We start from the raw sequence: 288,358 nt of genomic DNA, 5'->3' as shown, positions 1-288,358 counted from the left end.
GAGACAAGAGACATTTAAATACTATGCTGCACATTTATCGGGGCTGCATTTGTGGTAAGAAATTAAACAATTCTTATTATTTTAAAATTTAGTTATTTTACATTGTAAAGATTGGCAAGCCATTGTAGTATGAACATTATAGAGATCTGACTTATAATGAAAGTAGTTAACAGTTGTTTGAATATTCTACTGTATGTGAAATAGGAATTAAACAGATTAAGGAAAATCCTTCAATTGGTTCTCAAGTTCATTCCAGGAGACGCCAACTCATTGCTGCTTTTAATTATATTCATAAGTTGATTAAGAGAACTGCTTGCTCCCAGTTTCCAACTTTGCATTAATTAGGAATTACCGGTTGTGCTAAATTTGAACTGAGTGAAGGAGGAGTGCATGTATGTTAAATGGAAAAGAATGCATTCTTTTTGCTAATAAACCAGTTATTTTTTACTGTTATAGTTATTTAAACCACTTATTATTAATAAGCATACGAGTGGTCAATACTGAAATGTCTGCCCTTTAGCATTCAGTGTTACTTGTGAATGAAGTAAGGAAGCTTGAGAGAAAAGAAAGTGAATTTATAGAGAAATAGCAAATGCACATTTAAAGATTTGTTAAAATTGAAAATAAAATCTGCACTTTTATGAATTCTAAATAATAAAGGACAGTTATAGGCTAATTAAAAAAATAATGTTAAAAAGGATTAGGTGAATGTGAAACCAGTTAAAAGAAAGATGTTTAGCCACAATGGACCCCCAGTACTCAACCTGAGGACCACTGCTGCTGCATATTCAGTAAAATTTGAAGTACACTGTTTATAAAGTCTAAAGCATGCTGTAGTATAAAATGAAGTGTTTTATATATCATCTATAATCTATAATATATAATAATACATACTGTCAGTGGTGGCACAAAAGGAGTGTGGTGGGTGCGGACCACACCGGTGACACCATGAGACTATCAGAAGGGGTGATACCAAAATTAGATTAGATTAGATAATATTTATTAATCACAAAGGGAAATTTAGAAACATACAGCAGCAGAGACATAAAAAGTGGAATACAGGACAAATAAAAGTGCTAATCAATCAATCAATCAATCAATAAAGGTCTATTGCTCAGATAAGTCAAAATGAATTTAACGAGTACTTCGGGTGGACGCATTGAATTGCCTGATAGGATTGGGCAGAAAAGACCCCCAGAGGTGCTTCTTAGCACACCATGGTGGAGTGAGCCTGTGGCTAAAAGAACTCCAAGACAGTACCTCCTGGAGGAGATGGAAGGGACTTCTTCTGATGGCACCCAATTTTGCCACCATCCCCTTTTCAACATAGGCTTCCGGTGTGTCCAGGATTTTCCCGGTGACAGAGCGGGTTTTCCTAATAAATTTGTTCAGCCATTGTGCTTCTATTGAGCTCAAGCTGCTTCCCCATGAGACCGCGACGTAGAACACCACACTGGCTACTATGGACTGGTAGAGCATTTTTAGCAACTTGCTGCACACATCAAAAGTCCTGCATCTCCTTAGTAAGTCTGGTCTGCTCCGAACCTTCTTATACAGAGCCACTCTGTTGTCAGTCCAGTCCAGTTTGTTGTTAATATGGACCTCCAGGTACTTCTATGTACCACTTCCACACCCCCCCTGGTCTCTGAGGCTCCTTGGCACACCTGAAGTCCACCACCAGCTCTTTTGTCTTGCTGATGTTGAGTTGTTGTCCCTGCACTACAAGACAAAGTCTTTCACATTTTGTGCAATTTTTTGGGCTGGAATCACCAAAGGGGACAACAACTCTGAAGCTCGCTAAAATTATCTAATGTCAGTCAGTCAGTCATTTTCCAACCTACTATATCCTAACACAGGGTCACAGGGGTCTGCTGGAGCCAATCCCGGCCAGCATAGGGTGCAGGACACCACAGGAAACACACACACAAACACACCAAGCATACACTAGGGACAATTTAGGATCGCCAATGCACCTAACCTGCATGTCTTTGGACTGTGGGAGGAAACCTATGCAGACATGGGGAGAACATGCAAACTCCACGCAGGGAGGAACTGGGAAACGAACCCCAGGTCTCCTTACTGCGAGGCAGCAGCGCTACCACTGCACCACCGTGCCGCCTGATCTAATGTCACGGGCTGAAAATCACCACCACGGGGTAACTCGGTGACTCCACTTACTCGATGAAATGGTTGAATGCCTGCACAGCCTTAATCGTGGAAATTACCAAATTGTGTTGGGGGTCCACGTGCTACATTGTTTATCATGTCACACGATTGGGGGTCTTAATCAGGCCTCGGTTATCACATTGGGTGACATCAACCCTAGTAACGTCACTGTGTACTGTAATTTAATGTAGGGGGATAGCAGTGTATGTAGGTGTGTAAAATAAGCAAATACTTACTGTGTAGTACTTGTAATTCCAGTGCCTTCCGTAATGATCGAAACGTATGGAAATCCCTTTAAACGAAACTCTGCCATGTACACTATAATTACAAATCTGAATTGTTTGATTTGTAATTTCAATCTGTGGAGCAGAGGGGGATATCAAGGAAAAATATGTCTTTGTCCCAAACATTATGGAGGGCACTGTACATAGGACAAAACACAACTGCTTCTTGATAAAGAGATAACGTAAGCAATACGATTTAAGAAAAAGTAACCTTTATTTATAGAAGAGCTTCAACATGAACTCATGTACTTGAAATAAAAAGATGTACATTTCATATTTTTGACATGACATTTTCACATTTTTGCCAGCTTTCCGTTCTTTAATCTGTTACCATTTTTGCTTCTTTCTCCCCAGAAACCACAAGATCATGTCGTCTTCAGCTCCATCCAATTTCACTCCCTTGGCTTTTGGCAATTCATCGTGCGACGCAGAGAACGAGGACCCAAAGCTCCTCTGCTGGGTTAGCATACTGTGGTGCATATTTGCGTGTTTAACGTCGGTGATCGGCACGCCAGCGAATTCCATGGTGCTATTTGTGTTGATGAAAACCCAACAGAGCAGCTCCCCTTCAGACCTCTTCATTATGAACTTAGCTGTTATGGATGGCACCTTTTGCTTTTTTGTACCTGTAAATTTGTTAAGTTATTTTATTTTCCGCAGTGGGTCAGCTGTTACGTTTATTGAATTGTTGTACTTTCTTAACATTCTAGGAGTGCCGCTGTTGTATGCCGCTCTCTGTGGTGAACGCTACTTGGCTGTGGTGTGGGCAACGAGATACGCGCGCTTCAGGAACATCAAGTATCGGGCAGCGTGCTGCGCCGTTGTGTGGGCCATCACGCTGACCATGTCGTGCATCCATATTTCAAGCAGAGCTAACAGCATAAAACATCTGAATTCATGTATGATTTTACTGTACCCCATCTGCGCCTTTATCATTTTTTGCAACTTTTCGGTTTTGAGATCTTTGAGGAATACTCCTCCGGGGTTGGATAAGATTCACCCGGCAAGGCAGCAGGCCTTTAGGATGGTTTTGGTCATTTCTGCTTTAGTAATAGCAATTTACTCTCCAGTCTTAATTATGTTTCCATTTCAAAATTATTTCCCTAGTAAAATGTACGGAAGTATAATACAGCCTATCTGCTTTTGCTTTTTCACAACCAGCTCTTGTATTCATCCTTTGGTTTACTTGTACGTTGTGGGCAAACAATCGTACATAAAAGAACTTCTGAAAATGAAAAATGAGAGAGAGCGTTCTTAGCAAGAATTACTATACATTAGCGTAAAAATCACAGCAGGTCACGTCCGTGGCGGAAATTCTCGGATGATTCTGCACTTATGGAGGGTATTGATAAAGGGGAATGAGACAGAAGTGGGGAGTCAGGTGGAGGACTTTGAGAACTGTTGGCATCTTAACATCAGCAAATCTAAGGAGCTGATTATTGACTGTTGCCACACCAAACAGCCTCTAAGTCTGGTCACTCTCAGTATTTGGGGGTCCTAATTAATGACAGGATAGACTGGTCTCGGAACTCAGAGAAGGTATATAAGAAAGGGCAGAGCAGGCTCTCCTTCCTTAGGAGATTCCATTCCTTCACGTCTTCTCTAACTCTGTGATGACCGTTGCTGGTACAGTAACATCAATTCAAGAGATTCCCACCAAATTAAAAGGGCAGGCTCATTAATGGGACACATTTTGGACCCCGTTGGAGGTAGCAAAGAGAATTAAATTAATGAACACTGCTGCACTTCCCATCTCAGACACACTAACACTGAGGACTTTCAGCAAACAGATCATTCAGCAAAAGTGTGTCAAGTACACCAAAAGCCCTGCACCTGCAGAATGCCTAATTGGGACAGTGTGACTGCCAAGCCAGAAGTTTTCTTTTCTTTCTTTTTAAATTCCTTTTTAGTCATTTTAGTGTGTGTTCAGACCATATTGTCTGTGTATATATTTTTATTTATTTATGCATTTATTTATTAACTGAACGAGCTTTTGTAAAAAAAAAAATCCAAATTGCCCCCTGGGGATAAGTAAAGTTCTGCCTGTCTGTAAAGTTCTGTCTGTATTTGCTGGGTACTAAAGTCTGTTAAATGGATTTGGGATTTTTATCTGGAAATACTTTTTTATTCAGAGTCTAATTATGTTTTGCTAAAATAAAGCAGGAACAGAAATGGAAGTGAGAGTTTATGTCTTCAGTAGTCAGTAACTGGAGTTCTTCTTCTCCGCTGGACTTATCTTCTGTTGGATGGGTATGCTCTATAACTTTCTTTCAAATTTCCTCTTTATGGATATCCCCATTATGGTTCACTTATAGAGACTCTGCAACTGTTAATCTAAAAAGAAATGTCTGCCTGTAAATATTTGTCATGAATTTTTGTATTGGTGCATGTAAATTTAGGCAAATGTATTTTCAGCAAAGAGCACACTTTCCTATGTTTAAAATTATGTCTTCGCTAAGCTTGACAATACAAAGGTATATTCATATTGTGGCCTGTAGGGAGGCACCAAATCCCAGACACAACCAGTCCGGAAATAGTTCCGGGTTCAAATCACCTACTGCTCTCATTTCATCTCCTTTTGTTCTCCACTTTTCCTGGTGAGGCCAAGCAGGTCAACCCAGACTTCTCTGACCCCAGATATAGATTCCCACTCTGCAGGCCAGTGTTATATGCTTGTACTGTTTGACGTTACCGCAGCTTTTGATACGGTGGACCATCGTATCTTAATTAATAGATCAGTGCTGTTAGGCGTCTCTGGCTCTGCTTTGGACAGGTTCTCCTCTTATTTATCAAATAGGATTTTTTTCAGTCGGTGTGTTGGGCTATTCATCCGACTCTGCTCCTTTGACATGTGGAGTGCCACAAGGCTCGGTTTTTGGACCTGGACTTTTTTATTATATATTCTTCCCTCATCACAGATTCTCAATTATTTTACGGATATCTCGTATCCTCTCTATGCAGCTTTGTTTCTCTTTTAAACCCAATCAAATTAATATTTTGATTGTGTGTCTCAGGTTAACGACTGGCTCAGTAGTTAATTACCAGCAGTTGAAGACTGAGGTATTAATTGTTGCTCCTCCTGATTTCCATTCTGAGATTATCATTGGTCTCTCCTGCTATTAAGTTGAGTCTACGTAACCTTGGAGTTATCTTTGACCAGTCCCTGACACTTGATTCATAGGTAAGATCAGTCAGCCATTCATGTTTCTTTCATTTAAGAAATCTTTCTAAACTAAGAACTGCTGTTTCAAAGTCAGAATTGGGGATGCTTGTTCATTCTTTTGTTTCCTCATGACTTGACTACTGTAATGCTCTTAATACGGATCTGAGCAAGTCCTCTCTCTCACGTCTTCAGTTAGTCCAAAATGCACCCGATAGGCTTTTAACTCGCACCATATCACTCCCATTCTGTACACACTGCACTTGCTCCCAGTGTTTTATAGAAGTCATTTTAAAATTTTGGTACTTACTTATAGAGCCTTGCATGGACGAGCTCCTGAGTACCTTACTTGCTTGCTCCAGCTTGTCGGACTCTATCCTGACCTTTTAGTTGTCTCACACACTCGGCTAAAAGCCCATGGGGATTGTGCTTTTCAGTCTGTGGCACCGAGACTATGGGATAGCCGCCCTTGTGGTCTGCGCACAGCTGAGTCTGTTGATTCTTTTAAAAAACAACTGAAAACATTTATTTTTAAACAAGCTTTTAATCAGTGCTGAGTAGTTCCTCTTTGTTCGTTATCTTATTTCCAGGTGGTCCCAAGCCACCCAAAAGATATTTTCTCCCCAGCATGTCCTGGGGCTGCTGCAGGGTCTCCACTAGGTGGGGTATGTCCTGAGCATTTCCAGGGGGAGCTGCCTGAGGGGCATCCTTATGACATGCCCGCACCCCCTCAAATGGCTCTTCTCGATCCATTTTTTTATTCACCTGTTTGCCTGTAGAATTACGTGCAAGTTAAACATTTCAATGTACTCTGCACATGTGACAATAATGACTGACAAACTATTCGTTTCAGAATTCACCTGGAATCGAGAGCTAAAACAAATAAATAAACACCCTGGTATACACACTGTGGCCTAAAGAGGGTGCTCAACAGTCACTTGACTGTTTTACCAGAACAGTGTTTTTGATTATTAAATTATTTTTTTAGAAAATGCAGTGTTAGAAACTAAAATCAATAAACTGCAGAAAAAGGAGACATGGAAAAATATTATAGGTCTGCTTAAGAATTCCTTCTGCAATGTATATATATATATATATATACAGTGGGGCAAAAATGTATTTAGTCAGCCACCAATTGTGCAAGTTCTCCCACTTAAAAAGATGCGAGAGGCCTGTAATTTTCATCATAGTTATATACCTCAACTATGAGAGACAAAATGAGAAAAAAAAAATCCAGAAAATCCCATTGTCTGATTTTTGAAGAATTTATTTGCAAAATATGGTGGAAAAAAAGTATTTGGTCAATAACAAAAGTTCATCTCAATACTTTGTTATATACCCTTTGTTGGCAATGACAGAGGTCAAACGTTTTCTGTGAGTCTTCACAAGGTTTTCACACACTGTTGCTGGTATTTTGGCCCATTCCTCCATGCAGATCTCCTCTAGAGCAGTGATGTTTTGGGGCTGTCGCTGGGCAACACGGACTTTCAACTCCCTCCAAAGATTTTCTATGGGGTTGAGATCTGGAGACTGGCTAGGCCACTCCAGGACCTTGAAATGCTTCTTACGAAGCCACTCCTTCGTTACCCGGGCGGTGTGTTTGGGATCATTGTCATGCTGAAAGACCCAGCCATGTTTCATCTTCAATGCCCTTGCTGATGGAAGGAGGTTTTCACTCAAAATCTGACAATACATGGCCCCATTCATTCTTTCCTTTACACGGATCAGTCATCCTGGTCCCTTTTTCAGAAAAACAGCCCCAAAGCATGATGTTTCCAAACCCATGCTTTACAGTAGGTATGGTGTTCTTTGGATGCAACTCAGCATTCTTTCTCCTCCAAACACAATGAGTAGAGTTTTTACCAAAAAGTTCTATTTTGGTTTCAATCCTCTTCTGGATCATCCAAATGCTCTCTAGCAAACTTCAGACGGGCCTGCACATGTACTGGCTTAAGCAGGGGGACACGTCTGGCACTGCAGGATTTGAGTCCCTGGCGGCGTAGTGTGTTACTGATGGTAGCCTTTGTTACTTTGGTCCCAGCTCTCTGCAGGTCATTCACTAGGTCCCCCCGTGTGGTTCTGGGATTTTTGCTCATCGTTCTTGTGATCATTTTGAACCCACGGGGTGAGATCTTGCGTGGAGCCCCAGATCGAGCGAGATTATCAGTGGTCTTGTATGTCTTACATTTTCTAATAATTGCTCCCACAGTTGATTTCTTCACACCAAGCTGCTTACCTATTGCAGATTCAGTCTTCCCAGCCTGGTGCAGGTCTACAGTTTTGTTTCTGGTGTCCTTTGACAGCTCTTTGGTCTTGGCCATAGTGGAGTTTGGAGTGTGACTGTTTGAGGTTGTGGACAGGTGTCTTTTATATTGATAATGAGTTCAAACAGGTGCCATTAATACAGGTGACGAGTGGAGGACAGAGGAGCCTCTTACAGAAGACGTTACAGGTCTGTGAGAGCCAGAAATCCTGCTTGTTTGTAGGTGACCAAATACTTTTTTTCCACCATAATTTGCAAATAAATTCTTTAAAAATCAGACAATGTGATTTTCTGGATTTTTTTTCTCATTTTGTTTCTCATAGTTGAGGTATACCTATGATGAAAATTACAGGCCTCTCTCATCTTTTTAAGTGGGAGAACATGCACAATTGGTGGCTGACTAAATACTTTTTTGCCCCACTGTATGTATATATATATATATATATATATATATATATATATATATATATATATATATATATATATATATATATAGTGATAGATGGCCAGGAACCCTGCCCTGCTGGGACGCCTAGAGGAAGGAGGAACCGGGAGAGTGGCACTTCTTTTCCCTGGGCACCCAGATGGTCCTTGATCCCTGGGGGACAGCACTTACGGGACATCAGGAAGTGCTGACAGAACAGGGTTGGTTTATACCCAGAGTGCTTCCGGGTGCAAGGGCAGCACTCCCCAGTGTGGCGGAAGTTTATTGTCAGGCACCTGGAACACATCCGGGACAAGATAAAAGGGGCCGCCTCACTCCATTTGGGGAGCCCAGGTGGAAGAAGGACGGAAGGACGGAGCTTGCGAGACAGGAGTGGAGGTGGCCGAAGGAACCAAGGACTGGACATTGTAAATAATTTAGTAAATAGGTGTGTAAATAAACGTGTGTGTTGTGGATACTGGCGTTGTCGTGTCTGTCTGTGGCCAGACTACCTCTTACAATATATATATACTGTATATATATATATATGTATGTTGCATAGTTTACTGTCAAATAATGCAAAGAGTACGCAACAAATGTTTCGCCCTTATTTGAACTCATCAGGCGTGCACACTCTACTGCTTCCCTTGCGAGGATCAAACCTCGGACGTCAGCGTCAGAGACAAAGTCCCTTTACGCTGCACCACGGCATGTAGTTCGTTTATTTGACAGCCTGTAGATCGGAGTAATTACATTCATTGCATTCGTAGTCTGAGTCCCGACCTGATTGTATGGGTGGTTACCTACCAGTTAACGCTTGTGGTTGGTCAGCACGTCGGCTAACATCCGCCACAGTGCCCTCTTTCAGTTGCGAGAAGCAGATCATAGAATGTTGCATAGTTTACTGTCAAATAATGCAAAGAGTACGTGATACATATTTCGCCCTTCATCAGGCATACACACTCTACTGCTCCCCTTGTGGGGATAGATCCTCGGACGTCAGCGTCAGAGACGAAGTCCCTTTATGCTGCGCCACGGCGTGTAGTTCGTTTATTTGACAGCCTGTATTGCATGGTGCTTTTCCGTTAAGATCATAATGCTATGCATTGTGTTGATGCTCCACGTTTTTAAACCATAACATATTGTAACACACTGGCCTGTCAAAGAGATCTGTGCTTGTTGAGAGTAAACTCCATTGACTTAAAATGAAACATTACATCTCTCAATCCTTTATTAAATCAGCTTCCTACAACTCAGTGACTTCTGTGCTCTCCATATTTTTCAAAATGTTGTTATTTTACAGAAAGGACCACCTTGCATATTGACATTGCATTTCACTCTAGTGTTTAATTGTGTTTAAGTGCTGAACGTAATTTAGTGAATTACGATTTTATTAGCACCTCCACCTTATCTGAACAATTTAAATCACAAGTTCAGCTGCAAATGCATGCAGATCTCCATGGCTTCTGCATTTTCAGATTCCTTCCCCTTTGTCCCATAGAAAACTCATGAGCCAAAAAGTAGTCATATTTCCAGTCAACCTGAGCAGGACCATGAAAATAAAGACTAAAGGCCGACTTATTTTGCATTTTATAGGGTCATTATTATCACACGTACAGAGTGCAGTGAAATTCTTACTTGCATTTTCTTATTAATATGCAACACATTGCCATTCTGAAGTCATAATAAGAGAGTGGGACCACCTTATTTTGAAATTTCTGACTTCACAAAATGAAGAGGCCAGAAAAAAAAGAGAGTACAACAGATGACAAACAGAAAGACTACAGTCAATAAACATTTTAGAAAATAAGTGTTTTGTCTTGGTAGAGTAATATATATTGCTGTACTTTCCCCTATTGTATTATTAATATGTAACCTTTGTCAGAATGCCTAATCTCACAGACTTACCACTGTTTATAAGGTATTATTATAGTATATAACTTATCCCCACCTTCCCTTCTATATCTATAGGCAGTTAGGTGTAGTAAAAAGACAAACAGGAATTAAGTTACACATAAAACAATGTATTATTGGTAATATTCATAAATAATAACAATATGCAAAGTACATTTGAATATTGGCAACCAAACAAACTTATTAAATGGTGATGTGCAGTTTCAGGAGGCATACAGACTTGTAGTTACTTAAAATGTCTCTAGTTAAGGCATCATTGGTGCTCAGCTTTCTTCAGAACAGGCCGTATGCCTGTTCCAAAATGGCTACCGAGCTGTGGTCTACATTGTGTTGTCCTTTCAGTTCATGGTGTGATGGTCTTCATCAGATGTTAGTAAGAGAGCTACTTCTTCATCATATATTGGTTAGTAAGAGAGAGAGAATGTGGTTGAACAAGCAGATTTATAGATTCTCTGTTCAACCCCTACAGCCAATAGGACGTCATGGTACTTAAAAGCTTCTGATGCAAGCCAATTCCAAACTGCCATACTTCAGACCAATGGGGGAATACAACATCTTAAAACCTGCCACCCCCAAGACCATATGTCTTTATGGCTTTCTTACGGGGGTTGAAAGACTTTAGCAGAGAAACACTCGGCAAACTGGTTTAAGGCACACCCACCCTCTCCGAACTCTGTCGTAAAATTCAGAGAGACCCATTCCTAAAGGGGGGGGGGGGGGGGTACACACTCACTAATGTAACACTAAATCACATTGCTTTGCCTAAATTACAAATAAAGACATACAAAATATTTATCAAGTTATATGCAAAATCTTACATCACAACAATAAGGATACTTTTTATTTTGAAAAACATGTTGACTCTTTACCAGAACACGAACGAGATTGTTAAGTTTTCAAGAATGCCCAAAATGTATTTTTCTGCCGTTACTGTTAACATCACCAACAGGCAGTGCGGCCTAAAATGGACTGCGTGAACATGAACAGCCTTGACACACAAAGAAAAATTTGGGGCAGCCACCCGTATACTTAATTCTTTGCTGCAAAAAGCAAATATAAAGCACAGTTGTGCACAGAATTGAGTCCAAGACAGAACTGATTAACAGAGGGGAGATGGCGGGTTTTTAAGGTCGGTCAGGGGAAGTGATGTCATCGGAACCGGAACCAGAAGTGACGTCATCGGGACCCGAAACTGGATGTGACGCCCTCTGGCCAGAACCGCAAATGACGGTGATGGAATCAGGCAGAATTTCCCATGTCTGCTCTGCAGAGATAAGAGAGGAAGGTTTAGTGAATCCTGCCACCCCCTGGCCTGGCATGGAGTTACCTTCTTTTGGTCCTTCTAGCTGCCTCCCATGTGCACTTTGTGTGACAACTGAAAACCACAAGGTAATTGTAATCAATAAAACATGAAGTTGTGTCTTGGGAGAGAATTAATTGAAATACCATAACATAGATTAAAGTTTGTTACATTATCTTTTGCATTTTGTCTTATCATAGGCTAGCTCAAGTGAATGTAATCACATCATACATACAGTAGATGTAACAATATCATAAAAAAAAAGGAGATATACTGAAAAATTAAGTTCAGAAACATCCATCCATTTTCCAACCCGCTGAATCCAAACACAGGGTCACGGGGGTCTGCTGGAGCCAATCCCAGCCAACACAGGGCACAAGGCAGGAACCAATCCCAGGCAGGGTGCCAACCCACCGCAGGACACACACAAACACACCCACACACCAAGCACACACTAGGGCCAATTTAGAATCGCCAATCCACCTAACCTGCATGTCTTTGGACTGTGGGAGGAAACCGGAGCGCCCGGAGGAAACCCACGCAGACACGGGGAGAACATGCAAACTCCACACAGGGAGGACCCGGGAAGCGAACAGTTCAGAAACATATTATTTTATATTGTTAAAAAGAGTTTTGCATACTTTAAAATCTGGCCCTTTTACACAACTTTGTTTATTTTTCACTTTAAATTGACTAATGAACCAATGCAAAATTCATTTCACTTCCTTGTGGCTGTTGGCTGGGCTGGCATCTGCTAAAATGTAAGCAAATCAGTCTGGAATTCTGTTCATTGCAGTGGCAATTAAGAACGTGGGCAACAATTTCATTTGAGAACTGGCCAGTGCACATTTGGTAAGAAATTCTGATCATTTATATATTTTTTTTTTTTTTTTTTAATTCAATATGATTTTTAAGCAGAGATTGCTGGAGGAAAGAAAGCAAACGAGAAAGACACTTTTGGGCAGCTAAATATTAATTCAGATTAATTTACATAGCATAGTTCACAGCAAGTGTTCTTATCACATAAACGACAATTCAAACTCAGATAGATAGATAGATAGATAGATAGATAGATAGATAGATAGATAGATAGATAGATAGATAGATAGATAGATAGTGTAAATGTCACATGGGTTGGACCGACCAGAAAAAGGAATGGTTCCTTACCCGAACAGGAGAACCGCAGTCCCTTCTCTAGGTAGTCGGACCTGGGCGGATGTCAAGCAACACTCAACAGTGCAGAGGTGAAAGGAATTGTAGAGAGAGATTATTTGTACTTGTGTTTGTGTTACTTTTGAGGAATTGTGTGGAATAAACATACCATTCTTTGAACCTGGGACTCTTTGAATGTTCATGTTTGGGGTTAGGGGCTTGCTGACAGCCCTGTTCCATTACAATAGATAGATAGATAGATAGATAGATAGATAGATAGATAGATAGATAGATAGATAGATAGATAGATAGATAGATAGATAGATAGATAGATAGATTGCATTAGTTGTCTTCCTACAGCTATAAACAAAATACAGGTAGCTTACAAAGGAATTGTATGCAAGTGAGAGGTAAATTGGAAATGAAATAGTGATTATCAAGAAAAGATCTGCCCTAAAAACTGATTACTGATCTTCTTCTGTCTATACAGGTCTCCCAGTGGTTTGAGCCAGTGTGAAATCATCATTTCTAATAATGGAGTCGGTTTCTCTTAGCTCAGTTTTAATTCTGTCACCCCTAAACATTTCAAAAATAGCCTGTGAAATCTTTTATGTGGAGCTGCTGTATAAGTGCTGGCCCAATGCACTGTGGTCCGTTTTGAGTCTTTCCTGTTGTGTGGTAGGACTGCCGTCAAACATCATGGTTCTTTGGGTGCTAATGAAAACGAAAGAGACGGGCTCTCCATCTGATATTTTCATCATGAACCTGGCAGTTATGGATTTTTTTTTCTGTTTATTTATGCCACTGGATAATCTAAACTTTTTCTATTTGAAAAGCTACCTTTTTAATTCAGCCTCGAGATTTTTCCTTCTATTCAATCTGCTGGGTGCACCGCTTTTCTATTGTGCCCTCTGTGTCGAGCGATATTTGGCTGTGGTGTGGGCCACAAAATATACCCACTTCAGAAACCCCCAGTATAGAGTTGGGTGCTGCGTGGCCTTGTGGGTCACCACTTTGTCTCTTTCAGTTTCCAATGCTCTAAGTCAAACAGACTATATTTGTTATTTCAATGTTGCCATTGCCTTTCTCTACCCTACCTTTGCTATTATAGTTTTCTGCAATCTCTCGATTTTAAAAGTGCTCCGCATGTCATCTCCAGGGTCTGACAAAGTTCACCCAATAAAGAAGCAAGCCCACAGGACAGTGTCCATCATTTTGTACTTCATGATTATCGTCTTTTGCCCAATTTTACTTCTCTATCCATTTCACCCATTTTATACTCAGGAGATATATATAAATTTTGTGTTACCACTGGCTTTCTGCCTTTTCTCCACAAGCACTTGTATTCATTCATTAATCTACCTGTATATTGTGGGCAAGTTATCATTTATAAGAGATATTCTGAATATAAAATGTACAAAAGAACATCCAAATGGGAAAAATGCAGAGTTTGCTTGATTTACAGTATATATCATAATAATTTATTTGTGTAAAAGAATGTAATAAATAGGAATTTGATAACTAAATCTTAAAGTGATTATAACTTACCTACTGTCAATGTCATCATATGAATAAGTAAAAGAAAAGTAAAGTTAAAACGGCGTCAGTTTAAAAAGAAAACTACAAGCAGCTTCAAACTGTCCTATGCAGTCTCAGAAAATGTAATGATTTATTTTAGGGCAACAATACTAACAGGCAGTATACACAGTAAACATATAAATACATTATTATGAAGTCCAATATTACAGCCAATTTTCCACAGATGGCAGGTACAGTAAATATATAAATACAGAATATAATTAAAAGTGTAACCTGCTTTGTAAATTAAGCTTTGTGGTTTCTGCCTGATGGAATTTTGTTTCTTAGCAAACTAACATTCCCACTGATTTTGCTTGTACATCATCTAGAAGTTTTATGTGCACATTTGAAAATGAAAATGTTGGAATAACATGTTTATAATTCTGCATGCAGTGAATTCAAGTGATGTTTAGGAGTTACTATATTAGCATTCTCAAACCCTGTCAATTAAGTTTAGGATTGTGGGAATGGTGGGGGATAACCCTGAAGTACTGAATACAAGATAGGAATCTCCTCCAGTTCATCCTGCGGACCAATCACACACATAACTGGGGACAATTTGGAATCACCAAACAACTGGACCTGCATGGCGTTGAGGAAGTGAGAGGACGATGGCAGCACCCAGACACAAGTCCTTATGGGTGAACACCGGGGACAGTATTCAGACCAAAGACAGTAGGGCTATGTCGGTGCCACTCTGTTATTACAGTGTGTAAAACAAATTAATAATTTATAATGTTTTTTTCATTTAAATACTTAATAAACTTCAAATTGTTTCAATGTTTCTTTAATAATCATTTGTTACTTGTTAATAATCACTGGTGAATAACATCTTAGCTGAAATAAATAACATTCACCCTGTTTCTAAGCTGTCCCCAGTAATGGATACACCGTTCTGTACCAAAATCCTCCTGTGCAAAGAAATCCGCGTATCGATTTAGGTGTGCTGAATCTACTGTATTTTTTTTTTATTATTATAAAATAAGTTACATTTGTTTTATAGTACAAGTGTCTTTCATGCTTAGAATATTATGTGATTCGTATTTTGAGCTGGAAAGATGGCAGTCTTCCTTGTTTCTTAATTTTAGTCAAGATGGAAACAACCCCAAACTGCTACTCAGTTTTCCTCTCAATCTGTATTTTTTTTTCTCTATTCCTATTCTTTCAAAATAGCCAGGAAGTTATTTTTACAAGTTTAGGAAAAACATTAGAACATCAGAACAATCTGGATGAGAACAGGCCATTCATCCCAACAAAGCTTGTCAGTCCTATTCTTCCAAAATAACATCAGATTGAGTTTTGAAAGTCCCGAAAGTCCTGCTGTCCACCACACTATGTGGTCACTTATTCCCAGGTGGAGTCTAACCAGTGCATCATGAAGATTGAGCAGAACCTCCTCCAGTTCTGATAGGGTGCCTCACATCATCACCCTCTGTTTCCTGTGTCTGAGCCAGTTCTGCACCTATCTATACACCACACCCTGATCTCCCACTTCTTTTAGTTTGACGCCCAACCTCTCATGTGGCACCTTATCAAATTCTTTCTGAAAGTCAAGATAAATAACTTCATATGCACCACTTTGATCGTATCCTTTTGTGGCTTCCTCACAGAAATCCAGCATGTTGGTAAAACACGACCTCCCTCGTCTGAACCCGCACTGACTGTTCAGTAAAACACCTGTTCTTACCATGTATTGCTCAGTCTTGGATTAACTGAGTTTGACAGTGTTGTATTTTGATTATTTTGTTTTACAGTGTGATTGGTCCATCACTCTTTTTGTTTTTGTGTTAAATATGATTTGACTTGTTGTATTGCAGCTAGGGTTCCTCCCCGGGCTGGGGTTCAAATTCTTGTCTTGTGTTCTTTTTGTCCATTTTTGAGTTATTTATCTGTATTAATGTTATTTTCGTTAATTATTTCCTTTTTGTGGGTGGTTACCCAAGAGGCGGAATCAAATGTCCGTCACGGCAAGGGACAGCCCTCAGCCCAGTAAAAGTGGAGGCAACACTCAGTTCCATGCAATTCATTCAAATGTGTGGGGACGTTGGTGAGTGATTACTGTGATTTTTTTGTGCTTTGTGATTTTCTGCATATTTTGAACCTATGCTCCATTTTTTACTTTCTCGTATACAAAGTTTGGGGAGAGTATTGTAATCATCCAAAGATTCGATGTCAAGATTTTGATGAAACTCCAGTGGTGATAAAATGTCAGCCAAATAATGCAATTATAACATCATGCAAGTTGAAGATCTATCAACATAATATTTTGTCATACAATGTAATTACTAAAAGACAGAATTGAAAGAGATCTCAGATAGCAACATCCAACAATCAACACTAAAATAAGAAATGGCTGATATCTTAGGGTTTATAGGGGGCTGCAAGATTTGGATGGAAGTTGGTCATTATACAGTATTTTGAATATTGTTTTCTGTATATTGATTTGCTCCTTATTTTTACTTTCTAATATGCGAAGTACAGAGAAAGTATTGTAATCATCCAAAAATTAGATGTCGAGATTTTGATGAATCTCGATGTTTTAGACCTCCCTGACTTTCTTTTATACAAAGTATCAGGAAATTATTGGAATCTTCTAAAAATTCAATTTCGAGATGTTGATGAATCTCGATGTTTTAGACCTCCCCAAGTCTGAAAATACCATTTTTGGAATTATGTCTGTATGTGTGTGTGTGTGTGTGTATGTAAACACAATAACCTGAGTACGCTCTCACTTAGGTCAACCAAATTTTGCATGCAAGTATTAGGTACAAAACGTAGATTTCTATTAACTTCTGGGCTATTTCCGCTAACTGAAAGTGGTACTTTACCTTTTATCCATGCAGCTGCAGAGTTCGATTTATTCAACTTTACTTTTATAATAAGTGTTCAATATATTTTTAATTTGATTTGATTTGTTGTTGATGGTTCTTTAATGTACATAATATAAGAAATATAATCATTGTCTTGTGGTTTTTTCCTCAAGTATCCTTCCACATCTCTGAGTATACGAGAAAGTCTGTGGAGATCACTCATGGTTTTTTAATTAACCTTGGATTTTGTTTTGGGATTTGTTTCACTTTTGAGGAAGAAAAATCATTATTAACTGTAATGATTATAAGTATTTAACTCACAAATACCAAGGACTGTATTTTGTATTAATCATGCTGCAGAGAGCTATATGATTAATTATTTCTATATGATTTGTTTTTCATATATATGTAGAAAAAGAATTAAGCTTGTGCACAGTTTAAGGGACTAATTTGCATTCTTTTATGAGAAAATGCTGACCTCTTGATACTAACAGAACACCCTGTGATATTATAAATCAACTAGTCATTAAGCCTGTTACAATAATGGGCGCTAGAACAGTAGTGCATAAATAAACATTAGTAGGAACAGTCTATATTAAATGGCAAGGGACCTTGACCTCGTTCTTTTTGTTGGTCGTATTTTCCTTTGTCTTTCACCCTTTCTTTTGTTGATGTTTACTTGCTGAGCTGACCATTCTTCGTGTTCTGCCGCCGTGTATTGTGTGTCTTTAATTTTCTGTGACAGTAATACCGTCTTGTACGTCTGCTGGCTTGTACGTCCGTAATATACCTTTAGTTTTCTCTGGCGGTAATACAGGCGTGCGCGTCGGTAATATGCCTTTAATCTCCTCTGACAGTAATACTGGCTTGTATGTGGCTGTAATATGCGTCACTGTATTGTGTACCTTTAATTTCCTCTCGCAGTAATAGTGGTTTGTATTTCCATAAAACGCCTATAACTTTCTCTAACAGTAATATCGCGCATCTCACCGTGCCCCGTGCATGCGCACTTCACCAGAAGACACACACACACGGACACCTGGACGCACACAGGGATTTTATTAAAGAGGATGTGATAGTTTCTAAATTCTTGCTTAAAACTATAAGAAACATGTCCCTTATGGATTAATAAATAAGGATTTACTAATCTAACCAGACAAAATCTAATGAAGATATTAAAGCTATAAGAATGTAATTTCTTTATAACTAATGTACTGAACTATAAGAAACTGCTTTAAGCTGGTCTTGTATGTGTGAGCTGATAAGGGCATATCTTTAGGAATGCGAGTGCCCTGATAACTCTTTATTTTGGTAAGAAACTGTGCACTCCTGCATGTAATAAATGAGGATGTAATCGTAACTTACAGCAATCTATGTACAGTATGACCTCAAAATGAATGAATAAGGTAGGTAATATAAAAGAGGATTTCTTTTCTTTTAGAGAAATTGTCTGTTCTGACCAGTCAGTGGCACTGAGCTGGGTGGGGGGGCTCCAGTCTCTTCGCAGGAGGGGGTTTGGGGTCAGTCTCTCAGTCTCTTTAATTCACCAAGAAAAAAGAATAAAGAAATTGCCTTTTATTTTAAATTGGTTTTAGTCTCCCGTTGTTTTTTCCGACTTCAGCGTTCACACTTTGGTTTGCCTTTATCGTGTCCGGCAACACCTTTTACATTTTTATACTCCATGGAACTTACTATTTCTTACAAATCAAATTCTGAAGAAAAAAACCCAAAAACAAACAAAAAACCTTTGTATTGTATAAAGATCCTGTGTTTGTCCTTATTACTAGCCAGGATGTGATGGTAAAATTTCACCCTAGGGGACAACTTTTTGGATGTTTTTGGGACTTTGTGCTTTAGTAACTCTTGAACATTAGAACAGCACTGTTAGGCAGTCCTAGTGCTGCGTTTTTAACTAAGAGGTTCTGTTGTCATTATTTGTTTTAAAAAGTAAAACTTAGTGAGATCAGAGTAAGAAAAGGTTCACAAGAAAGATGAGAATAACATTTTAAAAATGCATTATGTGTGTTGAATTTACCAAAAATGATTGTGAGTATGTGGCTGAATCATTGCTGGAATATACTTAATTTTATTAGAAAATAATGGATGATATTTGTTTGAATAACAAATTGTAATTTGCATTGCAGAGTTTAGACAAAACCATTGGAATGAATATATTTTAATAATGCTTGTTTACATTCACATCTAACTAATCATTAATTTTCTTTTTTTTCCCTACATAAATCATGTTGCAATGTCTAATCAAAAATACAATCAATACAATATTTATAAGGAGAAAGATTTTAATGTATTAATTCATCATGATCTACACTTTAACCCCCCCACCCCACACACACACACACACAAAAGCCCACTATAACATGGTAACTACTGTTCTGAACCGGGTTTTACTAATTTTAGATAACAGAGCTGTCAGAGGCTTTACGCTGGCAGCATTACGTACAGAGCAGAAGCAAACCACCAGTGAGCACATGGCCACCATTATACGTACAAGGACGATGTAGTGTCATCAATCAAATTAATAAACATGTTTTTGGGGATGTAGCAGGCAAATTGAAATACCTGGAAATAACCAGAAAAAAACTCAACTGAGTGAAAAGATACTGGGAATTGAACTTTGACTAACAAAAATAGAAATGTCCACTCTTGACCATTCCTCTGTAGTGGTGGTGGTCATGTCCACCTTAAGATGCTCAGAGCTGGGTCATCTGGAGCTTTGTGCTCCTAGTAGGGTCACCACCTGGAGTGGCTCTGGGCATGTCACACTGGGGGAACACCCCTCAGCAAACCCAGGACTCACTGCAAGGATTAGGAACGCCTGGGGATTGCTAAAGAAGAGATGGGATTCTGTAGCTGGGAATAGAGATGTCTGGGCTGTAACCACAATCCTCACCGGAAAAAGCAGTCTGAGTAGATGATGATAAAGTGATGAAGATGAAAATGTAAATGAATTTACTTGAAATAGCTTGATAGAGCAAAATGTTAATTTATAATCCAGAGATGACACTATTTTTGCATCTTCACTACTTGGTAAGGCAAATAATATTTAAAACGATACATGCCTACCTCAAAATGAAACGTGAAGACAGGTTCAGAATATCTCATTGAATGTGATCCTTACCCCTACCACCAGTGTGATGGAGCATCAAGACTCAGTCTTCATTTGCTGTATTATTTCATGCTCATTTATTACAGCATATTTAATTATAGAGGCCATAAAACTGTAGTTATAAACTCATAATCTCATAAAACTCAAATCTGTATTTAAAATGCAAAATGTTAAAGTCAGACAAAAGAATTGTGAAACTTGTCTTTTTATTTTACAGATTGAAACTGCAGTATTTTGTTTCTTGATGGCAGATTAAAACGATTAATCATAACTTTAGTGCACTGCCTTTGGTTGTTGCAAAGAAATGTCAGCACTCCACTGTAATGAGGTTTGTTTGGGATTATTTAAATGATCTCGTCCTGTCACACTTTTTAATGGATGTTCAAAGACTGTGGACAAGACACTGCAGCATGAGCGCCCACATTCTGGTTATCGTTTTCTTTTCTTGGTAAGAAAGTTTATGTTTTGTTGATTAACTGCAAATAGATCTATCTATCTATCTATCTATCTATCTATCTATCTATCTATCTATCTATCTATCTATCTATCTATCTATCTATCTATCTATCTATAAGTGCATTTTTCAATTATCTATATATAGAGGGTATATATACTTTAAATCAATATCATTTTGTATGTTTATGTATCTAGTAACATTTTTAATCTATCTAAATGTAACTGAATTGACAGGATCCCTGTATATTTCCTGCTGTGCATCCAGTGGCTCAAAACCAGCAACTCCATATTGAATTTGATGGGACTGGGAATGATGATGTTGATGATGATGATAAATGTCCCTTTCGTGATCAAACAGTGTGCAGTGTTTGAAATATTGTATAAGTTTCAGTTAATCCTAAACTATGGTAAAATCAAGTTTTGTTCAAAGTCTTATATGAAGAAACTGTTCTTGGCACAGTTTTTTGCACATTTAGTGTACATTGCTAAAATAGGTAAATATGCAAATAAGGAATTGTCATTTTCTTTTCTTTAATGTAGTACCATAGGAGGTTTTAATTATTATTATTATTATTATTTATTTTATAAGATATAAAATGGATACATAAAATTTTCAGACCCCTTCACTTTTGCACGCTTTTTATTGTGTTGCATGTTTAATTTAAAATGGATAAATTTTACATTCAATAGCTCACCAAGACAAAGTGAAAACATATGTGCAGAAATTTTGCAAAATTTATTAAAACTCAAAAACTGAAATCTCTCATTGATAAAAGTATTCTGTGTTTTTAAAAAAGAATTGATTGGACATCATTTAGAAGCTCAAGAAAAAAAATATTATTTATTTATTTATGTATTTATGTATTTATATATATATATATATATATATATATATATATATACTGTATATATATACAAATATATATATATATATACACAAACACATTATATATCCAGTCCCCGAATAAAGTTCTCTTTGTCCAGTACTCAACTGCCTGTCTTTCGTACAACTCAGAAACCCAAGCATGACATTATATAAAACAATATATATATATGTATATATATATATATATATATATATATATATATATATGTATATATATATATATATATATATATATATATATATGGCATTCGTAGTCTGAATCACAATCTGATTGTATGGGTGGTTACCTACCAGGTAACGCTTGTGGTTGGTCAACAAGTTGGCTAACATCCGCCACGGTGCCCTCTTTCAGTTGCGAGAAGCAGATCATAGAATGGTTGAAAATAGTTTGACAGTAAAACTATTTCAACCATATATACATATATATATATATATATAAAAACATACGTAAAATAAAAGATATATCTGTATAGGCAGTGGAGTGGTGGTTCTCAGCCTAAGAATCTGCGCTGACATCTAGAAGGTTCCCAGATCAAATTCCCATTACAGCTAGAAGGGGATCCTATTCTATTGGGCCTTGAGCCCTGAAAATTGCACTGGGGGTTCTGTACAATGGCTGACACTGCGCTCTGACCTCCAAAGGTTATCTGAAAAGACAACGTTCCCTCTGGGATTAATACAGTAATACCAAATACTAAAATAGAGTGCTCTTTCGGCTGCAATGCTAGATGGGTCACAGAATTAATCAGAACAGATTGTGACAAACTACTCCTTGACAAGTGAAACTGGATCCTAGGAAACAGAACATTACATTTACTGATTGGGACAGATTCATTGGTTATATGCAAAGTCCAAAAATATTTAAACTCACCCCTACATACGGCGGGGGGTATAAGTTTGTGGTTTTGCGGTTTTTCACCTCTTTTCTGTCAGGAACACATTAATCATTTTTTAATAAAGTTTGTTTACTCTTTGCAGTTACATTTCCAAGTATTTTTGTTCTTGTTATTTTGGTGATGTAATTTCTTTGCCCTTTTATTTTATCAATGCTGTCCTTTTTAATAACAAACAAATTTGTTATCTTGGCTCTTGCTTATTTGAATTCTTATTTAATTTTTGTGTTTTTTAAATGTTTCTTGGCATTTGTTCCCTTTTTTAAAAAAGCGTTCAAAAAGTTTCCACACTTTTATATTTTTGCTGGAAACGGTGAAGGCAGGAGGAGTAGTAGAAAAATGATTCCATCCTGCCTGAAGAAGGGGCCTGAGTTGCCTCGAAAGCTTACATATTGTAATCTTTTTAGTTATCCAATAAAAGGTGTCATTTTGCTTGTCTTCTCACTACATTCATAATGGCTAACTCAGTACAACACCCTAGTACTATAGAAAATTTAGGTCATTTTTGAAATTCTTAATAAATAAAGTTAAAAAAACAGTACAGAAACTTTTTAAACGTCCCTCGTAGTTATTACCTTTTTTTTTGTTTTGTTTTTTTTTTTTGAATTTTTCTTTTCTCTAATTTTGTTTTGGGTATTTTCGTTTCACTTATTAAATTCATCTATCTGTTTGTTTTTCTATTTGTGTTTTCTTCAACTTTTGTGTGCCTTTTACTTGTCCGGTGAAGAACTGCCTAATTTATTTTTGAGTTCTTTCTCCACAGGTACAGTCCAGTATCATAAAATGGAGATCCCGTTTCCTAATTCAAGTTTTGGTTTGATTGACTTCAGCTATTATTCCAATGTAACATGTTATAAGCTGAACCCCAAAATTCTGCACCTGTGCTGGATGAACGTCATGTGGACTGCAGTCGAGTTCCTAACTTTTGTTGTGGGTCTGCCAGCACACGCCAAGGTTTTCTGGGTGCTTAAGCAAGCCAAGGAGAGAGACCCCACTTCTAGTTTCTTCATTTTTAACATGACTGTTATAGATTTGCTTGCTATTGTCTCTTTTCCAATTGATTTGATTAATTTATACTATTGGCAAAATGTAACTGTTAATGCATATTTTAAGTTTATCATTATGTTTAACATTGTGGGATCGCCTTTATTCCTTTGTGTCCTCTGTGTGGAGCGTTACGTGGCAGTCGTGTGGGCGATCAGGTATGCGCATTTCAGAAGCCTCAAATGCAGAGTGGGCTGCTGTGTAGTCATCTGGCTGATTGTTATGGCTTGTGCAGTTGAACATTTGACAAGCAAGGCCATATTTCTGAATGAAGATAACATTTATGTGTATTTCCTTATCCCAGCATTTGCTATCATGCTCTTTTGTAGCTTCTCCATTTTAAAGATTCTGGGGAAATCTGTTGCAGGAGTTGATAAAATCCATCCAATAAAAGTCAAAGCCTCCAGGACTGTTTTCATGATTTTAATCTTTACATTAGTCGTATATGGCCCACCTACATTTGTTCTTCTCTTTCAGCATTATTACCCTCATAACATATTTCATCGATATTTAATGCCATTGTGCTTGTTTTTTCTCACCACAAGTAGTTGCATACACTCTGTGCTTTACTTGTACATTTTGGGTAAGTTACCACTTGGATGTAACCTCTGCAAAAATAAGACCGATACTTTGATGGATACCTTAGAATCATAGAGGCCTCCTAGAGCTAAATCTGATAATGTGATCTGGTTGACTGTCAGCGAATTTTAGTTATCAATAATTATACAGGTAAATCATTTATCACATAACTGACTTGAAAGTCTTTTAAAGTTGCTCTGTGACCCTTCCCAAAGATGTGGTCATTGACGATTTTTCTTGTAAGTACTCTTACCACAAAGACAAACCTATATAGATAGATAAATAGATAGATAGATAGATAGATAGATAGATAGATAGATAGATAGATAGATAGATAGATAGATAGATAGATAGGATGAGTTTTCTCTATTTATTGGCCATTCCATCTTCCCTCTAGTAATGTGATAATCCATAAAACACTGATGAGACACATAAGTGTAGGAGGAAATAAAGCCAGAGATTTGCTTAATTTTCAATTAAGCAGGGAGCACATATTAGTGTCCTAGTTAACATCCCAGAGAGCTTCTTCCTTCTGCTTCATTTGAGGGATGTAGTGCATGTGGTTTTAAAGGACGTTTGATCCTTTTCCTGTTTGGATTAAAGTGCACTCCCAGTTACAAAATCTGTGTCTTCTAATAGGCGAGTTCTTCTGTCCATCTTAGTTACCAAACTGCAGTAGACACAGGTAATTCTTCCATTTAAATGTGCTCATTGTCTTCTTAAAATCCTAATAGGATTATGTTACATGTTATTACAATCAAGATCACCTTTAAATTGTATTAAATGCAAACTTTAGGTTCATAAGAATGATAAGAGTAAAAGTGAAAATATGTTGTATGTGGGCTGAGTTAACCAAAAATGACTGTCAAAGTGTGGCTGAATCGTTGCTGGAACATAACATGCTGTTTGATTTATTAAAAAGATTAGTGATCTTCTTTGAATTTTAAATTGTAATTTGCGTTGTAGATTTTAAACAAAACTATTGGAATAAATACATTTTCAAAAAGACTTTTTGTCTAGTTGGTCATTTTCTTTTTTTTTTCTCTACAAAAATCACAGAACTGTGTATCACAAGTGCAAGCAATACAATGTTTGTAAAGAGAGAGGGCTAACCTACATTTATTCATAATCTACACTTAAAAACTCCAGTCTTACTCAAAGGCCCAGTATAAAATGGTAATTAATGTTCTGAATCTGCATTTACATTTATTTGTTTGGCAGACACTTTTATCCATAGCAGCTTGCACAAGAGGTAAACATAATCGAGTAACATGAGGCTTGGGCCTTTTTGTTTAGCAAGTATAATTGGACAGGTGACAATAGTTGAATGCCACAAGTGAAGAGATGTAATAACTAATAATTTACAATCATAAACTACAATCAATATCTGCAATTAAACTTAAAAAACAAATAAACCAACAATATAAAATATCACAGAGCAATCAATTAGACAGATATTCACACAACAGGTGGGTCTTCTGTTGCTTCTTAATTATATTGAAGGAATCAGCAGTTTGGATGGAGGTGGGCATCCTGTTGCACCAACTAGTAACTACACAATAAAATAGTCTGGTTTAAAACTTGATACCAAGCAGAGGTGGCATCGTTAGATGCGGTTCCTTGGCAGATCTGAGTGGGTGAACAGGCGTATAGCACTTCACCAGTGTCTCTATATACTCAGGTGCTGACCCATTGACTGCTCTGTAGGCCGGCATCCGGGATTGGAACTCAATGGGTGCTGCTGCAGGGAGCCATTGCAATGACCTGAAGAAAGAAGTGACATACGCCCATCTTGGCTGTTTAAATACAAGACGGGCCACTGCATTCTGGATCGGCAGCGGCTTGATAGTACATGCGGGTATTCCTGCCAGAAATGATTTTCGGTAACCTAGACAAAACAAGAGCAAAGCCTGGACTGCATACTTTCATTTTTTTTATATAATTTTTTAATTTGAGTGGCCAGAGACTTTGCTGGCTGCATTGGGTCCAAATTAGAACCAACCCACCAGTGGACACTCACCCATCACATAAGGGAAATTTAAAGTCACCAATCAGATTAACCTATACAGGTTTTTTGCTTTGAACCCTCCCTCACCATAACCTATCGCCTACGAGTTAGGAGCAAAAGCTTTAGATTCATCAAAAAGTTTAATCTCTGGTTTTTGACAAATTTCAGTATTTTAGGGTTCAATGATATCAAAAACATCGATATTTCGAAGATGGGTGTGTGTCTGTGTGCCACAGTTTCTTGAGGACAGTCTAGAGTGAAAATATCTGGATGGAAACATACCAAACGTAAGCCTGTTATGAAATGACGATATACTGATTAGTTTTTGAGCCAAATCATGCAAGAGAAAGAGGCCCTCTAGAGGAACCCTCAAAAACCGTAATTCTGCAATTAATTATAAATTCTTCTCGTTAATTGCTATCATCCATCCATTATCCAACCCGCTATATCCTAACTACAGTGTCAGGGGTGTTCTGGAGCCAATTAATTGCTATCATAATGACCTATTTTGTGAATAGAAAGATCAGCATCAGAGTGATAAATAATTACTGAAATGTTATAGAATAGTTTGAGTAACTTGGTTCCAGGGCACAAAACCTACTGACGCTCACGACCAAATTTATTTTTTTTGGGATGTGGCAGGGAAACTAGAATACCTGGAAAATAAATCAACAGACTCAGATTATATTGGGAATTGAACTTTGACTAAAATAAATGTAAAATGAGTTACTTAAAATTGATTGATAGACCAAAACATGTGTTCTCATACAAAATTTACTCTCCACACCTTAGTAAGAAAAGTAGGTGCATATTTTAAAATGATAAAGGACATAGAGATGAATGGTTGCGGTCCATAGTGACTTAATGGAAATTACTACAGTAGTTAAATCCATTTAAGCAAGGACCATCACGATCAGGCCTTTGACCTCTTCAATCTCTGTAAGTTGCTAGGGATAGGTTGTTGGACACCAAGGCTTCGAAGCTTGTATCGGTGTCAAAACAGTTGTCACGCACGTGTGCATGGGAGGCAGCTAAAAGGACCAAAAGAAGGTAATTCCACCCCAAGTCAGGGGGTGGCAGGCTGCAGTAAACCTCTCTCTTTTATTCCAAACACGGGAAATTCTTCCTGGACCCGATGACGTTCCGGGTTACGGCCCTGATGACATCACTTCCTGTTCCGGCCCATCCGACATCACTTTCGCCAACCTTTCTTAAATTCCAATCAACTTTCACTTGTCAACTCAGTTCTGTTTTGGACTCAACCTGTGCACAACTCTACTACCAATTTTCATTTCTTTGCAGCCATATTTGGCTGCCCCAAAACTTTTTTCCTGTGTCAAGGCGTTTCCTTTCACACAGTCTATCAAAGCTTCATTACCACATGAGTGAAGACGTGCAAAACTTCGAACATCACTGAAGTGACCAGGAACAGAATGACTGCTCTGAAGCTTTGCACTGTCCCTCATGCTATGGAAGGGGATGTGAAAATGCCACTTGTATTTCACATAGAAAAGATACTGAAGTAGTGGACTTGTTATCTGACAATAAAGTTGTGAGAGAAGTCCATGGTGCTCTTCCTGGAGCAGTCTGAGAGAAGGTGAAGGGGAAAAAGGACTGGAAATTTGAATGTGCTTTTGTTTTGGATTCTGAAAGTCTTGGTGGTCCCTTAAAGATAAGATGTTGCAGATGTTCTGTCAGACAGTTGTGGCGAGCGCCCTCTTCTACGCAGTGATGTGCTGGGGAGGCAGCATAAACAAGAGGGACGCCTCACGTCTAGACAAACTGGTGAGGAAGGCAGGCTCTATTGTAGGCATGGAGCTGGACAGTTTGACATCCGTGGCAGAGCAACGGGCGCTGAGCAGACTCCTGTCAATCATGGAGAATCCGCTGCATCCACTGAACAGGATCATCTCCAGACAGAGGAGCAGCTTCAGCGACAGACTGCTGTCACCATCCTGCTCCACTGACAGACTGAGGAGATCGTTCCTCTCCCACATTATGCGACTCTTCAATTCCACCCGGGGGAGGGGGGGTAAACGTTAACATTATACAAAGTTATTGTCTGTCTGTATACCTGCATTGTTATCATTCTTTAATTTAATATTGTTCTTTATCAGTATGCTGTTGCTGGAGTATGTGAATTTCTCCTTGGGATTAATAAAGTATCTATCTATCTGTCTATCTATTGAATCCTGCCTACTACACTAAAATTCATATCTATCTATCTATCTATCTATCTATCTATCTATCTATCTATCTATCTATCTATCTATCTATCTATCTATCTATCGAATCCTGCCTACTACACTAAAATTCATATCTATCTATCTATCTATCTATCTATCTATCTATCTATCTATCTATCTATCTATCTATCTATCTATCTATCTATCTATCTATCTATCTATCTATCTGTCTATCTATTGAATCCTGCCTACTACACTAAAATTCATATCTATCTATCTATCTATCTATCTATCTATCTATCTATCTATCTATCTATCTATCTATCTATCTATCTATCTATCTATCTATCTATCTATCTATCTATCTAAAGCAACCTGGACAAGGGAGAAGTGAATGTTCTAGAGTTGCCGAGTTGTTGTCTGTTTTTTGAGTGTTTTCCTTTTTATTTTATTTATTCATACACATGAACTAAGGTTTTGGATAGACTTGCTAGAGTGATTCTCACATAACTCACTTTATTTCAGCTTTTAAAATTTGAATATTTCTAACACGTGTTTTTAATAAAGAACTGTATGTTTTTTATACTATATTGTCTGAGTCCCCCTCACTCCTCTTTAGTTATAATCCGTATGACTACTGTATTGTTGCAAGGCATGTGGTGGGTCCCACATGCTTTTTTAATTCTGTCGATTTAATTACAGATGCCTTAAAACTGCAGTTCTGAACTAAGTATGAAAAGTAAAAACGGATAATGGAAGTGGGAAGCTTGAGTTTTTATTCTGAAGACTGAAACTATATTGTTTTATTTTCTTTGTGAGAGCTTAAAATGATTAGTCTGACATTTTATATGCTGACTTTGTTTGTGTCCAAAAATATGCGTAGTTCCACTGTCAATGAGGTTTGCATATGAATATTTAAATCAGCCACTCCTTCCCTACAAACTGAACTTCACAGTTCTTAATGGACATTCAGAGGCTGCGGAGACAAGATACTGCAGGACGAGCTCCCACATTCTGTAAAAGTTTTCGTTTCTTGGTAAGAAACTTTGTTAATTCAATGTTAGAAGGTTTAGCATTTAACAAACCTAATTTGTGTACAGATCAAGTGACCATAATGTAATATAATTCTCAGTGTTGTGGTAAAGCACAGATGTATAAACTCAGACTGTTAAGTTTAACTTTGGTTGGGCAAATTTGGACCAGATGTGGCAAAGTCTAAGAGGCATAAACTGGGATGAGCTTTTAAGTGTGGAGAGAGTCGGGGAGCAGTGGAACAAGTTTTAAATTGTTTGTCATAGAATGCAAGACAGGTACATGGCAAAATTTGGAATTAATAGGAAATTTACAAAAATAAAAAAAACTCAGAAGTTGGAAGGAATTGACATGCGATAAAACATATATATATAAAGTGTATAAGACTAATAACTGCAAAGCTAATCGTACTGTATATGAGAGTGTGTGGTTGACCATTAAGAAGGATATCAGGGAAGGTAAATGGCAGTTTGAGAGGAATATAGTAGAAAAGATGACTCAAAGAGATTATTTTAGTATTTTAGTAGAAAACAACAGTCAAGGAGGCGGTGAAGTGTATCAGGAATAGTAAAGGGGACTTAAAATACACAGTAAAATGCCAAATGCTTTAAACTTACACTTTTCTGAAGTGTTCACATGTGAGGAAGTGGATAACCTCCCAGCGCGTAGTATTCTTTATTCGCTCTGGAAGCTTCCGTGAATGATTCAGTGCAAGGCAGATGGTTAACTCAGAAAGGTGTTTAATTTATTAGAGCACACCAAACAGAACTCTACAAAAGACACCCGTCTCCATTACTATCCGTTACTAACCAATCCCCCTTAATTATTCATTGGTTATCTGGGTTATATCAACTTTATTTAAAACCTTAATTCACAATATACCACACAGCGGTAACAGGGGCTACTAAGGTGGTGCAGAGAGGTTTGGAAATTGTAGAGAGAGAAGTGCTGCTCAGATTAAATAAGGTGCCACATGAGAGGTTGGGCATTAAGCTAAAAGAAGTGGGAGTTCAGGGTGATGTTTTTAGATGGGTGCAGAATTGGCTCAGACACAGGAAGCAGAGGGTGGTGGTGTGAGGAACCTCATCAGAACTGGCCGATGTTAAGAGTGGTGTCCACAGGGCTCAGTGCCACATGAGAGGATGGTAATCATGCCAAAAGAAGTGGGAGTTCAGATAAGTGCAGAATTGTCTAAAAACACATGAAGCATAGGGGTATGGTTTGAGAAACCCAATTGGAATTGGGTGATGTCAAGAGTGGTGTTCCGCAGAGGTCAGTGCTGGGGCCGCTGCTATTTTTAATATATGTAGATGACTTAGATAGGAATATAAGTAACAAGCTGGTTAAGTTTGCAGATGATAACAAGATAGGTGGATTAATATTTTGGAATTCATTACAGAAAGGACTTGGATAGCACACAGGCTTGGGCAGATTTGTGGCAGATGAAATTTAATGTCAGTAAATGTAAAGTATTACACATAGGAATTAAAAATGTTAGGTTTGAATACACAATGGGCGGTCGGAAAATCGAGAGTACACCTTATGAGAAGTATTTAGGAGTCATAGTGGAGTCTAAGCTATCGACTTCCCAACAGTGTTCAGAAGCCATTAAGAAGGCAAACAGAATGTTAGGTTATATAACACGATGTGTGGAGTACAAATCCCAAGAAGTTCTGCTCAACCTTTATAACACACCAGTGAGGCCTCATCTTGAGTACTGTGTGCAGTTTTGGTCTCCAGGCTACCAAAAGGACATAGCAGCACAAGAAAAGGTCCAGAGAAGAGCGACGAGGCTGATTCCAGGGCTACAGGGGTTGAATTATCAGGAAAGATTAAAAGAGCTGCGCCTTTACAGGAGATGAAGAGGAGACCTGATTGAAGTGTTTAAAACTATGAAGGTAATTAGTCCAGTGGATCAAGAGTGTTATTTTAAAATGAGTTCATCAAGAACAAGGGGACACAGTTGGAAACTTGTTAAGGGTAAATTTCACACAAACATTAGGATGTTTTTCTTTACACAAAGAACAATAGACACTTGGAATAAGCTACCAAGCAGTGTGATAGACAGTAAGAGTTTACGGACTTTCAAAACTCGACTTGATGTTTTTTTGGAAGAAATAAGTGGATAGGACTGGTGAGTTTTGTTGGACTGAATGGCCTGTTCTCGTCTAGAGTGTTCTAAATAGGCTGCAACCAAACAAATCACTTGGACCAGATACCATTTATCATTGAGTGCTGAAGGAAGCAAGTGAGTACATATATAAACCCTTGACGCATATTTTTAGGAAGTCACTGAACACTCGGGAAATTTCTAAGGAGTGGAAAATGTCAAATATCCTCTTACATAAAAAGGGTGACCAGGCAGATCCAAGCAGCTATAGGCCAGTAAGTTTAAAGTGCATCACAGGTAAATTAATGGAACGAAAAGATTGACCAGCACATGATGGGAGCAGAAGTTTTACTGAAGAGTCAATATGGGTTTAGAAGAGGGAGGTCGTGTTTTACTAACATGCTAGAAGTCTATGATGAAGCAAGTAAAGGATACGATCAAAGCGGAGCACATGGTATTATTATTCTCGACTTTCAGAAAGTATTTGTTAAGGTGCCACATGAGAGGCTCAGCTTCAAAGTAAAAGAAATGGGAGTTCAGGGTCTAGTGTGGTTGGGTGCAAATGTGGCTAAAACACAGAAAGGAGAGGATTATGCTGCGAGGAACTTTATTAAAATTGGGTAATGATAAAAATGGTGTCCTCCACGTGTCAGAGCTGGACTCACTGCTATTTTTAATTTATAGAAATGCTTTGGAAATCCTCACTTTTTCTCAGTCAGTTTTTGAGTTCTGATTTGTTAAGTCTGATTTGACTGTATAGAATTTTGTCTTATTCAAATAAAATCAATAAAATAAAAAAAAGAAATGATCTGGATAGGAACACAAAAATCAAGCTGATGAAGCTTGTAAATGATACCAAGTTAAGTGATTGGAATTCTATGGCTGGACTAAAAAAATTTGATCAGTCATAATTACCATGACATATGACCCAGTCTGAGCAGTTTAAAAAGAAGAATTGGGAAAATGGCAGGATTGAGATGTGTAAAGCTTATAGAGAGAGAGAGAGAAAGAGATCTGTGTACACGGACACAAGGCTGTCGTGGCTGCCAAATAATAAATACTAACTAGAAGGGGGTCAATACTTATGCAATCAGTTTAATTTGTGCTTTAAATATGCAATTACTTTAGAAAGATCTGTTTTCACTTTGATATGAAAGTGTCTATTTCTGTTGATTAATGTAAAAAAACTCTAAATTAATTCAATTGTGATTCAATATTATCTACTCTCTCTATATAAAATCCTAAGCCTAAAAGTGCAATGATTTTATGTGACTTTTTTGTCACACTTTAAATCAGACTTATTTTAAAACCTAAATATTTATGTTTGTATCATTCTTTTCAAAATTTATTGAACTATAATATGATGTTGTTAGATTTTCAGATTCTTATTCTGTATTTATAAACTAAAAAATATCAAGAACTCAAGTCCCACGAGACGAGACTTTGTGCCAAGAGATTTAACCACACCCAGGGCCGGAAACAAAAGATGAAGAGTAGATGACAAAGACAGCTGCTGTACAGGCTTTTAAATGTTCGAAGTGCCACGCGAGATGCAGATCACACAGCACAGCAGAAGCAGCAGCAGCTGAATGAGCAAAGAGGAGGTAAAAAAAACTGTATTTGTTTCCCATTGTATCACCGTTAAGTGGGGGTTTCAGAGGAGCGACTGCGTCTCCTTGGGGTGCGTTCAGCCCCCCTCTTCACAACACGAGCGGCAGAGATGCAAAATGGCTGGCACATAGCACAGGCAAGGATGCATGGCGAGCAAAGCAAGCAGGGTGTAAGCCCCCTAGTGTAACAATAAAATGTGAAAATTTTTGCGGGATTAATTATTTTTATAGGCACTGCATGAAAAACTCTGACAAACTGCTCCTTGACAAGTGAAACTGGGCCTTGAAGTGGAGAACATTACATTTTTCATTGGTACGAATCCATGGCTTATACAGAAAATATTTAGACTCACCCCTAGACACAGCCATGTGTGCAGCTTCTTAGCAAAATTGGTTTTCACATTTTTTTCTGTCAGAAACACATTAATAATTTTCTATTGGAACGTGTTAAAATTTTGATTAATGCTTGCAAATATTTTGATCTTTATATCTGTGATGTAATCTCTTTATTATTTTGAAATGTTTGGTTTTTTCAAGGGTGTTACTCATGATAACAAACACATCTGTTCCCTTCGCTCTCACTCATTTTGGTATTATGGTTTCATTTTTAGTTATTTTTGAATTTAGGTTTCTTTTGTATTTTTTCCATATTTCTTGAAATTTGCTCCTTTTTGATTTTTTTTTTCTTTTTGAAAGAATAGAATTTTTCTTTGGGATATTTTTGAAAAGTATTTAATCAGTCTATTTGAATTCTCTGAGTTCGCAGATTTTTTTCTGTTTGAGTTTAGATAGATTGACTTTAATTTTAGTATAGTTGGCTGGATAGATAGATAGATAGATAGATATTAATTTTAGTGTAGTAGGCAGGATACCATAGATAGATAGATAGATAGATAAATAGATATTCACTTTAGTATAGATAGATAGATATTAATTTTAGTGTAGTAGGCAGTATACCATAGATAGATAGATAGATAGATATTCACTTTAGTATAGATAGATAGATAGATAGATAGATAGATAGATAGATAGATATTAATTTTAGTGTAGTAGGCAGGATACCATAGATAGATAGATAGATAGATAGATAGATATTAATTTTAGTGTAGTAGGCAGGATACCATAGATAGATAGATAGATATTAATTTTAGTGTAGTAGGCAGTATACGATAGATAGATAGATAGATAGATAGATAGATAGATAGATAGATAGATAGATAGATAGATAGATAGATAGATAGATAGATAGATATTAATTTTAGTGTAGTAGGCAGGATACCATAGATAGATAGATAGATAGATAGATAGATAGATAGATAGATAGATAGATAGATATTCACTTTAGTATAGATAGATAGATATTAATTTTAGTGTAGTAGGCAGTATACCATAGATAGATAGATAGATAGATATTCACTTTAGTATAGATAGATAGATAGATAGATAGATATTAATTTTAGTGTAGTAGGCAGGATACCATAGATAGATAGATAGATAGATAGATAGATAGATAGATAGATAGATAGATAGATATTAATTTTAGTGTAGTAGGCAGGATACCATAGATAGATAGATAGATATTAATTTTAGTGTAGTAGGCAGTATACAATAGATAGATAGATAGATAGATAGATAGATAGATAGATAGATAGATAGATAGATAGATAGATAGATAGATAGATAGAACTGTATTTGTCCCCAAATGAAATTTTACTTTTTACAGAAGCTCAATAAATACATAAACAATGCTATTATGTTATAATAAACTACAAACCCCTTCCAAATATCCACCAGAATGACTAAGAAGAACGAAAACGTGTGAGTTGGCACTTATAGTCGCAGTGAGGCCTTATGCAGACATACTGCCGTTGGTATAAAGGTGCCCGAGTAACATTTCTTAACACACTTCTGGTGAAAACTTTGTTGGCTGAAAGTCCTTAACTGCTAGTGTGTTCAAAACTGGAGGTGCAGCATTTTTCATAATGGCACTCGGTTTTGTTTTCATTCTCTCCTCCACTCTTGCCTCCAGCAGATCCAGAGAGCACCCCATAGCTGAGCTTCCCTTTTCAATGAGCTTGTTAATTATTTTGGGCCTTTCTTGAAGTGATGTTACCTGCCCAGCACAGTAGAGTGTAGAAAATCGCAGTGGTCATCACAAAGTTTTACAAGATATGAAGGATCGCACTACCCACATTAAAGGGATGATATCTCTTATGAAGAAAAAGGCTACTCTGTCTTTACTTCTGTAGTTCCTTTGTGTTATGAGACAGGTCCAGTCTGTCATTGATGTAGACCTCAAATTACTTGTAGAAATGGACCACCTCCACATCCACTTCCTGAATAGTCATCAGACACAGAGGTTCTTTGGTGCGGCTAAAATCAGTACTCAGATCCTTGGTTTTGCTGATGTTAGAATGCAGGCAGTTCTATTTGCACCAAGAAGCTAAGTTCTTCACCTGACTCCTCTACTGTGTCTCATCCACCTTAAGTGCAGAATCAACAGAGAACCTTTGCAAGTGACATGACCTGGTGTTATACTTAGAGTTGGAGGTTTGCAGAGTGAAGAGAAAAGGAGACAGGACTGCTTCCATCACCTTTTGTGTTTTGTCTCCAATCTATTTGTTAAGTGAAGTACTGCATTATTTATGTTTCGGGTTCTTTTTCCACAGGTGCAGTCCAGTGGAGCTGCAGGACCAGAAAATGGAGATCACCCTTTCTAATTCAAGTTTTGGTCTGATTGACTATTATTCCAATGCAACCTGTTATACGTTGAATTCAAGAAATGTCAAAATATGCTGGATGAGTGTCATTTGGAATGTAGTTGAGTTTCTAACTTTTGTCGTGGGTGTGCCAGCACATGCCATGGTTTTCTGGGTGCTTAAGCAAGCCAAGGAGAGAGACCCCTCTTCCAGTTTCTTCATTGTTAATATGACTGTTATAGATTTGCTTGCTATTGTCTCTTTTCCAATTGATTTGGTTAATTTTTACTTTTGGCAAAATAAAACTCTTAATCAATATTTTAAGTTTATCATTATGTTTAACATTGTGGGATCCCCTTTGTTCCTTTGTGTCCTCTGTGTGGAGCGTTACGTGGCAGTCGTGTGGGCGACCAGGTATGTGCTTTTCAGAAGCCTCAAATGCAGAGTGGGCTGCTGTGTAGTCATCTGGCTGATTGTTATGGCTTGTTCAATTGAACATTTGACAAACAAGGTCGTGTTTCTGGAAGATGACATTTTTTATTTATATTTCCTTATCCCAGCATTTGCCGTCATGCTGTTGTGCAGTCTCTCCATTTTAAAAGTTCTGAGAACATCTGTTCCAGGAGTGGATAAAATGCACCCAATAAAAGTCAAAGCAGCCAGGACTGTTTGCATGATTTTAATCTTTACGTTAGTCATATATGTCCCACCTATAGTTTTTCTTCCCTTTCAGCATTATTACCCTCATTATATATTTCATCTGTATTTATTGCCAATGAGCTTGTTATTTCTCACAACAAGCAGTTGCATACACTCTGTTCTTTACTTGTACATTTTGGGTAAGTTACCACTTGGATGTAACCTCTGCAAAAATAAGACCGATGCTTTGGCGATACCTTAGGATCATAGAGGCCTCCTAGAACTAAATCTGATAATGTGATCTGGTCGACTGTCAGCGATGTTTAGTTATCTCTATTTGTACAGGTAGATCACATAACTGACTTGAAATTCCTTTAACATCGCTTTGTGACCCTTTCCAAAGACGACTGATGATTTTTCATCTAAGTGCTGTTCATCCTGTTACAACAAAGAGAAATCTGGATGAGTTTTCTCTATTTATTGGCCATTCCATCTAACCTCTAATAAAATGATAATCCATAAAACGCTGATGAGACGCATCAGTGAAGGAGGAAATAAAGCCAAAGATTTGCTTAATTTTTCATTGAGTTTTCCAGCGAATATCCCAGAGAGGTTCTTCCTCTGCTTCATTTGAGAGATGAGGTGCATGTGGTTTTAAAGGAAGGTTTGAACCTTTTCCTGATTGGATTAAAGTCACTTCCGGTTACAAACTCTGTGTCTTCTAATAGGCGAGTTCTTTTGTCTGTCTAAGTTACCAAAGGGCAGTACACACAGGCAGTTCTTCCATTTAAATATGCACATTGTCTTCTTAAAATCCTAACAGGAATATGTTAAATGTTATTACAATCAAGATCAGATTCTAAGTTCTAATAAAAAGCAAAAGTTAGGTTTATAAGAATGATGATTGTACAAATGAAAATATTGAATTTGTGGGCTGAGTTAACCATAAATGATTGTCAAAGTGTGGCTGAATTATTGCTGGAACATAACATGGTTTTTGATTTGTTAAAAAAGATAAATGACCTTTGTTTGAATAGCAAATTGTAATTTGCATTGCAGAATTTTAAACAAAACTATTGGAATAAATATATTTTCATAAAGACTGTTTATATGTTCATTTATTTGGTCTTTTTTTTTCCACTACAAAATTCACAGAATTGCATATTAAAAATACAAGCAATACAACATTTGTACAGAGAGAGAGCTAAGATACATCAATTCATAATCTACACTTAAAAACTCCACTCTTACTGAAAGACCCACTACAAAAAGAACAAAAAGTTTTCTGAAATTATTTGTGTTTATTGCTTTTTAGATTAATTAGGATTCAGAGGCTTTGCTGGCAGCATTGGGTGCAAGGCAGAACCAACATACCAGTGGACACTCGTCCACACTCACACATTCAAGGGAAATTTAGAGACACCAATCAAATTTACTTATCTGTTCTTATTTTTTGTTAATAATTCATACACATGAACTGAGGTTTTGGAAAGACTTACTAGAATGATTCTCACGGAACTCACTTTATTTCAGCTTTGATATTTGAATATACTAGGAGGCTTTGCCCCCTGCTCACTTCACTCGCCAACCCCCTGGCCTGCTCTACACACTAGCCTCTGAGGTTCTGCTGCTCCAGTATGGGGATGCGGGTCTACAACTTAAACAGATTTTTTATTTTCATAGGAATTGTTACATACTGTATGCATCAACGCAACGTATGGATGCCCGTGATTGAATTTCGTTTCTTTCCCTCTATTAAATAAAATGACTTTTTTGAATGTTTGGATAGTAGATTTGTTAATGTTCTTTGCAAAAGCTAATGAAACTGTTAATGTTTTAATACAAATGGCATATCAAGATCTTCTTTGTTATCTGATGTTATCTGCAGAAGATGTACTACATCACCTGTTTTGGATACATCCTTCTTTCTATAGTAATTTGTGCGTTGTGAAACTGGAAATTATTAACGGTTCTGGATATCCTTCGGGATATTGTAAGTTGATGTTAGATAGATAGATAGATAGATAGATAGATAGATAGATAGATAGATAGATAGATAGATAGATAGATACTTTATTAATCCCAATGGGAAATTCATATTCTTCAGCAGCAGCATACTGATACAATAAATAATATTAAATTAAAGAATGATAATAATACAGGTGAAAAACAGACAATAACTATGTATAATGTTAAATGTTAACGTTTACTCCCCCCCACCCCAGGTGGAATTAAAGAGTTGCATAGTTTGGGGGATGAACGATCTCCTCAATCTGTCAGTGGAGCAGGACAGTGACAGCAGTCTGTCGCTGAAGCTGATCTTCTGTCTGGAGATGATCCTGTTCAGTGGATGCAGTGGATTCTCCATAATTGATAGGAGCCTGCTGAGCGCCCTTCGCTCTGCCACAGATGTTAAACTGTCCAGCTCCATGCCAACAATAGAGCTTGCCTTCCTCACCAGTTTGTCCAGGCGTGAGGCGTCTTTCCTCTTAATGCTGCCTCCCCAGCACACCACTGCGTAGAAGAGGGCGCTCGCCACAACTGTCTGATAGAACATCTGCAGCATCTTATTGCAGATTTTGAAGGACGCTAGCCTTCTAAGGAAGTATAACCGGCTTTGTCCTCTCTTGCACAGCGCATCAGTATTGGCAGTCCAGTCTAATTTATCATCCAGCTGCACTCCCAGATATTTATAGGTCTGCACCATCTGCACACAGTCACCTTTGATGATCACTGGGTCTATGAGGGGTCTGGGCCTCCTAAAATCCACCACCAGCCTTGGTTTTGCTGGTGTTCAGGTGTAAGTGGTTTGAGTCGCACCATTTAACAAAGTCATTGATTAGGTCCCTATACACCTCCTCCAGCCCATTCCTGATGCAGCCCACGATAGCAGTGTCATTTCAAGTTTTCATCTTCCGCACGATCACCACCAACTGTTTCAGCAGAGTCTATTGATACGCAATTAACCAATTTGCCGTGTAACCGATCGACATTTTTGGCGTTAATTTATTTGACTTCCTCATTTCTCGGTGCTAGGATTGCGCGTGTACTCATTTTTTATGTTGATAACCCTTCGTGATGAAATTCTTCAATAAGATTTGGAATAATACGTCTTCTTTAATTGGCAACTTAAAGTGAGGAAAAAGTTAAAATGTATAAGAGCCGAGAGTGCAGGAAGTGTGTCTGACAAAAGCATTGACGTGAATGAGAGTTGTGTGGACCGTGGTCTTGTTTGAAAATGTTTGAGAGGAGGGCGTGACTTGAAAAAATCTCAAGGTGAAAGTCTTGTCTTATGGGACTTGAAAAAAATCTCTCTTCCAAAAAGTCTCGTCGCATCAAAGTATTGTTTTATATAATACAGAAATATAACATCTTGCTTTTAATAAAGAACTGTCAATTTTTTGTACTGTCTTGTCTGTGTCTCTCACGCTCACCACAGTTTATTTTCCACAACTAGTTGCTGCCCCTTAGTTGAACCCTTAAAAAGTATGTGGTGGGTATTAAAGAACTGTAAGTTTTTTATACTATACTGTCTGTGTCCCTCTCACTTCCATTTATTTATCCTCAGTTTGACTACTTGCTGCCCCCTGGTCGAATTGTTGCAAGGTATGTGGTGGGTCCCGAATACTTGCTTAATGTTGCCTGTTTAATTACAGAGGCCTTAAAACTGTAGTTCTGAACTAAGTGTAAACAATAAAATCAGACAAAGGAACTGGGAAACTGAAGCCAGAAATCTCTTTTTTACGCAAAGAGTTGTGGGACTCTGGAACAAATTAATGAGATATGAAGTCGAAGCAGAAATCTTGACAACTTTTAAGAAGAATCTGGATGAGATATTTGGACAGCTTAGCTATTAGCTAAACAAATGGCGTCGACGGACTGAATGGTCTGCTCTCGTTTGTCAGATTTCTTATGTTCTTATATTCTTATGAAGCTTGATGTTTTACTCTGAAGACTGAAACTATTTTTTTTATTTTCTTTTTTGAGAGCTTAAAATGATTAGTTGTATTCTGCCATTGCTTGATTCCAAAAAAAATGCATAGTTCCACTGTTAATGAGGTTTGCACCTGAATATTTAAATCAGCCATTCCTGCTGTATAAACTGAATTCACAGTTCTTAATGGACATGCAGAGGCTGCAAGGACAAGACACTGCAGGACGAGCTCCCACATTCTGTAATAATTTTCATTTCTTGGTAAGAAACTTTATGCTTTGTTAATTTAATTTTATTATGTTTAGCCCTTAACATAAATAAACTGCCTACGGGTCAAGTGACCACACTGTAATATAATTCTCAGTGTTTTGGTAGAGCACAGATGCATAAATTCAGTCTGTAAAGCTTAACTTTGGTAGGACAAATTTGGAGCAGATGTGGCAAAGTCTAAAAGGCACAAACTGGGCTAAGCTTTTAAGTGTGGAGACAGTCGAGGAACTGTGAAACAAGTTTTAAAAGATTTTGCATACTGTATAATGCAGGACAGGCATTTCCCAAAATGCGGCATTAGTAGAAGTAGAAGTGGGAAGGAATCAACATGCGACAAAACAGTTGTATATGGTGTATAAGACTAATAACTGCAATGTTAATCGTAATGCATATGAGAATATGTTGGCAACCAGTAAGAAGGATATTATGGAAGCTGAAAGGCAGTTAAAGAGGAAAATAGCTGTTAAGACAAATGACAACTCAAAGAAATTCTTTCAATATTTTAGCAGTTAAAGAAAAGTCAAGGATGAGACAAAGTGCATCAGGAATAGTAATGGGGAGTTAAAATACCCAGTAAAATGGCAAATGGTTCTAACCTTTCATATATGAGGAGACAGGCAACCTCTCAGTAGTAACAGGGGCTACTAAGGAGGTACAGAGGGGTTTGAAAATTGTAGAGAGAGAAGTGCTGCTTAGATTAAATAGTCTGAAACCAAACAAATCACCAAGGGCCTCATGCATAATGCTGTGCATAGAATTCACACTAAAACATGATGTACAGACAAAAGTGGAAATGTGGGTACACAGAAAAAAATCTAGATGCATAAATCTGTGCGTAGGCCAAATTCCACGTTCTTCTGCTGCGCCTATCACCCCTCTCAGACTCCTCCCAGAATTATGCCTTTTTGAATATGCAAATCAATATAAATAGCCTGTTATGTTTTGCGTTTTGTGAAAAGACAATGGCAAAAGCACGGGGAAAAGAAGAATTTCAGTGAATACCAAGTGGAGGCAAGGAAAACATACCATTTGTTGGTTTAAGCAGTGATATAAACAACAAAAGGAAGTTGATCGAGTAACAGAGTGGCGGAGAGACTTGAAAGTTCAAGTTCAGAAAATCGCAAAGTGCCTGAAATAAATAAGAATTGGTCAGATATCAAAGTCGCCTTGAAAAGACGAGTCGTAGCCCCTCGTTTGAGTGTCCTATGGAAGCGTATTAGGGTACAGAGAAAATAAAAAAAATAGGGACACAGTGGGAAAATAGCTCGAAATGTCAACTTTAATCTTGAAATTTACACTTCAATCACGTAGTTTATTTTGTCATTAAAGTAAAACGTCATAAACATTATCTTAAAATCATTTAATTTACTAGTTTCTCAGATCCAATCGTAACTAAAGTAACAAATTAAATCTTTCTTTCTATGTGTTCTTTTATGTGCTCTATGTGTGTGAATCACTATGTGCTTCTTAAATGGGCTTTCTCTTCTTCCAAAAGGACACAGAATCCATTACATTCATGATATTGCAGCTCCCTGAACAATTTAAATATTAAGATGTATACTTGATATCATTTTCATTATGACAGGAATTAAAGCATGTATTAAACATGGGAACACAGTGGCGCAGTATTAGCAATTAGCTGGTGCACCGTCCAGAGATTGTTCCTGCCTCCCACAAGAAGCTTGCTGCGCCGTGTGCGACCTTCGATTAAATAATTTATTGCAACAGTACTGTTCTGCCTCCAACGTACTAACCCCCAATTTCTGTCCTTCCTTTTCTTTCTCCAAGTAACCAATCACCACACAATCAGCTCTGTAATAGATGCCAAGCCATCTGTAAGTTTAGAATGCCAGTTCTTCAAAACTTTTAAGGAATATTGAAATATCCTCATAGTACATGTTTAATTATTCCATCCATCTATCCATCCAGGGTCGCGGCAATCCCAGCAAGCATACAGGCAGGAAAAATCCTACAATACAATAATTTACATTATTTTAATGAAGTTTAAAACTTATCTGTATAATGTAATAAACATGCTTTACTGCATTTCATCTTAAAAATTATATCAAGAGCTCCAAGAAGATAGTGCTTGGAAATCTAAATCGACTTAGAAGCAAGTCGTCTTCCTATGTAAATATATGCTTTATAAAGTGATCTCAGATTGTGTAATATTATAACTGTAATGCAAGTTTACAGTGAGGTGATTGTACTTATAAATACAAACAGTTCTACCAGGAACAATTGATGGACTGATTGTGTGCGTTTAGAGCACTTGGGAGGAAACTGTTTCTGAACTGCGAGGTCCCTAGTGGAAATGCTCTGAAACATTTGCCATAGTGTATGGAGGAAGTTCAAAAAGACTGTGTGCATGGGTGAGACAACATGTGCTTGATGCTGTATGCCGATAATCCGATCAGCTGCTGGACCTGCTATACCACGGGAACACCTGTGACATTGCCTTCACATTGTTTTCCTTTTATTTTTGATCCTGTCGAGCAGATCAGGCACCCAGGCAAACAACACTGAATAATCAATGGCTGCAACTACTTTGCCCGCCCCAACTCCTCACCTGAGTCAGTTTCATCTCTGTTCAGCAGTGTTTCCCAAACTCGTTCCTGGTGAACCCCTGTGGCTGCAGGGTTTTGTTCCAACCAGATTCCTAATCATTGACAACACCTGATAGCACTGATCTCATTTAATTAGCTGTTTTTTTGTTTTCTTTTATTCAACATTCAGAAAAGTACAGCAGCATGATTTTTACATTTATAAGACATTTAGAAATATTTCTGCTTTTGCTATAGATTTAAATGCTTAACTCTCTTTTGTTGGTTTCATTATACTTTGCCCTTTCTCTGTGCAGTTTTTCCCTCTTCATTGTATCTTAATAATGGCAGCGTATGCTACGCCACGGGTTGGCTAGTAAAGTAATATTGCCGCTGGTATAAAGGTGCCCAAGTAACATTTCTTGACACAGTTCTGTTGGCTGAAAGTCCTGAATGTTAGTGTGTTATAAACAGGAAGTGCAGCGTTATTCATAATGGCCCTCGGCTTTGTTTTCATTGTCTCCTCCGCTAATACCTCCAGCAGATCCAGAGAGCCTTTTATAACTGAGCCTACCCTTTCAATTATCTTGTTAATTCGTTGGGCCTCTCTTGAGGTGATATTACATGCCCAGCACACTAGAGTGTAGAAAATTGCACTGGTTATCACACAGTCGTAGAAGTTATGAAGGACGGCCCTATCCACATTAGATGAATGCATTCTCCTATGAAAAAAGAGCCTGCTCTACCCTTTCTCATTTAGTTCCTTTGCGTTATGAGACCAGTCCAGTCTGTCATTGATGTGGACCACCAATTAATTGTAGTAATGGACCACCTCCACATCAGATCCCTAAATAGTGATCAGACATGGAGGCTCTTTGGTGCGGTGAAAGTCAATAACCAATACATTAGTTTTGCTGATGTTAAATTGCAGACAGTTCCCTTTGTTCCTAGAAACAAAGTTCTCCACCTGATTCCATTCCTCTGTCTCAGCCACCTTATAAATACATCTCATAAGTGCAGAATCATCAGAGAATTTCTGCAAGTGACATGACAAGGTGTTATACTTACAGTTGAAGGTGTACAGAATAAAGAGAATGGATACAGGACTGTTTCCATCACCTTTTGTGTTTTGTCTGCTCTCTATTTGTGTACTGTATGAAGTACTGTATCATTGATGTTTCGGGTTCTTTTTCCACAGGTGCAATCCATTGAAGCTGCAGTACCAGAATATGGAGATCACCCTTCCTAATTCAAGTGTTGGTTTGATTGCCAATTATTCCAATGTATCCTGCTTTATGTTGTACTCAAAAACTTTGAACATGTGCTGGATGTATGTCGTTTGGAGCGCAGTCGAACTTCTTACTTTTGTTGTGGGGGTCCCAGCACACACAATGGTTTTCTGGGTGCTTAAGCAAGCCATGAAGAAAGACCCCACTTCAGTTTTCTTTATTTTTAACATGACTATTATAGATTTGGTTGCTATTGCTGGTTTTCCAGTTGATTTGATTAATTACTTCTTTTGGCACAGTGATACTGTTGATTCATATTTTAACTTTATGATTATGTTTAACATGGTGGGATCGCCTTTGTTCCTTTGTATCCTCTGTGTGGAGCGTTATCTGGCGGTAGTGTGGGCCACCAGCTATGCGCACTTCAAAACCCTCAAATACAAAGTGGGCTGCTGTGTAGTCACCTGGATGATTATTATAGCTTGTTCAATTGAACATATGACATACAAGGCTGGTCTTCTGGATGATGATAATATTTACTTGTATTTCCTTATCCCAGCATTTGCTATCATGCTGTACTGCAGTCTCTCCATTTTAAAAGTTCTGAGAAAATCTGTTGCAGGTGTGGATAAAATTCACCCAGTAAAAGTCAAAGCTTCCAGGACCGTTTTAATGATTTTAATCTTTACAATATTCACATATGGTCCAACTGTAGTTGTTCTTCCATTTCGGCTTTATTTCCCCAGTAACGCATATCTTCTTTATATATATCCAGGGTGCTCTTTATTTCTCATAGCAAGTAGTTGCATGCACTCTTTGCTTTATTTATATATTTTGGGTAAGATACCATAAGGATGTAACCTCTGCAAAATAAGACCAGCACTTTGATGGGTTCTTCAGATCCATAAAGGCCTCCTAGAACTAAATTTGGAATTGAGATCTGGTCGACTGCCAGGGATGTTCAGTTATGTCCGTTTGTATAGATAGATCCTTCATCACATCACTGACTTGAAATTCCTGCAAAATTGCTTTGTGATCCTTCCCAAATAATGATGACTCAAGTAACAATACAAAAGTCTGTTGCCGGAATATGAAAAATAATTTTTACAATGTTAAATCAACATTATCTGAAAAAATGAAGAGTCAAAATGCATTCTGCAACCCAAAAAAATGTACAAACAGTATAATATACAGAAAACAAAATAGTTCTCAAGGTGCAAACAACACAAACTATGAAATTGTGTTCCCTGAAACAAACAATGACTTTCCTTAAAGAAAGACTTACTCTACATCACAGTATTGCTTGTTTACACAGATGAACGAAATATTAAAATTAACATTTATGAAAAGTTAAGAAAATCCCTGGCTTTATTGTCCCCTATGATGATAAGGCTTTTCATCAGGCACACATTGTTTATGTTGATCACATTTTAGATAGTAGATCAGAGGACCAATAAGTAGGAAGGCCTCATTCTGGACAGTCTTAACTGATAAACGTTTGTGGTAAATAGAATTAACAGAGCCGACAAAAGTCTTTTTCCACTCAGTAATCCAATAATTTTGTCAGCTCTGTTAATTCTATTTACCACAAACATTTATCGGTTAAAACTGTCCCGAATGAGGCCTTCCTACTTATTTGTCGTCCGATCTACCGTCTAAAATGTGATCATCGTAAACAACGTGTGCCTGATGAAAAGCCTTATCAGCATAGGAGACAATAAAGCCAGTGATTTTCTTAATTTTGCATACTGTAAATGTTGATTTTAACATTTCATTCATCTGTATAAACAAGCATTACTGTGATGTATAGTAAGGCTTTCTTTTACGAAAGTCATTGTTTCTTTCAGGAGCATAATTTCATTGTTGCCGTTGTTTGCACCTTGAGAACTACTTTTATTTTCTGTACGTTATACTTTTTATACATTTTTTCTGGGTTTCAGAATGCATTTTGACTCTTCATTTTTTCAGATAATGTTGGTTTAACATTGTAAAAATCATTTTTCAAATTCCTGCAACGCACTTTTGTATTGTTGTATTGTGTCATCATTATTTTCAAAGTTGGCATGGCAGTTGCAAAGTGTACATCTTGAGTCATAGGGCATAAGGGTATAGGCCCCTAGTATCTCCGGATTATCTGAGTTTTCAAATAAAACGAAAAATTCTAAACTCCTTTTCAAAGATAGTTCACCTTAGATTAAAAATAAGTTTCTACTTATCGACTTCAAGTTTAGGTTAGGTTTTGGCTTTGACGCTTGGTCTTTCCGGTAACAACCCTTTGCTTTGTCTCGATTCCCGTCAATCTCCCAGCACTAATTTTAAAGTAAAAATTGTAGTTTGAGTTATTGAAACCATACACCCCATTGCTATAGTGTTTGTGTTGTTTTTATTTTAGAAGTTAGGAGCACATGCTGATATAGTGCATTGACGCACCCACCACATGACAAACCAACTCAGGATCCCAGATTAGGACCCGAGTTCATCCATACAACGGGTGACACCTCAGCACCACACTGCTTCAGATGGAATGGAACAAGTGTGAGGATTTTTTATGGTGGCTGGAGTGCCACCAACCTCCAAGTTTTTCCTTGCAGGTTAGAGGGCCTACATGCAGAGTAACATCATACCCAGGACAGAGCCATTATAGGTTAAGGGAGTTGCTCAAGCGCCTAACAAAGTAGAGCCTCTTTTGGTGTTTACAGGAATCGAACCGGCAACCTTTCAATTGCCAGTGCAAATCCCTAGCCTCAGAGCCACCACTCTGCCCATTTATTTTAGATGTATGAAAATATTTTCCCATTATCTCAGTGACATCATCACAGATCCATAGTTTTGTCTGTCCTTCTGTACAGGTGTGGCCATATTATTTTTCGCTGTCTCCATTGTCATGCAAGTAACTGTCATTTCCATGATGCATGACATTAGCACCCATTTACTTTCTAAAGATGGTGGCAGGCATTCATGGGCACTCATCTGTCTGATACAAAAATGAAAACCTGTAATCTATACTGTTTTGTCTTTACTTTCCCCTATTGTATTATTAATATGTAACCTTAGAATGCCTAATCTCCCAGACTTACCACTGTTTAAAAGGTATTATACTATATAACTTCTCCCCACCTTCCCTCCTACATCTATAACCTTAGGCAATTAGGTGTAGTAAAAAGACAAACAGAAGTTAAGTTACACATAAAATAATGTATTACTGATAATATCCATAAATAATAACAAAATGCAAAGTACATTTGAATATTGGCAACCATACAACCTGATTAAATGGGCATATGTAGTTCAGGCGGCACACAGACTTGTAGTTACTTAAATGGCTTTAGTTAAGGCATCATTGGTGCTCAGCTTTCAGCCGCATGTCTGTTCAAAATGGCTGCTAAACTGTCTTCATCATCACAGGTTAGCAAGAGATGCTTCTTTCAGATGTTGGTTATTAAGAGAGAGATTGTGAGGTTAAGCACGTACATTTATAGATGTTCTGTCCAACCCCTAGAGCCAATAGGACATCATGGTACTTAAAAGCTTCTGATCCAAGCCAATTCTAAACAGCCATACCTCAGACCAATGGGGGAAATAGAACATCTTAACACCTGCTCCCAAACCATATGTTAACGTAACCTGGGTTTCTTGCGGGGGTTGAAAGACTTTAGCAAAGAAACACTCGCCAAACTGGTTTAAGGTACATCCTCTCCCAACTCTGTCATAAAATACAAAGAGACTCAGTCGTAAAGGGGGGGGGTAAACACTAAATTACATTGCTTTGCCTAAATTACAAATAAAAGTTATATGTAAAATCTCACATCACAACATATACTTACATAAGGGACAGTAGATTTGAGTTAGGACCAGGACGTTTTTTTCTCGTTTTTCTCCAATTTAGACTTTTGCCCCTTGTCTCTTGCTTTGCTCACTCAGCATCTCCCATTCTTTCTGGTCTTTTATTGATGCCTTTGCCCTGTACTAATATTTAGCTCACCTCTTTTGGTTTGTTTTTCATCTCCCTCCTGATCCCATCAACGTCACAAGAGTAACATTTAAACAATGTTAGTGGTTACTCACAGATTATTCAAGTAGCACTGTAAGTTGTGTATTTCACTGGTCTGCTTTTCAAATCTTAAGTCTTGCATTGGCGTTTAGACTCGAGTTGCCCTACGCCCCGACTCTTGAGAAGATGGATATAGGGACAGATTTATTTTATTTAAAAAATGCTAATTAATTCTTGCATATATGCATTGCTCATGGGTGACACTTTAGATTTCACAAAGTTTATCTTTTTTGCGAGAATAAAAGTTCCTGAAAACCAGTTCTAAATAAAGAGAGACCTTTTATCAAAATATTGTGTAGTATATTGTGTAGGAAGTATTTTCTTCTTAAATACGTTATTTAACCGAATAAGGAGTTCTATAAACACATACATATATACACAACAAGAATCTAAACATTTAAGTTACAAGTGTGCATAGAAACCATACAAGTTATTTATCCATTTTTTACTTTCTCGTATTTGAAGTATAGGGAAAGTATTGTAATCGTCCAATGATTTGATGTCAAGATTTTCATTAATCTCCACATTTTAGACCTCCCTGACTTTCTCATATACGCGGTACAGGGAAAATACTAGAATCGTCCAAAAATTCCATTTCGAGATTTTGATGAATTTCGATGTTTTAGACCTCCCTGACTTTCTCATATACAAAGTATAGGGAAAGTATTGTAATCGTTCAAAGTTTCAATGTCGAGATTTTGATTAATCTCGACATTTTACACCTCCCTAACTTTCTCGTATATGTGGTATAGGGAATGTACTGGAATCATCCAAAAATTTCATTTCAAGATTTTGATGAATCTCGACGTTTTAGACTTCCCTGACTTTCTCATATATGAAGTATAGGGAAAGTACTTGTATCCTCCAAAAATTCAATGTTGAGATTTTGATGAATCCCAACATTTTAGACCTCCCTGAGTCAGATAATACATATTTTGGAATTATGTCTGTGTGTGTATATGTAATCACGATAACCTAAGTACACTGTCACTTAGGCCAACCAAATTTTGCAGACAAGTATTAAGTACAAAAATGTAGATTTCTATCAACTTTTGGTGTATTTCCGCCAACCAGAAGTGGTACTTTACCTTTTATTCCTGCAGCTGCAGAGTCGGATTTTTTTCAACTTTACTTTTATAATAATTGTTCAATATATTATTAATTTGATTTGATTTGTTTTTGTTGGTTCTTTAATGTACATAATGTAAAAATATAATCACTGTCTTTCGGTTTACTCCTCAAATATCTATCCTTACATCTAAGTATATGAGAAAGTCTATGGTGGACCACTCCCGATTTTTCAATTCTTTTCATGTGCTTAGATCAATAAGTACTGTGCACATGTCCAATAATATGGATAGCAGGATGGGCTGTTATGGCTCATATGGTAAATATATAAATACGCAATGTAATTGTTAAGTGTAACCTGCTTTCTGACATTGTAAATTAAGCTTTGTAATTTCTGCCTGATAAAGGGTTCTGTTTCTTACCAACCTAAAATTTCCATTGATTTTGTTAACATATCTTTCAAAATTTGTATGTACATATGAAAAATTATATTTGAAAATGTACATTTTTTAAATGTAGAAAATGTCTGTCTATATTCTGTATGCAATAAAGACATTAACAATCTCAAGCCCACTGAATCCACTTCAGGAGCATGGGTGTTAGGGGGTATTGGGGGTCACCCTGAAACACTGAATGTAATGGAGGAATCACTTCTAGACACTGTGCCAGTCTATCTCAAGGTCTACTCACCCACAACTGCATACACACACACACATAGACACTATCACACCATCATTAGTCAACCTAACCTGCATGTCTTTGAGGACGTGGGAGGACAATCAAGTCCATATGGATGAAGACCAGGTACAAGATTCAAACCCAGAACACTGGATCTGCCAGGTAGCAGAGCTACCATTGTGTAACTGTGCCAATCTGTTATTATACTATTAATAATGTGTAGACATTCTGTAGCAATATAATCAAAAATACTTAATAAATTACCATTTTTCTTACTATTTGTTAAATAATCATTTGTTATTTTTTTTTTGCTTGTTTGTTTGTTTTCTGGGAAAAGGGAGTTCTTTATTATTTTGGTTTAGTCACAGTGTATGACAAACAGACATGGCCAAATCTCACTAAGTTGACAAGTTGCTACTGGGGAACTATGAAACAATGGGTCTTAGAAACATTTATGTAATATAATGAACAATATTAATATAATTATATAATGAAACACTACTGTCAGTGTGTGTTTGTGTGAGTGTCTGGTTCCTCTGTGCAATCCGATTGGTCAGTTTGGCTTTGGTGGACAAGGGGTAAGGATGATGACACAATACTTTAGGGGATCGATTCCTGAATGTAATTTTTTTCGTTTCTGTTTTTCAGAAAAGAGTTAAAATGGAGCATTTCAATGACGACAAAGCAAACAATGTACCGAGAGAGGGATTTAAGCTCAAAATTAGAATATTTCACTGGAAGTATTGCCTATATCTATTTCATAGACAAAACATAATGTTTATAGACCAATAATCCTGTATGTATGTATTTTAGTGTAATAGGCAGGATACGATAGATAGATAGATAGATAGATAGATAGATAGATAGATAGATAGATAGATAGATAGATAGATAGATAGATAGATAGATAGATAGATAGATAGATAGATAGATAGATAGATAGATTTTTATTTGTCCCCAGCAGGAAACTTGGGTTTTAACCGAAGCCCAATAAATAATTAATGTTATTATATTATGACAAATAACAAACTCCCCATCAGATATATGCTAGAATAAATAAAACAACACTTAAAACAAAGAAGACTTCTGCCTCGACAGTCCCAGTCACAGTGAAGCATTATACAGGTATAATGTTGTTGGTATAAAGGAGCTCCAATTCGGTTATTTGATACACGTCTCCTGAATTATTAGTTGGCTGAAAGTCCTTAAGTTTTGTGTGCCAGAGAGAGGATGTGCAGAATTGTTCATAATGGCACTCAGTTTTGCTTTAATTCTCTCCTCTTCTTCTGCCTCTTGGAGTTATGAGTGCACCCCATAACTCTGCCTGCCCTTTTAATGAGCTTGTTGATTCAGTGGGCCTCTCTTGAAGTGATTCTATCAGCCCAGTACACCACACTGTAGAAGATCGCACTGGCCATCACAGAGCCGTAGAACATATGAAGGATGTCACCATCCAGATTGAAGGAATGCAGTATCCTAACAAAAACAAGTCTGCTCTGCCCTTTAACCCATAACTCTTCAGTGTTGCAATACCAAGGGCTTTATTTCTAAAACTTTGCAGGGCTCTGAGCATGAAAATATGTGCACGCCACAAAAACAGGAAAATGCATATGTCAAAAATAATCTAATTTATAAAACCAGGCATGTGGAGATTTTTAGGCAATTTACCATTTATACATCACAACCACCTTGTAACTATGCGTATGTGAAGGTGCCTTGAACGCTGCCCTGAAATATACATATGTGGAGAATGCTAATCAAAGTCATACATATACAGACTTGATGCTGCAGAATGTCTTTGGCTGGTAGAGCGGCTTCCTTCAGACACATTGAGACCCCACCGTCTGCATTCAAGATTATGCACAGCATTACAGAACCTCTTTTTTGCTCTCTGGGGGTCAAGGAAAGGTCTAAAGTGCCAGTGTCAGAGCAGATTACCACTATCACCTGGCACATGTAATGAGGTGTTTCTTATTACAATGAAGAGTATAAGCCATGTGAAACACTAAGAGTTCAGCCATTTACCTTACCAACAAGCCCGCCACCATGTACAGCACTATTACATATGCCTAAGCTACTTTACCTCAAATTACTGAATCACGGGTTAACTCACACCAGTGAGACACAAAGTTTGCCAGTCAAATCTCAGATGGCTTCTGCCTTAATGGAATGTCACTGCTTATGCTTTATTCTCACTAGCCCACTAGTACAGTATGTGGAATAAGTTAACTAAAAATGTATGTGAATGTGTGGCTGAATCATTACTGGAATTAAATATGCTGTTGTGTTTGTTTAAAAAGGCTGATGATCTTTGTCTGGATAAAAAAAATATAATTTCTAATTTCTGTTCTTATCTTCAAAACATCCCCTTTTTACACATGCCTGATAAAAACACCCATCAAAATGAAAAATGAAAGCAGGCATTTCTTATTGAATGAGGTCTGCACCCCAAACACAAGAGTTCAAATGAATTTCAAAACTAAATCTTAGATTATTAATCTTAGGGCATTTCATTCTCTTTTAGTACTGCCTATTAAATTAAAACTAATGAGCATTTAAAATACAGAGTATTAACAATAAAAACTGACAAGGAACTTGACATTTCATTTCGTACACTGAACCTACTGTATTTTCTTTTCTTTTTGGGAGCTAAAATGATCATTCTGAAATGTTGTAAAGAAGAAGAAGAAGAATTCTGAAATGTTGTACACTACCTTTGCTTGTTTCCAAAACAAAATCATAGTTCCACTGTTAATGAGGTTTGTATAAGAATATTTAAATGACTCAGCCCTGCCGTTTAAACTGAATTCACACTTCAGAGGCTGCAGAGACAAGACACTGCAGGACGAGCTCACACGTTCTGTAACCACTTTCTGGGTAAGACATTTTATGTGTTGTTAATTCACACTTAACAGGTTTAGCATTTAACAATCATTATCTATCTATCTATCTATCTATCTATCTATCTATCTATCTATCTATCTATCTATCTATCTATCTATCTATCTATCTATCTAGCTAGCTAGCTAGCTAGCTATCTATCTATGGTATCCTGCTTATTACACTAAAATTCCTATCTATCTATCTATCTATCTATCTATCTATCTATCTATCTATCTATCTATCTATCTATCTATCTATCTATCTATCTATCTATCTATCTATGGTATCCTGCTTATTACACTAAAATTCCTATCTATCTATCTATCTATCTTCCTATCTATCTATCTATCTATCTATCTATCTATCTATCTATCTATCTATCTATCTATCTATCTATCTATCTATCTATCTATGGTATCCTGCTTATTACACTAAAATTCCTATCTATCTATCTATCTATCTATCTATCTATCTATCTATCTATCTATCTATCTATCTATCTATCTATCTATCTATCTATCTATCTATCTATGGTATCCTGCTTATTACACTAAAATTCCTATCTATCTATCTATCTATCTATCTATCTATCTATCTATCTATCTATCTATCTATCTATCTATCTATCTATCTATCTATCTATCTATCTATCTATCTATCTATCTATCTATCTATCTATCTATCTGCGTTTACATATACGTGTATTTGCTTAGCAGAGGCATTTATGCAATGCAGCTTACAAAAGAGTAACATCATATCTAAGATATGGAGAAAATCATGTTTTGTTTCATGTGCCTCATGTTCAGAAAGTGTTCTTTGTAAAGTTCCTTTGCATTTCTATACACTGCTGAATCATTGATGTGTTATTAAAATAAAAAAATTGGAAATTGGAAAAGTGTTTTGTCATGATGTGGTCCAAGGGTGATCCTATTTTCCCTTTCGGTATTACGTAGACCGCCAGTGAAATGAGTCTATTTGTGTAATCTCAGTTCCCAGGGTTGTTACCACAGGAGTTCTCTCTCACCCTTTGTGTTTTGTCTGCCATCTATTTGCCAGGTGAAGAACTGCGTTATTTATTTTACGGATCTTTTTTTTTTTTCCACAGGTTCAATCCACTGAGATGGAGAACCCCCTTACTAATTCAAGTTTTGCTTTGATTGCCTTCACTTCTCATGCCAACACATCCTGTTTTCTGTGGAAGTCAAAATCTTTGAACATGTGCTGGACGTATGTTTTGTGGAGTGTAGTCGAGTTTCTAACTTTTGTCGTGGGACTGCCAGCACATGTCATGGTTTTCTGGGTGCTTAAACAAGCAAAGGAGAGAGACCCTGCTTCTAGTTTCTTAATTTTTAACATGACTGTTATAGATTTGGTTGCTATTGTCTCTTTTCCAGTTGATTTGATTAATTATTACTTTTGGCAAAATCTAACTGTTTATTCATATTTTAAGTTTATGATTATGTTTAACATTGTGGGATCGCCTTTGTTCCTTTGTGTCCTCTGTGTGGAGCGTTATGTGGCAGTCGTGTGGGCGACCAGGTATGTGCTTTTCAGAAGCCTCAAGTGCAGAGTGGGCTGCTGTGTAGTCATCTGGCTGATTGTTACGGCTTGTGGAGTTGAATCTTTGACCAGCAAAGCCACAACTTTGGATGAAGACAACGTTTACTGGTATTTCATTACCCCAGCATTTGCTATCATGCTGTTCTGCAGCCTCTCCATTTTAAAGGTTCTGAGAAAGTCTGTTGCAGGAGTGGATAAAATCCACCCAATAAAAGTCAAAGCCTACAGGACTGTTTCCATGATTTTGATCTTTACAATAGTCACATATGGTCCAACTGTAGTTGTTCTTCCATTTCATCTTTATTTTCCCAATGACACATATGATTTGTATGTATATCCATTGTGCTCTTTATTTCTCACAGCAAGCAGTTGCATGCACTCTGTGCTTTACTTGTACATTTTGGGTAAGTTACCACCTGGATGTAACCTCTGCAAAATTAAACTAATACTTTGATCGGACCTTTTGGTTCTTAGAAGCTTCGTAGAGCTAAATTTGTTAATGTGATGTAGTCGACTGTCAGCGTTATTCGTTTGTCTGTATTTATCGATCATGACTTACGCAGTGAAATAAGTGCATTGAGTTTCCGTTAACATTTCTCTGTGACTCTTCCCAAAGATGCGGTCATTTATGGTTTTTCTTCTAAAGATCTTTTTTCATCCCTTTGGACGCTGTTACCACACACTTTTATGGCTTAGACATACCAGGATCAGGCCTTTCGATTTCTTGGCTCTTTAATCTACCGTCTAATAATGTGATAATCATGATGAAAAGCATTATCAGTAAAGCCAGAGATTTGCTTAATTTTGCATAAACATTGATTTATATTTAAAATTTTATTCTTCATTACAAACACAAATTACTTTGATGCATAGTAACTATTTTAGGAAAGTTAAGATTACTTTCAGAAGCATAATTTTACAGGTGGCTTTTTTTGTACCTTGAGATCCGTTTTTTTCTTTATGTTTAACGTCTCATAATATTTTATCTACAGGTTGCAGAAATCTTTCCTTAAATTAGTTTTTTGAATGCCATTGATTTAGTGTAGTAAAAATTATTTTGCGCTTTCCCACAATGCCATTGTGTGCTTTTGCGGTAGTCATCGTTATTTAGAAAGTTAGCTGAGTGGTGGCCTGGGGACGACATTCGCTGTATAAGACATGGGTCATACAGAATTAAGGTTGGCCCCTGCTACTTCTGGATTTCCAGAGTTTGTGGATAAATTGAAGAATTCGAATCTCCTGTTCAAAGAGGTAAAAAAAACTATTTGTGTCTATTTATCGACTTTGGTTTTGGTTAAGTTTTCGTTTTGTCTCTTGATTTAATAGTCTTCCGGTAAGAACCATTTGCTCTTTCTCGATTCCCGTTTGTCTCTGATTTTTAAGTCAAAATTCTAAAAATCATAACTTGAGTTACTAAGACTCTAAACCCCAGTGCTATACCTTTTATGTTGTTTTTAGATCTTTAAAAATATGTTTAACTTATCATGATCACATCCTCATAGTTCCGTGTTTCTGGCTTCCTTCTGCGCATTTGTGTCCATATTATTTTTCGCCATATCATCACCATCTCCATGAGGCATGACATCAGCACATATTTACTACCAGTAATGGTGCACTGCACGATAACGTGTAGTGAATACACTTGACTTTCTTTCTCTGTACGTTTACCATTCGTTTGCTCAGAGGTTGATGCACGTGCTGTTTCCTGAGAAGCTCTTCTTATCTCCACCCTAGCAGCCCGCGTCTTCTCTTCTTCCGTCTGCATCTTTTCGCATTAAAACTGATTAAGTTTGTGTTACTTAGTACGTTTTCTTTAATTTTTTACTTAAGCTGACACTTCAATATTCAATCTGCCTCAAGAATGATTTAAGATATGAAGAAGTAGGGGAAATGACGGCGAAGGTGGTAGGGATGAGAACGGCACCCGTAACCATGTGCCGCATGGTCGTCCTGCTTTCACGCTGCCAAGAGTTGATTCCACAATAAAATAAAATAAAAAAGAGTAATAAAAATCATCACCCCAAAAGCGGATAGTAGGCGTCATGTAGTATGTTTGTACCAAATTTCAGGTCAATAAGTCAAACGGTTTGCGAGCTACAGGTGATTTAAAATCCTGAACAGACAAACGGATAGCCACGGTAGCGGATTACAAATAAGGATTTAAAGATGGTGGCATGCATTCATGGACACTCTCTTATTGGATTCACAAAAGTAAAAACCTGCAATTTAGAATTTCATAGGAGACTGTAGGTCTGAGTTCGTACTTGGATGCTATTTCCTCTTTTTTCTCCGTCTTTCTGTCTCTCGTCTCTGGCTTTGCTCACTTCTGTTTCTATGACGGATGCCTGTGCCACTAGCTAATATTTAGCTCAGCCCTCTGCTTCGTTTTTCAGCTCCTTCCAAATCCCGTCGATTTCGTAAGAGTAATATTTAAACATTTTCAGTAGTGATTCACAGATTTTGCACGTTGCACTGTAACTTTCCAAATCATATTTCCTGCATTTTTGGAGGCTGGAACACACAAATAATTTTTTGACTTAATCATTTGTCATCTGCTCCACTATTTTTTATGTGCCCCCCATTTTACAGATTTATGTGTTTGGTTACTGCCACACTACATTTCTGGATTTTATCTGCTCTGCCATTTTGTGCACCTTGTTCTTTTTGATGGTTGGTGATTGATGGACATTTCGTATAAGGTGGTGTGATGGAATACAAGGATGGCCTGGCATCCTGACTGCGATGGATAAGTTACCTGATTGGGAGGCCCTCATAATGGATGGATATACCAGTTATTTATTTATTCATTTACTTATTTATAGCTTGATTGATTGATGGATTGGCTGTATTATTTGTCCTGTGAGTCTGTATCCTTGTTTGTTATGTTTCTACAGCTGTACACAAATGAATTTCCCCATGGGATTAATAAAATGTATCTAATCTAAAAGACTGATGATCTTTGTTTGAATAACAAATTACAGTTTAAATTGCTGTGTTTGAACAGGTCTTTTTTGAATGAGTAGATTTGAATAAGGGGTATTTTGGTATCCATGCATCCATCAAGTTTTGTTAAACTTTTTCCATTTCCGGTTTTTCAATGGCAGATTCAACGCACAAAACTGAAACCAGTCCTTGATGTCACTCCATTGTATATCATAAACCGGGTCATTCATATGTTGATATACAGTATAAGGTCATCCCACACTCGTGAAACTGTAACCAATAAAGTAAATGAAATCACAAGAAGGGAACAACACAACCTTCACATTAAACTGTTGTAAGAGGTGATCAGACATTCAGACAATTTGGAGAAGCCAAGAAAGTTTGGGGTACCACCCTAGTTGTCCTGTTTAATAACAAACTGAAAAGACAGCAGAAACTGGCTCAAACAAAGAAAATCACAAATCGTCAAAGTATCAGGCACTGGTAAGCAGTATGAGCTCCATCCTCTATCCTGGAATAGTCAGTTTGGCACCTGACGCCACCTGGTAGGAACGAGCTGGCTTTGTACTCTGGCAACCAGAAGGGGAGGGGTTTCTCAAGTGGGGGAGGAGTTTCTCAAGCTGTGGGCGGGTTTCACTCATCCCTCTTGGGTGCTTTTCCTTGGCTGTGGAGGAGGAAGGAGAAGGTACGTTTAGCAGCAGTGCCCCCTCTCTTTCTGGGGTGGTATTGCTCACCTCGTCCGTGCCAGGGAGGTGGTCCCTAGACATGCATGAGTGACATTGTAGATTCATAGAAAAAAAACTTTCAAATAATTGTGCCAATCAGTCCTGTAGTATTTTACAAATTAACAACTTGATAAAGAATGATAGACGTACCTCTAAAGAGCACAACAAAATGAAACATGTTCAAAGTTGCAAAAGTAACACAGAATAAAATGCAAATAAGCAGATGAAAAATAAATCTTTAAATTCTTTTGGAATTCAGCTTTTGCATTGATAGTTATTATCTGAAGGCAGTCAGCTTTATGTACAGTAATTTTTCTGATTGTTACATTTTAAACAATTAAATCTTTTCTGCTTGGATCAAGCACATTGAACAACATCATTTGTATGAAAACGTGCTATATAAATAACTGTTTTTGTTGTCGTTGACTTGTACAGAAGTTATTATGCCTGCATTTTTTAACAGCTGTGAAGACTATGTACATTACTTGGTATGATTTTAAACAGCAGAAGAAATCAGCTGGTATGGCCAAGATTTGCAAACCACTGCTGTACAGACATCCTCAGGCACAAGTCAAGACAAGGCATTTTACTGCTTTGCTATCAGGAGCAGCTCTCAGATGTGTAAAAGAAGATGTGGGAGGTGGCCCAGACACAGACAGGTGGACACTGAAGGTTCAGTCACCAACACACGTTTATTATACTGTACATTTGTCGCTATTTACAGTGCACACAACCCAGTACTCCCGTACCAATCACCCACAGTCCAGGCTCTTCACAATGTCTCTCTTCATGACCGCCTCCACTCCTCTCCTCCGAGCTCTGTCCTCTTCCACCCGACTCCAGCCATCGAATGGACGGAGGCGGCCCCTTTTATATTCACCCGGACGTGCTGCAGGTGCCTCCCAATAAACTTCTGCCGGCACTCCCTGGTGTGGCAGAAGTGCCGGCTGTGCACCCAGAAGCACTCCGGGTGTCCCTGGTCTTCATCCCTCCAGCACTTCTGGGTGTGGCAGAAGTGCTGACGACCAGGGCTTTCCAGGCATTCGGACGCCCCCTGGCTGTGACCACGGGCCCCTATAGGGTTGAGCTTCCATGTTCCTTTCCTGTGGTCACAATAGCCACCAGGGTGGTCGCCCCCTCGTGGTCCGGAGGAGGCATAATCCCTCCTTCGGTCCTTCTGGGCGTCCCACAAAGACAATACAAAAAATAAACATGCTGAAGTAAATGTGATGTAAATTTGAAAGGGTAAACTAATCTGTGGGTAAAATAGCACAGAATATTTCAGTGGTTTAAGGTCGGCGAATCTGAAAATTTGGCAATGCTTTTCAGTGGGAGTTTTCTGAAATTACAATGTTCGAAATAGCTAAAAGAAAGTTGAACTTTCAGATTTCCTTGAAAAACAAGTGTTCCAAATTTCAAAAACTTGATCCATTGGGAGCCAAGTTGTTTCATAAAAACAGACAGATATGACATCCACAGTAGGCGCTTTCCGCATTATACAGTGGCGTTCAAAAGTATTCATTCTCCTTGAAAGTCATCAAAATGTTCTGCATGAGAAGAGATTTCTACATATATTTATCCATTCAGTATTTTCAATGTGAACTCTTGTGCTCTAACAATACATTTGAAAAGTCCCAAAACACCTTTTTCTGTAGATATCTCTCTATTATAAAAAAAATCATGCAACGAGACGTGACCTTTTGAAGAGACGTTGTGGAAGGAAGTCCCGCGAGACAGAGACTTTTACTATGAGATTCTTTCAAGTCACGCCCTACTTACAACTATTTTCAAACAAAACCAGAGTCAACAGGTGTATTCCGGAACTTAACCAAAGGTCTTACTTATGAACACACACACACTTATGAAAATCCAGTTTATTATCACCCATTCATCTGAATATGGCAGCGAGAAACTTTGAAATCAAACGAATTAACGCGAAAATTGTCGATCGGTTACACGGCAAATTGATTAAATGCGTATCAATAGACTATGCTGAAGCAGTTGTTGGTGATTGTGCAAAAGATAAAAACATCAACTTACAATATCCCGTAGAATATCTACAACTGTTAACACTGTCCGGTCTTCCACCGGATGATGGTTGAAAGAAGGATGCATTGTAATGTTATTGCGTAATTTATGTATGAGTGATGGGCTATGCAATATGACAAGATTAGCTGTATTAAAAATGGGTCGAACAATTCTAACATGTAAAATTTTAACAGGCAACAAGAAAGGTAATGTAGTACATATTCCGCGAATAACATTAGACACAAAAGGAGATCTTGATATGCCATTCGTGTTAAAACGTTTACAGTTTCCCATTAGAATAGCTTTTACTATGACAATTAACAAATCGCAGGGACAAACATTCGAAAAAGTTGGTTTATTTATTAGAGAGAAAGAAATGATATTCACTCACAGGCGGTTATACGTTGCATTGTCACAATGTAACTCCAAACACAGAATCAAAATTTAATGCGATCTTGAAGAAAAGTTAATGCCAAATATTGTTTTAACTGAAGTTTTAAAGTAAAAGTGAAAATAATGCATATGTAACAATTCCCATGAAAATAACAATCTCTTTAGACCGGGGGGTGGGTGAGCGAAGCGAGCAGAGGGTGGAGCCCCCCTAGTTTAACTGAAGAAGAAAAGCTCAAATGTTAGTGTCTATATAAGTATTTAAACCTCTGTGCTTTGCAAGCTCCAGACTTACACAAATGACAAATTAATCACAAATGACACAAAGGTGACAGTCATTTGACTATAATTGTTCATAATTAGGTAGTACTTGCAAGTTCTTTATATCCCTCTCTGGATATCAAAAGCACATTTTATGGCCCACATAAATGCATGTATGCCATTGACTACAAAGCAGGAGAAAGACCCAGCTAAGATGTGGGAAAGGGTTTTATGATCAGATAAGACCAAAATGTAACTTTCTGGCCTCACTTCAAAGAGGTACCTGTGACGTAAAACTAACACGGGCGATGCCTCAAGAAACTCCATACATACAGTGAAATATAGTGATGGCAGCATCATGCTATGGGGATGTGCTAGAACTGGAAATCTTGTCAAAGTTGAAAGTGACGATGGATGGATACAAATACTGCATACTATTGCAGGAGGACTTGGTCCAGTCTGCTATAAACCTACAGCTCAGGAAAAGATTAATCTTAATCTTTTAACTTGACAATGACGTTAAGCAGAAGGCCAAAGTGACACTGCGATGGCACAAAAACAGAAAGGTGAATGCTTTGGAATGGCGAAGTCAACGCATTATTGAGAATCTGTGGCACTATTTGAAAACAGCTGTCCCACCAGCCTGGACGATCTCTATCCATTCTGCCAAGAAGAATGGGGAAGAATTCCTGCTGAACAATGTGCAAAACTGGGACATACTTACAGGGCCATCTTAACGCATGGGCACACTGGAGTTTTTCTTCTTCAGTTAAATATCTACAGAAAATGGTTTGTTTTGACTTTGGAAGTGTATTGTTATAACATAGGAGTTCACACTAAAAATATTGAATTGATAAATACAGTGGGTGGCACAGTGGCACAGTGGTAGCGCTGCTGCCTCGCAGTAAGGAGACCTGCATGTTCTCCCCGTGTCTGCGTGGGTTTCTGCCCACAGTCCAAAGGTGCATTGGCGATTCTAAATTGCCCCTAGTGTGTGCTTGGTGTGTGTGTGTGTGGGGGTGTGTGTGTATTGGCGCCCTGCCCAGGGATTTGTTCCTGCCTTGTGCCTTGTGTTGGCTGGGAATGGCTCCAGCAGACCCCCATGACCCTGTGTTAGGATATAACGGGTTGGACGATGACTGACTGACTGACTAAATACAGTATGTGTAGAAATCTGCTCTCATTCAAAAAATTATGATGACTTTTAAGGGGACTGAATACTTTTGTACGCCACTGTACATGAAAGCACCTAAAAAATACATAAGACACATGACGCTACTGATCTGTGCCATTTGTGCCATTCTGCATCCAAGACTGTCCATTCTTGACTATCAAATGGTTTTCAGAACCAGATACTGATCCATTAAAATTGTCCAGAATTTCTTGTAAGTTAGTAATATAATCAGGGATATGAAGTTTTTTTAAATAGAAATATATGTATTGTGGTGTGAAAAAACTCAATATTAAAAGTTTTATCTTTTTTTTTTTAATATTTAGAGAAATGGATATCTTGAACTAGGAAAAGAAAATCTGAGCACATCACCCCTGCTTTGATGTCACTACATTGGCTACCCGTGCCATTTAGAAATGACTTTAAAATACTGCTTATCTATATATATAAAATCCCTATGTGCGTCCAGGTGTCCATGTGTGGGTGTCTTCTGGTGAAGTGCGCATGCGCAGGGCACGGTGCGATGCGCGATATTACTGTCAGAGAAAGTTAGAGGCGTTTTACGGAAATACAAACCAGTATTACTGCGAGAGGAAATTAAAGGTACACAATACAGTGACGCATATTACAGCCACATACAAGCCAGTATTACTGTCAGAGGAGATTAAAGGCATATTACCGACGCGCACGCCTGTATTACCGCCAGAGAAAATTAAAGGTATATTACGGACGTACAAGCCAGCGGACGTACAAGACGGTATCCTTCAATAAGGGCGCGCACAAAAAGGCGAGCCTCAACAGGGCGACCTCAATTGGGCGCCGCGAAAAAAGGCGCACGTAAATAAAGATCTGCACCTTTGTTGCTCTTCACATATTCCAGAGCCATTTGAACTAAATTATCTACGAACGCTTTATTCGCCGCGCTCAATTGAGGTCGCCCTTTTGAAGCTCGCCTTTTTGTGCGCGCCCTAATTGAATAGAGCTGTACAAGACAGTATTACTGTCACAGAAAATTAAAGACACACAATACACGGCGGCAGCCCACGAAGAACGGTCAGCTCAGCAAGTAAACATCAACAAAAGAAAGGCTGAAAGAAAGAAAAATACGACCAACAAAAAGAATGAGGTCAAAGTCCCTTGCCATTTAATATAGACTGTTCCTACTAATGTTTATGCACTACTGTTCTAGCGCCCGTTATTGAAACGGGCTAAATGACTAGTGGTTTATAAAGCCTTAAATAATCGGCTCCATCCCATATCTCTTAATGTCTTTCACCATACACTCCAAATCATAACCTTAGATCTTCAAATGAGTGTCTGTTTATAATTCCAAGAGCTAAGCTTAAAAGAGGTAGTGAGGCAGCATTTTGCTGTTATGCATCTAAAATCTGGAATAGCTGACCGATAGAAATTCACCAGGCTAATATGGCGGAGCATTTTAAAAAACTGCTAAAAACCCCATTATTGTAACATGGCTTTCTCGTAGCTTCATTTTAGTGTAAGCTGATATTCTGTATATGCATTTAATTATCCTTTTTTTCATGGCTCAGTAGTACTAGGGTGGTGTACCGTGTTAGCCATTACGAATGTAGTGGGAAGTCAAGCAAAATGACCCCTTTTATTGGCTAACTAAAAAGATTACAATATGCCAGCTTTTGAGTCACCTCAGGGCCCTTTCGTCAGGCAGAATGGAATGTAATCCTGCCTGAAGAAGAGGCCTGAATTGCCTCGAAAGCTGGCATATTGTAATCTTTCATGGTTCAGAAATCCGTACTAACTCCTACTTTCTCTGCTGTTCTTTTTCTAGTTTTCTGTGGTGACAATCTGTGCCATCACCAGCTGATCAGGGCACCATGCAGTCCTTACATTGATGGATTGAAGGCCAGAGTCCACATGACCATCATCACCATCTAATTCTGTGGTTCTCAAACTGTGGGGTAACAAAAGTAACAAACAGGGGGGGCGCGAAGATGTGAAAAAAAGAAAACAAGAATCAAAAATATGAAAAATACATCTACAACAACATTTATTTCTATAGCACATTTTCATACAAAAAGTAGCTCAAAGTGCTTTACATAATGAAGAGAAGAAAAATAAAAGACAAAATAAGAAATTAAAATAAGACAACATTAGTTAACATAGAAAGGAGTAAGGTCCAATGGCCAGGGTGGACAGAAAAAACAAAAAAAAACTCCAGAAGGCTGGAGAAAAAAATAAAATCTGTAGGGGTTCCAGGCCACGAGACCACCCAGTCCCCTTTGGGCATTCTACCTAACATAAATGAAATAGTCCTCTTGGTAGTTAGGGTTTTTCACGGAGTCACTTGATGCCGATGGTCATACAGACTTCTGGCTTTTAATCCATCCATCACTGTTGGAACATCATGGTGCTTTGGGTAGATGGTGGTGGCGCATGCCACCACCAACAGGACACCGGAAAAGGAAACAGAAGAGAGAGTAGGGGTTAGTACAGATTTTGAATGAATAGTTATTATAATGAATTGGATATACAGAGTATCAGGATTAAATTACAGTGAAGTTATGAGAAGGCCATGTTAAAGTAATGTGTTTTCAGCAGTTTTTTAAAGTGCTCCACTGTATTAGCCTGGCGAATTCCTACTGGCAGGCTATTCCAGATTTTAGGTGCATAACAGCAGAAGGCCGCCTCACCACTTCTTTTAAGTTTTGCTCTTGGAATTCTAAGGAGACACTCAGTTGAGGATCTGAGGTTACGATTTGGAATACAGTAATCCCTCCTCCATCGCGGGGGTTGCGTTCCAGAGCCACCCGCGAAATAGGAAAATCCGCGAAGTAGAAACCATATGTTTATATGGTTATTTTTAGAATGTCATGCTTGGGTCACAGATTTGCGCAGAAACACAGGAGGTTGTAGAGAGACAGGAACGTTATTCAAACACTGCAAACAAACATTTGTCTCTTTTTCAAAAGTTTAAACTGTGCTCCATGACAAGACAGAGATGACAGTTCTGTCTCACAATTAAAAGAATGCAAACATATCTTCCTTTTCAAAGGAGTGCAAAGCAAGCAGTCAAAAAAAAAATCAATACGGCTTTTTGGCTTTTAAGTATGCGAAGCACCGCCGGTACAAAGCTGTTGAAGGCGGCAGCTCACACCCCCTCTGTCAGGAGCAGGAAGACAGAGAGAGAGAGATAGAGAGAGATAGCGAGAGACAGATAAAAAAAATCAATACGTGCCCTTTGAGCTTTTAAGTATGCGAAGCTCCGTGCAGCATGTCCTTCAGGAAGCAGCTGCACACAGCCCCCCTGCTCACACCCCCCTACGTCAGCGCAAGAGAGAGAGAGAGAGAGAGAGAGAGAGAGTAAGCTGGATAGCTTCTCAGCCATCTGCCAATAGCGTCACTTGTATGAAATCAACTGGGCAAACCAACTGAGGAAGCATGTACCAGAAATTAAAAGACCTATTGTCCGCAGAAACCCGCGAAGCAGCGAAAAATCCGCGATATATATTTAAATATGCTTACATATAAAATCCGCGATGGAGTGAAGCCGCGAAAGGCGAAGCGCGATATAGCGAGGGATCACTGTATAAGGTGTCAGACATTCCGATATATAAGCCGGGGCGAGATTATTTAAAGCTTTATAAATCATAAGCAGAATTTTAAAGTCAATTCTGAATGACACAGGTAACCAGTGTAGTGACATCAAAACTGGAGAAATGTGTTCGGATTTTCTTTTCCTGGTAAGGATTCTAGCAGCTGCATTCTGCACTAGTTGCAAACGATTGATGTCTTTTTTGGGTAGTCCTGAGAGGAGTGCGTTACAGTAATCTAGCCGTCTGAAAACAAACGCATGAACTAATTTCTCTGCATCTTTCGATGATATAAGAGGTCTAACTTTCGCTATATTTCTTAGGTGAAAAAATGCTGTCCTAGTGATCTGATTAATATGCGATTTAAAATTCAGATTACAATCAACGGTTACCCCTAAGCTTTTTACCTCCGATTTGACTTTTAATCCTAATGCATCCAGTTTATTTCTAATAGCCTCATTGTATCCATTATTGCCAATCACTAAGATTTCGTTTTTTTCTTTATTTAATTTGAGAAAGTTACTATTCATCCATTCTGAGATACAAGTTAGACATTGTGTTAGCGAATCAAGAGATTTGGGGTCATCAGGTGCTATTGATAAATACAGCTGTGTGTCATCAGCATAGCTGTGGTAGCTCACGTTGTGCCCTGAGATAATCTGACCTAATGGAAGCATGTAGATTGAGAAGAGCAGTGGACCCAGGATAGAGCCTTGTGGAACACCATATAGAATATCATGTGTCTTTGAGTTGTAATTACTACAACTAACAAAGAATTTTCTCCCTGCCAGGTAGGATTCAAACCAATTTAAGACACTGCCAGAGAGGCCCACCCATTGACTAAGGCGATTCTTAAGAATATTATGATCAATGGTGTCAAATGCAGCACTCAGATCTAAGAGGATGAGAACAGATCAAATGGCCTCTGTCTGCATTTACCCGCAAGTCATTAACTACTTTAACGAGTGCAGTTTCTGTGCTGTGATTTGTTCTAAAACCTGACTGAAATTTATCAATTTATTTATTGAAACCAAAACAAATTAACTTAAAATACATTCTGATACTAGAAAAATAAATATAGAGTTGGATAAATGTCGATAAAAGTTAAGTAGGTATAATAAAATATGCATCTATGATATGTCATTAATTAAAAAAGAACAAATTGATATTAGTGGGCTCCTTTCAAAAAACGGTAGGGGGGCACGATTAAAACTTATGAAAACTCGGGTCGCAAATACTTAAAGGTTGAGAAACGCTTATCTAATTATTCCACGTGAAGCCTGAAAACCATGAGGACTGATTGAGATCATTGATGTTAGGTAGAATGCCTAGTGCCTTGGAACCCCTGCAGATTTTGTTTTTATTTATTTTATTTTTTTTTCCGTCCTCCCTGGCCATTGGACCTTACTTTATTCTTTGTTAACTAGTATTGCCTAATTTTATTTTTATATTTTTTCTTTTTTCTTTCCTCATCTTGTAAAGATACATCATTTGTATGAAAACGTTCTATATAAATAAATGTTGTTGTTGAATCCAACAAAAAATAACATTAAACCAAACCCATCTGACACTCATTTGTATTATGTAAATGTAGTAAACACCTACCTTTGTCATTGCGTTAGATGCTCAAACTAGAATGAGGTGCTCAAACACAGGTGCAGTTCTGTAGTCTGAGATTGATGGATTACGGACATGTGGACTAATGAGCTTTGACTGCTTTCCAGTAGCATTTTTATCCCAAAGGACGACACTGACTAGAACAGGATGAGATAGGAAACGAAGAACAGGAGGCATGTGCCAACATGGTGGAAAAATCTCAGCAAGGAGCGGGGATAAATTGGAAACATTTTAAAGACAAATGAATATCGTCTGATCAGAGTGTTAACGGGCTGAGTCACCTCAAACTGGCATATTTTTGCATGCTTCTTTAAGTCTTTTTTTTATTTATGGTTTCTTTCCATTCTTGTTTTATTTTTTGAGGCCTTGGTGCAGATTTTTGCTTTTATCACAGAATTAGAAATTATTTTTTGCTCCATTTTCATTGCCATTTTGTGTCACCATCATCATGAGGTGATGGCAGTTGTTATGGTATACCTTCCTGGATGTTACATGGTCAACATCATCAATGTAACGATACAAGAACTGGCACCTTGGATACACCACTATTCAAGTTTGCGGATATCAATGATAAACCTATCTTCACGCATTTCTCAATTGTGTTATGAATACTTCCTGATTCCTGACTTTTGCTTTGATTTCTTTTACTGTGATTTTTTGGCTTTAGATTTGGACGTTGATATTCTACAGGACTTAACTTTGATTTTTGACTTTCTACTCTTTTATGTTTCTAAATCATCCCTTTAAATGAGGTACCATTCCTGCTTAAAGCTAACACCATCAAGTTCCTGACTCATTCAGTCGATGTTGACTTCTATTGTTCATCAAAGCTGTACCACGAAGAGGATCACTTATACACATCCTAAGCCGGTACTCCAAAGCCTTGTAAGAAGGTCACTATCATAGGATCCATACCTCAGAGCTGTATCAGTTATTATGCACCAAAAGGATCACATATAATAAGCATTTAGCAAAGGCTAATACTTTCATCAGAGGACCATGAAGGAAGCATGGACATCCACTGACAAAACTGAAGGAAAACAGTGAGACTGGCATGTTAGGGTCGACTTCAGGCGGCAACTCAAGTTCCCAGATAATATTGTGGTGACAACACTTAGACCAAACATAGTACCACAGTCATAAACACCTCAGCAGGTAGTTGTGGTGAAACCAACTGTCCCTCAGGAAGAGGAATTGAAGCAGAGCCAGATATGAGGACCTCATTTGTCCGCTCTGCAGGCATCTGTGACTAAAATAATAATCAAATTAAATTAAATTAACTATCATAGGATTAAGTCTGTTCTTGATTGATGTAAATCTCTTTCTGCATTATCTCACTGAAGATAATAGAGCATTGGAAGTACTTTTAACACTCTATCGACTCAGCAATACCATCAATTTAAGCAAACTCATGGCCAAAGATCTGAGACCAGCCATCAAGTTGACTTGTGTGAAAAGTGCTGGCACTCAAGATGTTGTGATTACTTTCCAGTTTTCATCTTAGTTGTCCAGATTTATATTTTTCATGGAAAGTTATTCATTCTAAAGACTGGGCAACATTTATCATTCCATTGTTCTTCTTCCAAAGGTGCTGTCCATCAATGATATGTTATTAGAAAATGGAGATCACCTCGCCCAACTCAAGTTTTGCTTTGCTGCATAAAAACGATTATAACGACACATCCTGTGACATTTTCGACTTGAAAACGGTCGACCAATGTTGGATGTTCATCGTTTGGGTTGCATTAGAATTGTTTGGGATCGCTGTGGGCTTTCCAACACATACCAAGGTTTTACGTGTCCTTAAGCAAATCAATGAGAGAGACTCTTCTAGTTTCTATATTTTTAATATGACTGTTATGGATTTACTGTATTGTTTCAGTATGTTTGTTGATGTGACAAATTATTACTTTTTACGCAATGACATTATTAGTAGATCTTTTAGGTTTACTTCTATGTTTAACATTGTGGGCTCGCCTTTGTTTCTTTGTGCACTGTGCGTGGAGCGTTATTTGGCAGTCGTGTGGGCATTCAGCTACGCACGTTTCAGAAGGCTCAGATACAAAGTGGGCACTTGTGCTGTCATCTGGCTCATTGTTACAATTTGTGGAGCTACAAATGTGATAAATAATGGCTTATTTGTATATGAGGACATTATTTATATCTATTTTCTTATTGGAGCCTTTACTGTCATGATCTTTTGCAGCCTCTCCATCTTAAAGGTTCTGAGGAAATCTGTTCACGGTAGGAACAAAATTCACCCAATAAAAGAAAAAGCCTCCAGGACGGTGTTCATCATTTTAATCTTTACGATAGTCATATACTTTCCATCGGTAGCTATTCTCCCATTTCAGCATTATTACCCCAGCTATTTATACGAATACTACTTAAGGCCAGGATGCATCTCAGTTTTAACAGCAAGTAACAGCATCCATGCTTTGCTTTACTTGTATATTTTGGACAAATTTCCACTGGGGGGCAAACTCTGGAAAACTCTGGAAAATGTGGTGCTGCTGGGGGGAAACATGATCTGCACAAAGAAGAGATAAATGAGCGGTAATTGGAAACCTCACTCCAGGGTCATTGGAGTCGAACCAAAGCAGGAAAACAGCAAAACTACAGACAGAACTGGAACATTTACGGATACCTGTTAACACTTGGTAAAAGAAATTCTCATAGAAAATATGTTTCCTAATTTACTTCTTATCGTAATATGTCTTTTATCTTTTATAATGAAAACATTTGCTTATTTTGAGTGAGCTGCTTACAAATCTATACTGTAAATAAGAGAAACTGTCTGTGATGATGATCGGCTTCTAAAGATGACAATTTTAAATTTTGTGACTCCTTTTAGAGAAAAGCCAAGCAAAATGACACCTTTTATTGGCTAACTAAAAAGATTACAATTCGAGGCAACTCAGGCCCCTTCTTCAGGCAAGATGTAATGTAACAAAGTTCTCCACCTGACTCCTTCCCCTGTCTTATCCCCCTTATCGACATACCCCCATAAGTGCAGAATCATTACATCAACATTACATCTTGCCTGAAGAAGGGGCCTGAGTTCCCTCGAAAGCCTGCATATTGTAATCTTTTTAGTTAGCCAATAAAAGGTGTCATTTTGCTTGGCTTTTCTCTACATTTATAATGGGTAACACGGTACAACACCCTAGTACTAGTGACTCCTTTTAAAAAAGTCTCTGAGTAGTTGACTGCAAGGTCTGAGTCAGCCTTAAGCTTCTTAAAATTATGCACACAATGCCAACGGTCCCTGTGACCCTGTAGTTGGGATATAGCGGGTTGGATAATGGATGTTTGGATGGATGCCAACGGTGAAACGTTTCCAGAGCTGTTTGTTTGGACCAGATGAATTCATATGGGATGCACAGTAAGCATTTGAATGTGTCTGCTTTAACACTTTAATATATGTATGTTGTATAACACTAGGTCTTGTTACTTGCAGAAATTCTTAGACGATTCTGCACTTATGGGGGTATGTCGAAAAGGGGGATAAGACAGGAGAAGGAGTCAGGTGGAGAACTTTGTTACTTGGTGCAGATAGAATTGTCTAGAACTAAACTGGCTCTTGACTTTCACTGCACTGAAGAGTTTTTATGTCCGGTCACAATTCCTACAAGTACTTGGGGGTCCATATCAATGATAGGTTGTACTGGTCTCGCAAAACTGAGGAGTTATAAGGAAGCACAGAGCAGGCTCTTTTTTCTTAGGAAGACTGTGTTCCTTTAAGGTCGGTAGTGACTTTCTTTACATCTTCTACAACTCTGTGATGCCCACTGTGGTGTGCTGGGCTGGTAACATCACTTCAAGAGAAGCCCTTAAAGGGCAAGCCGAGGTATGGAGCACAATCTAAACCCCCTGAAGGTCATAGTGAAGAAGAGAATTAAAACAAAAATGAGTGCCATTATGAACAATGCTGCACATCCACTCTGTGACACACTAACACCAAGGACTTTCATCCAACACAAGTGTGTTATGAAACGTTACTGGGGCTCCCTTTATACTTAAAAGCAATACACCTACGTAATGCAGTCTTTCTTTTTAGTTGTCTTCCTTTATAGACATTCTCACATGTGTTCATATAATGTAGTGTGTGTGCAAATCTATTTATCTATTCATTTATGTATTACTTATTTAAAGAGCTTCTGTAAAAAGCCAAATTTCTCCTTGGAGACAAATAAGGTTCTATCTCTCCAACATTGTGTGCTCTAAAATAATTAATAAAATAATGAAGACAAAAAAACATTGTTTCGTGTTTTTCTTATTAAAATTTGTATTTACATGTGAGTTTGTCTGTGAGTAATGAGGTATCCTAATAATGGCACAGGTATTGCTACAGTGCCAATAATTCTGCACACTTCTACCGTCCCGATTGCTAAATCGGGCTGTGCATTGATGAGCATTTCAAAAACGTAACACATGGAGGATGTGTACTAAATCTGCATCAGTACAACAGTGGACGCTGCAAGTGCCTTCCCTGCTGTATTCATGCTGACATTTTAGTATTTTTGTGTTTCTGTTACACATAGTGCAGTGGTAGTACTGCTGCCTCACAGTATCCGGGGTTTGCATCCCAGGTCCTCCCTAGTTGGAGTTTCCATGTTCCCCCTGCGTCTGTGTGGGTTTCTTCCGGGTGTTCTGGTTCCTCACACGTAGGTTAGGTGAACTGGTGAGGCTAAATTGGCTCTAGTGTTTGTGGTTGACGTGGGCAGTTGTGCGTGTGTTTGCCCTGCGATGGACTGGCAGCCAGTTCAGGGTTTGTTCCATGCCTTGTGCTCTATGCTAGCTGAGAAAGGCTCCAATATCGTCACCCTGGTTTGAGGTAAGCGGGTTAAAAAATAACATTCGGTTAGGGTTAGGTTAGGAGCGTGCTCTAATACAGCTCGTTGCTGCACCCACCACATGACAAACCACGTCAAGATCCCAGATTAGGACCTGAGTGCAACCATACAACAAATGACATAACATGAAAGAATTATGCTGCCATTTAGTGGATGAAATAATATCACACTGCAGGGTCCCACTCCCCTCATGACCGTGTTCAGGACTAAGCGGTTTAAAAAATGACTGTTATATGTAACAACTATTTTTTTATTGTTGAATAGAATTCAGCATTTTTTGACTTATTTTGTAAGGGTAAACATAAGTCTAAGGAAGTTAAGTGGATTAAGTGGGTTCTTATTTTAATTCTTGTTTTGTAAAAACCTTAATGAGAGCTCAGAATTTGGTTAACATGTTCTGATAAAAATGGCTCCTCGTACCGGCTGCTGTGGATTTTAAACTCATCTTCTAAATCTGTGGGAGTCTGCAGTTAAAGTCTTTATGTCAACATAAATAGCCCTTTTGATTTGGCAATGCTATTTCAGTTATTTGCATCTGCTGAAGTAAACTTCCATACTTTGATGGATTTAATAATAAAAAATGGATGATCTTTTTTTGAATAACAAATTATCATTTAAATTGCTGTGTCTGAACAGGTCTTTTTGAATGAGTATATTTGCATAATTGGTGTTATTTGGTCTATCCATCCTTCGAATTTTGCTACAGGATTTTAATGACAGCTTAGGACAAAGATGGAACCAGTTCTTGACGAGACTTCAGTGTATATCACCAAATGGGGACATTCATATGTGAATGCACTAGATAATTTTGTCAGTCACCCAGAATTCTGTATCTTTGGAATATTTGAAACACTAAAAAAATAATTGAGCTGCAACCCAATCAACCTGAACTCAGCTTGAACTTGAGGGCTAACAACACACAGAGGAAGCAGAGCCAGTGAAAAGAAGAGGGCCAGACGTGAGGACCTCATTTGACAGGTACTTATGTTTATAATATTAATGAACATGAATGAACTGCTTTAGTTTAAGTTTACTCTTGACTAATGTGGATCCCTTTTGAGATTGTTCCACTAAAGACCCCAAGAACATTAAATAAATACTTTTCCACTCTCTGTAATCAGCAAACTCCTGGATGAACTCTAAGAGTAGCCATCTAGTTGACTTGTGTGGAATATGCTGGCAGTGAGAATTTTAAGTGCTGTGATTACATTCCCAATTTTATATTAATTTTACAGTGTAATCGAATGATGTGTGCTCTATTTATCATGTGAAGTAATTAGTTCTAACAGTTAACTCAGTTCATGAGCAAATCACTGCCGATATTGTCCCACCAAAGACACTGAGAGCATTAAAAGTTCTTCTGCACTCTACCGACTCAGCAATACTATCGATATACTCAAACTCAGAGGTGATTGTCAGAGAGTCTGAGACAGAAACACACTGGTATGTTAGGGTTGACCTCAAGAGGCAACTCAAATATTGTGGTGACAACGCTTAGACCAAACATAGTAGTACAGTCATAAATACCTTCGAAAGGTATTTGTGGTTAAACTAACTTTCCTGCATAAAGAGGAATTGAAGCAGAGCCAGATATGAGGACCTCACTTTCCAGCTCTGCAGGTACTTTGGATTAAAATAGTTATTACATTAAATTAGCTATCAGAGGATTAAGTCTACCCTTGACTAATGTAAATCCCCTTTTACATGATCCCACCGAAGACACAGAGAGCATTAAAAGTACTTCTGCACTCGACCGACTCAGTAATACTATCGATATACTCAAACTCATAGGCGATGGCCAGAGACTCTGAGAAAGTAAGACTGGTATGATAGGAATGACCTTGGGAGGCAACTCAAATTCCCAGTTAACACTGTGATGACAACGCTGACCAAACGTAGGAGTGCAGTCATAAATACCTTGAAAGGTAGTGTTAGTAAAACTAACCGTCCTACAGGAAGAGGAATTACATCAGAGCCAGATATGAGGACCTCATTCATCAGCTCTGCAGGTACTTTGGATTAAAATAGTAATTGCATTAAATTAGCTATCAGAGGATTAAGTCTACCCTTGATTAATGTAAATCCCCTTTTACATTATCCCACTGAGGACACAGAGAGCATTAAAAGTACTTCTGCACTCTACCGACTCAGCAATACTATCAATATACTCAATCTCAGAGAAGATGGTCAGTGAGTCTGAGACAGAAACACACTGGCATGTTAGGGTTGACCTCGAGAGGGAACTCAAATTCCCAGTTAATATTGTGGTGTCAAAGCTTAGACCAAACATTGTAGTGCAGTCATAAATACCTTCAAAGGTAGTTGTGGTTAAACTAACTGTCCTACATGAAGAGGAATTGAAGCAGAGCCAGATATGAGAACCTCACTTGCCAGCTCTGCAGGTACTTCAGGTTAAAAGAGTAATTACATTAAATTAGCTATCATAGGATTAAGTCTACCCTTGCCTAATTTAAATCCATTTTTATGTTATCCCACTGAAGACTCAGAGACAATTAAAAGTACTTCTGCACTCTACCAACTCAAGAATACCATCAAGTTAAGTAAACTCATGGTTGATGGTCTTTTCCCTGGTCATCCCTTTAAACTTGGTACCCTTTCTGGCCCAAGGCTAACAACACCCAGTTCCTGACCCATTCAGGCAATTACGTCTTCTACAGTCCATCAAAGCTATTCCACTTCCTTGTGTCCCATAAGAGGATCACTTATACACATCCTAGGCTGGTACCCCAAAGTCTTGTTAGAAAGTCACTATCTCAGGTGACATAACTGGGAGCTGTTGATCTTGTCCACTGAAAAGGATCACATATAATAAGTATTTAGTAAAAGCTAATATTTGATCATGAGGAAAACCTGAACATCCACTGACAGAGCTGAAGGAAACAATAAGACTGGCACGTTAGGGTTGCTTTCAGTAGGAAACTCAAATTCCCAGTTAATGTTGTGGTGACAACACTTAGACCAAACATAGTACCACTGTGGTACTATGCAGGTGGTTGTGGTGAAACGAACCGTTCCTCAGGAAGAGGAATTGAAGCAGATCCAGATATGAGGACCTTGTTTATCAGCTCTGCAGGTAGATTAAAGCAGTAATTACATTAAATTAAGTATCATAGGATTACGTCTGCTCTTGACTAATGTAAGTCCCTTTCTACATTATCCCACTGAGAGCAATGAAAGTACTTCTGCACTCCACAGACTCAGCAATACCATCAATTTAAGTAAACTTGTGGGAGATGGTCTGAGAGTAACCTTCAAGTTGACTCATTTGGAAGTTGTCCGACACTCAGAATGTTGTGATTTCTTTCCAAATTAAATTTTAATCCTACAGATGTATAATTTTTATGCAAAGTAATTCATTGTTAAACACCTGGCAACATTTATCATCCCTTTGTTCTTCTTCCAAAGGTTCTGTCCATCAATAGTACATTATTATAAAATGCGGATCACCTCGCCAAACTCAAGGTTTGCTTTGTTGCCTATAAACTATTATAACAACACATCCTGTGAGGTGTTTTAATTGAAAACCGTAGACCAATTTTAGTTGTACATTATTTGGGGTAGCTGCAGCACACACCCTGGTTTTATGTATCCTTAACCAAATCAATGAGAGAGACTTCAATGAGTTTCTATATTTTACTTTCTATACTTTTAAATTTTAAATTAAAATAAAAAAATAAATTAATGTAGTTTCGATATATCTAGTTTGACTGTTAGGGATTTACTGTATTGTTTCAGCATATCCAGGAAGCTGCAGTTAAATCAACTCTCCCTCAGGAAGAGGAATTGAAGCTGAGCCAGATATGAAGACCTCGTTTGTCATCTCTGATTAAAGGCACGAAATGTACTATAATAGAATTAAGTGTGTTCTTGACTATTATACATCCCTTTCTATATCATCCCACTGAAGACACTAAGAGCATTAAAAGTACTTTTGAACTCCACCAACTCAGCAGACTCATGGGTGATGGTCTGAGAATAACCATCGAGTTAACTCTTGTGGAAAGTACTGGCACTCTAGATGTTGTGATTACCTCTCGATTTTCATCTTAATTGTAAAGATTTATTTTTATCATGTGTAGTAATTCATTCTAATGACCTGGCACCATTTATTAGTCCATTCTTCTTCTTCCACAGGTGCTGTCCATTGGTGGTACGTTATTCTAAAATGGAGATCACCTCACCTAACTCAAGTCTTGCCTTGAAGCCTACAGACTATGACAACGGCACCTCCTGTGACATGTTCCACTTGAAGAGTGTGGACGGTTGTTGGCTGTACGTCATTTGGAGTGTGATAACGATTTCTGAGGTAGTTGTGAGTTTGCCAGCTAATGGCATGATTTTCTGGGTCCTTAAACAAACTAAAGACAGAGACCCTTCTAGTTTCTACATCTTTAACATGGCTATTATGGATTTCCTTTTTTGTTTAGGTTCATTCACTTCCATGACAAATTATTTCATTTTGAGCAGTAATGCTGCTAGGTGGGTTATAAGGTTTATTGCTATGCTTAACTTGGTGGGCTCGCCCTTGTTCCTTTGTGCGCTCTGTGTGGAGCGTTATTTGGCTGTGGTGTGGGCGACCAGCTACGTACGCTTCAGGGGACTCAAATACAAAATGGGTTGCTGTGCTGTCATTTGGCTCATCGTTATGACTGGTGGAATTGAACATATGATACAAGACGACGCATTTTTCAGCAAATATAATGTATATGCATATTTTCTTGTTTTACTCTTTGCTGTCATGATTTTCTGCAGCCTCTCCATCTTAAAGGTTTTAAAAAAATCAGTTCCAGGTGTGGACAAGATTAACCCACTAAAAGAAAAAGCCTCCAGGACCGTATCCATCATTTTAATTTTTACGATAGTCATGTACTTTCCATCTGTAGTTGTTCTCCCATTTAGGTATTATTACCCTAACCATTTATATGACTACTATTTAATGCCAGTATGCCTCTCAATTTCCACAGCAAGTAGCAGCATCCACTCTTTGCTGTACTTGTACATTTTGGACAAGTTGCCACTCAGAGGCAAACTCTGGAAAACGAGATGCTGCTGTGCGAAATATTAATCTGCGTCGTAATTCCAAACCTCACTCCTGGATCACTGGAGTTAAACCTGGCAGGAGCAGGAAAATGGCAGGGATAGAGACTTAACTGGAAAATGTATGAAAGCCTGTCAACACTTGAGAAAATATATGCTCATGAAAAGTATTCTTCATCCTGATTGCTGGTTGTAAAGGGGCAACCATTAACAGTTCAAGATTTAAGGCCCCCAAAATGTAGGTCTGCCACTGCTCACGTTTCCTTCCCACATCCTCAAAGACATGCATGTTAGGGTTAGTTGGCAATTTCAAATTGGCGTCTAGTCAATGCATGAGTGGGCCCTATGGTGGATTGGCACTTCATGAGCACACTACGGTTGACATAGGCTTTGGACCTCAAGATCCTCAACCTCCTTGGCATTAACCCAGGCTGTGGCTGGGGCTCAGAATTCTATGTCATTATTCTTAACCATGACTTAGACTCGGGGTGACATTTAATGATCCACTTTACATTTTTAAGCCTGAATAGTGCCTGGGACAGTAACCTGTGGGTGGCATGGTGGCACAGTAGTAGTAAGGAGACCTCAATGTGCATCCCAGGTCTTCCCTTTTGTTGAGATTAAAAGTTCTGTCACTGTCCAAAGACATACGTTTTAAGTGAACTGGCGATGCTAAATTGACCCTAGTGTGTGTTTGTTGTGTGGATGTGGAGACAATAAAGACAACTTTACAACAAACAGAAACTGAACCCAATGATTGTGATGAAAATGTGACATTCATTTCTTAACATAATGTGACAAATAGTCTTGCACTGTAAACTAGCCATGGTAAAATCGGTTAAAATGTAAATAATCAAAGTATGCCTCAGCATTAATGTTTGCAGTGCACTATCTATTGCAGCGTTTCTCAACCTTTAAGTATTTGCGACCTGAGTTTTCATAACAGTTTTAATCGCGCCCCCCTAACGTTTTGTTTGAAAGGAGCCCACTAATGCCAATTTGTTCTTTTTTAATTAATGATACTGTATATCATAGATGCATTTTTTAGTATACCTACTTAACTTTTATCAACATTTATCTAACTCTATATTTATTTTTCTATTATCAGAATGTAGTTTAAGTTAATTTGTTTTGGTTTCAATAGATGTATTTTTCATATTTTCGATTCTTGTTTCCTTTTTACTTCGCGCCCCCCCTTTTTGTTACTTCGCACTCCCCTGGGGGGCCTGCCCCACAGTTTGAGAACCACTGATCTATTGGAATGTATTTTGTAATGCATATAGCAATAAAATGCATTGCATTTGTTATTTTAACAGATGGCGCACCACAAATGTGTAGTAATAAAATGTATCGTGATGCATCATTTGTTAAAACGACACATGCAATGCATATGACTCCATTATATACCATTTGGTATGGGATTTGTAAAAGTGGTGTATGCGATGCTCCATCTGTTGAAATGACAAATGTAATGCATTTTATTACTGCAAATGTTTGTGATGCACCATTTGTTGGAATGACAGAGACATAGTAACAGGGTGGACCCACAGATACACAGACACCTGTCCTTTAAGTGAGGTGGATAACAAAGTCTGTTATTGTTATATCTATGGCAATGATCAGTTGAAAGCTACTAAAGATGGCAATTTTTTATTTTGTGACTTTTTTAAAAAGTCTCTGTGTGTAGTGGACTACAAAGTCTGACCAAACTGGGTCTACCCAAAGCTACCAAAAGTTATCCATGCACTGCCAAAGATGAAACGTTTCCAAAGGTGATTGTTAGGATCCTGATAAGTTCAAATCTGAACATACACATCTGTTTGACTAACACAAGCAGTAAGCAGTTACAGTAAGTTTATGTGGGATTGTAATTTTTCAAGAAGTAATAAAAATAATGAACACAAAACCTTTTTGTTTCACCCTGTTTATTTATTCAACATTTTAAGTAGAATTTGTCATAATTCGGTGTGTTTAAAATGTTTTAAGTGGTTGCCTTTAGCTTTCTTCATAATTTTGAAGTCTTATTACGTTTTTTTGTGTGCATACACTGGTATTTATTTGTAATCTGGACTTTGTGTTCAGTTATTAAATATGACTTTTTATCACTACTCCTGGGGTGCCAACATTTTCTGCCCCTGCCGTCATGATGGTTCCTATGGGGTGTTGTCCCGGAAATTATGCAATTAACGTTACTGGAGTCCCAATATAGCAATCAGTGCATTAGCTGGATCAACATCAAAACCCCTTTGTCCATGTGTGCAGTAGATATGCCAGTTCCTGACTTTGGACTTTCTTACTTTGATTTTTAATTAGCTGAAAGATATGTTTGTGTTATAAACTAAAGTGTTCCCAAGCACACAGTGTCAGAACAATTCTCAACATGCCCTCTAGAAGGTGGGAAACCTACCATTAAACCCTGGTTAGTTGGGAATTTGCAATTTACTAGCTTTTTAAATAAAAAGATTTATTAATTGAAAAAGTTGTCAGACAAACAGTAAAGCTCCAAGGGGCTCAAAATGCACAGTAGGCCTTGTCTACAAAACACAAAAACAATCCCAGGCAAACATCCCACTTGCAAATCCAGAATAGATAGTTAAAAACAGAGCATTTGGTCAAAAAATCCAGAAAATATTACAAAGCAAAGAATAATTATGAAAGACACTCACCATCTACACACAATTCAACACACAATACCCCATAATGACAACATGAAAAAAGTTTACTTGAGATTTTTGCTAATTTATTACAAATAAAAAAATTGAGAAAGCACATGTACATAAGTATTCACAGCCTTTGCCATGAAGCTCAAAATTGAGCTCAGGTGCATCCCGTTTCCCCTGATCATCCTTGAGATGTTTCTGCAGCTTAATTGGAGTCCACCTGTGGTAAATTCAGTTGACTGGACATGATTTGGAAAGGCACACACCTGTCTATATAAGGTCCCACAGTTGACAGTTCATGTCAGAGCACAAACCAAGCATGAAGTCAAAGAAATTGTCTGTAGACCTCTGAGACAGGATTGTCTCGAGGTACAAATCAGGGGAAGGTTACAGAAAAATTTCTGCTGCTTTGAAGGTCCCAATGAGCACAGTGGCCTCCATCTTCCGTAAGTGGAAGAAGTTTGAAATCACCTGGCGCCTCATGTATAAACGGTGCGTATGAATGTTTCCGCGCTCAAATCGCGATTTATAAAACCTAAACTTGCCGTAAAGCCACGCACATTTCCACGGTACCTCATACCTTGGCGTACGCAATTTCTCCGCTCGGTTTTGCAGACTGGTGGCACCCAGCATCAAAGCAGTGCTACTGTTCCTGTGTGATCACCCTTTCTTTCTTAGACCCACATCCCTGACGTGGCTTTATAAATACACTGAAACTAACTACATATTGTTTATTAGTGTAATGCATCTGATTGTAATAAACCTGCTGCAATATAATGGTCCAGAGAATAGCCATAGTATTCCAAATAACATAACTGCTTTAGCTCTCACTGCATCTTCTTCTTTCAGCTGCTCCCGTTAAGGGTTGCCACAGCAGATCATCTTTTTCCACATTACTCTCACTGCACCACTCGGAGTATTTATATCACTGTATCTGAGTGGGGAATCACAGCAGCAACTGATCGAAAAGAGAATTATCGGTACACAGCATGAAGCAGACGCTGCCTCAGCCACGGCAAAACGCTTTAGAGACTTCCCTGTACGGACTTCGCAGTTTAGAAAAAGTTTCATCCCAAGAACTCTAAACGCACTCAATCAGTCCATCAAGTGCTCCTTGTAGAACTGTTTGTACTTATAAGTACGATTACCCCACTGTAAACTTGCACTACAGTTATAATATTGCACAACCTGTGCCACTTTATAAAGAACGTATTTACATATGATGACGATATAATTTTTAAGATGAAATGCAGCAAAATATGTTGTATTATATTATACAGATAAAACTTTAACTTTATTTAAATAATCCAAATTTTTAATAATTAAACATGTGAGGACACGGTGCCGCAGCGCTAGCTAGTTCAGGGATTGTTCCTGCCTTGCGCTGTATTCTTGCTGGTGCTGATGCGACACTGGAAAGATAGATGGATAGAATAATTAAACATGTACTATGAAGATATTTCAATGTTCCTTAAAAGTTTTGAAGAATCGGCGTTCTAAGCTTACAAATGACTTCATGTCTATTTCAGAGCTTATTGTGTGGCGACTGGGTATTTGGAGAAAGAAAAGTAAGGACAGGAATTGGAGGTTAGTACGTTTGAAAGAGACAGTACTGCTGTGATAAATTATTTCATCGGAGGTCGCGCATGGCGCAGCAAGCCTCTTGCGTGAGATATGAACAATCACTGCGCCACCATGTTCCCATGTTTAATAACATGCTTTCATTCCTATCATCATGAAAAAGATATCACGTATACATCTCAGTATTTTAATTATTCAGAGAGCTGTAATATTCACAAATGTAATGGATTCTGTGTCCTGTCAGAGAAAGAGAAAGCCCGTTTAAGAAGCAGGTAGTGATTCACACACAGAGCACAAAGAAGATCAAATACAGAACAAAGCATTTAATGTGCTACTTTAGCTACAATGGGATTTGAGAAACTAGTAAATTAAACGATTTTAAGATGAAGTTTATGATGTTCTACTTTAATGGCAAAATAAACTACGTGATTAAAGTGGAAATTTCGAGATTAAAGTTGACATTTCGTGCTTTTTTCCCACTGTGTGCCTGTTTTTTTGTCTGTACCCTAATAAGCTTTCATATGACACTCAGACGGTGGGCTATGACTCGCCTTTTCACGGCGACTTTGATATGTGATTTTTTTTTTATTTCGGGCACTGTGCGACTTTGTGAACTTGAGCTTTCGAGTTTCTCTGACACAATGTCACTCGATCAACTTTGCGAAATGGCCGGCCAAAGTAGCATATACACTGGTCATTTCTAGTAATTCGGATTTTGGCCCCACCTCGTGGCCAAAATGAGAAATGGCCGGCCAATTCGGGAACTGGCAGAACTTCTGGTTTTAGTCTATAACATATCTATTTTCTTATTGGAACCCTTAGTGTCGCAATCTGTTGCAGCCTCTCCATCCTACAGGTTCTGAGAAAATCCATACCAGGAGTCAACAAAATTCACCCAATTAAAGACAAAGCCTTCAGGACTGTTTTCACCATTTTAATCTTTATGATAGTCATGTACTTTCCATCTATAGTTGTTCTTCCGTTTAAGCATTATTACCCCAAACATTAATATTTATGGCATTTATAATGCCAGTGTGTCTTGCAGTTTTCATAGCGAGTAACAACATCCACTCTTTACTTTATTTGCACATTTTAGAAAAATTACCACTTGGAGGCAAACTCATGAAAATGAGATGCTACTGTGGGAAATAAAATCTGCACATGGAAAAGAGACGAATGCGCAGTAATTCCAACCTCATTCCTGTATCGTTTAAGGTGAAGAGATGTGACATAATGTTGGACGTTCAAACTATTTCTTTGATTTGATTTCATACTTTACCTGCCATTCTAAAGATGTACAGTATCTTTGTCATGATAAAGCATGAATTTAGGAAAACGTTCGATAGTCAGAAGGCAAATATTTCTTGTTATTCTCTTTCTATGTAGAGAATAGATAAAATTTATGTCTGTTCTCTTAGTGAACACAAGATCAGAACCAGTATAAATTATGCAGCAGCGGCCTCTACTTCCATTTTAATCACAGGCTGTGAGTCTACAAGGACAACAGGTTTGTCGTAACCCAGTTCTACGCATAAGAAACCATAAGTCGTGCCTGGCCAGGACAGGTCAAAGGATGTGAGACCTCAACATTAGAAGGAAGTTGGCATCTACATTATACAACACATCGGTCCAAGGGATGCACTAGGGAAGCAGAAGCCAGCATAAATTCAAAGTTATAGAGAGGCTCAGTGTCTCTCACTCCATCAATTCCATCCAGAGACCATGCTATGTTATGCTCAACACCATTTTGTGAGAAATCTTGAATGGATTTTTTGAATCTGTACCTCAATTTTGAAGGGTTGGGACCAGAGCCTGACTGAGAAGCATATTCAGGCCAGGAATCCCAAGTCTAACCCCAGCCACACAATATCCATCAGTTTTCTTGTACAGGCACATACTTAAAAACCCAACAAACATCATTTTGTCTTGGAATTTTTTATGAATGAGGAGACAGTAGATTCAGCTTTTACACACACATCTTAAATATTAGCCTCAAGACAACTTCTGATAAAGTATTGGACACTTCATAATTGTAAACACCATGTAGTTCTGTAATATTTATATCAAAAGAAATATGCAAAAAGCACTGAACCACAGAAATTAGTTGTCAGTGGAGTTCACAGTGCAGAGATTATGTTTGCAGTTTCAACAGGGAGTCTGGAATCTCCACAGCTGAGCCGCTGTCCGTGTCTGGATGGTGACGCTGAAGACTCTTCCACAAAGTTTGAAGTGCTGGTCAAAAACAACCACTTTGAATTTCTTCAATAGACAAAAGACTCAAAAAATATCTCAGGGCCACAGAAGTCTGTCAAGCATTTTTTAAAGAATGTACTTAGTAAACAAAAAATTATGAGTTGTTTTCTGTGGTGGCGACCTGCGCCACCACCACCTGATCAAAGCACCGTGATGTCCCTACATTGATGGATTAAAGGCCAGAAAGTTCACATGACCGTCATCATCAAGTTCTTCCATGAGAACCCTGAATACAATGAGGACTGATTGAGGTCATTTATGTTAGGTAAAACGCCTGGAGGGGGCTGGGTGGTCTCGTGGCCTCGGAACCCCTGCAGATTTTGTTTTATTTTGTTTTTTCTGTCCTCCCTGGCTATCAGACCTTACTTTTATTCCATGTTAATTAGTGTTTCCTAATTTTAATTCTTATTTATTTTGTCTTTTTTCTCTTTCTTCATCATTGAGCGACATCATTTATATGAAAATGTGTTCTAGAAATAAATGTTGTTGTTATTGTTGTTGAGTTGTCCCTTAGGTAGGTCAGCTGGCGACGCAACAATTCACTGCTCTCTGCTATTTTATTTAAACCTTCCTCTGCCCTGAATTGTGAACCATTCTCTTCCTCTAAAATCTCTAATACATTTCCTTTTGCTGCAAGAGAACAAAATTATAAATAACAAGGGGGCTCTGCCCCCTGCTCGCTTCGCTCGCCTACCCCCGGCGTTTTGAACCCATGCCCGCTGGGCAGCCACGTGTGAGGATGACGCACGTTTAATACGGAGCGTTCGCCCGTGTCACTCTGGGGCCCCTCACTGTTAATACGGAGCTCCTTCCGTACCATTATGCGGTGCATTGTAGACTACTGCGGACCCCGTAGTGTTTCCCATTTCAGTTTGTATCTCGGTCAGTCGAGCTTTTGTTTTTGAAGCTTTTGAATTCCGGTCTTCATTATCTGTAACCTGCTGTCCATGTGTTTGGCCCCCTCGTTTAACCTGTTTATGACGTTTTACTTTGCTTTCTACTCTGTCTTTCATTTGTGATCTCGCTTTATTCTGCTTTTGTTTCAATGACACCTGGTGCGTGGTGAATATATTTTCCCTTTTTCGAGTAATAATTTTCATTTGTTTGAGATACTGTGATGTTTATCGTACTCTTAATAATGCATCACTGTAATGTGATTCACCTATGCTGTATATTTTGGACGTGTGAGGATGACGTATGTTTAATACGGAGCGTTCGCCCGTGTCACTCTGGGTCTCCCCACTGTTACTACGAAGCTCTTTCCGAACTATCATGTGGTGCATTGTGGAGCACTGCGGACTCTGTAGTGTTTCCCGTTTCACTTTGTATCTCATTTAGTCGAGCTCTTTCTTTTTGGAGCAGTGCCTGCCTGGTCTGCGGCATTTCAGACGCACGTTGTAGGTGCCTGCGTTCATTAATTATATCCAGGCAGGCGCGTGTTTGTATCTCGGTCACTCGAGCTGTGTCGTGTTGAATCCGTGCCTGCTTTGCCTACGCAGTTTGAGACGCGCGTTGTAGGCGTCCACGTTTATTAGATCTGTCCACGCGTTTAACTGTCGTTGTTTCTGCCTTTATATTCTGTATCTCAGTGTGCATGTGTTTCGTGCCTAGGTTTTTTTGAAGTTGTTGCATTCCAGTTTTCATCATCTGTAACCCGCTCTCCATGTGTTCGTCCCCGTTCTTTAATCCCTTTATAAAGTTTTACTTTGTTTCCTACTCTGTGTTTTATTTCTGACCTCGCTTTATCCTGCTTGCGGCATGTCAGACGGTTCGTAATCTCTCTCGTTTTAGTCTGGGGAGGGGGGCTTTGTTCTGTAACCTGCTCTCCATGTGTTTGTCCCTGTTCTTTAACCTCTTTATGACGTTTTACTTTGTTTCCAACTCTGACGGTTCGTAGTCTCTCCCGTTTTGCTCTGTTCCTTGGGGGGGGGGCTTTGTGTGGCGCCTGCGCACGTGCGTAGTCTCTCCCGTTTCACTCTGGGGGTCTTTGTGTGGCACTTGCGCACTATGTCTTTTGCGTCCACGGGCAGGTCCCTGCGTCCATATCCGGTTTACCATTCTCGTTTAGTAATATGGATACCTAATTTCACTGACTATCTGTCACTTTTTTTTATATTTTTCATGGTCTATAATGACAATAAGTACAGGCTTCCAGCAGACCCCTGTGACCCTGTGTTAGGATATAGTGGGTTGGAAAATGACTGACTGACTGACAATAATTTATAATAACAACAAAAAAAATATCAATTTCCTATCCCCACTTACAACTACCTGCAGTTCTACATGCTGTACTGTCAATCCTTATACCTGTTGCCTGCCTAGAATAATTGCCTCCTTGCAATGTCATTCAAAATTAGGATAAAGTAGACTATGAAAATAATAAATGAAGTAATGCATTTTATTGTCACTCTTTGTAACCTAGAGGCCTAGATTAATTTGATATGTAAAATACTTTTCTATTAACAATGCACAACATTTGTATGTACTGTACTCTGTTAAATGTACTGTAATAAAAATAAGATACTGAACCAATGCTGAAAAGAAAGGGGCACCAATAGTTATATTTATCCATTAGTTTATATTTTATGAATAATGCATTATCAAAAACATGTTTTACTTCATTCATTCTCTAAACATTAACATTATCTCCATATATCTTCTCACGCACGTGTGCATAGGGAGCCGTGTAAAGACCCGACGAGCAACGTAAGATATCGTGCCAGGGAACAAAGGCGGTGTTCTAACCTTTCTTTCTTTTATTTTCACAGAAAGACAGAAACAACGGCACCATAACTTTGCCCGGATTCCCTAAACCACGCGCTACCACTTCCGCATTCCATCCCTTCCTCTGGTCCCCTCCTGATGACGTCATGGCTCCCATACAGCACCTCGGTTCCTTCCCAGCATTCCATTCACCAGTTTCCGGTCCCACTCCATAAATGGTCCCTGCAATATATGCTCTCTGTCTGTTGTAATGGTGACAAGTCATATCACTGACCGCTTTGTTTGTTTTTTGAATACTGTACAGTATATGGGGCCGGAAACCCCAAACCTTTATGCGACTTTGTGTCCTTATTATTACAATCTATAAAATCCAATGTCTGTTTGTCTGTATGTCTGTCCACTTTTCACGAGAGAACTACTTAACAGATTTTTTCTACAATTTGCTTGAACATTACGGTTGATTTTGTGACTTCTCTCATCGTGCTAAGTATCATAGATCTCTTCTGGTATCGATTTATTTGCACAAATTTTATGAGAGACACAGCAGGCCGAGGTGGCCTCCTCACTCACACACCAGTAAGGACGTACCTTACCTCCGCTCAGCTAGCAAACGAGAGAACTACTTAACGGATTTAGATTGGGTTTTTTTTCTATAATTTCCTGGAACATTCTGCTTGATTTTGCAACTTCTCTCATTGAGCTAGCAATCATAGTTGCGCTAAACCAAGGCAGAGGCTGCAGGCCGAGGGGAGGGGAAGCGTGATGTCAGGAGTGGGGAGCGAGGCAGTCATCTAAGTCATCCATCCAGCCATTATCTAACCCGCTATATCCTAACTACAGGGTCACAGGGGTCTTCTGGAGCCAATCCCAGCCAACACAGGGTGCAAGGCAGGAAACAAACCCCGGGCAGGGCACCAGCCCACCACACTCTCTAAGTCATTTTCATTTAAATTTACTGTTGCTTGATAAGTCAGTATATCCCGTTCAGGAAATTGATCAGCTTACTATGAAGAGCCACTTGGCCATCTAGGTACATTAAGTGCCTAGACATCTAACAAAAAGAGTTGCTCTCCTTCCAGGTTGGGTTGGTATGATTTGTTTCTATTTTAGGCACATTAGGAGCCTTAACTTTGAGAATGTTAATCTATAATGCATAAATAAAACCTCTCCTGTTTATTTTAGTGCTCAATCTTGTCATCTGGTATCACATAATGTTTATAAGAAAAGTGGGGAAATATTTAGCTGTAGTAGCAGTGAACCCTGACGGTTACCAAAAGTGGAACTGGTCTACATAATAAAGAGTCTGGAAGTGTGACTAGGGTCACCTTAGGACTCCTTCATGATAAAACCCTAACTAAAAACATGTATGGATCCTGCATCCATGTCTACAAATAACATCCCTGTACAACAAAATGTCAAGTTACAACCGATACTAAGCATCTTTAATCTGGAGATCCATTTGCCAGTGCTTCCTTGCAGTGGCATTAGCCTTGTGTGTTCCTGTTTTCTAGCAGTCTTCTGACCATTTCATTTTCTGGTTTTAGAATTTTTGATTTTGCAGTGGTATATTAGGTTCTTGGTGTTTGCCTTTATGATGATAATAATGATGCACTTACATTTTTGTACTCCTTGTATTTCCTTGTTCTGTGTCTTATTTTTACTTTTTTTTTTAAATGTGTTACTGATATTTAATTGTAATCTCCAGAAACTGCATGCATGTCATAATAGCAAGGTCGAATTCCATGACTGTGACACACCATGGATAAAAGTTCATCTTCTCATTAATACTGTATATAATAAAAGAAAAAAGAAAAAGAAAATACAACACTTGTTTTTGGACTGAAATTTCAAACTACATTGTCGAAATCACCATGAACAAATGAGAATTATGGGAAACAAAAACTGTATGACACAGCTTTGGTGTTGGTTGGAAGAAAACTTTATTTTCATTTCAGCCTGATCACAAAACTCAGTTCCAGTAACGTTTAACAAACTTCAGGCCCCTCTGGTTGTGGTGTGAGGTCAGCCAATGCATTCCTTTGATAAAGTTGATTGATGCTGGTGTGTAATTGTAGTTTTGGAGACTTTTTTCAACCATTACAATTTCTCAAATGTGACTCCTTGGTGAAAGGTTTGGTTCGTGGACTGTGCATTGACGCAACGCAGGCTTGCATCCCCTTCCAGGAAGGTTCATCACAGTTCTATGTGTTTAAAATGTTTGAGACATTGCTGTAATCGTGGAAATGGAGATTATCTGGCCTGAAGCTTTTTGTCATAGCCTTTGTCTGATTTATAAAGATCGTCCATCATTTGTACCATTCAATTTGTGGATTCTATGGTTTGACGCTTGCTGATGGATGACTAAAGGGGTTTGGCTTGTGGGTTAATGTGTATTTATACCCGAGTGAAACAGAAAATCACAAATTACCACTTAAGAGTTCCTGAGGGTTGAATACGAATCAAAATGTATCTTGTTTTAAATTTCCTGAGGTATCAATAAAAGTGATATGTGCATGTTTGTTATGAATTTTTAAGTAGTTATACCTCAGTGAAAGTTTAGATTTTTTTAATAATTGGAGTATAAGAACAGGCTAATGAACAATGAAGGCATTTTATTCATAGAATTTTAGCTTATCTTTACCAGAGGTACCAATTGTTCTTCAGGGCATTCTTATTTGCACCTCTGGCCCCAGACCTGCTCTTTTTTTAATCAAAAAGTGTGTATTCATACTGTTCTAACAAAGGAATAAAGCACCCAAGCACACTCTAAATCAACCGACACCGAAACTGACCTCCTCAAATTGCAAATGCTACCATCAAAATGTAAGTGATATAAAAAACGGAATTTGATCCCTGCAGTAGAATTTCTCATTCATCAAGATCCCAAATCATCTTCAAAGGTACTCCCTTCATTTTTGCTTGGAATACTTCATCAAAGTATTCGTTTTGTGCCACAGTCAGGGTATTTTTCCAGTCTCCAACTGTGCCTAAAGAAAGAAAGAAAGAAAGAAAGAAAGAAAGAAAGAAAGAAAGAAAGAAAGAAAGAAAGAAAGAAAGAAAGAAAGAAAGAAAGAAGTGAATGTTATTCAAAATCTATTTTTGTGACAATACTTTCATCAGATATTAAACAGTGAAGTATCATCTAACAGTGATGGGCCATACAATTCTCAATTTTCAAAAAGTAAAATAAAAAAAATTAACAGATAGTGTTTTTTGTTTAGAGCACGGGTGTCGAACTCCGGTCCTGGAGGGCTACAGTGGCTGCAGGTTTTCATTCTAACCATCTTCTTAATTAGTGACCAGATTTTGCTGCTAATTAACTTCTTTTGCTTTAGTTTTAATTAACTTGACTTGGACCTCCTAGTTGTTTCTTTTCCCTTAATTAGCAGCCTAATGATAATGAGACGCAAAACAAGATACAGTGTGACCAGCTAACCACAGTATCTGAAAATAAAGAAAGGTGAAGGTCTCAGTAAGGTTAATCTGCTCAGGTCACCAAAACATTTTGACTGTGTTCTTAGAATAAATAACAGTTTGGGAAATGTCTGTGGCAAACTGAGAGCAGCAACAAACTATGGAATTAAATAACGGGTTTAATTAACAACAAGAATTGGCTCCTCATTAAGGAACTGGTTGGAGTGAAATTGATTGGAGTTTGATGTTCAAGTTCATCTGGTCATCTGTTGTCTCATTTCACGTCTCATTTCTGTTTGGCTGCCATCCATCCATCCATCCTCTTCCGCTTATCTGAGATCGGGTCGCGGGGCAGCAGCTTGAGCAGAGATGCCCAGACTTCCCTCTCCCCGGCCACTTCTTCTAGCTCTTCCGGGAGAATCCCAAGGCGTTCCCAGGCCAGCCAGGAGACATAGTCCCTCCAGCGTGTCCTGGGTCTTCCTCCCTGTTAGATGTGTCCAGAACACCTCACCAGGGAGGCGTCCAGGAGGCATCCTGATCAGATGCCCGAACCACCTCATCTGACTCCTCTCGATGCGGAGGAGCAGAGGCTCTACTCAGAGCGCCTCCTGGATGACTGAGCTTCTCACCCTATGTTTAAGGGAGAGCCCAGAAACCCTGCGGAGGAAACTCATTTCAGCCGCTTGTATTTGCGATCTCGTTCTTTCGGTCACTACCCATAGCTCATGACCATAGGTGAGGGTAGGAACATAGATCGACTGGTAAATTGAGAGCTTTGCTTTGTGGCTTGGCTCATTTTTCACCACGACAGACTGATGCAGAGCCCGCATCACTGTGGACGCCGCACTGATCCGCCTGTCGATCTCACGCTCCATTCTTCCCTCACTCGTGAACAAGACCCCGAGATACTTGAACTCCTCCACTTGGGGCAGGATCTCGCTCCCAACCCTGAGAGGGCACTCCACCCTTTTCCGGCTGAGGACCATGGTCTTGGACTTGGAGGTGCTGATTCCCATCTCAGCCGCTTCACACTCAGCTGTGAACTGATCCGTTTGGTTGCCATTTAATGAATTAAATAATCAATTCAGAGGGCAATTCCTTAAAAACAGGGCTATTAAAATGGGGAAGGGAAATTAAATTAATTGGCAGTAAAAACTGGTCACTGATTAGGAAAAGGGTTAGAATGAGAAGCTGCAGCCACTGCGGCCCTCCAGGCCTGGAATTCAACACCCCAGCTTGGAGCAAGAAGGAAAGCATATGGTTCCTCTCTGGAAGCATTTTTAGGCATTAATTATGAATGTGCCTGTCAGTAATTTAGTATTTAAATAAAGATCGCTTCACTCTAGTCGAAAAAACATTCCACAGAAGTGTACGTTTAACTCAACTTGGACAAACGTCGCTAGGTAACAGAATGGGTGGGGGTCTCTCGTGGCGACTTGTGGTGTAGTTTGTTTTCTATCAGAGAAGCCCCTGTGTGGTACATGATAGTGATGTGAATGAATTGCATAAATAGATGTGATTTCATTGCTGTGCTATGATTTAAAGCTTTACATGGCTGCAGGAAGGATGTAAGCATGGAAGAGTGAATGAGGCTTTAGGGAGAAGTACTTCTTATTATGCATCAAAAAACTATTAAAACCTCCAAATAAACTCTAGTGGATATTGTTAATTTGTAATTTGCATTTAACTTGATAAATATTTAGTATGTCTTTATTTGTAATTTAGGCAAAGCAATGTAATTTAGTGTTACATTAGTGAGTGTTTCTCTGCTAAAGTCTTTCAACCCCCACAAGAAAGCCTTAAAGACATATGGTCTTGGGGATGGCAGGTTTTAAGATGTTGTATTCCCCCATTGGTCTGAAGTATGGCTGTTTGGAATTGGCTTGGATCAGAAGCTTTTAAGTACCATGATGTCCTATTGGCTCTAGGGGTTGGACAGAGAATCTATAAAGCTGCTGGCTCAACCACATTCTCTCTCTCTTACTAACCAACATATGATGAAGAAATATCTCTCTTACTAAACTGATGAAGACCATCACACCATGAACTGAAGAAGACAACACAATGGAGAGCACAACTCGGCAACCATATTGAGAACAGGCAATGCAGCCTGTTCTGAAGAAAGCTGAATGATGCTTTAACTAGAGACATTTTTAAGTAACTAAGAAGTCTGTGTGCCGCCTGAATTACATATCACCATTTAATCAGGTTGTATGGTTGCCAATATTCAAATGTACTTTGCATATTATTATTTATGATTATTATCAATAATACATTATTTTATGTGTAACTTAAATCCTGCTTGTCTTTTTACTACACCTAATTGCCTGAGGTTATAGATATAGAAGGGAAAGTGGGGATAAGTTATATACTATAATAACTTATAAACAGTGGTAAGTCTGTGGGATTTCTGACAGAGGCTGCATCTTAATAATACAATAGGGGAAAGTAGAGCAATATATTACTCTACCAAGATAAAACAGTCATGCATGCACATCTGAGGGTCACCTTCTGCACTACCACTCCAGGACACAAGGGGGTGCTGTCACTGACAAATTAATCTCCTTTTTCTCCCACAGCCCTGAGAAATCGCCCACAGAAAGAAACTGACTCCACTCCTTCCATTCCCTCCACTATAAATCTGAGATGCTCCCTGCATGACACATCTCATTTTGGAGAGAGCCGACTGATGAACAAAGCTCCCGTCCAGATTATGACCGCTCGACAGAGCATTAAACCACCCTGAGTTTGTTTTGCTTTGCTGCTCTTTACTTTCTTGAACCTTCTTGTACCATCGAGTGCCTATTTATTTTGAGAACACTGTATATATTAAAAGGGTAGAACCAGTTGGTGCCCTTGTGGACTGTGATTTTCCTCAGTCGATGACAATATATATATATATATATATATATATATATATATATATATATATATATATATATATATATATATATCTATATATATATATATATATATATATATATATATATATATATATATATATATATATACATACATACATGGGATGTTCAAAAATTTTCCACACTTTTATATATTCGTTGGAAACGGTGAAGGCATAAATATATTTTGCTGATGGCATTAAAAAGTTGGTTCCATGCTGGGAAAATTGCATAGCAAAAAAAGGTGACTATGTTTGAAATTCTTAATAAATGGAGTTAAAAAGAAGTGCAGAAACTTTTTGAGCGTTCCTGGTAGAAAAAAAAAAAGAGTGCTAGAGAGAAGTATAAATCAGAACGATAATATATTAAATTAATACACTTTAAGAGAACTTTAAACCACATTAAAATTCAGTGAAGCTGAGCATCAGTTACCTTTCCGCAGAAAACGTCCTTTTTTCTTGTCAGCAACATGATCAGGCATGAACTCATAATTTGCTTTTGGATCATTCCTCATGTTTTTAAAAGTGGACCTTTCTACAATTTTGTCAATGGTGGCGTCATCCAGCTGCTTGCCAACGAATTTACTTATTTTTAGAACTGCACTGCGAAGATCCTAAAGGTGGGAAGGCATGACAAAAAACAAAAAGTTATCAGGCTGTAAAGTGTTAGAGCCAATCTGTAATTTTAATGCATGAAACACAGTTTAAAATGACCAAACAAACACACCTGCCCATGCCACGTATGCATTTCCTATATAAGAAATAATCCCTTTTTTTTCACTTTTATTATCAGTGCATGCAGAAAGCCAGTAGATATTGAACAGAGATCTCTGGGTTATTTTCAAACTTTTGGCCATTTGAATATTTTCTGTTTCTTTCTTTTTTGCTACTTGTTTTGAAATTCTGAAACAGAGCATCTAAGGCCACAGTCCCAGAGTCGTCTTTTCACTGTGACACTGGAATCTGGCCACAATAGACGGAGATGTTTCTTGAGAGAATTGTTTCGCTTTAGCAGTTTTTGAACAGAGAATTAAATTTTAGGAATATTAGCACCTTACAACCCAAGGAACAATCGTCTTTTCGCTTTATTGAACAAAATAACATACATTAAATGTGCTAATGCAGTTGGGTTCTCTAATAACCAAATAGCATTTAAATGTGACTAATTTAGGAGAAGCTAAGGGAGTTTACCATTAGGGCACTGCAGGAATTGCTGATGAAAATGAGGCTTTGATGAGATGTGTTACTAATAAAAGAGAAATTAATCATTTACAGCAGTACAGTAATACCCTTTTGCAACATTATGACTGTCTTGACTACATATTCATATCAATTGTATGGTACCTCAATATAAAAGAAACCAATCGACAAAACCAACACAAAGTTACGGTTCCAAAGTGAAGTGAAAAGTCCTGAGTGTAGCTGAAGTAATTTCACAAGGAAATAGAATATGAATTACTGCTAATCCAAATTACAAAGACTATCTTAAGTATACTTTCTGTCATGACATCATACACAACACCTGCAAATCACCTGCTAGGTGATAGTGTTACGTATTGGCTCTAAGTTATGTGAATGTTATGCTTTACTGTTGTTTTTGCTAACTTTCAGGTACAGTAGACCCCTGCAAAGTCGCGGTTCAGGGTTCGCGGACTTAGTCATTCGCGGATTTTTCCTTAGAAACTAACTATTAATTGTTAGCGGAAAGCGCAAATATCCTCCACAAATTGTTAAGGCTTTTTTCGTGGCAGTACTGTGCTGTAGAGAGAACAGGAAGCAACCACTGAGGGAAACGCGGGTTGGGATGGTGAAAGTAGCCAATCCGAGAGCGTTATTCATTTCTCTTTGCTGCTGATTGATTGCTGCCCTGTGACACGACTCCAGCTGTGTGTCCTCGTGTTTTCCATTTTGTTATTGTATTCATTTTGTTATTCTTAAACGCACACGATGTCGTTGAATCTTCCTGCACCTTCTAAGGCTTCTGGCACTGAGCCTAAGCGCCAGAAGAAGTTTAAAACACTCCAGAAGAAGGTTGAACTACTGAATTTGCTCCGGGAACTAAAAAGTTATGCTCCACTATGGCATTAATGAAAGCACCGCACGCGACATAAAGAAGAACGAAGCAGCGATCAGGAGTACCGTATCTGTAAGTTTCTGTGATAGCGCCAAAAAGTTAACGACTGTAAGGAATAAAAATATCGTCAGGATGGAATCTGCCTTGGCATTGTGGATCACCGACTGCTGGAAGAAGAACATCCCCTTGGATGGTAACATCATCTGTGAGAAAGCATGGAAACTGTACCAGCAGTTCGCTATGGGAGACAATGTAGCAACTTCCCATCACAATGCTCCTGAAACCTATAAAGAAAAGCCAGCATGAAACCCCACCAGAAGAAGACCCGTCCAAAGATACGACTCCTGAAGAAGAGGCGCCACCCGAGGAGTTTTAAATCCTCTGCATCGTACTGCACAGCTACTTCATCATCATCATCAATATCATTCATCATTGGTGAGTACCCATACATTTTACTGTATTTTAATTAAATGAAATTATTATGTATTTACTCTACTTATATCAAAGAAAACGACAGCGCATACCAAAGAAAACGCGCTTGCATGAATTACAGTATGTATAGCGGTAACATCGGTATTTTACATTCTAGCACCGCGCGAAGACATAACAGTACAGTACTGTACAGTAGACGGGTTTACCTTTACATTCTGATTTTAGGTAATGTGTTAATGTATTAAGCTGAGTTTACAACGAAATTAAAGTGCATTTGGGGCATACTGTATTTACGGTTTAAACTATAAAAATAAGCATTTAAATGGCATTTTATAACCACATCCAAAAGTCGCGGTTTTTCACAATTTGCGGGTGCTCTAGGAACATAACCCCCGCAAATTTTGGGGGATGTACTGTATTATTTTTGATGTCTTGGGGCATTTTGTTCAAGTCTACGCAATAAGGGGTATAAAGAAGAGAACAGGTAATCTCACCCCTACCACTACAAAACAGAAGGTTGACATGTTCCGATCCTTTCTTTTTAACCTTCCCTTGTGTAATTAGTTTTGGGCAATAAATTACTCTTCTGAACCTTTTACAGGACTGTACTGACACACTGGGTATGAGGTCTGCGCCATAACACCCCACTTTGTCACAAGTTTTAATGGAGAATAGAGTGATTGACTGTCACGATGTAAACCAGGGCAGACATGAAACATACCGTTAAGCTTTCCTTTAAATGTACTTTTCCAGTATCCTGACAGGAACTTCATCATAGCAAACATTTCTTCTTCCTATCAAACAACAAATTATGAGATTTCCTTCTCCTCACATCAGCAATTAGCGAGTACCCAAGTGAGATGATTGATTTACATAGATTGTTCCCTTTCCATCAAAGCATTCGTTATTTTTAAAATAATGAACATCAGATGAATTACCTTGCTCATTTCTTCATATGATAACAAGAGGGCATTCACTTGGTCCTTGTGATCATACCAGCCTTTGACATGATCAAACCAGGAGCCTCCAAAAACTAATAGAGCAAGAAACAGAGGAACAAAGTTATTTATTATTTTCAATTTATTTGACTCTCTACAGTAAGATTCCTTTACATCACAATTTCTTTTATTGTTCTTATCTAATGATGAACAAGCCTTAGATGTCCAAACATAATCTTGTCAAGTCAGTTCAGAAATCTTACTGTTGTGTCAACCAAAATTGAGCTTCAGAAAGCAGTCAATCAAAAACACATGAAGTAAGACCTGGGGGTAACTTTAATCATTGGCTGCCCAGTGACATAGTGGGATTCCATTAAACACCTTCATCCATCTCTGCAGCATCCTCTGCCCTCACACACATCACCTTCAATTTCTTTGCCACCAAGTAAGCTTCTTCTTTCCACCAGTTTTTCTTACTTCTACCAACAGCTACCATACTTTTCCAAACAGGCCGTCCTCCTTTATGCATATGATACGACTAAACACCATCTCATCCTCCTACTGTGATTTTCTCCAAAATAAACCTGACTGATTTTAAGTTTCTGGACTTTCTCACTTGTTTTTCTTTCTCCTTACACCCAAAACTTTAGCACTGAGACAAGTTCACCACCATGTTTTATACTGGCAGCGTTGCCAGATGCCACGTTGATGTGAATATCATGATTGGCAACAATGCATAGCAACTGTAAAAAATCTGGAATCTTCCACAAGAAAAAAACAACACAAAATGGTGGAAATATTGTATTTTGAAATAAATAATTAATAGAAATAAACACAATGTTGGCACATTCCAAACATAATAAACAGTCTATAGTTATCCCAGCTAATCATGCCAGAAAATTATATACAATAATTGAAGCAACTATGCCAAGCCGAATTAACATTTAGAGGCATCTCAGAATTAATTTCTGATATCTTAAAATGCAGCCTACCTTTTGCGATATCTGAATCTTGTTTCTAGATTTCTCAAAATATGTTTGCTTATATTTTAAGATATCTGTAATACATTTTGAGATATTTTCCATGCATATCAAGATATCCCTAATACACTTTCAGATTTCTCATCATTTCAAAATATTTCAAATATATTTTGAAATATCTCAATTGGACTCTTCATGCATTTTAAGATACCAGAAACTGAGAGATCTTGAAATCACTTCCTGCAGAATTTCCTATTCTTTCAATGGGAGTTCCTGTCTATTTTGAGATATCTTGAAATGCATGTGAGATATCGCAAAATGAGTAGGAAGTTATTTTGAGATACGTTGAAATGAATTTCCGTTATCAGACAATGGATAGCAAGCTATTTTGAGATATGGGGAAATTTATTTGAGATATCTTGAATTGTATTGTGTGCGGTGGGCTGGCGCCCTGCCCGGGGTTTGTTTCCTGCCTTGCGCCCTGTATTGGATGGGATTGGCTCCAGCAGATCTCCGTGACCCTGTGTTAGGATATATAGCGGGTTGGATAATGACTGACTGACTGACTGAATTGTATTGTAGATAACTGAAAATAATGTATTAATAACTTTTGTGGTTCTGAAGAAATGATGTGAAAGTCAAAAAACGTGAATATTAATACATTGAACCTATGGGAAATAGGGGGTTAGGTTCCAAAAACTGCAATCTTTTGCTAGAAATAGTTCAAAATGCACTTTTCTGAATACAATTCTTTTAAACATAACATTATTTTTGATAATATGCACCTCTCATAACACAGATACCATGGAATAAAATGCAGCACACAAAATTCAATCGGTAACATGCAAAAAACCTTCTCTCCCAATAGTGAGCTTTTATGCTAGCATTTAAAAAATAAAAAAAAAAGTTGTTTCTGTTGGAAGAGACCAAGACTGGCGAGGTGTCCACATCATCTCCAATACTCTCTTCCTTCATGACTATCGTTGGAGATCATGAAGGATGCACCTGCTTTGCAAAATCCATCAGCGACGTCTGCTTCACGCGCCAATTGAGATCATTAATGATCTTGCCGTATGTGAGCATAGCTGAGGTGAGTTAATGTTTAACCCTGAGGCTGCAATCGATAATGGAGCTGGCAGCCCCAAAGTCTCTAGCCGGCTAGTCGATTCATTAATGTCAAACTCGCAGCCAACATTCTGGCTCGAAGTTTATCTAACACCTTTGTTTTCTCACTCTCACTTGCACTGTGATTTGGGTGTATAATTGCAATACAAAGTTGAAATTTTAAGAAAATCAATGAAAATATGCAACAAATGCATGGGAGAGATCTTTACTGTTATAGGGTGAACAAGACCAGTGAAACATCAAGTGGGCTGCTAGCTGCTCCTCAAACTTAGCGCATTGCGGCTCTCATTTTTTTCTTAGTTTACATAGACCTGATCCCCATGAACATGAGAAATATGCAAAAAGGGGTTTCAAACCAAGTTGCGAAAGTTAAATGCACGATATATATTATATGTCTAACTCTACAAGACTAACAGAACTCTACATTTTAAAAGCTGACGTGATGTCCTTCATGCTCCTCAAACCCAGGAAACAAGAAGCAAAAAAAACAAACATCAGCAGCACACAACAGCCCAAGTACTTCCTTTTAGGAACATGAGAGTAATGGCCATTGTACTTGATCCCACTATATTATTATTATGTTTCACACACTATTTATTAATCTGCGTTATTTGTTCCATGCATGTCAAAACCAATAAACAAGAAAGAAAAGCAAACAAAAGCCTTCCATCACTCACCCTTTCCATTCAAGTATCTCTCAATTAGCTCAGTAATCGATGGCAGTGTTTCCAGGTCATTGATCATCTTGGAAAAGTGGAAATAGGATACCATGGTATCTTTAGGATTTCGGAACATATAAATTACCTGCAAATAAATACAGGGTTACTTATCGGTACATCTGCTCTTTAATATGCTGACGAGACTAGAAAATTAAAGAGAAATATGTCCAAAAAAAATTCTGCCTAATGGACCGGGGACCCAATAAGAATCTTTCCCAATTTTAATTTCAGCAGAAAACAAATTATTTACATGGCTAGCGTATCGTAATGGAATCCATCCAAAAATGTTGTGCTGCTTTCTCTCTTTCCACTGCAGACTGATTACAGGAAATTTCACCTGGTTCTGAGGATGTCACTTCTGTTTCCAATCCTGATGACGTCACATCCGTTTTTGGGCCTGATGACGTCACTTCTGAGTCAGGGCATGATGATGTCACTTCCGGTTATGGCCCTGATGACATCGCATCTGTTTTTTGGGCCTGATGACGTCACTTCTGGCTTAGGTCATGATAATATAGCTTCCAGTTCTTGCCCTGATGATGTCACTTCCTGTCCTGTCCTCAACCGCCATTGTTGCCTCATCAAGATAGTTCTGTTCTGGACTCAAATCTGTACTCAATTGTACACAACACTTAACATTTTTGCAGCCAGGAAGCAATATACGGGTGGCTGCTCCAACTTGTTTTGTGGTTCACTTGTCTCTTAGTTGACAACACGAAATAATCACTAAATCTTGTGTTGAAGGACACCAGTTAAAATTAATGGGAAGTGCCTTTAAGACAGAAACAAATAAACATTTATTCATGAAAAGGATCATGAGAATCTGGAACAGGCTACCGAGTCATGTACTCGATGCAGAAACACTGAGAGCTTTAAAAATGTGGATGTGATATTGGGAGAAGTGAGTGATTACCTTGATGAATAAACTTCATGGACTGAGTTGTCTAAATCCCGTGTCAGACTCCTTGCATTATGTCCTTATAGAACCGTAACTAACATCTGGTGAGGCGGCCTTCTGCTGTTATGCACCTAAAATCTGGAATAGCCTGCCAGTAGGAATTCGCCAGGGTAATACAGTGGAGCACTTTAAAAAACTGCTGAAAACACATTTATTTTAACATGGCCTTCTCATAACTTCACTGTAATTTAATCCTGATACTCTGTATATCTAATTCATTATAATAACTATTCATTCAAAATCTGTACTAACCCCTACTCTCTCTTCTGTTTCCTTTTCCGGTGTCCTGTTGGTGGTGGCGTGCGCCACCACCATCTACCCAAAGCACCATGATGTTCCAACAATGATGGATGGATTAAAAGCCAGAAGTCTGTATGACCATCAGCATCAAGTGACTCCGTGAAAAACCCGAACTACAAAGAGGACTATTTCATTTATGTTAGGTAGAATGCCCAAAGGGGACTGGGTGGTCTCGTGGCCTGGAACCCCTACAGATTTTATTTTTTTCTCCAGCCTTCTGGAGTTTTTTTTTGTTTTTTCTGTCCACCCTGGCCATCGGACCTTACTCCTTTCTATGTTAATTAATGTTGTCTTATTTTAATTTCTTATTTTGTCTTTTATTTTTCTTCTCTTCATTATGTAAAGCACTTTGAGCTACTTTTTGTATGAAAATGTGCTATATAAATAAATGTTGTTGTTGTTGTTGTATTAGGTTGTTCACTTTTGACAATCAGTGACCTGTAAACAGTCCTCAAGACTGACATTTACTCAATTGTGTTGAATTGTACTGGAAGTCTCTAAGGATAAAAGTTCCTCCTAATTAAATAAATATAAAATGTAGATGAACTATCATTCAGACTACAGCTTTGGTGGTGGAACAGCTGATGAAAATGTGAGGGATGACTGAAAAGTAATGAGAGTGTCCCGATTTCTCTTTCAGGGAGGCAGACGTGGGAATCCTGCGCAGGTGTTTGTGAACGGCATCCATCAATGTGTGTGAACCTGCAGCTGGACCGTCATATTATTCAGCATTCTGTCACAGCGAGTGGAAGCACCTCATACGTGTAGTCATTCTGGATGAAGAAGACATTCTTATAAGATTACGGAAGAGGTGTGTGATTGAATTTTGCAGTAAGCTTGGGAAGAGTGGTAATGAAACTCTCAGTCCTCGTATGTCAAGTAAAAAAGTAACAATTCAGTGTAAGCTAAATTAAACTCACTAGAGTGTTTAACTATTGGTGGGTCGTGGGCTGCTGCTGTTGGGTCGGGAGTTACTGTTGTATTTAACAGTGATGGGCCGTGGAGGGTTTGTTAAGTGGGTTGAGGTGGGTCACCGAGGGTGGATCAGGCAATCGAATTTGCTCCAAATGTTGTCTTTGATAGCCCCACCCTAACAATTATCTATTTTTCTCCAAGGGGGACCAAACCCCCCATGGTCTGATGATCAAGCTAATAATTGCACAAGGAATGAGTCTCAACAACACTAAAAAGGGCAAGATTGGGTCACAACAAAAAAACGTTTTAAGAAACCCTGCACTAGACTAATAAAGTTTAATTTATATTGGCTACAAACTATAATTACATTCCAAAAAAACATGATTCATTAATCAACATAATGTTTAATTAAGTAGTATTTTATGAGAGTACAGTGCCCATCAAAAGTATCCACCTCTTGGAAGTTTTCTCACTTTATCGTTATACAACATTACAATGGATTTAATTAGGCATTTTGTTTTACATTAATCAACAGAAAAAGACTCTTTATTGTCAAAATGATAACAGATTTCTACAATAAATTACTAGGGGGCTCTGCCCCCTGTTCGCTTCACTCGCCCACCCCTGGGTTTGGTAAACCGGATATACAATTTGAAGAGATTGTTATTGTGATGGGAATTTTTAAATATGCATTATTTTCACTTGTACTTTAAAATTTTAGTAAAAACAATATTTGGAATTAACTTTTCTTCAAGATCACATTGAAATTTGATTCTGTGTTTGGACTTACATCGTGACAACACAACGTATAACTGCCTGTGAGTGAATATCGTTTCGTTTAGTCGTTGACGTGTCATCTAGAACACATAAAATTATTGTCCTGTTAAATTTTATAAGAGCTGAGAGCGCAGGAAGTGTCTGACAAAAGCATTCACTCGACTGATGTTAGATAATCGTGGTCTTGTTTGAAAATAGTTGTAAGTAGGGCGTGAATTGAAAGAATCTCACGTTAAAAGTCTCCGTCTCACAGGACTTCATACCACAGCAACGTTTTTGGAATCTTTTAATTCTCGCTGGCAACACGAATTAGACGATCTATAAGTCTCCGACTTAAAGTTTAAATCAGAACAATATATTCGATCTCTTTTTGCTGTACCATTATTTCACGGAGTAATAATTTCCATTTGTTTGTGCTAATGCGATCTTTCCTATCCTTTTTTTTAAGACTTTCGAATTTTCGTACTTCCATTATCTCTAACCTGCTCTGCATGTGTACCGCGCCAACATTTTTTAATTCTTTACGACGTTCTACTTTATCATGTACTCTTTATCCTTTATTTCCAGTCCAGTGCAGTGGTCTATTTTCATTTTGACTGTCAATCAGAGTCAGAAAACTCAAATTAACATAATATCTATATAATAAAAGCCCAGGGCGGTGTCCGTGTCCGTGTCCGAGTCCGGGTCCGGGTTCCTTTTGGCTGTATAGCCGCCCCCGTAGAAAAGCCCCAGTCCTTCCCCTCTCAGAATTCCTGCTTACCCCCCTCCATTCTTTCCCCTTTGTGCACCTGAGTATTTCGAGCCCCGCGTCTGAGTCGGATGGTTCCCCTGGTCACCAATTCATGTGTTTCAAGCCGTGATTTTCTATTTTCTCCCTTCCGGCCCACTATGCCTTTCCGTCTTCAGATACCCATGTGCACTTGTACGGCGGAGACCTTACGGAACAATGCCGAAACGAAAGGCAATTCAACCTGCTGCTGCGAGAGAGGACACATTACAGCGTGATCACGAAGCAAAGAGGCAAAGGCGTGCCAGTCGCTCGCAAGAAACGGACACTCAGCATTCACACAGATTAGCTCAACGACGCATCTCTGCCGCATAACGAAAGGCAACTGAAACCCCTACAGAGAGAGAAGACAGATTACACCGTGATCGCGAAAGAAAGAGGCAAAAGCATGCCAATGACACACCCGACGACAGGTCCTTACGATTGCAGAACAACCATAATAGACAAACCCCTACAGAGAGACAGGACACATTACGCCGTGATCGTGAAAGAAAGAGACTTTGCTCTTCAGAATGAAGTACCACTACATGCCCCCTCGACAAGCACAGGACGTCCTCAACGGTATGATCCTCCTCTTCCTTACAACCATTTACACAACGTATACGATTCTGATTAGTCTGCGTCCCACACTTCGTGAATCATGGGTTTTATTTTGAAATTTTGTTTCCCATGCAAAAATCAAATGCGGTGCGATGAAGGACCCAGTTCACGACTGCCAGGCGCGTTTAAACAGGGAGTCCTTCAACTGTGGTCATCCAACGCGCAGCGTAGCGCGCGCCAGGTCACTAGTTTTATAATAAAATGTGAAAACGTCCAAGGAGGGGAATACTTCTTACAGGTGTTATACATTCAAAGGAAAGAAATGCCTGATATAAATATAAGAAATCTGACAAACATATATCAAAAATATGTTGATTGATTGACTTTTTTTGTTTTGTTTTGTTTTTGAGTCACAGATTTGGACTGGGGTCAAGAAAACTTGAGTTGTTACAGAACATCACTTTGCTCTTTTTTATGATGATCCCTTTTGTGAAGAGCCAATTATAGTCCATATTAGGAAACATTTTTGTCAAAAACAAAACAAACAATAAAAGGCATCTATAATAAGAAAACATTTGCTTCCAGGGGCCAAATGAGGAAGAGTGGGTGGGGATGACCTCTGGCCTACTTCAGACTTAAAATAGAAATAAACGCTTGTAATAAATAACGAGTAGGTAGGATGAGGCTTAGCATTTGTTAAATCATGTAGCACTCTTGTAGCAAGCTGCCCAGCTGGCATAGTTTTGACCAGGGTGGGACAAACATGAAGGGGGTACGTGACTGGACAAGGAGCAGAGCAGTGCAGGGATACAGTCCTGTTCTTACAACCAACGCTGGCTTTCAGGCTATTAACAACAAGTATGCCTAAGTTATTGATATGCAACAGACTAAAGCAAACAGAACTTCATCCTACACAATCGCAGGTTCACACTGTCGCTCAAAGAACCCAAAGCAACAACAAGGGTTGCATCCATCATAAACTCCTAACATGGCATCCTTAAGGAATCAGAAAACCCAACACACAGCAGTGAATGTAAAACAAGAAATCATAAATGAGAACAACATTAAAAAGAAACTCGAGAACGGCTCTTTTGTAGCCATGTCTACCACTGCATGCAACTAACATGGCTACAAGAATAAAGCCATCAATGCGCTGTCAGCTGAATATTTGTCTACCAAAACACTTCATCGCAGATAAAGAGAAAATGCAGTAAGGCTAGTGTGTGATATTGCTTGGGTAAAACACACACTCGCTAACAATTTATTCTTAATGAACGGCTTTTTTCAATTGGTCACAGAAATTTATTTGCGAGTACGAGAGAAAAGATTCAGTGATGTAGCGCACGTGTGATGTCAGCAGTGTCTTCTGTTACACATGTAGATGTTCAAAGAGCATGTGCAAGCGCCACCCATCTGATTCATGATTCCTGTTCATTTCTCTTGTGATTCCTCTGAATTACAACTTTGAATTAAGTAACGTGTAATAAATCTTATTTAAGTCAAATTATTTACAAGGTGTCATCCAACTTGTCTTCCTGGAAATGACACTCATAATTTACTAAATCTAATGACCTTCTTCTCCGTCAGTGTGATCAAACATTTGCTTTTGTTTCTGTGACTCACTTTGGCTTTCTTTTCCTTCAAAGCTTTGGGCGCCAGATGGTACGGCAGGTGAGTGGCATAGAGGCGAGGCGATGGACGATTTACAAAATCGTAGCCATCCATTGGGTACTCAATCCAAGGCATTCGCTCGATGTTCTTCTGGTAGACTTCAGTGCAGTCATCCTCAAAGATCAGGGTCACGATTTGCTGGGTCCACACTGTACCTGGAGAATTGAAGAAATGCATGAAATTATACTACAGAGTGAGACATTTTAAAGCTGTTGGTGAGGTGATGTTATATTTCAGAATATTGACAGTTTGTATATCTAAAGTGGGGCGGCACGGTGGCGCAGTGGATAGTGCTCATGCCTCGCAGTTGGGAGACCTGGGGACCTGGGTTCGCTTCCCGGGTCCTCCCTGCGTGGAGTTTGCATGTTCTCTCCGTGTCTGCATGGGTTTCCTCTGGGTGCTCTGGTTTCCTAAATTGGTTTCTAAATTGGCCCTGGTGTGTGGGTGTGTTTGTGTGTGTCCTGCGGTGGGTTGGCACCCTGCTCGGGATTGGTTCCTGCCCTGTGTTGGCTGGGATTGGCTCCAGCAGACCCTGTGTTCGGATTCAACGGTTTGGAAAATGGATGGTATATCTAAAGTACTTATGTCCATCCATCCATCCATCCATTTTCCAACCCGCTGAATCCGAACACAGGGTCACGGGGGTCTGCTGGAGCCAATCCCAGCCAACACAGGGCACAAGGCAGGGAACCAATCCCGGGCAGGGTGCCAACCCACCGCAGGACACACACAAACACACCCACACACCAAGCACACACTAGGGCCAATTTAGAATCGCCAATCCACCTAACCTGCATGTCTTTGGACTGTGGGAGGAAACCGGAGTGCCCGGAGGAAACCCACGCAGACACGGGGAGAAAATGCAAACTCCACGCAGGGAGGACCCAGGTCCCCAGATCTCCCAACTGCGAGGCAGCAGCGCTACCCACTGCGCCACCGTGCCGCCCTAAAGTACTTATGTGTTTATGATAATTTAATGAATCCTGTTGATATCAGGGGCTTTGTCATGGACCCTACCTCAGTTTTAAATTCAAGGCCATCACCAGAATTCCTTTTGGACAAAGAACTCTCAAGCAATCTTGAAAGTGAATCTTGATCTGTACTTAGAAGGTCAGCCTTACCTGCCCAAGTATCGAATTATCATTCCTGTTTCTTTTAAGAGACAACGTGACTTTGACAGCTTCTGAGTCACCAGGCAGCAGAATTACACTTGTGCCAGAGTCTGTATATGAGCCACCATTGTATATGTGTCTGTCTCCGCTAGGGGGAGATAACTAGTCCGCTGTCATGTACTCTGATGTCCTCAAAGTAAACACTTTTATAGCAACATTTACTGTACATCAAAGAGCTTACTGCCCTCTTGTGGCTTATATGTGTCTACACATGAAGTCAGAAGAACTTTCCTATCTGCAAGTACCTGGCAATCTACTGTTAACTCTGCAGCCTGATAGATAAATGGTAACTTTAGTATAATTTGCAGGATAGATAGATAGATAGATAGATAGATAGATAGATAGATAGATAGATAGATAGATAGATAGATAGATAGATAGATAATAATAATAATAATAACAATAATAATAATAATACATTTTATTTATATAGCACCTTTCCCATGCTCAAGGCACTTACAGAATATAAGAAGAACGGCAGGGTATACAGTATATAGCATTGTACAAACCAGATACATAAATAAAGAAGATTATGACAATGAATTCAGAGAAAAAAAAAAGCCTAACAGACAACATAATTGATGGTCTAGCACACACACATATAGGTTACATGAGCATATTGACAGAGAAGTAAACTGAGAGAAGGGTGATAATGTCAAGTAGAGCTAAAAGCCTTCCTGAACAGATGAGTTTTGAGTTGTTTTTTTAAAAGAATTCATGGAGTCAGCTGACCTGATTAATTTCGGTACGTCATTCCAGAGTCTGGGCGTTATGCAGCTGAAGGCCCTGCTGTCGCCCATAGATAGATAGATAGATAGATAGATAGATAGATAGATAGATAGATAGATAGATAGATAGATAGATAGATAGAAGGCACTCCATAGATAGCTAGATAGATAGATAGATAGATAGATAGATAGATAGATAGATAGATAGATAGATAGATAGATAGATAGATAGATAGATAGATAGATAGATAGATAGATAGATAGAAGGCACTCCATAGATAGCTAGATAGATAGATAGATAGATAGATAGATAGATAGATAGATAGATAGATAGATAGATAGATAGATAGATAGATAGATAGATAGATAGATAGAAGGTACTCCATAAATGATAGATAGATAGATAGATAGATAGATAGATAGATAGATAGATAGATAGATAGATAGATAGATAGAAGGTACTCCATAAATGATAGATAGATAGATAGATAGATAGATAGATAGATAGATAGATAGATAGATAGATAGATAGATAGATAGATAGATAGATAGATAGATAGAAGGCACTCCATAAATGATAGATAGATAGATAGATAGATAGATAGATAGATAGATAGATAGATAGATAGATAGATAGATAGATAGAAGGTACTCCATAAATGATAGATAGATAGATAGATAGATAGATAGATAGATAGATAGATAGATAGATAGATAGATAGATAGATAGATAGATAGAAGGTACTCCATAAATGATAGATAGATAGATAGATAGATAGATAGATAGATAGATAGATAGATAGATAGATAGATAGATAGATAGATAGATAGAAGGCACTCCATAAATGATAGATAGATAGATAGATAGATAGATAGATAGATAGATAGATAGATAGATAGATAGATAGATAGATAGATAGATAGATAGAAGGCACTGCATAAATGATAGATAGATAGATAGATAGATAGATAGATAGATAGATAGATAGATAGATAGAAGGCACTGCATAAATGATAGATAGATAGATAGATAGATAGATAGATAGATAGATAGATAGATAGATAGATAGATAGATAGATAGATAGATAGAAGGCACTCCATAAATGATAGATAGATAGATAGATAGATAGATAGATAGATAGATAGATAGATAGATAGATAGAAGGCACTCCATAAATGATAGATAGATAGATAGATAGATAGATAGATAGATAGATAGATAGATAGATAGATAGATAGATAGATAGATAGATAGATAGATAGATAGATAGAAGGCACTGCATAAATGATAGATAGATAGATAGATAGATAGATAGATAGATAGATAGATAGATAGATAGATAGATAGATAGATAGATAGATAGATAGATAGATAGATAGATAGATAGATAGATAGATAAGAGACGCACTGTATAACATGCAGATAGCTAGGAAGGACACTAAATAACAGATAGATAGGAGTGCTTACAAAAAGTATTCAGTCCTATTCTGTATTAACACTGGTCGACAAAGAAGTGCACATTACCTATATAGTGCCTTTTCTATTTATTCATATGTTATATAGTGCCTTCTTTGAAAATTCATGAACGAATCTCTGGGGCAGCACGATCGCGCAGTGGTAGTGCTGTCGCCTCGCGGTAAAGACACCCAGGTTCATGTTCAGGGGTTGTCGTCCCAGTCCTGCCTGCATGTAGTTTGCATGTTTTCCTCCGGGTGCTCCAGTTTCAAAAGCGTCGCCCCTAAAAAAATGCGCCCGTGCCGGACCGTCTCCTTCATCGTCAACCCCTGCTAGCAACGACCCCCTAACCGAAAAGGCCCAGCTACGCAGGACGTTTTTTTTTTGGAAAACGAGTACCTGGACGGACGGATCGTGCAAACCCTTAGCAGACAGCATTAGAACTGGGGATTCAGCCGCCACAGGCTGGACCTGCGACGCGGCAGCGTTAACCACCAGAGCTGCAATCGCTTTTTTAAGTTTAATTTTTCGACACTTTGAAGAGGTTTAAAAAGTGCATTTGCTTTTGTCTTGCTCGTCCAAGTTTATATCGATCTGAAACTGCGTCAATTTCAGTCGCAACAATTAAACCTGGCAGCATACCGCCAAATCCAAATAAATATTAATTAAAGAATAATGAAAAATAACTTCCAAATTTTAAATGCTATCATAAAAGCCTCGTTTTAAAATAAGCTAAACTCGTATGAAAAAATCCACCCTTGCATTCTTTTGTAAAACATTCAGTACATAGCGGGGTGCCTTGTGAGCATGCGCTTTATTGCAGTGTCCCGTTTCAGGACGTGGTCACACGTATCAGCATTAAGACCACTCCGTGGTTTGCCTCATATGTCACTTCTCGCTAGCTTCTCATCACTTATTTCTTTTAAGCACACCGGCCTTACCTGATTTTGGAAACGTCACGAGAAACACATCGCTGTCCCGAATTTCAAAGTCTTCCAATGACTGGATGTGATCCGAAGACATTTTCTCCTTCGGGAAATGAAAGCCTTTATATTCCTTCAGGTAAGCATCTCCGGAGTCTGACTGATCGTCGGACATTTCTTCACTGATCGTTACAGGGGTAAACTAAACGGCTGCTGTTCTGTTCGAGTTTTTTTGTGTGCCTTATTTAACCATTCAGCCACTCCCTAACCTGGCAGCAGTGACAAGATGTCACGCTCACGCACACACCTTCAGCCAAATTAGTTTCATCAGCCTGACGAATTTATTTTTGGCATGATACTTGAATATCTGCAGCAAACCCAGAAAGGGGCAACCGCAAGCCTGGGATTTAAGCCCAGGACCCTGACAACTGAGGCGAGGGCCGTTCTTAGGCATTGGCGAGCAGGGCAGTCGCCCAGGGTCCCGAGACAAAAGGGGCCCCATCATTCGAGGGTTGTTTTTTTTTTTTTAAAGATCGACGCAAGCTATGTATCTGTACTACGAAGTTTAATGCTAAGCTTACTGCCCTTTCCCGGGGCAGGGACACTGCAACAGGGAACTGGGGCTTGGGGCATTCGCTATGGCCAGGGCCCTGTTACGACATGCCCCCACAAAAGTCAATAAATAGTGTGCTATCGTCGGAGGAGACCATTCCGTTCCAGACCACGGTTGCATCGTGAGAGTAGGCACAGACTTCTTCACCGTGTTTTTCTGTCGCGTATAACGCTTTCTTTCCTTTTTCACCTTGGCATTGGCCTTATTGTACTCCGCTCGTAACTGCGTCTTATTCACGTTAGCAGTTTCGCACGTACCATATTAATATGAAACGCAGTTATCCATCCGGTGCTGCTAAATGAAAGAAAAAGGCAGATACACTTTGGGGCTTACTCACTAAATACACTTTGGGGCTGTCACAAAAAGTAACTTTGTTGTGTTACACAATGACAATAAAGTGCTTGAACTTGAACTAGGTCTGCTTCTAGCGTTGCCAGGGGTGTGGCCTCTGAGGTCATGACCCCTGTATAATCGACGCAATGCAATCAAAGGATGGCAATAAGTGCAAATCCTTATCCTATATGCAGATACCAAATCTCTGTTGTGCTCTTCTCTTAACTTTTGGTTTTGTCGCTTGCAGAGTCCCCAGGCTGAAGATGACAGAGCAGCAGTTACTGAGGCGCATGCGTCGCAGCTGCAGCCACGTTCGTAAGTCGTAGGTTGGATGTCTGTAACCTGGGGACTACCTGTATACACTGGTCATTTCTAGTAATTCAGACTTTGGCCACAACTCTTGGTCAAAATGCAAAATGGCCGGCCAATTCGGGAACTGGCAGAACTTCGGGTTTTGGCCGTAACATATCTATTTTCTTATTGGAGCCCTTACTGTCGTGATCTTTTGCAGCCTCTCAATCCTACAGGTTCTGAGAAAATCCATACCAGGAGTCAACAAAATTCACCCAAACAAAGAAAATAACTCCAGGACTGTTTTCACCACTTCATGTACTTTCCATCTGTAGTCATTCTTCCGATTAAGCATTATTACCCCAAACTTTTATTTGAGCAGTACATGACTGTATATGTATGTGTACTTTTCTACTTTTATTTTTCTATTTTTATTTATTGATCACTCCAATATGAATTTCCCATTGGGATTAATAAAGTATCTATCTATCTATCTATCTATCTATCTATCTATCTATCTATCTATCTATCTATCTATCTATCTATCTATCTATCTATCTATCTATCTATCTATCTATCTATCTATCTATCTATCTATCTATCTATCTATCTAATGCCAGCATGTCTTACAGTTTTCATAATGAGTAACAGCATCCACACTTTACTTTATTTGTACATTTTATACAAATTACCACTTGGGTGCAAAGTCAGGAAAATGAGATGCTATTGTGGGAAATAAAATCTGCACATGGAAGAGAGACAAATGCGCAGTAATTCCAACCTCATTCCTGTATCGTTTAAGGTGAAGAGATATGACGTAATGTTGGACGTTCAAACTATTTCTTTGATTTGATTTCATACTTTACCTGACATTCTAAAGACGTACAGTATCTTTGTCGTGATAAAGCATGAATTTGGGAAAACGTTCGATAGTCAGAAGACTATACGTTTCTTGTTATTCTCTTACTATGTAGAGAATAGATAAAATCTATGTCTGTTCTCTTAGAGAACACAAGATCAGAACCAGTATAAATTATGCAGTAGTGGCCTCTACTTCCATTTCAATCACAGGCCATGAATCTACAAGGACAACAGGTTTGTCGTAACCCAGTTCTACGCATGAGAAACCATAAGTCGTTTCTGGCCAGGACAGGTCAAAGGATGTGAAACCTAAACATTAGAAGGAAGTCGGCATCTACATTATACAACACATTGGTCCAAGGGATGCACTAGGGAAGCACAAGCCAGCATAAATTCAAAGTTATAGAGAGGCTCAGTGTCTCTCACTCCATCAATTCCATCCAGAGACCATGCTATGTTATGCTCAACACCATTTTGTGAGAAATCCTGAATGGATTTTTTGAATCTGTACCTCAATTTTGAAGGGTTGGAACCAGAGCCTGACTGGGAAGCATATTCAGGCCGTGAATCACAAGTCTAACCCCGGCCACACAATATCCATCAGTTTTCAATGTCTCTCACTCCATCAGTTTGTAGCGGGGCTACATAGTTAGTGTTGTCAAATGTCAGTACTGAGTGCGTCTCGTTTCCATTGTACTGTTTGCTGTTTATGTGTGTGTATCAGTAAATGCCGTCCCCGTAAAGGGGGACAGATGATGGAAGAAGACCACAGCCTCAAACCTGGAAAACACCTGTTCACTATTAATCAATTATAGCCGTCACAGGACCATTTAAGCCATCAGGAAGGGAATAGCCGAGAGAAGAGACAGAGAAGAGGACGAGAAGGAGACTTTTTCATTTTCATGACCACAAGCCATCTTTACCTGCAGTATTTCCACATCACACATTTCATCCAGTTTGTTTTTCAATCCGCCGGATTTATTTCAATACCCTCATCACGAGAGACCCCGGGGTCGGAATTCATCATCCACCACGCACCGAGGATTCACGGTGAGGCTGTTCCATTTTGTTCCGGGAAAATCAAACGACTCATTTATCATTAGTTCAGTCAACCGTATTCAGGACAGATTTTATAACCGGACTCAAGTTCACGATCATTTCCGTATCTCATTCATTTTTTGTTATTCATGTTGTTTGTTATATGTTACAGGGGCAAGGGAGGGTTTTGTTGTATTTATATATGGTGGTGTCTCGTTGTTGATGTGGTGGAGGGATATTTATATTTATATATGTTTCTTTCTGTTTTTGCATTTGTCTTGTTGTTTCATTTAATACATTTAATCAGTATAATTTTACATATCTGCTTTTGTGAGTTTATATTTACACCGTCGATTGTGGGGAAAAGTGTACTTTGTTAGAGGTACGGCTTGATAGTTAGATTCATTCTCAGTAAATAATCCAGGCCACAGGTCTTGGAGGTGTAGCTGCCGGCTGGGTAAGGGGTCGGCCGTTACAAGTTCCATCCAGAGACCATGCTATGTTATGATCAACACCATTTTGTGAGAGATCCTGAATGGATTTTTTGAATCTGTACCTCAATTTTGAAGGGTTGGGACCTGAGCCGGACTGGGAAGCTTATTTAGGCCAGGAATCCCAAGTCTAACCCCGGCCACACAATATCCATCAGTTTTTTTGTACAGGCACATACTTAAAAACCCAACAAACATGATTTTGTCTTGGAATTATTTATGAATGAGGAGACAGTAGATTCAGCTTTTACACATACATCTTAAATATTAGCCTCAGGACAACTTCTGATAAAGTGTGAGACACTTCATAATTATAAACACCATGTAATTCTGTAATATTTATATCAAAACAAATGTGCGAAAAGCACTGAACCACAAAAAGTAGTTGTCAGTGGAGTCCACAGTGCAGAGATTAGATATGTAGTTTCAACGGGGAGTCTGGAATCTCCACAGCCGAGCCGCTCTCAGTAATGCCGAAGACTCTTCCACAAAGTTTGAAGTGCTGGTCAAAAAAGAGCACTTTGAATTTCTTCAATAGACAAAAGATTCAAAAAATGTCTCAGTGTCACAGAAGTCTGTCCAGCATTTTTTAAAGAATGCACTTAGTAAACAAAAAACTACGAGTTGTCCCTTAGTTAGGTCAGCTGGCGATGCAACAATTCACTGCTCTCTGCTATTTTATTTAAACCTTCCTCTGCCCTGAATTGTGAACCATTCTCTTCCTCTAAAATCTCTAACACATTCCCTTGTGCTGCAAGAGAACAAAATGATAAATAATACCTAAATTCACTAACTATCTGTCACTTTTTCTTATATTTGTCATGGTCTATAATAACAATAACTGCAATAATTTATAATAACAACACAAAAAGTATCAATTTCCTATCCCCACTTACAACTACCTACAGTTCTACATGCTGTGCTGTCAATCCTTATACCTGATGCCTGCCTAGAATAATTGACTCCTTGCAATGTCTGCACTCCTGCAGCCTTTTAATATTAGAATAAAGTAGGCTATGAAAATAATAAATGAAGTAATGCATTTCATTGTCACTCTGTGTAACCTAGACGCCTAGAAAAATTTGATATGTAAAATACTTTTCTATTAACAATGCACAACATTTGTATGTACTGTACTCTGTTAAATGTATTAAAAATAAGATGCTGAACCAATGCTGAAAAGCCAGAGGCACCAATAGCTATATTTTTTCATTAGTTCATATTTTATGAAAAATGCATTATCAAAAACATGTTTTACTTCGTTCATTCTTTAAACATTAACACTATCTCCATATATCTGTAAAATCCAATGTCTGTCTGTCTGTCTGTATGTCTGTCCACTTTTCAAGAGAGAATTACTTAACAGATTGATATTGGGTTTTTTTCTACAATTTGCTTGAACATTCCGGTTGATTTTGTGATTTCTCTCATTGCACTAAGTATCATAGTTCCCTTCCGGTACTGATTTATTTGCACAAATTTTATGAGAGGCCCTGAACTGTAAATACGGACACTGTAAATAAACGTGTGTGGGGTGATTTAAACGTTTCTGTCTGTCTGTGTCCGGGTCATCTTCCACAATACCATTGAAATGAAAACAATTGACAACAGAGATAATTGATGTTAACGAATTCGATTGTTGCACACACCACTCACTACCAAAATTGGTAAAGATGACTTTACAATTCAGTATTAGAGGTGGAAAGAAAATGATAGGTTTCCAGTTCATTGACTTCATTTTGAATGTCCGGTCATCCAAACTAGCAACACTCATATTTTGCAATCCTCACCAGGCCGAGGTGGCCTCCTTACTCACGCACCAGCCTCGGGACATACCTCCGCTCAGCTAGCAAACGAGAGAACTACTTAACGGATTTAGATCGGGTTCTTTTCTATAATTTGCTTGAACATTCTGGTTGATTTTGTGACTTCTCTCATCACGCCAACAATTATAGTCGCGCTAATCCAAGAAAGAGGCTTCGGGCCGAGGGGAGGGGAAGCGTGATGTCAGGTGTGGGGAGCGAGACAGGGCCCTCCTCACTGTCCTGTTTCACTACTACACAGTCGGAGCCACGGGGGACGGCTACTATATAATAAAGACAGTTTCAGTCTAAACCAATAATTATTACGTTTTATGCAGGTATGCATTTTGTGAAAATTTGACTCTGTTTCTGGCCAGTTTGCATTCTTCACACAGCATCGTTGCTACTGTTGAAGACAATTTTAAAGGCCACATCCAAAATTAATTTAGCATAATGCCTGCATTCATTCATTATTGAACAAAAACAGATATACATTACATGAAAACTTTAGCAGACTCTGCTTTTATCCAGTTTGCATTCTCCACGCAGCATCAGTGCTGAGTTTAACTTTATTAACATGCATACTGTCGCAGGTGGCTGGGGGGGCAACCTGGCCGGGACGCCCCGGAGGACCAGAGGAGGGCTTATGTCTCCCTCAGACCATGTGGGGGTGACCACCCTGGTTGCTATGGGGACCACGGGTACAGAGCTCTGAAGCTCAACCCTGTATGGGCCCGTGGTCACCGCCAGGGGGCACCCCAATGCCTTTGGAGCCCTGGACCTCAGCACTTCTGCCACACCCGGAAGTGTTGGAGGGAAGAGGATTGGGGAAGATTGCTGGAAGACACCTGGAGTACATCCTGGTGCATATAAAAGGGGCCGCCTCCCTTCATTCAGGGGCTTGAGTCGGGAGTGGAGAAGGACGGAGCTCAGGAGGAGAGGCAAGGAGGCGACCTGAAGAAGGAAGGCATTGTGTTGTGGCCAGGACTTTGGGGGACTTTAGGGGTTTGTGTGGCACTGAACTGTAAATATGGACACTGTAAATAAACGTGTGTGGGGTGATTTAAACGTGTCTGCCTGTCGGTGTCCGGGTCATCTTCCACAATACCATTAAAATGAAAACAATTGACAACAGAGATAATTGATGTTAACGAAATCGATTGTTGCACACACCACTCACTACCAAAATTGGTAAAGATGACTTTACAATTCAGTATTAGAAGTGGAAAGAAAATGATAGGTTTCCAGTTCATTGATTTCATTTCCAAACTAGTAACGCTCATATTTTGCAATCCTCACCAGCATGAATGCTTCTTACCTGACACCTTGCTGAACAAATCTGTTATTTTTGTGCATCTTTTTCAAGATTGTTTTTTCTTTCTTTCTTTCCCATTTCCTCTCCACTCTAACCTTTTTCTTCTTTGACTCCATGTCAAATTCTTTCTAAATAACGGTAGCGTCACTACTACATGAACACCGCACTATTCTTCTAAGTTGTGTATGAACACAGTTGAAACAGTGATCATTTTATTATGTTTCATGAATAAAAAAAAAATAAAATAAAACATTTTGTGTAGCCTATTCAGTCCCTCTCTCATCATAACTCTAAGGTTTAACTGACAGAGCGCGACAGATGCACTTTAAAAATATTAAAATAAAGTAAAAACAAGACACGTTCATTAACAAACTTATCATGAAATAATGAACAACAGTTACATTTAAAAACACAAATCATTCCACTCGCATACGTATTTCATTAATAAAAAAATAAAGTAAAACATTTTGTGTAGTGTATTCAGTCACTCTGAGGGAAAAAGGAAAAAAACACCTTTAAAAATGTGACCATACGTTACACTTCATTAAAATCTGAAGCAAAAATAAAACAAAATAAATACACAGTGACAAATACCAAAACCCGTACAACATCTAAATATAATTCAAAGTGTATTACAAACTTTTAAACAATCTTCATATACAACTTTGATCACAAAAGCACCAGGCGTACGCACTTCTCATCATTGCGCTCCTGTTTAACTGTCAGAGTGAGAGACGCACGCGAAGTCAAAACTTGAACAAAAATCAGAAACCAGAAAAGAAACCCTCCAACGTTAAAATGAAAGGATTTGTGCCCACTACAGAGAAATAACACCAGCTCGTTTTCCAGTATAATAACATTATATATTTTCACCATTAGTTTATTTCATTGGTTGCTCTGAATGCAGGCTAGGCCAGGCAGCAGGCCACCGGGAAAACTTCCGCTGATTGTTAACGTCAGTCCGGCTCTGGTTGGGACTCAAGTATTATGAATTTGAGGTGAGCTTTGGATTTCAGAGCTACTTGAGAAAGTTACATATTTTTAACACCATCTGTGTTTTTCTATGGGTGCTGCCATTTCTTGCTCTTCTTTCTGATTTTTAATTTAATTTCTAATTTTGTGTTGAATGAGCGGTTGCTCACAGAGTCCTAAATGAGGCACATTACCTGCATTGTGAGAGAGCATCAGTTACGGCATTACAGCCATGTGGTGCGATTCCCAAATGGTGATCCGGCCTGCAGGATCCTCATTATTGAGGGCCCGAGTGGCTGGACAAGGCCAAGGGGACACCCATGTAACACCTGGCTGTGGCAGATGGAGGGTCATTTCCAAAGGGTGGGACTGGACTGCGCGTCTGCCTGGGTTTTGCCAACCAGGATCCCGAGCTGTTTCGTTGTGTAGCGGGTGCGGCAAAGCACTGTACCAGTGCATGCTCCACAACGTGACCTGACCTGACCAAACTTTGATGAAAGATGAGCATTACGTTTGGTTCAGACTTTAGCTTGTACTATCTTCCAGTCATGTTGGTTAAAATTTACTGTCTCTTCCTTAGTTGTGGTAGCCTTTTCAGGAGACTGGGCAGCGTACTATGAAGAGCCACTTGGCTTTGTATGTTTTTCAAAAATATTAGTTCTTTAGTGGCACTTTACTGGCTTTTGTGGTTCCTCTTAGACCCATTTCACTCTGTGTAGGGTTCTTTGTATATGAAATTGGTTCTTTGGGTTTTGAAAAGGCTCCTAATCTTTAATTATAGTAAGCCACCTAACAAGATACTAAGATCAAGACCACCTGAACTAAACCTGTGTTATTGTATGCAGTAAGTGCCCTTTCAAAATTAGCACTCCATTGGTATTTCACAAATCTGTTATGAGCTACGGGTATTTGTGGTACCTGTTTTGGATCTAAAATGACAAAGGGTCTTTCTTGAACTCTCATGTGGAGTGGTTCTTTTCAAAACAAAAATGGTTCTCCTATGGCATTATTCTGAAGAACCTCTTTGGCACCGTAATTTTAAAGACCATAGGTACATGGATTGCCCAGGCACTTAGCAAGAAGAGCTGCTGTCCATTCGGTTTGTATTGGAATGATTTGCAGCACTCTTCTTGCTTTTATTCTGTTTTAGGCACATTAGGACTCTCATTTCTGACTTTTGATTTCTGGTTCACGTTCTAACTTTAATGGAAAGATCGGCGTGACTTTAGGCACAGAGTTTGGCTTGTATTACAGTAATCCGTCCTCCATCGCGGGGGTTGCGTTCCAGAGCCACCCGCGAAATAAGAAAATCCGCGAAGTAGAAACCATATGTTTATATGGTTATTTTTATATTGTCATGCTTGGGTCACAGATTTGCGCAGAAACACAGGAGGTTGTAGAGAGACAGGAACGTTATTCAAACACTGCAAACAAACATTTGTCTCTTTTTCAAAAGTTTAAATTGTGCTCCATGACAAGACAGAGATGACAGTTCCGTCTCACAATTAAAAGAATGCAAACATATCTTCCTCTTCAAAGGAGTGCGTGTCAGGAGCAGAGACTGTCAGAAAGAGAGAGGAAAGCAAACAAATCAATAGGGCTGTTTGGCTTTTAAGTATGCGAAGCACCGCGGCACAAAGCTGTTGAAGGTGGCAACTCACACCCCCTCTGTCAGGAGCAGACAAAGAAAGAGAGAGAGAGACAGAGAAAAATAAACAAGCAAAAATCAATACGTGCCCTTCGAGCTTTTAAGTATGCGAAGCACCGTGCAGCATGTCGCTTGACGAAGCAGCTGCACAGAAGGTAGCAACGTGAAGATAATCTTTCAGCATTTTTAGACCAGCGTCTGTATCGTCTAGGTGTGCGAACAGCCCCCCTGCTCAATCCCCCTACGTCAGGATCACAGAAAGTCAGCGCAAGAGAGAGAGAGAAAAGTAAGTTGGGTAGCTTCTCAGCCATCTGCCAATAGTGTCCCTTGTATGAAATCAACTGGGCAAACCAACTGAGGAAGCATGTACCAGAAATTAAAAGACCCATTGTCCGCAGAAATCCGAGAACCAGCAAAAAATCCGCAATATATATTTAAATATGCTTACATATAAAATCCGCGATAGAGTGAAGCCGCAAAAGGAGAAGCGCGATATAGCGAGGGATTACTGTATCTCTAAGTCATCCATCCATCCATCCATTATTTAACCCCTGTGGCAGGCGACCGGGTCCCCTTCTACTTATGTTCTGGGGGAGCAGCCATGGGCTCCTCAGTACCTCCCCAGGACACTTGGTGGCAGCCTCCCTGGCTGACGATGGTGCCTCAGTTTCCCGCAGGGTTCCATGGGAGATGGAGTTCTCCACAGCCCTGTGGGGATCTGGGGTGGCCACCAGGGGTGCTGAATGGATCCCGGAACCAGCCTGGACAACTCTACAGCCCACCCAGGAAGTGCAATAAGGAACAGGTGATCAAGCACCTGGAGCACTTCAGGGTGGGCTATAAAAAAGTCCAGCGACCACTACTCAGCGGCCAGAGTCGGGTGGAAGAAGGACAAAGCTGCGGAAGAGTGGTGGTGAAAGAGAGAAGGGTTGTGTTACTGTGCTTGGGACTGTGTTGTGGCTGGAGGGTTCATGGGGAAGATGTGCCCTCCAGCTGAAGAAAGAAATAAAAGTCTCTTTGTTGATTTTTACATGTGCCTCAGTGTCAAGTCTGTGTCAGGTCGGGCACTACATAGCGTCCATCTCACACCCGCTATATCCTAACTACAGGGTCACCGGGGTCTGCTGGAGTCAATCCCAGCCAACACAGGGCACAAGGCAGGAAAACAACCCCGGGCAGGGTGCCAGCCCACCGCACTCTCTAAGTCATTTTCATTTAAATTTACTGTTGCTTGATAAGTCAGTATATCCCGTTCAGGAAATTGATGAGCTTACTATGAAGAGCCACTTGGCCATCTAGGTACATTAAGTGCCTAGACATCAAACAAAAAGAGTGGCTCTCCTTCCAGGTTGGGTTGGTATGATTTGTTTCATTCATCTTACTTTGTTTCTACTTTAGGCACATTAGGAGCCTTAACTTTGAGAATGTTAATCTATAATGCATAAATAAAACCTCTCCTGTTTATTTTAGTGCTCAATCTTGTCATCTGGTATCACATAATGTTTATAAGAAAAGTGGGGAAATATTTAGCTGCAGTAGCAGTGAACCCTGACGGTGGCCAAAAGTGGAACTGGTCTACATAATAAAGAGCCTGAAAGTGTGACTAGGGTCACCCTAGGACTCCTTCATGATAAAACCCTAACTAAAAACATGTATGGATCCTGCATCCATGTCTACAAATAACATCCCTGTACAACAAAATGTCAGGTTAAAACCGATACTAAGTACAGCAGCATCTTTAATCCGGAGATCCATTTGCCAGTGCTTCCTTGCAGTGACATTAGCCTTGTGTGTTCTTGTTTTGTATCAGTCTTCTGACCATTTCATTTTCTGGCTTTTTAATTTTTCACTTTGCAGTGGTATATTAGGTTCTCGGTGTTTTATGATGATAATAATGATGTATTTACATTTTTGTACTCCTTGTATTTCCTTATTCTGTGTCTTACTTTTACTTTTTTTTAAATGTGTTACTCATATTTAATTGTAATCTCCAGAAACTGCACGCATGTCATAATAGCAAGGTCGAATTCCATTACTGCGACACACCATGGATAAAAGTTAATCTTCTCATTAATATTTAATAAAAAAAAAGAAAACACAACACTTGTTTTTGGACTGAAATTTCAAACTACATTGTCGAAATCACCATGAACAAATGAGAATTATGGGAAACAAAAACTGTATGACACAGCTTTGGTGTTGGTTGGAAGAAAACTTTATTTTTGTTTCAGCCTGATCACAGAACTCGGTCCCAGTAACGTTTAACAAACTTCAAGCTTCTCTGGCTGTGGTGTGAGGTCAGTCAAGGCATTCCTGTGACAAGCCCTGATAAAGTTGATTGATGCTGGTGTGTAATTGTAGATTTGGAGACTTCTTTCAACCATTACAATTTCTCAAATGTGACTCCTTGGTGAAAGGTTTGGTTCTTGGACTGTGCATTGAGGCAACGCAGGCTTGCATCCCCTTCCAGGAAGGTTCATCACAGTTCTATGTGTTTAAAATGTCTGAGACATTGAAGTAATCGTGGAAATGGAGATTATGTGGCCTGAAGCTTTTTGTCATAGCCTTTGTCTGATTTATAAAGATTGTCCATCATTTGTACCATTCAATTTGTGGATTCTATGGTTTGACGCTTGCTGATGGATGACTAAAGGGGTTTGGCTTGTGGGTTAATGTGTATTTATATCCAAGTGAAACAGAAAATCATGACTCACCACTTAAGAGTTCCTAAGGGTTGAATACGAATCAAAATATATCTTATTTAAAATTTCCTGGGGTATCAATAAAAGTGATATGTGCGTGTTTGTTATGAATTTTTTAAGTAGTTATACCCCAGTGAAAGTTTAGATTTCTTTAATAATTGGAGTATAAGAACAGGCTAATGAATAATGAAGGCATTTTGTAATAGAATTTTAGCTTATCTTTACCAGAGGTACCATCAGTTCTTCAGGGCATTCTTATTTGTACCTCTGGCCCCAGACCTGCTCTTTTTTTAATCAAAAAGTGTGTATTCATACTGTACTAACAAAGGAATAAAGCACCCAAGTACACTCTAAATCAACCGACACCGAAACTGACCTCCTCAAATTGCAAGTGCTACCATCAAAATGTAAGTGCTATAAAAAACGGAATTTGATCCTGCAGTAGAATTTCTCATTCATCGAGATCCCAAATCATCTTCAAAGGTACTCCCTTCATCTTTGCTTGGAATACTTCATCAAAGTATTCATTTTGTGCCACGGTCAGGGTATGTTTCCAGTCTCCAACTGTGCCTAAAGAAAGAAAGAAAGAAAGAAAGAAAGAAAGAAAGAAAGAAAGAAAGAAAGAAAGAAAGAAAGAAAGAAAGAAAGAAAGAAAGAAAGAAAGTGAATGTTATTCAAAATCTATTTTTGTGACAATACTTTCATCAGATATTAAACAGTGAAGTATCATGTAACAGTGACAGGCCGTACAATTCTCAATTTTCAAAAAATAAAATAAAAAAAATGAGCAGATAATGTTTTTACTTAGAGCAAGAAGGAAAGCATATGGTTCCTCTCTGGAAGCGTTTTTAGGCATTAATTATGAATGTGTCTGTCAGTAATTTAGTAATTAAATAAAGATCGCTTCACTCGAGTGGAAAAAACATTCAACAGAAGTGTACGTTTTCCTCAACTTGGACAAACGTTGCTAGGTAACAGAACGGGTGGGGGTCTCTCGTGGCGACTCGTCGTGTAGTTTGTTTTATAGCAGAGAAGCCCCTATAATGTACATGATAGTAATGTGAAAGAAATGCATAAATAGATGTGATTTTATTGCTGTGTTATGATTTAAAGCTTTACACGGCTGCAGGACGGATGTAAACATAGTAGAGTGAATGAGGCTTTAGGGAGAAGTAGTTCTTATTACACATCAAAAAACTTTGAAAACCTCCAAACAAACTATAGTGGATTTTGTTCATTTGTCATCTCCATAACAGATTTAGTGGCAGTTTTGAGAAACTGCATGCGAATTGAAACTTGCCTGTTTCGATCATCACTAGTAATGGAAAGGCAGACCCCACCTTGTATATGGACAAGAACAGAAGGACACTTGGGTTTATTGCTATCTCATTCTTTATAATTTTAATGTAATGCCTCCATAAGTCAGCTTTTCGTTTTTTTGTACTTTGGCCTTCTTGGGCCTTATTTAGGTTTGTAAATGGCTCACAAGTGCCCTATTATGGTCCGCAATGAATATATCTATATACAGTATGTCTTTGTGTATGTTTTTTATATTGTCATGCATGCACATCTGAGGGTCACCTTCTGCACTACCACTCCAGGACACAAGGGGGTGCTGTCACTGACAAATTCATCTCCTTTTTCTCCCACAGCCCTTGAGAAATCGCCCACAGAGAGAAACTGACTCCATCCCTTCCATTCCCTCCGCTATAAATCTGAGATGCTCCTTGCATGACGCATCTCATTTTGGAGAGAGCCTACTGATGAACGAAGCTCCCATCCAGATTCTGACCGCTCGACAGAACGTTAAACCACCCTGAGTTTGTTTTGTTTTGCTGCTCTTTACTTTCTTGAACCTTCTTGTACCATCGAGTGCCTACACTGTATATATAACACTGTATATATTAAAAGGGTAGAACCAGTTGGTGCCCTAACATTTAGTTTTGTGGACTGTGATTTTCCTCAGTCGACGACAATATATACATATATTTACATACAGTTAGGTCCATAAATATTTGGACAGAGACAACTTTTTTCTAATTTTGGTTCTGTACATTACCACAATGAATTTTAAATGAAACAACTCAGATGCAGTTGAAGTGCAGACTTTCAGCTTTAATTCATTGGGGTGAACAAACGATTGCATAAAAATGTAAGGCAACTAAAGCATTTTTTGAACACAATCCCTTCATTTCAGGGGCTCAAAAGTAATTGGACAAATTAAATAACTGGAAATATTAGAAATGAACGTTTTATTTGGTTGAAAACCCTTTGCTGGCAATGACAGCCTGAAGTCTTGAACTCCTGGACATCACCAGATGCTGGGTTTCCTCCTTTTTAATGCTCTGTCAGGCCTTTACTGCAGCGGCTTTCAGTTGCTGTTTGTTTGTGGGCCTTTCTGTCTGAAGTTTAGTCTTCAACAAGTGAAATGCCTGCTCAATTGGGTTAAGATCAGGTGACTGACTTGGCCATTCAAGAATTTTCCACTTCTTTTCTTTAATAAACTCCTGGGTTGCTTTGGCTGTATGTTTTGGGTCATTGTCCATCTGTATCATGAAATGCCACCCAATCAATTTGACTGCATTTAGCTGGATTTGAGCAGACAGTATATCTCTGAACACCTCAGAATTCATTCGGCTGCTTCTGTCCTGTGTCACATCATCAATAAACACTAGTGTCCCAGTGCCACTGGCAGCCATGCACGCCCAAGCCATCACACTGCCTCCACCGTGTTTTACAGATGATGTGGTATGCTTTGGATAATGAGCTGTTCCACGCCTTCTCCATACTTTTTTCTTGCCATCATTCTGGTAGAGGTTGATCTTGGTTTCATCTGTCCAAAGAATGTTTTTCCAGAACTGTGATGTTCTTTAGCAAAGTCCAATCTCGCCTTTCTTTCTATTCTTGAGGCTTATGAGTGGCTTGCACCTTTGCAGTGCACCCTCTGTATTTACTTTCATGCAGTCTTCTCTTTATGGTAGACTTGGATATCGATACGCTGACCCCCTGGAGAGTGTTGTTCACTTGGTTGGCTGTTGTGAAGGGGTTTCTCTTCACCATGGAAATGATTCTGCGATCATCCATCACTGTTGTCTTCCGTGGACGTCCAGGTCTTTTTGCTTTGCTGAGTTCACCAGTGCTTGCTTTCTTTCTCAGGATGTACCAAACTGTAGATTTTGCCACTCGTAATATTGTAGCAATTTCTCGGATGGGTTTTTTCTGTTTTCGCAGCTTAAGGATGGCTTCTTTCACCTGCATGGAGAGCTCCTTTGACCGCATGTTGTCTGTTCACAACAAAATCTTCCACATGCAAGTACCACACCTCAAATCAACTCCAGGCCTTTTATCTGCTTAATTGATAATGACATAATGACGGACTTGCCGACACCTGCCCATGAAATAGCCTTTGAGTCAATTGTCCAATTACATTTGAGCCCCTGAAATGAAGGGATTGTGTTCAAAAAATGCTTTAGTTGCCTCACATTTTTATGCAATCGTTTTGTTCACCCCACTGAATTAAAGCTGAAAGTCTGCACTTCAACTGCATCTGAGTTGTTTCATTTAAAATTCATTGTGGTAATGTACAGAACCAAAATTAGAAAAAAGTTGTCTCTGTCCAAATATTTATGGACCTAACTGTACGTGGGACATTCAAAAAGTTTCCACACTTTTATATATTCCTTGTAAACGGTGAAGGCAAAAATATATTTTGCTGATGGCATTAAAAAGTTGGTTCCACACTGGGAAAATTGCATCACAAATGAAGGTGACTATGTTTGAAATTCTTAATAAATAGAGTTAAAAAAGTAGTGCGGAAACTTTTTGAGCGTTCCTGGCAGGAAAGAAAATGAGTGATAGAGAGAAGTATAAATCAGAACTATAATATATTAAATTAATACACTTTAAGAGAACTTTAAACCACATTAAAATTCAGTGAAGCTGAACATCAGTTACCTTTCCGCATAAAACGTCCTTTTTTCTTGTCGGCAACATGATCAGGCATGAACTCATAATTTGCTTTTGGATCATTCCTCATGTTTTTAAAAGTGGACTTTTCTACAATTTTGTCAATGGTGGCGTCATCCAGCTGCTTGCCAACGAATTTACTTATTTTTAGAACTGCACTGCGGAGATCCTAAAGGTGGGAAGGCATGACAAAAAACATAATGTTATCAGGCTGTAAAGTGTTAGAGTCAATCTGTGATTTTAATGCATGAAACACAGTTTAAAATTACCAAACAAACACACCCATGCCACACATGCATTTCCTATATAAGAAATAATCTCTGTTTTTCACATTTATTATCTGTGCATGCAGACAGCCAGTAGATATTGAACAGAGATCTCTGGGTGATTCCAAACTTTTGGCCATTTGAATCTTTTCTTTTTCGCTACTTGTTTTGAAATTCTGAAACAGAGCATCTAAGGCCACAGTCCCAGAGTCGTCTGTCACTGTAACACTGGAATCTGGCCACAATAGACGGAGATGTTTCTTGAGAGAGTTGTTTCGCTTTAGCAGTTTTAACTTTAGGAATGTTAGCACCTTGCAACCCAAGGAACAATCGTCTTTTGGCTTTATTGAACAAAATAACATACATTAACTGTGCTAATGCAATTAGTTTCTATAATAACCAAATATATATGCCAAAGATATAAAAGAAACCAATCGACAAAACCAACACAAAGTTATGGTTCCAAAGAGAAGTGAAAAGTCCTGAGTGTAGCTGAAGTAATTTCACAAGGAAATAGAATATGAATTACTGCTAATCCAAATTACAAGAATTTATTAAATATACTTTCTGCCTTCAAATCACCTGCTTGGTGATAGTGTTACGTATTGGCTCTAAGTTATGTGAACGTTATGCTTTATTGTTGTTTTTACTAACTTTCAGGTATTATTTTTGATGTCTTGGGGTATAAAAAAGAGAAAAGGTAATCTCACCCCTACCACTACAAAACTGAAGGTTGACATGCTCCAATCCTTTCTTTTTAATCCTCCCTTGTGTAATTAGTTTTGGGCAATAAATTACTCTTCTGAACCTTTTACAGGACTGTACTGATGCACTGGGTATGAGGTCTGCGCCATAACACCCCACTTTGTCACAAGTTTTAATGGAGAATAGATTGATTGACTGTCACGATGTAAACCAGGGCAGACATGAAACATACCGTTAAGCTTTCTTTTAAATGTACTTTTCCAGTATCCTGACAGGAACTTCATCATAGCAAACATTTCTTTTTCCCATCAAACAACAAATTCTGAGATTTCCTTCCCCTCACATTGGCAATTAGCGGGTACCCAAGTGAGATGATTGATTTACATAGATTGTTCCCTTTCAATCAAAGCATTCGTTATTTTTAAGAAATGAACATCAGATGAATTACCTTGCTGATTTCTTCATATGATAAAAAGAGGGCATTCACTTGGTCCTTGTGATCATACCAGCCTTTGACATGATCAAACCAGGAGCCTCCAAGAACTAACAGAGCAAGAAACAAAGGATTAGTAATATTACAGTGAAGAGGGGCAATAATTTGGTGTAGAGGGTAGGACAGCCAGTCTTATTGCCTTTTGAAATGCCTTCAGTTCTTTCACTTTTTCATTGTTTGACATTTACATAAAAGTGACATTAATAAAATAAATCCATTCATGTTTTTAAAAAGTTAATTTTTGATTAGCTTAATAACTTAACTATTCAAATTTTTAGATATTAAAAAAACAACATATAAAAGTGTTTCTACCCCGCTTAGTGAAAAGTGAACATTTCAACCATCCATTAGCCAACCATAATATATCCTAACTACAGGGTCATGGGGGTCTGCTGGAGCCAATCCCAGCCAGCACATGGTGCAAGGCAGGAAATGAAGACCCCAAGCACGGCTCCAGCCCACCACAGTGCGCACAAACCAAGCATAATTTAGGATCGCCAATCCACCTAACGTGCATGTCTTTGGACTGTGGGAAGAAACCGGAGCAAAACATGCAAACTCCATGCAGGGAGGACCCGGGAAGCAAACCCAGGTCTCCTATCTGCGAGGCATCTGCACTACCACTGCGCCACATGAACATTTCACGTTTAAGATATTTGAGATCTTTTTCTAGGTATTAGGAAACAATAAGTTACTTTGTTCAGTCATTTTCTATAAATTGATCTGATCCCTTCAAATCGTTTTTTCTTCATTTACAAGGGACGTTCAAAAAGTTTCCGCATTTTTTTTAACTCTGTTTATTAAGAATTTCAAAAACAAATCACATCAGTTTTCTATAAAGTTATCTTCATTTGCGCTGCAATTTTCCCAGCATCGTACCAACTTTTTAATGCTCAATTACTACTCCTTCTGCCATCACTGTTTCCAATGAAAATATAAAAGTGCAGAAACTTTTTGAATGTCCCTTGTAGTTTCCATATTCTAGTAATTTTTCCAATAAATTAATTTATGTGTCTTTTTTGTATAAAAACGATCTTGAACATACACCTCCAAAGGTTTTCCCTCTTACTCTCACTTTGGTTCCTAACATATTAAAGCAAAAATCATTTCTTCTCTGACTCCTAGTGTATAAATATTCAAAGCAGTATGCACATCATCACGTATCATGTTATTTATTATTGTCAATTTATTTGACTCTCTACCGTAAGATTCCTTTACATCACAATTTCTTTTATTGTTCTTATCTTAATGATGAACAAGCCTTAGATGTCCAAACATAATTTTGTCAAGTCAGTTCATAAATCTTACTGTTGTGTCAACCAAAATTGAGCTTCAGAAAGCAGTCAATTAAAAACACATGAAATAAGACCTGGGGGTAACTTTAATCACTGGCTGCCCAGTGACATAGTGGGATTCCATTAAACACCTTCATCCATCTCTGCAGCATCCTCTGCCCTCACACACATCACCTTCAATTTCTTTGCCACCAAGTAAACTTCTTCTTTCCGCCAGTTTTTCTTTCTACCAACAGCTACCATACTTTTCCAAACGGGCCGTCCTCCTTTATGCATATGATACGACTAAACATCATCTCATCCTCCTACCGTGATTTTCTCCAAAGTAAACCTGACTGATTTTAAGTTTCTGGACTTTCTCACTTGTTTTTCTTTCTCCTTACACCCAAAACCTGAGCACTGAGACAAGTTCACCACCATGTTTTATGCTGGCAGTGTTGCCAGATGCCACGTTGATGTGAATCTCATGGTTGGCAACAATGAATAGCAACTGTAAAAAATCTGGAATGTTCCATTAAAAAAAACCAACACAAAATGTTGTATTTTGAAAAGAATAATTAATAGAAATAAACACAATGTTGGCCCATTCCAAACATAATAAACAGTCTATAGTTATGCCAGCTAATCATGCCAGAAAATTATATATAATAATTAACATTTAGAGGCATCTCAGAATAAATTTCTGATATCTTAAATGGAGCCTACCTTTTGCGATATCTGAGTATTGTTTCCAGATTTCTCAAAAAATGTTTGCTTATATTTTAAGATATCTGTAATACATTATGAGATATTATCCATGCATATCAAGATATCCCAAATACACTTTCAGATTTCTCATCATTTCAAAATATTTCAAATATATTTTGAAATATCTCAATTGGACTTTGCATGCATTTTAATATACCAGAAACTGAGAGATCTTCAAATCACTTCCTGCAGAATTTCCTATTCTTTCAATGGGAGTTCCTGTCTATTTTGAGATATCTTGAAATGCATGTGAGATATCGCAAAATGAGCAGGAAGTTATTTTGAGATACGTTGAAATGAATTTCCGTTATCAGAAAATGGATAGCAAGTTATTTTGAGATATAGGGAAATTTATTTGAGATATCTTAAATTGTCCAGCCCGGGTTTGTTCTTGCCTTCCGCCCTGTGTTGGCTGGGATTAGCTCCAGCAGACCCCCCGTGACCCTGTGTTAGGATATATAGCAGGTTGGATAATGACTGACTGAATTGTATTGTAGATAACTGAAAATAATGAACATTTACAGTCAGTCCTCCACTTTAGTGGTTCTGAAGAAATGATGTGAAAGTCGAAAACGTGAATGTTAATACATTGAACCTATGGGAAATAGGGGGTTAGGTTCCAAAAACCAAAAACTGCAATCTTTTGCTAGAAATAGTTCAAAATGCACTTTTCTGAATACAATTCTTTATAACATAACATTATTTTTGATAATATGCACCTCTCATAACACAGATACCATGGAATAAAATACAGTACACAAAATTCAGTCGGTAACATGCAAAAAACCTTCTCTCTCAATAGTGAGCTTTTATGCTAGCATTTAAAAATTAAAAAAAAAAAGTTGTTTCTGTTGGAAAAGACCAAGACTGGCGAGGTGTCCACATCATCTCCAATACTCTTTCCTTCATGACTATCGTTGGAGATCATAAAGGACACACCTGCTTTGCATAATATTCCATACTCAGTTTGACATCTGTGGCGGAGCGACGGGCGCTGAGCAGACTCCTGTCAATCATGGAGAATCCACTGCATCCACTGAACAGGATCATCTCCAGACAGAAGAGCAGCTTCAGCGACAGACTGCTGTCACTGTCCTGCTCCACTGACGGACTGAGGAGATCTTTCCTCCCCCAAACTATGCGACTCTTCAGTTCCACCCTTTAAACGTTAACATTATACAAAGTTATTTTCTGTTATACCTGCATTGTTATCACTCTTTAATTTAATATTTTCTTTATCAGCATGCTGCTACTGGAGTATGTGAATTTCCCCTTGGGATTAATAAAGTATCTATCTCTCTAATTTAATCTAATCTAATCTAATCTAATCTAATCTAATCTAATCCATCAGCGATGTCTGCTTCATGCGCCAATTGAGATCCTTAAAGATCTTGCTGTATGTGAGCATAGCTGAGGTGAGTTCATGTTTAACCGTGAGGCTGCGATCGATAATGGAGCTGGCAGCCCCAAAGTCTCTGGCCTGCTAGTCGATTCATTAACATCAAACTTGCAGCCGACATTCTGGCTTGAAGTTTATCTAACGCCTTTGTTTTCTCACTAAGGTGCCTCACTGACGGCTTAATGCCCAATGGACTTGCACCATGCTTTGGATGTATAATTGCAATACAAACTTGAAATTTTAAGAAAATCAATGAAAATATGCAACAAATACATGGGGGAGATCTTTACTGTCTGAGTAGGGTGAACAAGACCAGTGAAACATCAAGTGGGCTGCTAGCTGCCTCCTCAAACTTAGCGTATTGCGGCTCTCTTTTTTTTTTTTAGTGTATATAGATGTGAACCCCATGAACATGCAAAATATGCAAAAGAAAAAAGGGGTTACAAACCAAATTGCGAAAGTTAAACGGACGAACATTGATGATTTACTGTATATGTTTAACAGGAGACAATTTATTTATCACTAGCTGTGCAACCCACCTGAGATGGGTTGAAATCTATGTAATCAATGTAGTCATCAGTGCTAATATTTGCAGTGCACCATGTAATGCATAAGTCTCTGTTATAGGTCCTTTGGAATGGAAATCGTAAAAGCAGAGTTAATGTTTGTGATGTGCCATCTTTTGGAAAAACAGAGACAAAGCAACTGGATGGACACAGCGACAGACACACAGTCACTTATCCTTTGAGTAAGGTGGTTAACTACGGGTTTGCTGTCCGTTGGACCAGGTTATCCACAGTACCACTGGGCTTTGCTATTTAATTCACCACTCTATTCTGAGCTCCACCTGATACTTTGGACACCTCATGAACCATCTAATTGTTCTCTCACATTTTTAAGCCATGTTCAGTCATAGTTGTCTCCAGACTTATGTATTATATGTCTAACTCTACAAGACTAGCAGAACCCTGCATTATAAAAGCTGACTTGATGTCCTTCATGCTCCTCAAACCCAGAAAACAAGCAAGCAAAAAAAACCAAACATCAGCAGTACACAACAGCCCAAGTACTTCCTTTTAGGAACATGAGAGTCATGGCCACTGTACTTGATCCCACTATATTATTATCATGTTTCACACACTATTTATTAATCTGCGTTATTTGGTCCATGCATGTCAAAACCAATAAAAAAGAAAGAAAAGCAAACAAAGCCTTCCATCACTCACCCTTTCCATTTAAGTATCTCTCAATTAGCTCAGTAATCGATGGCATTGTTTCCAGGTCATTCATCATCTTGGAAAAGTGGAAATAGGATACCATGGTATCTTTAGGATTTCGGAACACATAAATTACCTGCAAATAAATACAGGGTTACTTATCGGTACATCTGCTCTTTAATATCTTGACAAGACTAGAAAATTAAAGGAAAATATGTCCAAAAAAATTCTGCTTATGGGACCGGGGACCCAATAAGAATCTTTCCCAATTTTAATTTCAGCAGAAAACAAATTATTTACATGGCTAACCTATCGTAATGGAATCCACCCAAAAATGTTGTGGACACTGTCACATATATTCACATGGGAGGAAGTTAAAGGGCCTGAATGAGGGTAATCCCATGCCAGACCAGAGGGTGGGAGAGTGTATCGACCCTTTCTCTGCAGACCGATTATGGGAAATTCCACCTGATTCTGAGGACGTCACTTCCGAGTCAGGGCATGATGATGTCACTTCCGGTTGTAGCCCCGATGACGTGACATCCATTTTTGTGCCTGATGATGTCACTTCCGGTTCAGTGCATGATGATATCACTTCCAGTTCTGGCCCTGATGACATCACTTCCTGTCCTCTCCTTTGAAACCGCCATCTTTGCCTCATCAAGATAGTTCTGTTCTGGACACAAATCTGTACTCAATTGTACACAACACTTAACTTTTTTGCAGCCAGGAAGCAATATACGGGTGGCTGCTCCAACTCTTTTAGTGGCTCACTTGTCTCTTCTTTGACAACACGAAATAATCACTAAATCTCGTGTTGAAGGACACCAGTTAAAATTAACGGGAAGTGCCTTTAAGACAGAAACCAATAAACATTTCTTCACAAAAAGAGTCATGTGAATCGGGAACAGGCTACCGAGTCATGTACTCGATGCAGAAACACTGAGAGCTTTAAAAATGTGGATGTGATATTGGGACAAGTGAGTGATTACCTTGACGAATAAACTTCATGGACTGAGTTGTCTAAATCCTGTGTCCGACTCCTTGCATTATGTCCTTATAGAACAATAACTAACATTTATTAATGATGTATTATTGATGTATTAACATCTATTAATTGATGAACCAGAAGAAAAGGGTTTTTAAAGGTGGTGATCAGCACGTGCAGAAGGAACTCCGAGTCCAGCTCAGGGCAGTGAAGGAGCAGTACAGGAGCAAGCTGGAGCAGAAGGTGCAGAATAACAGCATAAAGAAAGTGTGGGATGGGATGAAAATTATCACTGGCTGCAGCTCGAAGCGGGGTGCCACCATCGAGAGAGACACGGAGACAGCAAACCAGATGAACAACTTCTTTAACAGGTTTGACCACCCTAACCCACTCTCACCTCGGAGTACTGCACCCTCCACCCATCCTTCTACTGTTCTACAATTACAGCAGCCCAGGTAAGCAGAGAGCTGAGGAGACTTCGTGCCAGCAAAGCAGTGGGTCCAGATGGAGTATCGCCATGACTGCTGAAGGCCTGTGCGCTGGAGCTGGGGAGTCCTCTACAGCGCATCTTCAACCTGAGCCTGGAACAGGGGAAAGTCCCCAGGCTTTGGAAAACATCTTGCATCACCCCAGTTTCAAAGGTATATCGTCCTAGTGAGCTGAATGACTTCTGGCCTGTCGCTCTGATGTCACATGTGATGAAGACCATGGAGCAGCTGCTGCTTCACCACCTGAGGCTGCAGGTCCGTCACGCCCTCAACCCTTTGCTCTTTCTTCTTCGCTTAGTCTTTGATGTGTCATCTAGAACGTATATTCTCCTGTTAAAATTTATAAGAGCAGAGAGCGCAGGGAGTGTGTCTGACAAAATCATTCACACAACTGAGGTTAGATGATCGTGGTCTTGTTTGAAAATAGCTGTAAGTAGGGCGTGAATTGAAAGAATCTCATATTAAAAGTCTCTGTCTCACGGGACTTCATAGCACCAGCGTTTTTGGAATCTTTTAATTCTCACTGGCAATATGAATTAGACAATCTACAAGTCTCCGACTTAAAGTTTAAATCTACAAGTCTCCGACTTAAAGTTTAAATCCAAACAATATATTCAATCTCTTTTCGCTGTTCCGTTATTTCACCAAGTAATAATTTCCATTTGTTTGCGCTAATGCGATCTTTCCTATCCTTTTTTTGAGACTTTCAAATTTTCGTACTTCCATTATCTCTAACCTGCTCTGCATGTGTACCGCGCCAACATTTTTAAATTCTTTATGACGTTATACTTTGTCATCTACTCTTTGTCCTTTATTTCTAGTCCCAGGTGTGGACTCGTCTCGCGGGACATATAAGTGTCACTCCAAGAAAATCATGTCTCATCTCCTTCCAAGATTTTTTTTTTAGAATAGAGAGACAATATAAAACACAAAATAGCTAATCACATAATCCCTTTAATATAATACCCCTAAATCATCCCTGGTGCAATCGATTGGTTTTAGAAGTCCAAGAATTAGTTCAATAGAGATCACCTGTCTTGAGGTTTCAGTTGATGTTAATGCACCTGAATGTGGAAGGTCCAGGTAATGGACAGTCAGTATGGTGGGCTAACTTACACAATGAAGACAGAAAGAACACTCGGAGCAACTCTGTGAAAAGGACATAGAATGGAGACAAGAACGTATCCAAGTCACTGAATATCCAGCTAAATTAATCATGAAGGGATGGAACGAGTATGGCAGTGTTGTAAATCTCCTAGAGTAGGCCATTTGCAAAAAAACTAAACAAGATGAGTGTGTGAGGCCATCAAGAGACTTATGGAAACTCTGAAGGAGTTACATGCTACAGTGAGCGACTGTGCAGAAACACAACCATGCCAAGAGTTTCACCCGATTCAGCTTTATGTGAGAGTGACAAAGAGAAGGCCACAATTAACAATAAATAAAACCGCTAGACTTTACCAGAAGGCACATTGGAGACTCTGAAGTCAGCTGGAAGAAGGTTCTGTGGTCTGGTAAGACCAAAACTGAGCTTTTGCAATCAGACTGTGTTTCAACACTGCAAACAAAACACACCATCCTCACTGAGAAACATCACTGCGTAGGATGCTTCTCTGCATCAGGCCCTTGTTAGGGTTGTGAGGGGAAATGAATGCAGCAAAATACAGGTAACGTCTTGAAGGAAAACTGGATGCGGTCTGCAAGAAACCCTTTCGAGGAGGGGTGTCAAACTCCAGGCCTGGAGGGCCGCAGTGGCTACAGGTTTTCATTCTTAATATCTTCTTAATTAGTGACCAGTTTTTGCTTTAGTTTTAATTCACTTGACTCAGGCCCCTTCGTTGTTTCTTTATCCTTAATGACCAGCCAAACAATAATGAGACACAAAACGAGCCGCCACACGAGCAGCTCACCTGTGCCCATTACATAATATCTGAAAATGAAGAAAGGCGAAGATCTCAGTAAATTAGATCTCTCAGGTCACCAAAACATTTTGACGGTGTTCTTAGAAAAAACAGAAAATCAACAGTTTTGAAAATGTCTGCTGTGACAGAATGAGAGCAGCAACAGGCCATGGAATTAAATAACGGGTTTAATTAACAGCAAGAATCGGCTTCTCATTAAGAAACTGGTTGGAGTGAAATTAGTTGGAAAATTAGTTAGTTTGAAGCCCCAATATAGCTGGTCATCTGTTGGCTCGTTTCATGTCTTTTTTCTGTTTGGCTGTCATTTAATGAAGGAAAGAATTAGTTCAGAGGACTGACTCCTTAAAAACAGGGAAGGGTAAAGGAGTTAACTAGCAGTGAAAACTGGTCACTGATTAGGAAAAGGGTCAGAATGAAAACCTGCAGCCACTGCGGCCCACCAGGCCAGGAGTTGCACACCTCTGCTTTAGAAAATTTGTTTTCCAGTAAGGCAATGACCGTAAGAGTAGGGCCGAGGCTACATAAGAATGGCTTAAAAACAGCAATGTTAATGTCCAGGAGTGGTCGAGTCAGAGTTCAGATCTCAACCCCATTGAGAATTTGTGGCTGAACTTGATAATTTGGCACTCCACACATGGTTTCTCTAACACCTCGAGCAGTTTTACAAAGAAGAATGGGGACAAATGGCAGTGTGGAGCTGACAGAGCAAAAGACAGACCTGAGCACACAACGCTGTCATGGCTGCCATAGGAACATCTACTAAATACGGACTTGATGGAAGACAATACTTATGAGATCAATTATTTTGTAAGGTTTATATTTGTAAAGAATTCAGGGCAGTTTTCTGACATCTGTTTTCTACACCCAGCTACCGTTATACTACAATCAGTGGAAACCCCAGATAGGTGGTCTCCATTGAGCTAATTCTGTGACTTCTAAGACCAATTGGCTGCATTAATGATAGTTTAGGTGGGTCATATTTAAAGGTGGTGAATACTTAAGTGATCAGTTATTTAGTGTTTTTATATTTGTAATTCATTAAGACCTCTGTGCAGAGGTCTATTTTCACTTTGACTGCTGAACAGAGTCAGAAAACTCAAATTAATATAATATTGTATAATAATGAAATGTGAAAACGTCCAAGGAGGGGAATACTCCTTACAGATGTCATACATGCAAAGGAAAGAAATGCCTCAGATATATATATATATATATATATATATATATAAGGAATCTGACAAACATACATCAAAAATATGTTGATTGATTGACTTTTTTTGGTTTGTTTTGTTTTTGAGTCACAAATTTGGACTGGGGTCAAGGAAACTTCAATTGTTACAGGGCATCACTTTGCTCTTTTTTATGATGATCCCTTTTGTGATGAGCCAATTACAGTCCATATTAGGAAACATTTTTGTCAAAAACAAAACAAACAATAAAAGGCATCTATAATAAGAAAAAAATTGCTTCCAGGGGCCAAATGAGGAAGAGTGGGTGGGGATGACTTCAGGCCTACTTCAGACTTAAAATAGAAATAAACACTTTTAATAACGAGTAGGTAGGATGAGGCCTAGCATTTGTTAAATCATATGACACACTTGTAACAAGCTGCCCAGCTGGCATAGTTTTGACCAGGGTGGGACAAACATGAAGGGGGTACATGACTGGACAAGGAGCAGAGCAGTGCAGGGATACAGTCCTGTTCTTACAACCAACGCTGGCTTTCAGGTTGGGTGGCAGATTACTTTTAGTTTGTGTTTTTATGAAGAAGGCCAGGCAGCCCAAAACAGTTTTGGGAAAACAGATTAAGAGGGGATGTGTTGCCCTGTGCAATGGCACTGTTGCACAGTTTCAGACTCCAGGCACCTGCAGCCATAACTGAACAATCTGGGGAAGGGAGAATTGGAACACAGACAAAGATGACTGTTCCCAAAACAGAATTCTGATTTATTTCAAATGGGCCAATAACTATTGTTTTGTCTTGTTAGAGTAATATATTGCTCTACTTTCCCCTATTGTATTATTTAATAAGTAGCCTTTGTCAGAATGCCTAATTCCACAGACTTACCACTGTTTATAAGGTATTATAGTATGTAACTTATCCCCACCTTCTCTTCTATATCTATAACCTCAGGCAATTAGATGTAGTAAAAAGACAATCAGGACTTAAGTTACACTTTAAATAATATATTATTGAAAATATTCATAAATAATAACAATATGCAAAGTACATTTGAATATTGGCAACCATACAACCTGATTAAATGGTGATGTGTAGTTTCAGGCGGCACACAGACTTGTAGTCATTTAAAATCTCTAGTTAAGGCATCATTGGTGCTCAGCTTTCTTCAGAACAGGCCGTAGGCCAGTTCCAAAATGGCTACTAAGCTGTGGTCTTCATTGTGTTGTCCTTTCAGTTCATGGTGTGATGGTCTTCATCAGATGTTAGTAAGAGAGATACTTCTTCATCATTTGTTGGTTAGTAAGAGAGAGAGAATGTGGTTGAACAAGCAGATTTATAGATTCTCTGTCCAACCCCTACAACCAATAGGACGTTATGGTACTTAATAGCTTCTGATCCAAGCCAATTCCAAACTGCCATACTATGTATGTGTACTTTTCTACTTTTATTTTTCTATTTTTATCATTCTTTAATTTAATATTATTTATTGTATCAGTATGCTGCTGCTGAAGAATGTGAATTTCCCATCGGGATTAATAAAGTATCTATCTATCTATCTATCTATCTATCTATCTATCTATCTATCTATCTATCTATCTATCTATCTATCTATCTATCTATCTATCTATCTATCTATCTATCTATCTATCTATCTATCTATCTATCTATCTATCTATCTATCTATCTATCTATCTATCTATCTATAGACCAATGGGGGAATACAACATCTTAAAACCTGCCACCCCCAAGACCATATGTCTTTATGGCTTTCTTGCAGGGATTGAAAGACTTTAGCAGAGAAACACTCAAACTGGTATAAGGCACACCCACCCTCCCCCAACTCTGTCATAAAATTCAGAGAGACCCATTCCTAAAGGGGGGGGGGGGGGGGTAAACACTCACTAATGTAACACTAAATTACATTGCTTTGCCTAAATTACAAATAAAGACATATAAAATATTTATCAAGTTATATGCAAAATCTTACATCACAACAACTATATCATTTACGACATGCAAATATATAGAGTTCAATGCAAGAACATTAACAAAAACAAGAAAAATAAGTGCAGCTGCTATTTATAACAATTCCAGAGAAAAAAGTAATGAATACAAATCCAGCAAAAATAAACTAAAAGCCTTTTTTTCCTCTTTCTTCTTCTTCCACAGACAGTTCACAAAGGACAAACAGAAAACAATAAGTGAAAAAAATAATGCAGAATGACAATAATGAAAAAGCACCCACACACACAGATTATGTCCACCCAATCATATATACAAGATGGCAGTAAACTGCCCTCACTAACATACAAACTTAAACATGCTTCTCTCTGCTCCACTAACCCAGCAGTAAAGACGTTCTGTTCAGCCTGAAGACCGGTCAAAAGAAGACCCCAGGTGGTCTGGACTTTGGTTTTATACGGCTAGCCCTTTTGATCCCAGCCAATCACATCTTTTGGAGTCCCCCAGCAGAAAGTGACATCGAGTCATGTACCCTCCGTCCCCCTCTGTGACGCTATATCAGACGTTCACCATGAGTGTGCATGTTTGCAATCACGTGTTGCCAGCTGCTTGTTCATCTCCTCAGGTAAGTTACTCAGTGATCAGTCACCTACTTTCACTCTGTCTTTTTATACGCCCCAGCAACCTCTTTAACTCGGTGATCTGCTCTACCTTATCCAGCAGAACTGGCTGCTCCAATTCAAAAGCACACCTGGAGATAATAAAATGGTGTTGGACAACTTCATGTCAGTGGGCGACTCACAAGGGGACAGCAAACGTCATTGCGGCACCATATTCTCCCTTGCTGGATCACTAAAATAACAAATGCAGTCAATTTTATCTCTATAACTATGTATTTATTTGGGATATTGTACTAATCACCACTTCTAAATTGTTTGAGGACTTGGTTTATCACTGGAGAACTTGGAACAACTTCTGTTCTCTTCTCCTGCAAGCCTCAGTGCATCTTTCTCTTTCACCCACCAAGACACCACCAGACATGATCATCCTTTAAAATCCAGCCACCTCAGTCCATCACCCCCCTGGGATCCCCAAATCCAGCCTCCATCATCTCACCAACATCCCTAAGTGTCCATTGCCAATCAACTGTTCTTAATTCCCTGAACTCTCAGTCCCTGGAACACCATTTTCTTCAATCTCTGCAGGGTCACCTCCTGATCACCTTGCCTCCTGTCCACCACACATGCTTACACTCCCAATTCTCGTCTTTGCTCATACAGACTCTTTCCTGATTTTTCTACCATAGCTTCTCTCATTCTTTCTTTCTTCCCGAATCTCTCACACCAGTGATCGTACCCCTGTTCTCTATCTCTTAATCTGATCATCTTCTTCTCAGCCCTACTCAGGTTCGCTTTATACGCTTTGCTTTGCCCAACAAACAGTGGAGAAAACCAGATGAACTGACTGTGTTTGCACGTGAATACGCAATCTGCCAATTTCCCCATTAAACGCTCCACAGGGCATTGCAGCGACGCGCACCCACACACACCAAATGTGAGGGCTCTGTTTTTATGCTAAAATTCTGCACTGCCACAGACCCCTAACTCGCTTCACCACAGCCTAACAGAGACAAGTTCAGTTTTCTTTATTTTTGTATTTCCTTTTTGTTCTTCTTGTACTCCATTTTCTAGAATTAAGGGTGTACTCACACTGACAATTCATTCCATGCCCAAGCAGGTTCGTCCACATGTAACCCCCTCAAAGTCCAGTTCATTTGACTAGTGTGATCGCTCTGTGCTGGGCTAACTGTACAATGCCCTGGCCCACTTGGAAGAGTTAGACCCAAGCACGGTTCGGTAGCATTCAGGAACAGTGTGATCGCTAAACGTGCCCGAACACGGAAAACAGACACGACTTCAATGATGCGACAAGTCAGATCGTACAATTCTCATTTCATTCAATATCTTTTGAGTCAGAAACAGGTTTTTGTTCTCACATTACATATGAACGTGAATTGTAGTTGGCAAGAATAGCTGCAAATTCCTCCCTTAACATCATTCATCACGTTCTCGGACGTGCAGCACGATTAACAGCAAAATGCTGCCCTGCACACTCATTAAATCTGTAAGAGAGTAGAATATTATCCTGTCCTCCATGTCTCCAAAACAACCACAAAATAAGTCAAATCATTTTGAGATGCATGCTGTCACACCGTGTTTGGACCTTGTTTTGGCTTTACAAGAAGTCGCACGGTCATGATGAAAGCGGGCCCGGGCCCAGAATGTTACGTGCGGTGTGAGTGCAGGCTGGCGGGATGAGTAGGGAAGGGGGATAATCACGCTTGGGCACGATACGAAACAAACCGGCCTAGTGTGGGTACACCCTAAAATTCTACATTTGGGGCTCAGATGCAATTCTATTCTAGGTAAAGCTGGATAACTGAGTTGCCCCATTATGATATTTATATTGGACATCACAACCATAAGACAATAAACTCAAATCCTTGTATTCTTCGAGGACATTGCGGTACAAATAATACTCACTGATTTCACTATTAACAATAAGTATGCCTAAGTTATTGATATGCAACAGACTAAAGCAAACAGAACTTCATCCTACACAATAGCAGGTTCACACTGTCGCTCAAAGAACCCAAAGCAACAACAAGGGTTGCATCCATCGTAAACACCTAACATGGCATCCTTAAGGGATCAGAAAACCCAACACACAGCAGTGAACGTAAAACGAGAGATCATAAATGAGAACAACATTAAAAAGAAACTTGAGAACGGCTCTTTTGTAGCCAAGTTTACCACTGCATGCAACTAACATGGCTACAAGAATAAAACCGTCAATGCGCTGTTAACTGAATATTTGTCTACCAAAATACTTCATCGCAGATAAAGAGAAAATGCAGTAAGGCTAGTGTGTGATATTGCTTGGGTAAAACACACACTCGCTAACAATTTATTCTTAATGAATGGCTCTTTTCAATAAGTCACACAAATTTATTTGCGAGTACGAGAGAAAAGATTCAGTGATGTAGCGCACGTGTGATGTCAGCAGTGTCTTCTGTTACGCATGCAGATGTTCAAAGAGCATGTGCAAGCACCACCCATCTGATTCATGATTCTTGTTCACTTCTCTTCCGATTCCTTTGAATTACAACTTTGAATTAAGTAACGTGTAATAAATCTTATTTAAGTCAAATTATTTACAAGGTGTCATCCGACTTGACTTCATGGAAATGACACTCATAATTGACTAAATCTAACGACCTTCCTCTCTATCAGTGTGATCAAACAATTGCTTTTGTTTCTGTGACTCACTTTGGCTTTCTTTTCCTTCAAAGCTTTGGGCACCAGATGGTACGGCAGGTGACTGGCATAGAGGCGAGGTGATGGACGATTCACAAAGTCATAGCCATCCATTGGGAACTCAATCCAAGGCATTCGCTCGATGTTCTTCTGGTAGTCCTCAGTGCAGTCATCCTCAAAGATCAGGGTCACGATTTGCTGGGTCCACACTGTACCTGGAGAATTGAAGAAGTGCATGAAATTATACTACAGAGTGAGACATTTTAAAGCTGTTGGTGAGGTGAAGTTATATTTCAGAATATAAACAGTTTGTATATCTAAAGTACTTATGTGTTTATGATAATTTAATGAATCCTGTTGATATCAGGGGCTTTGTCATGGACCCTACCTCAGTTTTAAATTCAAGGCCATCACCAAAATTACTTTTGGACAAAGGACTATCTAGCAGTCTTGAAAGTGGATCTTGATCTGTACTTAGAAGGTCAGTCTTACCTGCCCAAGTATCCCATTACCCTTCCTGTTTCTTTTAAGAGACAACGTGACTTTAACAGCTTCTGAGTCACCAGGCAGCAGAACTACATTTGTCTGCCCAGGATTGTTTCCTGCCTTGTGCCCTGTGTTGGCTGGGATTGGCTCCAGCAGACCCCCGTGACCCTGTGTTCGGATTCAGCGGGTTGGAAAATGGATGGATGGATGTTTCCCTCACTCTTTGTCTGTCTGTCTCCGCTAGGGGGAGATAACTAGTCCGCTGTCATGTACTCTGATGTCCTCAAAGTAAATACTTTTATAGCACCATATACTGAACATCAAAGAGCTTACTGCCCTCTTGTGGCTTATATGTGTCTACACAGGCAATCAGAAGAACTTTCCTATCTGCAAGTACCTGGCAATCTACTGTTAACTCTGCAGCCCGATAGATAAATGGTAACTTTAGTATAGATAGATAGATAGATAGATAGATAGATAGATAGATAGATAGATAGATAGATAGATAGATAGATAGATAGATAGATAGATAGATAGATAAGAGACGCACTGTATAACATGCAGATAGCTAGGAAGGACACTATATAACAGATAGATAGGAGTGCTTACAAAAAGCATTCAGTCCTATTCTGTATTAACACTAATCGACAAAAAAGTGCACATTACCGACCTATATAGTGCCTTTTCTATTTATTCATATGTTATATAGTGCCTTCTTTGAAAATTCATGAACGAATCTCTGGGGCAGCACGATGGCAGTGCTATCGCCTCGTGGTAAGGAGACCGGGGTTCATGTCCAGGGGTTCTCGTCCCAGTCCTCCCTGTATGGAGTTTACATGTTTTTCCTGTGTCTGTGTGGTTTTCCTCCGGGTGCTCCACTTTCAAAAGCGCCTCCCCTAAAAAAAATTGGTCCCGTGCCGGACCGTCTCCTTCATCGTCAACCCCCTTCACCACCGACCCCCTAACCGAAAAGGCCCAGCTATGCAGGACGTTTTTTTCGGAAAACGAGTACCTGAACGGAAGGATCGTGCAAACCCTGAGCAGACAGCATTAGAACCGGGGATTCAGCCGCTACTGACTGGACCTGCGACGCGGCAGCGTTAACCACCGCCATGAGCTGCAACCGCTTTTTTAAGTTTAATTTTTCGACACTTTGAAGAGGTTTAAAAAGTGCATTTGCTTTTGTCTTGCTCGTCCAGGTTTATATCGATCTGAAACTGTGTCAATTTCAGTCGCAACAATTAAACCTGGCAGCATACCGCCAAATCCAAATAAATATTAATTAAAGAATAATGAAAAATAACTTCCAATTTTAAATGCTATAATAAAAGCCTCGTTTTAAAATAAGCTAAACTCGTATGAAATAATCCACCCCTGCATTCTTTTGTAAAACGTTCAGTACATAGCCTTGTGAGCATGCGCTTTATTGCAGTGTCCCGTTTCAGGACGTGGTCACACGTATCAGCATTAAGACCACTCCATATTTTGCCTCATGTGTCACTCCTCGCCGGCTTCTCATCAGTTCTTATTTCTTTTAAACACCCCGGCCTTACCTGATTTTGGATACGTCACGAGAAACACATCGCTGTCCCGAATTTCAAAGTCTTCCAATGACTGGATGTACTCCGAAGAAGTTTTCTCCTTAAGGAAATGATAGCCTTTATATTCCTTCAGGTAAGTATCCCCGGATGCTGACTGATCGTCGGACATTTCTTCACTGATCACAGGCTTCTTCTCCCTGAGGGGTTTGGACGATAATAAGCAGAACCGACTTTGGCAGCCCGCCGTTATGTCAAAAAGTGCAGCCGGTGGGTGGGGTGTGACTGTAAGAGAGCTGGCAGGGCTTTGTTGTTCAGATTAACTACGAGAGCAAAGTTCAAGAAACACAAGAAAACTTTTCACGAGGTGCTTATTGTTACAGAGGTAAACTAATCGGCTGCTGTTCTGTGCGAGTTTTTTTTTTGTGTGTGTGCCTTATTTTAACCATTCAGTTTTTTTCGAGAAGCCACTCCTTAATCTGGCAGCAGTGACAAGATGTCCTGCTCACGCACACACCTTCAGCCAGATTAGTTTCATCAGCCTGACGAATTTATTTTTGGCATAATACTTGAATATCTGCAGCAAACCCAGAAAGGGGGAGTCGCAAGGCTGGGATTTAAGTCCAGGACCCTGACAAGTGAGGCTGCGATAACTACTGCACTGCACTGCCCCCTAATATGGGGAAGCGGAGGGGACCCTGGGTTTGAAGCATTGGTTCGACCCTACCTGGCTGTTCTTAAACAACCATTGAATAAGAAATATATAATATGAAAGCTTTAGAGTAACAAAACCCGAATAGACAAAATACAGGAAAGCAAGTAATGTGAGAGTATGTGAGAATATGTGTTAGGTTTATAGACGGCAGCAAAATCCACAGAAACAGCATCTGAGATTGTGAATTATATTTGTAGTGATGATGGACAGAGTGTGCAATGGTAAAGCATAAAATTATACTTGATAGCCTCCAGAGTAAACCGAGTTTAAGGTTAAAACAAAAAGAGTCTACAAGGATAGGAGAGTGGGGAAGGAAAAATATTAAAATCATATACTCTGGCATACACTATTTCAACAATATCAGGTATGTTCAGGTGTTACAAAAATAATACACCCAAACATGATATACTTTTAAAAAATATTATTTCCCCATGTACATTGTGGTGGTGGCCTAAAAAAATTTCTAACCTACATGCCTTCTTGAAATCTAAACCTGTCTTCTTTTCTATAAATTTCCTAGGAGACCCATTTTTATGGGGCGTCTGTTGATCCTCCAAAAATAATTCTTCCAGCATTAATGATTTTGATCCCCCTGTGCGGCGATTAACAGGCTTACTGTTATAAGTTCCCATTATGTCCCCTTGCTCTTCCCGGGTCCTGTATTTAATTTTGCAACTATATACTGATTCGTCTAATCCCTTGTACGTATGAATCAGCGAGGTATTAAGTGTGCCACTCACTATTCCCTTACTGTTCCCTTCTTTAGTCCCAAGGGGAGACACCCAACTATCGGTCCTGTCCCAGTTCCCAGGAGAACACGGTATTCCTATTAGTATGTAGATTTATTTATTCCGTCCAAACAGCAAACCTGCAATCTGTGCTCTTTTTCTGTTTATGTTTCCATATATATATATACCACCCCGTTACTCGTCCCGTTAGCCTGTCCGCTCACATCCCCGGATTCCAGCTCAGGTGACTTCGTGTCCGATTCGGTTCAGCAGAATACTACATCAATACGTCCAGCCGAGTCTAGGATATGGGTGAGGCCAGTATCCTTTTGTCAGACCTTTCGTATGCGTCAAACTGCTTGGGTCAAGTCTCCATCACCTTAAGCAACCCGTTGAGATATGAATATGACTAGACGGTCAACAGGAAACTCGCCCTCCCGTAATTTAGAAAATAAAAAAATGTTCGGAAATTCCCCGGTGCTTACCCCAGCCTGGAAGTGTGCAAGCTCTGTCTGGAAATCCGTTCAGTCACCGTGGATGTAGCAAAGAGGAGACCAGGGGCTCCTCACGCAAGAACTCTTTCAGGACAGGGCAGTCCTAACTTTTGCCGGAGCTGCATGCTCTGCTGCCGGAGCTCAAGTTGACGGCAGTCCGCTGGTAAGACGGATCACTGAAATGGTCTCGCTGGAGGAGTCAACCGGCCGTCTCTTGCCCCATGTCCGGGCGCCAAAAAAACTGTGGACACTTTTTTTGTGACTGAAGACAGAGAAGAAATTAAAATTAGTAAAAACCTTTTATTGATACATACCAGACAAGGGTAAAATGACAGAGAAATACAGTCCTAGGACACCGCACTTCATCTGCCTCGAGCGCAGATATCCTTGCTCTTTTATACCTTTCTAGTCTCCTGATCGTTGACCACGTAAGCAATAAAAATAGCGTCCTGACTCATTTTGTATTATTCCAATTGGTAAAGTCTTTACCCTAAAGGTATATTTTCTTGTCACACACATCATTGAAAGAAAACTTCCAGAAAGTATATATGCTTTTTGTCACGTACGCAAAACACAAACAAGTTTGATCATTCTGTCCTATTTTCTGTACTTACACACATACATTTTGTTCAATTACATCATTTTATGTTTTTACACTCCCCCCTTTTTGAACAAAATGATGTGGGCAGTAGAATTAAATTGAAATGGTTGATGAAGGGGGAGGGGGGGAAGGGGATGGGGAGGAGAAAATGGAAGAAGCTATACGAGACATGTGCTCCTCATGTAGCATATATGCCCTTTCCATAGAGGCGGTAAAGTACTTAGATAGAGATCACCACCCATCCTTGGGTAGCCTGAGAGGGTGCGGGTAACAGTCAACAGAAAAAGTATTTTTAAGATAGCCATTTCTTGCAATGCGATGCGTGGATCCAGGCAGGCAGTCCTTCAACTTTCACGGCATGTGGTGTGGATAGAAGAATTTGGAATGGTCCTCTCCACCTAGGCTGATGCCAGTGTTTCCTCCGAGTATCTCGAACCAAGATCCAGGTGCCCAAGGGAATTGGTAAATCCTTAGAAGGTGGGCTGGTCCTCCAGGCTCGATTAACCTGCTGGTGGACTTCCTTCAACGAGGTTCGGAGACCTGCAAGACTAGAGAGAAGATCATTGTCGACAGTATGCAAATTCACATTTCCTACAACCATGCCAATGGGCATGGGACGTCCGGTCAGAATCTCAAACGGCGATAGTCCCAGTTGTCGGTGTGTCCGTCCCCTTAGTCCCATTAAAGTTAAGGGTAGTGCATCCGGCCATGATAAATTAGTTTGTTCACAAATTTTTGCGAGTTTAGCTTTTAAAGTGCCATTGCATCGTTCTACGATGCCTCCGCTTTGGGGATGGTATTTACAATAATGGTGCACATTAATTTGTAGCCAGGTGGTTAATTCATTTATAACGGAGTTCACAAAATGAGTGCCATTATCTGTTTGTAACTTTTGAGGGATACCCCATCTTGGAATAATCTCTTTAATTAGTGCTTTAGCTACTGTTTTGGCATCGTTGTGTTTTGAAGGGAAAGCCTCTACCCATCGGGAGAACACATCGACAATCACAAGACAATATCGGTACCCTTTAGACGGGGTTAGTTCAATGAAATCCATTTGGAGGTGTTCAAACGGACCCATTGGATTAGGGGTAACGGCGGGACTTACCTGGGTACCTTTTCCCACATTAAACTTTTGACATATTGCACAGCGTCTGCAAAATTGCTCTGCATATGTAGAGAAACCTACAGCTTCCCAATGTTTTTCAACATCTCGAACCATGGCATTTACAACATTTACAGCACTGATTTGGGACTCTCTGACCATAAAGCAGTATTTTTCACTGTCTCATTACCTCTCCCACCTCTTACCTGTAAACGACAAATTTCTTACAGAAACCTTAAAAATATCTGTCCCTCTATCCTTTCTGGATCCATTTCTGATCTTTTACTGTCTGCACCTACTGTATTCCACCAACACTAGATAGTTTTGTTGACCACTATAACACAGCCCTTCACTCAGCATTAGATAAAACAGCTCCTTTAAAACATAAGGAGGTTTCCTTTAAGCGCTCAGCTCCTTGGTATAACTCAGAATTGCGATCTATGAAAGCAGCTGGCCGACGCCTTGAGAGAATGTCACGTAAGACTGGCCTCACCGTGCACATCCAGGCTTTCTCTGACCACCAAAGAGCTTACAGAGAAGCACTAACTTCTGCCAAGAACATCCATTATGGCAGAATAATAGAAAGTGGCCATGATAACCCAAGGGTTTTGTTCTCTGTAGTTAATAAACTACTCGAACCCGCATCTGGTCCAGCTACCTCTTCTACTGAAGTCTGTGAGGAATTCCTCCACTTTTTCCGTAACAAAATTAAAGATCTAAATAATTCAACTAACATAAATATATCATCTGTTTATATCTCTCCCTGTTCTCCCACTCCATCCAGCTCCTTCTCTAAGTTCTCACCAGTCACTTCTGCGTTTGTTAATAACCTGCTTTGTAAGATGAGGCCGACTACTTGTGTACTGGACCCCATCCCCACCACACTACTTAAATCCTGCCTTCATGCCATAATCCCGACTGTTACAACAATAATAAACTCATCCCTTGACACTGGCTCCGTGCCGCTCACTTTTAAAATTGCTTCTGTAACCCCAATGTTAAAAAAGTCTGGCCTTGATGCTGACAATCTTAACAATTTCCGGCCTATTTCCCACTTACCTTTCCTGTCAAAAGTTCTTGAGCGTGTTGTAGCTTCCCAACTCACCAATTACCTAACCTCTAATAATTTGATGGAACCCTTTCAGTCTGGATTCAGGGCACGGCACAGCTGTGAAACTGCTCTGCTACGGGTAACCAATGATTTGCTTATGGCAGCAGACTCTGGACAAACTAGCATATTAATTCTGTTAGACCTCAGTGCAGCATTTGACACTGTTAGACATGACATCCTACTGTCCAGAATGGAGAACATGCTGGGTATCTCTGGCACTGCCCTCCAGTGGTTCAAGTCCTATCTGACTGATAGGCAAGAGTTTGTTAGTCTTGGCAACAGCAGATCCAACTCCGTGCCAGTCACACAAGGAGTCCCTCAGGGCTCTGTCCTTGGTCCTCTGCTTTTCTGTATTTATATGCTTCCCCTTGGCCATATTATCCATAGTTATGGATTGGGTTATCATTTTTATGCAGATGATACCCAGCTCTACTTCAATGTTAAAAGTGGAACTTCATCAGAGCTTTCTCAGCTCACAACCTGCCTTAGTGAAATTAAAACCTGGATGGAGCAGAACTCTTTAAAATTAAATTGCAATAAAACTGAACTCCTGAAAATTGGGACTAAAATGCAACTTAATAAAATGAGCTCCTTCCCAGTCCATCTTGGCAGTGATCTCATCAGACCTGCCTCTACTGTAAAAAATCTTGGTGTCATTTTTGATTCCTCCCTCACTTATTCCACCCACATAAATCACATTAAGAAACTTTCTTACTTTCACCTCCGTAACATATCCCGTGTTCGCTCCTTCCTCTCCTTCTCTAATGCTGAGAAACTTGTCCATGCTTTTATCACATCCCGCATCGATTATTGTAATTCCCTACTGGCAGGTGCCCCTTCTAATCTTATATCACAGCTCCAGCTTATTCAAAACTCAGCTGCAAGAGTCCTTACTCGAACCAGCAGCAGCGAGCACATCACACCCATCCTGCTCCATCTTCACTGGCTCCCTGTGTCCTACAGAATCGAATATAAAATCCTACTAATAACCTACAAAGCTTTAAATAACCTCACACCAAACTACATCAGTGACCTCCTCCATCACTATGTGCCTGCCCGCCCACTAAGGTCCTCTGATTCTGGTAATCTTGTTGTGCCCCTCACTAATCTACACTCTATGGGTGACAGGGCCTTCAGCTGTATAGTGCCCAGACTCTGGAATGACCTACCAAAATTAATCAGGTCAGCTGACTCCATGAATTCTTTTAAAAAACAACTCAAAACTCATCTGTTCAGGAAGGCTTTTAGCTGTACTTGACTTTATTACCTTTCTCTCAGTTTACGTCTCTGTCAAGATGCCAATGTAACCTGTATGTGTGTGCTACACCATCAATTATGTTGTCTGTTTTTTTTTTCAGAATTTACTGTCTTAATCTTCTTTATTTATTTATCTGGTTTGTTCAATGCTATATACTGTATATTCTGCTGTTCTTTATTATATTCTGTAAGTGCCTTGAGCATGGGAAAGGCGCTATATAAATAAAATGTATTATTATGGCATCTCTACCTGCGTGATCGAGGCCATGGGCGATTTTTGCCATTCCTGGGAAAGAGGCTTTTGGGAGAAAAGGTTTGTTAGTGTGTTTATGAGTCCAGACTCCATCAGAGAGGCACCCTTCTTTGGGCCATTTTCTCCTTTCGATATCCGTGGCTGCACTCTGTAAAGAAATAATTCGATTATCAGGGTCCTGGTCATTTCTCTGTTGGAATAAAGAAATTGGTGTGTTATTATATGCAGCCTCTTTAGCAAAGTGGTCAGCTAATTCATTTCCTTTGCTAACAGGATCCTGTTTTCCTGTGTGAGCTTGACATTTAACAATCGCTAGCTTCGATGGTTTGGTTATAGCTTCTAAAAGGGATTCGATCAATTTCTGATGTTGGATGGGTTTGCCAGTACTGGTCTTAAATCCCCTTAGTTTCCATAGTGCTCCATGATCATGGCAGACTCCAAAAGCATATCTGGAATCCGTATAAATTGTTACGATCTTCCCTTCAGACAGCTGACATGCTCGAGTGAGTGCTACGAGTTCAGCTGCTTGTGCACTCAAGCTTGATGAAATTCGATTTGCTTCCAGCAGGCGGTCCCCTTGGACCACTGCGTAACTGGTTGAGGGTGCTCCATTTTTCAATCGCAAGGAACATCCATCCACAAAAATCATTTCTCCAGTTTCTAAAGGTGTTTCCTGTAGATCTACTCTAGGTTTTACAACCTTTGCTATTTCATCATGGCAATTATGTGGTTCTCCTTCATTGTTAATTGGGAGAAGAGTGGCTGGATTTAAAGTGGAGCATCTTTCAATTGTAACATTTGACAAAGTACAGAGTACATTCTGATAGTGTATTGCCCTAGCAGTAGTGAGATGTGAAGTTTTGGCTTGTACTAGGATAGAATGTACAGCGTGAGGCACTTTAACTGTTAGGGGGCTCATGAGAACTACATCCGTGCTTGCTAATACAGCTTCTGTTGTTGCAGCCACAGCACGAAGACACGGAGGAAGTGCTGCGGCCACTGGATCCAGTTTTTTAGAAAAATAAGCCACCGGTCTTTGTTTATCTCCATGTTGTTGCGTCAGTACTGCATTCATAAATCCCTGCTTTTCGTCCACGAACAAAGTGAATGGACGAGAACGATCAGGCAAACCAAGCGCGGGCGCAGATAGAAGAGCAGTTTTTAGGTCACAGAGAGCCTTCTCAGCCTGTTCATTCCATTGGACCTGGCCAGAAAGGGGGATGCCAGGAGTATTAGCCAATTGTTGCAACGGCTGTGCTCTTTCAGTAAAATTTAGAACCCACTGTCTGCAGTAGCCCAGAATACCTAAAACAGACATAACCTGTTGTTTTGTGACCGGTCTAGGAAGATTTTGGATGGCTGTAATGCGATCGCTAGAGAGAGCTCTTGTTCCATACATAATGTCATGACCTAGATATTTTACAGTTGTTTTGATTAGCTGCAGCTTAACTTTAGAAACTTTATGGCCATTGTCCCCCAAAAACAGCAACAATTTCTGGGTATCTTTTGTACAATCTTCTTCCGTAGCGCTACATATCATTATGTCATCTACATACTGTATCAATGTACTACCTCTGTCCGGCCAAAAGCCTTCTAAATTTTGGGCAAGAGCTTGTCCATATACACAAGGGGCTTCAGTGTATCCCTGAGGCATGACGGTCCATGTCCAACGGCGGTTTTGGAAAGTAAAAGCAAACCAAAATTGAGAATCAGGGTGTACAGGGATAGAAAAGAAAGCATTAGCTAGGTCAATAACGGAGAAGTACCGAGCGGAAGGAGGGATAGTAGAGAGGATAGTGGAAGGATTAGGGACGATAGGGGCCCTAGGGAAGATGGCAGAATTTACTTGTCGCAAGTCAAGTACGAAACGCCATGAACCGTCAGCCTTTTTTACAGGTAGAATGGGGGAATTGACTGGAGAGTATTCAATTGGAATAATGGCACTGCGTTTGACGAGATCGGAATGTACGGCGGAGATGCCAGCCTCTGCTTCGGGAGACAGAGGATATTGGGCACAGTGCGGGCGGAAGGAGGATTTCGGGTGGATCACCAGAGGCTCACAATGGGCTATCCTTCCATAATCATTCTTTCCCTGGGACCACAGTGAATCAGGGAGCATAGAGAGCCAAGAAGGGAAAGTGGTTTGCAATGAACAAGAAAAAGAGGAAGGACGGCACAAAGCGTGATGTACTAAACAATCAGTTTGAAACACCACTTTAGTTATTAAACGGTCAGGAGTATCAAAAATTCCTGGAGTAACTTGTAACCAGTCTGTTCTTTCAAGGCATTTTTCTACCCATGGTCCTATTTCCCCCCATTTAACAGTGCGTGATTTAGCTAAGGAAATATGAGGCACTGAGCCGCCAAGATAAAATATATGTTGTGAGCATGTAAGATGAACAGAAGCAGCTGCCTTTGTGGATGAAATAAAAACACAGGAGATGTGAAGGATTTCGGGGCGAGTACCAGAAGTAAGGAAAGATTCTAGCCAGGGGGTGTCTACTTCTATAGGGAAGTATTGGGCAGTACAGTGTAAAATGTCAGGGGCCTGTAAATTGGGAAAGAGACAGGGGAAAAAGAGTGTAGGGCTTTGAGGAGAATGGTGTGTGGGGAAATATTTAAAGTCCAAGCTGCAAAAGAGGGTTTGGGGTAAGGGGCAATTTGACACAACAACTTGGGGGTAGAACAGAAAAAACCTTTGTCAGTCATAGAAATAGAAAGAGAAAGTTTTGTCATGAGATCTCTTCCTAAAAGGTTAACTGGACAGAGCTGATTTAAAAGAAAACGATGCAGTAAGGTATGTCCTCCAGGACGTGACTGGACTTGAAGAGGTTTTGATACTTGGAGAAGGTGAGGTTGTCCAGAAGCAGTAAGCACAGTAACAGTCTCGTTCGAGGCAGGGACCTTTGCCAGCGAGAGGGTAGATCGAGTGGCACCAGTGTCGATTAAGAAAATAGTCTCAGTGCCATCAACGAACAATGTCAGTAAAGGATCAGTCTCTGAATTATGGGTGAGCAAAGGTAGTTGAAAAGAGTGGCTGGAGGTCCCTGCGTTTTCCTATGGCCAGTATTGTTGGTCAGGGGTGTCAGAAAAAACAGGTGGAATAGGGGGAGGCGGGGGCTGTTGCTGTCTGTGAGGGCACTCCCGACGAAAATGTCCAGTTTCACCACAGGCGTAGCAAGAGTAGGAATTAACATTGGGATTAAAGGGAGAGGGAATAAAAGGATTCTTATTGTGGTCAGCAGGAGGAGCTCCAAAACCACCTCTTCCTCGTCCTCGTCCCCTTCCTCTAAGGCCATATCCTCGGCCTCGGTCAGGAGTATTCCTGGTATAATAGTTCATCTGTGCTGCCAATAATTTGGCATGAGAGTCCGATTCCTTCTGCTTAGTTTGTTTTTCGGCATGTTCAGCATGTCGTTTGACTTCATCAAACGCGGCACTTTCCCACCCAATACAGGAAGTGCGGACCTTGTTTTGTATATCAAGGCGCAAACCGGAAACAAAAGGTGGAACTGCAGCTCGGGTGCGGTCATCAACATTTTCCAAGCCCGAGTGATTAGCCATAAGGTCTTGAATCCTATGTGCCCATTCATCAACCGTCTCGTCTCTCTTTTGTTTTGCAGCAGAAATAAGGGACCAGTCCGTTCCTTTTTTATATTTTTCTGCAATATTTTGTCACAACGCCTCCCATTGTGGGTTAAATTCGCCTTCTCCACCAATCTCCTGTCCTCGAGTTAAAGCTGGGTTCCATACCCATGGAACGTCATTGCGGACACCCCTGCAAACAGTGGCCCATGTGGTCCCAAGCTTTCGACGAAGTACCTGGGTCCATTCAGCAGCGTTAGGCTTATACATGCTATCTAACTGATCAAGTTGTTCAACAAATTTTAGTCCTCGTACTTCCTTTGGATCTGGAAGTGCATTCACGACATCCTTTAGTTCTTGGATGTCCCAGTTCCGATTTATCATAACTGTTGTGGGATTTTGGGGTCCGGCTGGATGGGCAGGGTTATAATGGGGATTGGGAACTTCTATTAAAGGGCAAGTAAGTAAAGGTGAAGGATTTGGAGAGAAAAAAGTTGGAGCTGGTTTGTGAGTGGAGGTTTGACTTCGAGTGCATTTGGAGACGGGGGTTTGTCTAGTACGGGGTGGGTCATAGTGATCTGTGCCTGGGGGATCATCGGGGGAAACTTCTGCCAGTTGTAGTGTAGGGGGGGCAGTCGGAATGGGGGATAGAGGAGAGGATAATGGAGGTGCCTGAGGTTGGTACTGAGGAGAGGAAAAAATAATAGGATAAAGGGGGTCTTTATTTGGATTATTCTTCCTTTTCCTCCCGTCTGCCTGTGGTTCAGTGCCTGTCTGAACTTTCTGTAATGTAATTAGTAATTCCTCTTTCTCCTTTTTAGCCTTTCCCTCATTTGCCCGCAACAATTCATTCTGTTTCTGTACTGCTTCTAAATTCCTGTCTTTTATTACTAATTCCCATCTATCGAACATATCCATTCGATACGGTCCACTATTATAACAACCGTGCTTATTCCTACACAGGATCTTCCTAGCTTCCTGTATTTCACTTGCATCTCCTGTCCCCTCTATCGGCTAACGCCCACCACTCTGTCTATTCCATTTCCTACATGCCTTCTTGAAATCTAAACCTCTCTTCTTTTCTATAAATTTCCTAGGAGACCCATTTTTATGGGGCGTCTGTTGATTCTCCGAAAATAATTCTTCCAGCATTAATGATTTTGATCCCCCTGTGCGGCGATTAACAGGCTTACTGTTATAAGTTCCCATTATGTCCCCTTGCTCTTCCCGGGTCCTGTATTTAATTTTGCAACTATATACTGATTCGTCTAATCCCTTGTACGTATGAATCAGCGAGGTATTAAGTGTGCCACTCACTATTCCCTTACTGTTCCCTTCTTTAGTCCCAAGGGGAGACACCCAACTATCGGTCCTGTCCCAGTTCCCAGGAGAACACGGTATTCCTATTAGTATGTAGATTTATTTATTCCGTCCTAACAGCAAACCTGCAATCTGTGCTCTTTTTCTGTTTATGTTTCCATATATATATATACCACCCCGTTACTCGTCCCGTTAGCCTGTCCACTCACATCCCCGGATTCCAGCTCAGGTGACTTCGTGTCTGATTCGGTTCAGCAGAATACTACATCAATACGTCCAGCCGAGTCTAGGATATGGGTGAGGCCAGTATCCTTTCGTCAGACCTTTCGTATGCGTCAAACTGCTTGGGTCAAGTCTCCATCACCTTAAGCAACCCGTTGAGATATGAATATGACTAGACGGTCAACAGGAAACTCGCCCTCCCGTAATTTAGAAAATAAAAAAATGTTCGGAAATTCCCCGGTGCTTACCCCAGCCTGGAAGTGTGCAAGCTCTGTCTGGAAATCCGTTCAGTCACCGTGGATGTAGCAAAGAGGAGACCAGGGGCTCCTCACGCAAGAACTCTTTCAGGACAGGGCAGTCCTAACTTTTGCCGGAGCTGCATGCTCTGCTGCCGGAGCTCAAGTTGACGGCAGTCCGCTGGTAAGACGGATCACTGAAATGGTCTTGCTGGAGGAGTCGACCGGCCGTCTCTTGCCCCATGTCCGGGCGCCAAAAAACTGTGGACACTTTTTTGTGACTGAAGACAGAGAAGAAATTAAAATTAGTAAAAACCTTTTATTGATACATACCAGACAAGGGTAAAATGACAGAGAAATACAGTCCTAGGACACCGCACTTCATCTGCCTCGAGCGCAGATGTCCTTGCTCTTTTATACCTTTCTAGTCTCCTGATCGTTGACCACGTAAGCAATAAAAATAGCGTCCTGACTCATTTTGTATTATTCCAATTGGTAAAGTCTTTACCCTAAAGGTATATTTTCTTGTCACACACATCATTGAAAGAAAACTTCCAGAAAGTATATATGCTTTTTGTCACGTACGCAAAACACAAACAAGTTTGATCATTCTGTCCTATTTTCTGTACTTACACACATACATTTTGTTCAATTACATCATTTTATGTTTTTACACTATCTATCTATCTATCTATCTATCTATCTATCTATCTATCTATCTATCTATCTATCTATCTATCTATCTATCTATCTATCTATCTATCTATCTATCTATCTATCTATCTATGTAAGTCTGCCGATGAATACATCTGGTGATGCCACCTCTGCCTGACATTCAATCTCAGTTCAGGCTCCTTTCATGTGTAGCTGGTGTAGTGAGTTTCCCATCTCCGTTTGTAATTTGGATTCCCTCAAAGTGTATAAGAAGTGTCTGAAGACTCAATTGTTTGGTGAATTTCATTTTTGTAACCTAGGACGTGTTGGTATCACTCGTTTGAATTTTGTTTTGAGCTCCTCCATTTTTTGAATCAATTTTGTACCCTTTCTCTGTAACACTCATTCCAAAACAGTCCCCCAGATTGATGTTTACTCCATTAAGTTGACTTCCTTTGTAAGACCCTTAGAATAAGAGAATCTTCTAAGCAAATAAATGTAAATGAAAGCAAAAAATACATTAAAAAGCACATCAGCAGGTTTAGTTTGGAGATTTTGCGTTTTTGTCAAGCTACCATAACCTTTACCTGTTGTTCAGTAGACACTCTGTATTGACAACTTAATAATTGTCTTCTTCTTCTTTCAGCTGCTCCCGTTAGTGGTCGCCACAGCAGAACATCTTGTTCCATCTCTTCCTGTCCTGTACATCTTGCTCTGTCACACTCTGTCACCTGCATGTCTTCTCTCACCACATCCATAAACTCAGTAGTAGTACAAGGTGTATTTTGTATCAGATAACTGCCAGATGACCTTTCCAAACCGAAAGGACTTCATCAACATGAACATTCTGTTCAAGCTTGTAGACTATCTCTAACAGTGCCTGAAAGAATGTGTTTTAATATCAAAAAGGATTTCTTGTCGCTCAAGTTTTTGTGAACAAAATGCAAACACCTTCGAAGTACACGGACATTTTCTGCTGACCATAAGGCGTTTCAAATAAAGGTTTTGTCGACTAGCATACAGTGGAACTTCGGTTCACGACCATAATTCATTCCAAAACTCTGTTCATAAACCGATTTGGTCGTGAACCGAAGCAATTTCCCCCATTGGATTGCATGTAAATACAATGAATCCATTCCAGACCATACAAACTGTATGTAAATATATATATTTGTTAAGTTTTTAAGCACAAATATAGTTAATCAAACCATAGAATGTACAGCGTAATAGTAAACTAAATGTAAAAACATTGAATAACACTGAGAAAACCTTGAACAACAGAGAAAACTAACACTGCAATAGTTCACGCTATAGCGCTACCAACCGCTGGCTAAAAACACTTTCTTTTAATGAGTTATAAGCACAGGGAAAAAAATGAACATTTGAAAAAATCCATAATTTAATAAACCACCAAGAAAAGTAACATTGCAATAATGCACGCTACGAACCGATCGCTGTAAACAGAAGTGAAAACAAAATCAAGCCCAGTGCATTCTTTAACTGCCTTCTCTACCTTAAGAGTCCAGCCCTCTCTCTCTCTCGGGCGCTGCCTCTGCCTGTGTGTGTGTGTGTCGCGCTCTCTCTCGCGCTGCCTGTGTGTGTGCGTCTGTCTCTCTCTCGCGCGCTGCCTCTGCCTATGTGTGTGTGTGTGTCGCTCTCTCTCTCGCGCTGCCTGTGTGTGTGCGTCTGTCTCTCTCTCGCGCGCTGCCTCTGCCTATGTGTGTGTGTGTGTCGCTCTCTCTCTCGCGCTGCCTGTGTGTGTGCGTGTGTCTCTCTCTCTCGCGCTGCCTCTGCCTGTGTGTGTGTGTGTCGCGCTCTCTCTCGCGCTGCCTGTGTGTGTGCGTCTGTCTCTCTCTCGCGCGCTGCCTCTGCCTATGTGTGTGTGTGTGTCACTCTCTCTCTCTCTCGCGCTGCCTGTGTGTGTGCGTGTGTCTCTCTCTCTCGCGCTGCCTCTGCCTGTGTGTGTGTGTGTCGCGCTCTCTCTCGCTCTCTTTTGCTCATTGCACAGGAAATCCACTGGGAGAGACTGAACATGTAAAAACCGAAAGGGAAACTGGCTTGTTCGTATACCGAGTGTGTGGTCATGAACCGAGGCAAAAGTTTGGCAAACTTTTTGGTCATAAACCGATTTGTACGTGTACTGAGACGTTCGTGAACCGAGGTTCCACTGTATTTGAACTTCCCGGCTTTTGAACTATGCTTTGACATAAGAAGTGCAAAGAAAGCCAGCACCTCATGTGCATCCATGTAATTTGTTTTTAGGGTGTTAAGCTGGATCAGTCATTGTTGTTCTCGGTCACAATTATGTCTAACATGCTGTCATTTACAAACAATTTGAAATTCTATGAGAGATCAACTGTGTCTGATATATCTGCCTTTCCTCCTGGAGATCCAATGCAAGGCATCCATGAAAGTCGTCCAGTACTCTTAGAAATCAGTCACGGGAGACATAGAGACGTCTGCTGTATGTCACTCCCTAATCAAGTGAACGGACTCTGCTTCTTCCCTTTCATGTTTCATATGCATGTGTATGCAGTCACGCACACAAATCTCGTATGTTCATTCCTGTGGTTTCAATCTACTGAGAACTAAACAAGATAATGTCCTTTTTATGCACATACAGTATTGTGAGCAACTTAACTAAACACTCCTCTGCTTTCTTTTTTAATGTTCGACATACATGGCTCATTTGTAGGCCTCTGAATGGCCTGCATCCTCATGGGGAACCAACCGTTGGTGTGCTTTCACATCACCACTGTAGAAGAGACTGGCATTACTCATTTTGCTATGCACTAGTTCCCGGCACTCTAAATTCCAGTAAGTGTGCACTAGATCTACACTCTCTCTATTATGCTTACTGCTCATTCTGGCCATAACTTCCGCTTTCATTTGCAGGGACCCCGTCGCTTAGGGTATGGCCATAACAAAGGCTGGAGCAATCTCTTTTAATCCAAAGGATAACCTGGTGCTGGACTCGGAGAGTGGAGGACTTGTCTGTACCAGAGTTAGATGGGTTCCATTAGTCCACATCTTGCTAAGGAATAGCAAGTGCAAAAGAAAGAAAGAGAAAGACCCTCATAAAAGCTAGATGTTTGTCTTGCTAAAGACAGGAGTTCACAGAAAATCAACTGTCCAGCAGAAATAAACTTCATGCTAGCCACTGAGGACAATACATGTGAAAAATCTCAAAGAGAAACAGCAGTACCACCCTCAACCAGAATATCTGATCGAGGAGGAGAGTACAAGGGAGTACAAGGTTTCCAAAACATCGGAAAATATAGACTGGGAGACAAGCTAAAATGAATTTTACAAAATGTTCAAATCTTGCAAGATGTAGGCCTGTCAGCTAATGCAGGCAAATCAGGAAAGCACAAACCTGACAGAAGATATGAGCTCACCGAGGGAACAAACTGAAGTCAGGGTTTAATCACATGACAATCATACATCAGCGTTTTCAGAGAGCTCCATTTTCCCTATCAACACTGCCACTGCTATATATACTGCTACACCACACCTGGCATTTTCAAACTTGGAGACCCATTTCAAAATGATCATTTTTTTTGGTTAAAATGGTATTTCAGTATAGAGAGAAAGCCAAAACAAATAAAATGATGCATTATTAACTGTATCCATATCAGTATGTACCAGGTCTAACTGGTGTAAGAATGACAGAAATCAAGTCAGAAAAGGGTGAGAGCACTTTTGTGATCCCTGGATATTCTGAGAAACAAACAAATAAAAAAAAGAGCTCTATGATTGTTAGGTATTTTGAAACTTGAGTCCAAGATGAGACTGAGGTGAGGCAGAAGAGGAGAAAGTTATATGGGATCCAAGTAGGAAGAGGCAAGACCAGGAGAATGCTTGACGGAAGTGAAGTCCGAAGTGGAACAGGTGTCAATCTTCCATCCTGCACAGGGAGGAGAAGTAAAGGCATTAAACAACGGTGCCAACCCCTGGTCTGGAGGAGAACTACCATCATCAGAGTCCTTCAGCTGTCCCTGAAACTCACGCATGTGACATTGGGTAGTTCTATTCAGTGAGTAATGCAACAAACAAGAACGTCAACACATTGTTCAGGTGCACGTTAGGTGGATTGGCGATAAGGAATAGCAAGTGCACAAGAAAGAAAGAGAAAGACCTTCATTAAAGCTAGATGTTTGTCTTGCTAAAGACAGGAGTTGACAGATAATCAACTGTCCAGTAGACATGAGCTTTATGCTAGCCACTGAGGACAATACATGTAAAAAATCTCAAAGAGAAACAGCAGTAATACCCACAACCAGAATATCTGAACAAGGACGAGAGTACAAGAGAGTACAAGGTTTCCAAAACATTGGAAAACATAGACTGGGAGACAAGCTAAAATAAATTTTACGAAATGCTCAGCCTGGCTATAACTTCCGCTTTCAATTGCAGGGACCCCTTTGCTTAGAGTAAGGCCATAACAAAGGCTGGAGCAATCTCTTATAATCCAAAGTGTAACCTGGTGCTGGACTAGGAGAGTGAAGGATTTGTCTACATTAGAGTTAGACAGGTGCCATTAGTTCATTTCTTGCTAAGGAATAGCAAGCGCATATGAAAGAGAGAGAAAGACCCTCATAAATGCTACATGCTTGTCTTGCTAAAGACAGGAGTTAACTAATAGTCATAAACAATATGCTAGCAACTGACGATGTTGTATGTAAAAACATTAAAGGGAAACTGCCGTACCACCCACAACCAGAAGGTCTGATTGAGGATGAGAAGGAGAAGATCTTCAGAACAAAGAATGAAAAACTCTGAAGATCTTTACATGTTTTTGGTGAAAGCCAACCAGGAAAGGAGCAAAGCATCACCAGCAGAAAACCATAAATATGCCTACTTTGATTCTGAGAACTGCTAGGTATACAGTAACTTAATAGTTAGGATAAAGCCAGCTAATGTCTTATGGTATCAGCTTCACTATAAAAGAAAAGTAATAACCTTTGCAATTCCAGGAACTGGGAGTTAGTGGTCAGCCCAGTGCAGACTAGATCTGAACAAATCAAAGAGCACATTTTCTTCTTTTCTATTTTAAACAGTAGATTTGAAGCTAATCTGTGTGAATCACTGGCATAAAGCATACTTAACCTAATAATGCCATGTCACGGAGAGTGGAATGAATTGTTAAATAGCACATCATGCTCAAAAACCTTAGTAACATGAAACACACATCATTTAGACAAACACTGAATCCTAAATGCCTTTAGGAATTACAAACTCTTCTAGACAAAGCAGCAAACACTTGATCAGAGTAGAATCAAGGCAGACTTCTGAAACGCAGGAAAGGTGGTGGCTCATTACAGCAATTGTCATCTGGATAGCCTTTAGGAACATCAAGTGTTTAAAAGCAGAATTGAAGGAAAAGACCATTGGTTACCATGCTAATCCACAGAATTCAAATACTTAGGCACCATTGAGATGACTGAGAATAGCCAAGATTAGGAACAGGCGTAAGTTGGTTTCACAAGAACCTTTCAAGCTATAATACAATTGTTAATACAAAGGTAACCAAATGTAATCCTGATGGCTTAGTTACAGAGCCGGATTAAAACCTTTTAGAGCAGGGGTCGCCAGCTCCGGGTCTGGAGGGCCAATGTGGCCGCAGGTTTTCATTCTAACTCTTTTCTTAATGAGTGACCTGTTTTTGCTGCTAATTAACTTCTTTTGAACTAATTTTAACAGACTTGCTCTTGAAGACTCAGACCCCTTAATTGTTTCCTTTTCCTTAATTAGCAGCCAAACAATAATGAGATACAAAATGAGCCAAAACAACTGGTGTCCATCATACAATATCTGAAAATAAAGAACAATGAAAGTCTCAGGAATGTCGATCTACTCAGGTCCCCAAAACATTTTAGCAGTTGCTCTTCGAAAAGAGAAAATCAACAATTTCAGAAATGTCTGCTATTGCACAATGAGAGCAGCAACAAGCCATGGAATTAAAGAGCGGGTTTAATTAACAACAAGAATCGTCGCCTAATTTAAGCAGCTGGTTGGAGTGAAATTGGTTGGAGTTTGAGGCCCTGACTTGTTGGTCTTCTGCTGGCTCCATCACTTCACATCACTTCACATTTCTGTTTGGGTGCCATTTAAGGAAAGCAATGAAGCAATTCAAAGGAACGATGAAGAAATTCAGGGGAACAAATTTTAAAAAAGCAATTCAATTAAAATGAATTCATGAGACGTTAATTAACAGCACAAGAAGGGCACTCATTAAAAAAAGGGTTAGAATGGAAACTTGCAGCCACGGTGGTCCTCCAGGACCAGATTTGGAGACCCCTGTTTTAGAGGCACTAAGTGTTTTAAAGATTTTGGTGCCCCCATATATATCTAATTCAAAATATAAACAGTTATAAACTGTGAAAAAATATTTTTCAAAATGAAACAAAACTTACAGTAAAATGGAAAATTATGTCTATTTTTGTATACTTCCACTTTATTTGTATTTGAAGAGTTTTCTCTTACTTTTTCTAATTGAAAAGTCTTTGATCATATCCTCAAAACTAATCTTATGTAACACATCTGCATCTATACTTAGTAGAAATAAAGTAACCAGCATACATCTATTATTGCTACTTTATTATTATTTTTATTTTTGTATATGTACGTATGTAATTTTTTCATTTAATGTGGGAGCCCCATTTTGGTAGAACTTGGTTCAGGTGCACCATTTGCAGTATTGCACCATGTGGTCTATGGTAAATCCGGACATGTAAAATGTGATGCCCTAAGCACTTGCTTATTTTGTTTAATTTTTAATCTAACCCTACTTAGTTAATATAGTAACTAGAGTAAGAATGTCACAGAATTACAACATAAGGTGATAATGCTTTTTAAAGGCGTTAATTTGGATAATGCTTAACATCCTTTAAAATATGCTACACGAGATTTGCGGGTGGGGGTGGTATGTAGGACAGTAGGGCATACTGGCATTACCCATTTTGCTGTACTTTGGCATATAAGACTTGGTTAAAAAGTAAACTGCCAAACTTCTCTTAATCCCAGCAAGAATGTCAGTTTTCTCTCCAGTGGGACTCTTAGAAATGCATCCTCTGGGCTTTATCTGATAAAATTATCTTTCAGAAAGTCTCCTTCTAAATACTTGCTTAGGGACAAAGGACCGTAACCCAATGACTGGCAACAAAAATGGGAGAAATCTTTGCACCAACTGTCAAACAAAAGGTTGGGCTTATGTGTACCCAGAAAAACAATTGCAAAAGTTCTACTCCTTCCTTTAAAAGCCATTGCACACTCCAAATCTAGGCTCACTGTTCGGCCTGGCTGTAACTTCTGCTTTCTAAAGCAAGGACCCTACTGTCGAGGGTGTGGCTGTAACAAAGACTGGAGGAATCCCTTTTATTCTAAAGGGCAATCTAGTGCTGAACAGGAAGAGTGAAACAGTTGTCTGTATGCGAATTGGTTGAGAGGGCTTGAATCCAAACCTTGATAAAGAATAGCAAGTGCACGAGCAAACGTAATAATACGTAAAAGCCACATGTTCATCTTCCTAACCAAGCATTGCCTTCTCTAAAACTACACTTATTTTAACTCTGAGACCTATGAATTGTAACCTAACAGGATAAAGCCAGCTAATGTATGTATTATAGTATTGCTATCAATGTAACCGAAATGTCATAACCTTTGTGAAGGATAAGGTTTTATCTGGTGTAAGTTTCTCTTCATAAATCCAGTAGGAAAGTTCAGAGCAGCATCTCAAATACACACACACAAACACACAAACTGTTAGCTCAGTGGAGACCAGCTGTGAGGAAATGAATGCTATAGTTTAAACGCTAGAAGCTCAGTAACTTATCCATCTTGACCACCTGAATTGAAAGATCAGAATTCATAAGTTATGTGCCTTTTTCTATCAGAGATAAAAAGTTCAACTGAGCTGTATTAATTTTACGCTTAGTGTTTTTGCTATTGTCCTTCATCTATATACACATTTATATCTAAAGCCATCTTCTGTTACCCTTATGAATAAATTGTATCATTTGGTTTACTACAGAAAGCATCTCTGGGTAATTTATTGAAAAACTAGTCATTTAGCCCGTTACAATAACGGGCGCTAGAACAGTAGTGCATAAACATTAGTAGGAACAGTCTGTATATTAAATGGCAAGAGACTTTGACCTCATTCTTTTTGTTGGTCGTATTTTTCTTTCTTTCAGCCTTTCTTTTGTTGATGTTTACTTGCTGAGCTGACCGTTCTTCGTGGACTGCCGCCGTGTATTGTGTGTCTTTAATTTTCTGTGACAGTAATACTGTCTTGTACAGCTCTATTCAATAAGGGTGCGCACAAAAAGGCGAACTTCAAAAGGGCGACCTCAATTGAGCACGGCGAATAAAGGCGTTTGTAGATAATTTAGTTCAAATGGCTCTGGAATATGTGAAGAGCAACAAAGGTGCAGATCTTTATTTATGCGCGCCTTTATTCGCTGCGCCCAATTGAGGTCGCCCTTTTGTGCCTCGCCTTTTTGTGCGCGCCCTTATTGAAGGATACCGTCTTGTATGTCCGCTGGCTTGTACGTCCGTAATATACCTTTAATTTTCTCTGGCGGTAATACAGGCGTGGACGTCCGTAATATGCCTTTAATCTCCTCTGACAGTAATACTGGCTTTTATGTGGTTGTAATATGCGTCACTGTATTGTGTACCTTTAATTTCCTCTCACAGTAATACTGGTTTGTATTTCCGTAAAACGCCTCTAACTTTCTCTGACAGTAATATCGCGCATCACACCGTGCCCTGCGCATGCGCACTTCACCAGAAGACACCCACACATGGACACCTGGACGCACATAGGGATTTTATTAAAGAGGATAGTCTATCACAACAGCTGAACCACAAAAGAGAAAGTGCAAGCTATTTAATTTTGTCTTTTCTTCTGAATTTATGAATCTAGTTAAAAAAATGTTTTTAGATATTTTCAAATTTTATGGCATCCTGAGATTCTTATGTGGGCAGAAGTTAGAAAACTCACATCCTCTGCATTAATTTGGCCTCCCTGGGTGGTTGTCTTACTGTTTTTTTTTTTTTTAATTTATCATTGGAATAAGCAAAGGCAACACTGGTAATAAATTCACTGACTGATAAACATCAATCAATCAATTTTTCTTCTGAGATCAATCACAATTTTCCTACACCACCTTGCTTTCCCTTATGTGCCTTATGTGAGTGCTACTCATCCACTACCAGGTAAGTACATTTTACATCAATAAATATTTGCATTTATAAAATCCTTTAATAGAAATTAATTTATGATGTGTTCTGTCACAACTTACATTCAAACTTACATTAAACCTGTGCAAACATTATACTCTATGACTTGATTAATTACACTCTTCACATTCGCTCCTGGCATGCTGGAGTAAGAGTTCTCTATAATCAGTCTCTTGATAGCAAAACCATCTAACAGCGTACATTGACTAGATAGTGATATTGCATTCTTTGCATATTTTAGCATGTAGACAGTAAAATAGAATCATGGGTAAATGTTTAAATATAATTCCTATAGTTCAGGTTTATTGAGATTTGAGATTTTAGAGAAATGTGAAATTCAAAACAAAAAGAAAGCCTACGGATACTACTCATTGTTATGTGTGTTCTGAAATGTCATACCTCAAGTGGTTATTTTTCAGAAAAAGTCTTACAAAATAGACCCTTTGACATTCTGAATTTGTCCGACTTCTCTTTTGTATCAGTCCTGTCTTCTCTCACATGTGACCACAAGTGTCTACATACAGATGCATCAGTGACGATTCCACTCAAATCATCTTTGAACACTTGAGTTGATGAATTTGCAGACATCTTGCACTAAACAACTGGAAGTGAGAATGTCAGCTGTCAGCATGGAGTTAGTGTTCATAGTTGTCTGTTACGTCTCATCTGAATGAATTCTTACTAATTTTGGACATTCAGGATAGATATCGGTGCACAGTTATAACAGACCTGAAAGCAAAAAAGTCAATCAAAAAAATGAACCAAAAATTGGAATTGAGTCACTTTTAACTGCAGTCTGAATGTAGCCTTACTATCCCGTACCAACATATTGATTCAAATGCAACCAGTATGGACTTTTCAACTCATTTTTACCATTGTGACTTTTTCTACAGCACTGTCCCCCAATTGATGGTTCCTATGATTTCTTATACTTCTTTCCTTTACTCATCCAATTGCTACTCCTTGATGACAAAACAGTAAAACAGACATAAATTTACGTGTACAGCACTGGCTCGATGCTGTCTGGGGATCAAACCTAAGATGTTGGATTTATGAGGCGGGAATGGCTAGTGTGTGACCCCATAGTAGTAATAATAATAACAATTATAATGATGACAAGGGTGAGACTTTTATCTTAATTTGCAATGATCCCTTAAGCTTCCATGTTTATCATTAGCTAATTATTATTAAATATTTCATCATATTATGACCTCAAACACAATAGTACCCAACACAGTCCTGGGTTCAAATAAAGGATTTTATTTCACAAAATATGAATCACCAAACACGCAGAAACAACCAACTACAAATACAATCAAGTGCCTCTTCTTTCTCTCCTTTTGCTCCTCTTGTTGAGTGTCACTTGCTGCCTCCCGACTCTGACTCTCTAAGGTGAGGTGGGGGGTTGGGGGGGGGGGGCTTTTTTTTTTAAATTGCTTCCAGTGTCATCACAGTGTGTCCTTTTGGAAGCACTACCAGGTCATTTGGAAACCGGGGGGTTCTCCCCTGACATTGCCCTCTAATGGCACCCCAACAGGGTTGCACTTCCAGACTCCAACTGCCATGTACCCCTGCAGGTATCCAAACTGGAACATCTCACAAGGACAACTGCCACCTCTTATAGATAGATAGATAGATAGATAGATAGATAGATAGATAGATAGATAGATAGATAGATAGATAGATAGATAGATACTTTATTAATCCCAAGGAGAAATTCACAAATATTATATCCATCCATCCATCCATTTTCCAACCCGCTGAATCCGAACACAGGGTCACGGGGGTCTGCTGGAGCCAATCCCAGCCAACACAGGGCACAAGGCAGGAACCAATCCTGGGCAGGGTGCCAACCCACCGCAGCAAATATTATATTTATTATTATATTTATATTATTATAATTATATGGGGGATGGAACTGCTGTTGGCCTGAGCTTCCTCTCATCCATCCTCTGTATGCCTCCCATTGGCCAAGAAGCCATTTTCTCATTCAGCTGGCATACTCATCTGTCGTATTTGCATTGGTTTTAATGTTTCAGTTTAAATATTTGTTGAGTAAAAAACTTAAGACAGACCTTGATGTGCTTTTTTTTGTTTGTTTTTTATTTATTTTATTTATTTATTTTTATTGTATTTTTGGTAGAAGAAAAAAACTGGAATTCATTCAAATATTCCCCATTTTTATTATGTAGTATTGGGAAATTGCCTAGCTTGCTAATTCATCAGAAAATAAAAAATCTGCTTTTAAGATTGCACAAACTGAAATTATGGCAATACAGTGGTGACTCAGCTTTCAGCTGTCTGTGACACCTTGCCAGGTTTATTGCCCTTTTACACCTAGCATGTATTTTGTAACATAATGTGATAGTTCAATATCTTTTACTACTTCTGGGGTCAAAGAGGCCACACGGTTTACTACACGCATTACACAACAACAGTTTGAATTAAGGATCAGTCCCAGTGAGTCTTATTAAGTACAGGATTTGATAATCCACAATTAACACAGAGGGCATCTGACCAGGGATGAAAGATGGCTTAATAGTTAATGCTACCATCTCACAGCTCCTGCATTCAAATGACAACCCTGAGTGTTCCCTTTATGGTTTTGCATGTTCTTCCAGTGTCAACATATTTTCTTGCTGTATTCCAGTTTTTTTTTACCAGAGTCCAATGACATGTGTCTTAGCTTATTTGCCCCATGTCAGTAAGTGCGGCCTAACATCCACGGCTGGTTCTTACCTTGTAACCAAAGTGGTTGGCTCCCTGTAACCCTGGACTGGATAAGCAGGTTTGAAAGTAGACATATTTTACTATTTAATGACACTACCTCTTATTTTATTTGCGACAAGTTAGCTTGCACTTCAAATATTGTGATCTGCTCATATTCACTCTCTGTCTCTGATAGGCGTACTCAGATTTCTGTCAGTTATTTTCATGATCGATGTCTTGTGAAAAGTCATTCATGCTTAGAACTTAGCCTTGTCAACTCGGACAGTCAAATTCAATTCTGAAAGTATCTTTTATATTAATGTCTACGCGTGGAAGTGTGTGTGTCTGTCTGTCCGGCCTGGAAATGAGAGGTGGAGTCGGGGTAAGGACTCCACCTCTGACGAAACAGAAACTCACTTAGCCGCTAATACACAAGTGAAGCCAGCACATCGGCAAAATGAAACCTCCAAAGAAAGAGACACTCGCTTATCCGCTAATACACAAATGAGGTGAGTGCGTTGGCAAAACAGTATCCCTTTTACTTTTCCTTTTTCCACTAATATACAAGCGATGTGAGCATGTCAGCAGAATAAAACCTCAGAAGAAAGACAAAGTTGCATAGCCGCTAATGCACAAGTGATGCGAGCACGTCAGCAAAGCGAAACCTACCTAGGAGAGAGATGCCCAGAGTAGTTCCTTTCAATTACCTGATATCTCTACATTTCAGTTTTTTTTCTGATGATTTCAATAGTTTCTAGGACCCCAGGCTTTTTACAGCATGGACTTATGGAGCTAATAAATAATATGTTTTGTTATCCATCCATCCATCCATCCATACATTTTCCAACCCGCTGAATCCGAACACAGGGTCACGGGGGTCTGCTGGAGCCAATCCCAGCCAACATAGGGCACAAGGCAGGAACCAATCCCACCAACCTACCGCAGCACACACACACACCCACACACCAAGCACACACTAGGGCCAATTTCAGAATCGCCAATCCACCTAACTTGCACCTGAACAATGTGTTGACGTTCTTGTTTGTTGCATTACTCACTGAATAGAACTACCCAATGTCACATGCGTGAGTTTCAGGGACAGCTGAAGGACTCTGATGATGGTAGTTCTCCTCCAGACCAGGGGTTGGCACCGTTGTTTAATGCCTTTACTTCTCCTCCCTGTGCAGGACAGAAGATTAACACCTGTTCCACTTCTGACTTCACTTCCGTCAAGCATTCTCCTGGTCTTGCCTCTTCCTACTTGGATCCCATATAACTTTCTCCTCTTCCGCCTCACCTCAGTCTCATCTTGGACTCAAGTTTCAAAATACCTAACAATCATAGAGCTCTTTTTGTTTGTTTCTCAGAATATCCAGGGATCACTAAAGTGCTCTCACCCTTTTCTGACTTGATTTCTGTCATTCTTACACCAGTTAGACCTGGTACATACTGATATGGATACAGTTAATAATGTATCATTTTATTTGTTTTGGCTTTCTCTCTATACTGAAACACCATTTTAACCAATAAAAAAATGATCATTTTGAAAAGGGTCTCCAAGTTTGAAAATGCCGGGTGTGGTGTAGCAGTGTATATAGCAGTGGAAGTGTTGACAGGGAAAATGGAGCTCTCTGAAAACGCTGATGTTTGATTGTCATGTGATTAAACCCTGACTTCAGTTTGTTCCCTCAGTGATCTCATATCTTCTGTCAGGTTTGTGCTTTCCTGACTTGCCTGCATTAGCTGACAGGCCTACATCTTGCAAGATTTGAACATTTCGTAAAATTTATTTTAGCTTGTCTCCCAGTCTATATTTTCCGATGTTTTGGAAACCTTGCACTCTCTTGTACTCTCCTCCTCAATCAGATATTCTGGTTGAGGGTGGTACTGCTGTTTCTCTTTCAGATTTTTGACATGTATTGTCCTCAGTGGCTAGCATGAAGTTTATGTCTGCTGGACAGTTGATTTCTGTCAACTCCTGTCTTTAGCAAGACAAACATCTAGCTTTTATGAGGGTCTTTTTCTTTCTTGCACTTGCTATTCCTTAGCAAGATGTGGACTAATGGCACCCATCTAACTCTGGTACAGACAAGTCCTCCACTCTCCTAGTCCAGTACCAGGTTATCCTTTGGATTAAAAGAGATTGCTCCAGCCGTTGTTATGGCCATACCTTAAGCAACAGGATCCCTGCTATTGAAAGCGGAAGTTATGGCCAGGATGAGCAGTAAGCATAACAGAGAGACTGTAGATCTATTGCACACTTGCTGAAATTAAGAATGCCTGGCAGTTTGGTTTTTAGCAAAGTTCTTGGGTGCCAAAGAACAAGTGCATAGCAAAATGGGTAATGCCAGTCTCTCCTACAGTGGTGATGCAAAAGTGCACCGGTGGTTGGTTCCCCATGAGGACGCAGGCCTTTCAGAGGCCTGAAAATGAGGCATGTATGCCAAGCGTTAAAAAAGAGTAGTGGAGTGTTTAGTTAAGTTGCTGGCAATATGCGCATAGGAAAGGACATTATTTTGTTTAGTTCTCAGTAGAGTGAAAATCACAGGAATGAACATACGAGATTTACGTGTGTGACTGCATACACATGCATATGAAACATGACAGGGAAGAAGCAGAGTCCATTCACTTGATTAGGGAGTGACATACAGCAGACGTCTCTACGTCTCCCGTGACTGGTTTCTAAGAGTACTGGACGACTTTCATGGATACCTTTCATTGGATCTCCAGGATAAAAGGCAGATATATCAGACACAGTTGATCCCTCACAGAATTTCAAATTGTTTGTAAGTGACAGCATGTTAGATGTAATTGTGACCAAGAACAACAATGACCGATCCAGCTTAACACCCTAAAAACAAATTACATGGGTGCACGTGAGGTGCTGGCTTTCTTTGCACTTCTTATGTCAAAGCATAGTTCAAAAGCCAGAAATTCAAATATACTGGTCGACAAAACCTTTATTTGAAACACCTTATGGACAACAGAAAACATCCGCTTACTTCGAAGGTGTTTGCATTTTGTTCACAAGAACTTGAGCGACAAGAAATCCTTTTTGATATTAAAACACATTCTTTCAAGCACTGTTAGAGATAGTCTACAAGCTTGAACAGAATGTTCATGTTCATGAAGTCCTTACGTTTTGGAAAGGTCATCTGGAAGTTAACTGATACAAAATACACCTTGTACTACTACTGAGTTTGTAGGTGTGGTGACAGAAGACATGCAGGTGACATAGTGTGACAGAGCAAGATGTACAGGACAGGAAGAGATGGAACAAGATGTTCTGCTGTGGCGACCCCTAATGGGAGCAGCCGAAAGAAGAAGAAGACAATTACTGAGTTGTCAATACAGAGTGTCTACTGAACAACAGGTAAAGGTTATGGTAGCTTGACAAAAATGCAAAAGTTCCAAACTAAACCTACTGATGTGCTTTTTTAATGTATTTTTTGCTTTCATTTACATTTATTTGCTTAGAAGGTTCTTTTATTCTAAGGGTCTTACAAAGGAAGTTAACTTAATGGAGTAAACATCAGTCTGGGGGCCTGTTTTGGAATGAGTGTTACAGAGAAAGGGTACAAAATTGATTCAAAAAAGGGAGGAGCTCAGAACAAAATTCAAGCGAGTGATACCAACATGTCCTAGGTTACAAAAAAAGAAATTCACCAAACAATTGAGTCTTCAGATGATTCTTGTACACTTTGAGGGAATCCAAATTACAAATGGAGATGGGAAACTCACTACACCAGCTACACATGAAAGGAGTCTGAACTGAGATTGAATGTCAGGCAGAGGTGGCATCACCAGATGTATTCATCTGCAGACTTGACAGGGTGAGAAGGAGAACTTTCACTGGATCTCCTGGAGAAAAGGCAGATGTATCAGACACAATTCATCCCTCACAAAAATTTCAAATTGTTCGTAAGTGACAGCACATTGCATGTAATTGTGACTGAGAGCAACAGACTTGTATAGTAATCTGTCTGGTCAAAAGTCCTGCTTTCAGTTCAAATAACGTTACTCCTGTGACTCTTTAGATTTCCTGTTTATGTGCATGCTGACAATTCTGGAAGTACTTGGGTCACAAAGTAGCACGGGAGAGTATGTAGGATTTCCAAGGAGTAGAAACTTTATTGCTGTTCTGGCAGATCCAAACACAAGTCTCTTTCAGAAGCGGTCCGGCTACACAAGGGGTAGCTATCAAACTTGACGCCTTGGCCCCGACTCCCGGTCAAAAGAATACAAAGTCTTCCTCATCAAGGGGTTACAGTGGCTCGGAAGCAGCGACCGGAGCAGAGGGAGCGAGGGAAGTGAGACAGGAGAGTGAGACCATAGGATGGCCACAGCTCGGTCTTTTAAATGTTCAAAGCCCTGCATGAGCAACACATTGTGTGGCAAGCATGCAGCTGATCCCGCAAAGAGGAGCTGTAAGAGTGTGTCTGTTTGCCTTTGAAATACTGTTTAAGAGGGAGTTTCTGAAGAGCGTCTGCATCCTCTTGCGACAGCTTTAGAATATAAAGCAATAGGACTTCTGGCATCTCTGCCTGTGCCTGGATGTAATGTCCACATCCAGTGTTCACAAGTGGGTGGGAGTGTTTAATGCACAAAGGCAAATGGCCGATGTAAGATAGTAAACCACGTGGCATCCAAAACAATGCTGGAATGTCAGATGAAGAAAGGCAACAAGAAGCACAAAGAATGGTGTGTGTAAGGACTAGAATGTCCAATGAAAACATATAACAAGAGGCATAAAGAAACAGGGATGTTAGGCATATCTGGTGAGCAGAGGTCTGTAAATGCACGATGCAATCGAAAAACAGACAGACTTACTATTGTACCATTAAGCCTGTTTTAATAAATAGGTATTTAGCTATGCTAGTTTAACAATATTTTAGCAAAAACAAACATTTGTTTTGCATGTTTTGAGCAAGTGACTGTTTAACGGGCATGTAGATTATGGAACACGAGAGATTTTTGTTTTGCTTTTATCATCAATGTTGATGACATCATTTACCGTTGTGCAGCACTGATCACTATTAACTTCTCTTATGTCATAAATTCCTTTCTTTCCATTCTCCATTTAAACATGAGATAAAAATTTTTCTTGGCCGCCACTACAAAGTAAATGGGGTACATAAAATATAAAAAATATATTTGGGTGGAATATTCATTCATGCATGCATGCTCTGGTTTCCTCCCACAGTCCAAAGACATGTAGCTTAGGTGGATTGGCGATTCTAAATTGGTCCTAGTGTGTGCTTGGTGTGTGGGTGTGTTTGTGTGTGTCCTGTGGTGGGTTGGCACCCTGCCCGGGATTAGTTCTTGCCTTGTGCCCTGTGTTGGCTGGGATTAACTCCAGCAGACCCCCGTGACCCTGTTTGGATTCAGCGGGTTGGAAAATGGATGGATGGATTCATTCAAGCACATCTTGAATCAAAGCTCTCTGCTTATTTTCTCTTACTGGACCAAAGAGTAAAGCGTTTGGATCTTCCATAACCTTTAACTTGGGTTTTACACGTTAACTCCTAATGATGCTGCTTATTGCTTTGGGCATAAACAGCCTTTCCAGTGATCTTCTGCTTGTGTACAGTACCGGTTACCTTTGGGAAGTTCTGTAAAGATCCTGAATAATTACGTCCTACGTTGTTTTTGGCCATTACTTTGTCATGAGACGCACCAGAACTGTGTCTCATGGTGGCTGGCTGATGATAACTTTTTACGGCCCACACAGAGTCGGTTCTTGTGTTTAGGTCTTCACCAGACACATACTCCCTCCCAACACAAGTGAAATGCACTTTCATTTATAAATTTTGATGGCAGCACAGTGTAACAAGGGGAAAGGCCTCACGTAAAATCAAAGTTTGATCAGATAAGCAGGGTAAATGAAGTGCAATGGTCTTACAACATGTCAGCTCTTATTTGACAATCCTTTGCCCTTGTTTTTATGTAATCAACTCATTCAGATTTTCAGTATTAAGTTTTAATGAGGTTTGTTAATTTGTAACTACGTGCAAAGAAAATGTGTTTGCCTACATTTTTTGAATCATTGTACAGTAAGCTCAGCATAAATGTAAAATGTTATACATGTAGGTGCACTTTAATCCAATTATTATATATTCAGCTTGAATTAATATATTACCACTGATCTTTCCAGGCCTTATTTCACTATAGGGGTCTGAATTCTTAAAATACACTCCCCTAGGCTGCCCTGGCTTACTGTGAAACTGCAAACCAGATATTAAAAAATGTAGAGGTGGATGGAGTCCGGTGGCATGGTGCAGTATAAACAGTACCTTTTATAGCTAAGAATATAAACTCACTGAACAAAATATTAGAAATGTTACACCAATACTGGGTTGGGCCTCCTTTTGCTATCAGAACAGCCTCAAGTCTTGGTGGCCTGGCTTCCCCAAGATGCTGGAAACATCCCTTTGAGATTCTGGTCCATGTTGACATCACACAATTTTCTGCAGATTTGTCAGTGGCACATTCAACGCTGTCAATGTCCTGATACAACACATCCCATGTGTGTTCTATCTGGTTTATGGGAAGGACATTGTAGAATATCTAACTCATTGTCATGCGCATGAAACCAGCTTGAGGTGATGTTTGCTTTGTGACACTACCATTTCTACCATGCTGGAAGTACTGTAGCTAAAAGTCGTGGCATTTAAGTGATGATTGATTGGTATTAACAGGCCTAAAGTGGGCCCAGAAAATGTTCCCCACATCATTGTAAATCACTACCATCCTGGTTTAGCAGAAAGTGGGTGATGCCCTTTTTTCTAGCCTTTCAGTGACACGCAAGGCCTGTTAAGGATGCAGATTTAGCAGAGAGGCAGAAATCCAGCAGCACACATCTCCCATGCATTCTTGAGTGAACATTAAAGTAAATGGCTGAACTTCATCTCTACCGACAGTTTGGTCAACTCTATACTTCATCTGATAAGCAAGATGTAAATTAAAGCTCTTGACACCTCTGCAGAGAGTCCTTCAGTCAGAATGGCACCCAAATGGACATTCATTTCAGATTTGTAACCCTGCCTCTATGTGGTGGACAAAATAACAAACCTACTATTTAAGCAATTACTGGATCTGTAACTGGAAGGGATCTTGATTTAATCACAATAGGTTACACCTTTCTTCAAAACTAGCTATATTCATCTCTTCTATTTCTTTCGGAAGGCTGAAAGCTGATAAGCCACTCTCTTTGGGTCAAGAAGCAACCCACTGTCTGCGGAGCAAAAACCACACAAACTTTCTTTGGCCTGGAACCTACTCTCCATAGAGCCATGGTGCTGGACGTCATAAACTCTAAGATCCCTTCTGCCAAGCCAAACTGTGTGCCAGTGATTGAGCACAGCTGAAGTGAGCTGGTGAGCTCAGTAATCATGAAAGGACTGTTAGGCCAAGGAAGACCTCTACTGCTGATGACAGAATAATCCTCACTACGGTAAAGAAAAAGCCCCAAACGCCTGTCTGACAGATAAGAACAGTCTTCAGGAGGCCAATGTGAATGTGTCAGAGATGACTATCAGCAGAAGACTTCATGAACAGAAATACAAAGGCCACACTGTATGTAACAATGTATGCTGCAGACCACTATTTAGCCACACACTCGGGATTGTCAGATTACAGTTTGGGGAAAAGGACAGAAAAGAACCTGCAGAATTCTGGGAAAAGGTCTTGTTGACAAACAAGAAAAAAGATGAATCTGCAATGGAATGAGCAAAGTGTGGAGATGAGAAGGAACTGCCCAATATCCAAAACAGACCACATCATCTGTCAAACATGGTTGTGGGGGTGTTATGACTTGGGCATGTATGGCTGTCACAAGTGCTGGCACACTTGTCTCCATTTCTGATGGAACTGCTGACGGCAGTTGGACAATGAATCCTGAGGTGTACAGAAACATCTGATCTGCTCACGTTCCAGTAAATTCCTCCAAACTTGTTGAACGGTTTTTCATCCTACAACAAGATAATGATCCAAACATATTGCTGAGACAACACAGGAGTTTATCAAAGTTAAAAAAATGGAAATTCTTGAATGGCCAAGCTAGTCACCCGATTTAAATCCAATTGAGCAAGCCTTCCATATTCTGAAGAAAAAACTTAAGAGGACAAGCCCCCAAAACAAGCAGGAGCTGAAGATGGTTTCATTAGAGGCTTGGCAGAGCATCACCAGAGAAGACCCTCAGCACCTGCTGATGTCTGTGAATCACAGACTTCAAGCAGTCATCGATGTTCAAGGGATATGCAACAAAGCCCTAAACATGACGACTTTAATAGACCTGCCATTGCTGTGTGACAAACATTATGGTGCCTGGAAATGTAGAAAAAGTGTCCTGTGAACAAAATGTATGCAAATCCCCTAAAATGAAAATCTGCAAATCTCACTTTATTCGCAATGTCTGAATTGCTTGATTTGTAATTTTAAACTGGAGCAGAGGGGTAAGTCAAGGAAAATGTGTCTTTGTACCAAACATTATGGAAGGCATAGTATATGCAGTTATTATATATCTATAATTCTTGTGTTAATCAATAAATTCAATTAGTTTGTTTCTTATAATGAGCGTACTTCAGTTAACTTTGATAAAAGTCTAATGGCTGGAAACCCCTCTTAGAAAGAAAAGTAAGAAAAATAAAGTGAGAGCCTTACCAAATTATTTAATTAATTACTGGCATTGCCAAAGGCAAAACTAATAATGAATTAACCAGCTGATTAATATTAATCAATCAGTTCTTCTTCTTGCATCACTATGCAATTTTCTTACATTTTGTTTGGCATCTGTAGGTTGGCAGTGAAACATGTCATCCAATACATTTTCCCACACTGAACCATTGACACAAGGAGGGTTGTGTGCATACATTCAGGCTGTTGGGGCCAAATTCTGAGCCTACCATCTGTGTGCCTCAGCAGAAATCAAGATACATCACGCATCCTCCCCCACCATCGAAGCCAACTCACCACCAGGTGGTGATCAGTTGACAGCTCCGCCCCTCTCTTCCCCCGAGTGTCCAAGACATGTGACCGCAGGTCCGATAACACGACCACAAAGTCGATCATTGAACTGAGGCCTAGGGTGTCCTAGTGCCAAGTGCACATATGAACACCCCTATGCTTGAAAACCTCGTTAAGAAGGGAGACCGGAGGGTGTGTTCCAACTACAGAGGGATCACACTCCTCAGCCTCCCTGGAAAAGTCTATTCGGGGGTTCTGGAGAGGAGGGTCCGTTGGATAGCCGAACCTCGGATTCAGGAGGAACAGTGTGGTTTTCGTTCTGGTCGCGGAAGGGGAATCCTGTGGGGGGTGCTCCGGGAGTATAGGGTACCGGACCCCCTGATAAGGGCTGTTCGGTCCCAGTACAACCGGTGTCAGAGCTTGGTCCGCATTGCCGGCAGTAAGTCGAACCCATTTCCAGTGAGAGTTGGACTCCGCCAGGGTTGCCCTTTGTCACCAATTCTGTTCATAACTTTTATGGACAGAATTTCTAGGCGCAGCCAGGGTGTTGAGGGGGTCCGGTTTGGTGCACTCAGGATTGGGTCACTGCTTTTTGCAGATGATGTTGTCCTGTTTGCTTCATCAGGCCGTGATCTTCAGATCTCTCTGGATCGGTTCGCAGCTGAATGTGAAGCGGCTGGGATGGAAATCAGCACCTCCAAATCCGAGACCATGGTCCTCAGCCGGAAAAGGGTGGAGTGCCCTCTCAGGGTTGGTAGCGAGATCCTGCCTCAAGTGGAGAAGTTCAAGTATCTCGGGGTCTTGTTCATGAGTGAGGGAAGAATGGAGCGTGAGATCGGCAGGCAGATCGGTGCGGCATCCGCAGTAATGGGGGCTCTGCATCGGTCTGTCATGGTGAAAAAGGAGCTGAGCCGTAAGGCAAAGCTCTCAATTTACCAGTCGATCTATGTTCCTACCCTCACCTATGGTCATGAGCTATGGGTAGTGACCAAAAGAATGAGATCGTTCATACAAATGGCTGAAATGAGTTTCCTCCGCAGGGTGTCTGGGCTCTCCCTTAAAGATAGAGTGAGAAGCTCAGTCATCCGGGAGGGGCTCAGAGTAGAGCCGCTGCTCCTCCGCATCGAGAGGAGTCAGATGAGGTGGCTAGGGCATCTGATCAGGATGCCTCCTGGACGCCTCCCTGGTGAGGTGTTCCGGGCACGTCTAACCAGGAGGAGGCCCCGGGGAAGACCCAGGACACGCTGGAGGGACTATGTCTCCCAGCTGGCCTGGGAACACCTTGGGATTCACCCAGAAGAGCTAGAAGAAGTGGCCGGGGAGAGGGAAGTCTGGGCATCTCTGCTCAAGCTGCTGCCCCCACGACCCAACCTTGGATAAGCGGAATAGGATGGATGGATGGATGAGTTTAATAGGCGGATACAGATAAATGGAGAAGAAAATGAAATGGGGAGAGAATCTACTTCCTCAGTGCTTTAAGAGCTTATTCTAAAATGTTATTGATCAGATCCTGCCAGGTTTTGAAAAAGTTCTGCACAGATCCTCTAAGTGAGAATTTGATTTTTTCCAATTTCAAATGATATAAAATATCAGTCAGTCCTTTTGTTTTCTGATTCTCTTCTTTGCCATCCTGAGCTTATGAATTTGCAGATGTTCTTCACTGAAGCAACAGCCAGTAGATCAGCAACCAGCATCTGTCTGGCAATCATTTTGTGTATGTGGATCATGTTCAGAAAAGACATCTGGGTAACATTAGGTACTGCACAAATGCAACTATTACTTATTTACTATTATGTAACAAGACCTTAACATCCACTTCTTTGGATCTTCTTAACACTTACAAAGATTCAGTGAAGTATTTTATCAGTTCTGCAATGTGACCAGCTGACAAAATGCCACTTTTGAATGACCTGAGGTGGCTTAACTGAGACACATTTTTCTTGATTGATATTACATATTCAGTACTAGACCTGAGAATCTTTCATTTTAACAAGTCTTTTTACCATCATGTCAGCATACCACACAGCACTGACATGAATGGCCCATCTGCTAATGTTTTAGAAGTGTTATGAAGACTAAAAGAAGACTTTCTTAAGGTTTTGTTTCATAAGAGACATCTGTACCCATATCAGTCACAAAATTAATTTGAGCAGTCAAAAAAAAAATAAAAATAAATAAATAAATAAGGATACCATTGCTTTCAGCTGCAGACTTAAGGACTTATGCTTCTTCAGATAATGGCTGTTGTGTCCACTAGGGGGTGCCCAGAGCCCAAACACCAGACTATTCAGCCGCACACAAGTTCAAGATAAAATATTTATTTGGTAACAGCACCTTGTCACAGTAACAAATCAGCCAAACACCATACTAATAACCATAAAAACACCTCCATCTCCCTTTGTGACTCCTCTGTGAGCATTGTCCAGCATCCTCCCAACTCTGACTTTTCGAGTGAGGCAAGATGCCTCTTTTTATGGTGGACCCAGGAGCATTTCTGGAGTTATGGCATTCCAGGTCATACAGGAAGCTCCCCAAAATAGAGAGGTCCATTCCTCACATCCCAACGTACCCAAGGACCCCAAAATGGTTGACCTTTCACACTACAATTCCCAGGCACCCCTCCAGGTATTGAGACTGCACTCCAGCTAGGGGAGCAACTACCACAAGGCTCTATCCTGGGTCCGCTGCTCTTCTCAATCTACATGCTTCCGTTAGGTCAGATTATCTCAGGGCACAACATGAGCTACCACAGCTATGCTGATGACACACAGCTGTACTTATAAATAGCACCTGATGACCCCGATTCTATTGATTCACTAACACCATGTCTTACTTGTATTTCTGAATGGATGAATAGTACTTTTCTAAAGCTAAATAAAGAGAAAACTGAAATTTTAGTGATTGGCAATAATGGATACAATGAGGCTATTAGAAATAAATTGGATGCATTAGGATTAAAAGTCAAGACAGAGGTAAAAAGCTTAGGGGTAACTGTTGAAGACAATTTTAAAGGCCACATCCAAAATTAATTTAGCATAATGCCTGCATTCATTCATTATTGAACAAAAACAGATATGCATTACATGAAAACTTTAAGCAGACTCTGCTTTTATCCAGTTTGCATTCTCAGCATCAGTGCTGAGTTTAACTTTATTCACGTGCATACTGTCGCAGGTGGCTGGGGGGGGCGACCCGGCCGGGACACCCCGGAGGACCAGAGGAGGGCTTACGCCTCGATCAGACCCAGGGGGACGCCCCAATGCCTTTGGAGCCCTGGACCTCAGCCACACCTACGCCACACGATTGCTAGAAGACACGTGGAGTACATCCGGGTGCATATAAAAGGGGCCGCCTCCCTTCATTCAGGGGCTTGAGTCGGGAGTGGAGAAGGACGGAGCTCAGGAGGAGAGGCAAGGAGGCAGCCTGAAGAAGGAAGCCATTGTGTTGTGGCCAGGACTTTGGGGGACTTTAGAGGTTTGTGTGGCACTGAACTGTAAATATGGACACTGTAAATAAACGTGTGTGGGGTGATTTAAACGTGTCTGCTTGTCTGTGTCATCTTCCACAATACCATTAAAATGAAAACAATTGATAACAGAGATAATTGATGTTAACGAAATCGATTTTTTGGACACACCACTCACTACCAAAATTGGTAAAGATGACTTTACAATTCAGTTTTAGAAGTGGAAAGAAAGTTATAGGTTTCCAGTTCATTGATTTCATTTTGAACGTCCAGTCATCCAAACTAGTAACGCTCATATTTTGCAATCCTCACCAGCATGAATTCTTCTTACCTGACACCTTGCTGAACAAATCTGTTATTTTTGTGCATCTTTTTCAAGATTTTTTTCTTTCTTTCCTCTCCACTCTACCCTTTTTCTTCTTTGACTCCATGTCAAATTCTTTCTAAATAACGGTAGCGTCACTACTACATGAACACCAGTCTCAATGCACTATTCTTCTACGTTGTGTATGAACTGCCACAGTTGAAATAGTGATTATTTTATTATGTTTCATGAATAATAAAAATAAAATAAAACATTTTGTGTAGCCTATTCAGTCCCTCTCTCATCATAGCTCTAAGGTTTAACTGACAGAGCGCGAGAGATGCACTTTAAAAATATTAAAATAAAGTAAAAACAAGACACGATCATTAACAAACTTATCATGAAATAATGAACAACAGTTACATTTAAAAACACAAATCATTCCACTTGCATACATATTTCATTAATAAAAAAAAAATATAACATTTTGCGTAGTGTATTCAGTCACTCTGAGGGAAAAAGGAAAAAAAAATATGACCATACGTTACACTTCATTAAAATCTGAAGCAAAAATAAAACAAAATAAATACACAGTGACAAATACCAAAACCCGTACAACATCTGAATATGATTCAAAGTGTATTACAAACTTTTAAACAATCTTCATATTCAACTTTAATCACAAAAGCACCAGGCGTACGCACTTCTCATCGTTGCGCTCCTGTTTAACTGTCAGAGCGAGAGACGCACGCGAAGTCAAAACTTGAATAAAAATCAGAAACCAGAAAAGAAACCCTCCAACGTTAAAATGAAAGGATTTGTGCCCACTACAGAGAAATAACACCAGCTCATTTTCCAGTATAATAACATTATATATTTTCATCATTAGTTTATTTCACTGGCTGCTCTAAATAATAATAATAATAATACTTCATTACAGTTATATAGCGCTTTTCTCAGTACTCAAATGCGGGCCAGGCCAGGCAGCAGGCCACCGGGAAAACTCCCGCTGATTGTAAACGTCAGTCCAGCTCTGGTTGGGACTCAAGTATTACGAATTTGAGGTCAGCTTTGGATTTCAGAGCTACTTGAGAAAGTTACGTATTTTTAACACCATCTGTATTTTTCTATGGGTGCTGCCACTTCTTGCTCTTCTTTCTGACTTTTAATTTTTAGTAAATGACCTAACTTTGTGTTGAATGAGCGGTTACTCACAGAGTCCTGAATGAGGCACATTACCTGCATTGTGAGAGAGCACGGCATTACGGCCATGTGGTGCAATTCACCAGTGGTGATCCGGCTTGCAGGACCCGAGTGGCTGGACAAGGCCAAGGGGACACTGTAGTGTTGTGGGTCCACAGCTCTCTCAGCAAAAACCACTTTTAAATAAATAATCACTGCGCTCGCGGCGTAGCGAGGGGGCGTGGTAGTGTGGCTGAAGCAAGTTCCCGGGTGGATTCGTGCTGCGGACGTTTCTCACCTAAGTGCACAGGTGAGAGATGGTCTGCTCCATAATTGTTCCTGGGAACTGTTGATTGCCACAGCTGCCACGTCCATTATATATAGAAGCGCGAGCCGGCTAGTAGAGATGGAAAAAAGGAAAGAGACAGAGGTTGCTGGAGAGAGAGAGAGAGAGAGAGAGAGAGACAGAGAGAGAGAGAGAGAGAAAAGGCAAGAGAGAGAGAGAGAGAAGGTGAGCGACAGAGAAAGCAAAGGCGAGTGAGAGAGAGCAGGCTCAAGTGCAGCTGGACGATGGGCCCTAGCGAGGTGTTTAGCTAACACCTAGGGCACTTGATTGTAGTCGCTCCCGCTGAGCATTTGGAGAAGAGCGGGAGTGACTAGCAAGGAAGGTGAACCACCGTCGAAGACAGCGGGAGTTGGGAGACTTGGCTTATAATCTCCAGCGTGGGAGTCCTGGCCGTTGGAGAGAAGCTAAATCCCGGTCTGGGATGAGTGCGCGACCGAAGCTAGGATCGGGAGGCCTCCAGACCTGTGTGAGAGAAAGGTCAGCTGCAGAGAGAGCGTCTCGCCTGCTGCCGGGCCCAAACTGGAGAAGCAGGTGAGACGCTAGTGTAAAAGAAGCACCAGGCTTGTCATTGTTTTTAAGGACTGCTTCCAGCAACGTTTTAACCTTGTTTTTAAAGGATTGTCTTTCTATTGTTTTAACCTCCACGTTTTGTTTTTATGGATTATTTATTTATTGGAACTTTGAATCACTGCACTATTTGAACACTCTTTTGTTTGATTGTAAATAAAAGCACTTTTGTACCATCCCCTTGCTATGTTGCCTCACTGCTTAGCTCATCTCGGTTATAACTATCGACGGTGATGGGTTCAAAGGCTCCCAGAGGGAAGATGGGAGCATAGAGCCGAACCCGCATCGTCACAGACACCCATGTAACACCTGGCTGCGGCAGATAGAGGGTCATTTCCAGAGGGTGGGACTGGACCGCGTGTCTGCCTTGGGGGGTTGCCAATCAGGATCCTGAGCTGTTTTGTTGTGTGGCGGATGCGGGAACGCGCTGTACCAGTGCATGCTCCCCAATGTGATCTGACCTGACCAAACTTTGATGAAAGATCAGCATTACGTTTGGTTCAGACTTTAGCTTGTACTATCTTCCAGTCATGTTGGTTAAAATTTACTGTCTCTTCCCTAGTCATCGTAGCCTTTTCAGGAGAATGGGCAGCATACTATGAAGAGCCACTTGGCTTTGTATGTTTTTCAAAAATATTAGTTCTTTAGTGGCACTTTACTGGTTTTTGTGGTTCCTCCTAGAACCATTTCACTCTGTGTAGGGTTATTTGTATATGAAATTGGTTCTTTGGGTTTTGAAAAGGCTCCTAATCTTTAATTATAGTAAGCCACCTAGCAAGATACTAAGATCAAGACCACCTGAACTAAACCTGTGTCATTGTATGCAGTAAGTGCCCTTTCAAAATTAGCACTCTATTGGAATTTCACAAATCTGTTATGAGCTACGGGTATTTGTGGTACCTGTTTTGGATCTAAAATGACAAAGGGTCTTTCTTGAACTCTCACGTGGATGGTTATTTTCAAAACAAAAATGGTTCTCCTATGGCATTATTCTAAAGAACCTCTTTGGCACCTTAATTTTAAAGACCATAGGTACATGGATTGCCCAGGCACTTAGCAACAAGAGCTGCTGTCCATCCAGTTTGTATTGGAATGATTTGCAGCACTCTTCTTGCTATTATTCTGTTTTAGGCACATTAGGACTCTTGTTTCTGACTTTTGATTTCTGGTTCACGTTCTAACTTTAATGGAAAGATCGGTGAGAGTTTAGGCACAGAGTTTGGCTTGTATTATCTCTAAGTCATTCATCCATCCATCCATTATCTAACCCGTGTGGTGGGCGACCGGATCCCATGCCCTGCCGGGACACCCCTTCTACTTATGTTCCGGGGGAGTAGCCATGGGCTCCTCAGTATCTCCCCGGGACACTTGGTGGCAGCCTCCCTGGCTGACAATGGTGCCTCAGTTTCCCGCAGGGTTCCTTGGGAGATGAACATCCAGGGCACAAGGCAGTGTAGCAGTTGAGCCTTTTGTCCACCTCTTGAACCCTCAGGTACCACTCCAAACACCAGGTAATAGTACAACGACTATTTATTTTTTTATAGTACAGTGCACCAAGCACCCTCCACTCCACACTACTCATAGACAATAAACTACTCACAAACTCTCTCCTCCTTCTCCCAGACACTTAGCCACCCTACCTCCCAGCTCAGCTCAATGTCTGGGCTTTCCCAGAGTCCTTTTATATCCCCTGACCCGGAAGTGGCTCCTGTCCAAAACCCACAAGTCCTTATTGCTTCCGGGCCAGGGTAAACAGTCCTTTTCTTCAACCCGGGAGCACGTCCTTTCTTCCTGTCATGTGACCATGATGTACTCCCGGGTTATAGGGCACATAAGAGTCCACGAGCCCCCCTACAGCGACTCCTGGTGGCCCCCAAGGTATCCAGCAGGGCTGTGCATAAAAACTACAGAGTCCATGAGGCCCTGCTGGAACTCGGGGCACGTCCATGCTGTTGGTAGAGCTCCTCCTGGCGACCTGGGGGTGAGGGCTGGAAAAAAGAAGCTGGCAATCCACCACAGCAGGAAACAACCCCGGGCAGGGCGCCAGCCCACCACAGTCTCTACGTCATTTTCATTTAAATTTACTGTTGCTTGATAAGTCAGTATATCCCGTTCAGGAAATTGATCAGCTTACTATGAAGAGCCACTTGGCCATCTAGGTACATTGAGTGTCCAGACATCTAACAAAAAGAGTGGCTCTCCTTCCAGGTTGGGTTGGTATGATTTGTTTCATTCATCTTACTTTGTTTCTACTTTAGGTACATTAGGAGCCTTAACTTTGAGAATGTTAATCTATAATGCATAAATAAAACCTCTCCTGTTTATTTTACTGCTCAATCTTGTCATCTGGTATCACATAATGTTTATAAGAAAAGTGGGGAAATATTTAGCTGCAGTAGCAGTGAACCCTGACGGTGGCCAAAAGTGGAACTGGTCTACATAATAAAGAGTCTGAAAGTGTGACTTGGGTCACCCTAGGACTCCTTCATGAAAAAACCCTAACTAAAAACATGTATGGATCCTGCATCCATGTCTACAAATAACATCGCTGTACAACAAAATGTCAGGTTAAAACCGATACTAAGCATCTTTAAGCTGGAGATCCATTTGCCAGTGCTTCCTTGCAGTGACATTAGCCTTGTGTGTTCTTGTTTTCTAGCAGTCTTCTGACCATTTCATTTTCTGGTTTTTGAATTTTTGACTTTGCAGTGGTATATTAGGTTCTCGGTGTTTGCCTTTATGATGATAATAATGATGCATTTGCATTTTTGTACTCCTTGTATTTCCTTGTTCTGTGTCTTACTTTTACTTTTTTTTTTTAAATGTGTTACTGATATTTAATTGTAATCTCCAGAAACTGCATGCATGTCATAATAGCAAGGTCAAATTCCATGACTGCGACACACCATGGATAAAAGTTCATCTTCTCATTAATATTTAATAATAAAAAAAAGAAAATACAACACTTGTTTTTGGACTGAAATTTCAAACTACATTGTCGAAATCACCATGAACAAATGAGAATTATGGGAAACAAAAACTGTATGACACAGCTTTGGTGTTGGTTGGAAGAAAACTTTATTTTTGTTTCAGCCTGATCACAGAACTCGGTTCCAGTAACGTTTAACAAACTTCAAGCTTCTCTGGCTGTGGTGTGAGGTCAGTCAATGCATTCCTGTGACAAGCCCTGATAAAGTTGATTGATGCTGGTGTGTAATTGTAGATTTGGAGACTTCTTTCAACCATTACAATTTCTCAAATGTGACTCCTTGGTGAAAGGTTTGGTTCTTGGACTGTGCATTGAGGCAACGCAGGCTTGCATCCCCTTCCAGGAAGGTTCATCACAGTTCTACGTGTTTAAAATGTCTGAGACATTGAAGTAATCGTGGAAATGGAGATTATCTGGCCTGAAGCTTTTTGTCATAGCCTTTGTCTGATTTATAAAGATCGTCCATCATTTGTACCATTCAATTTGTGGATTCTATGGTTTGACGCTTGCTGATGGATAACTAAAGGGGTTTGGCTTGTGGGTTAATGTGTATTTATAACTGAGTGAAACAGAAAATCGTGAATCACCACTTAAGAGTTCCTAAAGGTTGAAAACTAATCAAAATATATCTTATTTAAAATTTCCTGGGGTATCAATAAAAGTGATATGTGCGAGTTTGTTATGAATTTTTTAAGTAGTTATACCTCAGTGAAAGTTTAGAGTTCTTTAATAATTGGAGTATAAGAACAGGCTAATGAACAATGAAGGCATTTTGTAATAGAATTTTAGCTTATCTTTACCAGAGATACCATCAGTTCTTCAGGGCATTTTTATTTGCACCGGAGCATCTCTGGCCCCAGACCTGCTCTGTTTTTAATCAAAAAGTGTGTATTCATACTGTACTAACAAAGGAATAAAGCACCCAAGCACACTCTAAATCAACCGACACCGAAACTGACCTCCTCAAATTGCAAGTGCTACCATCAAAATGTAAGTGCTATAAAAAATGGAATTTGATCCCTGCAGTAGAATTTCTCATTCATCAAGATTCCAAATCATCTTCAAAGGTACTCCCTTCATTTTTGCTTGGAATACTTTATCAAAGTATTCGTTTTGTGCCACGGTCAGGGTATTTTTCCAGTCTCCAACTGTGCCTAAAGAAAGAAAGAAAGAAAGAAAGAGAGAAAGAAAGAAAGAAAGTGAATGTTATTCAAAATCTATTTTTGTGGCAATACTTTCATCAGATACTAAACACTGATGTATCATGTAACAGTGACAGGCCATACAATTCTCAATTTTCAAAAAATAAAATAAAAAAATTAACAGATAGTGTTTTTCTCAGAGCACGGATGTCAAACTCCGGTCCTGGAGGGCCGCAGTGGCTGCAGCTTTTTATTTTGCGGCCCTCCAGGACTGGAGTTCGACACCCCTGGCTTAGAGCAAGAAGGAAAGCATATGGTTCCTCTCTGGAAGCGTTTTAGGCATTAATTATGAATGTGTCTGTCAGTAATTTAGTATTTAAATAAAGATTGCTTCACTCGAGTGGAAAAAACATCCAACAGAAGTGTACATTTTCCTCAACTTGGACAAACGCTGCTAGGTAACAGAACGGGTGGGGGTCTCTCGTGGCGACTCGTCGTGTAGTTTGTTTTCTAGCGGAGAAGCCCTTGTATTGTACATGATAGTGATGTGAATGAATTGCACTATATAGATGTGATTTTATTGCTGTGCTATGATTTAAAGTTTTAAACGGCTGCAGGAAGGATGTAAACATAGCAGAGTGAATGAGGCTTTAGGGAGAAGTAGATCTTATTACACCTCAAAAAACTATTAAAACCTCCAAACAAACTCTTGTGGATTTTGTTCATTTGTCATCTCCATAACAGATTTAGTGGCAGTTTCGGGAAACTGCATGCAAATTGAAACTTGCCTGTTTCGATCATCACTAGTAATAAAAAGGCAGACCCCACCTTGTATATGGACAAGAACAGAAGGACACTTGGGTTTATTGCTATCTCATTCTTTTTTCTTTTAACTTAATGCCTTCATAAGTCAGCTTTTCGTTTTTTTGTACTTTGGCCTTCTTGCGCCTTATTTAGGTTTGTAAATGACTCACAAGTGCCCTATATGGTCCACAATGAATATATCTATATACAGTATGTCTTTATGTATGTTTTTTATATTGTCATGCATGCACATCTGAGGGTCACCTTCTGCACTACCACTCCAGGACACAAGGGGGTGCTGTCACTGACAAATTCATCTCCTTTTTCTCCCACAGCCCTGAGAAATCGCCCACAGAGAGAAACTGACTCCATCCCTTCCATTCCTTCCGCTATAAATCTGAGATACTCCTTGCATCTCATTCTGGAGAGAGCCGACTGGCGAACGAAGCTCCCATCCAGATTCTGACCGCTCGACAGAGCGTTAAACCACCCTGAGTTTATTTTGTTTTGCTGCTCTTTACTTTCTTGAACCCTCTTATACCATCGAGTGCCTGTTAATTTTGGGAACACTATATATATTAAAAGGGTTAGGTTTAGGGTTAGGGTGCCCTAACATTTAGTTTTGTGGACTGTGATTTTCCTCAGTCGACAACAATATATATATACACGTACATACGTGGGACGTTCAAAAAGTTTCCACACTTTTATATATTCTTTGGAAACTATGAAGGCAAAATATATTTTGCTGATGGCATTAAAATGTTGGTTCCATGCTGGGAAAATTGCATCGCAAATGAAGTTGACTATTGTTTGAAATTCTTAATAAATAGAGTTGAAAAGAAGTGCGGAAACTTTTTGAGTGTTCCTGGTAGAAAAGAAAATGAGTGATAGAGAGAAGTAAAAATCAGAACTATAATATATTAAATTAATACACTTTAAAAGAACTTTAAACCAGCGTTTCTCAACCTTTAAGTATTTGCGACCCGAGTTTTCATAACAGTTTTAATCACACCCCCCCTAACATATTTTTTGAAAGGAGCCCACTAATACCAATTTGTTCTTTCTTAATTAATGATATATCATAGATGAATATTTTATTATACCTACTTAACTTTTATTGACATTTATCTAACTCTATATTTATTTTTCTAGAATCAGAATGTAGTTTAAGTTAATTTGCTTTGGTTTCAATAGTATTTTTCATATTTTTGATTCTTGTTTTCTTTTTTTCACATCTTCGCGCCCCCCTTTTTGTTACTTCACACACCCCTGGGGGGGTCCGTCCCACAGATTGAGAACCACTGCTTTAAACCACATTAAAATTCAGTGAAGCTGAGCATCAGTTACCTTTCCGCATAAAATGTCCTTTTTTCTTGTCGGCATCATGATCAAACAAGAACTCAAAATTTACTTTTGGATCATTCATCATGTTTTTAAAAGTGGACCTTTCTACAATTTTGTCAATGGTGGCATCTTCCAGCTGCTTGCCAACGAATTTACTTATTTTTAGAACTGCACTGCGGAGATCCTAAAGGTGGGAAAGCATGACAAAAAACAAAATGTTATCAGGCTGTAAAGTGTTAGAGCCAATCTGTGATTTTAATGCATGAAACACAGTTTAAAATTACCAAACAAACACACCCGGCCATGCCACGTATGCATTTCCTATATAAGAAATAATCTCTTTTTTTCACTTTTATTATCTGTGCTGGCAGACAGCCAGTAGATATTGAACAGAGATCTCTGGGTGATTCCAAAGTTTTGGCCTTTGAATATTTTCTTTTTCTTTCTTTTTTTGCTACTTGTTTTGAAATTCTGAAACAGAGCATCTAAGGTTATAGTCCCAGAGTCGTCTTTTCACTGTGACACTGGAATCTGGCCACAATAGACGAAGATGTTTCTTCAGAGAGTTGTTTCGCTTTAGCAGTTTTAACTTTAGGGATGTTAGCATCTTGCAACCCAAGGAAAAATCGTCTTCTGGCTTTATTGAACAAAATAATATACATTAACTGTGCTAATGCAATTGTTTTCTCTAATAACCAAATAGCATTTAAACGTGACTAATTTAGGAGAAACTAAGGGAGTTTAACATTAGGGCCTGCAGGAATTGCTGATGAAAATGAGGCTTGTTAATAGTAAAAGAGAAATTAATCATTTCAAGCAGTAATACCCTCTTGTAACATTACCAATGCTTGACTACATTTTCTTATGAATTTTACAGTACCTTGAAACCAATCGACAAAACCAACACAAATTTATGGTTCCAAAGTGAAGTGAAAAGTCCTAAATGTGGCTAAAGTAATTTTAAAAGGAAATAGAATATTAGTTACTGCTAATCCAAATTACAAGGAATATCTTAAATATACTTTCTGCCTGCAAATAACCTGCTTGGTGATAGTGTTACGTATTGCCTCTAAGTTATGTGAACGTTATGTTTTATTGTTTTTACTAACTTTCAGGTATTATTTTTGATGTCTTGGGGCATTTTGTTCAAGTCTACGCAATAAGGAGTATAAAGAAGAGAACAGGTAATCTCACCCCTACCACTACAAAACTGAAGGTTGACATGTTCCGATCCTTTCTTTTTAACCCTCCCTTGTATAATTAGTTTTGGGCAATAAATTACTCTTCTTGACACACTGGGCATGAGGTCTACGCCATAACACCCCACTTTGTCACAAGTTTTAACGGAGAATAGAGTGATTGACTGTCACAATGTAAGCCAGGGCAGACATTAAACATACCGTTAAGCTTACCCTTTCAATCAAAGCATTCGTTATTTTTAAGAAATGAAAATCAGATGAATTACAGTACCTTGCTGATTTCTTCATATGATAAAAACAGGATGTTCACTTGGTCCTTGTGATCATACCAGCCTTTGACATGATCAAACCAGGAGCCTCCAAGAACTAACAGAGCAAGAAACAAAGGATTAGTAATATTGCAGTGAAGGGGGGCAATAATTTGGTGTAGAGGGTAGGATAGCCAGTCTTATTGCCTTTTGAGATGCCTTAATTTCTTCCACTTTTTCATTGTTTGACATGTACATAAAATTGACATTAATAAGTGACATATATAAATTTATGTTTTTGATTAGCTTAATAATTTAACTTTTCAAATTTTCAGATATTAAAAAAACATTTAAAAGTGTTTCTACCCCGCTTAGTGAAAAGTGAACATTTCAACCATCCATTAGCCAACCCACAATATATCCTAACTACAGGGTCATGGGGGTCTGCTGGAGCCAATCCCAGCCAACACAGGGTGGAAGGCAGGAAATGAAGACCCCAGGCAGGGCACCAGCCCACCACAGTGCGCACACACCAAGCACAATTTAGGATTACCAATCCACCTAACCTGCATGTCTTTGGACTGTGGGAAGAAAGAGAGAACATACAAACTCCATGCAGGGAGAACCTGGGAAGCGAACCCAGGTCTCCTATCTGCGAGGCAGCAATGCTACCACTGCACCACCGTGTTGCATGAACTTTTCACGTTTAAGATATTTGAGATCTTTTTCCCAGTTTTTGGAAACAATAAGTTACTTTGTTCAGTCATTTTCTATAAATTGACGTTCAAAAAGTTTCCACATTTTTTTTAACTCTGTTTAATAAGAATTTCAAAAACAAATCACGTCACTTTTCTATAAAGTTATCTTCATTTTCTATGCAATTTTCCCAGCGTCGTACCAACTTTTTAATGCCCAATTACTACTCATCCTGCCTTCACCTTTTCCAATGAAAATATAAAAGTGCTGAAACTTTTTGAATGTCCCTCGTAGTTTCCATATTCTAATAATTTTTCCAATTAATTTTTAATTTATGTGTCTTTTTTATATAAAAACAATCTTGAACATACACATCCAAAGATTTTCCCTCTTACTCTCACTTGTGGTTCCTAACATATGAAACCAAAAATAATTTCTTCTCTGACTCCTAGTGTAAAAATATTCAAAGCAGTATGCACATCATCACGTATCATGTTATTTATTATTTTCAATTTGACTCTCTACAGTAAGATTCCTTTACGTCACAATTTCTTTTATGGTTCTTATCTAATGATGAACAAGCCTTAGATGTCCAAACATAATCTTGTCAATTCAGTTCAGAACTCTTACTGTTGTGTCAACCAAAATTGAGCTTCAGAAAGCAGTCAATTAAAAACACATGAAATAAGACCTGGGGGTAACTTTAATCACTGGCTGCCCAGTGACATAGTGGGATTCCATTAAACACCTTCATCCATCTCTGCAGCATCCTCTGCCCTCACACACATCACCTTCAATTTCTTTGCCACCAAGTAGGCTTCTTCTTTCCGCCAGTTTTTCTTTCTTCTACCAACAGCTACCATACTTTTCCAAACAGGCCATCCTCCTTTATGCATATGATACGACTAAACACCATCTCATCCTTCTACCGTGATTTTCTCCAAAATAAACCTGACTGATTTTAAGTTTCTGGACTTTCTCACTTGTTTTTCTTTCTCCTTACACCCAAAACCTGAGCACTGAGACAAGTTCACCACCATGATTTATACTGGCAGTGTTGCCAGATGCCACGTTGATGTGAATCTCATGGTTGGCAACAATGCATAGCAACTGTAAAAAAATCTGGAATTTTCCACAAGAAAAAAACAACACAAAGTTGTGGAAATGTATTTTTGAAAAGAATAATTAATAGAAATAAACACAATGTTGGCACATTCCAAACATTATAAACAGTCTATAGTTATACCAGCTAATCATACCAGAAAATTATATACAATAATTAACATTTAGAGGCATCTCAGAATAAATTTCTGATATCTTAAATGCAGCCTACCTTTTGCGAAATCTGAATCTTGTTTCCAGATTTCTCAAAATATGTTTGCTTATATTTTAAGATATCTATAATACATTTTGAGATATTTTCCATGCATATCAAGATATCCCAAATACACTTTCAGATTTCTCATCATTTCTCATCACATTTGAAATATCTCAATTGGACTTTGCATGCATTTTAAGATACCAGAATCTGAGAGATCTTGAAATCACTTCCTATATAATTTCCTATTGTTTCAATGGGAGTTCCTGTCTATTTCGAGATATCTTGAAATGCATGTGAGATATCGCAAAATGAGGAGGAAGTTATTTTGAGATACGTTGAAATGAATTTCCTTTATCAGAAAATGGATAGCAAGCTACAGTATTTTGAGATATGGGGAAATTTATTTGAGATATCTTGAATTGTATTGTCTGCGGTGGGCTGGCGCACTGCCCGGGGTTTGTTTCCTGCCTTGCACCCTGTGTTGGATGGGATTGGCTCCCTTGTGACCCTGTGTTAGGATATATAGTGGGTTGGATAATGACTGACTGACTGAATTTTATTGTAGATAACTGAAAATAATGAACATTTACAGTCAGTTCTCCACTTTCATGGTTCTGAAGAAATGATGTGAAAGTCGAAAACGTGAATGTTAATACATTGAACCTATGGGAAATAGGGGGTTAGGTTCCAAAAACCAAAGACTGCAATCTTTTGCTAGAAATAGTTCAAAATGCACTTTTCTTTATACAATTCTTTATAACATAACATTGTTTTTGATAATATGCACCTCTCATAACATAGATACCATGGAATAAAATGCAGTTCACAAAATTCAATCAGTAACATGCGAAAAACCTTCTTTCTCAATAGTGAGCTTTTAAGCTAGCATTTAAAAAAAAAAAAAAAAAGTTGTTTCTGTTGGAAGAGACCAAGACTGGCGAGGTGTCCACATCATCTCCAATACCCTCTCCTTCATGACTATTGTTGGAGATCATGAAGGACGCACCTGTCTTGCATAATCCATCAGCGACGTCTGCTTCACGCGCTAATTGAGATCCTTAAAGATCTTGCCGTATGTGAGTATAGCTGAGGTGAGTTCATGTTTAACCCTGAGGCTGCGATCGATAATGGAGCTGGCAGCCCCGAAGTCTCTAGCCTGCTAGTCTATTCATTAATGTCAAACTCGCAGCCGACATTCTGGCTTGAAGTTTACCTAACACCTTTGCTTTCTCACTGACGGCTTAATGCCCAATGGACTTGAAGTATGTTTTGGGTGTATAATTGCAACACAAATTTGACTAAACAATGAAAATATGCAACAAATGCATAGGGGAGATCTTTACAGTATAAGAGTAGGGTGAACAAGACTAGTGAAACATCAAGAGGACTGCTAGGTGCTCCTCAAACTTAATGCATTACGGCTCTCATTTTTTTCTTAGCGTACATAGCCGTGAGCCCCATGAACATGAGAAATATGCAAAAGAAAAAAGGGGTTACAAACCAAGTTGCGAAAGTTAAAGGCACGAATGTTGAGGATTTACTGTGTTTAACAGGAGTCATTTGTGGAGACTTTTTAACTATAGACAATTTATTTATCACTAGCTGTGTAACCCACCTGAGATGGGTTGAAATCTATGTAGTCAATGTAGTCATCAGTGCTAACATTTGCAGTGCACCATGCAATGCATACGCTTCTGTTATAGGCCCTTTGGTATGGAAATCGTAAAAGCAGGGTTAATGTTTGTGATGTACCATCTTTTGGAAAAACAGAGACAAAGCAACTGGATGGATACAGCGACATACACACAGTTATTTATTTATTTTTAATTCACCACTCTATTCTGACCTCCACCTGATACTTTGGACACCTCATGAACCATCTAATTGTTCCCTCACATTTTTAAGCCATGTTCAGTCATAGTTGTCTCCAGATGTATGTATTATATGTCTAACTCTGCAAGACTAACAGAACCCTACATTTTAACACCTGACGTGATGTCCTTCATGCTCCTCAAACCCAGAAAACAAGCAAGCAAAAAAAAACAAACATCAGCAGTACACAACAGCCCTAGTACTTCCTTTTTAGGAACATATGGCCACTGTACTTGATCCCACTATATTATTATTATTATGTTTCACACACTATTTTTATGCGTTATTTGTTCCATGCATGTCAAAACCAATAAAAAAGAAAGAAAAGCAAACAAAAGCCTTCCATCACTCACCCTTTCCATTCAAGTATCTCTCAATTAGTTCAGTAATCGATGGCATTGTTTCCAGGTTATTCATCATATTGGAAAAGTGGAAAAAGGATACCATGGTATCTTTAGGATTTCGGAACACATAAATTACCTGCAAATAAATACAGTGTTACTCATCGTCTATATCTGCTCTTTAATATGCTGACGAGACTATAAAATTAAAGGGAAATATGTCCAAAAAAATTCTGCTTATGGGACCAGGGACCCAATAAGAATCTTTCCCACTTTTAATTTCAGCATAAAACAAATTAATTACATGGCTAGCCTATCGTAATGGAATCCATCCAAAAATGTTGTGGACACTGTCACACACTTGCACATGGGTATGAGGGTAATCCCATGCCAGACTAGAGGGTGGGAGAGTGTATCGACCCTTTCTCTCTTTCCACTGTAGACCGATTACGGGAAATTCCACCTGGTTTTGAGGACATCACTTCCGGTTCTGGCCCTGATGACGTGACATCCGTTTTTGGGCCTGATGACATCACTTCCGGTTTAGGTCATGATGATATAACTTCCAGTTCTTGCCCTGATGACGTCACTTCCTGTCCTCTCCTTTGAAACCGCCATCGTTGCCTCATCACGATAGTTCTGTTCTGGACTCAAATCTGTACTCAATTGTACACAACACTTAACTTTTTTTCAGCCAGGAAGCAATATACTGGTGGCTGCTCCAAATCTGTTTGTGGCTCAGTTGTCTCTTCTTTGACAACACGAAATAATCACTAAATCTTGTGTTGAAGGACACCAGTTAAAATTAACAGGAAGTGCCTTTAAGACAGAAACAAATAAACATTTATTCACGAAAAGGGTCATGTGAATCGGGGAAAAATGTGGATGTGATATTGGGACAAGTGAGTGATTACCTTGATGAATAAACTTCATGGACTGAGTTGTCTAAATCCTGTGTCAGACTCCTTGCATTATGTCGTTAGAGAACCGTAACTAACATCTATTAGGTTGTTCACTTGTGACAATCAGTCTTGTAACCGTGACCTGTAAACAGTCCTCAAGACTGACATTTACTCAATTGTGTTGACTTGTACAAGAAGTCTCTAAGGATAAACGAGCCTGCTAATTAAATAAATGTGAAAAGCAGATGAACTATCATTCAGACTACAGCTTTGGTGGTGGAACAGCTGATGAAAATGCGAGGGATGACTGAAAAGTAATGAGAGTGTCCCAATTTCTCTGTCAGGGAGGCAGACGTGGGAATCCTGTGCAGGTGTTTGTGAACGGCATACATCAATTTGTGTGAACCTGCAGCTGGACCGCCATATTATTCAGCGTTCTGTCACAGCGAGTGGATGCAGCTCATACGTGTAGTCATTCTGGATGAAGAAGACATTCCTATAAGATTATGGAAGAGGTGTGTGATCGAATTTTGCAGTAAGCTTGGGAAGAGGAGTAATGAAACTCTCAGTCCTCGTAAGTCAAGTAACAAAATAATAACAATTCAGTGTAAGCTAAATTAAACTTACTAGAGTGTTTAACTATTGGTGGGTCGTGGGCTGCTGCTGTTGGGTTAGGAGTTACTGTTGTATTTAACAGTGATGGGTCATGGAGGGTTTGTTAAGTGGGTTGAGGTGGGTCACCGGGGGTTGATCAGGCAATCGAATTTGCTCCAAATGTTGTCTTTGATAGCCCCACCCTAACAATTATCTTTCACCTACTTTCACTCTGTCTTTTTATATGCCCCAGCAACCGCTTTAACTCGGTGATCTGCTCTATCTTTTCCAGCAGAACTGGCTGCTCCAATTCAAAATCACACTTGGGGCCTCATGTATAAACGGTGCGTATGCACAGAAATGTTGCGTAAGAACGTTTCCACGTTCAAATTGCGATGTATAAAACCTACACTTGGCGTAAAGCCACGCACTTTTCCACGGTACCTCATACCCTGGCGTACACAAGTTCTCCGCTCGGTTTTGCAGACTGGCGGCACCCAGCATCAAAGCATTCATCAAGACTCTGGGCTGTTTCAACATCTTTCTGCCATTTCACCAGATTCACGCCTTTGTACAAAATGCTGTCGACGATCGGAAAAAATGAACATTCTATTAAGGAGGCTCTTGTACAAGACTTTCATAACATGGACGATGACTCTTACTCAAAAATACTTGAAATAGCCGAGGCTTTCTCTAAAAGCCATTTTTCTGGACCGAATAGATCTGATGCACTTTTAGGTTTTACGGAGTATAAGACCTAGAAAAATCAGATGAAGTGTCTGAACTGAATGTATCGGTGATATCATATGCTTTTGTCGGCTTTTAAACAGGCTGTTGAGTTGTAATATTATGTTCTGAAGTGGTTAGTAAAACCTCTCTGAATTTTTATATTGTTTTTGAAAATGACCAATAAAGTACCATTTGATTTTTAAACCCTAACCCTAATTTCTTTCACCGTCGAGGATGGAGCAGGTCTTGGAAAAAGCATATTATAACTCTGAGAACGCGGTGGTCCTTGGAGGCAAAGACTCTTTGAAAAGAGATTCCCACCCCACCCGCCTGATTGGTCCTCCTTTGTGTCAAGAGCAATTTGATGGATGTCTCTTATTCAGGTCTGTGAAATGTACTTCTACATAAAAAAACGGCCTAAGGTTTCGGGAGTCTGGTCATTGTGAATAGTTAATACAGAAAAGAGAATAGAGAACACATGCCACACTTGTCCCATCTCTTCGGAAAAACCCTACGTAAATTTTGAACATCATGTCCTATGATTGGTTAACACTGTGGACACAGGCAATAAATCTTCGTCATATTGACCTTTACAAAGTAAAGATTATAGAATCTTTTACACTCTCCATTAGAAGATCCACAGCCCCCGCAGAAAGTTTGACAATTAAGTGGAGACCCTTTAGTTTGTGTGGAAAGCATACCCCCAGACACAGACAGACAGACACCAGAATGTCCAAAACACACTTCTTTTATTTTCCTACAGCACCACAATGCCTTCCTTCACCAACTCTTTCTTCTTTTCTTTCTCTTTCCTTCTCTTCTCACCTTCAACCTTCTCTCTCTTTCTCTCTTCTTCTTTCTCTTTCTCTTCTTCTCCTTCTTCTTCTCTTCACCTTCAACCTCCTCTCGCCCTCCTCACAAGCTTTGTCTTCTTCCTCCCAACTCTGGCTCCCTTAGTGGAGGGAGGCGGCCCCTTTTATTATGACCCGGATGAGCCCCAGGTGCTCCCCATGACGTCCCTTCCTGGTGTGGCGGAAGTGTCAGGAGAGCACCTGGAAGTACACCGGGTGCCCTTGGGATTACTTCCGGCAGCACTTCCTGGTGTGGCGGAAGTGCTGCCATCCAGGACTCCCTAACTGTCCGGGCGCCCCCTGGCGGTGGCCACGTCTTCTCACAGTGGTGAGTATCCTGGCTCCATTCCTGTGGCCCCCAATTAGGCCCGGGCGGCTGCCCTCCCGTGGCCAAGGAGAAGTATTGTCCAACTCGGGGACTATCCAGGCATCCCGGCCGGGCAGTGTCCCCTCTCATCCGTGACATTTGTCAGAATCATGGGGTTAGCACAGAGGTCAATATTCTAAAATATCTTAGATTATATCTATTTAGTTAGCATGTCGGCACTGTTCATTTTCAATATATGTAGTATATGTCCCTGTCTAGGGTTTCTGGTCAAAAGGTTAAAATAAAACAGAGATCCAAAATATCCCTATTGAAACAGCAACATTTATTATTAAGTGTATAGGTTCATCTTGCATTCTAATTCTTAAAGCTGTATCAAACTATTGCTAATTTCAAAGCAAAATGCAGCCAATCATTTTGCTTATAACTAGATTAAATAAATTTTATAAACAGAACCCAGTGCTTGATAATACTTAACACTACTGGATATCATTAAAGGCTACTTCTGTGCTTTATTCAGTTTTAATATTTAGTATTTTTATTATGTTTTATTTAAAAATTAACTCTTTAAGACATCTTCAGACAATTTCAGACTGCACACGTGAAAAAAGCTTATTATTTCAAAAAGGTTTCTTTTCATGCTGGTTTTGTCCCCATATCAATGTTTTTTTATATCTTATGACAGTTTTTCAAATTGTAATAACTCCTTTATAACTCCACTTTTTCATGTTCTTCCTGAATCTGGAGGAACACAAGCCCAACTTTTAGTACCGGATAAGGTCCTAACAATATAGCAGGCTAATGTTAATTAGCTTCATACTCTCAGATGTTAAATAATGTTTTCCCCAACTCTTTGCAACCCCGAGGAACGGTGTAAACAGATGACCGTTTAGCTAATAATATACTGCAAAACACGTAGTTTCAGTTGTAGTGTGCTGTGAGCTTGGGGTGATCCCTTGTTGATCCGGTCTTAATTATTTTTTTAATCTCCTCTGCAACTTAGTATTTGTAAATTTAGTTTTTTACTGTCTTATATTTGTGATATGGGCGAGTCAATGTTTCATTTTGGATTAATAATAATGTCTAGCTTAACTCTGCCCTTGACTGTGATCATTGCACAAACCCTGGTCCTTTGACTCGTATTCAAGAAGATTGCAGACACTTGTTGACTCTTCCCCTTCACCCTGAATGCTACTAAAGCAAAGGGTGCTTTTTCACAAACAGAGGGGAAAAGCAGTTTTCAAGGATAACTGTCCTATGTAACCTGGACTACCTAAAAGAAAGAATAAACCTCACAGTTTTAGTAAAATTTTAATCCTTGTGTTAACACATAAAATAGATATTATGTAACTATTCACTAAAACATTTTCCTTCCTGATTTGCCTAAAGTGTCCAAAATAAGCCTAATCGTCAGCGCTGTAGTGTATAGGCTCATATAACATACTATAACCATTCTTATTTTTCAGGTTATTAACAAGCATTAACAGAATTTCTAAAACTTTGTATTATACAAAGCACCCTGAGTACCAAAGTGGTTATAAGCTGTTGATGAAAATGCTGATTTAAATTAAAGCCTGAACAAGATAACTGTTTTCTAATCATCGTATAAAATGTTTAGTAAATAAAGAGAGACTAAATACAATTTATAACAAAAATGGAACACCGATGGACAGCTGAATAACCGAGGGAATCTAATTTAGCTTGAAGTGCCACAGAGTGTTTTACAAATAACCCCCTACAACAGTGGTTCTCAAACTGTGGGGCAGGTCCCACCTAGGGGGGCGCGAAGATGTGACAAAAAGAAAACAAGAATCTAAAATATGAAAAATGCATCTATTGAACCCAAAACAAATTAACTTAAACTACTGTACATTCTGATACTAGAAAAATAAATATAGAGATAAGGTAAATGTCGATAAAAGTTAAGTATGTAAAATAAAATATGCAAATAAACTGTAATGAGAATAAAATCTGATTTTTATTTTTATTTTTTTTTTCATGATTAGCATGACAAAGATTTGGCCATTTGAGAAAAAATAACCGTACATTTGTGTTGTGAGCAGAATCTGAATTACTTGGGCTTGCAAAAAAAGATATATGATAGATGATATCAGATGTCTCCAGTTCCTACCCAGTTCCTTTAGGGACTTTATACTGGCTATTATCATGTAAAATGAGTACAGTACAGAAATTAAGTTATATGCTATGTTTGGGGTGGATGTGATCAGAAAGGCACTGATGATTCCAAAGATCAGTCAAGAAACCTGTTGGAAAAATGGGCAGAACTCTTTTGGAGACAAGGATTTTTCTTATAATGTTTTAAAATTGGACCTTTACAAAGATGCTTTTAGATGCTTTATTTTCATGTTAAAGCAATTGGTCATTTAACTTGGCTACTGAAAATGTATTTTGTTCACTAATGCTTTAGTGTTTAATTAAGAATTACCTGAATATTTGATGGGCGGCATGGTGGCGCAGTGGGTAGCGCTGCTGCCTCGCAGTTGGGTGATCTGGGGACCTGGGTTCGCTTCCCGGGTCCTCCCTGCGTGGAGTTTGCATGTTCTCCCCGTGTCTGCGTGGGTTTCCTCCCACAGTCCAAAGACATGCAGGTTAGGTGGATTGGCGATTCTAAATTGGCCCTAGTGTGTGCTTGGTGTTTGTGTGTGTCCTGCGGTGGGTTGGCACCCTGCCCAGGATTGTTTCCTGCCTTGTGCCCTGTGTTGGCTGGGATTGGCTCCAGCAGACCCCCGTGACCCTGTGTTCGGATTCAGCGGGTTGGAAAATGGATGGATGGATGAATATTTGATAATTAGTTTAAGCAGAAAGAGTAATTAGTTCTGCTATTTTGTGAGCTATACAAGCGTGCTGAGCTGTTGGCTCCCATTTATGAGGTCACTAGCATGAGCTAAAGCTGCTAATTTTAAAAACATGATTTTAGTTCAGTGAACTTCGGATGTGCAGAAGAGCGCTTCTTACAACCCTTGCCTCTAGTTAAACAAGCACACTGCACTATAGCCTCCTGGCTCTAAGAGCAGAAGCGTATGAGCTATGAATGAATTTTCAGAGACAAGAAATTTAAATGTAATAAAGGTAAAGTTGTCTTGGAGACAGGATGACCACATCATATCTAGATTAGCTTTATATAATCAGTATAAAAGCTGATCAAAAAAGAATAAAAGAACTTGCCTGTTATGGAGCTCTGTCTAATTACCTGAAGTTACAGGAATTGGGAAGTGATGAACTATTTTGGTAAGAATATGTGTTAAGGTCTACATAAGAAAGAGTATAAAGGGGAAAAGTGACACCCTAGGACCCTCCCATGACAAAACAAAAATCATAATTGGGCTTTTCTGTTTTTAACTTTTTAACTAAAAATAGTAAAATGTTTTCTAATTATCACCTGTGTTAATAAAAATAATTTTAGTTTTTGAGTAGACAGAAAATATCAAAATTTTGTGCTAGTTTAGCAGTGCGTGCTTTTAAATGCACGTACAAAACTGGGATAAGGTGTGTAACCAGGCTAAGGTAGAAACCAGCTTTCTTATAAATCTCCGTTTAAATGCACAAGTGTATTTACAGAGTTTTCCTTTGTCAAAAGAATCCTATGTTATAGAAATGAGTTAAGCAAAAAAATTAAAAATCATCATAAGCGTGGTCATTCCTTTCATTACTAGTTTAACAGGTTCGAAAGGATAAATATGAATACACGCGCAAGATGTGCCTAGTACCTCGAAAACAAAAGGCTCGCGACCTTTAAAACGCTATGGAAATTGAACTGAATAAACAAATGAAATTCATACTTGAACGTGGTGACTTGAGCTCCGATGCAAAAGTAAAACTTTATATGACCGTCTTACAAAGATACCTGACCTTTGTGAAAAAAGCGGATAAAGAAACAGGTACCACAGAAAAATGTATACATACAAACTTTTTAAAGTCTAAAGAGGTAAATAAAAACAGACAGCCAGGTCTCAGGTTCCCTGTGTATTAAGATATAATGTCATACATACAGGTACATCTTATACTATTAATTTACCCCATTATTCAACAATACGCTTGATACGTCTAAAAATCATCCTGACTTTTAACGCTTATAATAATCAATTATAGGCCCCACCTGTTGCCTCTGAGCTGTGAATCGCACCCCCCATCTCCCCTTAGCTTCAGGCTGCCGGAGCTGGTGGCGATGTGCTTTGGAAAGCGTGGCTTGCCAAAGATTGTTTTAAAGCGCCTTTCTCTATCCCCAGAATTACTGCATGTTGAAGGCAATCTAACGTTTAGACAATTAAACGCTTGCTTCCACAATATGTTTCCTTAGGTATAAATTATACACCCGAGGATAGCTTTTTATACGTAATTTAAAAGAACTGTTGCATACGTCTGTGTGATTTTTACAAGGCTTATATCGAACTATATTTAAAAGGGTATGAAAAAAAGGTTTTAGATCGATTTTTATACAAATTATAAAGCCAAGGTTAGATTTTTTTTATACGTCTCAAACGTTCTTTAAAAGGGTGCTGATGCCTATTATTTAACTGTGTGTGATTTTTTACAAGTCTTATGTTGAACTAGTTATATCGTGTTTTACCTAGTGTAATATGGTGCGCTATATAGCGCCCAACCCGGCACAGAATGAGGCAGAGGCACGTGTAACACAAACACTTTTTTATTTTTCTTCAGCCGTGGGGCACGCTTTCCCCGTGTCCCATAGGCCCAACACAGTCCCACAAGCACTTAAATAACAGACAAACCACACTTCTCTCCACCGCAGCACCACCACCACTCCTCCCAGGCAACCTCGTCCTCTTCCTCCCGATTCTGGCTTCCTGAGTGGTGGTGGCTGGCCCTTTTTATACCCCACCCGGAAACGGTCCAGGTGCTTGGCCACCTGGTCCTAATTGCCCTTCCGGGTGGGGCTGAAGGTATGACCAGCCAGGCTGCTGACTCCACGCAGCTCCCCCTGGCGGCCATCCGAGCCCCCAACCAGGCTGTGGAGGACTCCATCTCCCATGGAGCCATGCGCCGGGTTGGGGAATCATTGGCTGCCAGGGAGGCTGCCACCAAGCGTCCCGGGGGAGGTATTGAACAGTCCATGGCTGCTCCCCTGGAACAGATGTAGCAGAGGCGTCCCTGCCGGGCATGGGACCCGGCTGTCCTTTACACTAGATAAGTGAAACATACTCCATGCGTCTCATGGACCGACAAGAAATGCGCTCCGTTCACTTTGGGATTATCAGAGTACACTTCTAACGTTTAGAAAACTATTCGCAATGTGTTTCCTAAGGGACAGCTGATTATTTAAAATGTAAGGTGCTTCATAGAAATGGGATTGTTTTAGATATACAAATTATAATTATATTAATTATTATAATTACAAATTATACATCCGTGGATATCTTTTTTTTTAGACTTCTCAGACGTGATTTAAAAGGTCCCTGTTGCCTATTATTTAACTGTGTGGGTGTGATTTTTAAAATCCCTTAACTTTAAAAGTTTCACACATAACTTGTTCTCCTGGACCGAGGTGCTGCGCACGAGTGAACTTAGTGCGCACTCCCATTCCGAGGGTAGGGTGGGGGGAACTTACAGACATCTGTTGACAAATGCGTGCGCGCAGAACGCAGCAGGGGACTGTCAGTTTCCCGGCCTGTGGCTGACACTGGCTGGATCTAGCGGGGGCGCGCAGAGGTTGTCAGCTCCGAGAGTCTCTGTGTAGACAGAGAGCCTGCCAGCTTGTATTTTGAACTACACGCACTTGCCTGCGTGTATGCTTAGAGCTTCAGATCTGGTCATCTCGGTGGGCACACGCAGAGGCTGTCTGCTCAGCTCTCATGTGTCAACTGTGTAGAGAGCATGGGCTGCTAAAAGCAGGATATCTTGTCAGTGCAGAGACTGTCTGGGATCTTTCGCTGCTTGACTTAGATAAAATAATAGAAATGGTTTACAAGTGATAAAGCAAAGGATAGATATTTAAAGTAATAGATAGATACAGGAATTCTTACCCAAAACAGTAGATGCACGAACGGCTATAAGGCAGATCGCTCCGGCTGGAACTTGTTCGGGCCTGTCCTCGGTAGAAGTGGGTAAGGAAATGGAAGGGGCCACCAATAGGGGTGGACAGCAGGGTCCTTCCCTAACATGCCTGGACTTGTCCTCGGGAGAGGGGGGGCGGAGTGAAGGAGGGGGCAGACATCCATCAAGTCTGCTCTTGACAGTTTCCTGGGGTAAACAGGTGGGTGGGGGTGGGGCCGGGACACCTCCTTCCCAGCCACCAATCAGGTGGAGGGGCGGAGACAACATTCAAATCCACCAATCAGAGAAAGGGGGCGGGGTTTAAGGTCCTCAATCAAATTTGATTGACATTTTGACAGAAAGTCCCTGGCTTATACTACAACATGACTACAAGAATAAAGCCGTCAATGCGCTGTCAACTGAATATTTGTCTACCAAAACACTTCATCGCAGATAAAGAGAAAATGCAGTAAGGCTAGTATGTGATATTGCTTGGGTAAAACACACACTCACTAACAATTTATTCTTAATGAATGGCTCTTTTCAATAAGTCACACAAATTTATTTGCGAGTACGAGAGAAAAGATTCAGTGATGTAGCGCACATGTGATGTCAGCAGTGTCTTCTGTTACGCATGTAGATGTTCAAAGAGCATGTGCAAGCGGCACCCATCTGATTCATGATTCTTGTTCATTTCTCTTGTGATTCCTTTTTTATTACATCTTTGAATTAAGTACCGTGTAATAAATCTTATTTAAGTCAAATTATTTACAAGGTGTCATCCAACTTGACTTCATGGAAATGACACTCATAATTGACTAAATCTAACAACCTTCCTCTCCATCAGTGTGATCAAACAATTGCTTTCGTTTCTGTGACTCACTTTGGCTTTCTTTTCCTTCAAACCTTTGGGCACCAGATGGTACGGCAAGTGAGTGGCATAGAGGCGAGGCGATGGACGATTCACAAAGTCGTAGCCATCCATTGGGAACTCAATCCAAGGCATTCGCTTGAAGTTCTGCTGGTAGTCCTCAGTGCAGTCATCCTCAAAGATCAGGGTCACGATTTGCTGGGTCCACACTGTACCTGGAGAATTGAAGAAATGCATGAATTTATACTACAGAGTGAGACATTTTAAAGCTGTTGGTGAGGTGAAGTTATATTTCAGAATATTGACAGTTTGTATATCTAAAGTACTTATGTGTTTATGATAATTTAACAAATCCTGTTGATATCACGGGGGCTTTGTCATGGACCCTACCTCAGTTTTAAATTCAAGGCCATCACCAGAATTACTTTTGGACAAAGGACTATCTAGCAGTCTTGAAAGTGAATCTTGATCTGTACTTATAAGGTCAGTCTTACCTGCCCAAGTATCGAATTATCATTCCTGTTTCTTTTAAGAGACAACGTGACTTTGACAGCTTCTGAGTCACCAGGCAGCAGAATTACACTTGTGCCAGAGTCTGTATATGAGCCACCATTTCCATCTGTCTGTCTCCCTCACTCTTTGTCTGTCTGTCTCCGCTAGGGGGAGATAACTAGTCCGCTGTCATGTACTCTGATGTCCTCAAAGTAAATACTTTTATAGCAGCATTTACAACAAACTGCTTACTGCCCTCTTGTGGCTTATATGTGCCTACACAGGCAATCAGAAGAACTTTCCTATCTACAAGTACCTGGCAATCTACTGTTAACTCTGCAGCCTGACAGATAAATGGTAACTTTAGTATAGATAGATAGATAGATAGATAGATAGATAGATAGATAGATAGATAGATAGATAGATAGATAGATAGATAGATAGATAGATAGATAGATAGATCTGTGGTGGGCTGGCACCCTGACTGGGGTTTGTTTCCTGCCTTGCGCCCTGTGTTGGCTGGGATTGGCTCCAGCAGACCCCTGTGACCTGTAGTTAGGATATAGCGGGTTGGATAATGGATGGTTGGATGTATGGATAGATAGATAAAAGGCACTACATAAATGATAGATAGATAGATAGATAGATAGATAGATAGATAGATAGATAGATAGATAGATAGATAGATAGATAGATAGATAGATAGGCACTGTATAACATGCAGATAGCTAGGAAGGACACTATATAACAGATAGATAGGAGTGCTTACAAAAAGTATTCAGTCCTATTCTGTATTAATACTGGCCGACAAAGAAGTGCACATTACTGACCTATACAGTGCCTTTTCTATTTATTCATATGTTATATAGTGCCTTCTTTGAAAATTCATGAACGAATCTCTGGGGCAGCACGATGGCGAAGTATTAGTGCTGTTGCCTCTTGGTAAGGAGACCGGGGTTCATGTGCCAGTCCTCCCTGCATGGAGTTGGCATCTTTTTCCTGTGTCTGTGTGGTTTTCCTCCGGGTGCTCCAGTTTCAAAAGTGCCTCCCCTAAAAAAAATGGGTCCCGTGCCGGACCGTCTCCTTCATCGTCAACCCCCCTCCACCAATGACCCCCTAACCGAAAAGACCCAGCTACGCAGGACGTTTTTTTTAGAAAACGAGTACCTGGACGGACGGATCATGCAAACCCTGAGCAGACAGCATCAGAACCGGGGATTCAGCCGCCACTGGCTGGACCTGCGACACTGCAGCGTTAACCACCGCCCGATAGCTCTGCTGACCAGAACTGAAATCGCTTTTTTAAGTTTAATTTTTCAACACTTTGAAGAGGTTTAAAAGTGCATTTGCTTTTGTCTTGCTCGTCCAGGTTTATATCGATCTGAAACTGTGTCAATTTCAGTCGCAACAATTAAACCTGGCAGCATACCGCCAAATCCAAATAAATATTAATTAAAGAATAATGAAAAATAACTTCCAATTTTAAATGCTATAATAAAAGCCTCGTTTTAAAATAAGCTAAACTCGTATGAAATAATCCACCCCTGCATTCTTTTGTAAAACGTTCAGTACATAGCGTGGTGCCTTGTGAGCATGCGCTTTATTGCAGTGTCCCATTTCAGGACGTGGTCACACGTATCAGCATTAAGACCACTCCGTATTTTGCCTCATGTGTCACTCCTCGCTAGCTTCTCATCACTTCTGATTTGTTTTAAACACCCCGGCCTTACCTGATTTTGGATACGTCACGAGAAACACATCGCTGTCCCGAATTTCAAAGTCTTCCAATGACTGGATGTACTCCGAAGAAGTTTTCTCCTTAACGAAATGATAGCCTTTATATTCCTTCAGGTAAGCATCCCCGGAGTCTGACTGATCGTCGGACATTTCTTAACTGATCACAGGCTTCTTCTCCCTGAGGGGTTTGGACGATAATAAGCAGAGCCGACTTTGGCAGCCCGCCGTTATGTCAAAAAGTGCAGCCGGTGGGTGGGGTGTGACGGTAAGAGAGCTGGCAGGGCTTTGTTGTTCAGATTAACTACGGGAGCAAAGTTCAAGAAATACAAGAAAACTTTTCACGAGGTACTTATTGTTACAGAGATAAAATAATCGGCTGCTGTTCTGTGCGAGTTTTTTTTTTTTTTTTTTTTTTTGTGTGTGTGTGCCTTATTTTAACCATTCAGTTTTTTTCGAGAAGCCACTCCCTAACCTGGCAGCAGTGACAAGATGTCCTGCTCACGCACACACCTTCAGCCAGATTAGTTTCATCAGCCTGACGAATTTATTTTTGGCATAATACTTGAATATCTGCAGCAAACCCAGAAAGGGGGAGTCGCAAGGCTGGGATTTAAGCCCAGGACCCTGATAACTGAGGCTGCGATAACTGCTGCACTGCACTGCCCCCTAATATGGGGAAGCGGAGGGGACCCTGGGTTCGAAGCATTGGTTGGGCCCTACCTGGCTGTTCTTAAACAACCATTGAATAAGAAATATGTAATATCAAAGCTTTAGAGTAACTAAAACCTGAATAGACAAAATACAGGAACAGCAAGTAATGTGAGAGGATCTGAGAATATGTGTTAGGTTTATAGACAGCAGCAAAATCCACAGAAACAGCATCTAAGATTGTGAATTATATTTGTAGTGATAGTGATGATGGACAGAGTGTGCAATGGTAAAGCATAAAATTATACTTGATAGCCTCCAGAGTAAACCGAGTTTAAGGTTAAAACAAAAAGAGTCTACAAGGGTAGGAGAGTGGGGAAGGAAAAATACTAAAATCATATACTCTGGCATACACTATTTCAACAATATCAGGTATGTTCAGGTGTTACAAAAATAATACAACCAAACATGATATACTTTTAATAAATATTATTTCCCCATGTACATTGTAGAGGTGGCCACATGGAGAGGACTTTGAAGGAGACTAAAGTTTCAGTAAGTAAAAATTTGTTTTTTACTTAAAAAAGTAAAAAAGTTTTTTTTTTCCAATTCTGGTTATTTTTGGGTATCCCCTTGTATTAAACTGAAATCCTTGATGCTTGCGTACAGAGTAGTCAATGGGTTAGCACCTCTATACTGTATATGGAGACACTTGTGAGGTCCTGTTCTCCTTCTCACCCTGTTAAGTAAAGTTTGTGAATTTCCCCTTGGGATTAATAAAGTATCTATCTATCTATCTATCTATCTATCTATCTATCTATCTATCTATCTATCTATCTATCTATCTATCTATCTATCTATCTATCTATCTATCTATCTATCTATCTATCTATCTATCTATCTAAGTCTGCCGATGAATACATCTGGTGATGCCACCTCTGCCTGACATTCAAGCTCAGTTCAGACTCCTTTCACGTGTAGCTGGTTTAGTGAGTTTCCCATCTCCGTTTGTAATTTGGATTCCCTCAAAGTGTATAAGAAGCGTCTGAAGACTCAATTGTTTGGTGAATTTCATTTTTTGTAACCTAAGACATGTCGGTATCATTCACTTGAATTTTGTTCTGAGCTCCTCCCTTATTTGAATCAATTTTGTACCCTTTCTCTGTAACACTCATTCCAAAACAGGCCCCCAGACTGATGTTTACTCGATGAAGTTGACTTCCTTTGTAAAACCCTTAGAATAAAAGGGTTCTAAACTTCTAAGCAAATAAATGTAAATGAAAGCAAAAAATACATTAAAAAACACATCAGTAGGTTTAGTTTGGAAATTTCGCATTTTTGTCAAGCTACCATAACCTTTACCTGTTGTTCAGTAGACAATCTGTATTGACAACTCAATAATTGTCTTCTTCTTCTTCTTTTGGCTGTTCCAGTGCCTGAAAGAATGTGTTTTAATATCAAAAAGGATTTCTGACGGTGGCGCAGTGGGTAGCGCTGCTGCCTCGCAGTTGAGAGACCTGGGGACCTGGGTTCGCTTCCCGGGTCCTCCCTACGTGGAGTTTGCATGTTCTCCCTGTGTCTGCGTGGGTTTCCTCCGGGTGCTCCGGTTTCCTCCCACAGTCCAAAGACATGCAGGTTAGGTGGATTGGTGATTCTAAATTGGTCCTAGTGTGTGCTTGGTGTGTGGGTGTGTTTGTATGTGTCCTGTGGTGGGTTGGCACCCTGCCCGGGATTGGTTCCTGCCTTGTGCGCCTGTGTTGGCTGGGATTGGCTCCAGCAGACCGCCGTGACCCTGTATTCGGATTCAGCGGGTTGGAAAATGGATGGATGGATGGATAGTTGAACAAAGAATCTTGGGCTGAGGACCTTTTGACCTAGTCCATGGGAGGGGAAGAAGATTTTGTGACTACGCCTTAGTGCAATGAAATTTTTATACTTAGATAACCAGAAAACTTAAGTCTAAAACGCCTTGATGATTACTATCTGTGTGTATTTGGGTGAATGGAAAATATATTATGTAAACCAGCTGATGCTAGGAAAATGTATATGTATTTGTGTTTGCAAGTAAAAGAGTTCTTTGTGTTAACCATATGAATGCATTAAGATTGTTAAAAGAGGAAAACAATTGCCTGTATAATCATTTTAACAGTATAAGTATATTACTAGTTTGTATTAATGAGCTATGGATTAATTGTTTAATAATATGACTTACTTAAACTAATGAGTTAAAGATTAATTGTTTATTAATAATACTTACATATAAAAATTAAGTGTGTACGCAAAGCTAAAAGGACAAACTTACAACATTTCTGTCAAACTGCTGACTCTTAGTCTGTACTGCTAATCTTTTTTATTTTCAACGTCTGTAATTTTTGTTTAATCAACAGTAATAGGTTCTTTCACTTCTTCTTAAGTTGTTTTGAACAAATGTGTTGTAATTTTTGGGCATGTTACTGAACCCCCCCCCCCCCCCAAAGAATTGTGTAACCTTGTCTCATGATAAGCTGTCTCTGTAAGATGTATCTATACTAATTAATAAAAGGCAAAGCCCTCACTGACTGACTGACTGACTGACTGACTGACTGACTCATCACTAATTCTCCAACTTCCCGTGTAGGTGGAAGGCTGAAATTTGGCAGGCTGATTCCTTACAGCTTACTTACAAAAGTTAGGCAGGTTTCATTTCGAAATTCAACGCGTAATGGTCATAACTGGAACCTCTTTTTTCACAATATACTGTAATGGATGGCAACTTGATGGCCGTGGGAGGAGGAGTTGAGTGTCACGTCATCACGCCTCCCACGTAATCACGTGAAAAGACTGTGAACGCAGTAGGGAAAAATGAAGGAGGAGCCGCAAACAGCGAAGAACAAAAAATTCATTAAACAATTGAGAAGGGAGCGAAACAATAAGAAGCGAGCGAGTAAAGCATACAAGCATCTTCATAAGGGAAACAAAGCACGGTGTAAAACGTAAGTTTAAATTAAGTTTATAGAAACGCTCCCGCTGTGGATTGCAATAACATATTTGCGAGATAAAAGTTTAATGAGAAGACACGAGGTATAAATGAACCACACGCCGTAGCGCAACGTTAGGGGCTTCACCTCTGGCGCTGACGTTCGAGATTCGATTCCCGATATATATATATATATACACATATATTTTATTATATATATATATAATATATGTTTATATGTATGTATATATATAATATATGTGTATATATATATATATATATATATATATGACAGCAACACTCATAACAATGACAACACAATTACATTGACAATCATGTTACGTTATTTTTAAAATGTTTCCTTTACTTTTTCATAACCTCTTTAACACACTACTTCTCCGCTGCGAAGCGCGGGTATTTTGCTAGTCATTTATAAAAGGGAAACTCAACACCGCAAGATTGGGCTATTTGCTGGTAACTGTCAGTGACACAAGCTGCCAGGGGCTGCAGTGGTCTCTCTGCTCACCAAGAATAAAGAAATGGCTTTTTTACTCTACATCTGCTGTCTGCCTGCTGTTTGCCTCGAACCTTCGTCCACACATGTAAATCTCGTATGTTCATTCCTGTGGTTTCACTCTACTGAGAACTAAACAAAATAATGTCCTTTTTATGCACATATTGTGAGCAACTTAACTAAACACTCCTCTGCTCTTTTTTTTAATGTTTGGCATACATGGCTCATTTGTAGGCCTCTGAATGGCCTGCATCCTCATGGGGAACCAACTGTCGGTGTGCTTTCACATCACCACTGTAGAAGAGACTGGCATTACTCATTTTGCTATGCACTGGTTCCCGGCACTCTAAATTCCAGCAAGTGTGCACTAGAAATACACTCTCTCTATTATGCTTACTGCTCAACCTGGCCATAAGTTCCGCTTTAAATTGCAGGGACCCCGTTGCTTAGGGTATGGCCATAACAAAGGCTGGAGCAATCTCTTTTAATCCAAAGGATAACCTGGTGCTGGACTAGGAGAGTGGAAGACTTGTCCTGTACCAGAGTTAGACGGGTTCCATTAGTCCACATCTTGCTAAGTTATAGCAAGTGCTTACAAAAGAGAGAGAAAGACCTTCATAAAAGTTACATGCTTGTCTTGCTAAAGACAGGAGTTAACTAATAGTCATAAAATATATGCTAGCACAGCGTTTCTCAACCTTTAATTATTTGCGACCTGAGTTTTCATAACAGTTTTAATCGCGCCCCCCTAACGTTTTTTTGAAAGGAGCCCACTAATACCAATTTGTTCTTTTTTAATTAATGATATGTCATAGATGCATATTTTATTATACCTACTTAACTTTTATCGACATTTATCTAATTCTATATTTATTTTTCTAGTATCAGAATGTATATTTTCGATTCTTGTTTTTTTTTTTTTTCACATCTTCGCGCCTGGGCCCGCACCACAGTTTGAGAACCACTGTGCTAGCAACTGACAACATTGTATGTAAAAACATTAAAGAGATTTGTCGTACCACCCACAACTGAAGGTCTGATTGAGGATGAGGAGAAGATCTTCAGAACAAAGAATGAAAAACTCTGAAGATCTTTACATGTTTTTGGTGAAAGCCAACCAGGAAACGAGCAAAGCATCACCAGCAGCAAACCATAAATATGCCTACTTTGATTCTGAGAACTGCTAGGTATACAGTAACTTAAAAGTTAGGATAAAGCCAGTTAATATCTTATGATATCAGCTTCACTGTAACAGAAAAGTAATAACCTTTGCAATTCCAGGAACTGGGAGTTAGTGGTCAGCCCAGTGCAGACTAGATCTGAACAAATCAAAGAGCACATTTTCTTCTTTTCTATTTTAAACAGTAGATTTGAAGCTAATCTGTGTCAATCACTGGCATAAAGCATACTTAACCTAATAATGCCATGTCACGGAGAGTGGAATGAATTGTTAAATAGCACATCATGCTCAAAAACCTTAGTAACATGAAACACACAGCATTTAGACAAACACTGAATCCTAAATGCCTTTAGGAATTACAAACTCTTCTAGACAAAGCAGCAAACACTTGATCAGAACAGAAGTAAAGCAGACTTCTGAAACGCAGGAAAGGTGATGGCTCATTACAGCAATTGTCATCTGGATAACCTTTAAGAACATCAAGTGTTTAAAAGCAGAATTGAAGGAAAAGACCATTGGTTACCATGCTAATCCACAGAATTCAAATACTTAGGCACCATTGAGATGACCGAGAATAGCCAAGATTAGGAACAGGCATAAGTTGGTTTCACAAGAACTTTTCAAGCTGTAATACAATTGTTAATACAAACGTAACCAAATGTAATCCTGATGGCTTAGTTACAGGGCCGGATTAAACCCTTTTAGAGCAGGGGTCGCCAGCTCCGGTCCTGGAGGGCCAACGTGGCTGCAGGTTTTCATTCTAACTCTTTTCTTAATGAGTGACCTGTTTTTGCTGCTAATTAACTTCTTTTGAACTAATTTTAACAGACTTGCTCTTGAAGACTCAGACCCCTTAATTGTTTCTTTTTCCTTAATTAGCAGCCAAACAATAATGAGATACAAAATGAGCCAAAACAACTGGTGTCTATCATACAATATCTGAAAATAAAGAACAATGAACGTCTCAGGAATGTCGATCTACTCAGGTCCCCAAAACATTTTAGCAGTTGATCTTAGAAAAGAGAAAATCAACAATTTCAGAAATGTCTGCTATTGCACAATGAGAGCAGCAACAAGCCATGGAATTAAAGAGCGGGTTTAATTAACAACAAGAATCGGCGCCTAATTAAGCAGCTGGTTGGAGTGACTTGTTGGTCTTCTGTTGGCTCCCTTACTTCACATTTCATTTCTGTTTGGGTGCCATTTAAGGAAAGAAATGAAGCAATTCAGAGGAACGATGAAAAAATTCAGGGGAACATATCTTAAAAAAGCAATTCAATTAAAATGAATTCACGAGACGTTAATTAACAGCACAAGAAGGGCACTCATTAAAAAAAGGGTTAGAATGGAAACCTGCAGCTACGGTGGTCCTCCAGGACCAGATTTGAAGACCCCTGTTTTAGAGGCCCTAAATGTTTTAAAGATATTGGTGCCCCCATAAATATCTAATTCAAAATATAAACAGTTATAAACTGTCAAAAAATATTTTTCGAAATGAAACAAAACTTGCAGTAAAATGGAAAATTATGTCTATTTTTGTATACTTCCACTTTATTTGTATTTGAAGAGTTTTCTCTTACATTTTCTAATTGAAAAGTCTTTGATCAGATCCTCAAAACTAATCTTATGTAACACATCTGCATGTATACTTAGTACAAATAAGGTAACCAGCATACATCTATTATTACTACTTTATTATTATTTTTATTTTTGTATATGTACGTATGTAATTTTTTCATTTAATGTGGGAGCCCCTTTTTGGTAGAACTTGGTTCAGGTGCACCATTTGCAGTATTGCACCATGTGGTCTAAGGTAAATCCGGAAATGTAAAATGTGTGTGGTGCCCCCCACCCGATGCCCTACGCACTTGCTTATTTTGTTTAATTTTTAATCCAACCCTGCTTAGTTAATATAGTAACTAGAGTAAGAATATCACAGAATTATAACATGATGATAATGCTTTTAAAAGGCATTAATTTGGATAATGCTTAACATCCTTTAAGATATGCTACGCAAGATTTGGGGGTGGGGGGTGGTATGTAGGACAGTAGGGCATACTGGCATTACCCATTTTGCTGTACTTTCGCATATAAGACTTGGTTAAAAAGTAAACTGCCAAACTTCTCTTAATCCCAGCAAGAATGTCAGTTTTCTCTCTAGCGGGACTCTTAGAAATGCATCCTCTGGGCTTTATCTGATAAAGTTATCTTTCAGAAAGTGACCTTCTAAATACTTGCTTAGGGACAAAGGACCATAACCCAATGACTGGCAACAAAGATGGAGAAATCTTTGCACCAACTGTCAAACAAAAGGTTGGGCTTATGTGTACCCAAAAAAACAATTGCAAAAGTTCTACTCCTTCCTTTAAAAGCCATTGCACACTCCAAATCTAGGCTCACTGTTCAGCCTGGCTGTAACTTCTGCTTTCTAAAGCAAGGACCCTACTGTCGAGGGTGTGGCTATAACAAAGACTGGAGGAATCCCTTTTATTCCAAAGGGCAATCTAGTGCTGAACAGGAAGAGTGAAAGAGTTGTCTGTATGCGAGTTGGCTGAGAGGGCTTGAATCCAAACCTTGATAAAGAATAGGAAGTGCACGAGCAAGAGTGAAATCATACGTAAAAGCCACATGTTCATCTTCCTAACAAAGCATTGCCTTCTCCAAAACTACACTTATTTTAAGTCTGAGACCCATGAATTGTAACCTAACAGGATAAAGCCAGCTAATGTATGTATTATAGTATTGCTATCAATGTAACCGAAAAGTCATAACCTTTGTGAAGGATAAGGTTTTAGATGGTGTAAGTTTCTTTTCATAAATCCAGTAGGAAAGCTCAAAGCAGCATCTCAAATGCACACACACAAACACAGAAACTGTTAGCTCAGTGGAGACCAGCTGTGAGGAAATGAATGCTATAGTTTAAACGCTAGAAGCTCAGTAACTTATCCATCTTGACCACCTGAACTGAAAGATCAGAATTCATAAGTTATGTGCCTTTTTCTATCAGAGTGAAGAAGTTCAACTAAGCTGTATTAATTTTATGCTTAGTGTTTTTGTTATTGTCCTTCATCTATATATGCATTTATATCCATAGCCATCTTCTGTTACCCTTATGAATAAATTGTATCATTTGGTTTACTACAGAAAGCATCTCTGGGTAATTTATTGAAAAATAGTCTATCACAACAGCTGAACCACAATTTTGTCTTTTTTTCTGAATTTATGAATCTAGTTAGAAAATGTTATAGATATTTTCAAATTTCATGGCGTCCTGAGATTCTTATGTGGGCAGAAGTTAGAAAACTCACATTCTCTGCATTAATTTGGCCTCCCTGGGTGGGTGTCTTACTATTTTATTTTTATTTTTCTTAATTTAATTCCAATTTCATTGGAATAGCCAAAGGCAACACTGGTAATTAATTCACTGACTGATAAACATCAATCAATCAATTATTCTTCTGAGATCACTCACAATTTTCCTACACCACCTTGTTTTCCCTTATGTGCCTTATGTGAGTGCTACTCATCCACTACCAGGTAAGGACATTTTACCTCAATAAATATTTGCATTTATTAAATCCTTTAATAGAAATTCATTTGTGAAGTGTTTTCCGTCACAACTTACATTCAAACTTACATTAAACCTGTGCAAACATTATACTCTATGACTTGATTAATTACACTCTTCACATTCGCTCCTGGCATGCTAGAGTAAGAGTTCTCTATAATCAGTCTCTTGATAGTAAAACCATCTAACAGCGTACATTGACTAGATAGTGATATTGTATTCTTTGCATATTTTAGCGTGTAGACTGTGTGACAGATAGGGGCGCTATTGCTCCCTTGAACCCTCGGACTATACGCTAGACACCAGGTAAAAGTCCAATAATTATTTTATTTATAATAACAATGTGCACAAAGCACCTACACTCCACAATACTCAATAAATCAATACTCTAAACAATAAACAATCCTACACTCCCAGACGCATTGCCACCCTTCCACCCAGCTCAGCTCAACCCTGGGATCTCCCACAGTCCTTTATATAGTCCATGACCCAGAAGTGTTTCGCTCTCTCTGTCCATGTGACTAGGAACACTTCCGGGTCAGATAAAAACTCCTTTTCTTCAACCTGGAAGCATGTCATTTCCTCTGTCCACCTGCTTAGGACGCACTTCCCTGCAGCGTCCTCTAGCGGCCCCCATGGTATCCAGCAGGGCTGTAAATAAAAACTCCATTGTTCAGGATTCCCTGCTGGTCTTCGGGGCACCTCCATGCTGCAGGGAGGGCTCCATCTGGCGGCCTGGGGGTATTGGCTGGGATGAAAGGCCGGCCATATCCCACAACAGTAAAATAGAATCATGGGTAAATGTTTAACTATAATTACTATAATTCAGGTTTATTGAGATTTGAGAGTTTAGAGAAATTTTAAATTCAAAACAAAAAGAAAGCCTACAGATACTGCTCGTTGTTATGTGTGTTCTGAAACGTCATGCCTCAAGCGAATATTTTTCCAAAAAAGTCTTACAAAATAGACCCTTTGACATTCTAAATTTGTCTGTCTTCTCTATTGTATCAGTCCTGTGTTCTCTCGAATGTGTCCACAAGCGTCTAAGTACGGATGCGTCAGTGACGATTCCACTCAAAGCATCTCTGAACACTTGAGTTGATGCATTTGCAGACATCTTGCACTAAACAAAGGGAAGTGAGAATGTCAGCTGTCAGCATGGAGTTAGTGTTCATAGTTGTCTGTTACGTCTCATCTGAATGAATTCCTACTAATTTTGGACATTCAGGATAGATATCGGTGCACAGTTATAACAGACCTGAAAGCAAAAAAGTCAATCAAAAAAATGAGCCAAAAATTGGAATTGAGTCACTTTTAACTGCAGTCTGAATGTAGCCTTACTATCCTGTACCGACATATTGATTCAAATGCAACCAGTATGGACTTTTCAACTCATTTTTACCATTGTGACTTTTTCTACAGCACTGTCCCCCAACTGATGGTTCCTATGATTTCTTATACTTCTTTCCTTTACTCGTCCAATTGCTACTCCTTGATGACAAAACGGTAAAACAGACACAAATTTACGTGTGCAGCACTGGCTCGATGCTGTCTGGGGATCAAACCCAAGATGTTGGATTTATGTGGCGGGAATGGCTAGTGTGTGACCCCATAGTAGTAATAATAATAACAATTATAATGATGACAATAGTGAGACTTTTATCTTAATTTGCAATGATCCCTTAAGCTTCCATGTTTATCATTAGCTAATTATTATTAAATATTTCATCATATTATGACCTCAAACACAATAGTACCCAACACAGTCCCAGGTTCAAATAAAGGATTTTATTTCACAAAATATAAATCACCAAACACGCAGAAACAACCAACCACAAATACAATCACGTGCCTCTTCTTTCTCTCCTTTCGCTCCTCTTGTTGAGTGTCACTTGCTGCCTCCCAACTCTGACTCTATAACGTGAGGTGGGTAGGGGGGGGGCTTTTTTTTAAATTGGACCCGAGAATGCTTCCAGTGTCATCACAGTGTGTCCTCTTGGAAGCACTACCAGGTCATTTGGAAACTGGGGGGTTCTACCCTGACATTGCCCTCTAATGGCACCCCGACAGGGTTACTCTTGCAGACTCCAACTGCCATGTACCCCTGCAGGTATCCAAACTGGAACATCTCGCAAGGACAACTGCCACCTCTTAGATAGATAGATAGATAGATAGATAGATAGATAGATAGATAGATAGATAGATAGATAGATAGATAGATAGATAGATAGATACTTTATTAATCCCAAGGGGAAATTCACATACACAGCAGCAGCATACTGATAAAGAACAATATTAAATTAAAGAGTGATAACAATGCAGGTATACAGACAGACAACATCTTTGTATAATGTTAACGTTTACCCCCCCGGGTGGAATTGAAGAGTCGTATAGTTTGGGGGAGGAACGATCTCCTCAGTCTGTCAGTGGAGCAGGACGGTGACAGCAGTCTTTCGCTGAAGTTGCTCCTCTGTCTGGATATGACACTGTTTAGTGGGTGCAGTGGATTTTCCATAATTGATAGGAGTCTGCTCAGCACCCGTCACTCCACCACAGATGTCAAACTGTCCAGCTCCGTGCCTACAATAGAGCCTGCCTTCCTCACCTGTTTGTCCAGGCGTGAGGCGTCTCTCTTCTTTATGCTGCCTTCCCAGCACACCACCGCATAGAAGAGGGTGTTCGCCACAACCATCTGGTAGAACATCTGCAGCATCTTATTGCAGATGCTGAAGGACACCAGCCTTCTAAGGAAGTATAGTCGGTTCTGTCCTCTCATGCACAGAACATCAGTATTGGCAGTCCAGTCCAATTTATCATCCAGCTGCACTCCCAGGTATTTATAGGTCTGCACCCTCTGCACACAGTCACCTCTGATGATCACGGGATCCAGGAGTGGCCTGGGCCTCCTAAAATCCACCACTAGCTCCTTGGTTTTGCTGGTGTTCAGGTGTAGGTGGTTTGAGTCGCACCATTTAACAAAGTCCTTGATGAGGTTCCTATACTCCTCCTCCTGCCCACTCCTGATGCAGCCCACGATAGCAGTGTCGTCAGTGAACTTTTGCACGTGGCAGGACTCCGAGTTGTATTGGAAGTCCGATGTATATAGGCAGAACAGGACCGGAGAAAGTACAGTCCCTTGCGACGCTCCTGTGTTGCTGACCATAATGTCACACCTGCAGTTCCCGAGACGCACATACTGAGGTCTGTCTTTAAGATAATCCCCGGTCCATGCTACCAGGTATGAATCTACTCCCACCTCTGTCAGCTTGACCCTAAGGAGCAGAGGTTGGATGGTGTCGAAGGTGCTAGAGAAGTCCAAAAACATAATTCTTACAGCACCACTGCCTCTGTTCAAGTGGGAGAGGGATCAGTGTAGCATATACATGATGGCATCCTCCGCTCCCACTTTCTCCAGGAATGCGAACTGCAGAGGGTCAAGGGCGTGTTGGACCTGTGGCCTCAGGTAGTGAAGCAGCAGCCGCTCCATGGTCTTCATCACATGTGACGTCAGAGCGACAGGCCAGAAGTCATTCAGCTCACCTGGACGTGATACCTTTGGGACTGGGGTGATACAAGATATTTTCCAAAGCCTGGGGACTCTCCCCTGTTCCAGGCTCAGGTTGAAGATGCGCTGTAGAGGACTCCCCAGCTCCAACGCACAGACCTTCAGCAGTCGTGGCGATACTCCATCTGGACCTGCTGCTTTGCTGGCACAAAGTCTCCTCAGCTCTCTGCTTACCTGGGTTGCTGTAATTGTGGGTTGGGGTAAACACTCACCTATGCTGGTATCAGCAGAAGGATGGGTGGAGGGTACAGTACTCCGAGATGAGAGTGGGTTAGGGTGGTCAAACCTGTTAAAAAAGTTGTTCATCTGGTTTGCTTTCTCCACGTCTCTCTCGATGGTGGCACCCCACTTCGAGCTGAAGCCAGTTGATGACATCATTTGCCGCTGTGCAGCACTGATCACTATTAACTTCTCTTATGTCATAAATTCCTTTCTTTCCATTCTCCATTTAAACTTGAGATTACATTTTTTTCTTGGATGCCACTACAAAGTAAATGGGGTACATAAAATATAAAAAATATATTTGGGTGGAATATTCATTCATGCACTGCGGATGGATCTTAAGCACATCTTGAATCAAAGCTCTCTGCTTATTTTCCCTTACTGGACCAAAGAGTAAAGTGTTTGGTTTTTCCACAACCTTTAACTTGGGTTTCACACGTTAACTCCTAATGATGCTGCTTATTGCTTTGGGCATAAACAGCCTTTACAGTTATCTTCTGCTTGTGTACAGTACCGGTTACCTTTGGGAAGTTCTGCAAAGATCCTGAATAATTACGTCCTACATTGTTTTTGGCCATTACTTTGTCATGAGATGCACCAGAACTGTGTCTCATGGTGACTGGCTGATGAAAACTTTTTACGGCCCACACAGAGTCAGTTCTTGTGTTTAGGTCTTCACCAGACACATACTCCCTCCCAACACAAGTGAAATGCACTTTCATTTATAAATTTTGTTAGGCAGCACAGTGTAATAAGGGGAAAGGCCTCACATAAAATCAAAGTTTGATCAGATAAGCAGGGTAAATGAAGAGCAATGATCATACAACATGTCAGCTCTTATTTGACAATCCTTTGTCCTCGTTTTTATGTAATCAACTCATTCAGATTTTCAGTATTAAGTTTTAATGAGGTTTGTTAATTTGTTACTATGTGCAAAAAAAAATTGTTTGCCTACATTTTTTGAATCATGGTACAGTAAACTCAGCATAAATGTAAAGTATTATACATGTAGGTGCAGTTTAATCTAATTAGTATATTTTCAGCTTGAATTAATATATTATCAATGATCTTTCCAGGCCTTATTTCACTATAGGGGTCTGAATTCTTAAAATACACTCCCTAGGCTGCCCTGGCTTACTGTGAAACTGCAAACCAGATATTAAAAAATGTAGAGGTGGATGGAGTCTGGTGGCATGGTGCAGCATAAACAGTACCTTTTAAAGCTAAGAATATAAACTCACTGAACAAAATATTAGGAATGTTGCACCAATACAGGGTTGGGCCTCCTTTTGCTCTCAGAACAGCCTCAAGTCTTGGTGGCCTGGCTTCCCCATAGATGCTGGAAACATTCCTTTGAGATTCTGATCCATGCTGACATCACACAATTTTCTGCAGATCTGTCAGTGGCACATTCAATGCTGTCAATGTCCTGATCCAACACATCCCATATGTGTTCTATCTGCATTATGGGAAGGACATTGTAGAATATTGAACTCACTGTCATGCGCATGAAACCAGCTTGAGGTGATGTTTGCTTTGCGACACTACCATTTCTACCATGCTGGAAGTACTGTAGCTAAAAGTCGTGGCATTTAAGTGATGATTGATTGGTATTAACAGGCATAAAGTGGGCCCAGAAAATGTTCCCCACATCATTATAATACCACCACCATCCTGGTTTAGCAGAAAGTGGGTGATGCCCTTTTTTCTAGTCTTTCAGTGGCATGCAAGGCCTGTTAAGGATGCAGATTTAGCAGAGAGGCAGGAAATCCAGCAGCACACATCTCCCATGCATTCTTGAGTGAACATTAAAGTAAATGGCTGAACTTCATCTCTACAGACAGTTCGGTCAACTCTATACTTCATCTGATAAGCAAGATGTAAATTAAAGCTCTTGACACCTCTGCAGAGAGTCCTTCAGTCAGAATGGCACCCAAATGGACATTCATTTCAGATTTGTAACCCTAACTGAACCCTGCCTCTATGTGGTGGACAAAATAACAAACCTACTGTATAAGTAATTACTGGATCTGTAACTAGAAGGGATCTTGATTTAATCACAATAGGTTACACCTTTCTTCAAAACTAGCTACATTCATCTCTTCTATTTCTTTCGGAAGGCTGAAAGCTGATAAGCCACTCTCTTTGGGTCAAGAAGCAACCCACTGTCTGCGGAGCAAAAACCACACAAACTTTCCTTGGCCTGGAACCTACTCTCCATAGAGCCATGGTGCTGGACGTCATAAACTCTAAGATCCCTTCGGCCAAGAAAACTGTGTGCCAGTGATTGAGCACAGCTCAAGTGAGCTGGTGAGCTCAGCAATCATGAAGGGACTGTTAGGTCAAGGAAGACCTCTACTGCTGATGACAGAATAATCCTCACTACGGTAAAGAAAAAGCCCCAAACGCCTGTCTGACAGATAAAAACAGTCTTCAGGAGGCCAATGTGAATGTGTCAGAGATGACTATCAGCAGAAGACTTCATGAACAGAAATACAAAGGCCACTCTGTATGTAACAATGTATGCTGCAGACCACTATTTGGCCACAAACTCGGGATAGTCAGATTACAGTTTGGGGAAAAGGACATAAAAGAACCTGCAGAATTCTGGGAAAAGGTCTTGTTGACAAACAAGAAAAAAGATGAATCTGCAATGGCAAGAGCAAAGTGTGGAGATGAGAAGGAACTGCCCAACATCCAAAACAGACCACATCATCTGTCAAACATGGTTGTGGGGGTGTTATGACTTGGACATGTATGGCTGTCACAAGTGCTGGCACACTTGTCTCCATTTCTGATGGAACTGCTGACGGCAGTTGGACAATGAATCCTGAGGTGTACAGAAACATCTGATCTGCACACGTTCCAGTAAATTCCTCCAAACTTGTTGAACGGCTTTTCATCCTACAATAAGATAATGATCCAAACATATTGCTGAGACAACACTGGAGTTTATCAAAGTTAAAAAAAATGGAAATTCTTGAATGGCCAAGCTAGTCACCCGATTTAAATCCAATTGAGCAGGCCTTCCATATTCTGAAGAGAAAACTTAAGAGGACAAGCCCCCAAAACAAGCAGGAGCTGAAGATGGTTTCATTAGAGGCCTGGCAGAGCATCACCAGAGAAGATCCTCAGCACCTGCTGATGTCTGTGAATCACAGACTTCAAGCAGTCATCGACGTTCAAGGGATATGCAACAAAGTCCTAAACATGACGACTTTAATAGACCTGCCATTACTGTGTGGCAAACATTATGGTGCCTGGAAATGTAGAAAAAGTGTCCTGTGAACAAAATGTATGCAATTCCCCTAAAATGAAAATCTGCAAAGTTCACTTTATTCGAAATGTCTGAATTGCTTGATTTACTACTATTACATTTATACTATTACATTATACTATTACATTAGAAATTACTATGTTTATCCTAGACTACTTTTTAAAATCATTCCCAGGGTTTATTCTTTTTTTATCTTAACATCTTAATATCTTAAAATAGCTGAAGATTATTTTAAGCTTAAAGACTGTTAATGATTATATTTTCGGCAGATAGTGTTAAGAATTCAGCTGCAATAGATATCTCTTTGTTTTAATTCTCTAACGCTGCTGCAGGGTGGGGTTTGTTTTGTTTTTGGATGTGCTCTGTCTCTTTGTATGTCAGAGGACCGGGACATCGCGAAGTGGGATCAAGCCTCATGTGGGGAGGCAAAATGGGGGAGAGAAGGAGAGCAGGCTATATCTAACCTATTCTTCTAATCCTTATAACTATAAATATCAATGCAAGAATAGGCTAAAATGCAGTAATGCATGGGGAATTTTGAAATTAAGATTAAAACTGCCTCTCTACCAGTTAAGACTATAAAATGACATTAAAAACTCAGAATCAATGTCTCCATGATGGGACAGTTAACTTTGTGAGCTGGAATGTTAAAGGCCCGAATCACAAATTAAGGAGAAAGAAAGTATGCTCTCACCTAACAGGCTTAAACACTAAAATAGTATTTTTACAGGATACCCACTTACTAAGCAAGGATCAGTTCAGACTACAAACAGACTGGACTGGCCAAATGTTCCATTCTAGGTTTATAAAGAAAACTAGAGGGGTGGGAATTCTCATACACAGAACAGTCCCATTTGTAGCATCAGATGTAGTATCAGACTCTGAAGAGAGATATGTGATGGCCATGGGCAACTTATTTAACAGTAAAATGATTTTGATAAATGTTTATGCACCCAATGTCGATGATAAGGAATTCATGCAAAATCTATTTGCATCCATTCCCAATGTGAACACTCATAAAATTATAATGGCTGGAGACTTTAATTGTGTTTTAAATCATCTCTTAGATAGGACTCCTCTGACGGGGGGACGACATCTAATATTGCAAAGACAATTACACAGTTTTCTAGTGATGGGAATTCCGGCTCTTTTAAGAGAGCCGGCTCTTATGGCTCGGTTCACTTAAAAGAGCCGGCTCTTTCAGCTCCCAAGTGGCTCTTCAGATTTTTTTGGTGCTAAAATTAATTTATTACCAAAAATAATGTAAAATTATAAGTGAAATGAATTACTAACGTACAAAACATACATTATGTGAAATGTTTATTATTTATATGTCTTATAACATGGTGCAGAATAATAAATTTTAAGGTACAAAAACAAACCATCTCAATTTGAGAAAGATCCAATATTTTTAATTATTTACAGTGAAACAACATAAGCTTAGAGAATCACAAAACAAAATATAAATAATGTGTAAAACAAAAAAGTAGCATCCAGGAAACAGTTTTAGCTAGTCTTTAAAGAAGGTTGGCATTAAGAAAAACCAAGTGCCTCAGCTTTGAGGGGTTGATACTGTTTCTTCTCTCTGTTATTATCTGCCCTGTTTTGGAGAAGATTCTCTCTGAGGGGACTGATGTTGCTACAATGCACAGTCTCTGTGCCATTACATGCGTAAGACGTGGGTAAACTGAAGCCTTGGTCTACCACCAGCTCAGCAGGTCTGCGCTTCTTTGGAAAAGAGGCTTCTCAAGATACGATCTCACTTCCAGTATTGCATCTGCTGAGGGATTCCTTCTTTTCTGAGTGTCTCCAGGACCAGTTGCTCGTTCTTCAAAGAACCTCCAAACAGCAGATGCTTGTGGCTTCTCTTGTTCATCCTCTGTTCCCTTTTCTCCCTCTTGGCCCACTGGCATTGGAGCTGGCTGGAAGTATTTTGCTGCTGCACTTATTCTCTGAAGAGCTTCATCAGCCGCTCTGTTTTCATTAAAGGCCAACCTTTTGAATCTTGGGTCAAGCATGGTGGTTTCTGAAAGAATACTGTTGTATTCTATTCTGTGAAACTTTCTGTCCATGGATGCACAGAGAGCAGCCACTAACTCTGCCACTTTCCCTGTGGTTACTCTGGTCTGGTGCTCAGTTGTTACTCTCTGCAGACCCTTGCACAGGATCAGCATTTTGGATGCTGTAACATAGCTGAAAATGAGTAAAGAATAACTGTTAAAATTATGCTTTGTTTTATTTAGCAGTATATATTATTCCCATTCATGTCTAATCTACTTTTCATACCAATAATGCAACAACTAATAAAAATGATAATAATAATTGAATAATAATGATATTAATAACAATAATAATAATGTAGTAGCATTTGTACACTGTACCTGTCTGCACTGATCTCCACAGTGACCTGCTCAAATGGCTTCAGAACCATGCATGTCTCCTGCAGCACCTCCCATTCCTCTTGGCTCAGAGTATCAACTGGTGCACTGATAACAGCCAGGGTAGAGATGACTGCATCCTTGGACTCCAGAATCCATTTTAGCATATGAAAGGTTGAGTTCCACCTTGTAATGCACTCCTGTTTGAGCTTGAGTTCAGGCATGCCCATCTGTCGTTGGGTAGATTTGAGCTTCTCTGTGGCTGTTGTGCTCCTGTGGAAGAATTCCACTATTGCCTTCACTTTGTCCACAGTGGGTTTCATCACCTTCAGAGCATCTCTCACAAACAGGTTAATTGTGTGTGCAAGACATGGGTGGTGGGTCCATTTCAGGATTTTAATTGCTTTAATTATGTTAGATGCATTGTCACTGACACAGTAAACCACTTTGTTTTCCACATCCCACTCTTTTGCCACTTTGAGCAGCTCCTCTGCTAAGTTATTAGAAGTGTGTCTGTCACTGAACTCAAAACAATCCAGAAGACAGGTCACCATTTTGTAATTTTCAATAAAGTGGCAAGTAACTGACATGTTGGATGTGGTGGTGCGGGATGTCCAACAGTCAGTTGTCAGGCAAACCCCTGGGGCTTTTTTAACTCTCTCTTGCAGTGAAGCACGTTTTCTGTCATATAGGTTTGGGATAATTTTGTGGGAGAGAGTTTTCCTGCTTGGAATTACATAAAATGGATTGAGAGCATGAGTAAAGGTCCTGAATCCTTTGTCTTCCACGATTGAAAATGGTTGGAAATCACGTGCAATCATTTTAGCCAATTCCTCATCAATTGTGTTCTGTTTAACTGGAGTTATGGCTTTTTGCACATACTGTCTCATAGAGCTCTGGGTTGTAGGTCTAGGTGTAGGTCTGGATGACGGTGTAGACATTGTCAAACTGGCACTTTCAACAGTTGCAGTAGACAAACTGTCACTTTCATTAGTAGCAGGTTCACTTGCTTTTCATTTTTCTTCGAACTGCACTAATGGATGTACAGTTCTCATGTGCCGGTGCAGATTATTTGTAGAGCCTGTTCGATATGAGATTTTAACCTTGCACGCTTTACACTCTGCCTTTGTATTATCAATGTAATTGAAATGTATCCAAATTTTACTCCGTTTCCTACGGTCACTCATTTTGTCGCGCGCGTGTCCTTCCCTCTTATTTCTCTCTCTGAGCGTGTGTGTGCTGTGTTTGTCTGTAGCACCGCCCCTCCCCCTCCTGCTCCTGCTCAGTGCAGACACGCATTTTCTAGTTGACCAATCCCATGCAGCTTGGAAAAAAAAATAGAGGAATAAAAAAAGCGGCTCCGACTCCGGCTCACAGACAGGAGCCGGCTCCAATCGTTCACTTCAAAGAGTCGGCTCCAAGAGCCGTTTCGTTCGCGACCGACACATCACTACAGTTTTCAAATGACCACAACTTATCAGACCCCTGGAGGTTTCTTAGCCCAAACTCAAGAACATATTTGTTCTAGTCAGCAGTGCATTACAGCTACTCAAGAACTGATTATTTTTTTATAGATAATAATTTCCTGCCTACGATTAAATCATGCAAATACGACACAATTGTTATCTCCGACCATGCCCCTCTAGTCTTCGAGCTAAAATCATTAAGCCCCTCACACTCACCTCGCAGATGGCTTCTTAACCCTCTTTTATTGGCTGACGAGAACTGCACAGAATTTATATCCAAACAAATCAGCTTCTTCCTAGAGACAAACACGCCCACAGAGGTTTCTGCAGGAACACTCTGGGAAACTCTAAAGGCCTTCTTAAGAGGACAGATTATTTCATATATTTCCCACAGAAATAAATTAGAAACCAAGAAAGTGTCAGAGCTAAGAAGTGAAATTACTAGAATAGATGAAGAACAAGCCAGGCGTCCAAGTGAAGCTCTTCACAGGAAAAGGCAGGCCCTGCATACAGAACTTAACATCTTAACAACTAAAGAAACCGAACAACTTATTTATAAGTCAAGACATCATTACTATGAACACGGAGAAAAAGCTAATAAGCTTTTAGCTCAACAAATTCACAAACAAGAAGTTCGCAATGTAATACCAGTAATCACCAACACGAATGGAGAAGAAATCATTGACCATAAAAATATAATGCACGCATTTAGAGATTATTATAAATCCTTATATTCTACTGAGTTCAAAGAAGACAACACACAATCTAATGCATTTCTGGATAAATTACAGACACCACAAATAGATGCTTTAAGTGCTGAGGAACTGGATAAACCTCTGACGCTAACAGAATTACTAGATGCTATAAAGTCACTTCAAAGCGGGAAATCAGCAGGCCCTGATGGTTACCCCGTAGAATTTTATAAGAAATTCTCCACTCAGCTAGCTCCCCTCTTATTGGCAACATTTACAGAAGCTAGAGACAACCAAATACTACCTCAAACATTTCGTCAAGCATTAATCACCGTCTTTCCTAAACAAAATAAGGACTTGTTACAATGTGCATCATACAGACCAATTTCACTCCTGAATAATGATGTTAAGATACTCTCAAAAATTCTAGCGAGAAGGATGGAGAAAGTGCTGCCCTTGGTAATATCACAGGATCAAACTGGATTTATTAAAGGCCGACACCTATCTTCCAATCTCCGACGCTTGTTTAATGTTATATATTCACTAGCAAAATCAAACACCCCAGAGATATTACTATCATTAGATGCAGAAAAAGCATTTGATATGATTGAATGGAACTACCTTTTCATTGTATTAGAGAAATTTGGGTTTGGCCCAAATATTTGTGCATGGATCAAACTACTGTATACCAATCCAGAAGCTTCAGTTTGTATTAATAACATTTGTTCAGACTACTTTAAGCTAGAACGTGGTACCAGACAAAGATGTCCCTTGTCGCCACTGCTGTTTGCAATCGCCATTGAACCACTGGCGGTTCACTGTCAAAATTCTTATCAGATAAAGGGGATTATCAGAGAAGGACTGGAACAGAAAATTTCTCTATATGCAGATGATATGGTTTTATATATATCAGACCCAGAAAACACTGTTCCTGCAGTTTTAACAGCACTAACAGAATTTCAAAAGATATCTGGTCTTAGAATTAATCTGAATAAAAGTATACTCTTTCCAGTGAATTCACAAGCATATAATATTAGATTAGACACCCTACCTTTTGCCATAGCAGATCAGTTTAAATACCTAGGGGTAAATATCACAAGTAAACACAAAGCTCTTTATCAACAAAATTTTGCCGTCTGTATGGAAAAAATTAAGCAAGACTTGCATAGATGGTCAACCCTTCATCTCACTCCAGCCGGAAGAATTAACATTGTTAAGATGGATATCCTTCCTAAACTTCTTTTTTTATTTCAAAACATTCCAATATATATCAATAAATCGTTTTTTAAACAGTTAGATTCAACAATAACCTCATTCATTTGGAACTCAAAACACCCACGTATCCGAAGAGCGACCCTACAAAGACCTCAGGCAGAAGGTGGCATGGCTTTACCTAATTTTCAGTTTTATTACTGGGCAGCAAACATACAAGCCATAAAAACCTGGACACAAATAAATGAACATACACAGGCTTGATCCACAATAGAAGTAAAATCCTGTAGTACATCTTTATACTCCCTGCTCTGCTCTCCAATAAATGCAAGTTATCGCAAATATACTAATAACCCAATTGTGCTTTACTCATTCAGAATATGGAACCAACTTAGAAAGCATTTTAAGATGGAAAATCTTTTATCCGCGGCACCTCTGCAAGAGAACCACCTCTTTCAACCCTCGCAAACATATCCAGTTTTTAACACCTGGAAAAGTTTTGGGATTAAAATGCTCAGAGATCTTTATATAGACAACATATTTGCATCTTTTGAACAATTACGTTCAAAATTCAACCTCCCAGCTACACATTTCTTTCACTATCTTCAAATTAGAAATTTTGTTAAACAGAAACTGCCCGATTTTCCGCACCTCGTACCCTCCACAATGCTGGAAAAAATACTGCTCAATTTCGAGGAATTAAACACCATTTCCGCATTATATAAAATCCTATTAGAGTCCCTACCTTTCAAAGATCCAAGAGGACATTGGGAAGAAGATCTCTTAATCAATATATCAGAAAAGGAGTGGAAGGTAGCAAAGCAGAGAATTCACTCGAGCTCCATATGCACAAAGCATAGAATTATTCAACTAAAAATTATATATCGAGCTCATCTGTTTCGCTTAAAACTGTCCAAAATGTTTCCAGGGCAGGATCCAACCTGCAAACGCTGCAATCAAGCTCCTGCCTCACTGGGTCACATGTTCTGGGCCTGCACCAAATTAACATCATTTTGGACCAAAATTTTTAAGTGCCTCTCAGACAGCCTTGGGGTCACAATTCCTCCTAACCCATTAACAGCTGTGTTCGGTGTTCTTCCAGACGGGCTTGAAGTGGAGAATGACAAGCAAACGGTGATTGCATTCATTACACTTTTGGCACGCACGGTGGCGCAGTGGGTAGCACTGCAGCCTCACAGTAAGGAGACCTGGGTTCACTTCCTGGGTCCTCCCTGCATGGAGTTTGCATGTTCTCCCCGTGTCTGCGTTGTATTCCGCCGAAATCTCTGGTTTCCTCCCACAGTCCAAAGACTTGCAGGTTAGGTGCATCGGCAATTCTAAATTGTCCCTAGTGTGTGGTGGGTGTGTGTGTATGCGGTGGGCTAGCGCCCTGCCCGGGGTTCGTTTCCTGCCTTGCGCCCTGTGTTGGCTGGGATTGGCTTCAGCAGACCCCCGTGACCCTGTAGTTAGGATATAGCGGGTTGGAAAATGGATGGATAATGTGATTGTCTGCGATTAATCATGATTAAAAAATTTTATTGCTGCCCAGCACTAATATATGTATAATACAGAAATATCAAATATGGCAAAAGAAAGAAAGAAGAAGAACAGTACATACACCAAGTCTATACTTTAAAACAATACAATTAAGCATTAAATGAAATCAATCCTTAGTCACCTTTCCAGAGAAAATGTCCTCATTTTTTGTCTGCAATGTCATCAGGTATAAACTCATAATTTGCTTTTGGATCATTCTTCATGTTTTTAAACATGGACTTTTGTACAATTCTGTCAATGGTGCTGTCATCCTGCTGCTTGCCAACAAACTTGCTAATTTTTACAACAGCACTGTGGAGATCCTACAAGGGGGAAGGCAAGTAACAAAGTCATGTAAGGCACATGTGTTCAAACACCAGGCCAACAGCATAGTGGATTTTGCTAACAGCAATGCCTATGCACCTAGTTAAATATTGTCATGTATCATATTTGTGTATGTAATTGAATTTTCTGCTCTTGGTCAACACAAAGACAAATTCTATAAAATCAATGTAAGTCCACAATTGTATCAATTTTTACAAATTTTTACAAATTTTTGCAGAGGGTGCAGACCTGGGAGTGCAGCTGAATGATAAATTGGACTGGACTGCCAATACTGATGCTCTGTGTAAGAAAGGACAGAGGCGGTTATACTTCCTTAGAAGGCTGGCGTCCTTCAACATCTGCAATAAGATGCTGCAGATGTTCTATCAGACGGTTGTGACGAGCACCGTCTTCTACGCGGTGGTGTGCTGGGGAGGCAGCATAAAGAAGAGGGACGCCTCACGCCTGGACAAACTGGTGAGGAATGCAGGCTCTATTGATTGCTGTCACCGTCCTGCTCCACTGACAGACTGAGGAGATCATTCCTCCCCCACACTATGCGACTCTTCAATTCCACCCGGGGTGGTAAACGTTAACATTATATTAAGTTATTGTTTGTTACACCTGCATTGTTATCACTCTTTAATTTAATATTGTTTTTTATCAATATGCTGCTGCTGGAGTATGTGAATTTTCCCTTGGGATTAATAAAGTATCTATCTATCTATCTATCTATCTATCTATCTATCTATCTATCTATCTATCTATCTATCTATCTATCTAATACAGATACACAATTCTATTAATATGCATGCTGTTTTAATCACTGTTCATGGTAAATTCCAGCCGGGAGTCAGTACCACCTTCTCACACATTATTTTTTGCTGCTTGTTATTTTGCGAATCATCCGAAACTGTCCTTAACCGCACAGTAACTGTTACTAAACAGAAGTTTTCTACTACAGCTGCCTCCTGCATTTTCAAGTGATGTCCAGATCTTGACCTGAAAGTGACAAGACATTTGCTTTTTGGTTTTACAGCTCCTCATGGATTGAATAGATGTTTTTTTGTCGATGGAAGGTAAATCTTACCAATTTCATATCTCTGCACTTGTATTTTGTGTTTTGTGATAGTCTCCCTACTATCTTCTCCATCTTCCCTTCTGCCTTCTCAAGTCTTTTATAATCTGATAAAATTGCTCAAGGATACTTTATTCTTTTGGACTGGTGAATAGCAAAAAAAAAATAAAATCAAGACTTTTCACAAGGGATCTCCACCTCCAGCCTATCCTATGACACTCTCACTTGTTCTTTGGACCACTGGTTTCTATATGAGGAACAGTAATAAATGTACTCGAGGTAGCCATCCTTTTGTTTTCTTTTTTTTTTTAAATTTTATTGATTTTATTGTAATCATTCCACACAAATAGATCAATTTTTTCAAAAAAAAGGATTGAAAACAAATCAACCCCGACCCCTGAGAAAGAGAGCATGGCCAACGGACTAAAACTTAAAAATATGAAAAATAAATAAATTGATGAGTTTAATCCCCTCCTCGATCCACCACCTTATCGTGGTGGAGGGGTTTGCGTGTCCCAATGATCCTAGGAGCTCTGTTGTCCGGGGCTTTATGCCCCTGGTAGGGTCACCCAAGGCAAACTGGTCCTAGGTGAGGGATGAGACAAAGTGCGGTTCAGCAGACCTTCTATGATGTATAAAAAATTTGGACAGCGTTTTCCCTCGCCCAGATGCGGGTCACCGGGGCCCCCCTCTGGAGCCAGGCCTGGAGGTGGGGCCCTGATGGCGAGTGCCTAGTGGCCAGGCTTGCACCCATAGGGCTCGGCCGGGCACAGCCAGAAGAGGCAATGTGGGTCCACCTTCCCATGGGCTCACTACCTATGGGAGGGGCCAAGGAGGTCGGGTGCAGTGTGAGTTGGGTGGTGGCCGAAGGCGGGGACCTTGGCGGTCCGATCCTCGGCTACAGAAGCTGGCTCTTGGGACGTGGAATGTCACCTCTCTGAAGGGGAAGGAGCCTGAGCTAGTGCGTGAGGTTGAGAGGTTCCGGCTAGATATAGTCGGGCTCACCTCGACACACAGCTTGGACTCTGGAACTAATCTCCTTGAGAGGGGCTGGACTCTCTACCACTCTGGAGTTGCCCCCTGTGAGAGGCTCCAAGCAGGTGTGGGCATACTTATTGCCCCCCGACTTGGAGCCTGTACATTGGGGTTTACCCCGGTGGACGAGAGGGTAGCCTCCCTCCGCCTTTGGGTGGGGGGACGGGTCCTAACTGTTGTTTGTGCGTATGCACTGAACAGCAGTTCGGAGTACCCACCCTTTTTGGAGTCCCTGGAGGGGGTGCTAGAGGGCATACCTTCTGGGGACTCCCTCGTTCTGCTGGGAGACTTCAATGCTCATGTGGGCAATGACAGTGAGACCTGGAAGGGCGTGACTGGGAGGAATGGCCCCCGTGATCTGAACCCGAGTGGTGTTTTGTCATTGGACTTCTGTGCTCGTCACGGATTGTCCATAACGAACACCATGTTCAAGCACTGGGGTGTTCATATGTGCACTTGGCACCAGGACACCCTAGGCCTCAGTTTGATGATCGACATTGTGGTTGTGTCGTTGGACTTGCGGCCACATGTCTTGGACACTCGGGTGAAGAGAGGGGCGGAGCTGTCAACTGATCACCACCTGGTGGTGAATTGGCTTCGATGGTGGGGGAGGATGCCGGTCAGGCCTGGTAGGCCCAAACGTGTTGTGAGGGTCTGCTGGGAACGTCTGGCAGAGCCTCCGTCAGAAGTTTCAACTCCCATTGAAATATGGATACCATTGCTTTCAGCTGCAGACTTAAAGACTTATGCTTCTTCAGATAATGGCTGTTGTGTCCACTAGGGGGTGCACAGAGCCCAAACACAAGACTATTCAGCCGCACACAAGTTCAAGATAAAATATTTATTTGATAACAGCACTTCGTCACAGTAACAAATCAGCCAAGCACCATACTAATAACCATAAAAACACCTCCATCTCCCTTTGTGACTCCTCTGTGAGCATTGTGCAGCATCCTCCCAACTCTGACTTTTCGAGTAAGGCAAGATGCCTCTTTTTATGGTGGACCCGGGAGCATTTCTGGAGTCATGGCATTCCCAGGTCATAGAGGAAGCTCCCCAAAATAGAGAGATCCATTCTTCACATCCCAACGTACCCAAGGACCCGAAAAGGGTTGACCTTTCACACTACAATTCCCAGGCACCCCTCCAGGTATCAAGACTGCGCTCCTGCTAGGGGAGCAATTACCACAAGGCTCTATCCTGGGTCCACTGCTCTTCTCAATCTATATGCTTCCGTTAGGTCAGATTATCTCCGGGCACAACATGAGCTACACTACATTAGCTGTGTGCTAATGACACACAGCTGTACTTATCAATAGCACCTGATGACCCCGATTCTCTTGATTCACTAACACAATGTCTTACTTGTATTTCTGAATGGATGAATAGCAATTTTCTAAAGCTAAATAAAGAGAAAACTGAAATTTTAGTGATTGTCAATAATGGTTACAATGAGGCTATTAGAAATAAACTGGATGCATTAGGATTAAAAGTCAAGACGGAGGTAAAAAGCTTAGGGGTAACTGTTGACTGTAATCTGAATTTTAAATCGCATATTCATTCATAATTCATCTCTTATTCACTTAAGAATCATAGCAAAAGTTAGACCTCTTATATCACTGAAAGATGCTAAGAAATTAGTTCACGCGTTTGTTTTCAGTCGACAAGATTACTGTAACGCACTCCTCTCAGGACTACCCAAAAAAGACATAAATCGTTTGCAACTAGTGCAGAATGCAGCTGCTAGAATCCTAACTAGGAAAAGAAAATCTGAGCTCATTTCTTCAGTTTTGATATCACTACACTGGTTACCTGTGTCATTCAGGATTGACTTTAAAATTCTGCTTATGGTTTATAAAGCCTTAAATAATCTCGCTCCATCTTATATATCGGAATGTCTGACATCTTATATTTCAAATCGTAACCTTAGATCCTCAAATGAGTGTCTCCTTAGAATTCCAAGAGCAAAACTTAAAAGAAGTGGTGAGGCGGCCTTCTGCTGTTATGCACCTAAAATCTGGAATAGCCTGCCAATAGGAATTCGCCAGGCTAATACAATGGAGCACTTTAAAAAACTACTGAAAACACATTAATGTAACATGGCTTTCTCATAACTTCACTTAAATTTAATCCTGATACTCTGTATATTCAATTCATTATAATAACTATTCATGGTGGCTCTAAAATCCGTACTAACCCCTACTCTCTCTTCGGTTTCTTTTTCCAGTTTCTTTGTGCTCAAAGCACCGTGATGTTCCAACATTGATGGATTTAAAGCCAGAAGTCTGGATGACCATCGTCATCAAGTCCTTCCGTGAGAACCCTAAATACAAAGAGGACTATTTCATTTATGTTAGGTAGAATGCCCAGAGGGGACTGGGCGGTCTCGTGGCCTGGAACCCCTACAGATTTTATTTTTTTCTCCAGCCGTCTGGAGTTTTTTTTTTTGTTTTTTCTGTCCTCCCTGGCCATCTGGCCTTACTCTTATTCTATGTTAACTAATGTTGTCTTTTTTTAATTTCTTACTTTGTCTTTTATTTTTCTTTTCTTCATTATGTAAAGCACTTTGAGCTTCTTTTTTGTATGAAAATGTGCTATATAAATAAATGTTGTTGTTGAACATTCCGGTTGATTTTGTGACTTCTCTCATCACGCTAAGTATCATAGTTCCCTTCCAGTACCGATTTATTTGCACAAATTTTATGAGAGACGCAGCAGGCCGAGGTGTCCTCCTTACTCACACACCAGCCTCGGGACGTACCTCCGCTCAGCTAGCAAACGAGAGAACTACTTAACGGATTTAGATCGGGTTTTTTTCTATAATTTGCTTGAACATTCTGGTTGATTTTGTGACTTCTCTCATCATGCCAACAATCATAGTTGTGCTAATCCAAGGCAGAGGCTGCGAGCCGAGGGGAGGGGAAGCGTGATGTCAGGAGTGGGGAGCGAGGCAGGGCCCTCCTCACTGTCTTGTTTCACTACTACACAGTCGGAGCCACGGGGGACGGCTAGTATATAATAATGACAGTTTTAGCCTAAACCATAACTATAACGTTTTATGCAGGTATGCATTTTGTGAAAATTTGACTCCAGTTTCCATTCTTCACAGAGCATCGTTGCTACTGTTGAAGACAATTTTAAAGGCCACATCCAAAATTAATTTAGCATAATGCCTGCATTCATTCATTATTGAACAAAAACAGATATACATTACATGAAAACTTTAAGCAGACTCTGCTTTTATCCAGTTTGCATTCTCCACGCAGCATCAGTGCTGAGTTTAACTTTATTCATGTGCATACTGTCCCAGGTGGCTGGGGGGGGGCGACCCGGCCGGGACACCCCGGAGGACCAGAGGAGGGCTTAAGCCTCCCTCAGACCACAAGGGGGTGACCACCCTGGTTACTATGGGGATCACGGATACAGAGCTCTGAAGCTCAACCCTGTAGAGTCCCGTGGTCACTGCCAGGGGGCACCCCAATGCCTTTGGAGCCCTGGACATCAGCACGCCACACAATTGCTGGAAGACACCTGGAGTACATCCGGGTGCAAATAAAAGGGGCCGCCTCCCTTCATTCAGGGGCTTGAGTCGGGAGTGGAGAAGGACGGAGCTCAGGCGACCTGAAGAAGGAAGGCATTGTGTTGTGGCCAGGACTTTGGGGGACTTAAGAGGTTTGTGTGGCACTGAACTGTAAATATGGACACTGTAAATAAACGTGTGTGGGGTGATTTAAACATATCTGCTTGTCAGTGTCCGGGTCATCTTCCACAATAACATTAAAATGAAAACAATTGACAACAGAAATAATTGATGTTAATGAAATCGATTGTTGCACACACCACTCACTACCAAAATTGGTAAAGATGACTTTACAATTCAGTATTAGAAGTGGAAAGAAAGTTATAGGATTCCAGTTCATTGATTTCATTTTGAACGTCTGGTCATCCAAACTAGTAACGCTCATATTTTGCAATCCTCACCAGCATGAATGCTTCTTACCTGACACCTTGCTGAACAAATCTGTTATTTTTGTGCATTTTTTGTGTATTATGTCTAAGTCATCCATCCATCCATCGATTATCTAACCCGTGTGGTGGGCGACTGGGTCCCATGCCTTGCCAGGACGCCCCTTCTACTTATGTTCCGGGGGAGCAGTCATGTGCTCCTCAGTACCTCCACGGGACACTTGGTGGCAGCCTCCCTGGCTGACGATGGTGCCTCAGTTTCCTGCAGGGTTCAATGGGAGATGAACATCCAGGGCACAAGGCAGGAAAACAACCCCGAGCAGGGCGCCAGCCCACCACAGTCTCTAAGTCATTTTCATTTAAATTTACTGTTGCTTGATAAGTCAGTATATCCCGTTCAGGAAACTGATCAGCTTACTATGAAGAGCCACTTGGCCATCTAGGTACATTAAGTGCCTAGACATCTAACAAAAAGAGTTGTCATCCTTTCAGGTTGGGTTGGTATGATTTGTTTCATTCATCTTACTTTGTTTCTATTATATGCAGATTAGGAGCCTTAACTTTGAGAATGTTAATCTATAATACATAAATAAAACCTCTCCTGTTTATTTTAGTGCTCAATCTTGTCATCTGGTATCACATAATGTTTATAAGAAAAGTGGGGAAATATTTAGCTGCAGTAGCAGTGAACCCTGACGGTGGCCAAAAGTGGATCTGGTCTACATAATAAAGAGCCTGAAAGTGTGACTTGGGTCACCCTAGGACTCCTTCATGATAAAACCCTAACTAAAAACATGTATGGATCCTGCATCCATGTCTACAAATAACATCCCTGTACAACAAAATGTCAGGTTAAAACCGATACTAAGCATCTTTAAGCTGGAGATCCATTTGCCAGTGCTTCCTTGCAGTGACATTAGCCTTGTGTGTTCTTGTTTTCTAGCAGTCTTCTGACCATTTCATTTTCTGGTTTTTGAATTTTTGACTTTACAGTGGTATATTAGGTTCTCGGTGTTTGCCTTTATGGTGATAATAGTGATGCATTTGCATTTTTGTACTCCTTGTATTTCCTTGTTCTGTGTCTTACTTTTACTTTTATTTTTAAATGTGTTACTGATATTTAATTGTAATCTCCAGAAAGTGCATGCATGTCATAATAGCAAGGTCGAATTCCATGACTGCGACACACCATGGATAAAAGTTCATCTAATCATTAAAATTTAATTAAAAAAAAAGAAAATACAACACTTGTTTTGTTTGTTTTTACATTGTCGAAATCACCATGAACAAATGAGAATTATGGGAAACAAAAATTGTATGACACAGCTTTGATGTTGGTTGGAAGAAAACTTTATTTTCGTTTCAGCCTAATCACAGAACTCGGTTCCAGTCGTTTAACAAACTTCAAGCTTCTTTGGCTGTGGTGTGAGGTCAGCCAAGGCATTCCTGTGACAAGCCCTGATAAAGTTGATTGATGCTGGTGTGTAATTGTAGTTTTGGAGACTTTTTTCAACCATTACAATTTCTCAAATGTGACTCCTTGGTGAAAGGTTTGTTTCTTGGAGTGTGCATTGAGGCAACACAGGCTTGCATCCCCTTCCAGGAAGGTTCATCACAATTCTACGTGTTTAAAATGTCTGTGACGTTGCTGTAATCGTGGAATTGGAGATTATCTGGCCTGAAGCTTTTTGTCATAGCCTCTTTATAAAGATCGTCCATCATTTGTACCATTCAATTTGTGGATTCTATGGTTTGACGCTTGCTGATGGATGACTAAAGGGGTTTGGCTTGTGGGTTAATGTGTATTTATACCCGAGTGAAACAGAAAATCGTGAATCACCACTTAAGAGTTCCTAAGGGTTGAAAACTAATCAAAATATATCTTATTTAAAATTTCCTGGGGTATCAATAAAAGTGATATGTGCGTGTTTGTTATGAATTTTTTAAGTAGTTATACCTCAGTGAAAGTTTAGATTTCTTTAATAATTGGAGTATAAGAACAGGCTAATGAACAATGAAGGCATTTTGTAATAGAATTTTAGCTTATCTTTACCAGAGGTACCAATAGTTCTTCAGGGCATTCTTATTTGCACCTCTGGCCCCAGACCTGCTCTTTTTTTAATCAAAAAGTGTGTATTCATACTGTACTAACAAAGGAATAAAGCACCCAAGCACACTCTAAATCAACCGACACCGAAACTGACCTCCTGAAATTGCAAGTGCTACCATCAAAATGTAAGTGATATAAAAAATGGAATTTGATCCCTGCAATAGAATTTCTCATTCATCGAGATCCCAAATCATCTTCAAAGGTACTCCCTTCATTTTTGCTTGGAATACTTCATCAAAGTATTCGTTTTGTGCCACGGTCAGGGTATTTTTCCAGTCTCCAACTGTGCCTAAAGAAAGAAAGAAAGAAAGAACGAAAGAAAGAAAGAAGTGAATGTTATTCAAAATCTATTTTTGTGGCAATACTTTCGTCAGATACTAAACAGTGAAGTATCATGTAACAGTGATGGGCCATACAATTCTCAATTTTCAAAAAATAAAATAAAAAAAATTAACAGATAGTGTTTTGCTCAGAGCACAGGTGTCAAACTCCGGTCCTGGAGGGCCACAGTGGCTGCAGCTTTTCATTTTGCGGCCCTCCAGGACTGGAGTTCGACACCCCTGGCTTAGAGCAAGAAGGAAAGCATATGGTTCCTCTCTGGAAGCGTTTTTAGGCACTAATTATGAATGTGTCTGTCAGTAATTTAGTATTTAAATAAAGATTGCTTTACTCGAGTGGAAAAAACATTCAACAGAAGTGTACATTTTCCTCAACTTGGACAAACGTTGCTAGGTAACAGAACGGGTGGGGGTCTCTCGTGGCGACTCGTCGTGTAGTTTGTTTTCTAGCAGAGAAGCCCCTGTATTGTACATGATAGTGATGTGAATGAATTGCATAAACAGATGTGATTTTATTGCTGTGTTATGATTTAAAGTTTTACACGGCTGCAGGAAGGATGTAAACATGGAAGAGTGAATGAGGCTTTAGGGAGAAGTAGTTCTTATTACACATCAAAAAACTATTAAAACCTCCAAACAAACTCTCGTGGATTTTGTTCATTTGTCATCTCCATAACAGATTTAGTGGCAGTTTTGGGAAACTGCATGCGAATTGAAACTTGCCTGTTTCGATCATCACTAGTAATGGAAAGGCAGACCCCATCTTGTATATGGACCAGAACAGAAGGACACTTGGGTTTATTGCTATCTCATTCTTTTTTCTTTTAACTTAATGCCTTCATAAGTCAACTTTTCATTTACTTGTACTTTGGCCTTCTTGCACCTTATTTAGGTTTGTAAATGGCTCACAAGTGCCCTATATGGTCCGCAATGAATATACAGTATCTATATACAGTATGTCCTTATATATGTTTTTTATATTGTCATGCATGCACATCTGAGGGTCACCTTCTGTACTACCACTCCAGGACACAAGAGGTGCTGTCACTGACAAATTCATCTCCTTTTTCTCCCACAGCCCTGAGAAATCGCCCACAGAGAGAAACTGACTCCATCCCTTCCATTCCTTCTGCTATAAATCTGAGATACTCCTTACATGACGCATCTCATTCTGGAGGGAGCCGACTGGTGAATGAACCTTCCGTACAGATTCTGACCGCTCGACAGAGCGTTAAACTACCGAGTTTGTTTTGCTTTGCTGCTCTTTACTTTCTTGAACCCTCTTGTACCATCGAGTGCCTGTTAATTTTGGGAACACTGTATATATTAAAAGGGTTAGGCTTAGGGTTAGGCTTAGGGTTAGGGTGCACTAACATTTAGTTTTGTGGACTGTGATTTTTCTCAGTCGACGACAATATATATATACACGTACATACGTGGGATGTTCAAAAAGTTTCCACACTTTTATATATTCATTGGAAACGGTGAAGGCAAAATATATTTTGCTGATGGCATTAAAATGTTGGTTCCACGCTGGGAAAATTGCATCGCAAACGAAGGTGACTATTGTTTGAAATTCTTAATAAATAGAGTTAAAAAGAAGTGCGGAAACTTTTTGAGTGTTCCTGGTAGAAAAGAAAATGAGTGATAGAGAGAAGTATAAATCAGAACTATAATATATTAAATTAATACACTTTAAAAGAACTTTAAACCAGTGTTTCTCAACCTTTAAGTATTTGCGACCCGAGTTTTCATAACAGTTTTAATCACACCCCCCTAACATTTTTTTTGAAAGGAGCCCATTAATACCAATTTGTTCTTTTTTAATTAATGATATATCATAGATGAATATTTTATTATACCTACTTAACTTTTATTGACATTTTTCTAACTCTATATTTATTTTTCTAGAATCAGAATGTAGTTTAAGTTAATTTGTTTTGGTATCAATAGTATTTTTCATATTTTTGATTCTTGTTTTCTTTTTTTCACATCTTTGCGCCCCCCTTTTTGTTACTTCACGCCTCCCTGGGTGGGTCCGTCCCACAGATTGAGAACCACTGCTTTAAACCACATTAAAATTCAGTGAAGCTGAGCATCAGTTACCTTTCCGCATAAAATGTCCTTTTTCCTTGTCGGCATCATGATCAAACAAGAACTCAAAATTTGCTTTTGGATCATTCTTCATGTTTTTAAAAGTGGACTTTTCTACAATTTTGTCAATGGCGGCATCTTCCAGGTGCTTGCCAACGAATTTACTTATTTTTAGAATGGCACTGCGGAGATCCTAAAGGTGGGAAAGCATGCCAAAAAACAAAATGTTATCAGGCTGTAAAGTGTTAGAGCCAATCTGTGATTTTAATGCATGAAACACAGTTTAAAATTACCAAACAAACACACCTGCCCATGCCACGTATGCATTTCCTATATAAGAAATAATCTCTTTTTTTCACTTTTATTATCTGTGCTTGCAGACAGCCAGTAGATATTGAACAGAGATCTCTGGGTGATTCCAAACTTTTGGCCATTTGAATCTTTTCTTTTTCTTTCTTTTTTGCTACTTGTTTTGAAATTCTGAAACAGAGCATCTAAGGTCACAGTCCCAGAGTCGTCTTTTCACTGTGACACTGGAATCTGGCCGCAATAGACGGAGATGTTTCTTGAGAAAGTTGTTTCGCTTTAGCAGTTTTAACTTTAGGAATGTTAGCACCTTGCAACCCAAGGAACAATCGTCTTCTGGCTTTATTGAACAAAATAATATACATTAACTGTGCTAATGCAATTGTTTTCTCTAATAACCAAATAGCATTTATGCGTGACTAATTTAGGAGACGCTAAGGGAGTTTAACATTAGGGCACTGCAGGAATTGCTGATGAAAATGAGGCTTGTTAATAGTAAAAGAGAAATTAATTATTTCAAGCTGTAATACCTTCTTGCAACATTATCAATGTCTTGACTACATTTTCATATGAATTTTACAGTACCTTAATATAAAAGAAACCAATCGACAAAACCAACACAGTTGGAACCAAGTTATGGTTCCAAGGTGAAGTGAAAAGTCGTAAGTGTGGCCAAAGTAATTTCACAAGGAAATAGAATATGAATTGCTGCTAATCCAAATTACAAGGAATATCTTAAATATACTTTCTGCCTGCAAATCACCTGCTTGGTGATAGTGTTACATATTGGCTCTAAGTTATGTGAACGTTATGTTTTATTGTTTTTGTTAACTTTCAGGTATTATTTTTGATGTTTTGGGGCATTTTGTTCAAGTCTACGCAATAAGGAGTATAAAGAAGAGAACAGGTAATCTCACCCCTACCACTACAAAACTGAAGGTTGACATGTTCCGATCCTTTCTTTTTAACCCTCCCTTGTGTAATTAGTTTTGGGCAATAAATTACTCTTCTTGACACACTGGGCATGAGGTCTACGCCATAACACCCCACTTTGTCACAAGTTTTAATGGAGAATAGAGTGATTGACTGTCACAATGTAAACCAGGGCAGACATTAAACATACCGTTAAGCTTACATAGATTGTTCCCTTTCAATCAAAGCATTCGTTATTTTTAAGAAATGAAAATCAGATGAATTACAGTACCTTGCTGATTTCTTCATATGATAAAAAGAGGATGTTCACTTGGTCCTTGTGATCATACCAGCCTTTGACATGATCAAACCAGGAGCCTCCAAGAACTAACAGAGCAAGAAACAAAGGATTAGTAATATTGTAGTGAAGAGGGGCAATAATTTGGTGTAGAGGGTAGGATAGCCAGTCTTATTGCCTTTTGAGATGCCTTCAGTTCTTCCACTTTTTCATTATTTGACATGTACATAAAATGAACATTAATAAGTGACATAAATAAATTTATGTTTTTGATCAGCTTAATAATTTAACTATTCAAATTTTCAGATATTAAAAAAACATTTAAAAGTGTTTCTACCCCGCTTAGTGAAAAGTGAACATTTCAACCACCCATTAGCCAACCCACAATATATCCTAACTACAGGGTCATGGGGGTCTGCTGGAGCCAATCCCAGCCAACACAGGATGCAAGGCAGGAAATGAAGACCCCAGGCAGGGCACCAGCCCACCACAGTGCGCACACACCAAGCACAATTTAGGATTACCAATCCACCTAACCTGCATGTCTTTGGACTGTGGGAAGAAACCAGAGAAAACCCGTGGAGAACATACAAACTCCACGCAGGGAGGACCTGGGAAGCGAACCCAGGTCTCCTATCTGCGAGGCACCACCGTGTTGCATGAACAGTTCACGTTTAAGATATTTGAGATCTTTTTCTAGGTATTAGGAAACAATAAGTTACTTTGTTCAGTCATTTTATATAAATTGATCTGATCTCTTTGAATCGTTTCTTCTTCATTTACGAGGGACGTTCAGAAAGTTTCCACTTTTTTTTTTTTAACTCTGTCTATTAAGAATTTCAAAAACAAATCACATCACCTTTCTATAAAGTCACCTTCATTTTCGATGCAATTTTCCCAGCGTCGTACCAACTTTTTAATGTCCAATTACTACTCATCCTGCCTTCACCGTTACCAATGAAAATATAAAAGTGCTGAAACTTTTTGAATGTCCCTCGTAGTTTCCATATTCTAATAATCTTTACAGTATAAGAGTTGGGTGAACAAGACTAGTGAAACATCAAGTGGGCTGCTAGGTGCTCCTCAAACTTAATGCATTGCGGCTCTCATTTTTTTCTTAGCGTACATAGCCGTGAGCCCCATGAACATGAGAAATATGCAAAAGAAAAAAGGGGATACAAATCAAGTTGCGAACGTTGAGGATTTACTGTGTATGTTTAACAGGAGTCATTTGTGGAGACTTTTTAACTATAGACAATTTATTTATCACTAGCTGTGTAACCCACCTGAGATGGGTTGAAATCTATGTAATCAATGTAGTCATCAGTGCTAACATTTGCAGTGCACCATGCAATGCATACGCTTCTGTTATAGGCCCTTTGGTATGTAAATCGTAAAAGCAGGGTTAATGTTTGTGATGTACCATCTTTTGGAAAAACAGAGACAAAGCAACTGGATGGACACAGCGACAGACACACAGTCACTTATCCTTTGAGTAAGGTGGTTAACTATGTGTTTGCTGTCTCGTTAGACCAGTTTATCCACAGTACCACTGGGCTTTGCTATTTAATTCACCACTCTATTCTGAGCTCCACCTGATACTTTGGACACCTCATGAACCATCTACTTGTTCCCTCACATTTTTAAGCCATGTTCAGTCATAGTTGTCTCCAGATGTATGTAGTATATGTCTAACTCTGCAAGACTAACAGAACCCAACATTTTAAAAGCTGACGTGATGTCCTTCATGCTCCTCAAACCGAGAAAACAAGCAAGCAAAAAAAAAAACAAACATCAGCAGAACACAACAGCCCAAGTACTTCCTTTTAGGAACATGAGAGTCATGGCCACTGTACTTGATCCCACTATATTATTATTATGTTTCACACATTATTTATGTATATGCGTTATTTGTTCCGTGCATGTGAAAACCAATAAAAAAGAAAGAAAAGCAAACAAAAGCCTTCCATCACTCACCCTTTCCATTCAAGTATCTCTCAATTAGCTCAGTAATCGATGGCAGTGTTTCCAGGTCATTCATCATCTTGGAAAAGTGGAAATAGGATACCATGGTATCTTTAGGATTTCGGAACACATAAATTACCTGCAAATAAATACAGTGTTACTCATCGTCTATATCTGCTCTTTAATATGCTGACGAGACTATAAAATTAAAGGGAAATATGTCCAAAAAAATTCTGCTTATGGGACCAGGGACCCAATAAGAATCTTTCCCACTTTTAATTTCAGCATAAAACAAATTATTTACATGGCTAGCCTATCGTAATGGAATCCATCCAAAAATATTGTGGACACTGTCACACACTTGCACATGGGAGGCAATTAAAGGGCCTGAATGAGGGTAATTCCATGCCAGACCAGAGGGTGGGAGAGTGTATCGACCCTTTCTCTCTTTCCACTGGAGACAAATTACGGGAAATTGCACCTGGTTCTGAGGACGTCACTTCCGGTTCTGGCCCTGATGACGCCATATCCGTTTTTTTGGGCCTGATGATGTCACTTCCGGTTTAGGTCATGATGATGTAATTTCCAGTTCGTGCCCTGATGATGTCCTCAACCGCCATCATTGCCTCATCAAGATAGTTCTGTTCTGGACTCAAATCTGTACTCAATTGTGCACAACACTTAACTTTTTTGCAGCCAGGAAGAAATATACTGGTGGCTGCTCCAACTCTGTTTGTGGCTCAGTTGTCTCTTCTTTGACAACACGAAATTATCACTAAATCTCGTGTTGAAGGACACCAGTTAAAATTAACGGGAAGTGCCTTTAAGACAGAAACAAATAAACATTTATTCACAAAAAGGGTCATGAGAATCGGGAACAGGCTACCAAGTCATGTACTCGATGCAGAAACACTTTAAAAATGTGGATGTGATATTGGGAGAAGTGAGTGATTACCTTGATGAATAAACTTCATGGACTGAGTTGTCTAAATCCCGTGTCAGACTCCTTGCATTATGTCCTTATAGAACCGTAACTAACATCTATTAGGTTGTTCACTTGAGACAATCAGTCTTGTAACCGTGACCTGTAAACAGTCCTCAAGACTGACATTTACTCAATTATGTTGACTTGTACTAGAAATCTCTAAGGATAAATGTGCCTGCTAATTAAATAAATGTAAAATGTAGATGAACTATCATTCAGACTCCAGCTTTGGTGGTGGAACAGCTGATGAAAATGCGAAGGATGACTGAAAAGTAATGAGAGTGTCCCGATTTCTCTTTCAGGGAGGCAGACATGGGAATCCTGTGCAGGTGTTTGTGAACGGCATACATCAATTTGTGTGAACCTGCAGTTGGGCCGCCATATTATTCAGCGTTCTGTCACAGCGAGTGGAAGCAGCTCATACATGTAGTCATTCTGGATGAAGAAGACATTCCTTTAAGATTACGGAAGAGGTGTGTGATTGAATTTTGCAGTAAGCTTGGGAAGAGGGGTAATGAAACTCTCAGTCCTCGTATGTCAAGTAAAAAAATAATAACAATTCAGTGTAAGCTAAATTAAACTTACTAGAGTGTTTAACTATTGGTGGGTCGTGGGCTGCTGCTGTTGGGTTGGGAGTTACTGTTGTGTTTAACAGTGATGGGTCGTGGAGGGTTTGTTAAGTGGGTTGAGGTGGGACACTGGGGGTTGATCAGGCAATCAAATTTGCTCCAAATGTTGTCTTTGATAGCCCCACATTAACAATTATCTTTCACCTACTTTCACTCTGTCTTTTTTATACGCCCCAGCAACCGCTTTAACTCGGTGATCTGCTCTACCTTTTCCAGCAGAACTGGCTGCTCCAATTCAAAAGCACACCTGGGGCCTCATGTATAAACGGTGCGTACGCACAGAAATGTTGCGTAAGAACGTTTCCATGTTCAAATTGTGATATATAAAACCTACACTTGGTGTAAAGCCACGCACTTTTCCACGGCACCTTATACCCTGGTGTACGCAAGTTCTCCGCTCGGTTTTGCAGACTGGCGGCACCCAGCGTCAAAACAGTGCTACTGTTCCTGTGTGGTTACCCTTTCTTAGATCCACATCCACGACGGCGGCTTTATCAAATACACTGAAATTAACCGCATATCGTTCATAAATTTAATGCATCTGATTGTAATTAACCTGTAACAATATAATGGTCCACAGAATGGTCAAACTATTCTAAATACCATAACTGCTTTAGTGTTGTTACTCTCACTGCACCTTCTTCTTCTTCTGTCAGCTGCTCCCGTTAGGGGATGCCACAGCGGATCATCTTTTTCCATATTACTCTCTTTGCACCACTCAGAGTATTTATATCACTGTATCTGAGTGTGAATCACAGATCTACAGCGATTGGAAAGAGAATTATCGGTATAAAGCATCAAGCACTCGCTGCCTCAGCCATTCGCTGTTTGAACTGCTCTCATCCGATCAACGCTTCACAGCCTTTCCTGTACTGACCTCGCAGGTCACAAACAGTTTCATCCCAAGAACTATACACGCACTCAATCAGTCCATCAGGTGCTCCTTGTAGAACTGTTTGTACTTGCAAGTTACCCTGAGGTAATTGTACTTATGATACAGTTATAATATTTCACAACCTGAGCCACTTTATAAAGTGCGTATTTACATATGATGACGATATCATTTTTAAGATGAAATGCAGCAAAATATGTTTATTATATTATACAGATAAAACTTTAACTTTAATTACACGGTGCTGCAGCGCTAGTGAGCTTGAGCTTCGTTCACAGATTGTTCCTGCCTCGCGCTGTATTCATGCTGTGGCTGGTGCGACACTGGAAGGATAGATGGATAGAATAATTAAACATTACAAAGCTATTTCGATGTTCCTTAAAAGTTTTCAAGAATCGGCGTACTAAGCTTACGGATGGCTTAACGTCTATTACAGAGCTGATTGTGTGGTGATTGGGTATTTGGAGAAAGAAAAGTAAGGACATGAATTGGAGGTTAATACGTTTGAAAAAGACAGTACTTCTGTAATAAAGCATTTCATTGAAGGTCGCGCATGGCGCAGCAAGCACCTTGCGTAAGACATGAACAATCACTGCGCCACCGTGTTCCCATGTTTAATAACATGCTTTAACTTATATCATCATGAAAATGATGTCACGTATACTTCTCAGTATTTTAATTATTCAGAGAGCTGTAATATTACAAATGCAATGGATTCTGTGTCCTGTCAGAGGAAGAGCACTTAGTGATTCAGGCACATAGAGCACATATAAGATCAAATACACAACAAAGCATTTAACGTGCTACTTTCGTTACGATGGGATTTGAGAAACTAGTAAATTAAACGATTTTAAGATGAAGTTTATGATGTTCTACTTTAACAACAAAATAAACTACGTGATTAAAGTGGAAATTTCGAGATTAAAGTTGACATTTCGTGCTTTTTTCACACTGTGTACCTTTTTATTCACTGTACCCTAATAAGCTTTCATATGACACTCAGATGGTGGGCTACGAGTCGCCTTTTTACGCCGACTTACATATGTGACAACTTTTTTATTTCAGGCACTGTGCGACTTTGTGAACTTGAGCTTTCGAGTTTCTCCGACGCTATGTCACTCGATCAACTTCCTTTTGTTGCTTATATAACTGTTTAAACCAACAAATAGTATGTTTTTCTTTGCCTCCATTTGGTATTCGCTGAAATTCTTCTATTTTTCCTCATACTTTTGCCATTGCCTTTTCACAGAATGCTGGGCTAAGGGCTATTTATATTGATTTGCATATTCAAAGAGGCATAATTCAGGGAGGAGTTGGGGCGGGACAGCACGCGTGTGCACGTGCGTTACTTTTCACGCTGAGCGGGATTTATGTAGCGGAAGAACGTGGAAGTTGGCGAATGCACAGATTCCTGCATCTGGATTTTTCTGTGCGTAAGCACATTTCGGCTTTTGTGCTTACGTCATGTTATAGTGCGAATTCTATGCACAGTGTTATGCATGAGGCCTCTGGAGAAAATAAAATGGTGTTGGACACCTTCATGTCAGTGGGCGACTCACAAGGGGACAGCAAACGCCATTGCGGCACCATATTCTCCCTTGTTGGATCCCTAAAATAACAGTCAATTTTATCTCTATAACTATGTATTTATTTGGGATATTGTACTAATCACCACATCTAAATTGTTTGAGGACTCGGCTTATCATTGGGGAACTTGGAACATCCTGTGTTAAAGTGTGCCCAGAGGTGCCCTCTATAAATCAGTGGTTGATGAGTTAAGAATGAAGGTTAACTTAGAAGATGATGGCATTAAGTGTGCAAGTGAAGATTTCTTGTGTGCATCTCACCAATTCAAAAGTAAAGCCACCAGGCCCATATGCATTTCCATGAACCTGAGACATCGATAGTCATGAAACCATGGATGGACTAATGCAATGTGGTCTTAGACCAGCAGGGTCTGTGCTTCAAAAGTGCTTAGTACAGTTAATTAAACCATGTCCAGATAAATAATGTGTAGTGCTAGTTAATACAAAAATAATCAATCCATACAAAAATAGTGCTCTTTGGTCTTCAAATCCGTCAATATATAATTAATACAACCCAGGGTTAAAAATCACGAATTAAACCTTGAGATTAAAATCAGGATATTTCTGTTCTCTTCTCCTGCAAGCCTCAGTGCATCTTTCTCTTTCACCCACCAAGACACCACCAGACACGATCATCCTTTAAAATCGCTTACGTTCCAGCCACCTCAGTCCATCACCCCCCTGGGATCCCCAAATCCAGCCTCCATCATCTCACCAATATCCCTAAGTGTCCATAGCCAATCAACTGTTCTTAATTCCCTGAACTCTCAGCAAGAGTGTCAGCCCCTGGAACACCATTTTCTTCACTCTCTGTAGGGTCACCTCCTGATCACCTTGCCTCCTGTTCACCACAAATGCTTACTCCTCTTTGCTCACACAGACTGTTTCCTAATTTTTCTACCCTAACTTCTCTCATTCTTTCTTTCTTTCTTCCTGAATCTCTCACACCAGTGATCGTACCCCTGTTCTCTATCTCTTAATCTGATCATCTTCTTCTCAGCCCTACTCAGGTTCGCTTTATACGCCTTGCTTTGCCCAACAAACACTGGAGGAAACCAACTGAACTGACTGTGTTTGCACGTGAATACGCGATCTGCCAATTTCCCTATTAAACGCTCCAAAGGGCATTGCAGTGACGCTCACCCACACACACCAAGTGTGAGGGCTCTGTTTTTATACCAAAATTCTGCACTGCCACAGACCCCTAACTTGCTTCACCACAGCCTAACAGAGACAAGTTGAGTTTTCTTTATTTTTGTATTTCCTTTTTGTTATTCTTGTACTCCATTTTCTACAATTAAGGGTGTACTCACACTGGTAATTCATTCCGTGCCCAAGCAGGTTCGTCCGCATGTAACCCCCTCAAAGTCCAGTTCATTTGACTAGTGTGATCGCTCTGTGTCGGGCTAACTGTACAATGCCCTGGCCCACTTGGAAGAGGTTAGACCCAAGCACGGTTCGGTAGCCTTCAGGAACAGTGTGATTGATAAACGTGCCCGAGCACGGAAAACAGACATGACTTCAATGATGCAACAAGTCAGATTGTACAATTCTCATTTCATTCAATATCTTTTTATTCTCACCCTGAACGCGAATTGTAGTTGGCAAGAATAGCTGCAAATTCCTCCCTTAACATCATTCATAACATTCTCAGATGTGCAGCACGATTAACAGCAAAATGCTGTGCTGCACACTCATTAAATCTGTAAGAGGGTAGAATGTTATCCTGCCCTCCATGTCTCCAAAACAACCACAAAATAAGTCAAATCATTTTGAGATGCATGCTGTCACACCATGTTCAGATCTTGTTTTGGCTTTACAAGAAGTCGCACGGTCATGGTGAAAGTGGACCCGGGCCCAGAACGTTACGTGCGGTGTGAGTGCAAGCCGGCGGGATGAGTAGGGAAGGGGGATAATCACGCTTGGGCACGATATGAAACAAATGGGCCTAGTGTGAGTACACCCTAAAATTCTACGTTGGATGCTCACATGCAATTCTATCCTAGGTAAAGCTGGATAACTGAGTTGCCCCATTATGATATTTATATTGGACATCACGACCATAAGACAATAAACCAAATCTTTGTATTCTTCGAGGACATTGCGGTACAAATAATACTCAATGATTTCACTATTAACAATAAGTATGCCTAAGTTGTTGATATGCAACAGACTAAAGCAAACAGAACTTCATCCTACACAATAGCAGGTTCACACTGTCGCTCAAAGAACCCAAAGCAACAACAAGGGTTGCGTCCATCATAAACTCCTAACATGGCATCCTTAAGGAATTAGAAAACCCAACACACAGCAGTGAATGTAAAACGAGAGATCATAAATGAGAACAACATTAAAAAGAAACTCGAGAATGGCTCTTTTGTAGCCAAGTCTACCACTGCATGCAACTAACATGACTACAAGAATAAAGCCGTCAATGCGCTGTCAACTGAATATTTGTCTACCAAAACACTTCATTGTAGATAAAGAGAAAATGCAGTAAGGCTAGTGTGTGATATTGCTTGGGTAAGACACACACTCGCTAACAATTTATTCTTAATGAATGGCTCTTTTCAATAAGTCACACAAATTTATTTATGAGTACGAGAGAAAAGATTCAGTGATGTAGCGCATGTGTGATGTCAGCAGTGTCTTCTGTTACACATGTAGATGTCCAAAGAGTATGTGCAAGCGCCACCCATCTGATTCATGATTCTTGTTCACTTCTCTTGTGATTCCTTTTTTATTACATCTTTGAATTAAGTACTGTGTAATAAATCTTATTTAAGTCAAATTATTTACAAGGTGTCATCCGACTTGACTTCATGGAAATGACACTCATAATTGACTAAATCTAATGACCTTCCTCTCCATCAGTGTGATCAAACAATTGCTTTCGTTTCTGTGACTCACTTTGGCTTTCTTTTCCTTCAAAGCTTTAGGAACCATATGGTACGGCAGGTGAGTGGCATAGAGGCGAGGCGATGGACGATTCACAAAGTCATAGCCATCCAATGGGAACTCAATCCAAGGCATTCGCTCGTAGTTCTGCTGGTAGTCCTCAGTGCAGTCATCTTCAAAGATCAGGGTCATGATTTGCTGGGTCCACACTGTACCTGGAGAATTGAAGAAGTGCATGAAATTATACTACAGAGTGAGACATTTTAAAGCTGTTGGTGAGGTGAAGTTATATTTCAGAATATTAACAGTTTGTATATCTAAAGTACTTATGTGTTTATGATAATTTAACAAATCCTGTTGATATCACGGGGGCTTTGTCATGGACCCTACCTCAGTTTTAAATTCAAGGAAAACACCAGAATTACTTTTGGACAAAGGACTATCTAGCAGTCTTGAAAGTGGATCTTGATCTGTACTTAGAAGGTCAGCCTTACCTGCCCAAGTATTGAATTATCATTCCTCTTTCTTTTAAAAGACAACGTAACTTTGACAGCTTCTGAGTCACCAGGCAGCAGAATTACACTTGTGCCAGAGTCTGTATATGAGCCACCATTTCTGTCAGTCTGTCTCCCTCACTCTTTGTCTGTCTGTCTCCGCTAGAGGGAGATAACTAGTCCGCTGTCATGTACTCTGATGTCCTCAAAGTAAATACTTTTATAGCACCATTTACAACAAACTGCTTACTGCCCTCTTGTGGCTTATATGTGCCTACACAGGCAATAGAAGAACTTTCCTATCTACAAGTACCTGGCAATCTACTGTTAACTCTGCAGCCCGATAGATAAATGGTAACTTCAGTATAATTAGATAGATAGATAGATAGATAGATAGATAGATAGATAGATAGATAGATAGATAGATAGATAGATAGATAGATAGATAGATAGGAGAGGCACTGTATAACATGCAGATAGCTAGTAAGGACACTATATAACAGATAGATAGGAGTGCTTACAAAAAGCATTCAGTCCTATTCTGTATTAACACTGATCGACAAAGAAGTGCACATTACCGACCTATATAGTGCCTTTTCTATTTATTCATATGTTATATAGTGCCTTCTTTGACAATTCATGAACGAATCTCTGGGACAGCACGATGGCGCAGTATTAGTGCTGTCTCCTCGTGGTAAGGAGACCGGGGTTCATGCCCAAGGGTTCTAGTACCAGTCCTCCCTGCATGAAGTTGGCATGTTTTTCCTGTTTCTGTGTGGTTTTCCTCCGGGTGCTCCAGTTTCAAAAGCGCCGCCCCTAAAAAAATGCGTCCCGTGCCGGACCGTCTCCTCCGCCGTCAGCCCCCGCTACCAACGACCCCCTAACCGAAAAGGCCCAGCTACGCAGGACGTTTTTTTTTATATTTGAAAAACGAGTACCTGGACGGACGGATCGTGTAAACCCTGAGCAGACAGCATTAGAACCGGGAATTCAGCCGCCACAGGCTGGACCTGAGACCAGAACTGTAATCGCTTTTTTAAGTTTAATTTTTCGACACTTTGAAGAGGTTTAAAAAGTGCATTTGCTTTTGTCTTGCTCGTCCAGGTTTATATCGATCTGAAACTTCGTCAATTTCAGTCGCAACAATTAAACCCGGCAGCAAACCGCCAAATCCAAATAAATATTAATAAAGAATAATGAAAATTAACTTCCAATTTTAAATGCTATCATAAAAGCCTCGTTTCAAAATAAGCTAAACTCGTATGAAATAATCCAGCCCTGCATTCTTTTGTAAAACGTTCAGTACATAGCGGGGTGCCTTGTGAGCATGCGCTTTATTGCAGTGTCCCATTTCAGGACGTGGTCACACGTATCAGCATTAAGACCACTCCGTATTTTGCCTCATGTGTCACTCCTCGCCGGCTTCTCATCACTTCTTATTTCTTTTAAGCACACCGGCCTTACCTGATTTTGGATACGTCATGAGAAACACATCGCTGTCTCGAATTTCAAAGTCTTCCAATGACTGGATATACTCCGAAGAACTTTTCCCCCTAAGGAAACGATAGCCTTTATATTCCTGCAGGTAAGCATCACCGGAGTCTGACTGATCGTCGGACATTTCTTCTCTGATCACAGGCTTCTTCTCCCTGAGGGGTTTGGACGATAATAAGCAGAACCGACTTTGGCAGCCCGCCGTTATGTCAAAAAGTGCAGCCGGTGGGTGGGGTGTGACGGTAAGAGAGCTGGCAGGGCTTTGTTGTTCAGATTAACTGCGGGAGCAAAGTTCAAGAAACACAAGAAAACTTTTCACGAGGTGCTTATTGTTACAGAGGTAAAATAATCGGCTGCAGTTCTGTGCGAGTTTTTTTTATTATTATTATTTTTATGTGTGCCTTATTTTAACCATTCAGTTTATTTCTGAGAAGCCACTCCTTAATCTGGCAGCAGTGACAAGATGTCCTGCTCACGCACACACCTTCAGCCAGATTAGTTTCATCAGCCTGACAAATTTATTTTTGGCATAATACTTGAATATCTTCAGCAAACCCAGAAAGGGGGAGTCGCAAGGCTGGGATTTAAGCCCAGGACCCTGACAAGTGAGGCTGCGATAACTGCTGCACTGCACTGCCCCCTAATATGGGAAAGCGGAGGGGACCCTGGGTTCGAAGCATTGGTTGGGCCCTACCTGGCTGTTCTTAAACAACCATTTAATAAGAAATATGTAATATCAAAGCTTTAGAGTAACTAAAACCTGAATAGACAAAATACAAGAAAAGCAAGTAATGTGAGAGTATGTGAGAATATGTGTTAGGTTTATAGACGGCAGCAAAATCCACAGAAACAGCATCTGAGATTGTGAATTATATTTGTAGTGATGATGGACAGAGTGTGCAATGGTAAAGCATAAAATTATACTTGATAGCCTCCAGAGTAAACCGAGTTTAAGGTTAAAACAATAAGAGTCTACAAGGGTAGGAGAGTGGGGAAGGAAAAATATTAAAATCATATACTCTGGCATACACTATTTCAACAATATCAGGTATGTTCAGGTGTTACAAAAATAATACACCCAAACATGATATACTTTTAAAAAATATTATTTCCCCATGTACATTATAGTGGTGGCCGAAAAAAATTTCTAATCTCATGTTTTCATGCTGAATGGAGAGAAAGAAGAAGAACTCAGTGGTGCCGTACAATAACGAAGGTTGTGAAAAAACGTCCTTGGAAAAATTCTTTAAATAAAATAAAAGAAAAAAAGTCATGTAACTCATAGTTGTCATGATTGGATATGATTTTGGATCCTCAAAGGCTGCCAGTGTTTATTTCCTTCATCACAGTCCGATAATAATCAATGCAGATGCTGTGGAGAGAGTTTCCAGCTTTACGTTTCTAGGAGTCACCATCTCAGAGAGACCTGTCCTGGGCTGACAACAACTTGGCAAGAATAGGCAAAGCACAACAACGCCTCTATCTTCTCAGGAAGCTAAAGAGAGCTGACCTCCCCCAGAAGCTGCTGGTTAATTTCTATCGATGCACTATAGAGAGACATCTTAACTAACTGCATGATGGCCTGCAGGTACAACAGCCGCACCAAGGCTGCTAATGAAGCCCTGCAGCGGGTCGTAAAAACAGTCTGAACTGTCATCACTCGAACTCTCGTATAAGACTCGCTGTGTGAGAAGGACCAAAAACATTCTCAAGGACAAAACTCATCCTGGAAATTCTTTGTTTGAGCTCCTCCTGTCAGGCAGACGCTTTAGGTCAATCCGTGTACTCACAAACGGACTAAAAAAGAGCTTTTTCCCATCTGCCATAAACTTTCTGAACTCGGAATCTCCTCAGTCTGAGATCATTTTTAATTGAACATGTGCAATAAGCTATATTGATAATGTGCAATATACTAATGTAATACAATATAGATTATGTAATGTACTATTCATTAACAGGTGCAATAACAATTTATGCTGCTGTACTTTGAGCAATAATAATTTGCTCTGGTTACTTGATCACTTAACACTGTATACGACATATTTGAAATTATTTGACTTTTCTTTAAATTCACCTTGAGGCAGTCATAAAAAGTAATTTCATTGTGTTACACAATGACGATAAAGTGCTTGAACTTGAACTAGGTCCGATTCTAGCGTTGCCAGGGGCGTGGCCTCTGAGGTCATGACCCCTGCAAAATCGACGCAATGCAATTAAAGGACGGCAATAAATGCAAATCCTTATCCTATATGCGGATACCAAATCTCTATTGTGCTCTTCTCTTAACTTTTGGATTTGTTCTCTCGACTTCTCGTTCTCTTGACCATGATAATCGTTCCTCATACTGGGCTTCAGTTTCATTTCGCTTTATATTTATTTTTTGTTTGTTTTGTTTTTTTTTTTTGCGTGAAAAGATTATCTGCCAGTTCGCTGAGAGAACAGTAGCGGATAACCCACATATATTTGCTTAAAAACGTTCAAAATGAAAGGTTTTTTTTTTGATAAAATATTGTTCAATAAATTCTTCAGGAGTTATCAGCGCACAGAATATCCCAAAGACTCACAGGGGTCTTCCGTTATGAATAATGGGAAGAGGCTGGTCTTCAAGTCAGATAGGATAAAGGAATGCCATCTGCAGCTCAGCCTGGCAAAGATGAACCTTCTTGTTATCCCAGCTCATCCGTCTGTTCAGCACCCCAGCTCTGTTCAGTTCGGCTCAGTATCGCTAATATCCACAGTGGCGGCTCGCGTATAGGCACTGTGGGACTGCAGCACCCCCTATTTCCACTTGATATTATCGATAACCAGGGCCGGATTTTCCTATAGGCTAACTAGGCTTCAGCCTAGGGCCTCAAGATCAAGAGGAGCCTACATTCAAATTGTTAGCAAAATTAAAATTACACTATTCTAAAAACAGTGAACACTAAAACACTGAACCGAAAATAAGGAGAAATTCTACGCATATGACTAATAAACAAACATAAAAATGTATTGGTTAAGATCAACGCGTATTACGTATTTTATTATCTCTCATGTAATTTACAAACTTAAAAATGGAAGGTGAAAGGGCCTCATAAGTGGAATAGCCTAGGGCCTCTTTTCATATAAATCCGGCCCTGTCGATAACATTTAATATAATAAGTCATTTTTTATTTAATTCTTTCTTTATACTTGTACAATATATAATCCTTAAGCTTAATGTCAGCAGCCATCCCCTAGTTTATGAAAAAGATACAAAAATCTTTGTATGGAACTGTGCGCTTCACAGTTCCAGTGGCGTGGTGTTTGGCTGTTGTGTGCATGCGCACATAGGAAGCCGCACGCAAGGCTGCGAGGGAGAGAGAAAGCACAGTCGCTCCCGCAGTGCTGACCCCTGCTTTCAATGGGCAAAAATTTCCTCAGTTGTCATCCAGAGATCAAGGAAAAAATTATTGATCTTTTCGCGCAAATTAAAACAAGAAGAATGGATTTCATTTTTAAATGAATAGATCAAGCTTGAACTGTAACAATTTAGGATACAGTAAGTAAGAAATGTTTGATTTTGTTCTTTTAGGATTTTATCAAGTTTCTGAATAAATTTTCTTTTTATACATGTTTGTTTCCTTTTACACAATTTTAAAACAAAGGCTAAAAATTTTCTGGAGCAGCACCTCCACTGATTTCATCTACGAGCCGCCACTGGATATCCACCAAGTCAGTTTGCAGCCTTGGGGCGGTGAGCGATGAGCAGATATTCTTCATTGGTCATGTTGCTATGGACAATCACTCATGCAGATTCATGCAGATACAACATTCACAACATCACAACATATCTGACAGAGTATGCAGCACAACTTCTGGTCCAGGCCTTGGTCTTATCACATCTGGACGACTGCAACTCTCTGCTGGCACCTTCATTTGTAACCAAGACATGACAGATTATTCCAAATGCATGTCTGGTGTTCAACTAGTCAAGGTAGGGCACATGTCTCTCCTTTCAGAGGACTACATTGACTCCCTGTGGCAGCGCATATGAGGGGGTACTCAAACATAACCGGAATTGAAAAAAAATATTTTAATAATGTTTACTTACTGAAGCTTTAGTCTTCTTCCAAGTACTCTCCATGTAAGTGAATGCAGTTCTCCTAACGGTTTTCCCACTGGTGGACTTCCTCCATGGTACAAAAACGTTTTCCTTTGAGTTCTTTTTACATATGCGGGAACAAGAAAAATTCGCACGGTGCAAAAATCAGGCGAGTAGGGAAGGTGGCAAGAACTCCAAGACACACAAGTCAATTCGGAAATCTCTTCAATAGTCTGACAACGATCTTTGTAAATTGCATTGCGAACGTTATCAAGATTTCCGTCATTTCTAATTGTGGAAGGTCGGCCAGATCTTGGTTGGTCTTCAAGTGACGTTTCCCCTCGTTTGAAACACAGATCTTTGTTTTACTTAAAGCTTCCTCTTTAAAAGCAGTTTCAAGCATCACTACAGTTTCAGCAGCTTTTTTCCCTAAGAGGAAGCAAAATTTAACGCAGACTCGCCGTTCTTTGTGATGCTTGAAACTGCATGTCTACGAGTGGTTTTCGCGTTTCAAACGAAGGGAAATGTCACCTGATTTTTGCTCTGTGCGACTTTGTCTTGTACCCGCATATGTAAAAAGAAGTCAAAGGAAAGCGTTTTTATACCGCAGAGGAAGTCAAAGAAATATCACAAATGTTTCCACCAGTGGGAAAACTGTCGGGACAAGTGCATTCATTCACATCGAGAGTACTTTGAAGGAGACTAAAGTTTCAGTAAGTAAAAATTATTAAAAGTTTTTTTTTCCAATTTTTGGTTATTTTTGGGTACCCCCTCATATTAAACTGAAATCCTTGATGCTTGCGTACAGAGTAGTCAATGGGTTAGCACCTCTATACAGTATATGGAGACACTTGTGAGGTCCTGTTCTTCTTCTCACCCTGTCAAGTCAAGTTTGTGAATTTCCCCTTGGGATTAATAAAGTATCTATCTATCTATCTATCTATCTATCTATCTATCTATCTATCTATCTATCTATCTATCTATCTATCTATCTATCTATCTATCTATCTATCTATCTATCTATCTATCTATCTATCTATCTATCTATCTAAGTCTGCCGATGAATACATCTGGTGATGCCACCTCTGCCTGACATTCAATCTCAGTTCAGACTCCTTTCATGTGTAGCTGGTGTAGTGAGTTTCCCATCTCCATTTGTAATTTGGACTCCCTCAAAGTGTATAAGAAGCGTCTGAAGACCCAATTGTTTGGTGAATTTCTTTTTTTGTAACCTAGGACATGTTGGTATCACTCACTTGAATTTTGATCTGAGTTCCTCCCTTATTTGAATCCATTTTGTACCCTTTCTCTGTAACGCTCATTCCAAAACAGTCCCCCAGATTGATGTTTACTCCATTAAGTTGACTTCCTTTGTAAGACCCTTAGAATAAGAGAATCTTCTAAGCAAATAAATGTAAATGAAAGCAAAAAATACATTAAAAAGTTACATCAGTAGGTTTAGTTTGGAATTTTTGCATTTTTGTCAAGCTACCATAACCTTTACCTGTTGTTCAGTAGACACTCTGTATTGACAACTCAGTAATTGTCTTCTTCTTCTTTCAGCTGCTCCCGTTAGGGGTCGCCACAGCAGAAAATCTTGTTCCATCTCTTCCTGTCCTGTACATCTTGCTCTGTCACACTCTGTCACCTGCATGTCTTCTCTCGCCACATCCATAAACTCAGTAGTAGTAGTACAAGGTGTATTTTGTACCAGATAACTGCCAGATGACCTTTCCAAACCGTAAGGACTTCATCAACAAGAACATTCTGTTCAAGCTTGTAGACTATCTCTAACAGTGCTTGAAAGAATGTGTTTTAATATCAAAAAGGATTTCTTGTCGCTCAAGTTCTTGTGAACAAAATGCAAACACCTTCGAAGTAAGCGGACATTTTCTGCTGATCATAAGGCGTTTCAAATAAAGGTTTTGTCGACTAGTATATTTGAACTTCCCGGCTTTTGAACTATGCTTTGACATAAGAAGTGCAAAGAAAGCCAGCACCTCATGTGCATCCATGTAATTTGTTTTTAGGGTGTTAAGCTGGATCAGTCATTGTTGTTCTTGGTCAGAATTACATCTAACATGCTGTCACTTACACACAATTTGAAATTCTGTGAGAGATCAACTGTGTCTGATATATCTGCCTTTCCTCCTGGAGATCCAACGAAAGGCATCCTTGAAAGTCGTCCAGTACTCTTAGAAACAAGTCACGGGAGACGTAGAGACGTCTGCTGTATGTCACTCCCTAATCAAGTGAACTGACTCTGCTTCTTCCCTCTCGTGTTTCATATGCATGTGTATGCAGTCATGCACACAAATCTCGTATTTTCATTCCTGTGGTTTCACTCTACTGAGAACTAAACAAAATAATGTCCTTTTTATGCACATACAGTATTGTGAGCAACTTAACTAAATACTCCTCTGCTCTCTTTTTTAATGTTCGGCATACATGGCTCATTTGTAGGCCTCTGAGTGGCCTGCATTCTCATGGGGAACCAACCGTCGGTGTGCTTTCACATCGCCACTGCAGAAGAGACTGGCATTACCCATTTTGCTATGCACCGGTTCCCGGCACTCTTAACTCCAGTTAGTGTGTGTAATGGGCTAGAATTCAGAATTCTATAGAAAATGACATTTCTGTGTGTTGCTTAGTGTAACTTTCTCGTTAGGAAAGTATTAGAATCGTCCATAAATTTGAGAAAGAAAAGGCAGAATTTCTGAAAAATTCTGCTACAGATTATTGCTGATGGCTATCTACAGGACATAAATATTTACCTGTCTTGCTAAAGAGTCACCTGCTTTGAATAGTCAGACTGCTTTGATTTAGTTTCTCATCTACACACAATGTGGGGATACAGAACTGTCTGCTTCCTTGGAAAATTAACGAGTTCTGGGGACATTGGTTTCTAATCAAGTACTCAAAGTAAATGTGTTTACACTATTTGTTATGCAGAGGAAATTGACTTGCACCATTGTGTTCACTGATTGCCATGTTGATCTATGCAGAAATTGAAGCATATATATATATTTCTGGGAAAAGGAGAATAAAGAGAACAGAGAAGTATGGCCTGAGACTCAGGACTGCTGCCTGTTTCTTTTATGCTTTTCACCATATCACTGTGGCTACACCCTGTAGCAACAGTGGCTTGTACCTGGCCCAGGTTCCACTAGACCGTGAGGCTGGTAACATGTGCACTAGATCTACACTCTCTCTATTATGCTTACTGCTCAACTTGGCCATAACTTCCACTTTCAATTGCAGGGACCCCGTTGCTTAGGGTATGGTCATAACAAAGGCTGGAGCAATCTCTTTTAATCCAAAGGATAACCTGGTGCTGGACTAGGAGAGTCAGTTAGTAAGTAAGTAGTAAATTAGGCACCATTGAGATGACTGAGAATAGCCAAGATTAGGATCAGGCGTAAGTTGGTTTCACAAGAACTTTTTAAGCTGTAATACAATTGTTAATACAAAGGTAACCAAATGTAATCCTGATGGTTTAGTTACAGGGTCGGATTAAAACCTTTTAGAGCAGGGGTCGCCAGCTCCTGTCCTGGAGGGCCAATGTGCCTGCAGGTTTTCATTCTAACCCTTTTCTTAATGAGTGACCTGTTTTTGCTGCTAATTAACTTCTTTTGAACTAATTTTAACAGACTTGCTCTTGAAGACTCAGACCCCTTAATTGTTTCTTTTTCCTTAATTAGCAGCCAAACAATAATGAGATACAAAATGAGCCAAAACAACTGGTGTCCATCATACAATATCTGAAAATAAAGAACAATGAAGGTCTCAGGAATGTTGATCTGCTGAAGTCCCCAAAACGTTTTAGCAGTTGCTCTTAGAAAAGAGAAAATCAACAATTTCAGAAATGTCTGCTATTGCACAATGAGAGCAGCAAGAAGTGAAATTGGTTGGAGTTTGAGGCCCTGACTTAGCTGGTCTTCTGTTGGCTCCATCACTTCACATTTCATTTCTGTTTGGGTGCCATTTAAGAAAAGAAATGAAGCAATTCAGAGGAACGATGAAGGAATTCAGGGGAACAAATCTAAAAAAATCAATTCAATTAAAATTAATTCACGAAACATTAATTAACAGCACAAGCAGGGCACTCATTAAAAAAAGGGTTAGAATGAAAACCTCCAGGATCGGACTTGGCGACCCCTTTTTTGTAGACGACTTAAGTGTTTTGAAGATTTTGGTGCCTACATATATATCTAATTCAAAATATAAACAGTTATAAACTGTAAAAAAATATTTTTCATAATGAAACAAAACTTACAGTAAAATGGAAAATGATGACTATTTTTGAATAGTTCCACTTTATTTGTATTTGAAGAGTTTTCTCTTACTTTTTCTAATTGAAAAGTCTTTGATCAGATCCTCAAAACTAATCTTATGTAACAAATCTGCATCTATACTTATTAGAGATATGGCATCCAGCATGCCTCTATTACTACTTTATTATTATTTTTATTTTTGTATATATACATATGTAATTTTTTCATTTAATGTGGGAGCCCCTTTTTGGTGGAACTTCAGGTGCACCATTTGCAGTATTGCACCATGTGGTCTATGGTAAATCCGGAATTGGAAAATGTTTGTGGTGCCCAACCCCCCCTTCCCTTGATGCCCTAAGCACTTGCTTATCTTGTTTAATTTTTAATCCAACCCTGCTTACAATACAGTTTATTTTTATATAGCCCAAAATCACACAGGAAGTGCCGCAATGGGCTTTAACCCTTTAACCGCCAACTCCCTAAATATTCCCCACGCCAGGCGAAATCTGAACAATTTTCGTTTTTTTACTTTTTTACATTTTTTTACATTTTTTACATTTATTCAAGCAGTATTGACCAGTAAATGTTGTGCAAGATCTAGAAATGGGCAAACACATAATAAAACACAAAATGTACCTTTTCTCAGGCTTCCACAACAATAAACTTTCATCAACTGTAACTGACGGTCCTGGCATGTAGGGCAACTGAAATGCTTCAAATAAATGGTCAATCAAAGGACTTAGCTTGAACAAGCAGTCGCGGTTTGGATCTTTCTTATCTGGCTCATTTCTGTTGTCATTCAAATGAAAGAATTTCAGCAGCAAAGAGAATCGGTTACGTGTCATGATACCTGCAAAAATAGGTGTTGCATACATAGGATCTGTAGACCAGTACATCTCAATATCTGGTTTTCTGATTATTCCCATCAACATCAAAATCCCAATGAATTTTTTCATTTCGTTTTCATCAGTGTCTACCCAAGCACGAACACGGGAATGTGGAGGTAAATTGGGATTTTTCTCAATAAACTGTGCTGCATACAGATTTGTCTGATGAGCAAAATGTCTGATCAAATCAGGTGACACAAACAGCTCATAAAACTGCTCAGCAGTGTAATTGTTTACATCAACAGTAAAGCCACACGTTCCCTCAAACGGATGCAGAAAAGGTAGTTCACCTCGGGCAGCAGTTCAGTTGAGATGCTGGGGATACACCCACTCATCGCCATCATCCGATGCGCCGTCATTCACAGTATCATGCAGCGCACGTTGCTGATCATCATTGTCGCTAAAATCTTCTTCAGAACTGCTACAATCATGATCAGAATTATTGTCCAAAATCACCTGCAAAACCTCACTTGAAGTCAGTTTACGTTTCGCCATATTCACAGCTTTCACTTTCGAATCACATCACGTGATCAGCCAATACAAGCGCAGAGTTGTCGAAATACAACGTAATAATAATACCCACGCCAAACTGTCAGTTATACTACGCGCCAGGCATTCACATAACCACAGGCAAATGTGCTGGATAATTCCGGCAGTAAGGCGTCAGCAATAAAGCTACGATGCCGGATATATCCGGCAGAGGGCGGTTAAGGGGTTAACAGGCCCTGCCTCTTGACAGCCCCCCAGCATTGACTCTCTAAGAAGACAAGGAAAAACTCCCAAAAAAACCTAGTAGGGAAAAATGGAAGAAACCTTGGGAAAGGCAGTTCAAAGAGAGACCCCTTTCCAGGTAGGTTGGGCGTGCAGTGGGTGTCAAAAGAAGGGGTTCAATACAATACAATACACAGAACAGAACAAATCCTCAATAAAAAATAAAAAATAACATTTTTTTAGAAGTACGGAGCAGAATTTAACAGTAGATGATATCACATAATAAGATTTGTATAATTTTAGACTCCTGGAGACCTCATCCATCAAGCTGCCTCCCCCATTTGCCCATTCCAAGGCTCAAACAGTGTTGGGCCAGCCAATCCGATGAAAGGACCCCTCTTTCTCACGATTCCTGTGATCCTCCATCAGAGATGACTTTACCTTAAGCAGGCAAAACAACTTGGCAGGTGGTCCGTGGCACCAAGTGCCACATTTGAGTACCGAGAAGAGAAACAGAATAGGTGAGGGTTAGTATCCAATTCTAACTATCATGTTACTTATGTTTAAGTGGTAATGACTAACAACAGAGATGCAGTATGTACAGTTAATCAGCAGCTCTAGTCAGGGTGTGCTAAACTGAAGTAGTGAGTCTTCAGCCGGGATTTAAAAGCTGAGACCGAAGGGGTATCCCTTATAGTAGCAGGCAGACCATTCCACAGTTTAGGGACCCTGTAACTAAAAGCTCGACCTCCCATTGTTATTTTATTAATCCTTGGAACCATAAGCAGACCGGCATCTTGAGATCTTAATGTGCGCTCTGGTTTGTAAGTCATGATAAGTTCAGACAAGTAAGCCGGACCTCGGCCATTTAATGCTTTATATGTTAAAAGAAGGATTTTGAAATCTGCCCTAAACTTAACCGGGAGCCAGTGTAAGGATTTAAGAACTGGAGTTATGTGTTCGTATTTTCTTGTTCTTGTAATAATTCTTGCAGCCGCATTTTGTATTAACTGGAGGCTGTATAAAGAACAGTTTGAACATCCAGTGAACACCGCATTGCAGTAGTCAATCCTACTAGAGATAAATGCATGAATTAATTTCTCAGAATCCTGTTTATTTAGAAAGCGCCTTAATTTCCTAACATTTTTAAGATGGAAGAAGAATGTTTTGGACAACTTTGTAATATGCTCTTTAAATGACATGCTAGAGTCAAAGATAACTCCTAGATTGTGTGCTGATTCAGTAAAATTAATTGGGATTCCAACTGAGTTAAATGATGACAAAATATTGTTATGATCAGCGTCATTCCCTCCAACAATTAACATCTCTGTTTTATCTGTATTTAAAGACAAGTAGTTCTCATGCTTAGTTAATATAGTAACTAGAGTAAGAATGTCACAGAATTATAGCATAAGGTGATAATGCTTTTAAAAGGCGTTAATTTGGATAATGCTTAACATCCTTTAAGATATGCTACACAAGATTTCGGGGTGGGGGGTGGTATGTAGGACAGTAGGGCATACTGGCATTACCCATTTTGCTGTACTTTGGCATATAAGACTTGGTTAAAAAGTAAACTGCCAGACACTCTTAATCCAAGCAAGAATGTCAGTTTTCTCTCCAGCAGAACTCTTAGAAATGCATCCTCTGGGCTTTATCTGATAAAATTATCTTTCAGAAAGTGACCTTCTAAATACTTGCTTAGGGACAAAGGACCGTAACCCAATGACTGGCAACAAAGATGGAGAAATCTTTGCACCAACTGTCAAACAAAAGGTTGGGCTTATGTGTACCCAAAAAAACAATTGCAAAAGTTCTACTCCTTCCTTTAAAAGCCATTGCACACTCCAAATCTAGGCTCACTGTTCGGCCTGGTTATAACTTCTGCTTTCTAAAGCAGGGACCCTGCTGTCAAGGGTGTGGCTGTAACAAAGACTGGAGGAATCCCTTTTATTCTAAATGGCAATCTAGTGCTGAACAGGAAGAGTGAAACAGTTGTCTATATGCGAGTTGGCTGAGAGGGCTTGAATCCAAACCTTGCTAAAGAATAGCAAGTGCACGAGCAAGAGCGAAATTTTAACTCTGAGACCTATGAATTGTAACCTAACAGGATAAAGCCAGCTAATGTATGTATTATAGTATTGCTATCAATGTAACCGAAAAGTCATAACCTTTGTGAAGGATAAGGTTTTAGGTGGTGTAAGTTTCTCTTCATAAATCCAGTAGGTAAGTTCAGAGCAGCATCTCAAATGCACACACACAAACACAGAAACTGTTAGCTCAGTGGAGACCAGCTGTGAGGAAATGAATGCTATAGTTTAAACGCTAGAAGCTGAGTAACTTATCCATCTTGACCACCTGAATTGAAAGATCAGAATTCATAAGTTATGTGCCCTTTTCTATAAGAGAGAAAAAGTTCAACTAAGGTGTATTAATTTTGAGCTTAGTGTTTTTGTTATTGTCCTTCATCTATATATACATTTATATCCATAGCCATCTTCTGTTACCCTTATGAATAAATTGTATCAGTTGGTTTACTACAGAAAGCATCTCTGGGTAATTATTCACAACAGCTGAACCACAATTTTGTCTTTTCTTCTGAATTTATGAATCTAGTTAAAAAATGTTATAGATATTTTCAAATTTTATGGCGTCCTGAGATTCTTATGTGGGCAGAAGTTAGAAAACTCACATCCTCTGCATCAATTTGGCCTCCCTGGGTGGGTGTCTTACTATGTTATTTTTTTAATTTATCATTGGAATAGCCAAAGGAAACACTGGTAATTAATTCACTGACTGATAAACATCAATCAATCATTTATTCTTCTGAGATCAATCACAATTTTCCTACACCAACTTGTTTTCCCTTATGTGCCTTATGTGAGTGCTACTCATCCACTACCAGGTAAGGACATTTTACCCAAAATAAATATTTGCATTTATTAAATCCTTTAATAGAAATTCATTTGTGAGGTGTTCCGTCACAACTTACATTCAAACTTACATTAAACCTGTGCAAACATTATACTCTATGACTTGATTAATTACACTCTTCACATTCGCTCCTGGCATGCTAGAGTAAGAGTTCTCTATAATCAGTCTCTTGATAGCAAAACCATCTAATAGTGTACATTGACTAGATAGTGATATTGTATTCTTTGCATATTTTAGCATGTAGACAGTAAAATAGAATCATTGGTAAATGTTTAAATATAATTACTATAGTTCAGGTTTATTGAGATTTGAGATTTTGGAGAAATTTAAAATTCAAAACAAAAAGAAAGCCTACCGATACTGCTCATTGTTATGTGTGTTCTGAAATGTCATACCTCAAGCGGTTATTTTTCAAAAAAAGTCTTACAAAATAGACCCTTTGACATTCTGAATTTGTCCGACTTCTCTTTTGTATCAGTCCTGTCTTCTCTCGAGTGTGTCCACAAGTGTCTACGTACAGATGCGTCAGTGACAATTCCACTCAAATCATCTCTGAACACTTGAGTTGATGAATTTGCAGACATCTTGCACTAAACAATGGGAAGTGAGAATGTCAGCTGTCAGCATGGAGTTAGTGTTCATAGTTGTCTGTTACGTCTCATCTGAATTAATTCCTACTAATTTTGGACATTCAGGATAGATATCTGTGCACAGTTATAACAGACCTGAAAGCAAAAAAGTCAATCAAAAAAATGAACCAAAAATTGGAATTGAGTCATTTTTAACTGCAGTCTGAATGGAGCCTTACTATCCTGTACTGACATATTGATTCAAATGCAACTGTTATGGCCTTTTCAACTTATTTTTACTATTGTGGCTTTTTCTACAGCACTGTCCCCCAACTGATGGTTTCTATGATTTCTTATACTTGTTTCCTTTACTCATCCAATTGCTACTCCTTGATGATAAAATGGTAAAACAGACACAAATTTACGTGTGTAGCACTGGCTCGATGCTGTCTGGGGATCAAACCCAAGATGTTGGATTTATGTGGCGGGAATGGCTAGTGTGTGACCCCATAGTAGTAATAATAATAACAACTATAATGATGACAAGGGTGAGGCTTTTATCTTAATTTGCAATGATCCCTTAAGCTTCCATGTTTATCATTAGTTAATTATTATTAAATATTTCATCATATTATGACCTCAAACACAATAGTACCCAACACAGTCCCAGGTTCAAATAAAGGATTTTATTTCACAAAATATGAATCACCAAACACGCAGAAATAACCAACCACAAATACAATCACGTGCCTCTTCTTTCTCTCCTTTCGCTCCTCTTGTTGAGTGTCACTTGCTGCCTCCTGACTCTGACTCTCTAAGGTGAGGGGAGTGGGGGGAGGGGGCTTTTTTTAAAATTGGATCCAGTGTCATCACAGTGTGTCCTCTTCAAAGCACTACCAGGTCATTTGGAAATCGGGGGGTTCTCCCCTGACAGTGCCCTCTAATGGCACCCCAACAGGGTTGCACTTCCAGACTCCAACTGCCATGTACCCCTGCAGGTATCCAAACAGGAACGTCTCGCAAGGACAACTGCCACCTCTTATATGGGGGATGGAACTGCTGTTGGCCTGAGCTTCCTCTCATCCATCCTCTGTATGCCTCCCATTGACCAAGAAGTCATTTTCTCATTCAGCTGGCGTACTCATCTGTCGTATTTGCATTGGTTTTAATGTTTCAGTTTGAATATTCGTTGAGTAAAAAGCTTAAGACTGATCTTGATTTGCTTTTTTTTGTTTGTTTTTTATTTATTTTATTTATTTATTTTTATTGTATTTTTGGTAGAAGAAAAAAACTGGAATTCAATCAAATATTCCCCATTTTTATTATGTAGTATTGGGAAATTGCCTAGCTTGCTAATTCATCAGAAAATAAAAATCTGCTTTTAAGATTACACAAACTGAAATTATGGCAGTACAGGGGTGACTCAGCTTCCAGTTGTCTGTGATACCTTGCCAGGTTTGTTGCCCTTTTACACCTAATGTGTATTTTGTAACATAATGTGATAGTTTGATATATTTTATTACTTCTGGGGTCAAAGAGGCCACACGGTTTACTACATGCATTACACAACAACAGTTTGAATTAAGGATCAGCCCCAGTGAGTCTCATTAAGTACAGGATTTGATAAGCCACAATTAACACAGAGGGCATCTGACCAGGAATGAAAGATGGCTTAATAATTAATGCTGCCATCTCACAGCTCCTGCATTCAAATGACAATCCTGAGTGCTGCCTGTTCAGTTTTGCATGTTCTTCCAGTGTCAACATATTTTCTTGCTGTATTTCAGTTTTTTTTTTTACCAGAGTCCAACGACATGTGTCTTAGCTTAATTTGCCCCATGTGAGTAAGTGCGGCCTAACATCCATGGCTGGTTCTTACCTTGTTACCAAAGTGGTTGGCTCCCTGTAACCCTGGACTGGATAAGTAGGTTTGAAAGTAGACATATTTTACTATTTAACGACACTACCTCTTATTTTACTTGCGACAAGTTAGCTTGCACTTCAAATATTGTGATCTGCTCATATTCACTCTGTGTCTCTGATAGGCGTACTCAGATTTCTGTCAATTATTTTCATGACCGATTTCTTGTGAAATGTCATTTATGCTTAGACCTGTTAGCCTTGTCAACTCGGACAGTCAAAGTGAATTCTTAAGTTATCTTATATATAAACGTCTACACGTGGAAGTGTGTGTGTCTGTCTGTCCGGCCTGGAAATGAGAGGTGGAGTCTGGGTAAGGGCTCCACCTCTGACGAAACAGAAACTCACTTAGCCGCTAATACACATATGAGGCAAGTGCATTGGCAAAACAGTATCCCTTTTACTTTTCCTTCTGCCGCTAATATACAAGCGATGTGAGCACGTGAGCAAATTAAATCCTGTGAAGAAAGACAAAGTCGCTTAGTCGCTAATGCCCAAGTGATGCAAGCACATCAGCAAAGTGAAACCTACCTAGGAGAGAGATGCCCAGAGTAGTTCCTTTCAATTACCTGATATCTCTACATTTCAATTTTTTTTCTGATGATTTCAATAGTTTCTAGGACCCGGGCTTTTTACAGCATGGGCTTACGCAGCTAGTAAATAATAAATAATATGTTTTGTTATCCATCCATCCATCCATCCATACATTTTCCAACCCGCTGAATCCGAACACAGGGTCACGGGGGTCTTCTGGAGCCAATCCCAGCCAACACAGGGCGCAAGGCCGGAATTGATCCCAGGCAGGGCGCCAACCCACCACAGCACACACACACACACACACACGCGCGCGCACACACACACACACACATACACCAAGCACACACTAGGGCCACCTAACCTGCACCTGAACAATGTGTTGACGTTCTTGTTTGTTGCATTACTCACTGAATACAACTACCCAATGTCACATGCGCAGGTTTCAGGGACAGCTGAAGGACTCTGATGATGGTAGTTCTCCTCCAGACCAGGGGTTGGCACTGTTGTTTAATGCCTTTACTTCTCCTCCCTGTGCAGGACAGAAGATTGACACCTGTTCCACTTCTGACTTCACTTCCGTCAAGCATTCTCCTGGTCTTGCCTCTTCCTACTTGGATCCCATATAACTTTCTCCTCTTCCGCCTCACCTCAGTCTCATCTTGGACTCAAGTTTCAAAATACCTAACAATCATAGAGCTCTTTTTGTTTGTTTCTCAGAATATCCAGGGATCACTAAAGTGCTCTCACCCTTTTCTGACTTGATTTCTGTCATTCTTACACCAGTTAGACCTGGTACATACTGATATGGATACAGTTAATAATGTATCATTTTATTTGTTTTGGCTTTCTCTCTATACTGAAACACCATTTTAACCAATAAAAAAATAATCATTTTGAAAAGGGTCTAAAAGTTTGAAAATGCCGGGTGTGGTGTAGCAGTGTATATAGCAGTGGCAGTGTCGATAGGGAAAATGGAGCTCTCTGAAAATGCTGATGTATGATTGTCATGTGATTAAACCCTGACTTCAGTTTGTTCCCTCGGTGAGCTCATATCTTCTGTCAGGTTTGTGCTTTCCTGATTTGCCTGCATTAGCTGACAGGCCTACATCTTGCAAGATTTGAATATTTCGTAAAATTTATTTTAGCTTGTCTCCCAGTCTATATTTTCTGATGTTTTGGAGACCTTGCACTCTCTTGTACTCTCCTCCTCAATCAGATATTCTGGTTGTTGGTGGTACTGCTGTTTCTCTTTGAGATTTTTTACATGTATTGTCCTCAGTGGCTAGCATAAAGTTTATGTCTGCTGGACAGTTGATTATCTGTCAACTCCTGTCTTTAGCAAGACAAACATCTAGCTTTTATGAGGGTCTTTCTCTTTCTTTCTTTTGCACTTGCTGTTCCTTAGCAAGATGTGGACTAATGGCACCTGTCTAACTCTGGTACAGATAAGTCCTCCACTTTCCTAGTCCAGCACCAGGTTATCATTTGGATTCAAAGAGATTGCTCCAGCCGTTGTTATGGCCATACCTTAAGCAACAGGATCCCTGCTATTGAAAGCGGAAGTTATGGCCAGGCTGAGCAGTAAGCATAATAGAGAGAGTGTAGATCTAGTGCACACTTACTGAAATTAAGAATGCCTGGCAGTTTGGTTTTTAACAAAGTTCTTGGGTGCCAAAGAACCAGTGCATAGCAAAATGGGTAATGCCAGTCTCTCCTACAGTGGTGATGAAAAAGTGCACCAGTGGTTGGTTCCCCATGAGGACGCAGGCCTTTCAGAGGCCTGAAAATGAGGCATGTATGCCAAGCATTAAAAAAGAGTAGTGGAGTGTTTAGTTAAGTTGCTGGCAATATGCGCATAGGAAAGGACATTATTTTGTTTAGTTCTCAGTAGAGTGAAAATCACAGGAATGAACATATGAGATTTACGTGTGTGACTGCATACACATGCATATGAAACATGACAGGGAAGAAGCAGAGTCCATTCACTTGATTAGGGAGTGACATACAGCAGACGTCTCTACGTCTCCCGTGACTGGTTTCTAAGAGTACTGGACGACTTTCAAGGATGCCTTTCATTGGATCTCCAGGAGAAAAGGCAGATATATCAGACACAGTTGATCCCTCACAGAATTTCAAATTGTTTGTAAGTGACAGCATGTTAGATGTAATTGTGACCGAGAACAACAATGACTGATCCAGCTTAACACCCTAAAAACAAATTACATGGGTGCACGTGAGGTGCTGGCTTTCTTTGCACTTCTTATGTCAAAGCATAGTTCAAAAGCCAGAAATTCAAATATACTGGTCGACAAAACCTTTATTTGAAACACCTTATGGACAACAGAAAACGTCTGCTTACTTCGAAGGTGTTTGCATTTTGTTCACAAGAACTTGAGCGACAAGAAATCCTTTTTGATATTAAAACACATTCTTTCAGGCACTGTTAGAGATAGTCTACAAGCTTGAACAGAATGTTCTTGTTGATGAAGTCCTTACGGTTTGGAAAGGTCATCTGGCAGTTATCTGATACAAAATACACCTTGTACTACTACTGAGTTTATGGGTGTGGTGACAGAAGACATGCAGGTGACAGAGTGTGACAGAGCAAGATGTACAGGACAGGAAGAGATGGAACAAGATTTTCTGCTGTGGCGACCACTAATGGGGGCAGCTGAAAGAAGAAGAAGACAAGTACTGAGTTGTCAATACAGAGTGTCTACTGAACAACAGGTAAAGGTTATGGTAGCTTGACAAAAATGCAAAAGTTCCAAACTAAACCTACTGATGTACCTTTTTAATGTATTTTTTGCTTTCATTTACATTTATTTGCTTAGAAGATTCTCTTATTCTAAGGGTCTTACAAAGGAAGTCAACTTAATGGAGTAAACATCAATCTGGGGGACTGTTTTGGAATGAGTGTTACAGAGAAAGGGTACAAAATTGATTCAAATAAGGGAGAGCTCAGAACAAAATTCAAGTGAGTGATACCAACATGTCCTAGGTTACAAAAAATGAAATTCACCAAACAATTGAGTCTTCAGACGCTTCTTATACACTTTGAGGGAATCCAAATTACAAACGGAGATGGGAAACTCACTACACCAGCTACACATGAAAGGAGCCTGGACTGAGATTGAATGTCAGGCAGAGGTGGCATCACCAGATGTATTCATCGGCAGACTTGACAGGGTGAAAAGGAGAACTTTCACTGGATCTCCTGGAAAAAGGCAGATGTATCAGACACAATTCATCCCTCACAAAAATTTCAAATTGTTCGTAAGTGACAGCACATTGCATTTAATTGTGACTGAGAGCAACAGACTTGTATAGTAACCTGTCTGGTCAAAAGTCCTGCTTTCAATTCAAATAATGTTACTCTTGTGACTCTTTAGATTTCCTGTTTATGTGTGTGTTGACAATGGAAGTAACAACCTCTCTATATATTGTCAAGCTTGGGTTACAAAGTAACACAGGAGAGTGCAGTAGGATTTCCAAGGAGTAGAAACTTTATTGCTGTTCTGGCAGATCCAAACACATGTCTCTTTCAGAAGCAGTCCAGCCACACAAGGGGTAGCTATCAAACTTGAAATCTTGGCCCCGACTACCGGTCAAAAGAATACAAAGTCTTCCTCATCAAGGGGTTACAGTGGCTCAGAAGCAGCGACCGGAGCAGAGAGAGTCTGAGGGAAGAGAGACAGGAGAGTGAGACCATAGGATGGCCACAGCTCTGTCTTTTAAATGTTCAAAGCCCTGCATGAGCAACACAATGTGCGGCAAAAACGCAGCTGATCCCACAAAGAGGAGCTGTAAGAGTGTGTCTATTTGCCTTTGAAATACTGTTTATGAGGGAGTTTCTGAAGAGCATTTGCATCCACTTGTGACAGCTTTAGAATTTAAAGCAATAGGACTTCTGGCATCTCTGCCTGTGCCTGGATGTAATGTCCACATCCAGTGTTCACAAGTGGGTGGGAATGTTTAATGCACAAAGGCAAAAGGCCGATGTAAGATAGTAAACCATGTGGCATCCAAAACAATGCTGGAATGTCAGATGAAGAAAGGCAACAAGAAGCACAAAGAAAGGTGTGTGTAAAGACTAGAATGTCTAATGAAAGCATATAACAAGACGCATAAAGAAAGAGGGATGTTAGGCATATCATTACCTCTTTTTCAACCATTCTATGATCTGCTTCTCGCAACTGAAATGAGGGCACCGTGGCGGATGTTAGCTGACTTGCTGACCAACCACAAGCGTTACCTGGTAGGTAACCACCCATAAAATCAGATTGTGACACAGACTACGAATGCAATGAATTTAATTATCCCGATCTACATGCTGTCAAATGAATAAACCACATGCCGTGGTGCAACGTTAGAGGCTTCGCCTCTGGCACTGACGTCCGAGGTTCAATTCCCCGAGAGGGGGGTGCAGTGAGTGTGTACGCCTGATGAGCCCAGAATTAGGGCGAAACACGTGTCGCGTACTCTGTGCATTATTTGACAATAAACTATTTCAACCATATATATATATATATATATATATATATATACACACATATACTGTGATCCCCTGCCTATCATGGAAGTTACGTTCCAGACCCATCAGCAATAGGTGAAAATCCGCGATATAGAAAGACCATATACATAAACATTGTTTTTTACAGTTTAAGCCTTAAAATACCCCTCCCTCATGCTTTAAACACATGTGAACTTATTAAAACACACTTTGTAAACACATATGATATGTGGATGTCGCGCTAAGGATATGAGTAAGATCTCTCTATTATAAAAAAAATCTTGGCAGGGAGACGAGGCTTGATCTTCTCAGAAAACAATTTGACATTCCGCAAGAGATATTTTAACAAGACAAGGCAGTGAGACAGAAGGACAGCTGCTGTACAGGCTTTTAAATGATCAACACACAGATTGACAATCAGAACAGGCATCTTGGCAGAAGCAGCACAATGCCAGTAGCTAATCTGCCCACTTCTCCTTAGCGCTTGTTCAGCCCTCCGCCCAACTCCTTGATAACGCGAGTGGGAGAGACGTGAAGTGGCAGGAGCGTAGCACACCTCCAGGGGATTGGGCAGGGTTTGAGCAAAGCAATCGAGACTAGATTATCTCGGAGAAACACTTTTACGACACACAAGACTAGACATTACAACCTTAGGAACCAAAACCCATGAGATGGTGACCTTTGCACGTCACGCGAATGTGAGCGGCAGAGACATGAGAAATAGATTTAATCACACCCGGGGCAGGAAATAAAGGACAAATATTGTTTTTACAAAAGTTTTAAAATAAAAATGAAAATAATTCATATATAACAATTCTCATGAAAATAATAATCTCTTTAAATTGTTTATCCAGTAAACCAAACCTGGGGGTGGGCGAGCAGGGTGCCCCCTAGTAATAATAATAATATTAATAAATCCGTGATGTAGCGGGGGCGCGATAGCTGAACTATTACTGTATTATATATATAGTGTAGTATATATATGCTGGGTCTCTAAAGACCCTAGGCATGTTATAGTGTCTGTTGAAAGTCCCGTGTATCAAAAAGTTAAGCAAACTCACTCTACTCCATCTCCTGACTGGCTTGATAATTCCATTAAACTACCTCGTGTGCACTACTGGTGTGGGTGAACTTGGTACTTTATAATTTAAGATTCCCCGTGCCCTAGTAATTCCTTTAATGAACATGGAGGTCATGGAAGAAACATTCATGGCTAGTGTACTATATTATTATTATATTCCATCCATCCATCCATCCATCCATTTTCCAACCCGCTGAATCCGAACACAGGGTTACGGGGGTCTGCTGGAGCCATTCCCAGCCAACACAGGGCACAAGGCAGGAAACAATCCTGGGCAGGGTGCCAACCCACCGCAGTATTATATGCCATACATTATTTATTAATCTCTGTTATTTATTCCATGCATGTCAAAACCAATAAACTGGAAATAAAAACAAACAAACACCTACATCACTCACCCTTTCCTTTCAAGTATCTCTCAATCAGATCATCAATATTTGGCATTGTTTCCAGACTAGTCATCACCTTGGAAAAGTGGAAATATGATACCATGGCATCTTTAGGATTTTGGAACACATAAATTACCTGCAAAATAAAATCAGATTTACCTTTTTTGTGCATTTTTTTGTCAAATGTTAAGTCACAAAGGAAAATAAAGGGTTTAATGTTTATTTCCAGAAAATATGACTACAGTATTAGAATCCAGAGAAGACCCCATTATCTTCTTTGCAGTTACAATTTTGACAGAAAACACAATCTTTAATATATCCAGCCTACCGTACTCCAATCTGCCAATGCATGCTAAAAAAAAAAAATAATAAAAAAAATCATAACTGATGACATTTGTTAAAATGAAGGTGGATACAAATCAATAGCCTTGAGTATCTGTAACAAAGTTAAGCCATGTAGCTAACGCAGAAGTTTTTTAGAGCTTTTAAAGTATCTGGATGTGATTTAGGGACACTTAGCTATTGGCTAACCAAACAAGCGTGCTAAACTAAATTGTTCCAATCATATGTCAAACTTCATATTTACGGTTAGGTCCATAAATATTTGGACAGAGACAACTTTTTTCTAATTTTGGTTCTGTACATTACCACAATGAATTTTAAATGAAACAACTCCGATGCAGTTGAAGTGCAGACTTTCAGCTTTAATTCAGTGGGGTGAACAAAACGATTGCATAAAAATGTGAAGCAACTAAAGCATTTTTTGAACACAATCCCTTCATTTCAGGCTCAAAAGTAATTGGACAAATTAAATAACTGGAAATCAAATGTTAATTTCCAATACTTGGTTGAAAACCCTTTGTTGGCAATGACAGCCTGAAGTTTTGAACTCCTGGACATCACCAGATGCTGGGTTTCCTCCTTTTTAATGCTCTGCCAAGCCTTTACTGCAGCGGCTTTCAGTTGCTGTTTGTTTGTGGGCCTTTCCGTCTGAAGTTTAGTCTTCAACAAGTGAAATGCCTGCTCAATTGGGTTAAGATCAGGTGACTGACTTGGCCATTCAAGAATTTTCCACTTCTTTGCTTTAATAAACTCCTGGGTTGCTTTGGCTGTATGTTTTGGGTCATTGTCCATCTGTATCATGAAACGCCGCCCAATCAATTTGACTGCATTTAGCTGGATTTGAGCAGACAGTATGTCTCTGAACACCTCAGAATTCATTCGGCTGCTTCTGTCCTGTGTCACATCATCAATAAACACTAGTGTCCCAGTGCCACTGGCAGCCATGCACGCCCAAGCCATCACACTGCCTCCACCATGTTTTACAGATGATGTGGTATGCTTTGGATAATGAGCTGTTCCATGCCTTCTCCATACTTTTTTCTTGAGGTTGATCTTGGTTTCATCCGTCCAAAGAATGTTTTTCCAGAACTGTGCTGGCTTTTTTAGATGTTCTTTAGTAAAGTCCAATCTAGCCTTTCTATTCTTCAGGCTTATGAGTGGCTTGCACCTTGCAGTGCACCCTCTGTATTTTCTTTCATGTAGTCTTCTCTTCATGGTAGACTTGGATATCGATATGCCTACCCCCTGGAGAGTGTTGTTCACTTGGTTGGCTGTTGTGAAGGGGTTTCTCTTCACTATGGAAATGATTCTCTGATCATCCACCACTGTTGTCGTCCGTGGACGTCCAGGTCTTTTTGCGTTGCTGAGTTCACCAGTGCTTGCTTTCTTTCTCAGGATGTACCAAACTGTAGATTTTGCCACTCGTAATATTGTAGCAATTTCTCAGATGGGTTTTTTCTGTTTTCGCAGCTTAAGGATGGCTTCTTTCACCTGCATGGAGAGCTCCTTTGACCGCATGTTGTCTGTTCACAGCAAAATCTTCCACATGCAAGCACCACACCTCAAATCAACTCCAGGCCTTTTACAGTGGTGTGAAAAACTATTTGCCCCCTTTCTGATTTCTTATTCTTTTGCATGTTTGTCACACAAAATGTTTCTGATCATCAAACACATTTAACCATTAGTCAAATATAACACAAGTAAACACAAAATGCAGTTTTTAAATGATGGTGTTTATTATTTAGGGAGAAAAAAAATCCAAACCTACATGGCCCTGTGTGAAAAAGTAATTGCCCCCTTGTTTAAAAATAACCTAACTGTGGTGTATCACACCTGAGTTCAATTTCCGTAGCCACCCCCAGGCCTGATTACTGCCACACCTGTTTCAATCAAGAAATCACTTAAATAGGAGCTGCCTGACACAGAGAAGTAGACCAAAAGCACCTCAAAAGATAGACATCATGCCAAGATCCAAAGAATTCAGGAACAAATGAGAACAGAAGTAATTGAGATCTATCAGTCTGGTAAAGCCATTTCTATAGCTTTGGGACTCCAGCAAACCACAGTGAGAGCCATTATCCACAAATGGCAAAAACATGGAACAGTGGTGAACCTTCCCAGGAGTGGCCGGCCGACCAAAATTACCCCAAGAGCGCAGAGACGACTCATCCGAGAGGTCACAAAAGACCCCAGGACAACGTCTAAAGAACTGCAGGCCTCACTTGCCTCAATTAAGGTCAGTGTTCACGACTCCACCATAAGAAAGAGACTGGGCAAAAACGGCCTGCATGGCAGATTTCCAAGACGCAAACCACTGTTAAGCAAAAAGAACATTAGGGCTCGTCTCAATTTTGCTAAGAAACATCTCAATGATTGCCAAGACTTTTGGGAAAGTACCTTGTGGACTGATGAGTCAAAAGTTGAACTTTTTGGAAGGCAAATGTCCCATTACATCTGGCGTAAAAGGAACACAGCATTTCAGAAAAAGAACATCATACCAACAGTAAAATATGGTGGTGGTAGTGTGATGGTCTGGGGTTGTTTTGCTGCTTCAGGACCTGGAAGGCTTGCTGTGATAGATGGAACCATGAATTCTACTGTCTACCAAAAAATCCTGAAGGAGAATGTCCGGCCATCTGTTCATCAACTCAAGCTGAAGCGATCTTGGGTGCTGCAACAGGACAATGACCCAAAACACACCAGCAAATCCACCTCTGAATGGCTGAAGAAAAACAAAATGAAGACTTTGGAGTGGCCTAGTCAAAGTCCTGACCTGAATCCAATTGAGATGCTATGGCATGACCTTAAAAAGGCGGTTCATGCTAGAAAACCCTCAAATAAAGCTGAATTATAACAATTTTGCAAAGATGAGTGGGCCAAAATTCCTCCAGAGCGCTGTAAAAGACTCATTGCAAGTTATCGCAAACACTTGATTGCAGTTATTGCTGCTAAGGGTGGCCCAACCAGTTATTAGGATCAGGGGGCAATTACTTTTTCACACAGGACCATGTAGGTTTGGATTTTTTTTTCTCCCTAAATAATAAAAACCATCATTTAAAAACTGCATTTTGTGTTTACTTGTGTTATATTTGATTAATGGTTAAATGTGTTTGATGATCAGAAACATTTTGTGTGACAAACATGCAAAAGAATAAGAAATCAGGAAGGGGGCAAATAGTTTTTCACACCACTGTATCTGCTTAATTGATAATGACATAACGACGGACTTGTCCACACCTGCCCATGAAATAGCCTTTGAGTCAATTGTCCAATTACTTTTGAGCCCCTGAAATGAAGGGATTGTGTTCAAAAAATGCTTTAGTTGCCTCACATTTTTATGCAATCGTTTTGTTCACCCCACTGAATTAAAGCTGAAAGTCTGCACTTTAACTGTATATTAGTTGTTTCATTTAAAATTCATTGTGGTAATGTACAGAACCAAAATTAGAAAAAAGTTGTCTCTGTCCAAATATTTATGGACCTAACTGTATTTATTTTTAGGGGGTTTCATTCCAATTACTTCTTCAGTAGTAAAACAGCTGTAGACAATGTATTGAGTAATGGCAATTAGTTTAAAATTCATTATAAGCTAAATTAAACAAAACCTCGACAATACAGTTTATCTTACAGGAATCAAGATATTTGAACTAAATCAAGTCAGTAAAATATGTACAAATGCATGATCACAAGGAATGCTACAATATATATAAATTATTTTTGTAATTTTGAAACATAATTTTTCTTTTTATGTTCTTTTTACGTTATGTCAGTTGATTTTGTTTATTGCTGGTTTATTATGTAGCCTACTCTCCAAGTTTGCATGTGTTCCTCAGTCTGCTGTCTTTTCTCAAGACAGTAACAGACACCTTTATATGAAATTTTCAGTTTCGTGGCAATCTGTCACATGGAATTACCTTCATTTCTTAAAACAACAACAGACTGAGATGTTTTTGGGAAAGCTGTTTAATTTTGGTCATTTTTTAAATTCCAGAACTGAGCTTTAGGAATGCCAGTATTTTGTATGGTATTTTTAAATAATATAAAATGACATTTACATAGTAATTAGTAAAAATGTAGCTTTTGTATTAAGTATAATGAAATGATGGCTAAATGTGCTTTTATTTGCATCAGGCTGGCCTTGCTTTTAACTTGTTTGCTTGAAAATCAAAAGTGATGTAATGGAAATTGAAGGACAGTGTGTACTATCAAAAGACCAAGAAGGTCATTGTTTTAGAAAAGTAGCTGCGTAAAACCTCAACCTTGAGAGATGCTTGTAACTTTCATTTGAGTGGCCCAGCATCCCACATATGTGTTTTCCTGGCTTTGACTTAAATTGTGTAATTGATTCATGAATAATTTTTGGTAAAATGATAGGGACACCTGCACAGGATATGAAGTAATGATGGCCAGTTTCGGTCAAGTGATGGATATTAGGTAATGGTGGGAAGAACTGGTTGGAGAAGAGTATTTTGCATAGATGATAAGAAATGTAATATACAACAATGCAATACCTAGTTTAGGCACTTGCACCATGGCCAAGGATCTTTGTTACACTACTGTATAATAAAGATTTTATTCTGGACTTCCATCTGGCCTTTGAGACTGCCTTCTTTCAAGAGGGAGAACTTTTCTCCATGACACTTGCAACCAAGAAACGACAATGATCTTGCTTTAATGAGTTTCACATTTAAGTTGTCTATCCATCCATCCATCATCCAACCCACTATATCCTAACTACAGGGTTACGGGGATCTGGTGGAGCCAATCCCAGCCAACACAGAGCGCAAGGCAAGAAACAAACCCTGGCCAGCCCACCGCGGACACACGCACACACCAAGGACAAATTAGAATCTCCAATGCACCAAACCTGCATGTCTTTGGACTGTGGGAGGAAACCACTCCACGCAGGAAGGACCCGGGAAGTGAACCTGGGTCTCCTAACTGCGAGACAGCAGTGCTACCCACTATGCCACCGTGCCGCCTCTTAAGTTGTCTATCTAACACAATTGCAAAGTGTTATGATCTGGAGTTTTTGTGTGTTCCTCTGAAGAAATATTTAAAAATGTGTATTTCTATTTAGGAGTTTTGAAAATAACATAGAAGACTGGGACCACTGGTAGAGAATTAAATATTAAAAGTATTATCATATTTGTGATCAGGGATCTCAAAACAGCATGCAATGACACTCCACATGCTTCCATTACCAATTCCCTTTTTTTTAAAGTTTTGTGTAAAGGAGTAACTTTGTATCCTGGAATGGTTGATGTGGACTGCACAACTTCACATCTTTCTGATCATTTTTGCTGAAATCACTTATCGTTTTTTTCTATATTATAAGGGTGTAAATTCCAGCACAAAATGTGACCTAAAAATATGTTTTGCTTTTTTTTCGGGTCTAGAGGGCCAAAAGTAAGGGGAAATCCCATAAAGCTCAATGTTTTGCATAACTAACTAGACATCAGGATTAGCTGTATGGGTTGGTTTCTCGTACCTGAAAGTCAAGAGGTGCTGAAAGAAAACTAAACAGCTTTGACTGGTTTTGCAGAAATAGTTGGCATCCATGGTGGTGTGTCAATTAAAACACTTTAAAGGAAGGTCTAGTTCCAGTTTTTATTATAAAGTTTATCCTCAGCACATTACAACTGAAATCGTCTGTATCGGACAGTTAGACAGATAGAAATCTGCATATACAGTATGTGTGTGTGTGGGTTGTCTATAATAAAGAAATGAAACTATTATTAAAACTTTAAATGCTTCAAAGAAATATAAATATTGTACCATGTTGCATATCCTATGAGGTGTAATACTGAGAATGGTCTATAGATGGCACTACTGTTTCAAACTATGCTATTAAACAGCAATAAGGGATGTTAATGAAAATAAAATCATCCATCCATCCATTATCCAACCTGTTATATCCTAACTACAGGGTCACGGGGGTCTGCTGGAGCCAATCCCAGCCAGCACAGAGCACAGGGCACAAGTCAAGGCAGGAAACAAACCCCAGGCAGGGCGCCAACCCACCACAGGGCACACACACCAAGCACAATTTAGAATTACCAATGCACCTAACCTGCATGTCTTTGGACTGTGGGAGGAAACTCGGGAAGCGAACCCGGCACCAGCCCACCACAGGACACACACACACACACCAAGCACACACTAGGAACAATTTAGGATCGCCAATGCACCTAACCTGCATGTCTTTGGACTGTGGGAGGAAACCCACGCAGACACGGGGAGAACATGCAAACTCCTCACAGGGAGGACCTGGGGTCTCCTAACTGCGAGGCAGCAGCGCTACCCACTGCGCCACCATGCCACCCAAAATAAAAACATGATAATTATAAATGTTATTAATATATTAAATATTCTAGGTTTAAAGTATCTTATAAGAATTGTACAGACAATCATACCATTCATAAATTTAGTCATCTTTTTATTTGTTTTACATATTTACCTTAACAGAGAGTTTACTCATAGGCACTAAAAACATAAACAAACAATTTATGCAATAAATTCTGGTGTGCCCCCAAGGGGCCCGTGATGGCAAGGTTCCCACCCCAGCACCTCCTGCCCCCACACTCAAGAACATGATTGAGTATATACCTTGCTGCAACAAATGGTTAGCAGTAATGGATCAATATATATGATACCACCCTACCATGATCCGAAAAAGAATTAAAAGAAGACCCAGGATTTCTTTGCTAAAAATATGATTAACATTTTGTTAAGGTGCTAAGTCACCCAAAGGGCCTGTGAGAGTCTTAATCTGGCATTGCTTACTTTGATTTATTTGACACACAAAATTGGTAACCATTAAACAATTTTAATACTTTAGAGGCAAACTAGTATTTGAAACAGTCTTGAAAAAAATAAACAAGCTTTCTTTCATCTTCTTTTCCTGCTACCCACAATGCTTCAGTCCATGGAAGGGAGCATCTGAGTCTGTCCTCCTGACAAGTTCATTCCCGCTTTTAGACCAAGACATACAGTGCATCCAGAAAGTATTCCCAGCACTTCATCACTTCTGTCCACATTTTGTTATGTTACAGCCTTATTCTAAAATGGATTAAATTCATTTTTTTCCTCAGAATTCTACACACAACACCCCATAATGACAACGTGAAAAAAGTTTACTTGAGGTTTTTGCAAATTTATTAAAAATAAAAAAATTGAGAAAGCACATGTACTTAAGTATTCACAGCCTTTGCCGTGAAGCTCAAAATTGATCTCAGGTGCATCCTGTTTCCCCTGCTCATCCTTGAGATGTTTCTGCAGCTTCATTGGAGTCCACCTGTGGTAAATTCAGTTGACTGGACATGATTTGGAAAGGCACACACCTGTCTATATAAGGTCCCACATTTGACAGTTCATGTCAGAGCACAAACCAAGCATGAAGTCAAAGGAATTGTCTGTAGACCTTCGAGACAGGATTGTCTCGAGGCACAAATCTGGGGAAGGTTACGGAAAAATTTCTGCTGCTTTGAAGGTCCCAATGAGCACAGTGGCCTCCATCATCCATAAGTGGAAGAAGTTCGAAACCACCAGGACTCTTCCTAGAGCTGGCCGGCCATCTAAACTGAGCGATCGGAGGAGAAGGGCCTTAGTCAGGGAGGTGACCAAGAACCCGATGGTCACTCTGTCAGAGCTCCAGAGGTCCTTTGTGGAGAGAGGAGAACCTTCCAGAAGGACAACCATCTCTGCAGCAATCCACCAATCAGGCCTGTATGGTAGAGTGGCCAGACGGAAGCCACTCCTTAGTAAAAGGCACATGGCAGCCCGCCTGGAGTTTGCCAAAAGGCACCTGATGGACTCTCAGACCATGAGAAAGAAAATTCTCTGGTCTGATGAGACAAAGATTGAACTCTTTGGTGTGAATGCCAGGCGTCATGTTTGAAGGAAACCTGGCACCATCCCTACAGTGAAGCATGGTGGTGGCAGGATCATGCTGTGGGGATGTTTTTCAGCGGCAGGAACTGGGAGACTAGTCAGGATAAAGGGAAAGATGACTGCAGCAACGTACAGAGACATCCTGGATGAAAACCTGCTCCAGAGCGCTCTTGACCTCAGACTGGGGCGACGGTTCATCTTTCAGCAGGACAACGACCCTAAGCACACAGTCAAGATATCAAAGGAGTGTCTTCAGGACAACTCTGTGAATGTCCTTGAGTGGCCCAGCCAGAGCCCAGACTTGAATACAATTGAACATCTCTGGAGAGATCTTAAAATGGCTGTGCACCGACGCTTCCCGTCCAACCTGATGGAGCTTGAGAGGTGCTGCAAAGAGGAATGGGAGAAACTGGCCAAGGATAGGTGTGCCAAGCTTGTGGCATCATATTCAACAAGACTTGAGGCTGTAATTGCTGCCAAAGGTGCATCGACAAAGTATTGAGCAAAGGCTGTGAATACTTATGGACATGGGATTTCTCAGTTTTTTTATTTTTAATACATTTGCAAAAATCTCAAGTAAACTTTTTTCACATTGTCATTATGGGGTGTTGTGTGTAGAATTCTGAGGATAAAAATGAATTTAATCCATTTTGGAATAAGGCTGTAACATAACAAAATGTGGAAAAAGTGATGAAGCGCTGTGAATACTTTCTGGACGCACTGTATTATCTAAAATTGGACAAAATCAAATTCTCACTTAGAAGATCTGTGCAGAACTTTTTCAAAACCTGACAGGATCTAATCAATAAAATTTTAGAATAAGCTCTTGAAGCACTGAGGAAGTAGATTCTCTCCCCATTTCTTTATCCTTCTCCATTTATCTTTATTCACTTATTAATTCATCTATTTACTTATTTTTACTAGGTTTAAGTTTTACTCTGTTAGCCATGCTCTCTTTCTCAAGGTTGGGGGTTGATTTGTTTTTGATCTTATTTTTGTAAAAATGGATCTATTTGTATGGAATGTTGTGCGATTACAATAAAATCAATAAAATTAAAAAAATAAAATCAATTAATCAAATTGGACCATTTCACATTTTTTTTATCAGTTAACATAGTCGCCAAACTCACCTGAATGTTATGTCTTGGGTACATTTTGTAACTTGTTTAACTCTTGAAGAGTCCAAGCAATATTCTGGGACCTGGGGCTAACTTGGGAGCGTCCCCAAGCTGTCACAGCCTGTTCTCCTCCTGTGACTTTTGCAGTTCACATCCAATTGATAAAGAAACAAACACTTGTCATATCATAAACATGCCTTTTTAAAGTGCATGCCATATATTATTTACATACCTATTTTTATAAACAAATAAACACGAACACAGATATTAATATCAAAAATGCCCATCTTCCCATGTATCAGTTTTAACAGTTTTTGAGGCAACTCGGGCCCCTTCTTCAGTCAGTCATTTTGCTTGACTTTTCTCTACTTTCATAATGGCTAACATGGTACAACACCCTAGTACTACTTGCATAACAGGTAAATTAATGGCAGTGTCATTAAGTAAAAGATCATGCAGCCTTTGTCTGGAAAGAGAGTGTTGGCAAATATTCAAAACACGAGGAAGGTCGTGTTTCAGCAAAATCCTGGAATTCTAACAAAAATCAACAATAGCATATGATAAGAGAGATTCATTTGATGTTATTTAAATGGATTTTCAGAAAGCATTTGGTAAAATGCCACATAGTAAGTTTGTAATAGAATTCAAAGAAGTGGCAATTGAAGCCACTGAGTGTAATTTGGTTCAAAATTAATTTAAACACCAAACGAAGGGTTACAGTGAGGGGGCTTCTGAAGATTTTGTGATGTTGAAAAGAGGTGTCCCCCTGGGGGTCAAGTGCTGGGACCTCTGCTCTTCTTAATACAAATAAATGATCAAGATAAGAATGTAAACAACAAAGTGGTCATGTTTGCAGATGATAACAAACTAGGAAAAAAGGCAGATAACGTAGAATCAGCTGAATCATTAACAACCCTCAAACATCACAACACTGAAAGAATTCTGCAGGGAGGAGTGGGGAATAATGTCCTTCCAACTGATGTCAGAGACCGCTAGACAGTTCTAAGAAACACTGACTTGAGGGGCAATACCATCTCTGTCCAGTCACCATTCAGGGAGTGGATGTAGAGGTGGTCCAAGTACTTAGAGGTCCACATCAATGACAGATTGGACTGGTCTTGGAACACAGAGGAATCTATAAAAGAAAGGACACTGCAGGCTTTTCTTTCTCAGGAGACTGCATTCCTTTGTGAGAAGTAACATCCTTCACATCTTCTACAAATGGACAGTGCGATTGTCTACACTGTGGTATGCTGGGCTGGTAACATCATGTCAAAACCGAATCAACCAGCTAATTAAAAGGGAAGACTCTGTTATGGGATGAACTCTGTACCTCCTGGAGGTAGTTGCAAAGGAGAGAATGAAAACAAACCTAAGTGCCATTATGAACAATGCTAAACATCCTCTCCCTGACACAGTGACATTTAGGACTTTCTAGAATTATTCAGCAAAAGTGTATCAAAAAATGATACTGGGGGGTCCCTTTTCACCAAATGGCAACATGCCTGTATAGTGCCTCACTGTGACTGGGACCGCCAAATCAAAAAGGTTTATTTCTTTGTAATTGTATTGCTTTTTAGCGTCTGTGTGTGTGTGTAAGCATTTATTTTTCTATCAATTTAAGCATTTAAAATGCTTCTGTAAAAAGCAAACTTTCCCCCGAGGACAAAGTGATGTAACATCTTTGCCTGAAGAAGGGCACTGAGTTGCCTCGAAAGCTTGCATATTGTAATCTTTTCAGTTTGCAAATAAAAGGTGTCATTTTGTTTGAGTTTTCACTACATTCATAATGGCTAACACGGTACAACACCCTAGTACTCCCTGAAGACAAATACAGCTTATTCTGTTCTGTCTATCCTGCCAACTATTCTAAAATTGCTCTATCTATTCTGCCATCTCTACTAAAATTTCTAAAAGAAGAAACAAAAACTAACACCTACTATCCTTTACTCAGATAAAGAACCGTTTCAGTCTGGGAAGACTGGCAGGACGATGACAGCAGTCTGTCGCTGAAGCTGCTCCTCTGTCTGGAGATGATACTGTTTAGTGGATGCGGTGGATTCTCCGTGATTGACAGGAGTCTGCTCAGCGCCCGTCACTCTGCCATGGATGTCAAACTGTCCAGCTCCATGCCTATAATAGAGCCTGTCTTCCTCACCAGTTTGTGCAGGCGTGAGGCGTCCCTCTTCTTAATGCTGCCTCCCCAGAACACCACCGCGTAGAAGAGGGCGCTCACCACAACCGTCTGATAGAACATCTGCAGCATCTTACTGCAGAAGTTGAAGGACGCCAGTCTCCTAAGGAAGTATAGTGACACTTCTGCTTCATTTTTATTGTGTCACTCATTAGGATTTTGATTTTGAAACTTTATTGCTTATTTTAGGCTTAAACAGTTGTATTCTCGATTTTTAATTGCAATAAGATTCAAATGACAAAAGAAACCAGCAATCCTCAGTTTAGCTTGCTTCCATTTTACACCTGTGTGTATTTATCATGCACTATTTGGTTTAGTTAAATTAATTAATAATTAAGCAACTGGGTTGGAACAAAAACCTGCAACCACTGCGGCCCTCCAGGACTGACTTTGCCCATCCCGGCTGTATGATAAGTGAAGCATGGACAGCATTGTCGTGCATCCTAGTTGCTGTAAATACAGCTAACAAAAATTTGAATTCATTCCTTTTAGAGAAAATTTATTATTTTCTTCCACTGTTCAACTTTATTTATTTGCCACTGCTATTCATTACCATTTCTCGTGGAACTGCTAGCTACTGTATGTCTCACGGAACCCTGGTTGAGAAATGCTGCTCTAGAGTAAGACATACTGGGCAGCCCTTTGGATGGTAACTCTAAGCATTGTAGAAAAGGTGCTATATAGGTGCCTGACCCGGCACAGAACGACGCAGAGGCATGTATAAAACACAAGGACTTTTTATTTCTCTTCTTCACCTGTGGGCGCACGTCTTCCCCGTGACCCACAGGCAATACACAGTCCCAAAAGCACTATTTTCCACACAACAACGACAGCACTCTTTCCTCCTCTCCCACCACTCATCCGCAAGCGTAGTCCTCCTCCTCCCGACCCTGGCTCTCTGAGTGGTGGTGGTTGGCCCTTTTTATACCCCACCTGGAAGCGTTCCAGGTGCTTGATCACCTGGTCCTAATTGCATTTCTGGGTGGGGCTGAAGATTCGACCAGCCTGGCTGCAGACTCCATGCAGCTCCCCCTAGCGGCCATCCGAGCCCCCAACCAGGCTGTGGAGGACTCCATCTCCCATGGAGCCATGCGCCAGGTTGGGGAATCATCGTCCGCCAGGGAGGCTGCCACCAATTGTCCCGGGGAAGGTATTGAAGTGTCCATGGCTGCTCCCCCAGAACAGATGCAGCAGGGGCGTCCCTGCTGGGCATGGGACCCGGCTGTCCTTCACAGCATACATCCAAACTCTGCCAGAATTATTTTGAGGAAGGGAATTGAAGACAAAGCCAAGTTGAACCCCCCATCCTTAACCCCATTAAGTGGATTTGAGATGAAATGGAGAGACAGGTTGGTTAGCAGACAACTAGTGCAAGTCTTTTTTTTTTGGTGGCGTGTCTTCTGAACTTTCAGAACAATGTCTTGAGTTTTTAATTCATAGAATGCCCAGAGTTTGTTCAGCTGTTGTCACTTTTAAGAGTGGTTATTTTGTTAAGCTGAATATTTTATCTTTTTATTTCATAACTGATATTTGTCATTTGTTTACTCTCCTTAACCAACTGA

General features: G+C 39.7%; 1 protein-coding gene and 1 long non-coding RNA gene across 15 annotated transcripts; one reads left to right on the top strand and one right to left on the bottom strand.

The window, feature by feature from the left end:
- Positions 1-88,205: 88,205 nt before the first annotated feature.
- LOC127529791 (uncharacterized) lies at positions 88,206-185,676 on the top strand. Its single transcript, XR_007936410.1, has 2 exons — positions 88,206-88,503; positions 185,564-185,676. It is a non-coding gene; the product is annotated as an uncharacterized LOC127529791 (long non-coding RNA).
- LOC114661888 (amine sulfotransferase-like) lies at positions 88,922-253,727 on the bottom strand. 14 transcript variants are annotated; one of them, XR_007936402.1, is made up of 8 exons: positions 253,342-253,727; positions 251,396-251,598; positions 244,406-244,532; positions 242,423-242,517; positions 240,925-241,105; positions 238,478-238,769; positions 186,114-186,135; positions 88,922-89,053 (listed from the first exon to the last, which is right to left on the bottom strand). XR_007936402.1 is itself a non-coding variant. In XM_051934611.1 (7 exons), exons 1-7 carry the CDS (start codon positions 253,496-253,498, stop codon positions 89,241-89,243), a joined length of 882 nt encoding a protein of 293 aa, XP_051790571.1. In that variant the 5' UTR covers positions 253,499-253,727; the 3' UTR covers positions 89,060-89,240. The 14 variants fall into 14 exon arrangements, 10 of the variants coding, with proteins under 10 accessions (XP_051790571.1, XP_051790570.1, XP_051790568.1 ...); XR_007936401.1 differs by lacking the exon at positions 88,922-89,053 and adding an exon at positions 120,738-121,512; XR_007936399.1 differs by lacking the exons at positions 238,478-238,769; positions 240,925-241,105; positions 242,423-242,517; ... (1 more) ...; positions 251,396-251,598; positions 253,342-253,727 and adding exons at positions 188,567-188,747; positions 190,034-190,128; positions 194,253-194,379; positions 204,537-204,739; positions 206,747-206,903 and having other exon boundaries at positions 186,114-186,427.
- Between the last annotated feature and the right edge of the window lie 34,631 nt (positions 253,728-288,358).

Source organism: Erpetoichthys calabaricus, chromosome 12 (genome assembly GCF_900747795.2).
Source record: "Erpetoichthys calabaricus chromosome 12, fErpCal1.3, whole genome shotgun sequence".
NCBI lineage: Eukaryota > Metazoa > Chordata > Cladistia > Polypteriformes > Polypteridae > Erpetoichthys > Erpetoichthys calabaricus.
Note: the sequence above shows the minus strand (reverse complement) of the source record. Positions and strands in the feature narration are given on the sequence as shown.

Coding starts and splice junctions, on each gene's coding strand:
- LOC114661888 (XM_051934611.1), bottom strand. CDS start 253,498: ATGTCCGACGATCAGTCAGACTCCGGTGATGCTTACCTGCAGGAATAT. Junction 251,599..253,341: donor CATGACGTATCCAAAATCAG/GTAAGGCCGGTG, acceptor TCAATTCTCCAG/GTACAGTGTGGACCCAGCAA. Junction 89,273..238,682: donor AGCAAAAATGAAGGGAGTAC/CTTTGAAGATGA, acceptor TGAAGGGAGTAC/CTTTGAAGATGATTTGGGAT.